This window comes from Rousettus aegyptiacus, unplaced genomic scaffold, assembly GCF_014176215.1.
Source record: "Rousettus aegyptiacus isolate mRouAeg1 unplaced genomic scaffold, mRouAeg1.p scaffold_m13_p_4, whole genome shotgun sequence".
Taxonomy (NCBI): Eukaryota; Metazoa; Chordata; class Mammalia; order Chiroptera; family Pteropodidae; genus Rousettus; species Rousettus aegyptiacus.
In genome coordinates, this window is record NW_023416307.1 from 69300872 (window position 1) to 69589229 (window position 288358).

At 35.0% G+C, this 288358-nt stretch overlaps 6 protein-coding genes, 1 long non-coding RNA gene and 6 pseudogenes across 18 annotated transcripts; 3 read left to right on the forward strand and 10 right to left on the reverse strand.

The window, feature by feature from the left end:
• The first annotated feature begins 863 nt into the window (after positions 1-863).
• Positions 864-28573, forward strand: ZBTB11 (zinc finger and BTB domain containing 11). Its single transcript, XM_016144741.2, has 11 exons — positions 864-3097; positions 8374-8609; positions 9274-9505; positions 16955-17793; positions 18034-18213; positions 20837-21082; positions 22407-22551; positions 23226-23343; positions 25439-25597; positions 25699-25874; positions 26414-28573. The coding sequence occupies exons 1-11, from the start codon at positions 2788-2790 to the stop codon at positions 26929-26931; spliced, it is 3159 nt and encodes a 1052-aa protein (XP_016000227.2). The 5' UTR covers positions 864-2787; the 3' UTR covers positions 26932-28573.
• On the reverse strand, positions 12586-12694 carry LOC118601822 (annotated as a pseudogene).
• On the reverse strand, positions 20194-20312 carry LOC118602617 (annotated as a pseudogene).
• A 12269-nt stretch (positions 28574-40842) lies between the features above and the next one.
• LOC107510811 (PEST proteolytic signal containing nuclear protein) lies at positions 40843-53871 on the reverse strand. Its single transcript, XM_016144740.2, has 5 exons — positions 53693-53871; positions 48211-48425; positions 46151-46225; positions 43521-43576; positions 40843-42645 (listed from the first exon to the last, which is right to left on the reverse strand). Exons 1-5 carry the CDS (start codon positions 53754-53756, stop codon positions 42519-42521), a joined length of 537 nt encoding a protein of 178 aa, XP_016000226.1. The 5' UTR covers positions 53757-53871; the 3' UTR covers positions 40843-42518.
• A 3023-nt stretch (positions 53872-56894) lies between these two features.
• Positions 56895-61037, reverse strand: LOC107510793. The gene is made up of 3 exons (XR_001596928.2): positions 60697-61037; positions 58954-59094; positions 56895-56936 (listed from the first exon to the last, which is right to left on the reverse strand). It is a non-coding gene; the product is annotated as an uncharacterized LOC107510793 (long non-coding RNA).
• A 3005-nt stretch (positions 61038-64042) lies between these two features.
• TRMT10C (tRNA methyltransferase 10C, mitochondrial RNase P subunit) lies at positions 64043-67687 on the reverse strand. Its single transcript, XM_016144739.2, has 2 exons — positions 67571-67687; positions 64043-65579 (listed from the first exon to the last, which is right to left on the reverse strand). The coding sequence occupies exon 2, from the start codon at positions 65565-65567 to the stop codon at positions 64305-64307; it is 1263 nt and encodes a 420-aa protein (XP_016000225.2). The 5' UTR covers positions 65568-65579; positions 67571-67687; the 3' UTR covers positions 64043-64304.
• Positions 67688-67782: 95 nt separating this feature from the next.
• Positions 67783-191664, forward strand: SENP7 (SUMO specific peptidase 7). 12 transcript variants are annotated; one of them, XM_016144730.2, is made up of 26 exons: positions 67808-67884; positions 84797-84931; positions 85326-85424; positions 92654-92703; positions 100592-100690; positions 103611-103708; positions 128473-128670; positions 136024-136218; positions 149499-149617; positions 152473-152651; positions 153622-153961; positions 154761-154912; positions 155914-156060; positions 161357-161390; positions 170402-170581; positions 171688-171941; positions 173971-174104; positions 176074-176190; positions 179339-179461; positions 183736-183828; positions 184468-184574; positions 185523-185575; positions 186879-186922; positions 187017-187085; positions 187737-187887; positions 189904-191664. In XM_016144730.2, the coding sequence occupies exons 3-26, from the start codon at positions 85385-85387 to the stop codon at positions 190039-190041; spliced, it is 3114 nt and encodes a 1037-aa protein (XP_016000216.2). In that variant the 5' UTR covers positions 67808-67884; positions 84797-84931; positions 85326-85384; the 3' UTR covers positions 190042-191664. The 12 variants fall into 12 exon arrangements, 11 of the variants coding, with proteins under 11 accessions (XP_016000215.2, XP_036074400.1, XP_036074401.1 ...); XM_016144731.2 differs by having other exon boundaries at positions 84797-84927; XR_004950310.1 differs by lacking the exons at positions 84797-84931; positions 189904-191664 and adding an exon at positions 186495-186541 and having other exon boundaries at positions 67783-67884; positions 187737-187806.
• Positions 74933-85977, reverse strand: LOC107510809 (putative protein FAM172B). The gene is made up of 3 exons (XM_016144738.2): positions 85915-85977; positions 85467-85541; positions 74933-76443 (listed from the first exon to the last, which is right to left on the reverse strand). The coding sequence occupies exons 1-3, from the start codon at positions 85975-85977 to the stop codon at positions 75349-75351; spliced, it is 1233 nt and encodes a 410-aa protein (XP_016000224.2). The 3' UTR covers positions 74933-75348.
• LOC118602162 lies at positions 83538-83656 on the reverse strand (annotated as a pseudogene).
• Positions 124232-124350, reverse strand: LOC118601915 (annotated as a pseudogene).
• Positions 173189-173271, reverse strand: LOC118602292 (annotated as a pseudogene).
• A 2335-nt stretch (positions 191665-193999) lies between the features above and the next one.
• Positions 194000-276412, forward strand: IMPG2 (interphotoreceptor matrix proteoglycan 2). The gene is made up of 18 exons (XM_036218996.1): positions 194000-196056; positions 196458-196709; positions 215123-215289; positions 220768-220799; positions 229700-229749; positions 230343-230422; positions 233102-233263; positions 236989-237047; positions 239082-239102; positions 244873-245117; positions 247981-248066; positions 255470-255773; positions 256761-258052; positions 258691-258910; positions 262521-262731; positions 264109-264297; positions 265686-265884; positions 266573-276412. Exons 1-18 carry the CDS (start codon positions 195972-195974, stop codon positions 266654-266656), a joined length of 3738 nt encoding a protein of 1245 aa, XP_036074889.1. The 5' UTR covers positions 194000-195971; the 3' UTR covers positions 266657-276412.
• Positions 210405-210523, reverse strand: LOC118601891 (annotated as a pseudogene).
• Positions 276413-288358: the final 11946 nt, after the last annotated feature.

A 288358-nucleotide genomic window follows, 5' to 3' on the forward strand; every position in this document is an offset into this window, starting at 1 on the left:
GAGGCTCGAGCCGTGCCCTCCCCCGCTAGTGAGGATCAAGCGCGTTCTGACTGCTGGTACCTCAGTGACCCCGGCCTAACGGGGTTGCCCGGGGAGAGAAGCCTGGCCACCCTGGCTAGCCCGGCCGTCCGGCGCAGTTCCAAGAGGCGTTGGGAGCGAGTACGCGGACCCAAGGCACTGGAGAAGGACTGAAGGTGGGCGCCAACACGAAGGTGTAGGTGTAGCTCAAGATGTGGGCAACCCGCCCAGAAACCCGGAGAATGAGCGAGAGGCGCGCCATCGCCCGAGGCGCAGGATGAGGCGAAGAACAAGAATACCTGAGGCAGAATACCTGAGGCGGGAGCGCCGCTTCTCTGTTCCATACGGCTTCCCGCCTGCGCCTGGCTTTTACAGCCTTTTACAGCCACGCTGCGCATCACAATGCCTCCTCCTCCCGACATCACCTCGCGCCCCCGCCCATTCCCCAGGAGGCTGTCACCCGTGACTTCCTGACCGCACCATATGGACGCCCCACCTAACCCCCTTCCGGGGGACCTTGTGCCCACGCCCACCTCACTTCTTGTAGCGACTGGCTGGCTCCCTCTCCCCCAACCCAAAGCCATCATTACACAGGTGGAGCAACGCCGGGAGCGTGCGGATGGACCCGAGAGCAGGCAGTGGGCGAGCTCTCGACCCTTGGTGTGGGTCCTGCACCTAGGACTTTCTGTGGTATTACTATGGGCGCCCATTATCCTGATGCTACAGCTGCTCCCTTTGCTGCCACCATCTGATAGCTGTTTCTGATGATGGGACCTCGAGACACAGACATCCACTGCAGAGTGGGCAAGCTGCAGGTGGCCTAAGGTAAGGACAGAGGAGGTATTATTCTAGGAGGAAGGATCATCACACCCAAGGTCTAGGGCAACGAAAGTAGGCTGCCCATCTGAAAGGTGGAAGTGCTGTACCTAGACACCACCCCATCGCCCTTCCTATGCTGTTGTCTGCCTCTTCCCCATCTCCGTGTCGCCACTGATTCAGTCCTGCTTGCTGCTGGCATCACTACATCGCTGTTCTTACAGGACAGCAAGTTTAGCTTTTCACAGGAAGACAATTGGATCGTCTGTAAAAATTTCATTAAAACATCTCTGTATTGGCACAAAGACACAGAGAATCCAAGTATTAGTGAGCTTCTTGGTGCTTTCACAGGTTGTTTTGGCAGAAACGTAATTGAGTGTAGAGGGATTTCAACTTTTCTTTGCCATTCCATGACTTTTTTTTTAACTTACAATTTTATTTTAACCTACTTACCTATTATAATGAGTTTTAAAGGGTATGAATTTCACAGCAGAAGTGTGGTGGTTCTGGCATAGCACATACAGTCCTTGGAGGGTGGATTTGGACATCTAATGGCTGGAGGGTTGTATCTCCACCTTATAACTGCTTCTCCCTCCCCCAGCAGTAGTCTCTCTGTAGATTGAGACCCTAAGTAAATCCCAAGCCTGGTAATTCTGTCTGTCTTCTGGGCCTGGGTCCTACCATACCTACAGCCAGAATCTTCCAAGGATGTTGCCTCCAGCATTAGGGTCCCTGTATTCACCTGTCTGCCCCTCACCTGTGTCTGCAAAGGTTAAAGGGCTTTCCCCAACAACTGCAGACTCCCGGATGAGGAGAGGAAGGGGTTGGTCTGGAGTTTTCAGGCCCCACAAGAGCACTGCCAGTGCCTGATCCCAGTTGCCTAGGAATGTGTCGGCTTGTGCCTGTCTCTGCACTGCAGATACAACCAAGGGACAGGTGACCAGAACCTCCGCTCTGGACTACCAGCTTAAAATCTGAAATTGGACCTATACTGTACATTGGAAAACGCAGTTCAAATCTCCTAGGCCTTTTGTGCATTCGATATATACTGGGTGTAAAATGGAGCATTCACCTCCCGCCCCCATCTGAAAATATGCAAATGGTGTAAGAAAATAGTTCTCTTCCTCCCACTCCTTGTCAGCATGATTGCCTTCATATACAGATAATAGTCACTATATAAACTGACCATTCTAGAAAAATCCCGACTATTCCATGGGTGGCTTGGCACCAGGGGCTTAAGTTTAGAAATTACAATAACTATCATTGAGGCACTTAGATTCTAATGGAGCTTAACTGGAAGCTACCTTTCTCTGTGTACGGGGTTTCTTTGGTCCTATGTGCATAGGCTAATACTTCACTTGGAGCCTTAAAATCGGATGCTTTTATGTTGTCAGCTGTCTCAGAAGGTATATGGGCGGGGAAGGGAAAGGGGAAGTGCCTCTTTTACATCTTGCGGTATCTCGGACGGGATAACAATTGCCCATCAGCTCCTACACGTGCTCACGGCCTAGGGAAGGTGAGATAAAACAAACTGCCAGGACTTAAGATGTCTGGTCAAAGCCACTTTGATCTCCCAGGAAAGGCCTACCCACTTCCAAAATGTCCTCCCGTAATCCTGACGTCACTCGATCGGCTTCAGCAAGCCAGAAAGCCACTGCGCTCCAATCAGGGATCAGTTCCCTCACCCACTGCCCTTGATTTACGTCACTTCCGGTGGTGCAGCAGCCATTTTGTCAGTCGCCAGCGGATCCCGCGCGCTGGAGAAGTGCAGTTCCCCCTGGTTACCAACTCGTCAGTTCTCCCTTCGCGCTGCAGGCGCCGTCGAAGGGCACTTACCACAGACATAGCCTTTCCTCCCTACAGTGTTGCTGCTGCTGTTACATCCGCCCAGAGTTAGTGCGCTGTCTTCTTCCCCCGCCACTGACAGGCGCTCTCAGGGAGCTCCCGTCAGCGATGTCAAGCGAGGAAAGCTACCGGGCCATCCTGCGCTACCTGACGAACGAGTGCGAGCCGTACGCCCCGGGAACTGAAGGCAATGTCAAGCGTAAAATCCGCAAGGCGGCCGCCTGCTACGTAGTGCGCGACGGGATCTTGTATTACCAGAGGCGGCAGCGGCACCGCAAGACCTTCGCGGAGCTGGAGGTGGTGCTGCAGCCCGAGCGGCGCTGGGGGCTCATCGAGGCGGCGCACCTGGGCCCGGGCGGCACTCACCACACCCAACACCAGACCTGGCACGACTTGTCGAAGACGTACTGGTGGCGAGGTAGGATCGCGCCCGCGGCGAGGGGGCGGGCTGGCGGCATGTTGCCCAGGCAAGGCCTGCTGATGAAGGTGGGCCTGTTAGCAGAACCGCGAGTTTGGGGGTTCCTCGCCCCGCTTCCTGGACTCCCCTCGCTGGCCCAGCCTACTCTCAGCGGCGGAGCGGCTGCCAGGCGGAGCCGAGAGTGTGAGGGACGCGAAAGGAGCCGCACTTCCCACAGGAAGGAGGCCGGGAAGCTGGGGGCGGGCCCTGACCCGGGGTGGGGCGAAGGGGGGCTTCTTCGGGGTAGAGCCAGCCTTGGGGAGGGGCTGGCGCGCGCGAGTGCGCGGGCCCCGCCTCCTTCCGCGACACTTGAGGTGGCTTCTCCTTCCTTTAGGAGAAGCTTCTGGGTGGCGGGTGGCGATTGGGGGGATGCGTGTTGTGCTTTTTAAAATCCTGTTTGTGCTGAAGGTTTGGGGGTTGTGACGGCCCGCCCAAAGCCTGGGCTCCTTTCTCCTCCAGTACGTTCCGCTAGGGTTTTGTCTAGCGAGTTTGAGGTTCTCTTGGACCCGCTTATCCGTATTCCTCAAATTGTCCTACTGCAGCGTAAATGAGGTATGATGCAATTATGTGCAGAAGTGATTTGGAGTAACTGTGGAAATAGTCACCTTGAACCTCATTAGGGCAAGAATTCAGTGTAAAGAATAGCAGATACTCCTAGTTCTGAGTGTTTTAATATTCCTTTCTTTATAATCGAGATTTTGTTATTTTACGTTTGCGCACAGTCCTTTATGTACCCAGAACCTAAAAAGTCATGTAGTTGTGATTCTCTTCTAAAGTTATTACAGTAACTTTCAATCTTAAAATTGGGAGGCTAATTTTCCTTAATAGGATATCAAGTGCCAATATCTTGAAATGGTGATACACTGTTACTTCAAAGACTCACTAAATCACAATTTAATATCATTTACACTACATAATCAAATTTTCAGTCTTTTATATCACATTAACAAAGTTACAAGGAAAACTGGACTACCACAACCAAAGATGTTACAAAGTGCACAAAGTTCTGACAAGGAGAGCCAGTATCAAGGAGTGGTTTTCTTTAGGAAACAGTTCTACCAAAAACATTGAAATAGAAATAGTTTAAAATGTTTAAGACTTATTAAATGGACGACTGACTCCAAATTGCCATGCTGTGTATTAAAGGATATAAAAACTACTCCCACTTATGGAATGTTAAGCTGACACCCAAGATGATCAAGGCCTCTCATATTCAATATACCACTGTTTTCTGATAAAAATAAAAACAACCAGCAAATGATTTCACCTCTTAAAAACATTTACACTTAAAAAGTGGGACGAGGTGGAATTCCCTTCTTAAAAATGTTTCTAGAGCTAATTAAAAACTTGGATTTATAAAATAGTTGATAAAAATATTCTTCTGGATTGTACAAGAAGGAACACAGGGACCATATGATATGGCATATGATGTTAATCAGACTTGGCTGTTTTCTCTCCTGCTTCATCAGAGGCTGGACTTTCCTTGTTTTTAGTTTGTCCATTTTCTACAGGTAAATCTTGTTTAGTTTTTTGGTTTGCCACTTTGGCCTGTTTTCCCTTGCTCTTTTCCTTTTCCCTTTTCTTGTACTTTTCTGTCTGCAGATTTATCCTTTCTTGCCTGCCACGTATTTTGGCTTTCTTTCCACTTTTGCTTCTCCCCAGTATTCTTCCCATTAATACTGTGAATAGTGCTTTGGAGACTGCGAGACACTATATATACCTGGGAAAAAATGCGGTTACTGTGATTGTTGTAATTTTTTGATTTTTTTGGAAACCAGATTAGGGGAGGAGAACAAGGGCCCTTGAAGTCACTGAACAAGAGATGGTTATTGTATTGAGCACTGACAGGGCAGGAGGTTCTTGAAAAGCTGGCGGGAGCCAGTTATTCAACTTTGAGAACCACTGCTCTACAGGTAGATCTGTAGAGCAGTGGTTCTCAACCCTGGATGATTTTGCTTCCCTGAGGGACATCTGGCTATGGCTATGGAGACCATTTTGGTTGTCATAACTGGTGGTGCTTGAGGGGTTGTTACTGGCATCTTAGTTGAGTAGACATCAGAGATGATTCCTAAACTTCTGCAATGTACAGGACAACCCCTTCCCCACACAGGAATCATCTGGCCCAAAATGTCAATCAACACTGCATAGGTTGACAAACCCTGCTCTAGAGTGAGAAACTGTTTCTCCAGTTGTTTTTTTTAGAAGACTACCCACTAAAGTCATTTATTTTTCTTTGTTTCTAAGTCTTTACTGAGTAAAGAGCCTTTGATTGGTAATTTGGTGTTTTAGGTGTACTTTTTTTTAATACCAGAAAGGTCGATCAGTGAGCATTATTTAACACTTAATGTAGTAGGAACTGTGTGTCAGACACTGTTCAAATTGCTTATAAATATTAACATTTACACCAGTTGATGACACACAGGCACAGAGAGGTTTAGAGATTTGGCCATGATTATAAAGCTAGAGGATTCAGATTTTGCTGCATAAGTAATTTCAGCTCCATGCAATAATTTCCTGCTCTTGAAATAATAAAAGACATTGATGTCTTTTGAGTGGTTAACTTGGGTAAGATTCCTTCAGTTTAGTTAGCTCTGGGTAAATTAAAGAAGGTTGAGTTTTTGAATCTGTAAAGCTAGATTTAAAGTGATACCATCAAAACACTAACACTCGAGTTAAAGGACTTGTAAAACATAGTAGGGTGATATTTGAGACAGTTGATCAAATAACACATTAATATTTTTTCCTGCAGTATTTCTTATTTTCATTCTTGTCCTAATGTTTCTGTGTAGTTTCTCCAATACTATTTGAACTCAACCAAATGGTTTAATCAAACCTCTGCTTTATGCAGGATATACTAAATTGTGTAAAACCATAAAACATTTAGAAATATAGCCAAAGTTGATTAGAAAAACTGACTCTTTGTATATTTAAGACGTAAATATTCATAGCAGCACTTCTTATTCTCTAAGTATGTTTTTTTCTTAGAAATATATATATTCTTACATATTTCTTTTCCCACTACATACCCATTTGTTTTTTATTATAAAATATACATAACAAAATTTACCATTTTATCCATGTTTAGATGTACAGTTTAGTGGTATTAAGAACATTTTTTAAAAATCCTCCCCTCCCCCTCCCTCTCCCCCTCCCTCTCCCCCTCCCTCTCCCCCTCCCCCAATTCCACCCGTGACCTACAGATGTTGCTGTCTCCCCTTAAGAACTGGATCTCTGAAGGTGGCGTGTTCCTGCCCGCCAACCATGGCTCTGCTGGGGCATGAACCCAAGACCTTCTGCGTGTAAAGCAGACATGCTAACCACTATACTATAGGACCACCCCTATTAAGAACATTTAATGTTGTTTAACCGTCACAACTATTCATCTTCAGAAATGTTTTAACATTTCAACCTTATTTTTTTAACAAGGAGAATGAACATCTTTCCTTGCAGAATTAACACCTTTTCCATTCACTCTTAATTACATGTAAAATATCTATCCAGCCTTTTAATTGTTTTTTAACAACCTACTCTCTATATTTCATACAGGTATAGATTTGTTATTGACTTTTAACATTTTCAGATACTAGAGTATAACCTCTGTTTCACTCTAAATCTATGTGAATGCCATTTTAGTGAAGGGTTATATTTAACCCTAACCTGTTATTTTCTAAATTAGGTTCTGCTAAAAAATGGTGCTCTGCGAACAAATCAGTTTGACAAATTCCTAGGTTAAACAGATTTCTTTACTGTAGACTCAGAGCTTTAAATATGATAATATCCATTGTGTGGCTAAATTAGAATATAATTTCTTAATTTATTAGTCCAGAGTATACTTTTTTATTAAGTATGGAACACAATACAGTTTGAAAAATATTGCTTGAATACTCTCTGAAGGTTGAAAACAAGGAACTTAGTATGTTTTGACATCTTGAAACTTTTCAGGAATTTATACCTTTTTATCATTTTAGCTAATCAATGAGCCTTTTCATTTGCAATTTATTTGGGAATTGTGGGGAAAGAAGTTTCTGCCACAGGGATGGACAAATGTGTCCTGGGTAAGTAAGCATAATATACTGAAAATAATATGGGTTTCTGGAGGCCCAGTTATGTATTTTACCAGATGTGACTTTGGACAAGTTACTTACCTCTTAGGGCTTCATTCTCCTCATCTATAGAATGCGAATTAGTTGGTCCTATTGATAAGGGTGATAGGGGTGTGTGCGTGCGTATGCGCAATAAATCCTCACTTAATGTCGTTGTTGCATAGGTGCTGTGACTTTAAGTGAAATGATGTATAAGGAAGCCAGTTTTACCACAGGCTAATTAATATAAACAAGAGTTAACTTCCCATGACATGTTATCAGTGTTATAACGAACCAACATTGAGCAAAACAACGTTGTTTGAGGACCTGCTGTATAAAAAGTATTCCGCCCTGCACCCTACCCCTACCCCAACATGCTGAGCTGGAAGTTGAAATACAGAATAGCATTTTGTGAGTGGCTTATGTATAATCAACTTTTATTAGATAGTGTATGCTATTGTTTTATATAAACCTAAAATCTTAGCTTTCGAAAACATTTATAATCTGATTACAAGATTTGGTTGCAGTCCTGTTTGAGTTACAAACTGGCTCCACCTGTCTTATTTCATTTGTAGTTCAGGCTATAAAGTGCAGCATCCATCTGGAACATGCTGTTCTTTGGATACAAAGATCAGAGAACTGATGGGAAACAGTGCCTCATGAAATTTCTAATGAGACATAACACACACACATCATGTCCATTCATGTTCAATGACCAAAACAAATTACTTGGTCAAGGCTGATGTTCATAGGGTAGAGAGATATTAGCCTGAGCCATGTTATTGTTACTGTTTGTGAAGGTCAAAAACAGTTGAATATTGGCAATTTTATGTAGATCCTATTGCACGAATGAGTCGTAGCTCACCTAGAAATGGACAGTTCTACATAGTCATCTTATATGGTAAGAAAGTGAATAACTAGGAAGACAAAACAGCTTACCTCGGCATGGAAACAAACCATCATTTATATAACCTTATATCTTTGAAAAAATGTATCTTAAATTCTAAAGAACTTGCTCTATGGGGCGTGTGTGTGTGTGCACATGTGCACTGGAACATACATGAGTGTTCACAGATTAAAAACACTAATATGTTCTTCAACTTTCAAATGAGAGCAATATTAAATTTTATTTGTTAATTTTTATTTTCTTTGTAGGTATATTAAAGCAAGTCAAAGATTACATTAAACAGTGTAGCAAATGCCAGGAGAAACTAGATCGCTCCCGTCCAATATCAGATACTTCGGAAATGTTGGAAGAATTGGGACTAGACCTAGAATCTGGAGAAGAAAGTAATGAATCTGAAGATGACCTGAGCAACTTTACTTCACCTCCAACTACAGCCTCCAAACCTGCAAAAAAGAAGCCAGTATCTAAACATGAACTTGTATTTGTAAGTGGAACTTTCCGTTCAGCTTTGACCTGTGTAACTGGTGTATTAATATTTCTAGTCTGTAAATTTTTTTTCTTAAACCACCGAAATGCTTGAGTATTAGAACTAATGTCAAAGACTTAGCAGATCTGTGTCTAAAGGAATGCACTATGTTGTATACACTAAAAGTATGCTAATATTATCTTTTCATTAATCAGAAATATGCCTATTGTTTTCCCTTTTCAGAATGTAACTTGTTGGTCTGTTGTTAATCATTCTTTCTCTCTTCCTTTGTAATGGTATATTGGTATAGGTAGACAGAATACATTTCTGGAATCAGTCTGGGTTATGCAGCAAGGTAAAATTAAGTTGTTTAGGTCTTTGCTTTTTGCCTTCATCAGTTTGATACATCATCAAATTTCCGACTAGTAAGAAGAGCCAACAAGAAATGAGATACAGGTTTTCATTGGGTCAAGTAGAATGAACATAACAGAAAATAGTGAGAACAACATATCTTTCCATTTAAATACATAGGTAATAAAAAGAAAGAATGTGAGGCTATTTCTTCATATTAATTGGTAGTATCTTTTAAAAGGGAATAATGTATCTTAATCTTAAATTCCATTAAGGATAGATATACAGATGATATATAATACAACTCTTGGTCTCAAACTTATTTTGATAGGTTGACACCAAAGGAGTGGTGAAACGTTCCTCTCCAAAACATTGTCAGGCTGTTTTAAAACAGCTGAATGAACAGAGACTCTCCAACCAGTTCTGTGATGTTACTTTGTTAATTGAAGGAGAAGAGTACAAAGCTCATAAATCTGTTTTGTCAGCTAATAGTGAATATTTTCGAGATCTTTTTATTGAGAAAGGAGCTGTTTCCAGTCATGAGGCAGTGGTGGATCTTTCTGGTAAGAATTTTCTAATACTCTTGTTTTTTTTATATAAGTACACACTGGAAGAGGGGTGTGTGTGTGTGTGTCTTACAAACTCAGGATTTATGCTAAAGTGAGAAAAGCCCACTTATAGCAGTAGACTAAGCCGAACTGAAGAGATCCTTCCTTTTAGCAAGGTTTCTAAGGTAGATTTATGGTAAAGGCTATCATTTCCTGTCATTGCCTCTTAGGTGAGACGATTATAGCAGTAGAATAAAATCGGGGATTTATACTGTTAAAAACAGTTTGAGAGAAATCCATAACTACATCAGTTTTATTACACTAAGTGATTGTTATTTAAAAATTGACTGCCTATATCTTATGTTGTGGAATGTGTAATTATAGAGCACTTTTTTAGGTATGTTGTTTTTCATTTTTTAAGATTAATCATTAGAATTCATTAGGTTCAAATTGTCAGTGTAGAATACTCAGAATTCTAGGTATAGGTTTTTTTGGGTTTTTGTTATTATTGTGAATAAATAATTTGACTTTGTTTTGGTCTCACTAGAATTTACATAAGGGCTCAGAACTCAACAAATGAAAATTTAGGAAGAATTAAAATAGCTAACCTTATTTATCCATTTTCTCATAATAATAACTTGGCTGCAACTCTTGAATTACCGACATCTCTGGTAAAATCTCATTTCCTCTTTGTGAAACAAGAAAGTGACTTTATCCAGATATAGAAATACTTAACCTAGTTAAACTATTGATCATTTTCTACTATATCCTTTTTAAATTCACTTCTTCTGGGAAGACAAATACATATTTTTCCTTAGCAGTAACTACATGTTCAATTACTAAAAAATATTTATTAAGTCTCCCTAAGCTCTGGGGATACAATGGTAAACAAAAACTTTTATGGAGTGTAGAGTTGCTTTACATTCTAGATTAGTGGTATTTGCTTTTCTTAGGTAACTCAGAAAAGAAAATATGTCTTATACTGGGCTTTCTGAATAATAAAACTCATCACAGGTGTAGTCTTTTGATATATTAGCTTTGGATTTTTTCCCTGTTGCATCTGAAAGAGAAAGAAGCATATGAGTGTTGCTCTTTTCCAGTTTCTCAGCAGCTTATAGCAAAGAAAATGTCCCCAAATAACTGTACTACAGCATCCTAATATTAAAAAAACTACTTCATTTATTCTTCATTCCAATGCTTATTTTTAAGTATTGTTCAGCAAATATGATGTAAGCTAATAGTAGATGAAGTAGACATTAAATTTTTTTGTTTGATTTAAATATTAAGTACCTAAAGAGTATTTATAAAATACGTGTACAGTATAAAAATTATAAAATATACATGTTTTTAACTTCCAAGTATAATGTAGTTGAATTCATCAGTGATTTTTCTTTATGTTGTTTATATTTCAAAACAAATTCTTTCCTACTCAGTCATAAAGGTATTTTCATATATTCAAAAATTTCATAGTTTTTTTTCATATTTAATTTTTAATCTATTTGGAATATTATTTTTATTGGTGTGAGATAGATGTTTAATATCATTTTTTTTCCCATTTTGATCATCACTTGTCATAGAACCATTTAGTGAAAACTATCCTTTTCCCCTCCATAGACGATGCAAATTCTTTTACAAATTTCTATATGTGTTTGGAACTGATTCTAGGCTTTTTTCTGTCTATTGGTTGTCCCTTTCTATACTCTTATTATTTGATTTTAATTACCTTAACTTTATAATAATAAGGGAAGTCTCCTACTTTTATTAGACAGGTGGGTCTTAATTATTCATAACCATTTACTGTTCCATATAGACTGTAAAAGCAGATCATCAACTTGCACAAAAAGAAAATAATATATTTTGATAGAGATTACATCAAATTAATAACGTTTTAGAGATCTATCGAATATGGTCCCACATATCTTTTGTTAGATTATTCCAAGGTATTTGAAACTTTTCGATACTATAGTTTTTTTCTCCTTAGAGTTATATAATTTCTGATTTACTTTTAGTGTATATTGATTTTATATATAGTACTACTGCTAAATTCCTTTTACTGGAATTTATAGATTCAGAATAAATAACATTTTATCTATAGACATTTATAGATTCTTTGAGATATTTCACATAAAACAAAGATATTATCTACTAATAGAAGTGGTTTCGTTTCTACCTTTTCAGTTCTTATATTTTGAACTTTTTTTCTTGTTTTACAATGCTGTCCAGAACGTCAAAAAAACAAAACCAATCAAACAAACAAACAAAAACAGCAGTTGAATAGAGATGGTGATAGAAGGTTCATTTATCTCAGGGGTCCCTAATCCCGGAGCCAGAGACAGATATGTGTCTGTGGTCTGTAAGAAACCTGGCCGTACGCAGGAGGCGAGAGCCAGCAAAGCTTCATCTGTATTTGTAGCGGCTCCCTAGCGCTAGCATCACTGCCTCAGTTCCACCTCAGATTATCAGTCATTAGATTCCCATAGGAGCACCAGTCCCTGGTGCCAAGAAGGTTAGGGAATGCTAATTCATCTGATTCCCATTTCTAAAGAAGGTGCTTCCCCCCCCACCAACATGCAGGATATGTTTTTTGGTAAATGTTTTAAATAGATAACCCTTTATACCCTCTAACATTAAAGTAATTTTCTCTGACTTATCACATACTTTTTCTGTACCTACTGAGACCATCTTCATTTTTCCCATTCTGTTAAAGTGGAAAATTATGTTGATTTTCTAATATTAAACTATTTTTTTCATTCCCGAAATAAATTCAGTTTAGTCATTATCACCTTTTGTATAAATTGCTATTTGGTTTGCTAATATTATTTAAAACATTTGCTTCCTTCCTCCCTCCCTCCCATAGCTTCTTTACATCTTTAGTTATAGGAGTTCTGTTCAGCTAGTCTTCAAATGTTTCTCAAAGGTGGTGGTTCTATAATTTAGTTGTAGTTTTGATGTAGTCATGGGAGGAGGTGAGCACGACATTTACCTATTCCACCATTTGACCAGAAGTCTCTAAATAATACTTTTTAAAACACTATGTATTTTTGTGAAGATTTCTTGATAGGTAATGCGATTCATTATTAATTTTTTTTTTTAATCACTTACAGCACCTGGTATTCCTAGGTGGTCTCCCATCCAAGTACTAGCCAGGCCCAACCCTGCTTAACTTCTAAGATCAGGCACGTTCAGGGTGGCATGGCTTTAAACTGCATCTATTTTTATAAGTAATTTTCCTTTTTCACAGTCTTGTTTTGATAGCGGAAGTGTACCTCTTATAAAATCTATGTTCTCTCCAATTTTTACATATGCTGAAATAGTTACTGTGAGATTAGAATCATTTGTTTCTTGAGTATTTGGTAAGAATGGTAGCTAAAATTGCCTGAGCCTATAGTGAACTTTGGGAGAAAACTTTTAACTACTAATTTGACAAATTTAACGGTTAGAGAATTATTCAAGTTTTCTATTTCATCCTGAGTAATTTATAGAAAGTTATATTTTTGCCAGAATTTGTCCATTTCATCTAAATTTTCAAGTGTATTGGCACAAAATTTTTCACAATAGTTTCTTTTAAATGTCTCCAGTGACTTTTGGTATATCGTTTTCATTCTTTGTTTTTGGTTATTTATGCCTTTTCTCTGATTTTCACATATTTGTTACTAAAAGTTTACTAATTTTTTTTAATCCTGCTAAAGCAGGAGTTGGCAAACTACAATTTGCAGGTCAAATCTGGCCTATTTTGTAAATAAAGTTTTATTGGGAGAAGACCACGTCCATTCATTTACACATTGTCTGTGACTGCTTTTGAGCTTACAAGGAGAAAATTGAAGAGTTGCTACATAAACCAATGGCCCACAAAACCTAAAATATTTGCTTATCTGGCTCTTTACACAAAAACTTTCCTTGCCAAAGCATAATTTGACTGACAGAAGTGCTTTAGGATATTAACTAGTGTGATTCATTTGTCTGTTTCACATTGAGTTTCTTCAATTTTTGTTTTATGTATTTTTAGGCCGTTATTACATAAAAATTTAGAATTATGGCTTTATGAAAACATCCTTTTATCATTATGTAGTGACCCTCTGTATCTTTAGTGATGCTTTTCATTCTTAAAACCTAGGTTGGATGCTACTGTAAATATTTTCTATTTTTCTATTTTAGCTACTATTAAAATGTTCTTTAGCTATGTAAACAAGATTTTTTAAAAAACTTTTTTCCTGGGATATCTTTCCTCCATCTCTTATTTTCAACCTCTTTATATCTTTATATTTTAGATGTCTCTTTAAACATCATTTTTCTGGATTTTGTTCTTAATCTGGGATGAAGATCTTTGACTTTAAACTGTCTTCTTTGGAAATTGTTGGACGTCCTGAATCCAAAAAGAGATTGTTGTCTTTCATTAGTTGAGAAAACTTCTCAGCCAATATCTCTTCAAAAATTGTTTCTGCTTCTTTTTCTGTCTTCTACTTTTATGAAAACTCCAATTAAAAATAAAATGAGATATTCTCATTGTCTATTCTCTGTTTCTTATTCTTTCATATTTTGTTCATTTCTTTGTAGATTATTCTGGAAAATTCTAGTTCACTTAATCTTTAACTTTGTCTAGTTTTCTGTTAAATTCATTTAAGATTTTTAATTCAAATTTACGTTTTCGATTTTCAGAGGTCTTTTTAGTTCTCTTTCAGATGTCTCTTTTAGGCAGCTACTTTTTATGATCTTCTGCTCTATTGATAGGCTACCCTTTATTCTATCAGATCATTGCTGGTTTGGTTTAGGCAATTTTTTTCTGCTAGCTCTTGTTCATGATACCTCGTTTCTTTGTGAGTTAGTTTTTTTAAAATCTATGTATACTGAATTTATATTCTTCAGGACTTTGCACGAAATCTTTGAGTCCTGTGTTGAAGGTGTTTTCCACAAAGAAAATGTTTGCTTCTTTAGATACTGTGAGCATTAGCAGTCTGGGACCACTTTAAATTCTCATCTTGAGCTTTTTTTTTTTATGACTACTGAAGTGTTATGTATTAACAAACACACACACACACACACACACACACACACACACACACACACACCCCAAATTAAGTCTGGCTTGAGGTCTTGACTCCTCAGGGAAGATTTCTCTACCTTTTCAACTTAGTACTGTATCACTGAGAATATTTAAAATAATATTTTAAAATACTTTTACCTAGCATTTTTTTAAAAGCATCTGGGTCATTCAAGGCATCTTAGTCTGCCAATACTGCTAAATGTGGAAGTACCTGCCACATATATATATATATATATATATATATATATATATATATATATATATAGTCTATAACTATTATTTAGTTTTTTAAATTTTTAGTTTTCATAAAATTAACCTTTTTGATGATTTTAAGTATGCAGTTCAGTTATATTAACTATATTCACATTGTGTAACAGCTCTGGAATTCTTCGGCTTGCAAAATTATCCATTTCATTTTGATTAAAATGTTTTGCAGAGTGTGTATATGTGTATGTATAAAGGCTAGGGCTTAAATACCAAAATTATGTTGTGCAGTAAGATCATGAGTGATTTTTTATTTTCTTATTTTCTTTTGTGTTTTATAGTATTATACAGTAAACATGCCTTGTATCTTTGAAAAAAATGGTTTTAGATATTCAAAGTGTTTATTGGAACAGTGTTAATTCTCTCATGGTAAAATTTTCTTATGACTTCAAACATAGAAATTAAAAAGGTACTAGGTAAAATACCAAAATACATTATTTTGTTGGTACATGGCTTTTTTTTTTAAGAAATATTCTTACTTACCTCAGCTTATTTAACTTGGTTTCATGATTTGTAGCAGGATTACTATGGCTCCAGACTATTTAATTATCTGCTTTCCTAGGAATGGCTGAATTAGCCATAATGATAATGTTGATGTGCAGTTCTCTCAGTTTTCAACCTGAGTCCTAATATATCTCACAGTTTAAGACTTCCCTGTATGCTTGTCCATCCCATCCACCTATGTAAAAGGACCACATTCTACGTACCTTGAGTCAAAACTGAAAAACACAGCAAGCAAATATGAGTTTTTAAGAGTTTGCTTTGGTTCTCAACTTTTTCTGACTTATTTCAAAATAAGAGAAACGTTGAGAACCATAGGATTTCCCTCATATAAGGAATATAAAACTGAAAACAGATGAACAAGATAAATGAACAAAAACTCATATTCACAGAAAACATTTAGTGATTATTAGAGGGACAGAAGGTGTGTGAGAAGTAAATAAAAAAAGGGGATCAAATATACGGTGACAAAATGAGATTTGACTTTCGGTGGTGAACAAAGTATGCAATATACAGGTGATGTATTATTGGATTTCACACTTGAAACCTCTATAATATTATTTACCAATGTCCTCAATAATTTTAAAAAAAAGATTCCTTTAGCTCTCTCTATTTTAATAAAAGATTTCTAAGATAAATTATTATGTATGAAAAGCAATGCACAGAACAATATGCGTAATAAGACACTAAGAAGGGGGAATAAAAATATTTGCTTGATTCTAAGAAGGAACTCTGGAAAGCTATGCAGATTTTTAATCTTACTGGTTATGGAGATGGAGTTGGACATTTCATCGCAATTTTGTGGTTTTTGAATTATGAATATTAAAAATGGCTTTTGAAAGTGAAGTACTGAGAACTTAGAACAGAAATTGATCTTATTTTCTCACATAAAAAAATGTAATACCTCATGTGTAAAGTAATTATTTCATTCTTAGACCAAAGATAGACAAAGTAGCGCAAAGGCCAAGCCTCATTTCTTTCGTTTTTTGTAAATACAATTGTATTGGAATATAGCCACGCCCATTTGTGTATGTATTATCTGTGGCTACTCTTTTTAGCTACAGTGATAAAGTTGAGTAGTTCCAACAGACACCTTATGGCTTGCACTATTAATTATCTGATTCCTTACAGAAAAATTTGCTGATCCTTCTGCCTTAGACCTTGTTTTTAAATTTTTAGTAGAACCCTTTGTTCACGATCAAATTTTTATATGGACTTCTATTGTTAAAATATATAGCTATACTTACTGAAGTAAGGTTAGGGGACAGGTTGGTTGAACCCTGCCTACTCACCTGCGTCCCTCTCTTTTTTTACCCTCCGTTCTCCAGCAGCTGTTTCTTGAGGGGAATTTGAGGAACCCCCGGGGTTCTAAGGAATACAGTTTGAAAATGACTGCCTTACAACAACTCTTTGAGGTAGTAAGTCTGATATTATTTTCTATTTTAGGTATTGAGAGAGTCGGCTCATAGAAGTGAGTTAGTCAAGGCTTAATAAGCAACCAGAACACAAAACATCCAGGGTGTTTAATTGCAAAATAAATGGTCATATTTGCCTTTATATTCTATTTTATGTTGTTGTAGTTGCATATGAATTGTTTTTACAAGGTGTTTTAGTGGTGATTTGACTTTTTTGTCTCCCATCTGTCTTGTTTCGTATAGGTTTCTGTAAGGCAAGCTTCCTTCCTTTACTGGAATTTGCCTATACTTCTGTGCTAAGTTTTGACTTCTGTAGCATGGCTGATGTAGCCATCTTGGCTCGGCATCTTTTTATGTCAGAAGTTTTAGAAATCTGTGAAAGTGTACACAAACTAATGGAAGAGAAGCAGCTAACAGTATATAAGAAAGGTGAAGTACAAACAGTTGCATCTACTCAAGACTTACCAGAACAAAATGGAGGTACGGCACCTCCTGTGGTTAGCAATGAAGGAACTACAACAACTTTATCTACTGAACTTGGAGATTGTGAAATTGTACTCCTGGTGAATGGAGACTTACCAGAAGCTGAGCAGAATGAAGAGCTAGGACAACAGCCTGAGCCCCAGGTTTCTTCAGAGGCTAAAGCTACCCTGCCTCCTTCACCTGTAGGCTGTGTAACTGATTCTCATCCTGAAATGCAATCTGTTGATTTAGTAACAAAAAAACAGACAGAAGTAGAAGCTTTAAACAACAGAGAAAATAGCACAATTTCTAATATTTATCCTAAACTTTCAAAAGAGAATGTAATCAGTGGCTCTCCAGAAAACAGTGATATGGGAAATGATACATCAACTGAGGATATCTGTGATGAAGACATGCCAGAGCCTAGGCAGAACCTTGGTCAGTCTTTAAAAGATCAGGAAAATTTAGTTGCAAAGACAGACCCTGGCCCTGATGATGATACTTATAGAAGCAGGCTTCGACAGCGTTCTATTAATGAAGGGGGATATATCCGACTACACAAAGGAATGGAGAAAAAGCTGCAGAAACGGAAAGCCATTCCCAAGTCAGCAGTTCAGCAGGTATGATGATGAGTTAACTTTTGGAGTTTCAGCTTTAAGTTGAAAGCATTCTGTTGATAAACTCATGTCTATGGTGAAAATAATTTTGGGGTTAGTAGGTAAGTTCAGAAAAGCAACTTAATGTTTTAAGTACCAATGTTAATTAGATAATGTGAATTCGCAGTGTTTATAACATGACTCATGGTTTAAAAATCAAAATGATTGTATTTACTTAGATTGTGTTTTCCATCCCTTACTTAGGTGGCCCAGAAATTAGTCCAAAGAGGAAAAAAGATGAAACAGCCAAAAAGGGATGTTAAAGAGAATACTGAAGAAGATGTACCTCATAAATGTGGGGAATGTGGAATGGTTTTTCAGAGAAGATACACCCTAATAATGCACACACTGAAACATGAAAGAGCTAGAGATTACAAATGTCCAGTAAGTATCTGGAAAGCTAATTGAAAATGAGCTACTTCTTGATAAGTAGAATCTAACTTACTGCTTTATTATTCTCCTACCATTTATAGTCTCTCTCTCTCTCTCTCTCTCTCTCTCTCTCCCTCTCTCCCTCCCCCCACCCCTTTGTATTGCTATAAGAGTCATCTTCTGATTTTTACATGTCATTTCTTTGACAACAAGAAATATTTAGTGATATACCTCTAGTTCCTCCTGATACCCTAGTAAGACAACAGTAAAATTATCATTTTAAGAATATAAGCTCATAGAAAGACAAAGAGAACAGAAGGAGACCTTAGCAACTAAATTCTGGACTTTGCTAAATAGATGGAATAACTGATTCAGCAGATTTAAAAGGGCTCATTGCCAGACTTTCAGTGGGGAAAGCTAAGGGTCAACTGAAATTGTATTGCAGAACTACCAAACAGCTCAGAAATTAATATTACTAGCTACCTTGAAAGTAGTAGTGAGTCTGGTTGTTAGAAAGTTTTTAAGAAGCAATTAAATCCCCATAACCATTCCCTCAGACAAAGATCCATCCTCTGCTTTCTAGAAAAGATAAAACCATAACTGCTCTGGGGAACACTGTGTACAGAGAGGGTGAATGTACTATACCCAAAATAGGGAAAAGTAAAAGCTTATATACTGAATATTGAAAAATTTCAAGTTCCCATTCGCTAATCAAGTCCCAGAATATTAGCAGTCAGGACTTTAACCCGAAAGCAAAAAGATTTCTCAGAGATGAAAATCTGAAGCCTGTAAACAGAAGACCTAAAAATCTGCTGACTAAAGCCTTTGGTTGACTCCCCTGCTTACACAGAAATTCCAGTCAAGTTTTTTAACATCTTATTCTGAAACATGAATAGACATCAAGGATAATCAGACTCATGATAAATATTAAAAAACAAACAAAAAAAAAAGCAACCTCAAGCTATCTCTGACTATGCAGAGAGAAGAAAACTTTAAAAAAAAATCCCAGTTCAAAGTGATTTATATCAGAGATTAATGGAACAGTTATGTCAGTGAAACTACTAGGTAATATATTTTTTTAAAAGGTCACATTAAGAGAACATAAGAGCTTAAGAATAGAAGTTTCCTTATTAAAAGGGCGCATTGAATGCCCAGAACCATGGATGAAATAAATCTATATCAAGGTACGTTACGAAATTTCAGAATCAAGAGACAAAGAGAAAATCATATAAATTACAAGAGAAAAAAGATGGTCAGTCTCATAGAAAGGGTAAGGGTCAAAATGACTACAGGTTTTTCAGCAGCAATAATGAAAGCTAGAAAACAAAGGCACGGTATCTTTAAATTCTAAAGAGAAATGATTTCTAACTTGGAGTCTATAGCCTATCAGTTATTTGTGATGGTAGAATAACATTCCCAACTTGTAAAGTCTGGAAAGTTTTACCTCCCAAACTCCCTTTCTCAAAAAGCTGTTGGCAGAGTTGTTCTACTAAAAAAAGCAAGACATGGGAAAACGGGAAACTTGGGGTCCATTTCTACAAAGAGTCCAAGTGTAGGAAACAACCAGCCCAAGTTGGAATAAACAGTTCTTTGATAGAGATCTCCCATAAGGTGTGTTTTCAGTCTCTCAGTAGACAACTGAGGGAAGGGTTTGGTGCTTAATTAGCAGAAAATATAAAAAGAAGTAAGCAAAAAAGAAAACAAAAAGGAAAGAGAACCATAGTATATTATATGACCCAGCTATAATAACATTTACATCATCCAAATGATGTAAACATTGAAATTGATCTAATTGAAATTATGATTTAACTATAGTATTGAGAAAGTAAGGTAATGGGAAGGATTTGCATGTGTAGGGAGTGGACTGTGAAAGAGAGTGTCGTTATCCATTATTCCTGTTAGTTACAGAAGTAAGCATCATGAGAGTCAAAAAAATAAAAAATGGAAGAGATAGTGGACCAAGAAATGAGATTTTTTTTTTTTTTTTTTTAATGCTTACAGCACCCAGTCTTCCTAGGTGGTCTCCCATCCAGGTACTAACCAAGCCTGACCCTGCTTAGATTCTGAGATCAGATGGGATTGGGCTTGTTCAGGGTGGCATGGCCATAGACGAGATATATTTATTTTTTAAAAAATAAGTTTTGTAGATGATGAGCATATATAACTCTGCTTTCATGAATCCCCAACAGCAACAGGATAAAACCCAAGGACCATCACAGTTTTATTTTTTCTTTTCCGACCCCCGTTTTTGCTCCACCTAACAATTATTAGTACTCCTAGAAATAATAGCATTCTTCTGTCTTTATGTCCTGCAATTCCTTCAGTACAAACCTAGCCTTCTTGTTGAAGCCTTTTCTCATTGCTCGAGTTACTTCCTCTTCTCAAATATCTCATTCCTTTTTAAGATATAAATCCTATTTCTTTGGTTGGATTGTAAACCTCTCCAGAGTGAGGAGCTGGGTCTTATCCCTTTTATCTTTATAATCTGATACTGTAGCATATTATCTTATATATTGTATTCGTTTATTGGTTTCCATATAATTGTAACAATGAAATGAAAAATTGAAATACAAGTTGAGTTTCACTTAACCTTTGTAATGGAATTACTTAGAATTTTGTTTACTTTTTCTTTTAGTTATGTAAAAAACAGTTTCAGTACAGTGCCTCCTTGCGAGCACACCTTTCTCGACATACCAGAAAAGTGGCGCCCACTTCATCTTCTTCCAATCCCACGTCTAATGAAGCATCAGGAACATCATCAGAGAAAGGCAGAACCAAAAGAGAATTTATATGCTCCATATGTGGAAGGACATTACCTAAATTATATTCTCTTCGAATACATATGTTAAAGCACACTGGTGTAAAGCCACATGCTTGCCAGGTAAATAAAGCCATACGTTAATTTTGTTATATAAAGATTGGAACTTGACTAATGATGAGACTGGTTGATTGTGGAGTCACCCTCTTATAAAATGTCACAAGGAATTCTATGAGTCTTTTACTCTGTTTCCTGAGTAAAAGGGTGCTTCCCAATTGTGTTCTTTAATTTGCTGTTTAATTTGTTGTAATTTAAAATGGATATATTTAGGGTGTTTGTAAAACTTATTAGGACTCAGAGTATGTGCTGGGTGAGGATAGCCAATTCATTACCCCAGTAATCCTGTAACCTTTAGCAGGACTGACCTGGACTCAGAAGAACCCCAGAGTTTAAACAAATCACTTTTGCAAAGTCACTGCCTAAGCTATGTATCTTTCTCTGGAGCTAAGGACCAAGAGTACCTAAATACCAAAATATGACTCCTAGGTAAAGAATAGCCTACTTGAGCTATTCTCTCTCGATCTCTCTCAATCTCACTCGCTCTCTCGCTCTCACTTGTTCTCTCGCTTGCTTTCTCTCATTTTTTTGGTTTGTTTTTGTTTTAGCTTTTTGTTATATAAGATTAGAATGTAAGAGAACAGACTAGATCCTCATGTGCCATTTATCCAGATTCAGTAGTTATCAGCATATGATCACTTGTGTTTTATGTATACTGTCACTCACTGCCCTACTTCTCCCTCTTCTTAGTTTTTAAATTTATGAATAAAATGATGCCAAGTCCTAAACATCATTTTATTCATAAATTTAAAAACTAAGTGTTAATTGGGCCTTTGGTCTGCTGTGGCACTATTCAAAATGTGTGGTCTGTGGAAGATAAGTACAGAAATGGAGAATAAGCATTTAGAAATGGTCACGGCAGTTTAACATCATTGTGACATTTTTATTGTGTTTAACAAAAGTTTCTCCCTAATGGATTGGGGGGAGAGAGGGGAAAAAAATTATTTCTTCATCACAGAGAGTGTAAGAAATACTGTTCTTGTTGGTGTAGCAGGAAATGAGTATATTTTCTTGATTAAGCTCCCACATCTCTTAATATATAAGGTATATTTTATATTAGGTCTCACAAGAACAGCATGAGGTTTTTTGGTACCACTTTGAGCTCCACCGGTGATCACATGGGTGTAAAAAAAATAACAGTCTTTGTTTGTTAAGTATTATATCAGAGCATGATCAGCCAGCTAATATACTGGTTGTTTCAACTTTCACTTTGTTATTTTGCTTATAGGTTAAGGTTTCTATTTTAAATGGCATATTAGTTTCTCTGTCCTCATTCTTCAACCCTGTCTCCCTTTTTGTTTTACTGGTTTAAACACCTGTGCTGTTTTAGGTCTGTGGAAAGACTTTCATCTATAAGCATGGTCTAAAATTACACCAGAGTCTCCATCAATCACAAAAACAGTTTCAGTGTGAACTATGTGTTAAGTCATTTGTTACCAAACGGAGTCTTCAAGAACATATAAGTATTCATACAGGTAATGAAAATTTTATATTGACATAGTCGATATTAAATATTGTTAATTTACTATTATATTGATTATGTTGTGATTATTTCAAAAATTATGTTGATATACTATTGATGGCTATATGTGTGCAGTTTTTTATTGAAAGTAAAGTTAAAAGGTGTTCTTAAGTCTAGTTGTAGACTTATTTGTGTAAAACTATGCATTGTTTCCCTCAGTGTAGAAAAATGTATCTTGAGTATTAAATCATACATAATTTAGATAGAGGCACCTAAAGAAATGGTCATGCTTTTAAAAAGTTAAGCTATAGACAAATATAACTGTCAACCTGGTATGTGGCTTATAATTTCATTAGAATTTTTATTTCGCACATACTTAATTTCAAATGTTTAAAGCAGTTATGTGGAAATGGGTGGTGAAGGGTAGGTATCTGCTCTATGCTATTTTAATCCAGGTGATTATGTAAGCGTATCACATTCTTTGGATAGTAGTAGCCTTGTTAGCACTGTAGTTGAGAGGAAATAGAGATTTTGAAATGATTCATTGTTATTCTTAGAAGGTGGTTACCAGAAGTTATAGCTTCTGTATCCCTTCGATAAAGCAACGTCTGAAATATGACATAAAATAGTCTATTTGAAAGAGAGCACTTTGATTGCTGGATTTGTGACTTGGTTTTATTTTTATAGGGGAGTCTAAGTACCATTGCTCAATTTGTGGAAAGTCATTTCACAGGGGCTCTGGACTCAGCAAGCACCTAAAGAAACACCAGCCAAAGCCTGAGGTTCGAGGCTATCATTGTACTCAGTAAGTGTTTAATATGTGAACAGTTCAATTAACTTTTGTTCTTATTTAGTTTATTTGAAAGTTATTTTCAAAAGAAAATATTTGAGGTGACTATAGTTGAAAATATTGTATTGTATTGCATAATTGAAATTTGCTGAGAGTAGAACTTAAATGTTCATACGCATATACATATCTGAGATGATGGATGTGTTCATTAACTAGATGGAAGGAATCCTTTCACAATGCGTACATAATATCATGATGTACACTTTAAATATCTTAAGATTTTATTTGTCAATTATACCTCAATATAGGTGGGAAAAAGTAAGAATATTAAACTTATTTGTTCTTGATTTTAATAACTTTTTTGCCTAGATGTTGGTATTTATGATTTTTCAAAGTTTTATTTAGATAGAAATTGTGTACCATACAGATCACTCAATTTAAAATGATTTAAAGAGATTCTTCTAATATGGTACCTAGGGGTAGGGACCGTAGGAGTTTCTTTCTCGACAGTTTTTCTGAAGGTTGAGGCCTTCTGTTAGTTTCTCCTTTTTTCAGACTCCTTTTCTTAATCCCTCTTTTCATTTTACAAAACCTACTGAAATGTCCTTTTTTTTTTTTAATTAAGGTGAAATTCACATAACATAAAATTCGTTAAAGTGTACAATTTAGTGACTTTTTTTGCATTCACAGTGTTGTGTAAGCATTACCACTGTCTAATTCCAGAATGCTTTCAGCACTTAGCCAGGCAGCTATAACTCTGCCTTGGCTTTCTCTTTCTGTGTGTACATAGTCAGCCAGAGGTGAGAGCTTAGGGCCTTCTCAGTTTTTTTATGAGCATGTGCCCAGCCCTGGGTAAGTGTGTGGACTTCTAGATTCCTTGGAATATGTGAGATGTTTTCAAAGTTCCTATTCCCCAAAGCATTTCATTTCTCAGCCTTTCTTCCCAAGCTTTTGGCTTGTATATTGTTTCTACCAAACTATCATTCCTTGTCCCAAATGGCAGAGGCTAATACATTTGCCTTTAAATGTTTTCAAACTTTTCCTCATTCCCCCCAGTCCTCAGCCCTGGGGGAATTAGGTGAAATAAAGGCAAACAGTTCTTTGAGAATAAATTCCTCTGGCATTAGGAACCTGTAGTGAGAATGCAGTTGTTTTCATGGCTGCTGCCAAGCCAAGCCAAAGAGTAGGGGATGTGGCCAGGGTAAGTTCAAATGCCACACGGCTCTCTTACCAAGATTCAGCTGTTTTTTTCTTGATTACATGTTTGCCTGGTCGCAGTAAACTTTTAGTTTCCAGAGTTCCAATAAAATTGATTCAGTTTTTGTCCATTGTTTTTGTGGAAGGATGGGCTCTAGGAGTTCCTTACTCTTACATATTGGCTGATATCACTCTAATCAGTCTTATTTTAAAATAAAGATAACTTTTCAATTCATTTTTAGTTGTAAGGTGAAAGAAAACCCAACCCTAAACTGGCTTGAATGAAAGGTAAAGTCTAGGACTCTGAATAGTTTAATGTTAACTAGATTCACATTCAGTAGCATTTGGTATCTTTGAGGCTCCATATGGATAGGGCAGGGGCAATGGTTTCAGTCTCATATTCTCTCAACTCCTAACTTATCTAGCTGCTTTTTTAAGTATTTCCTATAAAATCCCTGAGGTTTACTTCCACTGGGTCTGATTAAGCTATTTGGTCATCCCTGAATCGATCACTACGGCCAGTGGAATGCTGTGCTCTGAGTTAGGCCTGAATCAGTTCGTTGCTCCATCCTTATGGTCAAGGGTGAGACCCACTCCCAACACATGGACAGAGAATGGGAGAGTGTAAAGGGGATCAGATAGGGTTGAGGGAGAGACAGAAAATAAAAGTCCTCTTTAGTAACCTTTGGGAATTCCACATGATTCTTTCTAAAATGTTTCTGGTGTCTAGAGCTAAAAGAACTTAACACCAACAGCCTTATTGCAAGATTAGAATAACTAGTGAATTTTTTTGTTTTAAATTGGGATCACCTTGTGGAGTTCTAGAAACCCAAGCATATACTGAATTCTTAGAAACTTGTTTTCAAAAAATAATAAGATGGACCAGTTAGGTGATTGAATTTTATTATTGCAGATGTGAAAAGAGTTTCTTTGAAGCTAGAGATCTTCGCCAGCACATGAACAAACATCTTGGTGTGAAGCCATTCCAGTGCCAATTTTGTGATAAATGCTATAGTTGGAAGAAAGATTGGTATTCCCATGTAAAGTCTCATTCTGTCACTGAGCCTTACAGGTGGGTAAATTTGAGAAGGATCTGGAATTAATTGAGATATATATGTACTTGGATGAATTCTTGTGGATACTGATGCTTTTAGGGTTTTCTCCCTATTTTAGATGTAACATTTGTGGCAAAGAATTTTATGAAAAAGCGTTGTTCAGAAGGCATGTAAAAAAAGCTACTCATGGGAAAAAAGGAAGAGCAAAGCAAAACCTAGAACGGGTGTGTGAACGATGTGGAAGAAAATTCACTCAGCTGAGAGAGTATAGGAGACACATGAACAACCATGAAGGTAACCATACTTAATATTATATTGTGTGTGTGTGTGTGTGTGTGTGTGTGTGTGTGTGTGTGTGTGTGTGTAAAAAAAGCCAATCCAGTAGTGATTCTCCCTTTCTCACCCCTCTTGCCTCTTACCTCACCTTCCTTGATAAAACATTTTTCCCATATCATGGAAGATTTTTTCAAGTGATAGAGGTGATCCCAAGCCTGAATACCTAATTTAGTGAGTTTAGTATTCTCTATCAATATTTTTATGGACTACTTGGAGCCTCTGTTTCTCTATCCTAGGGTTATAGGATTGCTGTGAAGTTTAAGCGAGACCTTGCATGGAAACTCAGAGCCGTCTTAGTAACTTCTATCAGTGGGTACACCTTTATATAGAGATTGTAGCGCAGAAACCAGTGTATTTTAAGATAGACCAATTAGGTCCTAAATAAAAGGTTTTTGCAGTCAAAATAGAAAGGCTTATGGGCTACTGTACATCAAGTAATATTTATACCTCATCACACATACTTTATTTCTTTTCTTTCTTTCTTTTTTTTTTAATAGGAGTTAAGCCATTTGAGTGCTTAACATGTGGAGTAGCTTGGGCTGATGCCCGATCTCTAAAACGCCACGTCAGAACACATACCGGTGAACGACCCTATGTCTGTCCTGTATGTAGTGAAGCTTACATAGATGCTCGAACACTCCGTAAACATATGACTAAATTCCACAGAGATTATGTGCCTTGCAAAATTATGCTGGAAAAAGATACCCTTCAGTTTCATAACCAGGGAACTCAAGTGGAGCATGCTGTTAGCATCTTAACAGCAGACATGCAGGAACAAGAAAGCAGTGGTCCTCAAGAACTTGAGACTGTGGTAGTGACAGGAGAAACTATGGAAGCTCTTGAAGCTGTTGCAGCTACTGAAGAGTATCCATCTGTATCTACACTTTCTGACCAAAGTATTATGCAAGTGGTTAATTACGTGTTGGCACAACAGCAAGGACAGAAGCTATCTGAAGTTGCAGAAGCTATTCAAACTGTTGAAGTAGAGGTGGCACATATTTCAGAAGCAGAATGAATATAGTAATGGAGATTTTTTAAAGTGACATCTCATGTATACTGAACTCACAGAACATTTGTTTACAGTACTGTGTAACTCTGCCTAGAGTTTGTATGTCAAGACTCTGGACTATTTGGTGATATTTTAACATTTCTGAATGGTTCGTCTGACTAATGGATTCAGTAGAAAAGTCTGTTTACTGTAAAGAAATTGAAAACATCTATTTGATGGCAGTGGTTTATCATGTTATACTTTTTATGAATTAATGTTTATAAAGGACTGTACTAAATGAAAAACTGTACAATTTCACTTGCATTTTGACATTATTATATACTTTTGAGTTTAAAAGGCTGCAATAGTCAGCTTTTCTTCTCTTTTATTCTCAAAATATAGTTTTGTGATTTCATTTGCCCTGTTTATGGATTTAAAAAATTCTAATATAAAGCATTTTAGTAGGATGCATAGGTATATTACAGTTTTTAAATGCTTCAAATCTGTGATTCTTGACTTACTATTTATTTTAAGCCCTTATAAGTCAGGGATTCTTTATTTTATCGTAAAGCACTTAATGTTGTAATCAAGTTTGCACAATATACTTACCTGTATAGGGAACCTTTAAGTGAATAGCTGATTTTTAAAATGCCATTAAAATGCATGAAATGCCTATTAAAGCCTTACTATACTATCTCTTCAAGGCAAATAAATTGACCATGAGTAAAGAATACTGTTATTAAGCACTGTTAATGGGAAACTTCTTAATAACAGAGAATAATACATGGAGGAAAAAAACTCTTATTCTTTTACTGAAGAATGAACAAGTTAAAACTAGGTTTGGTATGTTTGCAGCTCTTGTATCATGTTAAATTGTTCAATTTTGTTGAAAAACTGCAGTTTAGTAATAGGATAACAATATAGACATCTACAGTGGTTCTGTGGTTGTCATAATTATCAGTAATTTCAGAATATTGAAAAGTCTTCAGCCCTCATTATAGTATACTACTTAAAGAAATTGATTATGGTCCACCAAATTGTTGAAAGTAAATTATTTTAAAAGTTACATGATAATTATAAATTTGTGTTTGATTTTTAAATTCCACCTCTTTAAGCTATCCAATTTTCTGATTTTCAAAATAACTATGGGGAGATGCCACATGTATCTCCTGGGAAACGACCACTCAAGCTATAATTGTTAAATTTAAACTTATAAATATTCAAAGCTAATATAAAGTATAAAATAAAGATGTAAGCAAATGACATGTAAATCATTCCTAAAGCACAAGAAAAGAATGTGCCTTGATGTACATATATTCAGATACTTATTCCAGTTTACTTTAAAAATGGCTTAAGAGATAAAGAATAAATGGGATGACATGCATGCATGATACCTACATATGTAATATTTGCATTTGCAAATTTCTCATTTCAGTAGCTGTGTGGCTGACTTTCAATTTTAAGTGAATTGACATGCAGTCTGTAACTTTATAATGGCTGTTTATCATATCTTTCAGTTAGGAAAACTGTATTTCAACCTAAAATTTGAAATTTTGTCTCTTACTTTCCACCCACACCATTGTTATTAGATTTAGTTAATTGTATAAGACCATTAATGTATATCATAAATATGTAAATAAAAGATGTTGAATCTTGTTTAAAAGCATAAGCTTTGTAGTTGAACTGGTTACTTTTTCAGTTCTTAAATCGGTTGCTGTTATTTGATGTTACTAAGTTATTCCATTTCTATTTATTTGTTTAGGTGAGGCAACCCTAACAACCCTCAGAGATTGCAAGGACCTTGTCAGCTCACAATCGCTTATTTTTTTATTTTTTATGCCTATAGCACCTGGTCTTTCTAGGTGGTCTCCCATCCAAGTACTAACCAGCCTGCTTAGCTTCCAAGATCAGACGACATCCAGCTTGTTCAGGGTGGCATGGCCATAGACTTAGTTATTCCATTTTTAAAAGGAAGCATAATTGAACACACTAAAAAATAACCATTGAGGGAACACACAATAAACTTTTTTCTTAAACATAATCTGTGAAATTTAGTGTGATTAACTGCCAACTTTGGATAACTGAAATGTGTAGAATTACATAAATTACATGTGGAAACAAGTGTTTCCAAAAATTTAGTTTTATATTATCATGGGAGAAAAGTCTGTAACAGTTTCTTTTTAGAAACACATTTGTTATCACTTTTATTATTTTCCCCCAAACTATGTGGGTATGCCCTGGTTAAATTTACTTGTTACTACTGCTGCTAAGCAATTTGAGTCACTGCTGTTAGTCACTGAAATGTATGTACTGTCGAGAGAAATGAATTAACTAATCCTCTAACATGGGTTTTAATTTGTCTCATTAAAAGCCAGTGGCTGTTTACAGAATTTCACAAGACAACCTAAGTTGCTGGACTTAGAGCTAATCCATATTTTCAGTATCTTTTTTTTAATAGCATTGATGTAAACTATCCGTACATGATGGTTCCCGCTTATGATTCTTCTTTTCAAACCTGTTATCTCCTTGGAGGTTCCTAAACAGGGGTTTCATATCTTCTGTTTGGAACATGTGTGATAAAAGCCTTTTGTCTTCCCTGGTCCTATTATCAGTTGTAGTTAGTTTGTAGAGGCTTGTAGAGCAAAGATGCATAGACAACTTCCTTATTTCTTTAATCATTTTAAATATATCATGCTTATTTTATAGGCTATTAGCTGAAGTTTTGAAGTTTAGTATTTCAAAATTTGAAGTTAATTGGATTTTTCCTCAAGAATTTTTACAAATTTTAGAGCTCATTTTTAATAGAGCTTTCGAGGATCCTGTGCCACCCATGTAGGTTGAAGGTAGGTCCTTCCAGATTAGTTATATGTTTGCTTCTCAGACTATGGTTTCTCAGACCAACAACTGTAAATTTGAACTTTAGACAACTGGGAGGGCAAGCCCATTGTTCTAAATCTTCAAGGGAGGCATTTTCCCCACCTACAACCCAACCTGGGACAGACAAATATCCTTGTCTCCCATCCTCCACAAGGCTACTATGGTTTTAACTCAGTTTCCTCTTATTTGGAGACCATAGGACATTCCCTTTCTTATAAACTCAGTAGCATGATTTTCAAGAGTTTGATGTATCTTATCAAGCAGAGATTTTCAGGTATTTGTCTCTTCTAAATTCTAGAAACCAAATAATGTTTTGTTAAATATTTTCCCCCTCTGGTTACTTCATTTCTGAAAGTTTTATTTCTACCTTTAATATCTCTCATTCTCCTTTTTCTCTCTGTTAACCTTCTGGGAGTTTCCCAACCTGATCTTTTAACTGTTTTTATTCAATATTAAATTCATTTTAAAAATTATACTAACATTTCTACTTGGTTCTTCATAGGTGCTTATTTCTGCTCTGTTCATTCATCTCTCTTACTGTATCTATTTTGTGTGCTCTGCTAAAATAATTACTATAAACATACTACAACTTTACTAGTCTACCATTGATGGATGTTTGGGTTATTTTCAGTTTGGGGGTATCAAGAAAAATGCTGCAAGTACCATTTTTATCTTATTAGTATATTTGAGCATGCATTTCTTTTGGATCTACAGGTAAGAGTGGTATTTTATTACTTAATTTTAGCTATTCTGAGATGTATGTGCTTAGTATGGTTTTAATTTTCATTTCCCAGATTACTAATAAAGTTGAACACCTTTTCACATATTTATTGGTCATTTATGCACCCTTTTTGTGAGGTAATTGTTTTTTAATATTTACTTTTTAATTTGATTAAAAATGAATTTTGTGAATATAACCCATTTGCCACTATGTTTTGCAAATTCCATCACCCATTTTACAGCTTGTCTTTTCATTCTCTTAATGGTATCTTTTAATGAGTGTAAGTCTTTAATTTTAACGTCCAATTACAAATATCTGCCCTTTGACATTCCTTGCCTGCCCAAAGCTCATATTTCCCTATTTTTATTTTAAAAACTTTATATTTTACCTTTTGTATTTAGATCTATAATCCACCGGAAATAGAGGCGTAAAAGTCAAACTTTTTTTATGCAAGTATATAGATTTCCAATTGTGCACATATAAAATTTTTGAATTCCCTGATTTTTCTCCATTGCTCAGTAGTACCATCTTTGTCACAAATCAAGGGTACATGCATGTGTAAGTTTCTTTCTGAACTCTGTTCTGTCTCTTTGCTCTATTTTTGTATCTTTGCCCCAATTCCTTGCGATACTAGATTTAGTGTTTGTAAGACATACTAAATCCTTGCAGCAATTAGGACTACACTGTCCTAATAACTGTAGGTTTTTAATTTTGATAGTGATAGAGTAAGTCCTCCCACCTTGTTCTTATATCATATTGTATTAGATGTTTTTCCCATGTAAATTTTAGAATCGGCTTAGCAATTTCTATAATAAAAACCTGCTGGGATTTGGAATTCCATTGAATTTATAGATCAATTTGGAGAGAACTGGTATCTTTATAATGCTGAATTTTCATTCCATAAACAGTGTATAAATTTCTTCATTTAAGTCATCCTTAATACTTTACAATGTTTTACAGTTTGTTTAAATTTTATTAGATTCTTAGTTTATGTTTTTATGCCATTGTGAATAGTATTTTTAAATTTTTCGATTATTATTGGTATATAAAAATACAAAACACTTCTCTGTACTAAAGGTACCTTCTTCATTTGATAAAAGAAGTCTACAAAAACCTACAGCAAAACAGTCTAAATGGTGAAATGTTTAAAATTTTATGAAATTGAAAATAAGACATCCAACAACCTTGCTAAATTTCTTTATAGTTTGGATTATCTATGTACCTAATTACATCATTTGCAAATAATGAAATTTTACTTCTATTCCAATTCTAGCTTGCTTTATTGCCCTGTGTAGGACTTCTAGTACAGTGTTAAATAGATGTGATAGTTGGCTTGCTTGTTTTCTTTTCTAATCTCAGAGTGAAAATCAGATTCACATGGTGGGGTAGGTAGACTCAGGATGAGGGCTTATTGCCAGAAAAACCACCATTTGGTTAGATGTTGGCACTATTAGCCCCACCTCCCAGCCTCCAGGAGAGGGGAGAGAGGCTGGCAATTGAGTTCAGTCAGTGTGGCCATTAATTCATTAATCAATTATGCCCATGTAATAATACCTCAATGAGAACTTAAAGAGGCTCAGAGAACTTCCAGGGTTGGTGAATATATTGATGTACTGGTGGGGTGGCACGCACTATGACTCCACAGAGACAGAAGCTTCTGCTCTTAGTTAAGGCCTGGATAAGAGTGGTTGAGAGGGAGGAGCTCCCTTCTTCCACCCTATGCCCATTTGTGGAAGAGAGGCTCTAAATTGGGCAAAGTGAGCTGAAGTCCTGACAACCCTTGTTTCTGTTTCATATCTGGTGGTTCCATACCAGGAAAAGTAAACTGAGAGGACCTCAGTTCCCTTCCACAAAGTGTTCAGCTTGCAGAGTACGGTGTCACTGAGACACCTGCCAATGTCTCCACCTTCAGTCCCACAACCCTGGCTCAGAGGCTTTGCCTGGAGGGAGGAGCAGGCTATAAAATACAGAACTCCTACTAATCTCTTCCCAAAGGACTGACTTTATTTTCAACATAGTCTGAAGACATTGAAACCTAAGGGGCTCACATAAGCACATTGGAGGTTGAGGTGAGAGGCAATTGGGAGGAGGTTCAAGATAAATTGTAGGGCTAGTAGGTTGTAGGTGATAACTACAGCTGGGAGGAATCAACAAATACTGTCCTGAGAAATTCTTTCAAAGGGACCACAATGTGACTAGATTGACTAGTTTGCAGAGTAATTTATTAATGAGCTAATCCCAGGATATTATTCAAAACAATTTAACAAGTGGCTAGCAATTAGTGGTGTTTAACAGCTAGGTGTGATATGGAAAGAGAAGAATAGAGCGCTACCAAATTCACTGTCATCCCAGGGTGACTATGGGCATACTTAAAAGTTGCTCCATCCTGGGGAAACATCAAAGGCATAGACAATAGGAGATGAGATAGACTGAAATAATCCAACCTGTCACTAAACAAATAAGCAAATAACAATACCCAGGTCATGGGAGGGAGAGAGTCAAGGGACCAGTACCCATCATTGGTGCAACTTACTATTTAAACTGTCCAATTTCCAACAAAAAAAATCATAAAGCATTTAAAGAGGCAAGAAAGTATGCCCCATACGTTGGGGCGGGGTGGGGCGGGGGGAGCAAGCAACAGAAATTGCCTGTGAGAGTAATCAGATGTCAGATTTATCAGTAAGTGACTTCAAAATAACCACAAATATGTTCACAAAACTAAAGAATACCATTGCATTAGTCTGAGCTACTATAACAAAATACTACAGGCTGAATGGCTTAAAAAGTAGATATTTCTCACAGTTCTGAGGCTGAGAACTCCAAAACTAAGGTGCTGGCAAGGTAGGGTTTATTCTGAGGCCTCTTCTCTTGGCCTGTAGGTAGCCACCATTTTGCTGTGTGTTCATGTGACCTGTTCTTCGTGCACACATAATGAGAAAGAGTGAAGACTATGGAGTCTTTCTTGTAAGGACAATAATTCTATCTGATCAGGGCTCACCTGGATGACCTCATTTAACTTTAATTACTTCCTTAAAGGGCCATCTCCAAATACAGTCACACTGGAAGTTAGGGATTCGATACACAAATTTCAGGGGAGAGGGTGGTGGACACAGATATACCATAACCACCATGACTTAAATGAGTAAAGGAAGGTATAACAAAGTCACATTAAAGTATCAATAAAGTAAATACCGCCCCCCCCCACACACAACCAACCAACCAACAAATGGAAAATAATGAGTTGAAAAGTAAAATAAATAAAATAAAAAATTTCCTAGGGAGGTTAAACAGATTTGAACTGGCAGAAGAAAAAATAAGTGAATTTCAAGATTGAGTGACAGATTATACAAACCAAAGAACAGAGAGGGAAAAAAAATGAAGAAAGATGAAGAGAGCCTCAAAGAAACAAACCCAAATGAGGATAAATACAAAAAGATTCACAAACAGACTCATCATAGTAAAAAGGCTGAAAGTCAAAGACAAGGAGAAAATTGTAAAAGCAACAAGAGAAAAACGATTTGTTGCTTAACAAAAGAACCTCAGTAAGATTAACAGAAGATTTCTCAACAGAAACAATGGCAGGCAGAAAGCAGGAGGATAACATATGCAAAGTGCTCAAAGAAGTAAATGTATTCAAGAATCTTATATCCAGCAAAGTGATTTTTCAAAAGTGAGGTGAAATGAAGACTCTACCAGATAAACAAAAACTTGGCGAATTTGTTGCTAGCAGACCTGTCTTACAAGAAATACTTTAAGCTGGAAGGAAATTCTTTAATTCTTTAATCTGAAAGCAATTTAACACTAATGGTAATTCAAATTTACATGAAAGAACAGTAAGCACCAGTAAAAGTAGTCATAAAATTATAACACAGGTTATATGTATAATTATTCTCCTTTATCATCTTGATTTAATAAGCAATTGTATAAAATAATACACATATAATGTATTATTGAGCCAAGAACCTAGTTATGTGATGTAAGTATAATATATATGCCAATAATAGCACCAAGGAGGTGGGTAGTAGTGAAGCTATATTGGGCAAAGGAAATAGCTATAGGTGACAAATAATTATAATAATGTATTGTTGGGGTTGTAACATTAATAGATGTACCATGTATAACACCGCAAAATGGGGAAAAAGGACATAGAGCTATAAAGGAATACTTTTTAAAAATTAATTAATTAAATATTTTATGGTGAAATCCAATAAGTTCCAGCTGTACACTTTAACGGTAAGGCATATATGTTTACACTGTGTGTTCACCTCCCATAGTTAGATTTCTTTCTGTCACCACATATTTGACCCCCTTTACCTAGTCTGCCTCCCCACTCCACTTCCCCCCTACCTTCTGGTAGAATAATCTTTCTATATATAATGAATTAAGCCAGGATAAATCTGAGGCTGATTTGATAAGTTAAAATGTATATGGTAAATCCTAGAGCAATCACTTTAAGTGTAGTGAAAAAAAAATCATTGAAGAAATTAAAATGTTACATTAGAAAATATTCACTCAATATTAAAAAAAAAAGCAGTAAAGGAAGAATAGAGGAACAAACTATGAGATACATAAAACTTGTTCTAACTTGTTACTAGGAGTAGTTAAACTATCCCTGTAAGAATGTGGATCTATTTCTCCTTTTAATTGCTTTATATATCTTGAAGCTGTTATTATATGAACTTGAAGCTGTGCATATAATGTAGAATTATCTTCCTGGGAAGTTGAAACTTTTTATCACTATGAAAAGATAAAATGAAGTGACCCTGGTAATGCTCCTGGTTTTGTCTACTTTAACTGAAATAAAAATAGTTACATTAGCTTTTTCTGGTATTCATATGGTACATTTTACCATCCTTATGCTTTCAACTTGTTCATATACTTATATTTAAGGTTTCTGTCTTATATATAGCATTCAATTCTTTTTTTAAAAAAAATCCAGGATGCCAATCTTTTTCTTTTAATAGGAATATTTAGTCCAATTAAAATATATAATTGACATATTTGTATATAAATGTCATTTTACTTTTTTCATCCTGTCATATTTTTTTCTTTTATGCCTTTTTAAACATTCATTCCCATTAACATGCATATTCTTTTCTAACTATTATTTTAGTAGTGAGCTTAGTTCTCATATTAAAGTCCTAGGCACAGTGTATTCTACTTCATGGGCATACACTTCATGAGCCGTAGTGCTGTGTAAGTTCATATACATTTCAACCCCATTCAACAGATGTGGAAACAGATAAAAGAAGCAAAATAATATCCTAGTTCCCCTTGAAAATCCTCTATGGTTTTTGAGTCATCATCTCCTACTTACCTAAATTGTGGCTGGAAGTTTTTCTTAAACTTTAAAGGTTATCCTGAATATATTTGTCTAATTTTTTTTGAGGGGGGTGCTCTTCAGCATTTACCACTCTTCCAGGTATCTATGTCTACAACCCCTGATCATCTGGATGTTTCCGTTTCTTCCATCATCAATTCAGCCACTGAATTTCTTAGCAATGTCTTTGACTTGTTACTTTACTCTATTACTGCTAGTTAACATAGTCATACTTGCAGCATACCATCAATATCTTGGTTTCTTAGCTTCCATGCTTTCCCTATTGACCTGTCTTACATTACTTTCAGATTAATATTTGAAACTATCCTTCATCTTGAAGCTCCCTGGTTTTCTAATGACTCTATGTAGTATATAGCAAACAAACCAGAATGGAAATGAAAGTAACTTTATGTGTGACAAGAGGTGGCTGTTGTTAATTCTTCTCCATTTTGGCATGGTGGCCATTTTCTCCTCAAACTGGTCCTTTGAGAATATAACTACGCTTAAATCCTGCTTAGGGAAATTTGCTGTTTTATATATACATACGTATGTATATATATATATACACATATATACATATATATGTATATACACACAGATTAATATCTACACGCAGCATTATAATAGTACTAATATTTGGGGAGTTTTATGAGTATTTATATTTATGTAGAGAGGTACCTTTGAATCTGAGTCAAACCACTGCTCACACTTTGATTTTTTAAAAATAAATTTTATTCTTTTAAAGAGCAGTTTTAGGTTCATAGCAAAACTGAGTGGAATAAAGTTCCCATATACTCTATGTCTCTAAAATATAACTTTTTCATTCTCAATTGCACCTTTGGTTATGCATTAACCATTTGCAAATATTTCAATATCTAATTAGTACTTGTATCCTTTCAATGTCACTTTCTTTGCATTACTTTTCTGCTTGTTTTCATCTCTTTTCCTTACAGTCAAGGTATAACAGATTATATATTCTCTATATATTGTATAGAAAGTTTTATTTTCAGTTATGGTTATATGTGGTTATGGTTATATGTGTAAATTCAGTTTCCAACGACCTATTCAAGTTTTATATCAACTATGATTTAGCTATGAAATTCTAAAAGCAGGACTAAAAATTAACTCCAGATGTATGACTAGCATAAAGACAATGCTAGACTCTCAGTGAAATTTATTAGTGGTGTATTTGAGTCACATATCAGTGATACAGATATACAAGAGTTCAGGTAACTCTTCTTGCAGTAAAGTTATAGTGGTCATCCTTGATATTTACATAGTACACAACAATTTTTATTTTTTCTAAATATTAAGCAATGTGAATTGAATGGCTACTATAGACAAAAATGCTCCCAAAGATTTACTCTTAGATATAAAGATTTAGGATAACAGTTTGTATTGTATACATAGGTATGCATAAAAGTTCTATGTCCATGTGCAATAATTAAGTGGGTGTCTGTTGTGATGTGGCTCAAGGCTGTTGGGTCTGTGAAAATTCTCACATATCTTAAGTTTTGCATGACAGCTAACCTAAAAGTCACCTTTAGAGATTCCTCTCTAATTACCAAAGTAGGATGGATGGCTACCTATCACTAGAGATTTTTCATGCAGAAGTTGAATCAAGGGGTTTCCAAAATTTGTCTTCATTGTGGTGAACAACTTGGATATTGCTCTTTTCTGTAGCAACAGCACTTTCTCCTCAAAGATCTGAAGTTTGGCCTCTGGGCCTCTCCTCTAAGATGTTAAGTCTTTTCCTTGATCATTTATTTCCTTGGCCCTAAGGGTGATAGTTTCTTCCTACAGTTGCTACTTCTGCTATACCTGAGAGTTCTCATGCTTGTAATTCTTTTTATTAAAGTTTTCACTCATTGAGTAAATGCTTAAAAAACCTTTGACAAAATTTCTGATAATACCCATTCCTGATAAAAGCACTTAAGAAAATAGTAACGGGTGATACAATGTTCACTTTGGTCCTAAAGCCAGCATTTTATTTAATGGTAAAACAATGAGGACATTTCCACCGGAAACAAGAATAAAGTAAGGATGCCCGTTATTTCTACTGCTACTTAATATTGTACTAATACTAAAAGAAGTATTAGCCAATGTAATAAGACAAGAAAAATGATTTAGGGGTACAAAAATTGGTAAGGAAGTAAGACCATCTCTAGTTGTAGGTGATATGATATACCTGTACAAAAATCTTAAGAGAATCGATGATAAAACTCAAAAAGAATTCAAGAAGATAGCAAGACTTAATACACAGAAAAAGCCCTCATATCCTAAAATAGCTAGCAAACGGTAATAGAAAAAACCCCATTTCGAGAGCAACAAAGAAAATAACCTGCTTTAGGAATATGCTTAACAAACAATATGCTAAAGTTATGAGAAAAAATTTAAAAACACTCATGAAAGAGGCTAAAACAGATTGCTTTCAATTAGGATGACTTAACATCATAAAGGTATCACTTAACTAAAATTAGCTCCCAATCTCATAAATTCACAAAAATATGCTATAAATAGATCAGGAATCTTATATTCTAAAATGAAACAATATAGCACTAGATAAACACGGGTGAATTCATCATTAGTATAAAGGCTTACCATTAACATAAAATTGAGAAGCAATAAGATTAACAAAGTTTACTACATAAAAAATGGAAGCTTTCACACAGCAAAAACAAACAAAAAAATAAAAAACCATAATCAAAGCTGAGACAATATTAGAAATGACCTACACAAAATATTGGAAATGCATAAATTAACTGTAAAACTAAAGTATATTCACACAATGGAGTTCTATGTGGCTGTTAAAAAATTTTGAGAAAGATCTCTATGGACTGATGTTTACAGGCTACAGTGCAAAGTGAAAAAAAGTGCAAGAGAGTAACTGTGCTACCTTCCATTAAGAAAAAAGGGGAAATAATAAATACCCATTTATCAAAAAGAAACAAGATAAATCAGAAACCATAGATTAGCTATAGGTAGGTAATCAGGACAGAAAGGGCAGGAGAAAGAGATAGAAAAGAGGGAAGAGTGATACATTTTTCTGTAGTTCTAACTTTTGTTACTGTGCTATTTCACATACAAAAAATTAACAAGGAATGGTCATTCATTATGAAATACAAATTAACTGATTGCATTACAAATGAGTAACTTAACCATACTGAAAAGGGGAGCAGAGAAAAGAACCTACTTAATTTTCTAACAGTATTTTGATTATGTACTCTAAGACTAAAAAGAAAAGGAACTATACACTGGATAGTAATTTGTTCTTCATAGGGAAATATGTGAATTAGTAATTCTTTAAAGTACTTTATGTGTATTCTAGAAATGAAGCAAATAAGTCAACATATTATGGCTAGTCAAAGTCAGATTTCTTACTGCTTTGCTGGACAAGAGTTACAAATATAGAAAGGAGAAAGACTAGAAAGAACTCTGTGATGTTGTTCTGGTATTAGAAGTATCGATATGAACTCATGAAGATATATATAGTATACACATACAAATATACGCAGATCTAGAAATAGATGTATGCATACATACATTTTCTAGCTCTGTTAAGTAGGTTAGAAACAATTCCACCTCAGTACCAAGGAGTACACCTAGTGTCGATTTTGGTTTCTGAATACCATTCTCCCGTAAAAGGACCCATGGATGTTTAGACACACTGATTCCAGGACTGGAGGAGAAAATAAAAGATGGGTCAGTTATATCTTCTGGTGTAGAAATTAAGAAAGTATTTTTAAAAAGGATGGGGACAGGTCAAAAAGACATATGAGTCAACTGGAATGAGTTTGCACAGGAAAATCTGGGACATTTTGAGTAATAAAGGGTTATAACCTATAAAATAATCAATAAAATAACTAAGTAAAGAACAGAGAAGAAAACTTCCTTAGAGTAGAATTTCAACTACTAAAATTAGAAGGAATGATGGAAAAAGAAAATCACCATTTGGCAAATAGTACACTAACAATTGTTTCAAGAAAGAACCATGGGGCGAGAAGGAATGAATTCTTGCCAATTAATGGGGAAAAGTATGATGAGAAATAGGATACTTACATAGTCCCAAAAATTTCCCCACCAGATACTTACCAACTGCAAACTCCAAATTAGGAGATCTTTTACAAGTAACTGGCCTATGCTTTTCAGAAAGTTCAAGGGCATGGAAGACAAACACTGAAGAAGTGTCCCAGACTAAAGGAGTTAAAGAGAGATGACAACTAAACAATGTGTGATAATAAAGTGGATCTCCAACTAGGGAGACGTTAGGGGAACAAATGGTGAAATCTGAATCAGGTCTGTAGAACAGCAGTATAAAATAATATAACAGATAAAAGTATTGTAATAATGTTAATTACCTGATTTTGATAATTGTCCTGTGGTTATGTAAGATGTTAACATTTGGAGAACATGGGAATACTTTGTTTTTGTAATGTTTTCTAAGTCTGAAATTTTTTCTAAATGAAGTGAAAAAAATTTTAAAAGCATCTTCACTTGACCATAAAAGTAACTTCAACAATCCCTTCATTGTATGTCAAGCTAACCTTGATCATTAAAGAAAAAAACACTTGAAACTCACAGCCTTCATTTGTAATTAGTCAAACTAGACATCAGTCTTAATTCTAAAATGTAGTTCAAACTTTCTGTTTACTAAGACCTGACTTACTGGGCAGCATTATAAACATCAAGAAACTATAGAGAACTAATGAATGGCAGACATTAATAAGAGAATACCTTCTAACATCTAAGGATTTTCAAAGATATGCCTTGGCAGAATTTTCTAAAGCACTGGACAGACAACACTTTGGCAGTGGAGGAGGTGGATGATGCTATAGTAGTACTAAGTGCTAAGTGAGGTAAACTTCAATAATAATTTTAAATCTCCCATTATTTTGGCCAACAAACTGGGCTAAAGCAACAATCATAACATCTGTCTCTTCTTTGTTTAAGAAAAACAAGAACAAAATACAAAAACCAAAAAAAGCCCCAGCAACGAGTGGAATAGAAAATAAGAACACTATTGAGTTTGACAAATTTATTGGTATTTTAGTAAAGACATTCATCTCAGTCGTTTCTCTCTCCCATCTTGACCTTAGGTTAATATTTCATTTAAGTCAAGAAAAGAATATGTAGGAGAGGAATGTTATTTTAACATAAACAGTAAAATGGACAAAAATGAAAAGTTCGCCTACATTAAAGCAAGTTAAATTCATGTATCTTGATATAATTAAATCATGTAAGAACTAATAGTTCAATATACATTTCCATTGTTTTACTTGGGGCTTACTCTAAACTTAACTGCCAAGTGAACAAAGTGTTAAGAGTATATACAGGATTCTTCTCTGGAGTTATTATTACCTATTAAAAGAGCTTAGCAAGTAGTTACCACCATTACGACAGTCTGGAGCTGCCTGCAAACATAACATTGTAGTTTTCAAGGAAATCATATTGCATTTTTATCTATGACTGCGCCTTTAAAGATGTGTTTAACTGTCACATTAAAAAAGAATCGATTTACAATACAAAAGTACAAAAAAAAAAAAACCCTACAACACACAGCTCTAACAAAGTATATGTGTTCAAAGATTCCATAAAATGTTTAAAGATGCATTTTTCTTTCTATTTTCAGTACCTAAAATGTGCTTTTGAGAGGCCGTTAGTTAGTATGTATACACTTAAACCATATTATTGTACTAAATGAGAATTCCTGTAGTAAGTTCAAAACAAACTGGATTTCACAAGTTAGTAACTTAAATGTCTGGACAAAGTTACAGAAAGTGCATCTTTCTTATTTCCCATCTTCATACAATGTTGCTTTTTTGGTGTTTGTTACCTTTTAAAAAATAAAAACAGCCAAATATTTAAGTATTATGTACATTTAAAATTTTTGGTGGTGGTTTGTATTTTAAAAGAAACAGCTTCCTTATGACTTGCTTCAAGATTTGGTGGAAATGCTTACAGGAACTAGCTAATAACAAAAACCAAGAGAAGCACATTCAAAATACTGATTTACTTTGGTAGCAAATGGTTGTTCTTTGACGACTAATGAAGGTAGACAAGACCCATTAAGGTGAAGTGGGCTATTTTAAATACTCAACAGTTTACATAAAATTTAAAAAAAATTTTTTTAAAGAGCTAAGCATCTGTATCACTGATAGCAATGCGACATCTAGTTTATGACTTAAAACAAAACAAATGCCCATTAGGAAAAAAAAACCAATATTTTATCTAATTTACTTTTAGTCAACAGTCCAGTAACATTTTCCTCCCAATATAATACTCCCTTTCTCTATAAGGCTGTTCCTGGGAGCCAGAAAGTTTAGGTTAATAAGGGAGTTAAGTTAGTTAACTGCTAACAGTTTAAACAGACAACTTTTTGCTTCCCTCTTAATGTGCTAATAGTTGTGTCTAAAAAAATATGCAATTCTTAAAAAGGTACCATTTCCGATTTTTTTTTATTATCTGTAACCTTTGGAAACTAATCACATGAAACTACAAAATTAGCAAATGTCTTGAAATCTGTATATAAAACATAAATTACCTCTAATTTCAAACTCTCATTTATTAGTGTACCACTCAATCTTAAAAAAAAAAAAAAAAGGTGGCTCCAAAGATAGTCTTATACCATTCTTTAAAAAGGAAACTGTTCCTTTTAACTTTACACCCACCCTGCACTCCAATTTCAAAGCACATCATTTAATTGTCTTGGTCATGGACATTTCCAAGATGAGATTTTATATTCCGCTCCCACAGCTTCTGGTTATCAGAAAACCCATGCTTTCCTTTATTGAAGGAGTTTGGTCCTGCTGATGTTGGTGTATCCCTGTGTTAAAAGAAATTTATTTAAAATGTTATATAAAGCCTTTGGGCCATGTTTTTAACTTATTCAAAATACAGGCTGACATCAGAAGTTCCTACAGAGCTTTTTAAAAATATACTTTCCATAGACCCAGTCCTAAAATTTCAGATTCACTAGGCTTGAGGAGGGGTCAAATAAATATGTAGTTTTAATAAACATTTGAAGTGATTCTGATACATAGCTAAGGGAGGCAACCCTTATACAGTTTTTAAACCTGCTGCTTGCAAAGCATTAATAAGGTCCTGAAATCAATTCGTTGGCTTGCCATTAGCATTTATAAAATGTGAAACAGAAGAAAAACATTCAGATGTATCACACACAGAAAAGTTTGGATCATTTTATAAACTATTTCAATGTTTAGATAGATATATACTTCCAGGTGTTTAGACTGGGTTCCAATGTCAGATGTATTTTTTAGATAGTTTCCAGTATGAAAGGGAGACACTGAATCATAAAACAAAATTCTGAAGACTGATGCTTGTTTATGGACTTAGCACTTAGTTCTTTGGGAGCTTATATATTAGGTAGAAATGGACGTAATATGGGTTGATTTGGAGCTGAACTTTCTTACTAGCCTCTAAATTATCCATTTATATAGGAAACTGAACATATTAACTTGAGATTAAGATTATTTCCATGATACCAGAGACAATGAAGAAAAATTAAAATGTCTTATTTTGGTATTTGGCATCAAAGTTACCAAGGAGAAAAGGATATTTCTGACCAAGATTAAGTGGTAGGATTGAAATCATAAAGAAATGAAAGCCATTTCTTTGTATATCAGAAAAAAATTTAAATTCACTATCATTTTCTACAATATTTATGCAAAATTATAATACCTTCCAATATTCTTCATTCTCATCTTTGCTTCTGGAGGCATTTCCTCTGGTTCGCTCTAGAGGAAAAAGAAGTAAACAGAGATGACTGCATATAGGTTTTTTAATTCATTTACTTACAAATATGCTAAAATTTATATCTAAGTCTTTTAGCATTTTCAATACTGTAACTTTTGGTAAAAGGGGAAAATTATTTATCTAAACTACACTTTAAAAAGAAATGCATATCTTTTAGTATACTGATTTAACATTAAAAAATGTGGAAAAAACTTGATAGTCTAGAACTAAAACCATTCGTTTATTATGTACTACATATCGTGCCAAATGCTTTAATATGCATGACTTTTAAAACCCTAACAATCCCACAAAGTGGGTATGATTATCATGACGTAAAACAATGTTAACTTGTCCTGAGTTACAAAGCTAATAAAAAGCAAAACAGTCAAATGCCAAAGACTCTTCACCACTTTACTATATTGTTCTTTCTCAAAATGTCTTTTTACTATAAAGACACCTTGAAAGTTCATGCCTTACTACTTTTCCTTATAACTACTGAAAAGATATATTACATGTCAAGTTCCTTTTAGATGTTTTTATGCATAAATGTTGCATAAAGGGTGTCCTTAAGATCCAGCTAAAAGGGGTTTCTACTGGTCAAATCTGGGACAATTTGAACATTACAGACTACTGAATAAAGTAAGAATCCATGAGCCCACACTTATATAAAGGAAAGTTCTCCTTTACAATGAGACAAACATTGAAGAGATGAAGAAATGTGAAAAATAATCATTTGGCAAACATAATAATTGATTCTGGTAAGAATCACCAATGGATGTTAACTCTCATGACTAAATGTTTAAGAAATTATATATTTTCACATATTCTTGAATAGCCCCAACAAGATAAATTTTAATTAGAAAATGCAAAATAGTAATTTGACAATAGAGAAATCTAGCAGACATCACTTTAACCAAATGATCAAAGTTAACACTGCCAGTAATGAGACATATTGACAACCTGTGCTCCCTGATATGATGCATTGAGAACTTGACATCATTTCTGTGGTATTCCTGGCAAAAGGAATGGGAATCTAATCATGAGGAAATATCAGACAAATCCCAACTGAAGGACATTATATAAAATAACTGGCCTGAACTCTTTGAAAATGTTAATGCCATGAAATCACAGAGGAACTGTCCAAACTAAAGAAGACTAAAGAGATACAACTGAAAAAAAATTTTAATTTCAAAATTAATTAAATCATGCATTTGCCCAATATATTTCAGGCTCAGATATATATCCAAGGTTACTTAATCATGTTCTACAAAAGAAGAACCAAAGATTTTAGATGCATTTTTTTTTTTTTTTTAATCTAAGAGACAAGTTTATCCTTTACTATCATTATCATCTTATAGCAGAAATAGTGTTGCTGAACCAGTCCAAAATTTCTTTAGAAAATAGTTAGGGAAGATAGTAAAGGATGATGCAAAGAACAGAGGATTAGAAACCAGAATGTGTAAGTTCTAGTTCAACATTTGTGTGCATTAGCATATACTTACGCATACATAATTTCTCCATTTGCAAAATAGAAATAACTATCACACAATTCACAGGGATATATGGAGGGTAAAATAAAGTTATGTGAAAAGATATCCAAATTGTAAGGCATTCAAATAAGCCATTACTATTATGTAAATGCTTACAATTTCCAGCCTCTACTTTTACACATGCTGTTCCCTTCTTCCTATATTGCCCTTTCCTCATAAAAATCTGTATATATCTTAGCTTACAAAAATATTCCATGGTTTCTCAAAATCCTGCCTAATGTTTTAGCACTCAACTCGTATTTCTTCTCTTATATATTCTTCCCAATCACTCCTGCCCCAGTGTTTGTATGCCTCTGAAAACATATTTCTTATCCATATTCCTTTTGGGAGCAATTACTCATGTACCCTGTAATGCTTAATTGTTACAAATGGGGCCACATCTTAATGGGGGTTAGGTTTTAAAGTCAAAGCCTAAGGAAAAAAATTAGTGAAAATTATACTTAAAATTCCATGTCATTCATAAGCCTGGTAAGAGAGGGACACTGCGAAGGGCATGAGGGAACTAGGACTGCCTAAGTGAACAGCAGATAAGCATCTCATACTTATCCTGGAATACATGCTTACTGAGTAAAACTTCCAGCAGAATCACCTGCATTACTCACTATTGTTATTCCTCATGGGGATAAATAAAGCACTATTGCTGCCTTTTAAAAGCTGAATGCATGTACAATGTCTCATCACTGAAGACTTCAACTATAAAATTTATTAAAGGCAGCAGTACTGAATTTTTTTTGGGGGGGTACTACATACTTCCTAGTACAAATACATATTATTATTCATAATCAGCAATTTTTGGTTTCATTCTTCAGTTCCTTGTCTCCAGAGTCAATAATTTTTTAAATAACCCTACAACCAAATAACATAAATAGAAATTTCGAGATTTGGCAGGTGTCATGCATACAAAAAGTGATCAGAGTTGCAAAGGAAATTCACTAGTACCATTACTACAACCTATAATTTGCTGGTAACATCTTTCTTAAAGAACTGGTTACTAAAGAAAAATAACAAAACTAGGTGTCAACTTACATCTTCATCTTCATTAAAAGCTGCTGCTACTGAAAGAGTTTTTGGAGCAAGAGTTGGAACAGTTTCTTTAGGCTTCTGAAGAATAAACATATTAAAGAGTATCACACAATGTTTACACAAACTTGTTAAATGATAAAAATAATTTATCTTCAAAGATTCAACTTTATGTTTTCTTAGAAACAATCTTAAGGAACTCAGAACAAACTTTGGACAAATGCATTCTCTTTTTGAAAATCTAGGTTCTCAATGGGTAGGTTTTACTTCATTGTCCATCTATTTTTCTCCTGTAAAAGATTTTCTAGTTATGACCTATAACTTAGTATCATTTAGCTAAGGGGAACCTGGTTCAGGCACGAGAAAATGATTAGTAATACTTTCCCACAGTAAAAAAATAAATATATAGTTTCTTGGGAACATAAAATACATCAAGACTCATCCATCTTTCTACTCGTTTTGTGCCTTCTGGCCTGTGAGTGTGCTTCTTCTCTCTTAAGTTTTTGATCTTAACAGTCCTATCTCCAATCCTCTAGCCACCCATTCAGTCTTCAATCCACTGCAATCTGGTTTCCTCCCTTTCCATTTCTCATGATTTGTCACTCACTCAGAATCAGGTGACCCCAATACTGTAGGGTTAATAATGACTAGTGCGCTGCATTTGACTCTATCAGCTCCTTTTTGAAAACACCCGTACCTTGGCTTCTGTGACACTGCTTTTTATTGGCTATTCTCCTAATTCTCTGACCTTTTATTCTCTCTCCTCCCTCTTTTTCTCCCTTAAATAACAGATACTCAAAGTTCTGTCATTAGTTACCTTTCCTTTTCTATACTTTCCTAGTCAACCTCATTCATTCCCAAAGTTTTAAATAGTTGTAACTACCAAATCCTATGTCCAAATAGAATGCCATCTGCCCACCGGACAACGAACAGTTCCACTTAGAGCTCCTGTGACTCAGGTACTTTAGTTTCATAGTGTTCATAAGCACCAAGCCAGAAAATCTTTTCCTCAACTTGCATATCCTACTGTTAAGATCCTGCTGATTAGATTTCTATTAAATAAACTTAAATTTCCCTGCCTACCATCACACTCCTACACTATCAGCACCTAAGGCCATTTAGCATTACTTGCCTAAACTGTTAGAAGCACCATCTCCCCAACCTTCTGTCCCCCCCCCCCCCCAATTCTTGGTACTGAGTGATCTATATGAAGTGATATTTCTAAAATGCAAATCTGTTTAAGGGTCAAGACTCACACTGCTCCATAGCCCTGCTAGAACCTAATGAATAAAGCCAAACTATATTATAGAAATAAGCCCTCTATGATTTGGTCCAAAGGTCTCATTTTCCTTCTGCTTCCAAACTATGAACATTTTCCTGAATGTACCATGTGGGTTCATATCTAAACTGCCTTTGCAAGAAATTCCTTTTATCCAAGATGCCCTTTTGCCTCCTGCCTACACTTAAGGCCAACTCCAACATCACCTCATCAGAGAAACCTTCTCTGACCTGCTGAAACAAAATTAACCATCCCTTCTTCTATAACAAATACTTTTTGTAAACAATATTTGTTTTTGAAGTTCATTTGTAACTACTGTCACAAGATAGTAATATCCACTTGTAGCTCCAAAGTAAGATAATCAGGGAGCTCTGACCAGGTAATACCTTATGAGTAGTTTAAGATAAAATAACTGATTTCTAGAGATATTATTTTTAATATGACTAGGTTGAGAGGTTAAGAAAAATAAGCTGAAATTCTTTCTGAAAATATTTTTCAAGAGGTTTTGCTCAACTTAGTAAAAATTCTAAGCTATTTATAATCATACAATCCCTATAATAGTTGTTCCCTTCTCATATTCCAAATCTTTCTTTAAAATAACTTTGAGTTATAATTCATCCAGACCTTTCTTGAACACAAAGCTAGTAACTCTTTAAATACTTACACATAAGTAAGTTCAAGTATCCATGTACCTTCTTACATTTAATTTACCTAACCAAGTTAAAGCAGGTTTCCAAAACAAATTCTAAAACCCATTTCAAACATCATATATAAAATAACAACTCACACTTGATCCAAGTTTGATGGATATGGCTGAGGCTTTCTTTGTCGTCTGACTACCTATGGCAAATCCAAACTTGGAGATCTTTGTTGGTTTTGTTGGGAAGTCAGCAGCTTCTTCTTCAGCTGATCGCTTCTCAGCGCTGCGACTGGAACTTTCCCCTCCATTACTGGAAGAAACAGTCTTAGTTTTCACAGGTTTTTCTGCTTCTTCTTCAGGTCCTGGTGAAGTCGAAACAACTTACCAAGATGAGCTATTTTTACTGAGCAGATTGATGGGAGCAGCAACCTCAAAAAAGCATCATTATAAGGAAGATACCTCTGCAGTTGTCACCTACTGACCCAACAGTCTCTTCCACTGTTTGTTAGAGTATACAGCAGGAACTGAGATTGTGTGGCAGTAGAAGAGGCTCCCATGAATTAACTAGCATAAAATAGAGCAATTTAAAATTATAAACATAGAGTTCACAAAAAAAGCCCTTCAACTAAAACTATTATATAAGCTGTACAATAATCTAGTGAGATTTTGCTTTTTAGAAAGGTCTATAAATTATTCTAAACAAAACTAGTTTGTGAGCAATTAGTCACATCATAGAATACATTTGACTAATAAATTATAATAATCTTCAAAAATATACTACTAGTTACACTAAGCACCTAGTTTTGAATAGCCCATTATTACCTTAACTATAATGTTAATAACGCCTGGAGTAATCTTCTTGCGTGATGTCTTCCTCGTGTATATCTCACACAATCTTTATTTGTAAAAGAACTTCAAGGAAGACTTCAAGGTGACTGCCTTTTGAGTAACTTAATTCTCTGAAAACTTGGTTATCGCCTGTTTTAAGCTACCCTTAAGAGCCTTAATAATCCTACTTATGTTTATATATTATTTTTTTCTCATGAAAGACGAGATAATTACAATTTCAAACAGTAGAAGCCATATATATATATACGTATGTTGGGAATGCAAGATGTTTCAGTAATCTTGTTCATGTTTGTATTCATGATGAAATTAGTTCACATCTGGAATATCTTAGATCCATTATACAAGAAAGCTATTTAAGACCATATTGAGAGGTAAGACAGAAAACTATTATTAAAAATTTTATTTTCTTTCCCAAGTTGACCAATTCACCATATAAAATGTATTCAGCTATAGTGAATAAGTAGTTTGTTGATGGAGATTTTTATGAAAATGACTAAGGGATGGCTCTAACAATAGTTAAGAAAACAGGACAAAAAGTTAGAATGGGGAGTAAGGGGGAATTAAACACAGACTGACAAGTAAGGGGTCAAACAACCAGAGGCTATAGATCTTGATCTACATAGTTTTGGAATTACAAGGTTTCTAGTTAATAAGCACTTTGAACAGAACATTTGATTTTGTTTAGAGAAAGAAATAAAAGGAATTTTTTATTCCCTTTGGACAAGTGGTGAGAGTTGTAATGACAATGTAGGGAAGTAATTAAGCAGGACTAGGTTTTGGGAATTTCCCTAGGAGGTGCCATTCACTTATTTAGATATGAAATTACAAAAGGACCTTAAGAATTAAAGATTGCTATTCAACAGTTAAAAATCAGAACTCAATTTAGAGTTTCCTTAAAAAAAATATTATTCAACTTTTTCAAAGTCTACAGTTATAAAATAATTTATGCTAAATTTTATTCTGCTTCTATGTATACTTTTAATAATGTATGAAATATACAGTAAAACCCAAACAATGATAACTTCTGTGTGATTGATACACAGCTAAAACTGAAAACTCTGATGATGTATTGGAACATATAAAAACTCAGAAAAACATCAAAACAAACAGTATAAGGAATATTTAGTCTTGATAGTAGTGTAACTGCTCTTTGAACTGTGACCCAAGGGCTATAATTAGTTAAGTTTTCCAGTTCTTTTAAACCCTATCTTTACCTAATTCTAGGTCTCCTTTTACCCAGAAAAAAAATCTAGAAAAATGAAAGCATAAATATGAAAAATGAAAATATAATTCTTACTATAATATTAACACATTAAATGTGACAATAAGCTAAACTAGTATGTGTTAACACATGAAACAATAGTATCTGTTCAATCAATCATGCTGTAGGGAAAATTCCCATAGGGACTGCTCTAGAAAAAGGTAGCATGAAAAGGGTAGCTGGGAAAACTACTCTACCATTAATTATCAACTTGCAGCAACTCAATTTTATTCACATCTGTGTTCTTGTTATCTGAAGAGGCAAACTATTAAGAACACCCACATCTCAGGTGCACACTGAAGATTAAACACTATGTCAATGACACTATGTCATTTCTACACATGACTAACTCCAGATCCAGCAATTTATTTCTGGATATAGTAAATCACTGGCCTTGCTCACTCTCAAAAAGTGGCCTTTTTTTTGGGTAAGCAATTGTAAATACTCGATAGCTTTAGAAAATATCTACAAGTAAATGAAAAGGTGGGGGAAAGGAGTGAAGGAAGGTATTCTAGTATTCATTACTTAGCGTGGGTTGCGCTGTTATTTTCTCTTAGATTAATCCTCTTCTAACGATTATATAGTAACATACACAAAACATTTAGGAAATAAAGCAAATGAAATAATTAAGATGGGAAAATACGACAGCCAAATCTATATTATCAGTATAATGATAATTTCTAAAATTTTATAAATAGCTCATTAGAAAATTAAATTTCAACCTAATTAAGCTCTGAAATATGCCATTAAATACCAATATCATTCCTAAGTCCATTAAGTGCTTTCCTTTAAATACAACATGTACTACTTTAGTATTTGGGGCTTTTAATAAAAACTGCCATTTTCTATTACTTAATAAAATGTTTTGTATTTTGGGGTTGTGGAAAACAAAATTTTGGAAGCTCATAGAAAGGTAAAAATTTTTAGCAATGTGATTTATATTTTAATGGATAAAAAATGTGGCCACTTTAAAAACAAGAAAATCGCAAACTGATTTATAACAAAATGTGGATAGTTATATCAACTGCTAGATTCTTTATCAAGAAATATTTTAATTAAAGGGATTTAACCTAGTTTATATTCATTTCGAGCAAAGCGAATGTGTAGGTTAATTAATGTGAATCAAATTACACTTGTTACAAACACTTTCCTCCCCACATTGAACAGCTGGATAGAGGACCTCGGACCACAAAGGTATCTTCCTTTGAAAAAATTTACCTAATAAGAAAGTTCGAGGGTAGCGAGGGTATCTTTCATGATTCATTTGCACACCAGTAATTTCTTCATTTGCAAAAAAAGAAAGGGAGGGACACACAGCTACCTCCTTAACAGGACTCTTAGGCAGCTTAAATGAGAACATATGCAAGACCCTCCTAGTGTCTGCCATAAACATTAATTTCATTAAAGAAGACCTTAAGAGCACTTGAGGTCTTGCTTCCTGACAACTGCTGTCAGTTTTGGCTCAAATAAACTTATAAAAATTCTTCACAAAAAATAATGAAGTAGATCTTAGATAACTTAAAATATCCTGAAATGACCATGATTATATGAATAGCTGTTCTCTAAAATTTCTATTTCAAGGAGCTACAAAAATTTAACTAAATAGAAAAAAAATGGATCTAAGGCCTCACTCTTAGTATCATCTCTCCTCTTTAAGATGAGAACAGGTGGTCTGAGTACATAGCTTCTCCTACTTACATAAATTCATGTTAACATGAATTTATAAAAAATACTTACACTTTCAACTTACTGGATTGTTCAATAGGAATTAAAAATCAGAATATTCTCTAAGCCTTTAAGAGAAGCTTCAAAATGTCTACCTGCCACAAAATGATCAATTTAGAAAGATCTATTTATAGTTAAAATCTTTTAACTATATGATTCCTTTGTACAATTTCATTAAAAATATCTGACATTCAAAAATGATTTATACGCAAAAGCACTATTTTCTTGTAAAGGGAGGCACACCCAAGGCAAATTATGTAAGTTATTAAAGGACGTTACTTAATTCTAAGTCACCAACAAGGAGACCAGAATAATTTTTAATATCAATCAGCAAATATAATTTTATTCCACCACCCCCCACACAAAAATATGCTGAAATACAAACATCAAAATTAATACTACGAAGCTAATTATCCCTAACTGAAAGGGTAGTGAATTAATTATACAGTGGAATTATGCTGACATTAAAGGTACATTTTACACATCTCCAGCACTCTCGGTCAATACACTTAAAAATTCAGTCTAAATTTAAAATAGTCTGAAAGCCAGACAAGATTTTGTTTTTTCTCAAACTACTTTTTAATATAATTTTATTCGTTAATTTTCAAGACAATAACTTTTGAAGGGAAAAAAAATCCCTAATGAGGCAGTACTAGATGGTTTTAAATTGTTTTACTAGCAAAAAACGGGGGCGAGTTTAATTAGGAAATTCTGAGTCCAAAGGAACTAATTTAACATTACACTTTTCTCAATTTTTGTTCCTAAGTTAACTCACATTAAACATCATGTTAATAGTTTCTAATAGTTGCCTTCACATGCTATTAATATTCTGTATTTTCTCGTACTAAATACTTTTAGGGCTAAGAACCTGAAAGAGTTAGAATGGAGAATAATATTTAAAACGTTCTAAAGATATTATAATCAGCTCGCACGTGTTAAATTACTTGCCTTGTTACAACAAAGGGGAGCTGGAGAAATTACATGCTTCTTTCCCTTAAGGTACAAGACCCAAATTTACAGGCGTGGAGAGAACAGAATAAAGATAGCTGTAACCTGAGTACATCGTAACAAAACACAGGAAGAGTCACTCTAACCTGTTTAGCCAACTAAATATTTGGCGTGCAGCTAGCTGGCAACAGCCTAAACTAGAAAAAGCAGACGCTTCAAAGAAAGGCAACCAAGCCCTAACTCTAGACTTCGCAATTTAACAAGCCGGCAGGCCAAGTATTTCTCTTTTCCTACAAGTCCTCGACCCATCCCGCTATATGGTCAGTATTCGGCTTGAAAATATAAAGGCCAACGTTGTTCACCTCCTCAACGAAAAGAAAGCAGCAAACTAACCCCTAGGTGTTAAGTGAGAGACCGGCACTGTCGGAAACTCGGCCTGCGGCCAGTTCCAGCGGCCACTGCCGGGTGACCCAGTGTGGGCGCGTGTTTTGTGTTATGTGCATCTCCAGTGTGGCGGCTGCGGCTCCTGCATCGCCGCCCCTGATCCCACCCCGAAATCGATCCCTGTTTCTGGTGCTCATCTCCCTTCTCCTCGCAACCAGGGCGTCCGCTGGGGCAGGAGGTGACGAACAGTGGCCAGCTACCCCTCGGCAAAGAGGCGAGGTGGGCCCAGATCGCAGCGGGCCGCACCGGGCGTGCCCGGGGCTCGTCTGGGCCCAGCACCTGGCCGGATGAGCGCCAGATTCGCCCATTCTCGCCCCACCCTACGCCCCCCACCCCCGGGAGCTCAAAGAAAGGCCCAGAGCATCCCTCCCACTCAGCCCGCGACACTGGGGTTGTGTTCACCTCCGGCGGCTCCAACTCGCTGCGGCTTCTCAGGCTTTTCCTCTCCCGCCTTCCCGTCCGCCATTTTCCCCGCCGCGGCCTCCCTACAGCCACGCCAAGGACGTCACGGCCCCGCCCAGTAACCATTGAGCTGTGGAGCCCGCCCGAGAGGCGGCAGCCTAGAGCGGCCCTAGAGAATGAAAAGAGGCCTTTTTGGAAACGGAAGTGGGTGTGACATCATCGACGAGCCAGCTCTAAAGGAAAGTTAGGAAGGTTTGGGCGGTCTCTAAGAGGTATGGTTAGGGAGTTTTACTGGAGTTTGGTTAGGTTTTCCTGGTCCAGTGGCGGATCCAGAGAAATGAGGGGAGGTGGGAGCAGCAACCTGGAAATGGTGGAATCGTGTAATGTTTTGCAGACTGGAGTGTGGTTGCAGCTTAAACTGAGGCTCTTGGTCTTGTCGGATCGCGTGTGCCAATCAAAGAAAAAAATGGAGGGCCGTATTTTGCCTACTTAAGAGGGAAATTAGCGTTTATTGTGCGCCCTCTTGTGTTAGACGCTTTCATTTAATCCCCACAATAGTCCAACGCGGAATTAGACTTTAACTTAATAGAGTTGAGGCCAAAGAGTACTGTGTACAAGGTCACGTAGCCAAGTGGTAAAACTACTTTTTCTAAAGGCTGCAATTTCTGTATCAAGAGAAGTTATTTTTGTTAAGTGAAGATTTCAGTAATCTCTGCCTTATTTCGAAATCTAGTGGATCTCCAGGGTTTGCAGAATGAAGATCAAGAAATTACATTGAGACTGACTTCAGCTTCATCTCTTTTTTTTCTATACTATCTTTTGCCATACAGGGTTGATTGCCTGGGGGACTGGATTTGCCCTATAATATACAGTGACTATTACTGAAATTGATTTTAAAGAGTCAGAACATGCATTTGAATACCCTGATCTGCCCTTTACTGGCTGAGTAAAATCTTGAGGGTTTCTTACGTTTCCTTCTTTATAAAATAGAAATAATAATAGTGCCTCCTCAAAGGGCCATCATGGGGCTCAAATGAGATCATTTCTGTATAGCATTCTTTGATCATTTGATACTTCCCTCAGTACGGATTTTTTTTTTAAGTTTTCTCCCGAGTTGGCTCAAAAGTTTTTTGACAACAAAACTCTCCCCTCCCCCCAAGAGAGACCATTAAAAATACATATATAATTTTTTCCATAGTGTGTTTCATATATGAAAGGTGATCAGTATTTGTGAGTGGATGACTCCTCAGGCTCCAAGTCTGAAGACTGAACAAAGAACCAATATGTTTCTCATAACAGAAGCAGAGTGGTTTGATGGCGATGTAATGATTGATGATTCGAAGTCCCTGATCCACCTTTTATGACAGTATGTAAACATGCCCAGCATAGTATTTCACATAGAGCAGATAATTCATGTCTGTTTAATATTTCCCAGATGTGATCTGCATAAGTTACTTAATCACCCAGTCTCACTTCTATCATTTTTTGAAGAGACATAGACAAGATTTTTATGTGACAGTATGTATTTATAGATGTCTGTATTTTTAAAGGAGGAAAATTAAGTTCAAAGAGGTCACAACAGCTACCTAGGAGCAAATTTAGTTCTGTATACCACACTGTAGAAGCTAAGGATGGAAGATATTAATTCATTCACCTATTACTTCCGTGAGGTCATGTTTCCTAAAGACCTAGATTATACCGGTTTCAATAAATATTCATTGAACAAATGAATACAAGCTTCAGTAACCCCCAACAGATGGGTTAGGGAATGAAAGGACAGTGTACTGCAAAGAGCAATAGCATTTCATCAGACAAAAATGAATGTAAATTCTGACACTTCCACTTGTTAATACTGTGAGTTTGAATTGATAAAGCAAATTTATTGATCGTGTAGTGGTTACCACATCTGCTTTACATGCAGAAAATCCTAGATTCACGTCCTAGTGGAGACACAACCCATGGTCTATGGCCATGCCACCCTGAACATGCAGTACTCCAGAGCTGCACTGTTCAGTGTGGCAGCCACTCGCTACATGTGACTCTTAAGCACTTGAAATGTGGTTAGTTCAACTTAAGAACTGAACTTCTAATGTTATTTTAAAAACTGAAGCAATTAGCTGTTGTTAAACACAACTCTTGGTAACACATTTTACTTTAACCATTGAAAATTTAGCATTCATAAAGGTGTGTTGTAACCATTAAAATACACACCAGATTTTGAAGGCTTAACATGAAAAAATATGAACGTGAAATTTTACTAAGTTTTTGTACTGTCAACATAAGAATGTCCAGACCTATAGAGAATTTTCATAAAAATTTATGAGCAAACCAGAGGATATACCTGGAAGCAAGATTTCAACAAATTGAGAAAGGTGCTTTGGAGAATGACAGTTTGTAGCTTCTTTTATGCATTTGGAATTATGGACAGAATGTAGGGGAGATTACATGAAGGTGGGAAAGAGCAAGGCAGAATTAGATTACAGGATACTTAACAAAATTAGGTACTCTCTTGAGGGTGGTTACTTTGAAAAAGATGTATTTCAAATGTGTTAACCTAGATGCACAGAAACAATGGACAGGGCTTGCTTAAGGCAAAGATAAACCTTTTACTAAAGGACCTGGGTTGTGGCTACCCAGCATGACCTATCCAATTAAGAATTTATGATCAGATCACCCTGTGAGGTTACTTTTCCCCAGCCATTTGTCTACAATACTGAATACAAATCGAAATAATAGTATGAGTATGTGGGTTAAGTGTAAAATATGTTAAGGTTAATTTTACCTGTGTTGTGGCTGCCAGCCCTCGAAAGACTCACAGACCTCCGGAACTCAGTGAGTTACAGGAAACACTTTATTCAGCCAGCTGGGTCTGCCAGGGGTACGCAGACCCCAAATTAAGCAGCTCCGAAATGTAGAGGTACAGGATTTTTAAGCCCAAAATCCCATTCTTCATTCTGTCTAAACACAAAGGCCATCCTTCTATTCATTACCTGTCAACTCACAGGTCAGGTGCATAAGCGGAGTTACAGAAGCAGAAAGCTTGTTTAGAATGTTATGTTCCCATAATCAAAGGCCTACGTGGCCATAGCAATAGTCAAACAGTAATTTCCAGTAAGAGTCAATTTTTCAGCCACCACATTCCCCACTGGCCTTAGCAGACAATCAAATATTTGATTCTTCATAAAGAATTTTGCTGGAGCCAGCCGGCTAAAGTCGATCAGTACCTGAAAGAGGGGGATGAAGCCTAAGGGAAAAAAGAGAAGACAGGAAAGATCTTTCAGGGAGGGCATACAGTCAGAGCTGCAGCCCCAGAGTTTATTTAGCATAGCCTTTTTATGTGATTCTTGAATACCATAATCAATCACCACACTACCATAGCAAAGCACACCATACATATCTAAAACAATGCTTGTCAATTACATAAGATCCTACATGTTCTTGTTTCCATGGTAGTATAACATTCCATTACCTTAAAAGGTGACTTTATGAGGCTTACCAAGGTGACCATTGTTTTAAACTCATCAGCCATAGCATGGCTTTTAGCTACGTGACTTCTTCAGTGCCTCATCATGGCTTCTCAAAATGGCTCCCGACAGAATTTGCTTATAGCCTCTATTCGGTAGTACTAAAAGTCGAATAGAATTAACTCTTTCCTTATATATGCAAACAAGAAATTAAGGAAATATGGGTCAAAAGCTAACAAGAGGAGGAGGATGATTACAGGTCTAGCTACAGCAGATAAAAGGGATGTTAGCCATGGTGACCAATTGAACATCTTATGAAACCAGTCATTTGATTCTAGTCTTTGTTTTTCCCTGACATTTAAATTTCTCTGTACTAGTAGTAAACTTTTTCTAATTACTCTAGAGTTATTGGTATAGAAGCAACAGGTTTCACCTAGAGCTATACATAATCCATCTTGTTCTAAAAATAATAAATTTAAACCTCTTCTGAAGGACTACTTCTGCTAGTGAATTGACCTGAAATTCTAGCCTGCTGAGGTCGGTTAAGTGTAGGGGAGTTCCTACCCCGACATAATAAGGGAGTTCAGGGTTTCCTGTCTCTGTCTTTTTCTCATCTTCTATTCTTGGTACTAAAGGTGGGAGTTTTCCAAAGAAAATTTCAAATGGGGTGAATCCATTAATATACAGAGTACACCTGGCTTGGAGAAGAGCAAACGTAGAAGTTCTACCCAGGTCCCACCAGTTTCTAATCTTAATTTGACTAATATCTCCTTTAGGGTCTGATTCATTTGCTCTACTTGGCCCGAACTTTGGGGCCAGTAGGCGCAGTGGAGTTTCCATCACAAATTTAGGTAGCTAGCCAATTGCTGTGATACCTTTGCTACGAAGGCTGGCCCATTATCCGACCCTAAAGTTCCGGGGAGACCAAATCAAAGGAGGATTTCTTGTAGTGGTTTCTTAGTAACTACTAAGGCAGTCTCTTTCCTGGTAGGGAAGGCCTCTGTCCTGAAAAGGTGACTGTAAAAACAAGTAAATATTTGTAGCCCCCCACAGTTGAGGTTACCTCAGTGAAATCGACTTCCCAGTGGTCCCCTGGGGAAGTTCCTCTTTCTCTATGCCTAGGTTCTTCTATCTTTCCCTTCTTTGGATTAACTTGGGCACAAGCCGGGCATCGTGAGGCAATCTCCTCTGTGGTTCTTCTCCCTTCTGGAGCATCTTAGTTCGCCCTAGGTGTGTGGTCTGGTGTAGTTGGTGGAGGAGAGTCCTTCCAAGGGCCCGTGAGAGCCTGATTTTTCCATCTGGGGTTGTCCACCAACCCTGTTGGTTCCTAGTGGCTCCCTTATCTTGAAACAGAGGCAGTTCTGGGTAAGGGGCAACAGTCAGTAGATGTGGTGGGGGCCCCACTGGCCTTGTGGCTGCTGCTCTTGCCTCTGCATTGGCTCTTTGGTTTTCCTTAGCTCATAACTATTCCCTTTTTGATGCCCTTTACAAAGAACAATAGCCAGAGCCTTAGGCATCTATCTATATGGCATCAAGTAAGGCTAAGATCTCCTCCTTGTTCTTAATGTCCTTCCCAGCTTAAGTTAGAAGCCCTCTTTCCTTGTAGATGGCTCCGTGTACATGTGCAGTGGCAAAGATGTATCAGCTGTCTGTGTATATTGTGACTGCCTTATCCTTTCCCCATCTTAGTGCCTCAGTGAAGGCGATGAGTTCTGCCTTTTGAGCAGAAGTCCTATGGGGAATAGCTTGTGTGGCCAGATAGTGCTAGTTAGAGTCAAGACCCCTGCCCCAGCATACCTCCTTCCTTCCTGTATGAAGCTGCTCCCATCCATGAACAGAACTTCATCGGCCTCAGGCAGAGGGCAGTCTTTGAGATCTGGCCATGAGGATCCATGAACAGAACTTCATCGGCCTCAGGCAGAGGGCAGTCTTTGAGGTCTGGCCATGAGGAATACACAGCATCTGTGAAATCTGTGCAGTCATGAACGGGGGTCTCGGGGTCTGAGTCTGGCAACAGATTGGCTGGGTTGATGACAGTAGCTGCGGATTTTAGCCATACGTTGGGGTCATCCGGTGCCTCACTGTTGTTGAACACCTCCTGGGCTATCCCAACAAGTTGGGACAGATTCGTCCCTGCGAAACCTTTTAATCTTTCAGATATTAGGGGCTGCCTGAGTAGCAAAGGGTATATTAATTGCCTGCTGGTTCTCAGGGGCCTCAGGATCAATGGGGGTGTATACCCGGTACGCCTCATTCAAGAGACACTCCAGGGGATTCCTGAGGTCCCTCCCTGTATAACTTCAGTTACCTTAGAAAGGTTAGTTGGCTGGCGAGCAATCATCCTAATTCCCCCAATTAGAATCTGGTGGTACCGATCTAATGCTCTAAAGCCGGTCTCCCTGCCTGAGAATTGTGTCCCTAGTCTGGGCGGGTGGAGGGAAATTCCTCCTCAATCTGTTCTCCTGCTTCCTCAACTCTCTTCCCTCCCACAGATATCTTTTGGGTTTCAGTTCAAATGCATCCACATTCTTCTGAAGGGTCAAGGGGGTAATTAAAAGCTGTTGGCAATCATCCCAGATGGGGCAGTGAGTCTGAAAGACACTTTCTGAGAGTCCCATTAATGCCTGGGGTTTCTCAGAGAAAGGTGTATTCTGTGCCTTCCAGTTGTACAGGGCAGGAGTCGAGAAAGGCACGTAAACCATAAAGGGCCTGTCTGTGTGCTGCCCCTGGAGTGGTGCTTCTTGCAAGGGGAGGATGGGCAGGGTGGTGGTACTGGCTGATGCCCGCCTGGAGCGGGAGCCGGAGGCCCATGGGGATTACCTACTGGCCATCTGAGGAGGTGAGGCGGTGCTATTTGGCCTCTGTTGTCCTGGATTATAGGGTGGGGGAAGGTCACTGTCCTCCGATGGAGATTGAAGGACTGAGGGACTGGGCTGTCTAGAAGATTTAGTTGCTGCATGTTTCAGGGGGCCCACAACTAAAACCTGCGCCCCTAGAGAAAGGGCACACTGGTGGAGCCAAGGAGGGGGGTTCTGAACAAGGTTTAACCATTGACTGATGTAGGGAAACTGATCAGGATGTCTCAGGTCTCCTGTGACAACCTTTCAAACATTCTTCACCAAACCCTTGTGAAAAGGGCCCTCCGGAGGCTAGTTTACATCAAAAGACACCCACTCAACTTCACGCAATGTTTTTAGTTTGCCTAGAGAAAACTTTATGCCATAGTCAGCTCCCTCTACAAATCCTTCTTTGAAATGTCACAGGAAACACCCCAAGGGTGTCTTCTGTGAATTCGGGCTTCCCCCCATCCTTGCGCAGAAAACACAAAACACACACTCAGACAAGAACAATTATCGAAGTGCAGGTGGACCCAGAGAAATCTGCCACCTACAACCTAGACAAGACCAGAGACAATAAACAGAACCCACCAACAGGGCACAGGAGGCGGCATCTCGTGACCTGGCCACGGTCCGGGAGATATGACTGCGTCCAGTCTCTCCACGGACCCCCAAAGACCAGTTAACCGAACCAGGAAGGTACCTTTTATCCAGACGCCGAGGCCTCAGATATTCCAGATTCCCGTCGGGACCAGGAACAAAGAGTGTGTCCTGAAAGTTGCGTCCTTGACGATTGCATTAATCCCGTCACAGCATTCAAGGGCCCTGGAACATCACAGGTTGGCCACCCCTTTGAATCTGTAACAGGGACAGCAAAGGCTTCGGAGGCCAGTCCGGTCTTAGATCTCAGGGCCACTCCCTGAGATCTCACTGGAGCCTCCAAATGTTGTGGCCACCAGCCTCCGAAAGACACAAGGACCACTGGAACTCAGTGAGTTAGAGGAAACACTCTTTATTCAGCCAGCTGGGTCTGCCATAGGTACGCAAACCCCAAATTAAGCAGCTCCGAAATGTAGAGGTACAGGATTTTTAAGCCCAAAATCCCATTCTTCATTATGTTTAAACACAAAGGTCTATCCTTCTTCTATTCATTACCTGTCAACTCACAGGTCAGGTGCATAAGCGGAGTTATAGAAGCAGAAAGCTTGTTTAGAATGTTATGTTTCTATAGCAATAGTCAAACAGTAATTTCCAGTAAGAGTCAATTTTTCAGCCACTACACCTGTTTATTTTTAATATGGCCATTGGATTTTAAAAGTACATATGTGGCTTGCATTGTTTAACAGTGGTATAGAGGAAATTGAAACTTCTGAATACTTGTTTGAAGAATCTGGCTTAGATATAGAAAAAGTTAAACTGAGTAATATGGTAGGGATAATAGCAAGTAAAGGCTTCTTTTAAAATTGTTTTAATTAAACGCTAGAAAGTTGGTAGCGTGTTTGAAAAGAGCAAAAGGAAAGAACTTGAAATGGCATTACAAAAGCAAGTCTCTAATAGGTGAGGGAAGACAATTAGCACATAGGCAACAAAAGTTGCTTTCAAAGAAGAATATTGTAGAATAAATTATGGGTGTGTAAGAGAAATGCCATTACTTCCTACTTAGTGCCCAGGAAATCATACCATCTGCTTTGGAGAAATTGAAGCAGTATCTAAGGTCTGCTAAGTTCCAAATTCTAAAAACTTTGGAAAATTAAAATCAGTATTGTTAAGGGTGAAAAATTTTCAAATTGCCAACTTCTGCTTCCATTGTTTAATGTTAAACAGGGTGTAGTTCTAGGAGATATTCTGTGCAAAGATATGCTAATGTTACGGGTGTAGTTATCCCGTGTAAAGATATGTTAATGGCCAGCCTCTGCTTCTGTAAACCTGCTTGCTTGCTAGAGGGGGTTTTGGGGCTTTTTAAGCTATTCCTTCTAGAGGCTCAGAGCTGATTCTCTAGGGGGGAGTCAGTCGCTGGCCGGCTAATAAAGGCTCATAATTAATCTCAATTCGCTCTGTGGGTCTTAAATTTAACCGCACCACAAGTATGAGTTCAAACTGGATGAGCTTGCCATTGTGACTTAGCTACATAAGACACGGTTTTAGAAAAGAGTTACTGCTTGTCTATTTGGAAGGAAAAGTGATCTTTTTAATTTTTTTTTAATTCTAGTTTTGCATTACTGGAATACTGTAGCGTTGTTACACAGAAATAAGAATGTACTCAAAGTACACAATAACTTACATACACTAGTATTAAAAATCACATACGTTCCAATGAAATTCCATTCCATTTTGAATGTATAGTGTGAATTAGTTAACATTTACTTAGTACTTATGTGCCAGAAACCATATTATTTTATGTCGAGAACTACTTTTAATCTTTTTATAGATGAAAACAACTAATTTTAAGAGATTAAGCAATTTAGGCAACATCAGGACATGTAAGGGTAGAGCGGGCACCCAGAGAGGAAGGCTAAGACTCAGACCAGTGAGGGGCTCTAGTTGCTGATCGCCTCATTCTAGTGCTGATCCCGCTAGGCAATCTTAACCTGTTCTTTAACCATTATGCTATTTTATCTTCAGTGTATCTAAAGCAGTTCAAGTATTATTAGCACCTTGCTACTTTCATAGGGTCCAACAGTTGAAATTCATTCATACTTTCCATCGATTCTAAGTTTATACATCACTTCCTCAAGGAGTTTCCCGATCCCTAAAGTTTAGGTTAAGCATCCCTGTTTTTCCATTTCATTTTATACTTGCCTTATTATAGAAGGCATAATTTATAGGTTAAAAGCTGGGACTTTAACATCAGATCTTTTGAATTCTGAGATACTTTTGGTTTAATTGAGTACATTTTCCTTATCTGTAAAAAAGGTATTATTGGTAGCACCTATAACTTAGTTGTTTAGATAATTCACGTAAACAGCAGTTTGGCACAAAGTAGGTACTTAGTATTTGGTAAAAGTTAGGTCTTGCTTTAAGAACTATATTGGGTAACATGTCTTATGCTAATTTCCAGTTCAGAAACTAGGTAGAAATACTTGGCCATACATCTCTATATCCCATGTTTCCAAAAATTTTAATGGTGTAGGTTGCCTACAATGAATATGGTTCCTAAAGTTCATTTCTTAGTAAACAAGTACTCATTTTCTCAAGTATATAAGGACTCATTCAATAACAAGTGGCAGAAACCCAGTTCAAACTGGCTTAGGCAAAGGGGAATTTATTAGAGGGATCTTAGGACATTGCATGAGCTCTGAACGACCATTAAATGCTAAAGGCAAATCTATAGCTAGACCTGAGAGACAACTGGAAGCAGGGATTTGAACAGCTCTAGTAGTTGGTCTTATTTCTGTAGGTAAGCTTCACTCTCCTACTGTACCCTGGCTTCCTTCATTGAAAACGACATGGCCACCATCAATTCCAGAGCTTCCTGTCAAAGTCCACCACCAGAAAGGAATTAACACAGGCTTAGTTCTCAAGTCCAAAAATCCTGGCAGAGTTTTGACTGGCCTATCTTAAAGTAGGATGCCCAACTCTATGGCAAGAGTGTAGTGTCTCTTTTGGGATAATCAGCTGTGGCTAGGGGAGCAAAGTCTGTAAAAACATGGCAGCTTCCATTCAAATCATGACTGTAGAAAAGGAACCATTTCCTAGGAATGGAAAGCTATCTGCACTACAATAGGGAAGTGCTGTATGTAACACTCATCAAATAAATCTTTTTTTTCTAAGAGGACAAGAAATGAGTTTCATCCCCCAGGCCATGTTTTCATTATACAGCCAACTCCTATGACATGCCAAGGGATATTTTGATATTTTAATAAAGATTCCGTTAAACAATATACCTTGGTGCCTATGACATGCCCATCACTGTACCAAATGTTACTTTAATATGTGAACTACTACCTGAAGTTTAGAAATCTTTTCTATATCCATTTTTGATGAAAGGGTAGTTCCTGACAGGGCTAAAAGAACAATTTAAGAAGGAAAATGGAGTCTGAGACTCAAAGTATTCATAAGAAAGCCACAACGATGGTATGACTGTTTTACTGGACTCAACAAATTTGGACAACTCTTTAGTTTCTAAGATTTTCTTTTTACAGTAAACAATGTATTTCCAAAGTTTTGCAGATATTTTATCAGGGAAAGATACAATACTTTAGTTTGGAAAGACAACCTTTAAAAGAGCAAGTGAATTACATTCAGAAAAAAAAGAGACTAATAGTACTGTATTTCTAAACTATTTACTTCTTAAGCTATCAAATGTTCAAGTCATTTTTTCTGTGTGCATATATTTAGAGCACCTTTTGGAAATGAATTAAAAGTTTTTGACTTCTTCAATGTATTGACAAACCCCTTAGAATGCTGAGAAATCTCCAGATAACCAGTATGTTTCCTCTTAGGCACAAACTTCAGAGCCTCTTCCCAATTACCTGTGTTTTTCAGACATAACAAAATATGCATCATTTGATCTAAGGTAAGATTTTTTGTACCAGCATCCCATTGTAAATATTTATCTAATGGAAGGCATTCGGTTTTCAGATTCAACCGTTTTGCCTTGGCCAGGGATGTGCCTGGCTGCATTTTCTTATCAACAAAAGATCCCACTATATAAATTTTGTCATGTTTGAAAGCAGTCATAACATTGGGAGAATCTGCAGTTAAATATATAATATTGTCCTTTGGAAATAAATCTACGTAAGACTTCTCGGTTGTTGTTAAAAGCAATTTGTTCCATTTTTCTCCATAACGTTTAATTAACTCTCTATAAAAAGGGCCATCTATTTTAAGATTGCAGAAATAAATATGGAAAGGATCAACATTTCTTCTGTTCCATCCTTCACTTTCTAAAAGTTGGGAAACAGTATTCTGCAGTTCTTTTGGATTCATATAATTATCATAAGCCATGTCAAAAACCAAAGGTTGTCCAAACTGCATGGCCTGGATACCCTTCCAGCCCATTGCTGTGTCCATATTCCTATCCCAAAGTCGTAGAAATAGAAAGTTTTGCTGTTTATTTTCCTTAGTAGTTTCTAGCAGCTGATCTTCTTTTGCTTTTTCCTTTGCTGCTACTTTCATTTCCTTTTTTATTTGCTTAGCTTTTTTCATTTTTTCCTTAACATATAAATATTTTAAATATTTTTTTTTCGATGATTTAGAAGCACATTCCATAATAGTTTTGAGTTCTTCTTCACTGATATGTTCTGGTACTTCTCTGCCAAGCAATCTCCACATCTCAATTAACTCCCTTGTGGCAGCTACAGGATCTTCATCCTTGGTACTAGAGGCTGTTGGAACACTTTCTTGGACACTAGATTTCATTGTAATTTTCCACCCATCCAATTCCAGCTGTTCAGGAGGTGATGTACTTGCTTTACTAGGATAGGACACAGCTGGTATTTTGGAAGACGAGAATCTCTGCAGAATTGTTGAATATAAAACCCTTCTTCTCGTATGAAGGGTAAATGGCACTAAAACTCTGGCAAAAGGTCTTACGAAGGTGATACTAACATTCATTTTGAGGAAAACAGGCATGTAAGAAAACCCCTATAAAAGAAAAATGTAATGAAAAGTTAAAGATTTTTAAAAACCTCTCAACTGTGCAAGTACAAACTGGAGATGTCAAAATGCAATCGATTTCTGAAACACTTAGTGGACTCTTAGTACAACTTTATTTGCCACACTATTATTTTTTCCTAGACTCCTGTGACCTAGAGCCTATGTTCACTCACTGTGCAAAAAGTTTAAAATGTTTTTGGGTTCTTATTTTACTAATGAATTTCACTATTGCTTTAGACAAAAGGATACTCTGAAGATTCTTTTTAGATCTGAATCTAGGGGCCCAGAAAATCAATGATACTAGATAACAAAGTTATATACCACTGATACGGCTAAGATCATGATGCGGTGTTCTCCATTCTATACTAACCTAGACACATACCCAAACATAAGATCCTTAACATAAGCAACACATGAAGACAAAGGGCTGAAAAGTTACAGTATATGGCAACTAGTAAAAAGTACTTAGGAGCTGCTGTACCAATGCCCTCATATGTTTTCAAAACAGAAATATAGAGTTCTACTGATTTTAAAACAAAATAAACCTTCCTTCTCCAGTTCAGACTTCATTTTGCAGCAAATAATGTTACTGCCAAACAAAATGTTGAAAATCAGGGCAAATATGTGTATAAGCTCTATAATTTTATCCTAAAGGTCCTGATATCCACAGAGTACTGAAGTTGCTTGAAGATCTCAAACTAGTGCTGGATTTGAATTAAAAAATGCAATTCAGTTTTTTACAAAATGCAACTAAAATACTTGAAAAGAAAAACACCTTCTCTTGGCTTCTTTTAATGACTGCATGCTCCTGGGACTCCTGCCTCTCTGACCTGAGCACTAATGCTCAGATTTGTCCCCACCCTCTTTAAAGGCAGATGTGCCTTTGAGTTCTATCCTTTGTCCTTTTTTCAACCTAAACATTTTCCCTATGAGGTCGGATTTACCTCAGTGGCTTCAATCACCATGAATTAGAAGACATGTTAAATGCAATAAGTTGAAATCATTTCTCTCCCTTCCCTTCCCAGTCTGCTTCTGTATTGTTTCAGGGAGGGAGACTGCTATCCTTCCATTTGCTGAAGCCAGAAACTGGAAGTCAATTACTGTCCTCTCTCACATTCACCATACCTAATCCATTTGAGTTATATTCATTTTAGTTTCTAAATGTTCCTTGAATCCATTCATGTCTCTCAACCCCACTTTCTCCTAGCCTCAAGATTTGCTCTCTCTAATCTCTAAGGCATTTGGAGGTAGTGTAAATCTTATCAATGCACTCATATTTCCCCCAATGTATATTTCTAGCCCATTGCTGCCAGGTTAAAGTCCAAACTTATAAACAGAGTTTATAACGTTTTCACAAAATAACCCATTGCTCACCTCAGTTACACCTCTATTCTTAACCTCAAACTTTAGATCACATATTCCTTCTATTCTTACAGCACCCTGTACTTCTCTATCACAGTACTTTGTAACACTGTATAGTAATTGCCTGGTTACTTATTTGCCCCACAAGGTGGTAAACTCTACCCAGTGCTTGGCCATACACGTCTCTCAGTAATCACTCAAGTATTATTCGAATAAATATCCTGGGTCAATACTTCTCACATTTAAAATATGTTCAGACACCTTTAAAGAAAAAAAAAATTACTTTAGACTCTCCGGAATATTTAACCAGGGGCCCTCAGTCCCAATATAAGAAACGCTGATTTCAGAACAAAAGTTTTTTTAGTTTTGTCTCTGTAATTGGTAAAGATTTTTAGGATATAGAAATGAAAACGCACAATGTAAAAAGCGAACAAGGATATAATTTCGGCAAACTGCTTTTCCCCCCAGGTATTGTATTAACTGTAGTTTCTTAAATCACTGGCTTCCACTTATCTGTGGACTTTCTTAGCGCACATGCTCCACTAAGTCTATTTAAGAACGTCTCCTACCTCCTCCCTCCTCAACACATACTGGGAGATTACAAGAACTGCCCATACCAGAAGTGCAGAGACAGTTGCTCCCGCCAGTGCAAATCGCAGCGATCCCGAGAGGACAAGAGACTCTGCTGTGAGGTGCTGCCCGAAGACCGCGCCACACCTGACCCGCAACAGGCCTATCGGTGAACACAGGAAATCATCATTGACCCGTGGCCAGTAGCCGGAAATCCCGCCCTCTCTTCCCGGCGCTGTCATATGACGTGATGCCACAAGGGAAAGACTTCCGGCCTGGAAGCCGCGTTGTGAAGCAGCGCTATCGGAGAGAAAGCTGGATGCCCGCCCCTGGGCGGTTTGAAGCAACCCTCTCAACTGAGGTGGGCTATGTAGCTGTTTTCTTGTTTGTTTTCCTGTTATTTAAAACTCTCTAATCCTCTTCTCTTAATCTACTCTCGACTGGGTCCCTTTATTTATAAGCATTTACTCAAATAGTACTAAGTGTTTTCACAAGTTTCACTCATTCAGCTTTAAACTCATTGATGCTAGGACTTTAACTTATTAACCTTTTTGATCAGATTGTTGCTAGTACCTGGTACAATGCTTGGAACCTGATAGACAACACTAAATATCTCTTGCTCCCATTAGCTCATTTGGAAAATTTATTTTGAAAATGAAGTTAAGGCACATGCCACAAATTTGTGGCGTTTGAGCCAAAATCCAGTCTGCAGGTGTTTTGTTTAGCCAGCACAATGTTTTAAAGTTTTTAGATTTAGTTGTCATTCTTAAAACATAAGGCACATATCACTGGAGGAAAAGACAGTGTTTTCAAGGAATGGTGCTGAACAATTTAGACCCTTAAACTAAAACCGTATTCGAAAATTAACCCAAGATGTATCAAAGTCTTCAAAGTATATGAAAACTATAAAACTTTTAGAAGAAAACATGGGGGAAATGTCATGGAATTGGATTTGGCAATGATTTCTTGGATGTGTCCCCAAAAACACAGGCAAGAAAAGAGAAAATAGACATTTTGGACTTCTCCAAAATTAAAACTTTGTGTACATCAAAGGACACTATCAACAGAGTAAAGAGACAAATACAAATCACATCTGATAAGGGATTAACATCTAGAATAGATAAGGAATTACTATAACTCAACAACAACAAAAAAATCAAACCACCCAATTTAAAAAATGGGCAAAGAACTTGGTCAGACATTTTTCCAAAATACACATTTGAATGGCCAATAAGCACATGAAAAGATGGTCAACATCACTAATCCTGAGAGATGTACAAATCAAAATTAAAATGAGATACCCCCTTATACTCCTTGATGGCTATTATGGATGAAAAAGGGATTCTGTAATAAAACTAACAAGTGCAGTGACAGAAAGTAACCTCAGGGTGATCTGATCATAAATTCCTAACTGGGCAGGTCATGGTCGGTAGTCACACCCCAGACATGCAACTTTTAGGTTTTTTATCTTTGCCTTAAGCAAGCCCTGTCCATTCTTGTGCATCTAGGGTAACACATCTTTGAGATGCCAGATTATTCCTTTTTTTCAGACCCGTCAGAATCATAACCATCCTCAAGGGAGCACATAATCTTGTTAACTATTCTGCAATCCAATCCCCACCTTGTCTCTCCCACCTTCATTTAATCTTTCTTACATTCCCTCCTTAATTCCAAATGCATAAAAAAACTGCAAATTGACATTCTTTACTTTTTCAAAATGACGTTTTCTTTCTCCTTGATTGGAAAGGGCTTTGTGCTCTCTTGCTTCTTTTCTTTCCTTATCCTTCTGCATGGTGCACGACCACTCCCTAATAATTAAGCTCTAAGGTCAGCATCTGTTTTAGGAACAAAACCTCAGGTCTGTTGACCACAGAAACAGTTTCCAGTCAAACTAAAGATAACATCTTGCAGCTCCACACCCATGAAAGCGGAATGACCATACAGGCATCCACTTGACACCAAACAGAATGACACCATAACTGACATCAGAACCTAATACAATGATCAACTGCTTCCTATTCTAGCCACAACCAATCTGTAGAGCCCACAACCCAAACTCCCATAGCTACTCTGATGAATGAGTTTTCCTCTGTTAACCTATCCCCTAGAGGCCATGGGGAGCCAGGTCTTAGAGCACTAGCTCACCAGTGTCTCCAAGTTTGGGCACCATTTCCATAAATGAACCTCTGCTTTCTTTGTTACAGACTCCTGTCCGTGTCACCTTCGACTTTGGCACATGCCAGCAAAACTAATCCCTTGAGTTCGGTAACAATTCTAGGAAGCATTTTCCTCAGTCTGTTAAGATCTTGCTTCCAAGTATATCCTGTTTGGTTCAAATAGATGCTAATAAACTCATAGCATTTTTCTATATGTTTGGATGTTCTTATGTCAACACTATTATAAAGAAAGAATAATAAATATTGTTTGAGGTTATGAAGATGTGGAGAAATTAGAACTCCTGTGCACTGCTTGTGGAAATGTAAAATGGTGCAACTGCTATGGAAAACAGTTTAGTGATTTCTCAAAAAACTAAAGATAGAATTACCTTATGATTCAGCAATTCTACTCCTAGGTATATACTCAAATAAATTAAAAGCAGAGACAAAAATACTTATAATCCAATGTTCATTTTAGCATTATTAACAACAGCCAAAAGGTGGAAGCAATGAAAACATCCATCAATAGATTAATAGGTAAACAAAAAATGGTATGTGCTGTTAAAAAAACAAAATCCTCTAGTAAATCTCAAGATCTAATTGGCTTTAATGAAGAAATTTATGAATCAGGCAGCATCCCATCAAGCAACTGGAAGGGTGCTCTGGGGAGCTGTACAAATTATAGGCAGAAAGAGTGTGGGAATGAGTGAATTATTTCAGGCAAGGTCGTTTTCTCTTAGGGGAAGGCAGGGACTCTTATCAGGAAGGTTTTTATAGGAAACAGGGTGGGGCAAGAGAGTTCTTAAGCAAATAAAAAGAAAGCATTATTTTTGGGCCAGGACACTTTTTCTTTGGGAGAAGATATCTTTGGGGTCATAAGACATGGGCTCAGTCAACAAACTCCTCTTGTTGCTTTCCTAAGGGGAGGAACTGTTGGCCAGATGATAATCTGTCATAAATTTCACCTCACATGAGGTATATTTAACTTTATTTCCACCCTGGCCTTTCTAACAGTGCTTCACAAAGTGTGAGTGATCTCCAGACAAGCAGCATCAGCATCACTTGGAAATTAGTTAGAAATGCAAAAAATTTGGGCCCCGTTTTCCAGTTCTTCTGAATCAGAAACTGGCAGTGATGCCCAGCAATCCTTGTCTTAAGATCTGCAGGTTATCCCGATGCACGCTAAAGTTAGAGAACTAGTTTATGAAGAAAAGTTGAAAAGCAAGTGAGGGAATTTCCAGTTAAAGAGAGACTTTCCATTAACGAATTTACTAACAATATGTTCTTTTTGTTGAGATATGTTTTGTCTAGTATTGGGAAATGGCACACAAATCTCGGTGTACTTTGCTTTCAAAGAATGATCACAGTCTATTAATTCTAACTACTTTCCACAAGAAAGGAAAAAAAAATTGTCATATGATGATGCCAGAAGGTCTTAGGAATTTCCTGAAGCCCTCCCATATCTATCTTTTCTCTACCAGGACACGTCTCTGGGCTTCAGCTTATAGCCTAAAAACTAGAGATGTTCCTTTTCTTTTCTTTCCCTCTCTCTCTTCTTCCCTCCCTCCCTCCCTCTCACATGCAACAATAGATCTACATTAGGAGTAAGTCCGAGTACAGAAATAGAGTAGGGTGGCCCCTGGGAGAGAAAGTTTAAAATAAGCTTTGTTTTCAACACATGCATTTGTCTGTGACAAGAATACTGATGTTTTCGCAGAGAAAGAGAAAATCAGTTTCTAAATACATGAATTGTTTATCAAAACAAACAAAGTTAAAACACACTTCCAGAACAAAGATAATCTTATAACTAAATGAGTTGAAGTGCTTTACCATTAGTTTCAGTTGGCATAATTTCTGATGTGGTGGTTTAAGATGTTTCCCCAGGTTCTTTGACATTCTTTCAACAGGTAGAGCCCAATTCCCCTTCCTTTGGACTTAGTGACTCATAATAGGAAACAAGTAGACTAGTGTGCAACTTCGGAGAGCAGGTCATAAAAGGCAGTGCAGTTTCCTGCTTGCTTATTCATTTGGATTGTCCACATAAGAAAAGCTAAACCTGTAGAGAAATTTTAAAAGAGTTTTTATTTGAGCCAAACTGCAGATGTACTGGGACCAAAATCTCAAATGCTCTGGAGAATGACAGTTTTGCAGTTTTATATATTTGGAATTGAAGAAGGAAGTTAAGGAAGATTACATGAATATGGAAGAAAGCAAGGCAAGGAAATATCTATGATTTGATTACAGGATAGTAGACAAGATTATGTGCTTTTATGAAAGTGGTTGTTTCTCAGAAGGCTAAAAAAGAGGCATTTCAAAGGTTTGTTAACTTAGATGCACAAAAACAATGTGCAGGGCTTGATTATGGCAGATAAATTTTTATTAGGGAAGTTGTAGGCCTGAGGCATGACTACCCATCGTGACCTCAGACAAATTACTGGCCATGTCGAGAGGACACTCAAGTGACATAGACTGTCCTAGACCAAAAGTTTGTTAGGTTCTTCTGAGCCCTCCTCTTGACTAGTCCTCAACCTAGGCCCTTTGCGTGTCATCGTACCCTTGTGGGACCTACAAAGCTCAGTCTTTTTTTTTTCTTCTTCTTACATAGCTCACTTTTAATATGAGTCCTGCTAAATCATTTTCCCACTCTTGTTATCGGATTAATTTCTTCATCTCCCACCCTTGATGTCTAAGCCTTTGGCCTTCCTTTAGCAAGAATTCATTCTCCTTGATGTTTCTTAGTAATTTTCCATCCACTGATCCCCTCACTCTGCTCCTTGGTAATAAATTCCCAGCTTTCTTTGCTGTATTCAGACTTGAGCCTGATCTCTCTTCCTTACTGCAATATCCCTTAGTAAAGTCTTTCTGACCATTTTAACAAGTGTCAGAATAATTTTTTCTTTAACAGAAGCAGCCTAGGTAAGAGGTCCATATGGTGAGGAACTAAGGCCTCCTGCCAACAACTAGCCAAACATTAATTAGATCATTGCAGATCCAGACAATCTTGATTGTATTCTCTCCTGAGAAATCCGAGCCAGAATCACCCAACTAAGCTGCTCCTGAATTCCTGATGGACAGAAACTGGGATATAATGTTTGTTGTTTTAAGCTACCAAGTTTTGGGGGTAATCTATTATGTAGCAATAGATAATACATCTGACTATCAGATTAAATAAATTGGGGGATATGAGAAATATCAAATTTCAGTTAAATAAATGCAAGATATGGTGATGCTTTAATTTTTTTTGTGCTTTTCATATTAGGTGCATTAAATACACTCTAGTTCGACTATTTGTGTTGGAAGGGATTTCAAAGCTCACCTCGTTTACAAAATGGGAAATGAAAGCTGGGTAAGATTAAACAGTTTATCCAAGGCTAAGATTCATTTAAAATTTACATATCCTGATTTACAATTCAGTGCCTTCCCTCCCCCAACCCCTCATTATGGTGCATGATACAAAAAAATGAGAAAATTGAAATCTTACATCTTTGTTGATAAGGAATTGTCTTTGTTTAGGTATCATAGACTGGGAAGCCTAAACAACATTAATTGCTAGAAGGTGGAAAGTCCATGATTGAGGCACCGGCAGATTTAGTGTCTGATAAAGGCCTCTTTCTGGTTCATAGATGGCCATCTTCTTGCTGTGTCCTCACATGGTGGAAGGGAATTCTCTAGGGTCTCTTTTGTAAGAGCACTAATCCCATTCATGAGGGCTCCACCTTTATGATCTAATCACCCCGAAAACACTCCCCTTCCCCCATTCTAATCCTATTGCATTGGAGATTAAGACTTCAACATATGAATTTTGGGGGCATAAAAACATTCCACAACAGGAATTATAATATATGCTAGGTTAAAATAGATACTAGATATAGCTATGTATAGAAAAATCTATAGGTCTATAGATATGGCAGAAAGTCAATTTTTCAAATGTAGTGTCTAGTATAGGTTCCTTTCTTACTCATCTATAAGCAGAATATAGTGATGGACAATAGGCAGAATGTTTGTAAATTATTTGTAAACTATTACTTTTTAAAAAAACTTTCCGGAACAGTGAAAATACATTTTTTTCACCAGTAGCTAGTTCCTTACTCAGCAAATAGTATTTCAAAACACCTAATTGCTCAAGCCAGAGAGCTGGGAGTAATTCTTGTCATTTTCTTCTTCTCATTTCTGACCTCCAACCAATCACATAATGTTGTTCATTAAGAGTGTTAAATATTTTTCAGACTACTGCCAAAGTTAATTTGGTCTCCGTGCTTCCAAGCTTGTCCTCATCATTCTAATCTCCAAACTGCAGGAAGGATATTCTTTATAAAATGTAAATCTAATAATATTCTTCTAAAACCATCCAGTGACTTGTCATTAGAATAAAATAAAAAATCTTAGTGATGGACAATGGAACCTTGCGTAAGCTGCCTTTGCCTATTTTTCTAACAACTTTCCAGCTACTGATAAAAACTCTCTTTAACCAAATCTGAGTCTGGCTCCTCTGTGCCCTCCTCTCAATGAGGCTCCAATGTTGGGCTCTGTTTTTAGTCTCTTTAGTCCAATTTTATCAATTCTGCAGAGCCAGTTTAATGAAAATCTCCCAGCCTTGGAATCTGACCATCCTCTATATTTGATAAAATACCTCATTCTCCACTTTCAGTATCACATCACCTTGGCTTTCTTTCAGCAAGAAATCTCCCTTACCCCCTTATATTACCACGTAAGTAATTTTCCATTCACTGATCCTTATCCTGCTCCTTGGCTATTAATCCCCTCCACTGTTCTTATATTAGGGGTTGATCCTGATCTCTATTTCCTACTGTAAAAGCCCCATTCTTGAATAAAATCTTCCTTATTGTCTTTACAAATGTCAGTGAATAATATTTTCTTTAACACTGCTCTCTCATAATTTTTTAGCTCTAGCTCAACTGGACTTCTCTCTTCTGCCTCAGAACCTTTTGTACATGCTATTTTTTTGCCAGTGACTGTTTTCCCAGCTAACTACTACTGTTCTTTGAACTAAGCACCATTTTCTCAGGGAAGTAGTCCCTGAACTCCCAGGCTTTTTAGCTATTATGCTAGATGTTCCATGGCACCCTTTATTTCTTAACACTTCACACATGCAATTTGTTGTTCACTGTGCATTCCTAAGGATGAAGGCAATGTTGGCCTTCTTTGCCAGTGTCCTCAGTACCTAAGTATTGATTGGCACATAGTAGACACTCAAATATTAGCTTATGTATGAGTAAACACACATGCATGACCAAAAAATTTTAAAAGAACATGAACAAAGGATTGAATTTGCTTATGATATTTAATTTTTATGTTCACTTGTAATTTTAACATGGCATTAATAACATAAGAATCAAAGATTGATTTACTATTTAATTTCTATTGACTACAGTTTTGGTGCCATTCTATTAAACCATTAGAAAGTCACTTTTCAAAAGAAAGATCTTCTAACTTGATTAATACTGTAAAATATTAATGATAATATAAACTGACTTCCTGTTCATCAATAGGCTACAAAAGAGAACATATTCCCTTTAAATAAAAGTAACAAATCAAACTGTAATCCAGAACATAATGCTGTGTGTGAGCTGGAAGTATTCTTTTTCTTCTAGCATCTACATTAGACGAGTTTCAGTGAGACAAAAAAATCTTAGGTGACTAAAAGTAATTTAAGCACTTTCCTTGATTTTTGTGGAGCTTCTAGTTACTATTGGTATGTGAGAGGAATTAATAGTTGTTTTGGCTTTCAGAGCTTTTTTAAAGTATTTAAAAATTGACTGAAGACTAGAGGAAGGAGCTAAGTCGTATTTTTCTGTACCAGCAGAAACCATTGGGAATTCTTTTTTCAAAACAGTATCTGCAGGTTTATCCAAAGCCCTAGGACTTGTTACCCATTCACGGCAGTGGTGCTTTATCCATGCTAATAACTGTACATCACTTCCCAGCTGGTGTCTTACGTGGTGTTGAGAGTCAATAAGTGCAACAGCATATACTTTGCTCATTACTTCCCTCTTCCTACGAACAAGCAAGTCCATAAAAACCAAGCCTCCATAACCATGTACAATGAAGGCAACATCCTTGCCTTCAGTCTTTGAAATTAAGTAATCCCAAGTGTAAGCCACGTGTTCTTCAGGGGTGTTGCTGCATCTTTTTGGAATACTTCGCAGAGGCTGCTGGAGAGAGAAAAAACTCTCAGTCTGAACCACTTTTAGGGAAGAGGACTCAATATTTTGTGTTAAAAGGCCTTTCCACTCTTTTTCCATCTTGAGGTCCACAAAATTGTCATTGGGGTTCAGCACAATTACATCATAATGTGCCTGCAGTGCCATTTGAATACATGGTATCTGACTTCCATGTTGTAAACCATGATGTATTATGGACTGCTGACTCCACTGACCAGCTCTAAAGACCCCATGGTCTTGAAGAAGGACAAGAAGAGCAGAATGGTGATTTGTTAATGCTCTCTCACTCATAAAAAAGAAGCTTCTTGGTTCCTTATCAGCCTCTGGCGGGATGTATACTTTTTGTAATTTGCACACTTTCTCCAAAAGCTCATAAATGTATTGTTCAAGCAAATGGCCGAAGGCCTGGTAGCGCTTGCTGTTTCTCTCAGGGACATTTTTATAATAGTTAAAGACAAAAGGCCTTTGTGTCTCAGTGTGTCTCAATTCACCTTTTTCATTGAAGTCATATTTAAGGTCTTCTAGTAAGTCTGATTGTTCAATAAATTTTTGGAAGCTCAGTTCCTGTATTATTTGTAACCACTGAAAGTAAAAAAGCAATAATACGTCAGTGCTGGAAAAAAATAAAAATTTCAGCTTGCTAAATTCTTGTGGGGAATCATGCTAAATTAAATACCTCATGAAGACATTAACCTTCTAGCCTATGGTAAATACTTTAACTCAAAATAATTGTAAATGATGGAAAGGAGTGAGAGACCAACTACACTAATGAACAATGCCCAGACCACATATAAAAATAGAACTTTGACGCACAACCTGCAGCAACTTGCCCAGAAAGCCAACCCCTTATCTATAATTAATAGCCCCAAAAGCTAGCCTGCTATTTCAGACCTGTAGGAAGTCATACCACTACCTTTTGAGACCAGGAAGATAAAAAGTACTTCTATTACAATCAGCCCAATGTGACAAAGAATTTATTAAAAACTGACAGCTTCCCTATTTTTTATCTCCGCTTCCAACTTAGGACCCAGGAGAGAAAGCCTCTAACCAATGCCTACAGTCTCTCCATGCCAGCAGCCTTCCCCTTTTTCTACTATAAAGCTTTCCCACTCCTCTGTGTGCCTTTGAGTCTCTGCCAAAATGCAAGTGATGGTGGCTGACTCCCTTACAATGGAGAGCTCAGAAAAAAATAAGTTTTGCTTTTCTCCTTTGGTTGGTCTCTGTTTATTTCTGCAGTAAGCATTTAATGAATTTTATAGGGGATGGCAATGAGGGTGAAATATGAACCAGGTAGTGTAGGTTATGATCAATTTATCTAATTATAGGAGATATGGCTATTCTGATGTCTGAGAAGAAAAAAAAACTGAGAAATTTAGAGTATTGTGGACAAAGCCTACTGGGAAAAAAAAAGGGTTTAAAAGGTTAACTGGCTTGCCCTAAAGCCAAACAACTATTAAATACATGATTGGGTCCTGAGGTTGTCTGACTCTCAAATTCATGTTCTTAACAAATACATTAATACACTCCTTAAATTTCCTAACACTGACACTGGCAATCCGCAACCCACTTCAAATTAGTAGCACTCAAAAATAATTTTCAGGGTCACTCAAGCTGATATCAAGGCTTAAGGCAAAATTAAGATGGTGCTCAATTTGCTAACTCTTCCCACTTTCAAAATCTTATTTTTGATTTCCACAGCTAGTGGGAATTAAAGCACCCACAATCTACTTTGTTCTCTGTTCTTTCCTGTTCTATTAAACTTTTTCTTCTAGTGTTGCTGATCTCAGGTGCTATGAATTAGTGTATTTTTCCAACACATAAATGACTGACTTAACAATCTTTGGAAAGGAGAAGCGTCTGGAATTTGATTTAGGTTTAAATCTAGCTATAAATTTCTAAGTTGAATGACTTTCATTAGGTTTCTTACTCTCCATGAGTTTCAGTTTTCAATTCTTATTACTCTATCCTGCTACTCTACTTTTTCTTCATAGCCTCCATTACTACCTGACATAATTGTTTACAAATTTTTTATTATGTCTTTTAATTAATTGCTCTTACTTCAGAACTTAGAATAGTGTCTGGCACATATTGCGAAACAGGAATAACATCATTTATTTCACAAGGTTGTTATGAGAATTAAATTAATACAGGTAAAACCCATCTTACATAGTGTTTTGCACATGGAATTTTCTATTATTTAGATAGAATGATCTTCCTTTTTGAGATATGTGAAATAAAAACTGTATAGAGTTTTTGTCCAGCCTTCTTCACTCAACATTGTGATTTTTATCCATAATAATAAATGTAGTTCTAGGTTATTTATTTTGAACTGTTTATAGTGTTTTATTGTTTGAATATGCCATAGTTTAACAATTTTCCTGTTGAAGAATAGGTTGCTAAAATTTTCCACTATTATAAATGAAGCTGCAACAAACATTCTTATAGCTATTTTTTTTTGTATGCTTTTCAAGAGTTTTCCTAGGTAATATACCTAGAAGTGGAATTTCTAGGTCATATCAACATCTTCCATTTTACCAGATATTGCCAAATGGCTCTCCAAAAAGGAAGATCTATTTTATAAGTTGACATGGATGAGGAGGTTTTTTTTTTTTTTTTTAACAGAAAAGCAGTAATCTCTCAGATCTAAAAAATAAATTGTTCATTCAGATGTTGTGCTGAAAACTTCCCTTTTCTGATTAAAAATAGAGAAAGGTACAGAATATTTAAAACTCAATGAACTAAATTGAGTTGCTATTTAACTTTTCCTTCAGATAGCAATATAAACAAAATCGGTATTTTTTTAACAGTACACATTATGCAGCATTCCGTTACCCTTTTTCACTTTTGTTAAGTGTTTGTATACCTAGTTGTTTGAGAGGCACTTCTCAGGGAAAAGAATGGGAGTGTGCAAACTGGAAAACCAAAATGGCACACAGATATATAAAGGTCAACATTAAGGTGAGGTGAACAAGTGCAAGATGGAGAGTATCTTGTAGAGTGAAAGGGTAGACAACTCTTCAGAATTTATTGCAGCATATTTTGCTTGGCTAATATACTCCAACCTGTCACTTTCCCCCTAATTCATATGCAATGGTCTACTTGATATATTTATTTGGATGTCAAATAGCTATTTCAAATTTACATGTCTCAAACATCTCTCTTCAATCTAGTCTCCTTTAGTCTCTCCTATTTTTGTAAATGGCAGCACCATTCTTTCAATTGCTCATGCCGCAAACTTCCCTTCTCTCTTTCACACTCCTCATCCAAACAATCAGCAAATCCGTAGTCTCTTATTTCAAATATATCTAATTTAATCACATATCCTGCTTCCATCTCTACTACCCTAATCCAAGTCACCTTCTTCAATAAGCCTTCTATCCAACCTCTTTGATTAAGCTCTTGTCTCCCTGCAGTCTGTTTTCCACATAGCAGCTAGAACAACCTTTTCAAAACATCTAAATTGTATCACACCCCTATTAAAATTCTTAAAGATCTCCCCTCTCAGAATAAAAGCTTAAGTCCTTACCATGACCTCCAAGGTCCCACATGGCCCTTAGTTCTCCAGTGGCATTTCATTCCATTCTCACTAGCTTACTCATCTAGCTACGTGATCTGGCTCTTAGCTCTTGCTCAGGTATCATTTCCTACTGTTCTCTTGCTTACTTCACTCTAGCAACACCTGGTCTCTTTGTCTCCAATTTGTGAAGCAAGCTCCTGTTTAAAGGCACTCTCCCTTGCTATGCCCACAGAGCTTGGACAGTCTTTCCCTAGACATCTACAGGGCTTACTTTCCCTAAAGTTTCTTCCTACTTGTAAACTGACCAGAGAAACTTTCTTTGAGCTTTTTCTCTGACAGGGCAAACCTCACCAAATTTTCTTCATTCCCAATCTATGATGCTCTTTTCTCTTTTTCTTTCCTTCCCTTCCTTCCTCTTCCTTCTCTTTCTTTCCTTTCTCCTCGCTTTCATCCTTTCATTTCCTTTCTTATCAGCTGTGCAATATACTTGTTTATTGTCTACTTCTCCCCATTAGAGTGTAAGTTCTATGAGAGCAGGGACAAGGACTTCATTTTGTTTACTACTGTATCTCTAGTTCTTAGGATAGTGCCTGGTGAATAGTAGGCACTTAAATATTTTTATGATTTTTGCTAAGGGCATAAGGAAGTAAATAACAAAAGCCCTCTAGCGATACATATAGAAGATTCACACAAAGCTTTGAAAAACTACAGAAACTTTTTCTATAATTCTAAAGGTAATAAATGTAGACTTATGGATTATTTTGAGAATATGCATCTATGTATATGTTTTCTCTTTTGAAAATCAAGGTGGTTCATTTAAATAAAGGAGAGAATAAAACTGTTTTATATGCCTAGTTTTCTAAAGAATGGGTTGGAGTAAGGCAGATTTGCTTCCAGAATAATATTGTTAGAGCTGCAAGGGATGTTACTGATATTCTTAGATAATATATTTATTTTTATAGAGAAGTAGGCTTTCAAAGGTAAAATGACATGCTCAAAGTAACTCAGGCAGCTCTAGAAGTATTTCAATGGAATATTTCTCAGTCATAAGAAGGGTTGAAATACTGCCATTTGCGACATGGATGGACCTCAAGATAACCATGCTAAGCAAAATAAGCCAGATAGAAAAAGTTGAAAATTGCATGATATCACTTATATGTGGGATATAAACCTAAAAGCAACAAATGAACAGGATAAACAGAGATTCATGGTCATGGACAATAGACTAGTGGTTACCAGGGGGGAAGAAGGGGGACGAGGGAGGAGGTAGATGGGGTAAAAGGATCAAATATGTGGTGACAGAAAGAAATGGGAGGGGAACACACAATGCTATATATATTACCGTTAAATTGTACAGCTGATGATTTTGTTAACCAATGTCACCAAAAAAAAAAAAAAAAAAAAAAAAACCCAAACCATTGTATTTGACTGTGTATTTCATTCATTTACCAAAATTTAGTGAGAACATTTGTTAGACAAATATCAAGCAGTCTAGTCACTTTATGTTGAATGATATAAAAAAAGAATATATATTAATAATAATTTCTAATTAGTCCTTTTAGTAATCTGGTTTAGGTGGCACAGCTATTATGACTTGCTCTAGGTGTGGTTATTATTTTTAATTATTTAAAAACTGGTAAAATATACTAAAATTTACCATTTTAACCACTGTTAGGTATGCAGTTATTATGGAACCATTACTGCCACATTATTATGGAACCATTACTGCCACCCATCCACAAAACATTTTTCATCTTGCAAACTGTAACTTTGTACCCATTAGTAATAACTCCTTATTTCCCCTTTGCTCCTGGTTAAGCAGTAGTACCCTATTACAGTAATTACCATCTGTTGGTATATTTAAGAAAGAGGTCCTTTTATATATCCTATGCCATTAAGAAGCAGACTGAAGGATGCTTTGCTCAGAATATTTAAAAATATCTAAATAAAAAAATGGGCTTGTTTTAATTAAATTGAAAAAAGAAAAAAAACACTGTAAACATATTTTTAAGAAAACCATTATTGTTTTAGTACAAGAGCAGTACTAATTTTCCCAGATTGCAACTATGAGTTTTTTTAAGAAAAAATTATAATTGCATACAGTAATTCTATTTAGTAAATTGTAGAAAATAGAAAATTATAGAGCTTATTAATTATATATGTAGAAGTTTCAAAAAAGAGTAAACTAAATAGTATCCCTTCTCTCTGTCTACCTCTCTCCGGGAAAGACTGAAGCTGAATTTAATCCACCTAAGGCAAAGATTTATAGAAAATAGGATATTAGGGACAGAAAGAAAGTCAAATGTCACCAAATCTTGGGTTTCTCAAATTTGAGTATGCCATAGAATTTCCTAGGAGAGTTTTAAAAATTAATAGTTTAGTGAAACACCCTTGTAACCACCCTAGGCTGGCCTTGCCAGTCATTCCTAACATGCCTTTCATTAACTGCTCTATCCCTCCCTCTACAAGTAACCACTACTTTGTATTTCTTAATGGTTTGTACCTCCTGAGTGTGCAGCCCTAGGACCTATAGTTTAGCAGTTTCATTTTATGCTTTTTTCTTTTTTTTTTTTTAATCGATATATCTTCCTGGGAACCTTTTTAAACATATAGATTATTAGGCTCCACTTCTAGGAGATTCTGATTCAAAAGCTCTGAGGAAGGACTTGGAAACAGGTAATTTAAAAATGGTTCTCCCAAATAATTCTGACAGCTACATTTTAGATTTATAGATTCTGTCCAATCCTAGATCCTATGCTTCTTGATTTGGAGTGCAAATTCAGACATAAGTGGGTACCAAATGTTATAGGATAAAGAAGATGAGACTACCTAAAGCCTCAATTTTATTATAACATGAAATAAAAATTTTTAATTAAAATCAACCAAATATATTAAGGTGTAGAATGCTAAATAAGCATAACATTTTAAGATAGAACACTTAAAAGAAATTAGTGATGTATGTACAGGATATCTTGGGCTCCGTTCCAGGGCCAAATAACAGTTTTAGGGACCTTAGGTTAAAGGTTTGTGCATAGATTCCTCCTATAGCTTCCAGGATATAAGAGTACCCATCTGTTTTCTCAAATACCCTGAGTTACTGCAGGTTTTCATAACTTCTAGAAACAGGTTATTTCCATTTCAGGGTAATTAGAATTACTGATTGCTTTACAAAGGAAGATTTCATTGAAACCAAACAACCTGTCCACATCTTTTAATTTATCACGTTACTTCATTTATCTGTGGAAGAAAAACTTCCTTCACGTAAAAGTTCTCAATATTTTAAGGATAAGAATTGACTACTAACGAAAATGAGGTGAGTACCAAATGATGCAGTACTCCAAATATCTGCAAAATCTAGGCTTTCCTGGAGCCCATGGTAAGGAATTTTAGATTGTTCATTTAAATTTCTAAAACAGTGTAGGAAATCAAGATGTCCCCAGTGCTCTTCCAAACCTATTCATATTGTACTTTTAGTTAAGTCACTTGTGAAGAGAAAGGGCCTTTTGTAGATTTCATTAATCTCTCTTCAAAGAAATTGTTAATCGAGGGATAAAATAAAGGGTTGATCAATTTCACACTGCCACTATTAAAACCATACTCACTATTAAGACAAAAATATAATGAATACGTAATTTAAATACTTAATACATACTTTTAACACTCAATAAAGAACCATATCCATTAAGATCAAACCAGCCCACCATCTTATAAAATGCTGGGTTGATGAGTTTCTAATTTCAAATGATTTTAATTTAAAAGGCTCTATATAGTGTGAGCTAAACGTACATAAAATGAAAAAGAAAAAATGACAACCCCAAATATACCAAGAAAATCATTCACTTTTTTTTTTGGCTTTCATATTTTTAAATAAGGAAACTTTCAGCTGAACAACATAAAACTATAAAAGATCACTTAGTCCATCATAAAAGGCAAAAGTAGTTTGTTAAATGACTCCCTCAGGATTAGAAACTGAACTTTTTAGTCTTTTAGTTGGTTGCAATACAGTCAACTATGCAGTAGATTGTGAAAGCTAAAACAATAAAAATGCTGTTTAAAAAGCAAACTTGAAATTCTTTTTTTTCTTTTTTGGGCAAGGCAACCCCCTTGGTTGACCTCACAGATTGCAAGGACCTTGTCAGCTTATTTAAAAAAATTTTTTATGCCGCAGCACCTGGTTTTCCTAGGTGGTCTCCTATCCAAATATTAACCAGGCCTGACCCTGCTTAGCTTCTGAGATCAGACGGGATCGGGCTTGCTCAGGGTGGCATGGCTGTAGACTATAAATTTGAAATTCTTGAGTTTAGAGGTCATTTATCTTCAATGTGTTATTCAAAACAAGCTCCAATTTAAAGAAACAACCTGGCTTACTAAGGATTAGCAGAAATGCTATATTTGGTTCAGTAACATTTAAATGATATATTTGCATGCTGAATAATCTGATTAACTTTTTATAATTTCATTTCTCATAAGTTTCCTTTTTATCTCTAAATTTTAAAACCACTTTTATAGAAGCTGCTAGTTTTGGTGGAAATGAATTAGGCCTACTTACACTTTCCTTTTTCATGTTTCCATCTCTCAGCTCTATTTCCATCTTTTGCAGTTAATTTGTCCTATAAAATTGGCTTATAATTAAGCCGGTTTGATTTTTGCACTAAATTACTGAATAAAAAAGGTTGATTTATGATGAAACTTAAAATTCATACATCTTTCAATAAGCAATGTTTTTATTTGTTAAACAGTAATAAACTAGAGCCCATAAATGAAATCCTTGCAGTGAATTTCATTCTCGGTAAGCCCTGAAGTATTTCTACTTTTCCGCTGCTACTGCCTTTTTAGACACTCCCCCCAGCCCAATAGGCTAAACACCTGGAGGCTTACCTCTGCCTCAACACAGTAATAAAGACACAAAACTCCAGAAGTAGGAGACTGCTCTCTAGTGGAGAGTTAGGCAGAGCCCTTTGCTGACCTTGGCAAAATGGGGAGAAAGTAGCTGATGCTAAATTCAAGTATCTCCAGGGTTCTTTCTAGCTTGGAACATTACAATATAATTTTGCCATTGACTAGAGCGCTTTGTTGAATTTTGTTAGGATATTGTAATTAAAGCTTACATAGTTAAAAAAAATATTCCCATATATCCATTATGGCTAACAAGATAGGGCAATTTTCTAAACTTACGGGCCCTTTGAAAGGACTAAAATATAGTCTACAAGTTGAGTTCATTGAGGACAGGGCTATGCCCTTCAGTACTGTAAATAAAAATTAGTTGAACGAATTCCAGTTTACAGCCACCCGCTTTTTATTAACATCTCAGCATTTTATGTTTTTAAAAACTGATTTCCAGCTCATCTTTTTCCTGGTCTTCAAAAAACGAGCTTGAATTTTAAAGAGATCTTTCTGACTTTTTTTTTTTTCCCTCAGCTGACCTGATTTATTTCCACTCCAACTGCTAAACCAATTGCCAGGCTATTAAGTGATTTTGCCATCTTAAAACACTTGTTTCTGAGCTGAGGAAGCGCATTGATGGAAAAATACACTGGAGGAACCGTAAGGAAAGTAATACTACAAAAGGAGTAACGTTTAATTCTTATACTTCTGGGGCCACCTCGTAGGATCCCGTGCACTGGCAGAATTCCTAGTTTCCCGTTTAATTTTTAGGCAATTTAGTCTTCCAAGTTAGCAAGGCCATTGCAGACCTCGGGCTAAAACTTCACACCCAGGTTCACTTTGTCATAGGCGCAGAGACAATGAAAAAAAAACGCACCCCTAAAAAAAGAACTTCATGTGGCAACCCGCAGAAAAAAACAGGTTCCCAGAAAGTAATTTCCGGTGGAGGTGGGAGGGGCGACTGATTTCCGGTCTGAGGGCCGACGACGGCTCTTGCGCAAGCGCGGTTCACACTTTCCTGGCTTTTTTTTACCCCCTTCTCCCCTCCCCCTCCCTCCCCCAGGCCGAAGGGTCTTGAGGTGACAGCGACTGCAACTGCAACTCCCGCAGGAGGAGGAGAAGATGGACAGGGGGAAGGCCGGGCGACGCCGATCTTCATCCGGTGAGAAAGGGTTGGAGGAAGGTTGAGCATACTGGCTCCTACCTTGGGCAAGTGGGAGGCACAGGCGACGACGGGTGCTGCGGCCCCGAGCTGCGAGGGCTCGCGATCGGGTTCGGGCTCGAGCGGGGGCGGGGAGGGGAGGGGAAGAGAGGGGAGGGAACGGAGGGGCGCGCACAATAGAAGACTCCCAGGTCACCCCCGCCTCTGCGAATCGAACACCCAGTCCGAGCTGTCACCGAAGCCTTGGCAGGTCTTCACCCCAACATCTCATTTTTTTCTCCTCCCGCGAACACTCTGCAGAGTCTTGTCGGCCCAGGATCTTAACCGCTTGGCTTGCTGCTCTCCTGCCACGCCTTCTTCGTAATTTCGCCAATGTTCCAGTTTCTTTTCCAGCTTCTCATCTCCTGATCCCACTTTCTTTATTTCTTTGATGTTGACTTTGCCTCTTATTTACTATCTTCCCCCCTCCCCTTCCCTCCCCCCGCCCTACCCCCCGCGGCAGGTAGAGCAGCTGCAAAGATGGAAAGTCAGGTCTTGCTAATTGACACTTCATTCGTCGGATAAATGCTGCAAAACGTCTCCTTCTGAACTGGCTCGCTTAATAACCTTTTTCTTTCCCAGTCTCCTCCTCCTTCGAAAAGGGATTAAAAAGTCGAACAAAGGATTTAAAGCCATTCATTCGTTGTGTTTTTATTCTCAGCATATTTTTTTTCGCTCAACATGTTTTTGTTTTGAGATTGCTTTGCGCTTTAAAATGACTATCTATAGTTTTGGGTACTACATCTGGGAGACACGAAAGTGAAGTTGTAGAATATGAGGTAGAGCTCCTCTCAGTCAGCAAGTTTTTCTTGTTAATTCTTAAAAGACACTGATATTTATGTTACTCCTCTGCAGAGGAATTTTTTTTCTGATGACTTCTCTTTTGGGAGCTGGTCTTTCTGAAAGGTAATTGTTAACATATAATTAAAAAACATTCTTAAATCTAATATTACATAGCTGTTTTCCAGTATTCATCTGGTTTTAAGAGATGGAACATTAATTTTTAAGAATGATTCTTAATAGTGTATATTTAATTTTTTCCACCTCAATTACCAGAAATAAATGATTATTCACATTTCAAGGGATTCTGGATTCTGTGCGCCAATTATACGTTTGCAGTTGCCATTTTTAAGTAGTTGCTAACTGGAACTCAGGTGACTGGAAGTGACATTTATGGTCATCAGAATTTCATAAATACCCAAAGAAAGGAATTTGATTAATAAAACACGAATAATTCTAAGTTAGAGGTAGAAGAAAGGAGGATAGCAGTAGGAAAAAAGAGACAAGTTTCAAAGTTTCCTTTATGCACAAGGTTTCCCTAAACTTTCTCATAAACAAGGAAGAACTCTGAAGGGTTACATTGGGTGTTTTGCTCAGAACTCATCTAGTTGCAAGTAGCAGAAACCCAGTTCCAGCTGGTTTTAGCTAAACACTAAGTATTTATGGTTTCACATAACTGATAACTGGGAGTGGGATGGCTTCCAGCATGGCTGTATCTGCTTTGAGCACTGGTTCTTAAGGTGCTCTGGGGGCCTCTGGATTCCCTAAGACCCTTTTGGATCTGTAAGGTCAAAACTATTTTCATAATGTTTTAAGATATTGTTTGCTTTTCCCTTTTATTCTCCCACATGTGTGCAGTAGGGTTTTTCAGGGGCCGTATAACACGTATCACAACAAATTGAATGCAGAAGCTGATAGGGGAAGTCAGCTGTCATATTAAGCCAGACATTTAAAGAGATTTGCAAATATGTAACAATGCCATTTTTCTCAGTATTTTTTTTGAAAATATATTTTTCAGAAAAATATTTTAGTTGTGTTAACATACAATATGTTTATTGATTTAAATCAATTACTGTGTTAAAATGAAAAATTCCTTAAGTAGAAGAACCACAAAACCTCCACCTGCTTTTCTGGAATGGGGCCATGAATTAGGAATTTAGCACAGAACATTTCTAAGCAATGAGAGGAGAAATCACAAAGTGTATATGCTAACATTCACTTATAAGAAGTTTCTCAAGCCCTTTTTCAGAGCATATTGACTCTATATTTTAAAATTATTTGTAAGCATGATTATCTTTTTTCCTAGTTCATAGCATATCAAAAGCAGTAAATTAGATGGGGACACATTAAAAATTATTGGTACCAGAGACATATCCACTAAGAGTCAAATGAAATAATTGATTGCATGGGTCATTCAAGGGAGAATAACAATTAGAAAAATTTAACAGCAGCAAAAGTATAACATTCAGAGTTATAGATCACAATTTTCAAATGAATTTTTGAATTAAAACAGGAACGTTCAAGTAAATTTCAAGTTTTCAACTGGTTGCTTCTGGCAACGTTCTTCACGATCTGTGTTCACTCTCGTTTGAGTTAAGCGTACATATATTTTCTGAGTACTTAGGTACTAAGCAGTGTGCTAAGAATTTTACAAACTTTAATGCTTTCAAAAGTCTTTTGAGGTAGTTACTTCTGATTTACAGATGAGGAATCTGGGATTTAGGGGAGGGTAAGCAACTGTTAGCAATTGCAAATAAGAAGAGCCAGGATTCAAAATCTGGTCTTTCTGATTACAAATTTTAATCTCTTTTACTGTCATAGTATATTAGTGAGCCTACTTGGAAAAAAGGAGGTTCCATGGGCAATTACGTTTAACAACTATAGTTACCAGAAAATTTTATTTACGTAAGGATTTTTCAGAGCCCTTGCTATGCTCTTGTACACCGTGCCTCTCCAAAAGAGTGACTGAGCATGCAGTGTTTTTCAAGCTTGCTTCATTTTGAAACTTCCCTCCTCGCCTAATTTCATCCTAAGAATCTAGTATCCCCTGATGATACACCTTTCTTTTGCCTGTAGGCCCATGTGATGTCTGCATATTTTGCATCGTAAGTATAATAAACCATAATCAAAGTTTGAAATGAGTAATTAATCATGATAAAATTACATTATTTATAGAGATGGTAGCTGAAGACATTGGAATGGATGGAATTACAGAAGTAGTTTAGAGTGAGAAAAGTTTTGAATCACATACATTTAATTTCAAAGTAGAGATGAAGAGACATTGGTAAGCAGTTAGGCAGATTAAGAATGTGATAGGTTTGGGAAGCAAGGTAGGAGAGTGAAAAAGTAATGTAAATCAGTGAGTTAAAGTCAGTTGCCACTGGTTTGGATATAGAGCAGTAGGGACAAAAGCCAGATTTCAAGATGTTGAACAAATGAATGGTTGTAAGGAAACAGGGAAAATGAAATGTGAAAGAAAGGAGATTTCTGGAACAAGCTAGAGTGGGAAATTTTGTAGAAAGAAGTTTTTTCTTTTTTCTTTTTTTTTTTTAAAGAAGATAAAAGACTTAAATCAGGTTTGTGAGGAGTAGGAAAGGGCTCAGTGGAAAGTTATCAGGTAGGAGATAATTGATGGGATGAGGATCCAGAAGAAATGAGGGAGTAATCAAGGGACAATTGAAAGGAGGGAAGAGGCATAAAGATATAGATACATTTTGAAAAGTTAAGGACATTGCAATTATGGCTTCTAAGTGAAATAGGAGAGAAGAACATCTTTGAGAAAGACTTTCAAATGGTACTGGGAGCTCAAAATAGAGTAGAAGGTCGTTTAGGTATGAATATAAGAACTATTAAGTAATTTCGAAAGTCTTAAAACAAGTGTGAGTTTGTAGTAGTAGTAGCTGTAGTTACAACAATTATGTGACTTTGGCAGTGCTAGGAAGTGCAGAAGAAGAATTTGGAAGAAAAAAATAAATTTAGTTTTAGTTAGGGTGAAAGGGTATGACAAGATGTGTGGGCAAAAAATGGGTTCAGTGTGAGTGAGGAAATGGAAAGACCAAAGGGCGGTGTGTTGTAGATCGAAAGGTTCACATTTGAGAACTTGAGAAATGCAATGCTATTCCTTAAATCCATTTACAAATGTATGTTTTTTGAAATGGGAATATGTAGAGGAAATTTGTTGGAGTGCATTAAGGTGAGTCCTTTGTCCTGAGTGAAGTACAGTTTTAGAGTTTTGGAGGTTCAGAATGATGGTAGATTTTAATGATAGACAAACTATGAATCGAGTATCAGAATATTCTAGGAATATTAGAGAAGGTCTTGGGTTAGTACATGGTGATCAATGGGTAAGGTCATATATCCAATTTATGGGAATTTTAGAAGAGGAATTACCCTAGTCCTGGTTTTTTAAGTGGGAGAAGATTCTTCTTGAGGAAGTCTTTTTATAAAAAATAATGTAGTCTAAAAAGCTAGAATTCACTTAAACTAAGGTGGAGGAAATGTTCAAGGAAAAGATTCAAAATTTAAGGAAATTGTATTGACTCTGGAAGGGGATATAGTGGGCTAGCAAAGAAATGTAAAAAATGTAGATGAAAGGGTAGAGTTTCCATAAGAGGTGAGAGAAGCAAAGTGGCATCTATGGTGGTGAATGTAATTCCCAAGCTTGTTGGCAGAGGATTGGAAAATAGATTAGACGGACATGGTAACACAGAAAATAAGTTAGGACTGCTTAGCTCCAAAGATCTAGTTATCCCAGAAGGATAACTAATGTAAGTCTTAAGTAATGTAGGAGGTTTGTTAATGTGGGCTGCTTCATCCTAGCTGTCTAAAACTTACTCATTATTTAGAACTTACCTCAAAGCCCAGTTCAATTAGGCCTTTCCAAGAATTATCTCTTAACTCAAATTATACCTATTTCTGAATTTCCATTAGTCTTTGCACCTCTTATTTGATGTTTATCAGATACCATCATATATTGTAACTTACTGAATTGTTTAATCTATGTTCTTTTACTATTAACTCTGATAGAGACTATCTTATTTATCTTTAATCTCCATAGTATTTAGCATGCATAAAGCATACTGGTTAAGGATACCACCTCTGGAGTCAGACCAGTGATGGATCAATATGGTGACTTTGGGCAAGTTATTTGGATTCTTCAAACCTAAATTATTTATCTATAAAATAGAGATAATACCTTTACTGATCTCATGAGGTTTTTGTAAAGATTAAATAAAATAAACTTTACATAGGACCTAACAGTGGTAATTATCCTAAGTAAATGTTTATGGAATGAATAAGTGAATGAATGATTCTACAGCTACTTGGGAAAAAGTCATCCTTTTTAATTCTTTGACTCATATATTTAGAATGAGAATAGAGATTTTCCTATGTGCTAATACTATAATATACAGTACTGAGCTCTCTTAATGGGGGATATTTTAATATAAAGTATTGTAATACCTTTATTTCGCACTATTTGACAGACATAATGCTAAATACTTTAATATAGACCATCTCACTTTAATCCTAACAATTGAAAAGTTGGATATTCTGCCCTGTTTTAGAGATGAGAAGCTGAGTCTCAGAGAAGTGATAACTAGTAAGCAAGGTATAAATTTAGATTGTCTGGCTTTAAAATCTGTACTCTTGGTTTAATCAAAAAATTTTTTAATTTTTTAAAAATTAAAAATTAAATTTTTTTCTTCTTTTTTCCTTTTTTCTTTTTTCCCTCCCCTAAAAAAAGGAAAAAAATTTTTAAAAAATTAAAAAAAATTAAATCATTTCTTCAATTAAAAAAATCTTTACTCTTGAGCACTGTGCTATATCAGATAATCACAAGTAGAGGCAATCATTTGTTTATTAAAATACTCCAAAACAAACCTAGTATCAGTGTTTGCTTTAAGAAATGAATACAGTGAAATTAATACTGTGTATTATGGACTTAAAAATTATTTCAGGTTTCTGGGTAAACTGTAGCCCATTTATCAAAATTAATTGTTATTTAAAAAGTTTTATTTTTAAGTCGAGGTTTTACATATAGCACAGTCTACATATCTTTAATATTTAGTTTTACTGACTTTTTATACTTGAATACATACAACTGAATAGCCATCACCCCATATCAAGATAAAGAAATTTTCCAGCATCTCAGAAGGCTTACTTGTATCCTGTCCTAGTCAACATTCCTTCCTTCCCTAGGTATACCTATTCAAGGCTTTTGTCCATATTGGACGTTGGATTGTCTTGCCTTTGCTTTGTAGGAGTTCTCTGTACATTCTGGTTATGAGTCCTTTGACAGACGTATGAATTATATAGTAGTAATTATATAGTAACCGTGCTGTATGTAGATATATGTATTATAAATAGTCTGTGGCTTGCCTTCTCTTTTTATGATGAGGTTTGATAAACAGAAGTTCTTTAAGGAAGTTGAATTTATTAATCTTTTTCTTTATGGTTAATACTAATGTTTGAAAAATCTTTGCCTACTCCAAGGTTGTGAAGATAATCCCCTCCTTTTTATTCTAGAAGCTTTGTTTTCTCTTTGACATAAATTTATGATCCATTTAAAATTAATTATTGTGTATAGAGGTTAGGTTTGTTTATTTTCCCACTTGGTTATCAAATTGCTTCAGCATTGCTTATTGAAAAGACTGTTCCTTTCCCACTGAATTACAGTGGTGTGGTTGTCATAAATAGATGACCACATACGTGTGGATCATTACCATTTTTATTATGAAATCTGGGATATATTTCAATAAATTTTAAGTTCCAGGAACCCTAAAACTGTGATTAATTTGCTCACTGCACTGTATTCAATGCTTAGTATAGTGTCAGGCACACGGTAGACATTCAATAAATATTTGGTGATTGAATGAAAGAATCGTAAAAGAAAAATCTATAGAAAGTCAGAACAGTGTTGATTAGGAAAGACTTAAGCTGTTCCTAGTTGCATAGATGCTTAGATATGTAGTGGAACTAAAAATGTTTCTTTCAACTTCTGCTCCACCTCCCCCCCCCACCCCCGCGTCCCCCTCCCCTCCCCGTCCCGGTATCATAAGAATTTGAGAAGTTGTCTGGTCATATGATTCAACCAACATTTATTGAACACCTGTTAGATGCTAGGGCTTTTGCCAGGAAAATTCTTATTTAATTTTTAGAGCCAAGTTTTCTTTTTTTCCATGTCATCATACATATGTTGGTTAATGGAGATATTTTGTGAGAATCTGCTACTCTTCTGATTAGTTTTTGACCTTTATGTTTTTAGTCTGTCAGGTTGTGTAAAATCTATTAATGTAAATTATAAATCTAATAAGTTAGTGTAAAACAAAGATGGCTGTGAAAGGATTTATTTTATGACATTATTTCTCTCATTTAGTTATTAAATGATAATTTTTACCATGTCTTTGTAGAAATTGTCATGGAAGGAAAAAGAAAAAAGTCATCTTCTGAGTTACATAAGGTATGCATTAATTTTTCTTTTAACTTATTCATTATCTTTAGAGTTACTTATGATGATAGCATTTTGTCATTTGTCTTTTTAATAACATTTTAAAGAAAATATTGTAAAACCATAACTAATTGGTGTTTTTTGGGGAATGGTGTGTATCCTAATTAACTGAGAGTTAACCAGGAAACCCTTTCTGGCATCAGCCTTGTTTAAATCATTATAAGATGTACAAGTATACTTTCTAGGCCTCATTGTAGATTTTATGCAAATATTCAGTCTTTGATAACAATATATTAGAGGACCTCATGTTCATTCATTATACTGTAGAAGACATACTCAAGTCACGTGCCGACAATTACTATTTGGAATATGTTCTTTTAAACCTTTTGTTTTTCCTTTATTTATTCTCTATAAGCCAAAAGTAGCAAAACAAGCAAAAAATGAAGTTTCTACCTACTTAGGAAGTGTTTCAAAAAATTAATCAGTTTTTAGGGAGAGAATCTTTTTTTCCTCTAGAATTTTGTGATTTAAATGCAGTAGAACCCTGATTTATATTATAATAGTTTATTAGATAATTTTTCTCTGAAGCATTACAAGTTATGCACAGAAGACTTTGTCACCGAGAACTTTTATTTGGTACATTTCATGGAACAAGGTGGGAGAATAAATCATACAGGAGAGCTATAAAAGGGAATAAAGAATTCCTTATAAGACCACACAGAGAGCATGACTTTGGGTACTCTGTACCTTGGCTTTCTTCACATTTGTGGCATGTGGTTCCTTTATATAAAATTCTGGATTAGCTTAAGTGGCATAAATTTGAAGGAGGTAAAAAAGAAAATCTTAACATTGCTACCGTACCCAGTTTTAAATACATGTGTACTGACTACTTAATACCTCCGGTGAAGTGAAATGTTCTGCCTTAGGCTATTGCTTCATGAAATTTAATCTGAAATTCCACCATTAGAAATTTATAATACTGAGTAAATACATTTCTTTCTTATTTTTAGATGTACTACAGTATTTTTTAACTTTTTTTCAAGTAACTTTAGATTTACAGAAAGTTATAGGAATAGTACAGAGTTCCTGTACTTAACATTAGGTTCCCCCAATGTTAATATCTTACGTAACCTTAGTACAATGATCAAAATTAAGAAATTAACATTGGTATAATACTTTAAACTACAGACATTATTTGGATTCCTTCAGTTTTTCTACTAATGTCATTTTCCTGTTCCAGAATCCCATCCAGGATCCCATATTGCATTTAGTTGTCATGTCTTATTGATTTGCTGCAATGACAGTTCTTCAGTGTTTTTTCTTTCATGACCATAACACTTTTAAAGAGTACTTACTGGTCAGTGTTTTGTCAGATATTTTGTCTCAGATTTCTTATAATTAGATTAAGGTTATGACTTTTGGGGAAGAATACAACAGAAGTGTATCCTGTCAGTGGGTACATGATGATCATGTGTCTTATTACTGATGTTGTCAGTCTTGGTCACCTGTTGAAGATGATGTCTGCCTGGTTACTATATTGTACAGTTTCTTCTTCCCTTTGTAATAGATATTTTGGGAGAGATACTTTGAATCTATGCAAATATACTCTCTCTTCTCAACTTTCAACCACTGTTTTAGCATCTTGCAGTGGATCTTGCCTGTAACAATTATATATATGATATCCTATTGGTAATTTTTCATTTTCCTAATACCCTTTATATTTATTAATTAAAATTCTCTGTAATGGAGAGCTGTCCCTATTCCCCTGTTATTTATTTATTCATTCAATTATTTACTCGTATCAGTACAGATTCATAGGTATTTATTTTATTCTATGGATTATAATGTATTACTATTGTTATTGGTTTTGTTAATCAAAGTTTTCCAGCTTTGGCATTTGGAGATCTTGCAGGTTGGCTCCTGTGCCCTTTTGACATGCTCTTTTTTTGAGCATTCCTTACTTTCTGGTACTACAAGGTACTTTTAAGGAGCCCTGGTTCTTTTTATTGAAGATGGTATTTGGAAACTCAGGTCTGAGTGTTAGGTGTGTTCATTGCTGCTGGGTGTCATTGTATCTAGGCTCTCTCAATAAGACAGGACTAGAAAAATATAAGCATGCTAAGCTGTACACATATACACATCTCTATATTTATTTCTCTACTTCTCCATACATCTATAAAAAGTTATGAGTTCGGACTGATACTCCTGATTCTAATCCAACACCACGGGGCTTGTTCTAACCTTCTCCCTTTCCTTATTTTTTAATTTTTTTTTATTTTTTTGTGTCATTATATACAGTATGCTTACTTAATTGTTCAACAATAAAATACAAATAAAGATGTACTACTGCATTTTAAAACTGTAGAATTTCTTAGAAAATTAGCATATTCTTGTTAGTAGTTTATATTATAGCTCCCCCCCCCCCCAGGATAGTTAAGGAAATAAATTACTGAAAGATTTAAAGCTTTGATGGATATAGGGACATGATACTGATAACATTTTGAGTTTAAAGTATTTGAAAAATATTTCTAAAGCAAAACTAGTTTGTTGTAGAGAAATTAGAAAATTCAATAGAGCAAAAAAGACTACCCAGATACAACTAAAATCAATACTTTGGTGTATATTCTTCCAATTTGTCTATATCTCTGTAATAAACAAATATTTAAGTATTAAAAAATAGAAAACCACAAAATTCTGTTTTATTATTTGCTTTTTCTACTTAACTATATACTGTGAACATCATTTTCTGAAATCAGATTCAAAGTATTGCTCAGTAGATATTTATTGGATACTTAACATGTATTTGACACTATACTAGATAGACATAAGTACCAGGGAAGCTGTGGTAAACATTTTTAATGACATTATATTCCATTATATGGATGTGTCACAATTAATTTAACCAATATCCTATTATAATTTCGAGTTTTCAATTAAAAAAAAATGAAAACAGTGCTGCAATCATTATCCTTGTAGCTTAATCTATGGAACATTATTATCTACTAAATTATTCCTGGCATTTTGATAGAAGCTGAGTGTAGATTAATTCAAGGGTGATCTCTCCGGATAGATGTAGACAAAGAGTTTGAGTACTTTGAATTTTGCTAATGGGGAGATCTGTCAGCTTTGGATTTATGCATGGGGAGGATGGTACTTTATTTTGAAAACTGAAAACAAGATTTTTATTCTTCTTTGGTAAGTCATAGCCATATCTATGGGCAGACCCCCAATATTCTTTAAATAATAGCTTTATATCTATGCAGTATTTGAACAAGTGATTGAGATTCTGAAGTTTTGTATTAAGAACATGGCAAAGATCATTTCAGCCTGAGAAGTTTAAAGAGTATATGTTATGACAAAAAAGCAGAGACTCATGGATATGGACAGTAGTTAAATGGTTACCAGAGAGAGGGGGAGGGGGGCTAGATAAGGGTAGAGGGGGTCAAATGTATGGTGACGGAAGGAAATCTAACTTGAGGTGGTGAATGCATAATGCAGTATACATATGACGTATTATTGAATCATACACTTGAAACCTATATGATTTTATTAACCAATATCACCCCAATAAATTTAATAAAAAAAGAAAATTTACATGGGGAAAAAAGAGTATGTGTTAGCAATATATAACTTGTCAATAGAATCCAGCATATATTTTTTTTTCCCCTGGGTTATCTGCTTTTGATAGCATTCTCTTTTTGAGGGAATACGGTAATGAACCTCAAAGTAACAATGTGAATTGATTTACTAAATGGCTTGTTTAGTATTATATCACATCTAACATTAGTAAATAAATAAATGTTTTTAAGCTTTGTTTTTTGGAAGTTACTAGAGTCCTATCAATGTATTTAAGTATAACTTGAAGGGAAAGTGATTTAGAACCCATTTTTTCCTAACAGATTCAATTTCAATTTTTAAAGTATTAAGAGACTATTAAAAAATACTTAAAAAATGGATTAGGGATCCATTCTGATTCTTGTAATAGAGTTATAATATAGGCTTTGTAGAATTAATAGCTTAGAATTTTTGTTGCTTATATACACAGTTGAGACCATAATTAAAATTTGTCTAGGAAGAGATCAGATTGTTGCAAAAAAGACTTACATTATTTTTGATAATATAATCATTTAGAAAAAAATGAGTAGGAAAAATTGACAGTAGAGTAGTTTTACCTGAAATCTGCTTGCCACTCTAATACAATATTAGAGTAAGAAATTTAGATCTATAATTTATTGACTAGGAAGCTAAAGCAGAGATTTTTCTGGAGCTTTAACCCATTTTATGTTTGCCCCGTGAATACTCACAGGCAGTGCTTGCGGCTGCAGCATTTACCCCAAGATAACTTGCAGTTTGCCATGAAATATCTCACTTTTATTATTATTTTCACATCTCTCTAGTATATTGATAATCTTTGGAAACAGCTGAGGTCATTCTGTTTAGCATTCTGTTTTTAGTAGTGGCATTTCCATTTACAATATAGTAATTCTTGATTGCTAATAATGTTAAATCCTAGATGTTCTACTTTGTGTTGTTCCATGCTGAGAAATTTACCCCACGAAAAAAATTTTTAAATACTGATCATCATATACATTTCTGTTTCAGTAAGATTAGAGACAAGTTCTGTTTAGAAATAACTCCAAGAACAGTTTTTATATTTTATTTTCACATTGAAACTAGTCAGATTCGCTTCAGCCTTAAAGAAGGTGTTTATGTAAAATGAAATTAAGCTGGCAGTGAGCAACAACTATTTTTTCTAAATAGGAAATGGGTTAAATATTTTTTTTCTTGCCTTTAATAATTGCATGGTATTCCTATTAACAAAATAAAACATTTGGAAACATAGGAAAACACAAAAATGAAATTATCTCAATATTCAGAGATAATCACTGTTAAACATTTTTGTATATTTCTTTCCATGTATTTTTCAATACATGATTTTTTTTTTGCATTATAAAAGAGGTCATTTGGTACATATATCTTTTCTAATACTGAAAATTTTTAAGTTTTTAATTATTCTGGAACATTTTATTTAATAACAACTATAGTATCATTGTTTTGCTTTACCATAATTTTCTTTAATTATCCTTTTATTATTGTTTCTTGTTTTTGTATAAGTAATACCTAGTCTGTAACCTCGTTCATAAATATTTGTATGTATGCACTTTGATTTTATTTCCGTAGGATAAATTTCTAAAAGTATAATTGCTAAGTAAGAGTATGTGAACATTTTCAAGGTTTTTAATGCAGGTTTAGAGTTTTAATTACTATCCAGGTATCATGCGTCTATACTTTGGGGGAAGTAGAGAGGAACCCTTTCTGTAAACAGGGTAGATTATATTTTATGTCCATACTAGTGGAAGTATACATGAATATTTGTTAAGGTAAACGATTCATTGACATTGAGTCTAAGCCACTCATAGGTAAAAAGATAAAAACCGATTCATGTGAAAAAACAAAAAAGAATGTAAAATCTTTCACAGAGGACATCAACATTCTTTTATAAGATACTCATTTTACATAATACTCAACACCTGTACCCAACTCTTACTAAATCTCAGTTGATGTCCTACAGATTTGGGCTTGATCTCTTTTTATGTTATTACGATGGCCATATAGCAAATTTACCCCAAACTTAATGTTTTAAAAAGTTATTTTGCTCATGAATCTGGAATTTCTGCTGGGTTCATTTAGAGATAGCCTTTTTTTTGTTCCTCTTGAAGTTAGCTAGGTTGGCTTGGAGGCAGGAGTTTGGAATCATCTTAAAGGCTCACCCACTTAGCTTGATACCTATGCTGGGAAGACTCAGATGTCTTGGTGTCAATCTTCTTTTAACTCTTCCTGTGTGATCTTTCTATCATAATGGCTTCAGGGTAGCCAAGGTTTTTTTACCCTTTGCCTCTGGGCTTCCGAGGTGTGTGTGTGTACCTGTTAGTACATGCAGACCCATGGAAAACTCCTAAGAATGAAAATCTACTTCTGTAAACAGAGGGCAGGAAAAGACTAAAGAAAGAGGTTGGCCACTCCAATCTGGCAATCAACAGAGTCTTTTAAGGGAAACTTAAATGGGAGGCATATCTTGGGCAGCTGCAAGATGAAATAGATTTCCTGAGCCAGTTGACAGGTGCCAAAGAATTATATAGGGTTAAAGAGGGGAATAGTCATGGGTACTGGTATGTGAAGGCTTCCAGGTATGGGAAATTACTTTTAATGCTTGACCAGGTCAGGACAACAGCTTGTCCCAAGAAACATCACGTAGTTGGAGGCAGGGGAGGGATGCTGATTCAGTCTGAACACTGATTAATGATCAGAGTTTGCAGTAAGCAATCTTTCTGGCCCTGTCTACCCTTTGGTCAGACAGCAGTCATGTCATGAAGCAGTCTCTCCTCCATAGTATTGAAGGACAAAGAAGGAAAAAAGAGGGAGGGAAGAAGGAAGAACACTGAAGCATGTGAGAGATAGGCAGAAGCTATAATTACCTTTTATGATCTAGTTTTGGAAGTCCAGATTCAAGGGAAGGAGCATAAACCACACCTGATGTTGGAGCACTGTCACTTACCTTGTAAAAAGAGCATGTGGGATGTGGATTATCGGTGTGGCCATCTTTGGAAAATACAATATGCCACGTTATCTGGTGTAGGCTAATTAACCTATTCACAAAGGATTTATGGGTGTGAACGGCCAGAAGCCCTTGCCTTATCTTCTGAAAAAGCAACTATTGTTCCCTAATTAAAAGTAGAAGGAAACAATTGATTTAGAGATAACATTGTCTTTGCAGATGAAGAATTCTAAAGAGGTATCTTTTTATATAGATTAGGTATAAATAATTATTGAGTTGTTGGTGCCCAGGAGGATTAACTCAGAGGTGGGTAGTGAAGTAAAAGAGTCAAGATACACTTTCTTCTAATTTATTTTATCCTTCTGATTTCTGTTTCACTTTCATTGAAATCATTTATGGATTGTTACTGGTTGTAGTTGAAACAGTGTTTATTATATATTATATTTTGTAGGCTCTACTTGATGCTTAACCATCATTTATAACTTTCTCTCAATATGAAAGTTAAGATATTTAAGTTTGAAACATGATTTCAGACTGTGGCTATGATGCATATACATTCATTCATTTGTTCATTCAGCATATAACAGAGCCATACACATTGGTGATATAAAGGTGACTAAGTCAGGGTCTTTTCTTTAAGGACCTCCACAGCCTGGAGATGAAGATAGATATGTAGATGGTTATAGTATGCTACGTGTAATATAAATAATGTGATATAAATGTACCAAGTACTAACACCCAGAGAAAGGAATGCCTTGGTGTGGGAGTGACAGTTTGTGGGTAAGAGAATAATTTTGAGCAGAATCTGAAGTATTTCACAAGGAGAAGTAGAAGGAAGGGCATTCTAGATTGAGGGAGCAGTATATAGAAAGGTCTAGAGATCTAAAGTAATTTGACATGTTTGAAGAAGGCCGAGTAAACTCGATGTGATTGGGATATAGAGTTTGTGGCATATGGGTGATGTGAAAGAGCTTAGGTTGGTTGATAAGAGTTTTGTCTATAAGTATGGGTGCTATTGCTGCATTTTAAGTATTGTAGCTGTAATTAGATTTGTATATTAGAGAACCCTAGGGATAGCATTTGAAAAATTGTAAGGGGAAGAGACTATAGGTAAGAGAATAGTTGTGAAGCTATTGTGATACTTCATTTATCTATCTTGATACTGAATGAGATGTTTCTTTTTTAATAAAATTATATTTAACTGCCTATAAATTAAACACTGAATTTAAAACTCTTTAAAGCTAGTAGCAAAATATTAATGCAGGTAATATAATGGTTCTGTTAGCTGATTCAGCTCTTATTTATATTTCAATAAAACTGATTATTTTCTCATTCTGGTTTCAGATAACAAAGATGTTAAATGCAAAACCAGATGATGTTTATGTTAAATCATCACTGTCAAAACTCAGAAGCTCAGAACAGTGGGATCTCCCTTTGCAGAGGGTAAATAAAAACTAATTTCTTTTAAGTGTATGGTATTATTTGGTGCATTTAAAATATTTAAGGAAAACTGAATTTTTATTTTCTTAAATGTTCTTCTGTGGATTTTCTTGTATTACGTATTTGCAGGTTTTAAATTAGCTTGTTTCTGGCATATGTTGAACTGATGCTCTGAGGTTAGGGTTTTCAGTTTACATAAGAGTGTACCTTATTATGCATTCATGTTTTCTTCATGACATTGAAATCTCATTGTTGTAAAATAAGTTGTATTTTAAATTTATGAGGATATCAATCTTATTAGAATCACATGCTCATTCTTTTATTTTGTGAATTTGAGAGGGCATATCTTAAAGGGTAACACAGTAGCACACCTGTTTTTCAAAAGATATTCTGATTATACATCTGGACTTTAATTTTATCCCTATTAAACATAATTATAGAGATCTCAAGAATAAGGCTTAAGATAGCACTTTTTAAGTATAATTTTTTCTCTTCCCTAGCACAAGTCATGGTCAGTTTTTTAAAGACAGTTTTTCTCAGATTTTCCAGTTTATCCATTTGATGCTATATTGGTCTGCTAGGCTAACATAACAAAATACCACAGACTAGGTGGCTTAAACAACAAAAATTTATTTTCTCACAATTCTGGAAGCTGGAAGTCCAAGATCAAGATGTGTACAGGCTTGGTTTCTCTTAAGGCCACTCTGTGGCTTACAGATGACCATTTTCTTGTTGTTGCCTCATGTGGCCTTTTTTTGTGTCCCCACATCTCTGGTATTTCTTTCTGTTCTTATAAGGACACCAATCCTGTTGGATTAGGGCCCTGCCTTATGACCTCATTTAACCTTAATTACCTCTGTAAAGGCCTTAGCTCCACATATAGTCATTTTGGCAGTTAGAATTCAACATATGAATTTGGTGGGGGGAGGGGGACGAAAATCAGTTCTTAATAGTAGGATTTCAAGATAAATTTGATATGTTTTTATGTTACAGACAAGAAGAATTAACCATTTATTATAACTTGCTCTCAGAGGAAAGATTTGTCATTAATAGTAGTTGCTTTAACATTGTTTAAAATTTTAGTTATTAAATCATTAGAATTTTATACAGTGTGCAAAAAAGGGAAATAATAAATGGGACCAGATGATTTCTATTGACATAAAAAGAAAAAATATTTATATAAGGTGAGACAATTTGGACTGTATAGAAAGGGCACAAGGAAAGCAAATAAAAAATCCTTCTAGGTCCATTTTTCCTAAAGGCAACCACTTTTAACAGTTTCTTTTTCCTTTCAAGAAAAAAACAAATGCAGATGCCCACATATGATTTTATATTGTTTTTTTGATTGTTGCACAAAAGGGATCATGAAATATATACTGTTCTGTGCTTTACTGTTTTCAGTTAATAATATATCTTAAATTTTTTTCTAACATATCCAAATCTACCTTTCTTATTTATTTTTTGATGGGTTTACAGTACTCCAAAGATATACTATATACCATAATTTATTTACTTATTGCGCTGATAGTTTTGTTGTTTCCAGTGTTTCGTTAATAGAAACAGTGCTATAGTGAACATCATTTTTCATTTATAGGGGCCCATTTGATTGTGATTGCTGGGTTTAAGGGAATTTGTATGTTAAGTTTCAGTAAATATTGCAAAATTGTCTCAGAAAATTCGTATCAATTTATATTGCCATCAATGAGGTCTCCCAGTTATCTACAAACTTACTAGCACTGGGTATAACCACACAGTAAAATTGTTGCCAATTTTTTTTATTTAAAAAAAATTAAAAATTTTTGCCAATTTAATAGGAAGAAAAAAGATATTAAGAAAATGTTTCTTTGGATTTTTTTTATTGTATTTTATCTTAGAATATTGAATTGTGGAGTAAAAATTATGAATTATACATAGTTGGCCCTCCATATTCTTGGGTTCCACATCCATGGTTTCAACCGACTGCAGATGGAAAGTATATGGAAATAAAATGTTACATTGTTGCTGATGTGTACTGTGTAGTTAGTACTCATCATTACTTAGGCATTTACAAGGGTTTTAGGAGCTCTGCCAGGAACTAGGGGCAGAGACCAATATATATATTTTCTGTTATTTCACCTTCATCAAGTTTCATCCATGTTATGGTGTGTCAGTATTTCCTACTTTTTAGGGCCAGATAATATTTCAGAGTGTGTGTGTGTGTACCACATTTTGTTTATTTATTCATTAGTCAGTGAGACACTTGAATTGCTTTCATCTTTTAGCTTTTGTGAACAATGTTGCTATGAACATGAGTGTACAAATATCTCTTCAAAGAAGACAGTGTTTTCAACTTATGTTTTCAACTTACCGTGTATGTAATCCTTATGAGATAGCTACTATTATTACATCCATTTTCAGATAAGGAGATTAATGCAGAAAAATAAGATAAATAATTAGATTCATACTGTGTAATAAATCAGTTTTAACTTTCTAGTCAGATTAAACTGTTAGTAAGATGTCCGACTCTTGCCTAAAATTTTTCATATAGCATGTTATAGGGAACCAATTGTGATTCCTTCCAGTTATATAGTGAATTAAGAATCACAGGCACTATTTAACTTGGCATATAATACTTTTTATTATTTCCTTTAGACATATTCAAAAATTTTCATAGTTATATAAGCTTTAGACTCTTAAAATGTCGATTGTCTGACTAAAGTTACCTTGAAATTTTAAAATCCATTTCTACTATTTTTTTGTTAGACTTACATTTCTGCAAGAGCAAAAGAGCAAGGTGTTTTGTAGATTGCATTTTTCCCTCTCTGTGAACTGCTGTGAATTTAGCTGTTTTATCTTGAATTTCTAAATAAAATGAAAATATAAGTACCTCTTTATTGTCATATTGCTACATTTATTATTAAAATTTTATTTTATTTTTCCCCAGTGGGAAAGAAACCTAAGAAACAAGGGCTTCTCTCTAGACCATAAAAGTAAAAAAGGTGTTCGTGGGTGCCCTGTCACTTCTAAGACATCACCAGAAAGGTAAGATATATATGTATTTATGTATGTAACATAGGATGGGCTTATACTGTGTATAAATAATGTGGCTATGGGTGATTCATTTATTCTCTTTGAGTCTCGGTTACCCCAACTTTTAAAATATTAAGGATTAAATGCAGTGGCCTCCAAGGTTCCTTCTAAGCTCTAACTTTCTGTGATTCTGTCATCTTAACTCCTGGTATTTGTGCATTTGGAACGTCTTGATAAACTTTAGGTGATAATACAAGAGTTATGTATAGACTGATTATAATGCTTGATTTATCATTTGCGTTCTGCAGTGAAAAAGATGCTCTATTTAGCAACTGTGGTCATATAGTCATAGTATTAATGAATTACGGATATACTGGAATTAAATATATGGGGAATTCAGATTGCAGTTATCAGAAGGAACTTAAGAGCATTTCATGGTTGGATATCAGTAAATGATTAGAAGGTTGTTATTTTACAAAAGAGTATTGAATTTTGAATTGCCTTTTTGAGTAGTACATGAATAAAAAATGACAATAGCAAGGTAAACTTTACAATTTTTGGGAGAGCACACACAAGTTAGAAGCCTAATTGGAGTTCTTGCATTTATGTAAGTGTACTTTATAAGGTACTTTGTCTTATTCTTCCCTGTCTGTAGGAAATACAAAAACATATTGGCGACTCCATAAAAGTTCATATACCTCCTGACCGTCTACCATACAAGGGATAAATTGTTAAGATGAACAGAGCAGCTCAATAGATGCAATAATTATGCTTTGAGCCTCATAATAACCTTGAACTCAATTTATAGACTTGGTTTCTCCAGAGAGTATTATGATATCAAAAGTTATATTTTAGAGATGAAGTGCTAGAAATAGAGGAATTATATTTTTTAATTATAAAAATAAACATTTTCTGAGGGTTTACATGTACAAGGTTGTTATATATTATGAGAGAAATATTTTTAAAGCCTTGCACACTTCACAATTTATATCATTTTAGTCTGATTTTTCCCATAACAATGCTTGTAAGGTTGTGGGAACAGGTTCTTTGAGGATATCAATATCTGGTTATTGTAACATATTATTCCTTTAATATTGCCTTTTAAGTACTTGGCATTATCTGTAGTATCTCTGATATTTTTCATTTTGTTATTCCCTAAATTATCAGCCCAACATGAAGGGCAATTGTTTGGCTTTCCTTAAAGAGCTTACTACATCTGACTTCTGTTTCAGAAGTACTGATTTTCAGGCATGTTGTCTGCATTAGCACTATGATATTCACTTAATGACATCGTTAGAGGATAAAAAATATTTTAAAATTTATAGCAGTGGATATTACAGCAGTACCTGAAACGACCATATTTTTAAAACACAAAAAGAGCAATTGTTGACATGGTCTTGACTAAGGAGGATGGATGGTTCTTTTTATTGGTCAAAGTGATCAACCACTCTGCAGTAGTGTAAGCAGTTTTGTAGTTTACTCAGCTGGCCAGCTTCGAAATAATACACTGTAATTTCTGACAATTTTTTAAATTTGGAGGGATTTGTATTATTTTAAAATTTGTATCTGAAGTAATACTGTATTGTTTATTAATAGCTATATTGTATTAGTTCAGATTCATAAAGTTAAAATGTTCAGAAGATTCTTCTGTATTATATTTGTGGGGAAATGTGCTTATATATTTAAAAGTGAAAAACTTTTTTGAATAATCTCTAATATATGGTAGAGAGAACCTGACCACATGCGAATGCCATAAGCTTAGGAGGGTACCTCTCTGTACTTAAACTAGTTTTTCTCTACCTTTCCTGAAAGTTCTGGAGCTTTTGATGCTTAACCTTTTTCTAAATCTTCTTGCTAAATTCAGGTGGATGAAATGTTTGAGATGGTTAGAATGTCTGGAAACTGAGGTGGGATTGAACATAATGAGTTGCTTAGATGAAAGTTGGTTATGAGAGTTAACAGGCAGAATTAGGAAGTGACTTTTTTCAGAACAATAAACAGGGATGGGAAATGGTCATATATTTGTGTCCCGTTACAAGGGGTATGTATATTTGTAAAATTCTCTTGGGTGGATCGAGTATTTTTAAGCAAGAGCCAGTTTGGCTTCTCCATTCTCCAGAAATTTTTTCCCTCTTTTGATCTCATTTTCACTACCAATGAGCTATAGAATTTACTTATGGACTTAGTTCTCTGATAATATAATGTTCTCATCAAGTCACTATTCTTCCTACCCCATTAATTATTCCTTTTGGTATATCGTTACCAGAGTACATGAGTAATATTATCAGGCTGGATCTGAATACCCTCTATAATTATGGCAACTAATATCTTTTGAGTGTTTATTATATGCCAGGCAGTAGGTTAAGGCTGAATTATGCCATTTAACTTTCACAACTCTGTGAGATATAAATAGTATCAGCCTTATTTTACAGATGAGGAAATTTAGGGCCTCTAGTTCATTATAATGTGGAGGAATATTGTTATTATATCTCTGGAAAATCTATTTTAACATTAGACTTAATTTTTTGTTTTAGTCACATATATTACTGAGTTTTGCTAGGCTATATATTGAAACATTTTATAAATTGCTGCTGTGTACAGGGAAGTGGAAGCCACAAAAATAAATCTGGAGAGGGGAAAAAAATTCCTTTGCATTACTTTAGAACCTCTAATCCTGTCTTCAGTGTTTGATCTCATTTTCTAAGATTGCAGTACCTTTCAGTGTCTTTTTTAAAAAATTAAGTTTTATTGCAATGTAATATACATATTTTAGAATGAACCCATTTTATCTATAATTTTGGTACATTTACAGAGTTGCACAACCATCACCACAATCTAATTTTATTTTTTTAATAAGAGACCATTTTATTTTATTTTATTTTTTATTATGTATTATTATTTATACCTACAGCACCTGGTCTTCCTGGGTGATCTTCCATTCAAGTACTAACCAGGCCAGACCCTGCCTCACCTCCAGGATCAGACATTGGACTTGTTCATGGTGGCATGGCCATAGACCATGGACTATGGCTCCACTGGAACATGAACCCAGGGCCTTCTGCGTGTAAAGCAGATGTGCTAACTATGGAACCATGTCACAATCTAATTTTAGAACATTTCCATCCCAAACATTTTATCCCCACCTCCAAAAAAAAAAAAAAAAAAAAAAAAAAAAAAAAGACCCTATCCATTCTGACCTTTAGCCCAAAGCAACCACTAATCTATTTTCTGTCTCTATAGATTTGCCATTTTTGGACACTTTTTATGGGTGAAATCATACAATATATGCTTTTTTGCATCTGGCTTCTTTCATTGAGCATATATTTTTGAGGTTTATTCATGTTGTAGCATGCATTAGTACTTTTTTCTTTTCATTGCTGAATAACATTTCATTATATGGATATTTGTTGTTTATCCATTCAGTTAATGGACATTTGGGTTTTTTCCACTTTTTGGCTACTATGAATAATGTTGTCATAGACATTCCTATTCCAGTTTTTGTGTAGACCTATGTTTTCATTTGGAATTGGAATTCTGTGATTGAAATTAAACTGCTGAACTGTTTTCTAGAACAACTCTACCATTTTACATCCCCACTGGCAATGTATAAGGTTTCCAATTTTTCCACATCCTTACCAATACTTGTTTTCCCTCCTACCCTCCCTCTCTTCCTTCCATAGGTGTCCTAGTGGGTATGAAATTGTATCTTGTTGTGGTTTTGATATGAATTTCTTAATGACATTGAGTGTCTTTTCATGTGCTGTTTGGTAATTTGTATATCTATCTGTCTTGGATATATGTCTGTTTAGATCCTTTGCCTATTTAAAGATTATATTTATCTTTCTGTTGTTAAATTGTAAGAGTCCTTTATATTTTCTCAATGATACAAGTCCTTCTCAGATATATGATGTGCAAATATTTTCTCCCATTCAGCTTTTCACTTTCTTGATGATGTTTTTTGAAGTACTAAAGGTTTTTCATTTTGATGAAGTCCCACTTATCTATTTTTCTTTTATGCTTTTGTTGTCATATTTAAGAAACTATTGCCTAATCTGAGGTTACGATGATTTACTCCTATGTTTTCTTCTAGGAATTTTATAGTTCTAGCTCTTATATTTAGGTCTTTTATCCATTCTGTTAATTTGTTGGTATATATGAGAGAGGTACTTAAATTTATATTTTCATTTGTGAATATACAATTGTCTTATCACCATTTATTGTAAAGGTACCCATTTTCTTGGTACTTTTGTTGAAAATCAATTGACTATGTATAAAGGTTTATTTTTGGATTTCCAATCCTATCCTGTTGATCTGTATATCTTTCCTTATGCCAGTACCACTGTGTCTTGATTATTGGAATTTTGTAGTAAGTTTTAAAATCTGGGAAGTCTTTTAACTTTGTTATTTTTTTAAAGATTTTTTTTTTGGTTGCTCTGGATTCCTTGCATTTTCAGTTGAATTTTATAATTAGGTTGTCAATTTTAACAAAAAAGGCAACAAAGATTTGATAGAGAAGGTGTTGAATCTGTAGACTAATTTGAGGAGTATTATCATCTTAGCAATATTGGGTCTTCCTATTCATGAACATGAGGTATCTTTCCATTTATCAAGATTCTCTTTAATTTTTTTCAAAATGTTTTGCAATTTTCAGTGTGTCTTAGACTTTGTTATCAAATTTATTTCCAAGTATTCTCTTCTATCTGATGCTTTTGCGAATGGAATTTTTTTTATTTTCAGACTGTTCATTGCTAGGGTGTAGGAATTCAATTGATTTATGTATGTCGACCTTATGTGCAGTGACCTTGTTTAAATCTTACAAATTCTAGAATTTTTTAGTAAGATTCCTTGGAATTTTGATTATACAAGATCATGTCTTCAGCAAATAAAGACAATTTTACTTCTTCCTTTCCAGCTGGATGCCTTTAATTTTTTCTCCTTGCCTAATCATTCTGGCTAAAACATCTAGTACAATGTGAAATAGATGTGGTTAGAGCAGATATTTTTTTTTTTGTTCCTACTCTCAGAGGGAAAGCATCAGTCTTTCACCATTAAATATGGAATTAGTTTTAGGTATTTCATAGGTGCCCTGCTATGTTTTTGTTTCCTGAAAATTCATATGTTGAAATCTTAATGCCCAGTGTGGTGGCATTTGGAGGTAGGGCCCCTTTGGAGGTGTTTAAGACATGGGACTGGAGACCTCATGAATGGGGTTAGTGCTCTAATAAAAGAGACCCCACAGAGCTTCCTAGTTCCCATGTGAGGATAGAGTAGATGTTTGCAGTGTGCAGCCTGGAAGAGGGCCTTCACTAGGACCCAGCCATGTTGGCTGACACCCTGATCTTGGTCTTCCCAGCCTCTAGACTGTGAGAAGTCAGTACTTGTTATTTAAAAGCTGCCCAATCTACGGTATTTGGTTATAGTGGTTGAACAGACTTAAGACATGCCATTTTTCATGTTCAGGAGGTTATCTTCTGTTCCTGATTTGTTGCAGGCTTTTTATCATGAATGTGTGTTGGAGTTTGTCAAATGCCTTTTCTACATTTATATCATGTAATTGATATCCTTTATTAAAATAATGTATTACGTAAATTGATTTTTAGGTCTTAAACCAACTTTGCATTCCTGAGATAAATCCTACTTGAATATGATGTATGAACCTGTTTATATGTTACTGAATTCAGTTTACTAGCATTTGGTTGAGAATGATTACGTTTGTATTCAGAAGGGAAATTTGTCTACAGTTTTCTTATGTTGTCTTTGGCTTTGGTATCAGGCCAATACTGGCCTCATAGAAAAAGTTGGAAAATGGTCTCTCTTCTCTTGTTTACTGGAAGAGTTTTTGGAGGATTGGTATTAATTCTTTAAATGTTTGGTAAAATTCATCAGTGAAGCCATCTGGTCATTGGTGTTTTGTGTGTGTGTGTGTGTGTGTGTGTGTGTGTGTGTGTGTGAAGTTTTCAAATTACGATCTCAAATTTTTGCTTGCTATAGCTGTGTTTAGATTTTCTATTTTTTTATGAGTCACTTTTGGTAGTTTGTGTTTCTCTAGAAATTTGTGCATTTTAGATGTTATCTAATTCGATGGTATGTATTCATTCATAGTATTCTTTTATAATCTTTTTCATTTTAGTAGTATCGTTAGTGATGACTGCTCTTTCCTTGTTGATTTTAGTAATTTGAGTCATCTCTTTTTTGTGTGTAGTCTACCTAAAGATTTGTTAATTTTGTTGATCTTTTCAAAAAAACTTTTGGTTTCATCTGTTTTTTCTATTAATTTTGTATATTCTGTTTATTTGTACTAAATTTTATTTTCTTTTGCTCGTTTTGGACACAGTTTGTGCTTTTTTTTATTTCTTAAGGTGTATGGTTAGGTGATTGATTTGAGATCTGTCTTTTCTAATATAAGCATTTGCAATTTAAGATTTTCTTCATAGCACTATTAGCTACATTTTATTAATTTTTGTGTTGTGATTTTCTTTAAATCTCAAAAGTATTTTCTAATTTCTGGTATGATTTCCTTGACCCATTTGTTATTAAAGTACATATTATTTAATTTCTGTATATTTTAAAATTTCAAATACTTTTTCTATTGGTAATTTTTAAAAATTGAGATGTAATGGACTTATATATGAGTTTCAGGCATACAACATGATTTGATATGTACATATATTGTGAAATGATCACCACAGTAAGTCTAGTTAATATCTATTCCTATATGTAGTTACATATTTTTTGGAGGGAAGAGAGCTTTTAAGATTTACTTTCTTAGCAATGTTCAAATATGTGATATAGTATGAACTATTGTTGTGCTGTATGTTGCATCCCTGCTACTTATTTGTTTGTTGTTAATTTTTAAATGAATTTCTAAGAACTTTTTATATGATTTCACTTCTTGTAAAGAAGTTTAAACCTGATGAGGTCGGAAAAAATGGCGTAGATGAAGCCTTGTTCATCCTTCTGGCAACCAAATCAAAGTTGTGACAGAAACAAGGAGCAAAACAGCAAGGAAAAATCACCTAAGATCTAGATAAACAAGCCGTACAACTAGGAAGATATCTAAGAAATCACCCTGTGATGGCAGAAGGTAGGATAGGGCGAGGATGTGAGGCTTACCTGGTCCCAAGAGGCTGAGTGGAGCAGAGGCTGTGGCAGCCGGCAGCTGCAGATACCTCCGAAAGGGGCTGTGTCAAGTGAACTTTCGCAGTGACAGACATTCTCGCTCTGAGCACCAGTGCTGGTTTGGTTTGGCTGCATAGGGACTTACAAGGGGACACTGAGTTGTTGGAGTGAGAGCCCAGGTGAGACTTGCTTTGTAGAGAATTGCCGGTGGTATCCATTGTTCCCTGTTGAGCCCTCCCCACCAGCTAGTGCACAGACTCAGCGCCGCCATAGCTGTGACATCATCAAACTGGGTAACAGAGGTCGCTCTGCCATATCCAGGTATGTCCTCGGTGAGTCAGGTGCTCATGCTGGGAAGTGCCAAGACTCACACTGGAGCCAGCTGGCCTCGGTTTCTGGCATGGCCTTTAGAGGCAACTATAAGCAAACCATCTGTCAATTGCTTGCTGAATCTTACCAGGTAGCCCTGGAGGGGCATAGTCTAGGGCTAAATTTGGCCTGCAGCTGAACCCCTCTCAGGACTGTGCCACTGGACACCTACTACACACAGCTGTACTAATAAGACCAGGAGACTTAGGAGCTTTACTTAGTACATAGAAATAGACACAGGAAGGCAGCCAAAATGGGAAGACAAAGAAGCAGAAACCATATGAGAGAACAGAACAGAGATCCAGAAATCAGGGAGTTAAGCAATCTAACAGATGCAGAGTTCAAAACGCTGGTTATAAAGATGCTCAATGAACTTTTTGGAAGTATAGATAAATTTAGTGAGAACTTCAACAAAGAGATAAAAAACATAAAAGTGGGAATGGAAATTTTAAAAGAGAACCAATCAGAAATGAAGAACACATTATCTGTGATGAGAAGTTTATTAAATGGAATAAACAAAGTGAATAAAGAAGAGGATCAAATGACATATAGAGGATGGGAAAGCCAATGACACTCAATCAGAATGGTAAGAAAAAAGAAGCCAAGACTATAATTATAATTTAAGGAGCCTGTGGGACATGTAAAAATACCTGTGTCAGAAGGGTACCTGAAAAAGAAGAGGGGAAATAAGTTGAAAAGCTATTTGAAGAAATAGTGATGGAACACTTCCTTAACTTGGTGAAAGAAATAGGCATAAAACCTCAGGAAGCTCAGAGAGTCCCCCAAACCAGGAACCCCAGAAGGCTGACACCAAGACACATCATAATTGAAATGCCAAAGATTAAATACGAAGAGAGAATCTTAAAAGCAAGAGAAAAGCAATTAGTTAACTGCAAGAGGTCACCCATAAGAATGTACGCTGATTTCTTAAAAGAAACTGTAGGACAGAAGGGCTTGGCACAAAATATTCGATATGGTGAAAACCCAGGATCTACAACCAAGAATTCTTTATTCAGCAAAACTCTCATTTAGAGTTGAAGGACAGATAAAGAGCTTCACAGACAAAAATAAGCTAAAGGACTTTGTCATCACCAAGCCAGTATTACAGGAAATGTTGGAGGGACTTCTTTAAGAAATAAAAACATTGATCAAAAAACAGGAATAAAGAATGGTAACAGCTACATTCCTATCAAGTACCTCAAATGGAAAAGACTAAAGTGCTTCAGCCAAAAGATGGAGTGGCTGAGTGGATAAGAAAACAAGATTCCTATGTATGCTGCCTACAAGAGACTCACTTTATATTAAAAGACACAAACATATTAAAAGGAAGGGGATGGAAAAAGATAGTGCCTTGATGGACCTGGAGGGTATTGCGCTGAATGAAATGGGTCAGATGGGGAAAGACAAATATCACATGATTTCATGTACATGTACATCTAAAGAACAAAGTTAACAACAAGAACAGCAAAAGCAGAAATAAACTCATAGATACAGAGAATATTTAGATGCTAGATGGGAAGGGAGTTGGGGAAAAAAAGGCAAAGGTAATAAGAGATACAAATAGTTGTGGAATAGACATGGAAATGTAGAGTGTATAGCATGGAGAAGATGGTTAATAATGTTGGAATCAATATGTAAGGGAGAAAATGGGTACTAGATTTAGTGGGGTGATCACTTTGCGAGTTATGTGGATCTCTGATCAATATGCTATACAAGTGAAACTGGTATATTATTGTATGCTGGTATAATTGAAAAAAAAATTGAATTATACAATATATTCTATTTCAATAAAGACAAAAGAAAAAAGTTTAAACCTTATTGAGGTTTATTTTATGGCCTAGTGTATGTGGCTTCTTTATATCTTCAGTTATGAGAGTCTGGTTCAACTAGTCTTCTGGTGGTTCTCAAGGGTAGTTGTGCTGTAATTTAGTTATAATTTTGATGTAGTCTTGGAAAGAGGTGACATAGCATTTACCTACTTAGCTATTTTGACTCAAAGCCCATTTTTTTTTTTTTCCCATTATAGCCATCCTAATGGATGTGAAGTGTTAGCTCCTTTTTGTGGTTTTGATATGTATTTCCCTAATGATTAATGATGTTGAACATTTTTCCATGTGCTTATTGGTCATTTGTATATCTTCTTTGGAGAAATGTCTGTTCAATATTTTTGCCCAGTATTGCATTGGGTAGGTTCTTTTTTTTGTTTTTGAGTTTTAGGAATTCTCTGTATATTCTGAATATTAATTCCTTATCAAGTACATGATTTGCAAATATTTTGTGGTTTGCCTTTTTACTCGATATTGGCTTTAAGTACACAAAATAGTTTAAGTTCACGAAGTATTGTTTTTCTTCTTTTTTTTCTTTTGCCTTTGGAGTTATATCAAAGAAATCATTGCCAAATTTAACATTGTGATCATGAAGATTTCCTTTTTTTTTCCTTCTAAAGGTTTTATACTTTTAGCTCTTGCATTTAGGGATTTGATCCTTACTGAGTTAATGTTTATATATGGAGTTAAATAGAGGTTCCAGTTTCTTTCTTTGTCATTTGAATATTCCTAGCACCATTTGTTGAAATGGCTGTCTTTTCTCCATTAAATGGATTTAGCACTCTTGTTAAAAATCAGTGACCATAACTGTAAGAGTTCCTTTCTGGGCTCCCTGTTCTGTTTTGTTGGTCTATATGTCTGTCTGTATGCCAATACCACAGAATTTTGATTACTGTAATTTCATAGTAAGTTTTGAAATGTGGAAGTGTGAATTTTTTAGTGCTCTTTTTCAAGATTGTTTTGGTTATTGAGAGTCCCTTGAGGTTCCACATCAATTTTAGGATGGGTTTTTCTGTTTTTGCAAACGTCATTGTGATTTTGATATGATCGCATTGAATTTGTGGATCTCTTTGAATAGTATCGACATCTTAATATTTAGTCTTCTAATCCATAAACATGATTGTGTTTCCATTTATGTATGCCTTTAATTTCTTTCACCTGTATCTTGTAGTTTACATTTTATGAGTATTTTGCCTTCTTGTTTAAGTTACTTCTTAAGTATTTTATTCTTTTTGATACTCTTGTAAATGTAATTATTTCTGTAATTTTCTTTTTAGATTGTTAGTGTATAGAAATGAAACTAATTTTTGTGTTTTGACTTTGTATCATGCCACTTAACTGAATTCATTTATTAGTCTAACATTTTTTTGTGTGGAGTATTTAGGGTTATTTACATACCATCTTTTAAGAGAGAATTTTGCTGCTTCTTTTCCAGTTTTTATGCCTTTTATTTATTTTTCTTATCTAATTGTCTAGAACTTCCAGTACTGTGTTGAATAGAAATGGTAAAAGCAGACATTTTTTCCTGTTTTTGATCTTAGAAAAAAAAGTTTCATTCTTTCACCATTAAGTATGATATTTGCTGTGAGTTTTCTATGTATGGCTTTTATGTTTTTTTTAAAAAATATTTTTTATCATTCTTTATTTTTATTAAGTTAATGGGGTAACATTGGTTAATACAATTATATAATTTTCAGGTGTACATTATAATATGACATCTATATATTCTATTTCGTGATTACCACCCAAAGTCCAGTTTCCTTCAACTACCATATATTTGACTCCCTTTACTCTGTCTACCTCTCTCCTCCTTCCCCACCCCCTTCACTCTGATAGCCACTAGTTCATTGTCCATGTCCCTGACTCTCTGTTTGTCCTGTTCATTTGTTGCTTTTAGATTTCTATCCCACATATAAGTGATATCATGTGATTTTCAACTTTTCAGTCTGGCTTATTTCACTTAGCATGATTACCTTGAGGTCCATCTATGTTGTCGCAAATGGCAGTATTTCATCTCTTCTTATGGCTGAGTAATATTCCATTATATATATGTACCACAGCTTCTTTAGCCAGTCATCTATCATAGGGCACTTCGGTTGCTTCCATGTCCCGGTCTCTGTGAATAATGCTGCTGTGAGCATTGGTGTGCAAATATCTTTTCAGATATGGGTTTTCAAGTCTTTGGGGTAAATACCCAGCAGAGGGATTGCTTGATCATATGGTAGATCAATTGTTAGTTTTTTTGTGGAACCTCCATACTGTTTTCCATAGCGGCTGTACCAATTTGCAGTCCCACCAGCAGTGTATGAGGGTTCCTTTTTCTCTGCATCCTCTCCAACATTTATTATTACTTGTCATGTTGCTTATAGCTATTCTGACAGGTGTGAGATGGTATCTCATTGTGGTTTTGATTTTTATTTCCCTAATAGCTAGCCATGTTGAGCATCTTTTCATATATTTGTTGGCCATTTGTATGTCGTCTTGGGAGAAGTGTGTCTGTTCAGGTCTTCTGCCTATTTTTTGGTTGGATCATTTGTGTTTTTTTTGTTGTACTTGAGTTGTATGAATTCTATGTATATTTTGGATATTAGGCCCTCATAGGAGGTGTTGCTTGCAAATATATTTTTTCACTCGGATGGTTGTCCCTTTACCTTGTTGATGATTTCTTTAGCTGAGCAGAAGTTTTTTAGTTTGATGCAGTCCTATTCATTTATTCATAAAAGTCTCTTTAAGTTCAAGGTCCTTGAGTTCAGTTCCTGTGCTTTCTTATGTGCATTTTATTGTTTCAGGTCTTATATTCAGGTCCTTAATCCATTTTGAATTACTTTTCATGTGTGATAATAAACAAGAGTCTAGGTTCATTCTTTTGCAGGTGGCTTTCCAGTTTTCCCAGCACTATTTACTGAAGACGGTTTCCTTTCTCCACTGTATGTTTTTGACGTTTTTTGTTGATAATTATTTGCCCATATACTTATGGCTTTACTTCTGGACTCTTGATTCTGTTCTACTGCTCTGTGTGTCTGTTTTGCTGCCAGTACCATGCTGTTTTGATTACTGTCTCTTTACTGTATAAAGTCGGGCAGAGTGATACTTTCAGGCTCGTTCTTTTTTCTCATGATGACATTGGCAATTTGGTGTCTTTTACGCTTTCATACAAATCTGATGATTTTTTACTCTAGTTCTTTAAAAAATCCAGTGGGATATTGATGGGGATTGCATTGAATCTGTGTAATGCTTTAGGTAATATGGTCACTTTAACTATTGATTCTTCCAATCCAAGAACACGGAATATCTTTCCATTTCTTTATATATTCTTCAATTTCTTTTAATAGGGTCTTATAGTTTTCATTATATAGGGCCTTCACATGTTTTGTTAGATTTATTTTGAGGTATTTTATTCTTTTTGTTGCAATTGCTAAAGGAATTATTTTTTCCACTTCTTTTTCTGGCACTTCATTATTAGAGTATAGGAACACTATGGATTTTCGAATGTTGATTTTGTATTCAGAAACTTTACTGATTTTCTTATTGTTTCTATTAGTGTTTTTGTGGAGTCTTTAGGGTTTTCTATATAGAGAATTATGTCATCTGCAAAAAGTGACAGTTTGACTTCTTCGTTTCCTATTCAAATGCCTTTTATATCTTTCTCTTGCCTGATTGCACTTGCTAGGACCTACAGCGTTATACTGAATAATAGCAGTGGCAATAGTAGACAGCCTTGTCTTGTTCCAGATCTTAGAGGGAAGGTTTTTAGTTTTTCATCATTAAATATAATGTTGGCTGAGGGTTTGTCATATATGACCTTTATTATATTAAGATACTTTCCATCTATACCATATATGTTAAGTGTTTTGATCATAAATGAGTGCTGTATCTTGTCTAAGGCTTTTTCTGCATCTGTCGATATGATCATACAATTCTTATTTTTCAATTTGTTTATGTGGTATATCACATTAATCAATTTGCGTATATTGAACCATTCCTGTGCCTCTGGGAGGAAGTCCACTTGATCTGGTATACAGTGATATGTTGCTGTATTTGGTTCACTAGTAACTTATTTAGGATTTTTGCCTCTGTGTTCATGAGATATATTGGTCTGTAGTTTTCTTTTTGTGTGTGTTATCTTTACCAACTTTTGGTATCAGGGTAAAACTGCCCTCATGAAATGAGTTGGGAAATATTGCCTTCTGTTTGTTCTTTTGGAAGAGTTTGAAGAGAATAGGTATTAAATCTTCTTTGAATGTTTGGTGGAATTCACTGGTGAAGCCATCTGGTCCTGGAATTTTACTTTTAGGTAGGTTTTTGATGATTGTTTCAATTTCCATACTGCTGATTGGTCTATTTAGATTTTCCAGTTCTTGATTCAGTCTAGGAAGGTTGTATTTTTCTAAGTACTGGTCCGTTTTTTCTAGGTTGTTAAATTTGGTGTTATATACTTTTTCATAGTATTCCTGTATGATCCTTTGTATTTCTGCGGTGTCTGTCATAATTTCCCCTCTTTCGTCCCTGATTTTGTTTGTGTCCTATCCCTTCTGCTTAAGTGAGTATAGCCAGGGGTTTGTGAATTTTATTTCCTACTCAAAGAACCAGCTCTTTGTTGCATTTATTTTTTCTATTGGTTTTTTTTTTCTGTTGTTGTTTTCAATTTCATTTATTTATGCTCTAATTTTGTTTATTTCTTTCCTGCTGTTGTCTTTAGGGTTTGTTTTTCCCTTTGTAGTCTTTAAAGCTGAAGTGTTAGGTTGTTTATTTGGGCTTGTTCTTGTTTTTGGAACTAGGCCTCTACTGACATGAACTTTGCTCTTATGACTGCTTTTTCCATGTCCCAAAAGTCTTGATATGTTGTACTGTCATTTTTATTTGTTTCTATGTATCTCTTAATCCCCCTTTTTATTTTTTCTCTCACCCAGTTATTCTTCAGTAGTATATTGTTTAATCTCCATGTGTTTGTGGCGCTTCCTGATTTCTTTTTGCCGGTGATCTCTAGTTTCAAAGCATTATGATCAGAGAATATGGTTGATATATCAACATTATTATATTTGTTGAGGTTATCTCTGTGTCGCAGTATGTGATTGATCTTGAGAATGTTCCACGTACACTAGAGAAGAATGTATAAGCAGCTGTTTTGGGATGGAAGGCTCTGTAAATGTCAATTATGTCCAGTTGGTCTAATGTGTCATTTAAGGATATTATTTCCTTATTGATTTTCTGTTTGGATTATCTGTCCATATCTGACAGTGGAGTATTTAGGTCCCCTAGTAATATAGTGTTTTGGTCTGTTTCTCCCTTTAGTTCTGTTAGTAATTGCTTTACATATCCCGGGGCTCCCTCATTGGGAGCATAGATAATAAATGTTATGGCTTCTTGGTGCATGGTTCCCTTTATCATTAAGTAATTTCCCTCAGTATCATTCTTTACCTTGTTTATTTTGAATTCTATTTCATCTGATATCAGTACCACTACTCCTGCTTTTCTCTGAATGCTATTTGCTTGAAATATCATTTTCCACCCTTTCACTTTGAGTCTCTGTTTGTCTTTGGAGCTGAGATGTGTATCCTGGAGACAGCACATGACCGGGTTTTGTTTTTTGATCCAGTCTGCAATTCTGTGCCTTTTTATTGGTGAGTTCAGTCCATTAACATTTAGGGTGATTATTGAAATATGAAGTCTTCTTAAAGCCATTTTATCTTTTTCTTTCTGGTAGCTCAGTGTTTCCATTGCTTCCTTGTCTTGTGTTTCTGTTTTTTATTTTGGTTGGCTTTTGTGAGTTTTACCTGTGGTTCTTCTTGTTTTATGTTTTATACTTCAGTTCTGAATCTTCTGTGTTTGGTTACCATTATGAATACGTTAAGGATAGTCTCACACACACACACACACACATACACACAGAGTTGTCTATTTTCTTCTGCGTGTGTCTTATCTCCATTTTCCTTTGCTAACTTGGATCTTTGAATCCTCCCCTTCTCAGTCATTGTTATCTCAATTTGTCCCTATGTACGTATGCTGAATGCTTATTACAATATTGGTATAGCAATTCTCTTATTGTTTAAGCTTATAATGCCCTGTTCTCAGTAAGGGTTACACTTCTCTACTTCTGTTTGCTTGATAGTCACCATACTCCTCATTGTGTATTTTTTTTTTGTCATTTTGTTTTAGGTAAGCTGAGCCCTTTCAATATTTTCTGCAGTCCAGGCCCCCCATAGTGGAGAATTCCCTCAGTTTTTATATGTCTGGAAAGTTCTTTATCTCTCCTTTGTATCTAAAGGAGAGCTTAGCTGGATACTTTATTCTTGGCTAGTATTTCCTTTTACTTAATAGTTTGAATATTTGATTCCACTCCTTTCTGGCTTGTAAGTTTTGTGCTGAGAAGTCTGATGATAATCTAATGCGTCGTCTTCTCCCTGGCTGTCTTCAGAATTCTTTCTCATTCATTTTTGATAATTTTACTACAATGTGTTTTGGCGAAGGCCTTTTTGGGTTGAATTAACTGTTAACTTCTTGAATTCCAAGCTCCAGCTCATTCCTTAGATTTGGGAAATTCTCGTGAACTATTTTTCTGAAAATGCTTTCTAGTCCCTGCTTCTTTTCCTTGCCTTCGAGAATGCCCATTATTCTTATGTTTCCTCTCCTGATGGTATCAGCTAGTTCTTGTATTTCTCTTTCATTATTTTTCATTCTTCGATTTCTCTTTTCTTCTTTCTGATTTATTTCTAGATTTCTGTCTTCAATATCAGCGATCCTTTCCTCCATTCAGTTGACTCTATTTCCCAAACTTGCTATTTTCGTTTTTCAACTCTTGCAGTGTGTGTATGTGTGTGCGTGTGTGCGTGTGTGTGTGTGTGTGTGTTCTATTTCCAGAAGATCTGTTCTTTTCTTTTTGAGGGTTTCAGTCTTGTTGCTCTGCTCATCTAGTTGTTTTTTTCAGTTCCTGAAATTGTTGATGTGACTTGTTTTGAAACTCACTGACTTTTTGCAGAAGTATTATCCTGAGGTCTCTGTCATTTAAGTTGCATATTTCTATGTCTGTAAGCTTATTTTCTGGAGATTTTTTTCTCTTTCTTTCTGAGATGCCTTGTCACCTTGATTGTTCATGGTATTTAATAGGCTATTTCTCTGCCTGGGTATTAATGGAAGTGTATTCCGCTGTTTTTCCAGAAAGATTTATTATATAAAGGTCTCTCTTTAGCCCGTTGCAAAGAAGGTGTTTTTCTTTTGGTTTCCAGTAGGTGATGTCTAAGCCTCTTGGATTCCTGGTTTATATAAAGCCTTAATAATGTATTTTTTATCCTTTATATATGTTTAATCACACTCGCTACCTTCAGTCTCTGTCAGTTTTAGTGACAGTTTTGATAGTGTTTGCTAAGATTCCCCTGGGCTCTACAGTGTTCAGTTTCGGAGGGTATGGGGGGAGGGGCCCTCGGGTTTGGAGGTTGGGGGCTTTGGCTCAGCCTTGGTTTTGCAGCCTTGGCTGGTAAAAATCAACTCTTGTTTTTCTGCTGTCCTGCTTCTCTGCTTTCTGCCTTGATGGCTTGGCCCTGCTGCCGGCTTCGTGGAGCTCACACCTCTCCCAGGCAGTGCTGTTAAAGGAACCCGCTGCACCTTTTCCTTTCCCCCTCCTCCTCTAGGGAGCTCCAGTGGCTGGGAGAGGCAGCTTCTTTGTTTCGCCAAGTCCATCGCCTGACACCTGGGGTTCTGACCTGTGGTAGCTCTTATGCTCAGATCCCATGCTGAGACATGCTGGTATACAGTTTGGGTGTTTTTTTGTTGAGTTTTATATGTTCAGCTTATTGTTGTTTCAAGGGAAGAGATTGTGGGATGTCTCTCCCTCCTCCATGTTTCTAAACCCCCTGCCCCCAGCTTTTATGTGGAAGTAGTTTCCTTCTATTCCTAGTTTGTTGAGTGTTTTTATCATGAAAAGTTACTGTAATTTGTTAGAGGTTTTTTTTTTTTTTTTTTTTTTTTTAATCAGATAGGGTGATAATGTGTTTACCATCTCCTCCTCTATTCTGTTAATATGGTTTATTACCTTGAGGGATTTTTGTATGTTGAACCATCCCTGCATTCCAAGAGTAAATCCCACTTGGTTATTGTATATAATCTTTTTAATATGATACCAAATACAGCCTTTTCGTATTTTGTATCGATATTGGTAAGGGATATTGGTCTTTATTTTTCTTTTCTCATGGTGTCTTTATATGGCTTTGTATAAATCTATTTTGTTCTTAGTAGAAATGCTGCATAAAACTGACTCACCTGCTTTTATTTTACTTCTTGATACATCTGCATTTTACCAGCATTTTCTGTCTTTGGCATTCCGATGTGTAAAGAATGACTGAAAGTAAAAGGAACTAAGACTTGCCCTATCATCCCCTTTTCTGCAGTGTCATTATCAGTATAAATGGTTGGCTAATACAGGAAAGTAACATGAGTAAGAAAGGATACAATAGAGTACTTTGGTTATTTGTGTTTCTTAGGATGGCATTACATTGTCTGTATGTATAAGTGCATGTTTTTGTGTTGGGACCATTGAATGGTTTAAATGAAAAATATAGCCTTTCAGGACTTTCAGTACCTCTGCTTGCCTTGTTTTCACTTTGACGCTGATGGAGCTCTCATACATGGTGAATTTTCTGCTCAGGACATCTCAACTATTGTATGTGAATGGAGTGACCAGGAATGCACACACATATTATGAATATCTTCTCAGCTCATCTACATACTCTATTGTCCTATGAATTTCACTTAGAAAATACAAGTTCAAAGATAAAATTATGAAGAATTTCAAGGTAGCAATACAGAGCATTAGAGCAAGTGTGGGACCTTGAGCTCAGTGCCCTATATGCTGTGCAGATTTCATGTTCACGAAGCTGGCACTGGATGCTAGTGAAATTAGATGGAAGTGAGTACTAAGAACAGCTTCAGAGGAAAAAGATTATCATTAATAGGTGGTAAAGAAACTTGAAGTACAGTATAGCCAAAATTTAATATGTGTTATGGACTGAATGTTTGTGTCCCTTTGCCCCCAGATTCATATTTTAAATCCTAATCTCCAATGTGATGGTATTAGGAGATAGGGCCTTTGGGAGATGATTAGGTCATGAAGGTGGAGCCCTCACAAATGGGATTAGTACCCTTACAAAAGAGGCCCCAGAAAGCTCTTTTATCTCTTCCGTTGTTATATGAGGACACAGCGAGGAGATGGCTGTCTGTGGACCAGAAAGTAGGCTCTCACCACATGCCAAATCTGCTGGTGCCTTGACCCTGGACTTTGTAGCCTTCAGTACTCTGAGAAATACATGTTTGTTTTTAAGCCACCAGTGTATGATATTTTTGTTAGAGCAGCTCAAGTGGACTAAGATATTATCAAAGGAAACTAGGCAGAGATATACATACAACTTATTCTGTTAACTTATATGAATTATGGAATAAAAGCATTCAGTCAACTAGTGGTTTATGTGGTACCTAAGTCCAAAGCAGCTTAGTCCTATCTGTTAAGTATTGGTGTTTTAATTTAAAAAAGTCAGTGGTTTTATATTTCTTATCGAAAAGATGCTCGCTAAGGCTTTTGGTCAGTTGCAAGGTAACAAATTGATGTACTGGGAAGATGTTGTCCAAGGCAGATTGAAGTAATGATTCCTTTTTAAAGCCCCTGAAATTATTCTAATGGATTTTTCAATTCAAATTTTAGCAAAGTATCTTGCATAAATTAATAAAAATTTAGTTCATTTAATTCTTTGTAATTTGCCTTTGACGAGGAAAACTAATAAGGTAGAATCATTTTCATAAGGCAACATAAGCATTTTTGCATATTCTTAATGGCTTTTAATTAATTTTATTGATGTATAGTTTATAATAAAGTATATGCATTTTATGTGTATGATTTGATGAGTTTTAACAAATTTGCACACGCATAGTACAACCACCACTGTAGTCTCTGGAATGTTCAATACATTAAAGATGTGCCTTTTCCCACTTATCTTCCAACCTACCCACCTCCAAACCCAAGTAGTCACTGATCTGCTGTCTTTTATTGTAGGTTAGGTTGGTCTTCCTAGAGTTGCAAATATATGAAAATTCAGTATGTGTATTCTTTTGTATCTGGATTTCACTGTGAATAATGTGTTGGAGATTTGTCCGTATTGTTGGATGTATCAGTAGTTCATTTCTTTTTATTGCTGAACACTATTCCATTATATGAAAATAGAATATTTTATCTGTTGCAGAGAAAAGCTTTTCATCTACCTTCTTAGGTTCAGTGTCTGGGCCTGCAAATTAAACTGACAGAAGACAGATTAACAGGAAAAAAAGCATACACATTTTATTTAATATTTTTATGTGCACACAGGAACCCTTGTAGGAATAATGGAGACTTGAAGACGTGGTTAGGATTGAGAACTTATATACCTTTTTAACAAAGAATGATAAATTTGTGGGGAAGAGACAAAAGAGTAGGGTTTATGCTTCTAGGTGCAGTAAATTCTTGGAATGTGACTAGAAATATATAGAAAGAAACAAATTGAAGATAAGAGTTGTTTTAGTAGATTTGTTTATACAGATCCATTTTGGTGTTGACTCCCAGTCTCCATGATAAGAGTATCTTCCTGGTAGGAAAGGCACCTTTTTCATGGGAAATTTTATGACCTGCTTTTAATTTAAGTAGAGATGGGAGGTCAAAGAGCTCTTCCTGCATCTGCTATTTCTCAAGTGCCTTCATCCCGTAATAATTAGCATGTCAAAGCCACATATTTTGAGGTGACATGATCTTACCTCCTTCAGCTCTAGATGTACATTTATTTGGGTTGTTTCTAGTTTTGAGCTACTATGAATAAAGCTGCTATGAATATTCATGTACAAGTATCAGTGTGGACATGTTATCATTGCTTTTGGGTAATTACCTAGGAAATGGATTGCTGGGTCATTGAAAATGTATTGCTAATTTTGTAAGAAACTGCCAACTATTTTCCAAAAACGATTGTGCCATTTTACATTTCCACCAGCAGGGTAAGAGACTTACTTCCTTCACAACCCTGCCAACACTTATATGGTAATAGTCAGTCTCTTTTATCATAATCCTTTGTAATCGATTTGTAGCGGTATCTTATTGTGGTTTTAATTGCATTTCCTTGATGAATGATGACATTGAGCATCTTTTCATGTGCTCATTGGCCTTTTATATCTTTTCTTAAACTTTTTTTAATTTTTATTTTTTATTTTTTTAAAATGTCTACAGCACCTAGTATTCCTAGGTGGTCTCCAATCCAAGTATTAACTAGGCCCAACCCTGCTCAGCTTCAGAGATCAGATGAGAATGGGCATGTTCAGGGTGGCATGACCGTAGACACTAGAACTTTTGATTTTTTTAAAAGAAACTTTTTTTTTAAAGACCATGAAGTTAAGATGAATGATATTGAGCACCTTTTTATGTGCATATTGGCCATGTAGAGTGTGGAAAAAAACCTCTTCCCTCTACCTTCCTAAATTCTCTGACAGGGGTTGTGCAATACAATTGGAAAACAAAAAAAAATCAGAATTAACAAGAAGAAAACAGTTTATTAACACATGCTGTGTACATATATGGGATGAGTAACTCAAAGGAATTAATTACTTTAGAATTTGGGCTTATAAAGTATCTTAACAAAGAACAATGAATTTCTGGAATATTGACATGACAAAGGAACAGATTTGAGGCTTCCAAGGATGGCAAACTGTGCGATGGCGAATATGTGGGGGAAACTAATGGATGATAAGGTTTGTTTAATAAGGCTTGTTATGTAGATTTCATCTCTGGGCTGATAAGTCTCTAGTGATGAATAGTCAGTCACGCCTTCTTCTAGGAAAGTAGGGGATGGACAGAGAGCCTTTTTTTGGCATCTGCTGTTTCTCGGTTATCTTCAGCTCAAAATAATACTTATACCAAATGGTGTATTTTGCAGTGGCATATTCCGATTTTCTGCACCTATTTTTTGAAGAACAAGAAATACTCTAAATTAAATTATGAAAAAAAGAAATCAGAACACTACCTTTATTCCAGTTGTCAGTTTCCAAAACCAAAAAACAGGACTCACAATTTGAAGATTATTTTTTTTATTCCTGAAATTATTTAGCCAAATTATATAATTAAATTGTATTTATTTATTCACTGAATAAACTACTTTTGTTGAAATTTTTAAATTTAACAAAATTTGAACTTTTCTAGAATACTAGTATATATGTTTCATTCATAGACAAAAACATTTTTTTGATTTTTTTTTCTGCTGTGGTTATGCTGAGTTGTCCTACAATTGCAAATTTGAAAATGTATAAAACAGTGCTACAGAGGTGATCTAGTATATTATTTTGTAGGAGTACATAGATCAGTGATTATTTCTTACCTAATAGCCACAGTACATTTTGAAGAAAATAACCAATTTCATATTATCATCTTATATATAAACTCTAGAATCAGAAATCCTTGAATGTCCCCAAAATATCTTTTATTTTTTTAAAATCTAGGATCAAATTTAGGTTCAGGCAATATATTTTTTAGTTATTATGTCTCATTAGTTTCAATCTTAAGAAAAGCTTCTCTCTCTCTCTCTCTCTCTCTCTCTCTCTCTTAAAATGACACTGACTTTTTCAAAGAGTCCAGACCAGTTGTCTTGGAGAATGTCCTACATTCTAGATTTTTATTGCTTAACTTGGTTTTGTCTTCATGATTATGCTCATGTTACATTTTTGCAAGAGTATACTTAGTAGCTAATGTCATTTTCTCATTGCATCATATTGGGATACATGATACATAATGTCTGCTTGTCCCACTGTTGGTGGTCTTACATTTGATCACTTGGTTACGGTGGTAGCTGCCGGATCTTTGCATTGTAAAGGTACCTTTCTCCTTTGCAATTAGTAATCACTTCTGAACCTAATTATCTGTCTGTTTTGTGCTGACACCAAGGTGGTTGTGTACTGATAGATATTTGTGACATTATATATTCATGATTATTAATCTCACTAGTTTCCTAAACTGCAAGATAATCCTACTGTGTTTCTCTAGTCAGCTTGTGTCTCCCTCGCCACAGTGATGATTTGAAACCTTTTCTCAAAGCTCTGTTCCTTTGCCTTTCGTATCACTTTGGAAAGATGATCTTGATTCTTTTTACTTCCTGGAAAAAGGAAAGAGGTCTCCTTCTTTCATCATAAACCAGCATGGTGGAACAGTTAAGAGTGCTGGCAATAGAGCCTAGAGGATATTGGCTTGTATCCTACTTTCACTAACTCAGTTTACTGTTGGCTTAGTTATTAATCATTCTATTTTGGTGTTCTCAATTGCAGAAGAGCTACTACCATTGTACCTCATAGAGCAGTTGTGAGAATTACATGATGTAAATCATTGTAAAATGCTTAACTAGCATGGTGCCTGGTATATAGTGCATGTTCAATAAATATTAGCTCTTATTATTACCATTTCTTAAGAAACTTACTATGTTAATTATTCTATTTCCTGTATCTCCAACCTCTCCCATTCTGTCGAGTTCTTCTCATAAACACTTATGCTTATTTTAAGATATTTTCTGTCTTAAGCTAACTAACTAACTAACTAAGATACCTTTCCTGCACCTCGTATTTCTCTTCAGCTTTTGTCCTATATCCTCTATTCATAGTCATATGTCAACTGCCTATATTTTTTGTATCCCTTTCCTTCTTTCCTATATACGCATCCCATTAGGTTCTGGTTTCTGCTCTCACCGTTCCACTAAATTACCCCTGATAAAGTCACCATTATCTCTCTAAATTCATTTTTATTACCCTTTAATCTTAGTGCTTCCATTTCATTCTACACAAAAGATCAAAGTGATCTTTTAAATATGCAGCTCTGATCTCATTCTCTTGTAAAAACTAGTAGATTTTTATTGCTGACATGAAGTCTCAACTCTTTAATATAGTGCACAAGGTCCCATCTAACTGCCCATCCTTATCTTGTACAAATTTCCTTTTCACTCTTAGCACTTGAACCAGGCAAGTTCAATTTCCTTGAACAGGCTTTTTACTTCTTTCAGAGCTATTTGCATTTTGTTCCCTTTTTCAGACAACTCTCTATTTTCCACCTGTTGACTTTGGTTAGTGCTTATCCTTCTTTGAGGTTTCAGTTTCATTGTCATTCTCAGTAAAACCTTCCCTGACCCGGCTCAGAAGTGTAGCCATCTGTACTTTTCCTTCATATCACTCATCACAATTGTAATTAAATAATTAATTGGGTAATTCTTCTCTGGAATGTAAACTCCATGAAGGCAGGAACTGTAACCATCTTCTTCATTGCTGAATATCCAGACTCTACTAGTAGAGTTGTTTTGCTACCAAGTATTCAGTAGGTATTTATTGAAAGAAAAATGAATTTTCTTAATCATTCAGAGAAATGTCACTCAGTTTTTTATTCTTGAATGTTAATTTTAAAACATATAGATTAATTTTTTAAAAACTCAAACTGTTTGGTGTTTCAGTGTATTCTGTGGAGGTTCCCCTGAAGACTTTGTACCCCCTCCTTTTAGATGGTGTGAAGATATAGCCCCAAGTGGCTGCATAAACAAGTGATTTCTTTGAGTTCTGTTTGATATTTAATTTTAAATACAGGTACACTTTGCTTTCTGTTTCTCAATATTATTATGTTTGTTAAACAAACAGTGCCTCAAACTGGTACCAGGGAGTAGAATAGACACTCTTGTGATTAAACATTCCCAATTCTTTAAGCCATTCCTCATTTGACTTTGTTTCAAGTGTACTTGGTAGCCTGTTTATGCTACTGCAGAAACTATAGTCCATGGTTCCAGTACTGAGCAAAATTCTTCAAGTATTACCAGCACAAAGATGTATTGAAGGAGTGATGGGTAAACTGTAATGAGGCAAAAAGCTGAAACTGCTTGCATTTATCAGTTTTACTTTTGAAATTGGTATATAAAAGTACAATAAAAGTAAATGTTTTAAAATGACCTACTTTTAGAAATAAGGTAAAATTAAATCTTTATCTTAAGACTACGTAGGCTTAAGACTGTAGATGATGTGCTGTTGCACCCTTAGTTTTAACAGTGTTTTCTAAATAACATGCTAAAAGAAAAACAGATTTTTTTTTGTGCAGAAAGTGGATGCCTCAGTGATGAGATGAGCAGATGTGTATCATTCTACTAACAGTGTGAATAGGCACAGATGAGTTACCAAGAATCCAGCAGTTGTACATGTGTGTGACCACAGTTGTATTATACTAGACAGATTCTGAAAAAAATCTCAATTGAAGTGAAATAAACTTTACTTTGTAATATATATTCGAGAATGGTTAGGCAAATTTTTTACTTATGATATTTACTATTCTAGTTAATTGCTTGAACTGAAATTTAGAATTCCTGGAGGTTTTCATTTGTTATAGTTTGTGATGACTTCATGTATTATACAATGTTTAGTACTGTATTTATTAATTATTTATATGTGTAACAGGCAACTCAGAGTTATGTTGACGAATGTCCTATGGACGGATTTAGGACGAAACTTCAGAAAGACCGTACCTAGAAACGATGCTAATTTATGTGATGCCAACAAGGTGCAATCAGACTCATTGCCTTCGACATCTGTTGACAGCCTAGAGACCTGTCAAAAATTAGAACCTCTTCACCAAAGCCTTAATTTATCTAAAAGGTATGTTGTTCAGTATTGATTTTGTTCAACTTACCACATTATGAAATAATATAAGTCCATCCCCACTAGTCTTAAAAATAAGATTGTTGGAAATGATCTTTAAGAAAATCTGCATATGCAGTTGTGCCCCATTGAAAACAAGTCTTAAACCTGACAATATTAATTTATAAACTTACTGATAGTTGTATACATTATTAAGTAGATTGAATTATTTTTAAAAATAAGTATCCATACGTTTAACTTCATAATTTGAGTAATATATTTTTAGAGAAATATATATGTTTTTAGAGAACCATTTATGATTTAAAATGAAGAGCTATATATCTAAATAGGTAACAACTTGGTTTAAATGACATCTAAAAGGTTTGTTAACACATTTTTTTTTTTTTTATTTTCTGCATCTTTAACATATCTTTTAGTTGTTATTAATCTAGGTCCTTAATGCCTTTCGACTTTTTTGAGCTTTTTAAAAGAGGAGATGATATTGAAATATTACTAGCAGATTTTTTTGTATAAATATGCAGTTTAATTTTGAAAACTAGCAAGACAAGGTTTGTTTTGTATTTTTTAAAAGAATTAGGTATGAAGCTTCGAACTGAAAACTAGAAATTAGTACTGGGAATTTGTGATCTGTAACAATATTTTTAATGTATATCCAATTTACAGTTTTAACCCTTAAATGAATAGTTTTAGGAAGAGGTACTTTGCTTTCATTTAGCATAACCTGTTTTAGCTAGATAATGCTTTGGTTATGTGATCTGTAATCTGAATGACAATATATAAGTGTTTTAAGCCAGGATTCAGATAAAACCCACTAACTTTCAAAGCAGTTATTTTAAAAATAAAAATAGAACTCTGTCAAAACTTCTGAACATAATATAATACATTAATTTAAAAAAGGGCACTCCTTTTAAAAAAGGTGAAAACATAAAAAAGCTAAGTAATGAGAATATCCTTACTAGATGTAAATTTAACTTTATAAAGCACCATAAATCTTAAGAGTCAAACAACTTAGCTTCAATAATTTATGAAGCAGTTTGCTGTCATTCTTCTGGATTCTAGCATTTTTCCTTTTTGGTATGGGTGAATTATTCCCTTATTGTGCTGATAGATCTAAATAAAGGGGCTAGTTAAAAGAGTAGCCTTTCCAATCCCTTTGACTCTTTTGAAAAGAAGATTTTGTTCTCTTTCAAATGACGAACTCATCAGTCCCCTCATTTCATGTCTGTCCTTTTTCAGCTAGAACAGTGTAATGTTCCATCCTCTTAGAACAGTTTTTTCCTCCAGGAATTGGTAGCAGCTGGGTTATATGTTCATGAAATTTCAATCTAATATAAAGAATCCCAATAATATTTGAATTTGGTTTTTACTATCTATGAGTGCTTTTTTTTTTTTGGATTCACTTCCTGAAGTGAACTACTAGCTAATCTAGAGTTTTTTTCTCAGCTCCAGGTGTTCTCAATTTAACTTGTTCAAAGTGAATGCATCATCATTGTTTTCAGATTTATTTCTGTATCTGTATCCCCTTCCTGTCTGAATACGATTCCTCTATACACTCAATTTTCCATATTAGAACTAAATTAGAACTCGCGAATTGTCCTGAGTCCTCCTTCTTCCTTATCCTTCATATCCAGTCATTTATCATGTCTAGTTATTTTTACCTCCTAAGTCTGGAAATGATCTCTTCTCTCTTTATTGCCACTGCCTCAGTTCAAGCCCTCATAACTTTGTGCCTTTATTACTACGGTAATGACTGGATTGGGCTTCCTATGAATAGTCTTTTTCTCCTTGGTTATTTTCCTATATGGTTGCCAAAGTATTGATTCTAAAAGGCAGATATTACTTGTCACTCTCTGGTTTAACATCTTTCTGTGACTCCACATAACTGAGTTTAAACTCCTTGACTTGGCATACAGTGTCCTTAATGATCTCACTTTTGCCTGTCTCTAGCCTTGCCTCTGTCTACTCCTCCACATTTATGCAGCGTTTTAGACTTAGGTGACTATTGGTAGCTCACTGAATATATAATGTCATTTTATATGCTGTTTGTTCTTTTATCTTGGAGGCAGTTCTCCTTTTTTGTTTTTACTGACTTCTATTGGTCTTTAATATTGAGCTCATATGCCATCTTCTTGGGAAGCCTTCCTTGATTCCATCGCTCCCCCACATCTGCACTTGATCGCTTTCTTTGTTTTACTAAGCAGCCTGTTCATGTATCATAGAACTTGTTACACTATATTGTGATTTTTATTTTCTCTACCTCCCTGACAGTCATGAAGGCAGGAACTGCATTTTTTAAAATTTTTTCTCTAGTACTAGTACCCAGCACATACTAAATATTGGACACATACTAAATGCTCAGTAAATGTTCGCTGAATACGAGGAAGAGATTGTTTCTCAGCAAAGTTACATCTCCAGTCTTTTTGAGTGGGGAATGTAGTTTCTTCCATTAGAACCAATTATTTGTTCTGTAATTTTGGTGGATAAAAAAAAAAAAACAAGAAAAGAGATATTACAAACTTCAAATAAGCAAATTGGAGAACTGTTTAGGATATGGCTTTGGCTAGATGTTTTCTATCTGGGACTTGCTATCTGGAGTAGGAGACTTATGCTTTCTTTAATCTTTGCTTACTTACTTTAACAAGATGGTTTTTGTCTTAATTCCATATTTACTTTGGACTTCATCATTTCAAAAAGATGAAAGGGAGAAAAACTTAGTTTTGTTTTAAATTTTACCTTAAAGGTTAACTATAGAGTAAACCATAATTACTCATTTAATCCTAGAAATGACATTTTGTTAGAAATCTTATTTGCATCCTAGGATCTAAAGGCAGTGATCTAAGTATGTTGCCTTTTATGTGAGGACAATTTAGCCTTTTAATTTCTGGATAAGATTGAGAAGAAAAACAGAAAACACATGATAAAAAAAGAATCAAGAGTTAGAAACATCAAACTAGCAGTATGTGCAATGCACAAATTTCTTTTTAAATAAGCAAACCATGTTTTAGTATAGGTTTTATCTCCATATGTGGTTTTACATCTGTTTTCTTGGGGGAAAATTTCTAAACATTTATGACCTTTGATCAGTAGGCAAGAAAGAGCCTGATGGAACACAAATACAAGACTGTCGAAAAGATAAACTGTCTTTCTCCTGCTTTAATCAGTTGGCACCAGAGATTTTTGAGAACTATGGAAACAGTATACCCATGTTTAATTAAGAAAAGTTAGCTCCGGGTGCTTGAAATTCCCTAAATACTATAATTATATTTATTCATATATTTTTTTAAGATTTACATATGTTTGAAGTTTTTAAAAGTACATATTCCAAATATTGTTATGGTAAGACTTTTTGGATACTGTAGTATTTCTTTCACCTTAAAACTTCTTTAAGCCAGTAATATTTTACTTGAGTGATAATTTATGCACTTAAAATTTAGCTTAGTAAAAGAACAAATTCAGAAAACCTGTGAATCTCTTTGAGAAAGTTTTTCAAAATTAAATTTTTTCTCTACATACCTTAAGAGACTGATTTAGAAAGTATGCTTTGAATTATATCATCTTGGATAAGGATGGATTTATAAGAACCTTATTAAAGTATCAAATAGCACAGTTTTAGAAAGGCATTCATGTAAATTACAGCAAAATGAAAACTAAATATTGTAATGTTTTTGTTTGTTATAGTATAGCTTTATTGCCAGATGTAATTATGTTATCTTTCAACAAGGGGTACATTTATTTAAAATTTTGCTATTGATACGAAGTTTATATTAATAGCTCTTAACACTTTTTTCAAATTTCTTCCTTCATTTATTAAATTCTTTGAATCTTACATTTACCTTGCTACTTATGCAGAAAATGAAACTACAATTTATAATTGAGAAAATTAAGAATCAGAGAGAATAACCATGCAGAGACACAATCAATAAATGTCATTACTTCTCAGGCCAGCATACTTTCTGCTTCATCTCAGTACATGATAAAATGTATTTCTCCTTTGGTTTATCATATTATATTTTTAAGTGTGATTTCAAAATATTATTAAAGTTAAATTCTGTTTTATTTTACTGATACTCGTTACTTGGAAAAAATTGGAAAGACTGTGTGAAATGACAATTTTCAGTCCTTCTGTATTAAAATCATATGAGAGATGAAGTATTCACCTTTATATGTTTCTTGTAAAAATTCAGAATCTCTTGAAATGCTGGCTATTCCTGGAATTTTCATGGCAGTGCTCATTTATATAATTGTACACCAAAAGACAGCTTTGGTATTATGAACTTAGTCATCACTTTATAGATTCGTATTCTGTAAGACTGTCACACAAGGTTCTGTTTCCTCAAGATACTCAAATCGGTTAAGTTGCCAAGAGTTGATGAAAGATGATTGGGCTATAGCTCTGTTACAAAGAGCTGGGTATACTATAGGCATTGTTAACTATTTAGTTATTTTTTCAAATAAGATATTTTCATCAAGATTGCAGAATATGATAAATTATGACAATTAAGCATTATTCTCTGAGCATTTACAACTTTGAGCAAGATTTCAATAGTAGGAAAATTAAAGCGAGTGTACATTTACTATGTAGTTATTATTATGTACTTACATATGTGCCAGGACTTGTGCTGTTTTACACCTTAACAACTTTGTAAGGTAGATATTATTCTTGCCATTTTAGAGTTGAGGTCAATGCTAAAGGACGTAAAATAAGGTAAGTAATTTGCTTAAGGTTATATATAGCTAGTTATTAGGTGCCGAAATCAGAACCCAACTCTATGTTTGTCTGACTCCAGAGCTTTCACTCTTAATTCCTGTGCAATACAGCTTTTCACTCTAATGATTTAATTTTTTTCTATAAGTAAAGTAGAAATCAGACTTTATTATATATTTTAGGTAATACCTAATTCATTAACCTTTAAATATTCTACTTATTTTTTAACTTTGTGGCATTTGCTCACATAGTAATTGAGTGCTTTCTGATTGGAAGATATACCATTGTAGACATGCTGTGATAGTTCCTTGAACCTTTTGATAGCTTCACAGGCCCTGTAAGGTTTTTATGCTTTAAAGATGTGGATTCTACTGCAGCATGATATATAATCTTTTCAAAGTTTTTTTCCCTGTCTCTTCTTTGCTTTTTCTTTCTCATCTATCAGCAAAACCATACAAGAATAGGATCATCATTCATTATTCAGATAAGAATTCTAATCTTGAAAAATTTTCCCTTTCGTTGCTGATATATGAACTCCCCCCCCCCCCCCGCCACAATTATTCTCTTCAGCACTTTGTATAGGACTAATCTTCTATTGATAATATCTCCCCTACTTAGAGAGACAGCTTTTTTTTTTTTAAAGACAACTGTTTTAAAACAAAGTTAAACATACTATAGTTAAGCATTTAAATAGAGATACTAAATGATCACTGACATTTCTTTGATGTATCTCCTCATATGCCCCAAACTTTCTCTTAAATATTACAGTTTCTGAATGATTTTTTATTATGAGACATATTTTAGAATTTAGTAATGATAAGGAACAATAAATAGAGTATATTAGTTCTTAGAATGAGTTATCAATTTAGTATATCAGATTTTCTCATGTCTTAAAAGTAATATTTTATTTATACCATGATATTTATCTGGAAAGGAATAATTCTATCCTGAATAAAGTTTTCTCTGCTAATATTCCCATATTTTTCCTAAAGTATTGAGAACCACAGATGAGAGTTCTTTTAATGACTCATTTCATAGCAATTTCTAGTGTGAGGTCAGATATAAGAAATCTTGAGTCCCCTTCCTGGTCTTATGTCATCCCCATTCCCACTTCACATCCAGAATTTCAAGGAAGGTTATTTCAGTCATCAAATGTTCAAAGCATACAATATTAAATAAGATTCTTAGAGACTTAAATCATGCAAGGAGGTAGCAAATATCTCTGTTCTCTCCTCAAATTAGTGGTTGTATTAGATGACCCACTTCCTTTCCCTTTTTTCTTCACTTAAACTCTGAGTTCAGGGAGTTGTAATTACTACTAGTCTGCTTTTAGGTCATATGTACTACTTAATTGCAATTTTTTTTGTGGTGGTTGTGCTGGAAATGGACATTTTCAAAGATTTCCTGAAGTTGCGATAGAAAAGCTTAGTTTCTGAATCCTTGATAAATTAGTACTGAGGATACAGTGTAATGGAATAAAATTTAAAAAACTAGAAAATAATAGTCCTAGGTTCTTCTAGGAAGAGATACTTATTTGGGCAGGCATTTAACTTCTCTGAGCTTTGAGTTTTTATGTTTAAAGAGAAAATTAAATTATTTTCAAGTTCTGAGATCTGAGATTTTATGGTCTGGGATGTAGTGAAAAGAGCATAGTGCCTCTGTGTAGAGAAAATAAAGAGTACATCTCTAAGTACTACAGCAAATATAAGTATGGGAAGCTCACATTTTTCACTCAAAAGTACTTTGGTTTTTTCTAAGTGTTATTTATTGTCTCTCACAAAGGGCCAGCCAAGTGATGTTAGTGGCATATTGATAAGAATGATATGAAAACAAAAAAAATGCAGTAACAATAACTTAAAAAATTACAATAATATGCTTGGGTCTGTCAATTCAGGTCCAAATTGTTGCCTTGAGGACAGCATTGTAGTATGGCAAAGTACGTCAGTTGCTCATAGCAACAACTGGCTAACCAAGGAAAGATTGTATTCTTTTCTGTTTAAGAAGACCCCAGGCTTACATAGTACATTTGTTATGAATTTTTCCAATTTAAAATGTTTGGAGTTTTAAACACACACTTTAATTTCCTAAATATTTAATATCGACTCCTTACCTGATGCTATTATATAAAACTCATATAGTACCATCAGTATATGTGCTGTTTCACTTTTGGAGGTTGTTATTACCATAGTTGTAATCCAAATGATGTCTGTTTCGTTGGATGTAGCATTTATCATTTGCGTATTGCAAGTATGTAATTACTTACCAAGGACCTTTATGTTGAATGATAGAAATAAAATTTCTTGATTTGTAGTAATCTTTGTTTTTAATATGATTGAAAAAAAGAAAGCCGTTTTTGAAAGAAATTATTAAAAAATTTTAAGCACCTCATAAGCATCCATTGTTATAGTTAAAGCCATTGTACTAACAGGCTAATCTGTGCCAATTTATATGACACAAGGACTTTTAGAAACAAAAAAAAGTGTGTTCATCCAAAATTTTGAGTATTTGCAAGTTAATATCTAGGGTGGTGTAATTCTTACAGGTTAATTGTGTCAAGATGAAAATGTTTGAAAATTTAGCTTCTTAGAATATATTCTTTACTACAAACTTCAGTACAGTACAGTGTTTGTTATTTTGTGTGACAGGATACCCAGAGTTATATTGACGAATGTCTTGGGAACGGAGTTAGGAAGAAAATACATAAAGACTTCTCCTGTAACTGAGGCAAGTTTGGGTGATACAGACAACTTGCAATCAGAGCAGCTTTCTTCATCATCTGATGGCAGCCTAGAATCTTGTCAAACTTTAAATCCTCACAAGAGCTCCCTTTTATCTAAAAGGTATGTTTAGTGATAATTTTACTCAAAATACATATCATACTTATTTTCATGAGCCCTCTTTTATTCTCGCCCCACTGATATGTTATTGCTAAATGTGAGGCAAATGTGCTCTGATGGCTAGTGTTACTTTGTCTCCTGGTAGCTAGAATGGGTGTTGGAATTGACAGTCCATGGCTAACAATCAGTTTTAGAAAAGTACCCATCACTCTACTTGTGTTTTGGGAAAAATGAATGCAGATTTTTAATGAAAATTTAGTTACTTATTTCAGTTTTTTAATTTTTTTTTTGTCTGGTATAATTAAAATACATTCCCCTGACATATGTCTGTCCCTCCCCCTCTGTCGTTTCCATCCATCTAGCTGGCCAGCAGTTCCATCCATCCATCCATCCATCCATCCATCCATCCACCCACCCACCCACCCACCCATCCACCCACCCACCTATACATCTATACATCCATACATCCATACATCCATACATCATGTCTTATTTACTGTTTTTTATGTCCAGATTCTAGAACTGCACCTGGTGCTTAGTGCTCAGTAGATATTTGCTGAATGAATGGCTGAATGTATTCCTCACCAAAATGGTTTGAGATAGTTAGATTCCATTAATAAATGTTGCTTACTATGCCATTATAAGAGAAATGGAAATTTGAAGTTGCTTTTGTTTTAAATTCCAGAAGAGACTCATGAGAGGACAGTAAATAAGAAAGAAATTGTAGGAAAAGGCTAGGGAATGTCAGTAAATACTGACAGACCTTTTAACTTTAATTTTATCATGAACTTATTTTAATTTTATCCTTTCAGACAAAACAATAGTTTTGATCTGAGTGAAAATTATTGTCTAATCTTAATTGTTTTATTTTCCCCCTGAACTACCCAAAGGTAACTTCTGGTTTGTATTTTTCTTGTAAGCTTTATTACATTAAAGAGTATTTATAGTTGCCTCTTTAAAGATCTATAAGAAATTTCTGACATTTATTTTTATAAACTATTTCTTATGAACTTAAATTTTATGAATTTTTCTTCTTCCAAAAAATAATTTTCACCTAGATTGTACTTTATGAATTGTCAGTGCTTATCAGTTTCAATTTTAACTTTATACTTTATTAGATCTTTTTCTGAATTTGCTGGAAAAAATGAGTTTCAGGGGCATTATCTAGTTTCTAATAAATTTAATTAATGTATAATTAGGGATACTAGAAACATTTATCATTTTGTACTCTAAGTGTTTATTTCTGCCTCGTCTTCTAGACCATTGGCTCCTTAAGGAGAGAGATCTTGTATTATTTTAATTTATACTCCATTCTTAGCTCAGTACATTTTGAATTTTGTGCACTTGGGTTGATGTTTATGTCGTTTAACCTTGACCTTTGGACTTTTGAGTTGTAAAAACAGAAACAATTTTGAAAGAGCTTTCTACCTCATAAAATTCTTTATCTCTTTTAAATCTCACATCTGAGTAGACTGAATCAAAAACTGGAAACTCTAAATAGACCAATCTGCAGTATGGAAATTGAAACAATTGTCAAAAACCTACCAAAAAGTAAAAGTTCAGGACCAGATGGCTTCACCAGTGAATTCTACCAAACATTCAAAGAAGATTTAATACCTATTCTCCTCAAACTCTTCCAAAAAAACAAATAGGACGCAGTATTCCCAACTCATTTTACGAGGCCAATATTTACTTGATACCAAAACCTTGTAAAGATAACACAGAAAAAGAAAACTATGGACTCAGTAGCTGTCATGAACACGGATGCAAAAATCCTAAATAAGATATAGCGAACCGAATACAGCAACATATGAAAAAGATTATACACCACAATCAAGTGGACTTTCTCCCAGAGGCACAGGGATGGTTCAACATACGCAAATCAGTTAAGGTGATATACCACATAAATTAAAAAATAAGAATCACACGATTATATAAATAGATGCAGAAAAAACCTTCGTCAAGATACAGCACCCATTTATGATCAAAACACTTAACAAAATTGGTATAGAAGGAAAGAACCTTAATATAATAAAGGCCATATATGACAGACTCTCAGCCAACATTATACTTAATGATGAAAAACTAAAAATCTTCCCTCCAAGGTCAGGAACAAAACAAGACTGTCCACTATCACCACTGTTATTCAGTATAACGTTGGAGGTTCTAGTGAGTGCAGTCAGGCAACAGAAAGATATGAAAGGCATCCAAATAGGAAATGAAGAAGTCAAACTGTCACTATTTGCAGATGACATGATTCTCTATATAGAAAGCCTTAAAGACTCCACAAGAACACTACTAGAAAAAATAAGTAAATACAGTAAAGTTTCTGAATACAAAATCAACATTCAAAAATCCATAGTGTTCCTGTACTCTAATAATGAAGTGCCAGAAAAAGAAGTGGAAAAAATAATTCCTTTAGCAATTGCAACAAAAAGAATAAAATGCCTTGGAATAAATCTAACGAAACGTGTGAAGGACCTTTATAATGAAAACTACAAGACCTGTTAAAAGAAATCGAAGAATATACAAAGAAATGGAAAGATATTCCGTGTTCTTGGATTGGAAGAATCAACATAGTTAAAGCCATAATGAGAAAAAAGAATGGAGGTATGGAGGGTATCACTCTGCCTGACTTCAAATTATACTATAAAGTGATGGTAATCAAAACAGCATGGTATTGGAGCAAAACAGACACACAGAGCAGTGGAACAGAATCAAGAGTCCAGAAGTAAACCCATGTTTATATGTGCAAATAATTTTCGACAAAAAGCGAAAAACATACAGTGGAGAAAGGAAAGCCTCTCAATAAATGGTGCTGGGAAGACTAAAAAGCCACCTGCAAAAGAATGAAACTAGACTGTTCTCATCACTACACACAAAAATTAACTCAGAATGGATTAAGGACCTAAATATAAGACCATTGAAACAATAAAATGCATAGAAGAAAGTATAGGAACAAAACCTGAAGACCTTGGACTTAAAGAGGATTTTATGAATTTGACCTTAAAGCGAGGGAAGTAAAAGCAAAAATAAATGAATGAGACTACATTACACTAAAAAGAAATCATCAACAAAGTAAAGAGACAACCATCCAAACAGGAAAATATATTTGCAAGTGATGCCTCTGATAAGGGCCTAATATCCAAAATATACATAGAACTCATACAACTCCATAACAACAAAAAATCACATGATCTAATTAAAAATGGGCAGAGGCTCTGAACAGATGCTTCTGCCAAGAAGGCATTCAACTGGCCAGCAAACATATGAAAAGATGCTCATCATCGCTAGCTATTAGAGAAATGCAGCGAAAACCACAATGAGATACCATCTTACAACTTTTGAATAGCAGTAAATCAATGGGACAAGTAGTAACAAATGTTGGAGAGGATGTGGAGAAAAAGGAACCCTCACACTGTTGGCGGGACTGCAAATTGGTACAGCCGAAAACAGTATGGAGGTTCCACAAAAAAACTAAGAATCGATCTACCATATGATCAAGTAATCCCTCTGCTGGGTATTTACCCCAGAGACTTCAAAACCCATATCTGAAAAGATATTTGCTCACCGATGCTCACAGCAGCACTATTCACAGAGATCGGGACATGGAAGCAACCGAAGTGTCCTATGATAGATGATTGGCTAAAGAAGCTGTGGTACATATATAAATGAAATATTACTCAGCCATAAAAAGAGATGAAATACTGCCATTTGCGACAATATAGATCGACCTCGAGATAATCATGCTAAGTGAAATAAGCCAGACTGAAAAAGTTGAAAATCACATAATATCACTTATATGTGGGATAGAAAACTAAAAGCAACAAATGAACAGGACACACACAGTCTCATGTCATGGATAATAGATTAGTGGTTATCAGATAGATGGTAGTGGAGGAGGGAGGTAGATTGGTTAAAAGGGGTCAACTATATGGTGACAGAAAGAAATCTAACTATGGGAAGAGAACACACAATGCAATATATATATGCCCTACTGTTAAATTGTACACCTCATACTTACTGGATTTTGTTTACCAATGTCACCAAAAAAAAATAATAATAACTTTAAAAAAATTTCACATGTGAGAGTTTGTTGTGCACATAAAATATATAAATAAAATGTTATAACTGAAGGCTTACGTAAGTCTTAAGTCATTTGAATTCCATGGGAACAGTGCATCATAATTGACCATAGAATTCAAATGACATCAATGCACATTCATGCTGTTATGAATAACAGCACTAATTGTGAGGGTTCTATGAAGTTATCATATTATATCTGTGCTTTTCAGGCTTTATACCAGTCTGGTTTAATAATAGATGTATAATTTTCCTCTGTTCCTCAAATCTGTTTATTAAGAACTCTAGCTCTCCTCAAGTTCTTTCTAAATAGTTACTGTCAACAAAAGTTTGCTGTCAATATTGATAAGGAGTCTGTAGTCTGAGGTTCAGAAGAGGAGAAACTTTATTCAAGTTAACGATATGCAATCTGGGGAAATGCCAGACTCCACTGTAAACCAAAAGTGCCCTCCACCAAGACAAAGGGGAAGCCACCTTTTATAGAGAAAGTTTTTGCTCTGTTTCCTGATTGATCCATTTTTGTAAAATGAGGAATCCAAATAGCACAGCTCTGATTGGTCTAGAAAGGATGGTCTTGATTAGTCAGAATCATGTTTACTCATTGGTTGTTATGGAGCATGTCTGATTGGGTAGTATAGATGCAGCGAGGATATAGCTGTGCAGTTCTCATTGGACAGGGCAGGTCTCAGTCTGTTGTTTGCAAATTGACAGAAGGAAGTCCTTTAATTAAGGTTGACTCTGCGGGCAAGAGCACAGTGCAGGAAGCTGAAGGTTGTCTGTAGCTTTTCCTTGAAATGTAGTGTGTGTGAGAGGCTTCAGTCAGCAGTGGCTGCTAGACTAGTTATGAATTTGTTTCCAGTTAACCATGTGGAATCCTTCTTGGCAGATGTATTCTTTCTTGAGGTTCACATTATGAAATTTCCAGGTGGTGTTTGACGTGGGCCCTGAAAATTCATTCTGTTGGTGGTAATTTTCTTTGATTTTTGAATTTGCGATAGGCATAGACTTTGGAGACAAACATCTGGATTCAGATCTTAGCACTACTCCTAACATGCTGACTTACCTTGGGTAAGTTACTTACTCTGTCTTTAAAATAGGGATAATAATATAACACTTTATAGGATTCTTGTGCAAATTTAAGGAGATAACCTATGCAAAATTCCTAAAATAATGCCTGGAACTTATTAGGTGATTAGTAGATGGTAATCATTATTTTTGTCTGTCTTATCACTGCTGATATCAAACAAGCCATATAAGACTGTTGTAGTTGATGCTACTGAAATCTCTTCCATGGTGAGAATGCCAGTGTCTTATTTTGAGATTATTGCTAGCCCAGTTGCCATTATCAGTGCAGCCAACACAATTATCACAGCCATACTAGTATTACCATTTGGTTTGAGGAGGAGTACTGAATGCCTTAAACCAACCTTTAATTCTCTCTTCCCTTAAAATGAGTTCATTCTGTGGAGAATCCAGAGGGCCCCACGGAAATAAATTGCAAGTATGGTTTTATAGCACTTCAGTTGTGCCCCATTAGAACTGAAGTATAGTTGTGAGCACAGCATAGGCTCAAGAATGAGACTCTCCCAGCTTGCCTGTCTCAACATCAGGAAGAGTGAATAAAAATTATAGCTCTTGGATAAGAAGACATGATATTCTGACATTATTATTATTCTGTTATTGTAGAGAATGTGGTAAACATACCATTTCTTGTTACAAAGATATAAGTTTGAGCAGTAACTAAAAATTGGTGGATGGAAGAATGGGGGCTCTGACTGTGAAAACTGAGGTTTCTTCTGAAAACCTAGCTCATGTGCCCTTGATGATACATTTATGCATTGTTTTATGCTATTTTATATAAAGGACTTGAGCATCTGCAGATTTTGTTGTTTGTGGCAGGAGAGATGGGGCTGGAACCAGTCCCTTGCAGGTACTGAGTGATGACTGTAGTTAATTTTTTGGGAATCCAAAGATACGCAGATTTTTGACTGCATGAGGGATTGGCACTCTGAACCCAATTTATTCAGTGGTCATCTGTAAACGTTAAATTATTTTGTATTGAACTAATATATAATGTCCTTTTACTAATATATAATGTCCTTGTACTAATATATAATGTCCTTTTTTGTCTCTTGTAAACTTTTTGATATAAAGTCTTTTGTCTGATATTAGTATAGTCACTCTGGCTGTCTTTTGGCTAATATTTGCATAGAATATCATCCTTAACTTTTAACCTATTTCGGCCTTTGGATCTCAGTGAGTCTCTGTAGGCAGTGTATTGTTGAATCTTATATACATATTTTAATCTATTCTGCAAATCGTTTTTGTTTGGAGAGTTTAATTAATTGCATTTAAAATAATCGATAGGAGTGAGTTATTTCTTACAATTTGACATTTGTTTTTTATATGCCTTATAGCTTTTTTGCCTTTTTTTCCCCCAGCATTACTGTCTTTTTGTTTTCTTTTTGTTTTTGGTGGTGAAATTTTTGATTTCCTTCTCATTTCCTTTTGTCTGTATTCTATAGCCGATTTCTTTGTGGTTATTGTGGGGTTTACATTTAACATTTTAAAGTTACAACACTCTAATTTGATTTTATAGCAGCCTAGCTTAATAACATTCAGAACTGTGCTTCTGTACATCTCTGTTCTCATCTCTTTTCAATTATCAGTCCTACAGAATTGTATTTTTATGCATTTTGTGTTCAAAAATATAGTCTAATAATTTAAAAAAATGCATTAGTTGTTTAAATCATGTAGAAAACATAAAGGCAAATTACAAACAACGACATGATAGTACTAGTTTTTATAGTGGTCCATGTATTTGCCAATAGTATTTATTTTTTCATATGACTTTGAGTTAGTGTCTAATGTCCTATCATTTCAATGTGGAGGACTCCCTTTAGCATTTCTTGTAGGGTGATCTGATGGTAATGAACCCCCTCAGGTTTTGTTTATTTTGATATTTTGCCCTCATTTTTGAATGACAGTTTTGCCAGATATAGGGTTTCTGGTTGAGTTTTTTTTTTTTTTTCCCCCCCACTACTTTGACTATACCAACTCAATGCTTTCTAGCTCCCATGTTTTTTCTGGTGAGTAATCTGCTCCAGATCTTACTGAGATTCTTTGTATGTGACTAGTTTTTTTTTTTTTTTGTCGGTACTTTTAATAGTTTGATTATAATGTTTCTTGGTGTAGGTTTCATTGAGCGTTTTTTTTTTTTTAATGGACTTAGAGCAACAAGCATTTATTATCTTATACAATTTCTGAAAATCAGGAATTAGGAAGGTCTTGAGTTTATTCTATCACTAGTTCCTCGGGGTTCTTGGATGTTTATGTTCATGTCTTTCATCAAATTTGGAAATGTTTTTGTGATTTATTCAAATCTCCTTTATTTCTTCTTTTGAGACTCCAATAATACATATATTGGTCCAATACTCATGTGCCATATGTTCCTTAGGCTTTGTTTTTCTTAAATTGTTCTTTCTGTTCCTCAGATTTGAGTATTTTCATTATCATATCTTTAAATTCACAAATTGTTTCTTCTTTCTGCTCAAATCTGCTTTCGAATCTCTCGATGGAATTTTTCATTACAGTTAGTGTTACATTTTAGCTCTAGAATTTCCTTTTGGTTCATTTATATATTTAACTTTTTGTGAATATTTTCATTTTGTCATAGATAACTTTGTTTGTTCAAAACTTATTTTAGCTCTTTGAGGATCTTTAAGACAGTTATTTTAATGTCTTTGAGTTTGTCATCAGGATTTTTTGGGAGACAGGTTCTGTTGATTAATATTTTTTCTGTGAATTGGCCATACTTTTCTGTTTCTTTGTATGTCTTGTAATTTTTTTTGTTGTTGAACACTCAATATTTGAATCTTATAGTAAGTCTGGAAGCCAGGTTCTTCCCCTTCCCAGGGTTTGCCATTTCTTCCTTGCTTTTTTTTAAAAAAATGATTGATCAGTTGATTGATTGTAGCATGCCTGTGTTCTAGGGATCAGCCTGATATAAACACAAGGTCTCAGGTCTTTTTTGAGTCTGTGTCTTTCCTTGGTCATGCCAATGACTTTCTAAATATCCTCATATATGTGTTAACTTTGTAATGTCGTAGTTTTAAGGGTTTGGTTTCCAAAAGGAGAAAACAAGAGAAAAATGATGTTTGTCGGGGGCAGGGATGCGAAATAGGTGCTAGCACTTTAAGTCCTCTGGAAGTCATTTTAGTTGGATATGGAGAGCATTGCAACAATGGCGGTGGTAATCAGAATAGGGACTCCAAATATTTGGAGGAACTTGTCAAGACTGTTGACCTTGGTGTCTGCATACCCATGCAAACTGTTCTAGGAACTTGGGCATAGCCACTTGCCTCGGGGCTGGGACTGGGGAATAGTTTGTTAGCTGCTATCACCCTAAGAGCTGAAATAGACCAAAATTAACTGCAATTCTTGTTGAACCTTTTGATTGGAAGTTGCAAGTCTTTAATAGAGTGCAGAATTCCAAAATAGTTACATAAGACAGATTCTGCCAGTGCAGTTGTTGTCTAGGTAGAGAGATGGTATGTGCTTCCTGCTCTGCAATCTTCCTGAGGTCACTTGATATGTGTTTTATAGTTTACAATGCAGGGATTTTTGGTTTATTTTTGGTATCTGATTTTTTAGTGCTTTTATAAATAGTATTGTAAAAATTTCTATGTTAAATAGTTTTGAAAATGTAGTAATTACTGTATTTTATTCAAAGGGAATACTGTTGTTTAATAATTTTATACTTTTTTATTTAAAAAATTTTACCTACTTGAATAATACCATAATGAGTTATTTCATTAATAAGTTATTATGGGTAAGAGTATTGTGTGTAAAGATTTAATTCGTTCTATGACTATTGGCGGTAATATCATATTGATTTCCCAATGGTTTGTATCAAATTAATTCTTAAAATTAGTGAACTTTATTGATAGATTAATGACACATAATATTGTATTAGTTTTAATTATACAGCATAATGATTTACTATGTGTATGAATGGGAAATGATTAATACAATAAGTTTAGCTAACCTCTGTCACCACACACAGTTATGTTTAAGATCCGACTTGGTAACTTTCAAATATAAAGTATACGTATAATGGAAACGTGCCTTTTTACCTCTTCACCTATTTTTGCTGACCATCCTTCTGGCCCCCTCCATCTCCATCAACCCCCATGTATATCTAGATGATTTTTTTCTTTTTAAGATTCTACATGTAAGTGAGGTCATATAATACTTGTCTTTCTCTGACTTATTTAACTTAGCATAACACCTCTGGGTCCTTCCATGTTATCACAAATAGCAGGATTTCTTTTTTTTTTTTAATGGCTGAATAATATTCGTGTGTGTGTGTATGTGTATGTATGTGTATGTATTATATTTTCTTTATCCCTTTCTCTATTGATGGACACTTAGGTTGTTTCTGTTTCTTGGCCATTGTAAATAATGCTATGGTGAACATGGGGATTGTAAGGATACCTTTTTGAAATAATTATTTTATTTCCCAAGGATTAATATGCAGTAGTTAAATTGCTGAATGATATAGTTGTTTTATATTTAATTTTTTGGGTAACCTCCATAGTATTTTCCGTGGTAGATGCACCAATTTACACTTCTACCAACAGTACACAAGGGTTCCCTTTCTCTATATCCTTGTCAACACATGTTATTTGTCTTTTTGATAATAGCCATTCTAACAGGTGTGAAATGATACCTCATTGTGGTTTTGATTTGCATTTCCATGATGATTAGTGACATTGAGCTCCTTATGTATACCTGTTGGCCATCTTTATGTCTTCTTTGAAAAAAAATTACTCAGTTTCTCTGCCCAGTTTTTAATGGTGTTCTTTTTCTCTTTTCATATTGAGTAATATGAGTTTTTAAATATATTTTGGATTTTAACTCCTTTTTGGATATGTGATTTACAGGTACTTCCGTAGGTTGTCTTTTCATTTTGTTGATAGTTTCCTTTGCTAAAGGGAAGCTTTGTAGTTTGTTATATTATTTACACTGCTTTTGTTGTCTTTGCGTTGTTGTTAAATCCACAGATCATGTCTAAGACCAATGTCAAGGAGCTTCCCTTCTTGTTTTCTTCTAGGAGTTTTATGGTTTCAGTTCTTTAATCCATTATGAGTTGATTTTTGTGAATAATGTAAGATATTGGTTCAGTTTCATTCTTTTGCATGTGGCTGGCTGGCTTTCCCAACATTTATTTCCCTATTGTGTACTCTTGCTCCTTTGTCATAACTTAATTGACCATACATGTGTGGATTATTTAAAAAAAAATTTATTATGGTGACATTGGTTTACAAAATCCATTAAGTTTCAGGTGTACAAGTGTGGATTTATTTTTGACTTTCTATTCCGGATTGATCTCTATGACTTTCTATTCCGGATTGATCTCTATGACTTTCTATTCCGGATTGATCTCTATGTCTGTTTTTCTACCATACTCTTTTTTGATTACTGTAGCTGTGTAATATAATTTTAAACCAGGAAGTGTGATTTCTTCTGTTTTGATCTTTCTCAAGATGCTTTGGCTATTTGGGGTCTTTTGTTGTCCATAGACTTCATGAAGATTGTTCTGTTTCTTTGAAAAAGGTCATAGAAATGTTGATAGGGATTGAATTGAACCTGTAGGTTGCTTTAGACATTTTAACAATATTGTCTTCTAATCCATGAGTTCAAAATGTCTTTCCATTTATTTTTGTTGTCTTCAATTTCTTCTATCAGTCAATGTCTTGTAGTTTTCAGTGCACAGGTCTTTCTTTATCTTGGCTATGTTTGTTCTCAGGCTTTTTATTCTTTTTGATGCAGTTATAAATGGGCTTGTTTTTTTAATTTCTCTTCTTGATATTTTGCTATTAGTGTATAGAAATGCAATTGACTTTCGTATATTGATTTTGTATCTTGCAACTTAATTTGTTTAGTTCTGAAAGTTTTTTGGCGGATTCTTTAGTTTTCTACATATAAATCATATTATCTGCAAAACGAACGGTTTTACTTCTTCATTTTTGAATTAGATACCTTTTACTTATTTTCTTGCCTAATCGCTCTTTCTAGGATTTCCAGTGCTATGTCGTTGAATAAGAGTGATGAGCGTAGGCACTATTGTCTTGGTCTTCATCTCAGAGGAAAAGATTTTAATCTTTCATTGTTGAGTATGATGTTACCTGTGGGCTTGTTGTATTGGCCTTTATTATATTGAGGTACATTCCTTCTATACCCAGTATGTTGAGAGTTTTTTCATGAAAGGATGTTGAATTTTATCAAATACCTCTTCTGTATCTGTTGGGTGACCATATGATTCTTATTTTTTATTCTGTTAATGTGTTGTATCATATTTATTTGTGGATGTTGGGACATATTTGTACCCTGGAATAAATCCCACTTGACCATGGTGTAGCATTTTATCTTTGATGTATTGTTGAATTTGGTTTCCCAATATTTTGTAGAAAATTTTTGCATCTATATTCATTAGGAATATTGTCCTATGCTTTTCTTTTCCTGTAGCGTCTATACTGGCTTTGGTAACAGGGTAATAATGATGGCTTCCTAAAATAAGTTTAGGAGTGTTCCCCTCCTTTCAGTTTTTGGGAAGAGTTTAGGAAGGATTGGCATTAATTCTTTTTCAATTGTTTGGTAGAATTATCAGTGAAATCATCTGGTCCTGGGCTTTTCTGTATTGAGAGGTTTTTTATTATTAATTCAATCTACTTACGTTATTGGTACTTTAGTATTTTCTTTTTCTTTTTGATTCAGTCCTCATATGTTATATGTTTCTAGTTATTTATCTATTTCTTCTAGGTAATCCAATTTGTTGGCATACAATTGCTCATAGTAGCCTCTTGATTATTCTGTGTATTTTTGTAGTATCAATTGTAATGTCTCCTTTGATTCCTGTTTATATTTGAGTCTTTTCTTTTTTTCTTAAGTTTGTCTAGTTAAAGGTTTGTCAGTTTGGTTTTTCTCTTTAAGAAAAACAGTTCTAGGTTTTATTGATTGTTTCTATTGTTTTTCTGGTCTCTCTTTTATTTATTTCTGCTCTGATCTTTGTTATTTCCTTTCTCCTGCTTCATTTGTTCTTTCTCTAGTACTTTAGGTATTAAGTGAAGTTGTTTATTGGAGATGTTTCTTGTTTCTTAATGTAGGTGTTTGTCACTATATACTTCCTTCTTAGACTGCTTTTGTTGTATTTTATAGGATTTGATACATTATGCTTGCACCTTTGTTTGTTTCAGGGTATTTCTTGATCTTCCTTTTGACCAGTTGGCTTATTCAGGATCATATTGTTTAATCTACATATATATGAATTTTCTAGCTTTTCTTCTGTTATTGATTCCTTGATTCATAATATCGTAGTTGGAAAATAAACTTGGTATTATTTCAGTCTTTTTAAATTTGCTAAGGTTGTTTTGTGGCCTGTTTTATGATTTATCCTGGTGACTGTGTCATGTGCGCTTGAGAAGAATGTGTATTTTGGTGCTATTGGAAGGTATGTTCTATAAATGCATATTAGGTCCATTTGATCTAATGCATGGTTCCATTCTAAAGTTTCTTAGTTATTTTGTCTAGGTGACTTATCCATTGCTGAAAGTGGGTACGAGGTCTCCTGTTATATTACATTTTCATTAATAGTGACATTGTGTTCTTCATTCCAAAACTTGTTTTTCAAAAACCTTATACTTTATATATTTAATTGATATTTAAAATTATTTTCTTTATATGAAAAATTTGTTACCACACTACAAACTTTATTTTGTACTTAACTTGATATGTGAACCATTCTTGAAACATATTAACAATTATTTGGCTTATAATTTTTAAAATACACATATGATTATCATGTACTGTGTTCATGGAATTTTTGCTTTTTAGATCTCTTCAATGTATTCAATAATTGTATTATTCTTTTGCTCATTTTTCATATGTAGTATCCCGTGGTATTGGTATCTTGTTCCTCCTCCACCCCAAAGAAACAGGGAGACTTCAATGGTAGAATAGGGATGGGATCTTATTTCTCAAATCTTAGTTCATTATTATAACTTTTTTACTGTTCAAATCATATACTCTTCTATGTGAGACTGTATTTGTAACTTACTAACTTTATCTTGAATATAGGCCTGCTGGCTTCAAAATTCATTTGGGTTTAGAGGAATTGAGTATATTATTTTGTTTTGCAGGGTTTCACAACTAAGTAAGAGAGTCTATAATAAATATGCAAAGCAGGCTGCACGTACCAAAGAAAAGAGAAGAGATGGTGATAGCATTTCTCTTATAATGTCTGATACTCAACCTAAAGGTTTGTTAACCTTAGAAAACTATTATTTGAATTTCTGTGTATTGCATAACTTTAATTTTACATTTAAAGGCTATGTGAAAATAAAGGGAGATTATTTAGTAACTCAAAGAAAATTGCCAAATTAACTATTTGCATACTGTAATATATATTTCTTGATTTATTTAATAAGTTCAAAAGTAAATTTGAATATTTTATTGTTGTCGTTGGGGTTGGGCATATATCTATAAAGTTACGATATTGGTTTAGCTATTTGTAAGTCTTGTTCCATGGATATATTTGGGAATTTATATTACTGCTAACTTGATTATTATTATTAGCGTCCCACTGTCTATCCTCCTATTATGAAATACATTCTTTGTTCATTAGAATTTCTCTCAACTCTAGGAGGATGCCAATACAAGCCTCTATTAGCATTTTTAAAGGTAAATACATCCTAGATTACTGAAAATTCTGTGTAGGCCTCCTGGCATGTAGGGTTAATAAACTGACTTCTTTTCTCTTTTCTGTCTCTCTTTTAAGATTTTAAAATAATTTACAAAAATTTGCGCCAGAACAATTTACTACATTAGTCAGATGTGAAACTAACATCTTCAGGGGTCTCTTGGATTATTGATAGCTTCAAACTAGTGAGGTATTTTGTTTTCTGAATGATTTTATAAATTATTTGCAAGAAAAGATGGTCCTTTAATAACACTATGCAAAATTACTTGTACTTCCTTTGAAACACAGCTATTTACACATTTTTAGTAGCCGTTTCCATAAAAGAGGAAAACTTATAAAGAAACTAGACTAATAACTTTGTATACAAGAAACCAGCTGCAACTCTTATGAGGGCAATCTTTAGAGAAAACGTGACTCTATAGCCAGAATCTTTCAATTAAAGGACTATCTGCATATAATGAAAGACATTTCTTTTCTTATGAATTGTGCTTTTTCCAGAAACAATTACATTTAATTATCAAATAAAAATATAAGTATTTGTACAAGTGGGATTAGTTCATATACTATCAAGAAACAGTTAAGTCCTCAGATCCCACTGCTTTTCTAGGTAGAGTAAAAATAGTTGACTAAAAAGCTTTCTGACTTGTGCCCTTCAGTATTACTTCAGAGTCACAGTGGAATTTTAGATTTATAGTTGGGGAAAAATGCATGGTAAAAGAAGTGCTTTATACTTTCTTAATATCCCTGAGTTTCCGAAACTTAGGTAATGAAGCTTTGTTAAAACTTACCATGCTTTTATCCTATTGATAATTGTGTTTAATACCATTTGTTTAATACAAGGCCATAGAGTAATGGGAATTCTGAATTAAATGACAGATGTGCCATTCTTTTGTAGTATATTGTTTGCCTTGTGGAATTTGCTTTTATGAAAATAATACATTGGAAATATTTAATATTTTTTGGTTTACAGGAAGTTTTCATGTCTTTGCTTTGATTTTCTATGCTAGCGATACTTGCAAGTTAAATTGTATATATTATGCAGGTAGAATCCTATATTTATTTCCATTTTGCATGAGGTAGTCCTGGCCAATGTGCACATACCTGTATAATAGTTTTTCTTAAGCCACTTTCATCAGTCTCTTTGTTATAGGATTTATATTTTAAATTTTAATGTGATACAGGTTTTATGTGTAGAAATCATATTTGACTACCTTTACAGTTTACAGAATTACATATAAAATTTATTGTACTTTTCAAAATATTGTGGTGATGATTTTGGGAGTTAAAGAGAATTTTCTTTGGAAATTGGGGAGAGAGTAAAGAGAATTTTATTTGGAAATTGGAAGACTATTGACTGTCTTGAAGTTTGTCCTCATTCCTGTCCAAATATCTGCCTTTTAAGCAACAACAAAGAGATGATATGAATGCTAGTTGTTAGCTATTACTATGAAACTAGAGTAATAGCAAGCATATTTTGAAGCAGTGTAGTATTAAAAGAAGTTTGAGTGAATGGAGAGATCAGGCTAGTAGTCAGTGTTACATGATTATAAGTTATGGATTCAGAGAAGCTTTGGGACTTGCTGTGCATAAACATTGAGTTTGTAATTGTATGGTATAGATTCAGAAAGCAAAATAATTCAAGATAACAATCAGGTAGAACCTGTTAGAAGGTATTTTTGAATGGTAATATATTTGATAACTGAAATACTAAGCAGTTTTTGTAATCATTGCCATGGTTTCAAAATAATACTTTCTTGACTTAAAAAATCTAAGCCAAGAGCAATTTATTCTCCTTGGGGTAGAAACTTTATTGGAGACTTCAAGTGATAGGGTCTAGATTTTTTAAAAGAAGAAACCAACTGTGAAGCAAATTGACAGCCTTGTGAATGGTTATATATCACACAGTCAGATGCTGAGGAAAGGTATTTCAGTTCCTTTTAAAACAGCAGTGATCAGTACTTTGCTCTTTCAAATTATTGTCCCTTTTCACTTAAAAAATATATAAAACTTACATTTTAAAAGGACAACTAATTTCTAAAATCAATGAATTATCAAAATGTTTTAAGACATGAATTTTCTAAATTTTATTAAGACTTATTATTACAGTTGAGTGCAATTATAGCAAAAGGCAAAATGTGGTTTGGTTGCTTTGCTTTAGTTACTAAAGAATACTCCCTTTTTATTTATTTTCCTCATCTTATATTTATTATACAATGAACATTCACTTTGTTTATGCAGTTTAAAACAGGGTATTTCTTTATATTCATCCATGTCAATAAGAGAATTTAACAGGAGACTTCTTTTTAAAATTAGCTTTGGAAATAGTATAGTGATTTTGATAATGTTTCAAAGAGCTCTTCTAAAAAAGATTCTTTCTGTCCTTTTTGGTTATATTTATGTCTGTTGTTTTTAAGACCTCAATAGTGGAACTAGACATGATCATCTTGAAGAGGGTAGCAGAAACAAGGATGATACATATTCTGATTCAAAAGTGGAGCCCACTCTGATTTCCGGGAAGAGAAAGAAAAAGCTTAGAAGTAATTTATCTGATTCTCATAATTCTACTTCTTTATTTCAGTCAGCAGAACAGACAGTAAGTAGAGGTATTTAGATGTCACATTAAATAATTTGTGCGATGTTAAAAATGAATTGACTGTGACCAAATAATATTTTTATAGCTTTCAACTTTTATCATCAGATTTCTTCCTTTTGTTTTTTTAATTCTGTTTGATTTTTTAAAAGTAATTTAAATGAAACTTTTTTTTTGCATTAATATAGTTATTGGAACAAGTTTTAAATGTTATGAATAAAAATGTTAAAAGTGCTCTTCCTCGGATACCACTTCTTCCTTTTTAAAAAATTTTTCTTTATTTTAGCCAAATACTATTCATATTGTCTAGTTAATTGGTTTTTCATTTGCTCTGTAAAATTATTACCAGATTTCTTTTATCATTAGTAATTTACTTACCAATTTCTTTAAACTTCTCTTTAGGGAATTTTTTGTAAGTAAAGAATACTTAATGCATTACCTATTTTCAAAGACTTAACAGTAATTAAAATCAGGACTTTGCAGGGCCTTTGACTTAAAAACATGATTTAGATTTATACAGTAATAGAGTGCAGGCAGTGGTTGATTTTTATAATTTTTCATATCATTAGGAATCCTGAGTTTTTAATTTTCCATTCTTGTTACTAGTCACATGATGTCAAATGGCCTCATTACTTTTGCAAAATAAAACTAAAAAAAAATTTCTCTCCTTCTGAAGTTGATTAGATCATGAAAGGCCATCTGAAGCACTTTTAAATGTGAAAGTCTTACCATCCCATCCTTTTAAAAATGTTTAGGCATCAGATTGGACGGATTAAACTCTGTATCTTTATACTTCAGAGACATTGGCAAGAGTAATATAGTATAATTGTATAGTTTTCTATCTCTGTAATTATAGACATATAATATTTTTACTTTTATATTCTTCTTTAGGAATTTAAACTTAAAAAGAATTCTTTATGCTAGCCAAATTTGGAAAATGCTGACTTTTTTATATGCATTTATTTATGTTCAGAAAGAACAAGAAAATAACTCAACGGTATCCACTGAGTCTGAAAAGTCAAGTGAAAATCATTATCAAGACCCAAAACTGATTGATGAAATTACACCTGAACCTATAGAAAGTGATTTTACTAAACTGTCCTCACTTAATAGTCAGGAGTTGATTTTGAGTGCAGCTCCCAAAAGCACCTCTGACTGTTCAATCGCTGAAACTTTTGAGAGCTCTGTTTCCACTGATACTCTGGAGAATTCTACCCTGATTGAGAAGGATGAGAATGAGTTGAACACAAAAGAAAAACCAGTTTTAAGTGAACACAGTGAAGGGAACCAGTCATTGATCTCAGCTGAACCAAGTAAGTCACAGTAGGATTATAAAGGCTTTTAATTTTTTCTGCTTTTCAAATTTCTTCTCTCCAATAAATTTGACTAAGGCAATAAGGTGTTTATGACATCACAGCAGAACATATTAACTTTAGAAAGAAGACTTGGGGTTTGGGGACTTCATGAATTTTGTAATATTAATTTAGGTAAATAGTGGAGTACTTTTTTTTTTTAGATTAGTGTATCATAATTCATCTCATCAGTAGATTTTATTTTGTTTTTCATCAGTAGATTTTAAAAGATTGTAAGGACACAATTATTGTTATTTGGTTGGTGAAGCTGAAGTACAAGAGTTTAAGTGCTGTTTAATTATCGTCATTAATCTTGATTTAATTTTCTAACATTTTATGTGGCCACATCATACATAAAAAGTTGCAAAAGATATACAGTAAATAGTCTCCTACATCTTCCCCTAGCCATCTGTTTCCTCTTCCTGGAAGCAGCTAATGTAACAAGATTCAATGAACAATTTAGGGTGATGACATAATAAGTTATTAGAAGTAGAACTTGTTCCTAAGTTCTCATGGCTTTATCCATTTTAAAATGTCTTAAGCGTCAACCTGCAGGTAATTGCTAAATAATAGCACTGATACAGAAACATTGTATGTAACTAATATAAATCAGATAATGAATAGTAGGCCAGTTTCTAAATTGAATAAAGTTAGATTACATTTCATGGGACTATTAAAGATATAGAGCATGAATTAGAAAGTTCTTTTTTTGATATGTCATTAAGGTGACACATTTAAAAAATACATTTTTCCTTTTTAGTTGTCGTTTCCAGTGATGAAGAAGGACCCATTGAACATAAAAGTTCAGAGATTCTTAAATTACAGTCTAAGCAAGACCATGCCATCACTAATGAAAATGAGAGTACTTCTAAATCACCATTGTCAGGACTACCACTGATTACTTGTGATTCGGTACAAGTAATTTATTTCTGCTTTCTCACAGATAAATAGTGAAATATTCAGTATTGGCTAATCACTATTTCTTGTTTCATCAAGGAGAATATTGTAATAAAAATTACAAATTTTCTTAGTTTGAATTTTGAGACAGCTTTCATGTTAGTTTCAGAGAAATACGTAGTTGTCTTTATTTTGAAGTGAAATAATTATACTACTTTTTTTCTGGTCATTTGTATTGTTTCAATTTTAGTGGTCTATTGAATATTTTTCCCTTTTTTTAGTGATTCTCATTAGACATTTAAGCACTCTATCAGAACTTTTTCTAGAATTAAACGGTTTCCAGTATTTATCTATCTGATCTTGCAGTACTATATTTATTTGGAATTATTTCTTTTTCTCACATGCTATTAAGGCAGCATGATAGAGGAAATGGTATGGCTCCTGGAGATATACAGACCTGTGTTCAAATCGTGGCTCTGCCATTTTAGCATTTCACTTAACTTCTTTAAGCCCGCGTTTTCTTGTATAATAAGTAGGGATAATGACACCTACCTCACAAGATTATTTTGAATAGTAAATAAAGTAACATATGAAGAATTTAGAACAGCGGTATAAACCTATCAGTTTGTTAAGGCCTTTGTCTCTTCTTATAGATAATAAGTGGAAGTCTGTATTGGTTTAATATTTTTGACATAGTACTTTGAAGAATATAGCTCTAAAGTAAGGTTCAAATAATTTGTCAGTATTCATTCATATTACCAGCCTCTGATTATTGTATTTTTTTGATGATTATATTTTTGAAAAATGATCATCGACTATTTAGAGTAATTTTATCAAGGTAAATGATAGTTTTTAAGAAAAAGTAATTCAGATAATTATTTCATCACAGAAAGAACAGTATAAAATCCTTTAATTTCATTAATAATAATTTAAAGAAGTATTTGACTTGGAAAATCATTGTCAGCATTTGCAGACTATGTAGGATTATATACATTTTATAATTTGTTCCTTGATAGGCTTCATCTGAATTACGTCCATATAATCCTGTCATGGAAAACATTTCTTGTATTATACCGAGTAATGAGAAGGCTCTACAACTGGATTTTATATTTACTTCAGTTTATATTGGTAAAATAAAAGGAGCTTCGAAAGGTTGTGTTACAGTAAGTATATTTAATTTTTTTTTAAGTTTTTGATTTTAGACAAGGGATTTTTAGATTGTTTCATTTTAGTGCAAATGAAAATAGATTTGAGAATTATTTTACATGGGATACTTTGAATATGTCATACGTACTTTGAAACATGTCTTTAATGGGAGAGGGGGTATCGTAAAGTCATATGGACGTGTCCTGAAGTCATATCTTTGATCTGACTACTTTAATGAAAATCATATATGAAAAATTATATATGTAGTATGTATTGATATTCTTTGGGTTCTAAGGCTAATTTAGTGGTGAAGTATATTTTTTCAGGTGTTGTTGGGACCACAAATAAGAAATCTCATTTTGCTGGTTTAAATTATTATAAACTGAGTTCTCCATATTCCTAAACTTGTTATTTAAGGATCTCCAGGAATAGTTCCTGTTCTATTTTTCCATTTTTTTCGGTGCTCTTCTTCATATATTATAAATGAAAGCCAGACTACATTTTACTCAGTTCTTTATATTTTCTCAACATTTCAGCCTGCTAAAATCCTAATCATCTTTTAAGCCTTATCTGAAATAACTTCTTCTTCCAGGAAACCCTTCCTGATTTTGTCTTCCTAGCCATAATTAACTTCTCCCTTTATTATGTGCTTATAGCACTTTGTGCAGATGTTATAAGATTTATTCTATGTATTTATAATTGTTTATATCTTGCCTGAACCTCTCTGTTAGCCTTTAAGCATTTTATGGTAAAGAGCCATGCTTTTATTTCCTTTTACCCTTCCATAAATGGCTCAAACCTAAGTAAGTCTTATAAACTTTAGTTAAATTGAATTGACTATATCAGTATAACTCAGGTATTTTTGTAGAAGTTTTATTAATATTTTACTGTGTTGGGAATTGAGCAGGGAATGTAAAAATCATAAGACATGGTCTTTGCTTTCAAGGAATTTATAGGATAATGGGAGAAACAGACATGTAAATAGATATTTACATTACAGTAAATGTACAATGGCAATATATACAAGAAGGGTGCATATGAAAATGAGTACCCATATCTGTCTGGAGAAATCAGGGAAGACTTCACAAAGAAGACAGTATATGATTTAAAGACATAAAGTAGATGTTTACTTGGTGGTCATACAGGGGGAAGACCTAATCTCAATAGAGTAAATTATGAACAAATTCAACAAAGTCTCAGAAATACAAATAATGGTAGCTAGTGATATAGTTAAAATTGCTTTGATTGAAAGTACAAGAGCAATGCAATTTAAAAATTAATATTCCTTGGTCTCTAGTTTTCAAGATATTAATGATTTTGACATGCTTTTGGTGATTTTACAATTTTCTTTAAGGAATTTTGTTCACTTTTCACAATTTCCCTTTCTATTTTGCTTTTGTAATTTTAAATTCAGGTTTAACCAATTTTTTTGTTGAGTTCTTGGTAATGGCAAAAAATTACCTTAATATATGATAATAATTGATTAGCTGGGGAGGAAAATCCAACATAAATATTCAACAGTGGTTTTCATTGGTTAATATATTACTTATGTTATTACATAGTCAATGGGCTTGTTATGGGCAAAAAACAAAACCAAACAAAAAACTACAAATGAGTAAAGGAATAATTAAAGAACAGCTATAATATTATCTATCTAGAGACCACTGTATATTATTTTATATTCTTCATATTCATGTTTAAAACAAAAGAGTATAATATACATACTGTTTTATAACTCATCATAATTATATTAAACAAGTTTAATTCATGTACCTGTTTGAGATACTTGGTTGTCCTTAATTCCTGACTACTGGACATTTTGATTCTCCCAGTATTTTGCTATGACAAATAGTAGAGGACTGCAAATGATCAATAAATGTCATGAAGTAGGCCTTTAAAATTTGGAAGCCTTTTTATAATTCAGTTTAAAAAACTTAAGATGTCTAATTATAAGAAAGTGTTTCAGTAAATTAAGCAATTATATGCAGGTAAAATATATCCATGTGAGCAAAGGCTGAGAGGAATTCTGCAAAAATTAACATAGTTATGTTTTGATGGAGAGAGTATAAACAATTTGAAAAATTACAAAAATAAATTTAAAAGTGTTAAAACTTTGGAATTTTTCAGAGGATTCTGTTTTTTTAAAACAACACCAGCCCTTTATTATATACTAAATTTCCATGTATACATTAAATTGTACTGTTTATTTTCTTTCTTTGATCTATTTGTCTATTCTTGCTCCAATACCCAATTATTTATCTTCATGGCATGTTTAATTATTATTATTTTTAAAATTAGACTCAGGTATACAGTACATTGGGTAGACATTTATATAGTTTATGAATTGATCCCCCCAGTTACTCTATCACCCATCTGGCTCTACACATAACTATTATACTATTTACTATATTCCCTATGTTGTCCTCTACATTTCTGTGACTATTTTGTAACTACTAATTTTTGCTTCTTCATTCCTTCACCTTTTTCTCCCAGCCCCTTTGCTGGCAGTCACCAGATTGTCCTCTGTATCTGTGAGTCTGTTTTCTTTTAGTTTGTTCTTTTTGTTTCTTAGATTCTGCATACAAGTGAAATCATATGGTATTTATCTTTGTCTGACTTACTTCACTCAGTGTAATAACCTCTAGGTCCATACATGTTGTTGCAAATGGTAGGGTTTCATTTTTTGTGTGTATGGCTGAGTATTATTCCATTGTATATATGAACCTTACTTCTTTATCCAGTTGTCTATTGATGGGCACTTAGGTTGCTTCCATATCTTGGCTATTGTGAATAGTGTTGCCATGGACATAGGGGTGTATAGATCTTTATGAATTAGCGTTTTGGTTTTCTTTGGATAAGTACGCAGAAGTGAAGTTGCTAGGTCAAAAGAGTTCTATTTTTAATTCTTTGAGGCACCTCCAGACTGTTTTCCATAGTGGCTATACCATTTTGCGATCCCATCAACAGTGTACAAGGATTCTCTTTTCTCCACATCCTTGCCAACACTTGTTTTTTGATTTATTGGTGACAGCCATTCTAATAGGTGTGAGATGATAGCTCATTGTGGTTTTAATTTACATTTCTCTGATGATTAGTGATCCTGAGCATCTTTTCATATGTCTGTTGGCCATCTGTATTTCCTCTTTGGAGAAATATCTATTCATGTCTTCTGCCTATTTTTTAACTGAATTGTTATTTTTCTTGTCGAGTTGTGTGAGTTCTTTATACATTTTGGATATTAACCCCTTATCAGATGTAGCATAGCAAATATCATCTCCTATTCGGTAGATTGTCCTTTTTGATTTGTTGATAGTTTCCTTTGTTGTGCAAAAATTTTTAGTTTGATGTAGTCCCATTTGTTTATTTTTTGTTTTGTTTCCCTTGCCCGAGGAGATATATCAGGAAAGAGATTACTAAATAGCAATGTCAAAGAGTTTACTGCCTATGTTTTCTTCCAGAAGTTTTATAGTTTTGGGTCTTACATGTAAGTCTTTAATCCATTTTGAGTCTAATCCTGTATGTGGTGTGAGAAGGTGAGAAGTTTCATTTTTTTTCCTGTATCTGTTCAGTTTTCCCAGCACCATTTGTTGAAGAAACCAGCTTGACTCTGTTGTGTATTCTTGCCTCCTTTGCCATAGATTAAATGGCCATATAGGCATGGATTTATTTTTGGGCTCTCTCTTCTGTTCCACTGATCTATGTGTCTGTTTTTATGCCAATATCATTGCTGTTTTGATTACTGTAGCCTTGTAGTATAGTAATATATCAGGTAGTGTGGTACCTCCTATTTTGTTCTTTCTTAAGATTGCCATGGCTATTTGGGAACTTTTATTATTCCATGTAAATTTTAGGATTATTTGTTCTATTCCTCTGAAAAACACCATTAGTATTTTGATAGCAATTGTATTGGGTTTATAGATTGCTTTGGTAGTATGGCCATCTTAATAATGTTGAGTCTTCTCACCCATGAGCACAGTATATCCTTCCATTTATTTGTATCTTCTTCAGTTTCTTTTTTCAATGACATAATTTTCTAAGAATAGGTCTTTTACTTTTTGGTTAATTTGATTCTTAGGTATTTTATTGTTTTTGATGCAACTGTAAACAGGATTATTTTCTTAATTTTTCTTTCTGAAAGTTCCTCATTGGTGTACACACACACACACACACACACACACACACACACACACACAGCAGTTGTAGTAAAGTGACCGAATAATAAGGCGAATTTAATTAAATTAAACTAGAAAACATAATCAGACACTAGTGACGAATGATAATAGTTTTCCTTGATTAAAAATCTTATCAAAAGCTGAGAGAAGTTCAGTAAGTTAAGTTTATCTACTTACTGTTTGTGTAAGTGAGTAGAGATAATAGAGGCAGAATTTGAACTCAGCTCTTCATTCATGTGCCATTTTGCTCAGATTTTGCTGTAGTGGCTGACTTATGCTATGAAATATGAGTTTTCTATTTGTGAGACTACAATATGAAATAATTTTTAAATTGGAAGAAAGGGAGAAATGGAGTTCAGTGAAGTGGTTTCACTGAACATTGTTTGCTATTTATTTGGGACTCTGTTGGCACTTGATTTAGTTACCCATATACAAAGACCATATTCGATTGGGTTTTATGCTCACAACAATTTCATAAATGTATCGATCAAAAGAGAAACAACTAAAAAATAAATAAGCATGAATTCTTTGACATTATGGAAAACAAATGTCAAAGTGCAAGCATATTTTAGATGGTACATGTAGGATTTAGGTACTCCACAACGCGAGAGTTTATTATTAAAGCAACACTTAAGGAGTACAAATATATTCAAGAGGTACCTAGAGAAAATTAGTGACTTGGTAGGAGGAACAGAAAGAGCAAGAACCTTGCTGAATCCTCAGTCAGAGGGGAATTTTTATTAGGGAACAAAGGAAGATAAATGCTGGGAATGTCAACAAAGCCAAGAATCAACCCTGTTTTGTGGCTTATTTACCAAAACCAGTGATACCTTGTGAGGTCTCTTGGCAGTTTCTTCTGGACTTTACTTCTTATTTAAACATTCAGGAAACATTTTTGAAATATATATTAAGTAAATTCTTACTTGATTTTATAAACGAGCATTTAAGAATTAAATTATTTGTACCTTGTTCTTAAACTTCCATAAAATTAAGTCTTTACAGCGAGAAATATTCTTGGTTTATTGATAAAAGGCTTAGGCACTTTTAGTGTAGGCTTCGAATGTGTACTTGTGGTTTGAAAAAGAAAAAAATTTGAAAATTTTGAATAGTAATATTTTTTTCTTTTGTATTTTTTCTTTAGTTCACGCCAAAGTATGTTAAGATCCCATTTCAAGGTAAGCTATCATTGTCTTACTAACTCTTTTCACTGTTATTTGGAGTGTAAAATAATTGGTCAGCAAAAATTCTGCAATCTTTCTGCAACCAGCTCTTCATAATTTTTTTCATGATAGAATTTAAATAAAAGTAAGGTTAATAATGTTTTTCAACTTAACATTTTTTCCCCAGCAACTTCAAAAGGTGTTAAAATGTTTTATAATACTGAAAATAGTATACTATTGTTTTAATGACTTCAAGTCAAGTAATATTAAAGAACTCATGGTAATTTCTTGGTATTAACAGAAATAAAGTTTTGATAGCAAGATTTTTGGTATATAAAAAGGGAAGGAAAAGAAACTATAAGGAAAGAAGCGTAAGGAAAATTTTTAATGTTGTATACAAATATGTAAAATGGTTTTGCCTAAGGGTTTAGAGAGATTTTTTTAAATACCATTTTTTAACCTGACTAAGGCAAAGTACATTGAAAAATATATCTGCAACTTGTAGAGCTCAGCTACCATTTTCTCAGCTGAAAACATTTCTGAATAAATAATGACACTAGAAAACAAATAATAAGCAATAGATAATAGTCTCTTTAGAGAATGAATTATGAAAGGAACGAAGAAGAAAATGTATACACACATAGCACTTTAGAAATGAAATAAGAAGCTTTTGTTCTAAAACTGAAGATGTGATTACAATAACTTTAACTGAACTCCACAGATACTTACGTACAGAAACCATAAATATGATAATGAATCTAATAACTAAGAAGCTACTAAAAGTAATAAGAATATATAAGGAACAGAATATTTTTAATTCTAATTAGGAAATTTTAATAAGTTATCACAGAATAATATGACATTAGCTATTTAGAAGAAACAAAGAACTGTGATTTAAAAGGAAATAATAACTTCAGAAAAGATAGTGCTATTAAAGACCTGTGTAACAGAGCTATCCCTCAAATCCTTTTTTTATTGAGATATAATTGACATTAATTTTAGATGTGCATCATAATGATTCAGTATCTGTGTGTACAATTGACCTGTGAACAACACGGGTTTGAATTGTGTGGGTCCACGTATGCGTGATTTTTTTTTTTTTAGTAAATATACAGTTGGCCTTATACATCTCCAGGTTTTGCATCTATGGATTCAACTAACCATTGATCAAAAGCAGTATTTTAAGATGCAGAGGGCCTACTATATATATCGTTCTGTGCCATTTTACAAAAGGGACACATTTTGGTATTTGTGAGGGAGAGGGTTCTGGATACTGGAGTCCCTAACCTCATGGTAAGGGTCAATTGTATTGCAAAATTATTTCCACAATAAGTCTAGTAAACGTGCATTCCCATACTAAGATACAAAAATTATTTTTTGTGATTAAGACTTTTAAGATATGCTCTGTTAGCAGCTTTTAGATATGCAATAGAGTATTATTAACTATAGTCACCATGTTGTACATTACATCCCCAGGACTTATTTATTATATGACTGGAAATTTGCACTGTTTGACCCTCTTTACTCATTTCGCCCACCCTATGCCCTGCTTCTGGGAACCACCAATCTGATCTCTGTATTTACGAGCTTAGCTTTTTTTTTTTTTTTTTTTTTTGTTTAATTCTGTGTTTATGTGCTATCAAATGGTATTTGTTGTTCTCTGACTTATTTCACTTAGCATGATGTCTTCAAGGTCTATCCATGTTGTCACAAATGGCAAGATTTCATTATTTTTTATTGCTAGATAATATTTGTGTGTGTGTGTGCGCGCGCACGCACGCGCATGTGCACATAACTTTTTTTGAGTTAGTGTTTTTGTTTTCTTTGGATAAATACCCAGACGTGGAATTGTTAGATCATATGGTAGTTCTATTTTAAAGTTTTTGAGGAACCTCCATACAATTTTCTATAATGGCTGTACCAATTTATATTCCCACAACAGTGTACAAGGGTACTCTTTTCCCTGCATCCTTGCCAACATTTGTTATATCCTACCTTTTTGAAAATAGCCGTTCTAACAGGTGCGAGGTAATATTGTGGTTTTGATTTACATTTCTGTGATAAGTGATGTCCGGCACTTTTTTATGTACCTGTTGGCCATCTGTATGTCTTCTTTGGGAAAATGTTTATTTAGTTTCTCTGCTCACTTTTTAATAGATTCTTTTTTTTGCTGTTGACGTGTTGGAATTTTTTTTTAATTAAATTTATTGGGGTAACATTGGTTAATACTATTATATACTTTTCAGGTGTACATTATCATTTGACATCTGTATATTCTAGTGTATGTTTACCACCCAAAGTCCAGTTTCCTTCAGCTACCATTATATTTGATCCCCTTTGCCCACTTCACCCTCCACCTACCCCCCTATATTTGACCCCTTTTACCCTATCTACCTCCCTCCTCTTCCCCCATCCTCTACCCTTTGGTATCCACTAGTCTATAGTCCATGTCCATGAGTCTCTATAGTCCATGTCCATGAGTCTCTGTTTGTTTGTCCTGTTACTTTGTTGCTTTTAGGTTTATATCTCATATGTAAGTGATATCATGTAATTTTCAACTTTTTCTGTCTGGCTTATTTTGCTTAGCATGATTTTCTTGAGTTCCATCCATGTTGTTGCAAATAGCTGTATTTCATCTCTTCTTATGGCTGAGTAATATTCCATTATATATATGTACTGTAGCTTCTTTAGCCAATCATCTATCATAGGACACTTTGATTGATTTCATGTCCTGGCCACTATGAAAAATGCTGGTATGAATATCTATATGCAAATATCTTTTCGGATATGGGTTTTTAAGTCTTTGGGGTAAATTCCCAGTAGAAGGATTGCTGGATCATATGGGAGGTCCATTCTTAGTTTTTTGAGGAGCCTCCATACTGTTTTCCATAGTGGCTGTGCCAATTTGTAGTCCCACCAACAGTGTATGAGGGTTCCTTTTTCTCTGCATCTTCTCCAGCATTTGTTATTATTTGTCCTGTTGATCATAGCCATTCTAACAGGTGTGAGATGTTATCTCAGTGTGGTTTTGATTTGCATTTCTCTAATAGCTAGCGATGATGAGTATCTTTTCATCTGTTTGCTGGCCATTTGAATGTCTTCTTGGCAGAAGTGACTGACTGTTCAGGGCCTCTGCCCATTTTTTGATTAGATCATTTGGTTTTTGGTTGTTATTGAGTTGTATGAGTTCTATGTACATTTTGGATATTAGGCCCTTATCAGAGGCTTCACTTGCAAATATATTTTCCTGTTTGGATGGTTGTCTCTTTACTTTGTTGATTTCTTTAGCTGAGCAGAAGCTTTTTAGTGTAATGTAGTCCCATTCATTTATTTTTGCTTTTACTTCCCTCGCTTTAAGGTCAAATTCATAAAATCCTCTTTAAGTCCAAGGTCCTCAAGTTTTGTTCCTATACTTTCTTCTATGCATTTTATTGTTTCAACGGTCTTATATTCAGGTCCTTAATCCATTTTGAGTTAATTTTTGTGTGTAGTGATGACAACAGTCTAGTTTCATTCTTTTGCAGGTGGCTTTCCAGTTTTCCCATTGCCATTTATTGAGAGGCTTTCCTTTCTCTACTATATATTTTTCGCTTTCTTGTCAAAAATTATTTGCCCATATAAATATGGGTTTACTTCTGGACTCTTGATTCTGTTCCACTGGTGCATGTGTCTGTTTTGCTGTAATACCATGCTGTTTTGATTACTGTCTCTTTGTAGTATAATTTGAAGTTGTACAGAGTGATACCTCCATCCTCATTCTTTTTTTCTCAGAGTGGCTTTGGCAGTTCAGGGTCTTTTGTGCTTCCATACAAATCTGGTGATTTTTTGTTCCATTTCTTCAGAAAATGCTGATGGGATTTTGATGGGGATTGCATTAAATCTGTATAATGCTTAGGTAATTGACTTGTAGGAATTTTTTATATTTTTTGGATATTAACCCCTTTTCAGATATATGATTTGCAAATATTTTTTCCCATTCAGTAGGTCATCTTTTTGTTTTGTTGCAGATTCCCTCTGCTGTGCAGAAGCTTTTTATTTTGATGTAGCCTCACTACATCTAACTACAACCTGTATAACAGTCCTACCTCTCAATTTCTTATGATACAAACCTCAAAAATGATATTTTAGGTTTTCATAATTAATATTTATACTTTGTTTCAAATATTGCTTTCTTTTATAACTTTCCTATCTTATATAATTTTAAAAGACTATTTTAATTAAAAATTGTGGAAAAATACTCGTTAGTGGTAATGAGTTTACTATTCAATAATTGAAGAGAATAATATTAATCTTTTTCTGCAAATTTTGTCTATACTAAGTTTCAGTATATAGAAATCTTTTAAAAACAAGGCATGCCTATACAATTATTTTTGTGCATAGGGGAACCTAGGAGTCTAAATGTGTAGTCTTTTTTTTATAGGAACTAAGGGAAAATCTGACTTTTCCACATTTGCTATTATATTTGGCTGTGGCTTAAAGAAAATAGTTTACTTTGCCTTCATGTAGAAGAAATTCAGAGGTAGTCTGAAAAAGGCCGATAAGGTGTTTCTTTGGTCATCAGAAGCAGAGACTTTTTTGGTTTTCAACTCTGTCATCTCTGACATATAACTTTCATCCTTGAGTTTGTCTCATGGTCCATATGGCTGCTCATACTCCAGGTAGTATTCCAGGTAGAAAACAGGAGGAAGAGGTATACAATTAACAGGGCACATACCACCTATTTCTTACCCTTTCAAGAAGCCATTTTAGATGTGCATGCCACCTACCCTCTTCTATGTACATATTGTCAGCTAGAACTTAGTCATATGACCATATATCTTTTTGCAAAGGAAACTAGGAAATAGATCTTTTGAAAGTTGGGTATCTTGTATCCTAAATAAAATTAAGGTTCTGTTACTAAGCTCCCTATAAATGTGTAGGAAAAGTGATAGGCAACTCCCACTTTCAATGTTTGCCATAGCCTCTAACAGAATAAACCAAATATTTGGGGAAATTTTGGTAATAAGGTAAATTTTATGATGGTGTTAAATTCCTTTATTTTTTAAAAAGGAAACTTAAAAGCAGTGTTACTAAAGCTTGGAACATTTAGATTAGTAATAATTGTCTAGATTTCACAGAAATAGTACAGCTATTTGGGGCTGTGAGCTGTATGAGGAAGAAATGCTTTGAAGAAGTTTTGCTAAATGTTCTCAGTCCTCTTTTGATCTGTCTTTGCTATCAGTTTTACTGATTGTTTTTAGAATGGGGGCTTCACAGTGTTCATGGATTGTAAGAATTAATATTAAAATGTCCATACTATCCAAAGTGATCTACAAATTCAGTGTAATCCCTGTCAAGATTTCTTTTTCACAGAAATAAGAAAAAAACCCCAAAATTTGTATGGAACAATGTAAGATCCTGAACAGCTAATCCTGAGTAGAACACAGGTGGGGGCATCACAATTCCTGATTTCAAACTATATTAACAAAGCTATAGTAATTGAAGCAGTATGGTATTGGCAGAAAAATAGACACAGATCAATGAATAGAATTGAGAGCCCAAGAATAAACCCACACATATATGGTCAATTAATTTTCAACAAAGGATCCAAGATTATATAATGAGAAAAGGATAGTCTCCTTAATAGTGCTGGGAAAACTGGACAGCCACATACAGAAAGATAAAACTGAAACCATAGCTCTGCTGTACACAAAAACCAATTCAAAATGGATTAAAGGCCAAACATAAGACCTGAAACCATAAAACTCCTAGAAGAAAGCCTAGGCAGTAAGCTTCTTATCGTCTATCTTGGCAAAGCTTTTTTTGGGTTTGATACCAAAAGCTAAGAATAAAAAAGCAAAAATACACAAGTGGAACTACATCAAACTAAAAGGCTTCTACAGCAAAGGAAGCTATCAACTTAAATGAAAAGGGAATGTAGAAAATGGTAGAGAATACTTCCAAATCACATATCTGATATGGGGTTAATATCCAAAATATATAAATGACTCATACAAGCCAGTAGCAAACAAACAAACAAAAACAAAACAAGTACCCCCCCCCCACATCAGAAACCAAACAAAAAATCAATTCCATTAAAAAACGGGCAGAGAAACAATGGACATTTTTCAAAGAAGAGCTACAAATGGCCATTAAGCACATGAACGATGCTTAGCATCTCTAATCATCAGGGAAATGCAAACCAAAAAACTGCAACAGGTGTCACTTCACACCTGTTAAATTGGCTATCATCAAAAAATCAAGAGATAATCAGTGTTGTACACTGTTGGTGGGAATGTAAGTTGGTACAGCCACTATGAAAAATAATACGGTGGTTCCTCCAAAAAATTAAAAATAGAACTAGCATGTGATCTAGTAATCCCACTTCTAGGTTTATATCCAAAGGAAATGAAAAACAGGATCTTAAAAAGATATCTGTACTGCAGCATTATTCACAATAGATGAGATATGGAAACAATCTGTGTCTGTCAACAGATGGATTAAGATGAAGTATTATTCAGCCATGATAAAGAAGGACAACACGGATGGACCTTGAAGGCATTATGACAAGTGAGATGAAAGACAAATACCTCAGGATATCATTTATGTGTGAAATCTAAAAAAGCTGTACTCACAGGAATAGAGACTTGAATAATGGTTACAAAGGGCTAAGGGGTAGGGAGAATGGGGAGTGTTGGAGTTAAAACTTCCAGTTATAAGATCAATAAGTTCTGGGGACCTAATATACAATATGGTGATTATAGTTATTAATACTGTATTATATGCTTGAAAGTAGCTAAGAGAGTAGATCTTACATGTTCTCAACACAAGAATTAAATGGTAATTATGTGTTGTGATAGAAGTGTTAGCTAACATTATGGTGGTAATCACTTTGCAATAAATAAGTGTATCAAATCAACACATTTTATATCTTAAACTTACACAATATTATATGTCAATTTTATCTCAGTAAAACTGGAAAAAACTTGGAAGTCAGTATCAAAGACAGTAAAATAAGGATAAAGAGGGAGGGAGAGACAGAGGGAGGAAGGAAGAGGGGTGGGGAGAGAGAGAGAATGGACTTTAAAAGGTATAGGCCAATATGAAAGATTGTATGAAATGATGCAGAGAGAAACAGAACAAAAGAAATTGGGATGAGAAAAAATATTTTTTAAAACAGGAGCCAGTGAAAAGGAATGGAAGAAGGGATGAGGAAGGGAGAAAGAGAGGGATGAAAGAGGGGAAGATGGGAGGAAAGAACAAGGAAGAAAGGACAGACAGGTATGCAGGATACAGGGTGGGGTAAGACGAAAGAAAGAAAAAAGGACAGAACAAAATGATATGAGAAAAGGTATAGAAAAAGACTGTAAAAGAAGGAAGAAAGAAGGAAGGGGGCAAGATCTAAATGGAAGTGAGAGGAAAAAAGTTTAAAGCAATTAGTCTGTAGGAAAGAGTAAAATATTAAAAAAAAAGTGTGAGAGAAACAGAAGGATTTAAAAAGGAGGAACTAGTTAGAAAATTAAGCACAATTCTGGGCAGTGGGGAAAGAAACCTAAAAGTTAGTTAAAATATTGCAGTAAATTGTAAGATGGATGGATGACAGGTATATAGGAAGGTATGTAGGCAGGTATATAAAATGCAAATGGTTAGAGCCATAGACAGGTGATTGATAGTCTGTTGAAAGGAGCCAGTAAATAGAGAGTAAAAGAGAGGAGATAGCATATGATAGGATAGGACAGGATAAGAAGAGAGGACAATAGGCAGATAGGCATGTGGACAGGAGCAGAGGATAAATAGCAAGAAATACAGAAAGGGAAAAGAAAAAGACATGAAGAATAAGGGAAGGAAAGTATGAGGAACAGAGGAAGAAATATGAAATGAAGAAATAAAGAGATGCTTAAAATGTATTAATTTATAAGAAAAGGTAAAAAAAGAATGGCTGGCATAACTAGTTAACGTTATTCGAATGCTTATTGTAAAATGCTTTGCAAACTTTAATGTCTATATGAATCACCTGGGGTTTTGATAAACTGAAGATTCTGATTCAGTAGATCTAGAGTGGGGCCTGGTTTTCTGCATTTCTTACTGGCTTCCAAGAGATGCCAGTGTCACATGCTGAGGACTACAGTTTGAATAGCAAAGTGCCAGGAGATAATGAGGGGCTGAGTATTGAGATTTGTTTTGAATCGGTACCCATCTTGGGTTTATACTTAGGTGATATCCTTGTTCAGCTGCTTGTTTCCTTAAAGTTGTACTCAGTGACCTTCAGGATTTCTTTATACCAGTTTTATGTTTCTTTGAATTAAAAAAAAATAGTATGTTTATTTGAATTAAAAAAAAAAAAGTCCCAGAAGATTCTTTTAGTTCTCTATGAGGGAGAAAGAGTGATAGTTCAGAGTGATTAGCTACAAGTTTTGAGAAGTAAAACCTAGAAGAATTTTAAAAGAAATATTATGACAGACCATTCAGAAGCTTATATTTATTCTTGAGAATCTTTTGATAGTGGCTAGTCTATGTAGTGAAATGGAGATGTATGGGAAAAGAAGAATAGACATAAATTGGCTTATGATAACATTTGGAGTCTTGGTTGATAGTATTGACCAAGATAGAAATACTTAATTTTCTAAGTTATACTATGCTTAAGATAGTCTTTTTTTTTTTTTTTTTTTTTTTCCCTTTTTGCTGCTGGTATTGGAACTTTTAATAAGAAATTTCTCTGGACAAGGTTTTTATGCCATGGAAATTTAATTTTTTATTTTCCTTTCCTGGATATAACTGAGATCATATAATGTGAGAAACTAAATTGTTACATTTAATTATCTTTTCATAATTATTTGACACTTTCTAATTGTAATATGACTTTTTTACTTTAATAGTGGTTTGGGATGTTTCAACTAAGTTTAGTGAAGTACACTAGAAATAATATTTTTGAAAAACTTGACATAACCCTTTTTGAAAAATGTAGTAAAGAAGAGTTATATAGTATAAAAGTATTGTTATTCCTTAATAGATTAATTTATTAATTCGTTGTATTTTATTTATTTTAGTGTCCCTGAATGAAGTTTCATTGCTAGTGGATACCAAACATTTAAAGAGGTTTGGGTTATGGAAAAGTAAGGATGATGATCACAGTAAAAGGAGTCATGCTATCCTTTTCCTCTGGGTCTCTTCACATTATCTTGAGGAGATTCAGACCCAATTAGAAAACTCTGTATTAAGCCAGCAATGTGAGTATAAATGACTTCTAAATTTCAGGATAACCTGAGAAGTCCTGTAAATAAAGTAGTTTTCTTGTAAGATAATTTAATAGAATGTAATTTTATTGACTTGAAATTAAGTTCATTGAATTAAAAAAATTTTATCCCTTAATATTATATAAGATAAATTATTTTATTTATTCATATAATTTTTTCTGATACTTTCACTCAACCAAGTGAAATCATCTTATAAAATAAAAAGGCATTCTTGTCAGTTGCCATCCTGGCTACCTTTTTTATGAGTTTCTTGCCTTTATTTTATAATGAACTGTGACTGAGCTAATCCGTAGTGAAGTTACATAAAATACAGAGGTCTTTACCTTCAATATTTTCTTTAGTTTCTGAGAGAGAAACATAGTTTACTTATATATCTTTTCTCTAAGACTAGATTGCGTACTTTTCTGTTTGCTTCCATAACACTTACCTATATGCATCTTGAAATATTTCCCAACTTCATTTAGTTTCCAACTCTAAAGGAGTCTGGTTTAGAATTGGGTAAATCAAATTAGTAAAGTTCTTTCTTATCTCTTTGATCTCTACCTTCCCCTTCCCCAAACTCCTTTATACATAAAAAATGTTAAGTAGTGAACTGAATTTTCTGCCTTTAAAATTAGTTATTTTTCTATCCTAATTACCTCTGAATTAATGGGGAGAATTCATGATTACATAGCAGAGAAGTTAGAGAAATATAACCAGCCACTCATAATCATTATGGCGGGCGAAGTGTTTGATTAGAATACCTTTTAATTAATAGATTTAATATGTGGGGGAGGCTAGAGAAAAGTAATTGCTTAGTTATCATTAATTAATTCATTTATTTATACATTCATTAACAAGTGTTTACTAGTACCTACTAAATGCCATGTCCTGGAAATATAGAGGTCAGTACTATTGTGGAATTTTTGTTCTAGGTTACTAATGACCTATTTGGGGATTTAATATGCGTGAGTTATTAACTAACATAAAAAATACTTTGTTGAGTTATATATGAACTTTACTGTTATTAATAATCAAATTATTTTAATTGTACCCTTGAAAAATAATACTATTGATAAAAATTATTGTTTTTTTAATAGCAAAATCCAGTGAATTCATTTTCCTTGAGCTACACAATCCTATTACACAAAGAGAAGAATTGAAATTGAAAGATATTATGACAGAAATAAGTACCACCAATGGACAACTAGAGCTTTCTTATCCATTGTCTTGGGTTCAGGCAGCTCCTTTATTTCAGAACCTCTCTTCAAAAGAATATCCTTTTATTCATCATTATTGTGCTTCTTTTCCTGCGGTTGCTGCTGAAGAAATGAAGATGAAATCAACATCTCAGGTTAGTATATGATTAATATAATTGGTGGGGGGAGGGAAGAGGTTTGGTAAAAATTCTTTCATCGAAATCAGTCTGATTTCAAAATGCTGTGTTTTATCAAAAGGGCACTGGAGCAAACCTGAAAGAACTCCCAATTTCAAGTTATAATAGTCGGCTCAGCGAAATCAATAATGATAGCATGTCATTATTACCAAAGAAAATAAAATCCCACAAATCTCTATTGATATAAATAACTGAATTAATAAACTGAATAAATAAATATAAATGGTGGATAAAGGGCAGATCTTTCTTACAAAAGTATTCCAATTAATAAATATAAAAAGAATAAGAGAAATATAAAACCATCACTAGAAAAATGATATTTATGATTGTTGTAGACAAGGTCCACCAAGAGATCCTAAATTTAATGGGTGAAAATTTAAGGAGAAACAGGACATGTGCATAATCTCAAAGTCTCTTCCCCAAAATATTTATTAATTATAAAAACTATAAGTTTAAAATGGAAAATCCTGGCAGACATCACTGTAACCCAAGTGATCAAAGGTAACATCACCAGTAATAAGATATGTTGACAAAATGTACCTATTGCATCATGCACCGAGAGGGGTACTACATTACTTCTGTGATAGTCTTCCCAATATTGCATAACCTCAGTCTAATCATGAGAAAGGTTGGATAAACGCAGTTACCAATACTCTATCAAGATTATGAAAGACAGGGAAAGATTGAGGAATTGTAGGATCCTGATATAGAAAAAAGATATTAATGAAATCAGAATAAAGCCCATAGTTTAATTCATAATATTATACAAAGGTTAATTTCTTATGTTTGATAAGAAATTACTATGGTAATATAAGATGTTAATATTTATGGGAATCTGGGAGAGGCTTGTTTGTTTTTTGCAACTTTCTTCTATAAGTCTATAATTATCTTTAAATGATTAATAGTAAGTTTAAAGTCTTTTTAAATTTTTTAAATTTTTTATTTTTTTCCCAGCTTTATTGAAATGTAATAGACAGTTGCTCGTATTTACATTGTACAATTTATTGAGGTTTTTTCAATTATAGTTTGCATACAATAATAGTTTCAGTTGTACAGCACAGTTTTTAGAGATCTATATAGCTCACAAAATAAGCTAAATCTAGTACCCCTCTTTCCCCTTACATATTTATTACAACATTAGTAACTATTTTCCTTATGCTACACTTTATATCTCCCTGTCTATTTCGTAACCGTCCGTTTGTATTTCCTAATCTCTTGGATGCTCTTTGCTGTCAGAGAAACTTCTCTAGTAACAAACTATAGAAATGATCCCTGAAAGTATAATCTTTAAAAAGTCAGTTTTTTTGTTTTTTGTTTTTTGTTTTGTTTTGTTTTGTTTTCTTTTTTTTTTTTTTAAACAACAGCAACAGAAATGTCGCTCGTGTATCTCTGCCAAATACGTCTAGAAACAAAGGTCTTAATTCTTAAGTTTGCTGTGGTGTGCACATGCATACACACATACACAATGATTTGGTTTGGGACTAATCTGTTATTTGAAAGTTCTGTAGAAAACCACATTACTGGAAGACAAGGAGGAGCCTTTTACCACTTTTTTTCTTTACGTACTGTAAAAATTTTGCATGGTAATTATTGTATATGCAAATTTATATCCTATTCTTCCATTTAATAATAGAAGATCAATTTATATTATAAACTCTTTCATTTTCTTTAAATTTTTCTACTATTTTATCACCTCTTTTGTTAATTTTGAACTGTGGTTTTCAAATTTTCCTTCAATTATAAAGCCCGGATCTGTAACACTATAAGTGAAACTTTGACCATTCTATGTACAATATCTTTTGATCCAGAAGTATTATTTAGATGTTTATTTATATCTTTGTAGAAATTCCAAAAGTATAGCTATAACTTGATATGGATTTCTTTTAGTCACACTTTCTCTTACAAGTCTAGGTTTTGACTTTGCCTTTTGAGAGTTAATATGTATTTATGTATCTATGAGACTTTTTTCTTTGCTATTTTCTTTTAGCCCTCAAATATAGATACAGCCAAGCCGAATTACACCTTTCTGCAGAAGCAAACTAGTGGTTGCTACTCACTTTCTATTACAACTAATCCAGATGAAGAATGGCGAGAAGTAAGGCACACGGGACCTGTTCAGAAGTATGTACTGTGTCGTATACTGTTTGTAAGGGGAACATTAGTAGTTTTCATTCATGTTGCTGATTTTAAGTAGTTTACCTTTTTAAATGTTTTGAGATTTTCTTTCACACTGATAGATAATAATAGAAATAATGTTTTCTTATGAGAAAGTTAAAAATTTTAAGAAAACAGTTGTTGCCATTTTATTTAGTTTTATGTTAATAAGACAGAAACGGCAAATTGGTAAGATTAAAGCATTTATTAAAAATATTTGAATACCAGTGTATGATTTTTAAGATTATATATTCCACATCTGAATATATAGTAGGAAAATGAACTTGCTTACTAGAATGTGCCTCAATTTAAAGTACTTTAGATTTTATCATACTTTCTTTTCAGAACTTGCTTCTTTGTTTATGTTTCATCTTTTATATGTCTTCTCATGGTAGAAAGGCAGAATTGGGAATCCGTGCATTTGAGGGTGATTCTTATTCCTCTGTATGATTTGAGGGTGATTCTTATTCCTCTGTATGATTCCTTTTCTGTGTTTTATATAAAAAACCAAAAACAAATGAAAACATGGGACAGGAAAATAGCCAGTATAATAGAAACTATCATATTAGCATTAAAATATTTACATATATTCTTATTTGATTTAGTTACTGTCCATGGTTACCAAGATTAAATCAATTGCAGATAACTTAACCTTCTTGTATATTTCTGGTTCAAGAAGTACATATGATACCTTTATTATTGAATACATTTGTGCAATGAGTATTACCCTGTTTATTCCAAAATTATAGCCAGGAATTTATAACTGGTCTTATTTCTGAACTTTAAGAGAGGGTGCCAGAAGAAAAATGCCTAATTAGTTGTCACCTGTTTTCTACTTCTTTTTGATTGTGTTCTAATTAGTCATTTTCTTTATGTTCTCTTAAATTTTACATTGTAAGCACTATATTATGGGAAACTTGCCTCCTAACCCTCCTGTTATTTCTTTATTGCCCACCTCCTGGTTTAGACTAGCCACCAGTAGAGCATAGGTTTTTTTTTTTTTATTTTTTTTTAAATTATTATTATTATTTATGCCTACAGCACCTGGTCTTCCTGGGTGGTCTCCCATCCAAGTACTAACCAGGCTCGACGCTGCTTAGCTTCCGAGATCAGACATCGAGCTTGTTCAGGATGGCATGGCTGTAGATCATGGACCGTGGCTCCACTGGGGCGCGGACCCAGGACCTTCTGTGTGTAAAGCAGACATGCTAACCGCTGCACTGTGGAACCACATCCAGCCAATTTGTTGACTTACAGTTCATAATACTCAATTATAATTCTTTTTATTTCTGTAAAATCATTAGTCATGTCTTCACTTTTACTTCTGATTTTAGTAATTTCTGTTGTCTCTTTTTTCCTTAATCCATACAGCTAAAGGTTTGTCAAGTTTGTTGATCTTTTCAAAGAACTAAATTCAGGTTTCATTGATTTCCCTGTGGCTCAATTGGGGCACAAACCCAGGACCTTCTGTGTGTAAAGCAGATGTGCTAACCGCTACACTGTGGAACCACTTCCAGAGCATAATTTTTAACTGCTGTCTCTTCTGAATGGAAAGGAATTATTCTTGGGGAATTCCTGTGGAAAGTAGAGCACAGGAACATCTTGTATGGTTTATTATATTAGTTCGTTGAAAGTTAAAAGTTGTATAGAAGAGAGATATCCTCAATGATATTGTAACTGAATGTGAGATATAACCTATTGATTAGATAAATATTGAGACTAGCCCACATGGGAGGAGTTGAAAATGAAAAGATAATGAGAGTACCATTAGTAGCTTTGAAAATGAAAGAAAATATAATTGCTTTTATCCTGACAAATATTTTCCCCCTATTTTTTCATTATTGAATACTACTGCCCTGTTATTCCATATAACAAATCTCTTTGATTCTAGAATTTGCAACAACAATTTATTTTAACTTTATTTTTACTTTTTAAGGTTGATCGTATATCCTCCTCCACCTACTAAAGGGGGATTAGGAGTAACTAATGAAGATCTGGAGTGCTTAGAAGAAGGAGAGTTTCTTAATGATGTAATTATTGATTTCTACCTTAAGTAAGTACATTGATAAAACATCTCATTTGTTTTACAGGTTTTAATGTGAATCTTAAAGTAGTGTTTTTATCTCTGAAATATTTAACTCTATCTAGATAAAGGTAAACTGCCAAGATTTCAAATTTGAAAAGTTTTTGCCTACCAGCGTTTTCTAGAGTTGACTAAGTCAGTGTCATTCCTTTACTTCCCACAGATACTTAGTCTTCAGGAGAGCAGCTGTTTTTTGTTTGTTTTAGTTTCTGTTTCTGTTTGATTTATTTGCCTTTGACTACTATATTATTGTGGTGAAAGAAGTACTTACATAATTATAAATAACTTTGGAAACTGAAAGACACAACTCTGTATAGTTATTTATTGTATCTTTAAGCACCAAATGAGTTAACAGTCATTTTAAAAATCCATATCACTATTTGTTCAAAAATAATTTTTAAATATTTATATAGCTAAGCTGAAGGAATAGATAGAAAAGTTTTATCAACTTTCATGCAAAGGTAATTTGTTTCTAGCCCTCATTTTGTCCTATATCCTTAGACCTACATTTCCAGCACTTCCTCAAGATATCTAATTATTTCACTGACTCTTCCCAAAGTAAATTTATTATTATCATACTTAAGTTTATTGTTTTACTAATAATACTATACTTATTCCAGTTACTTAGGTCTCATCATCTTTACTCTATCTCAGACATTGTAGATTTCATCTCTGCAAGTTTTGTTTAGGTCTTTTAAAAATATCTTCCATGTCTCTCTTTAACTTTTGAACATATAGAATATAGTTATAATAATTGTTTTAATGTCTTTTTCTACATATGCTGACATCTTTGTCAGTTGGCTACAGTTGATTGATTTTTCTCTTCAGTATGAGTTTTTTGTTTTGTTTGCTTTTTGCATGTCTGGTAATTTTTTTATTGGATGCTGGATATTTTCGTATTCCTGCTGATATTCTTGAATTTTATTCTGGAGCAAAGTTATTTGGAAACAGTTTTGATACTTTCAAGAGTCATGCTTTTTAAGATTTGTTAGGCGAGACCAATAAATTAATCCTGCTGAGAAAAGACCTTTCTGAATTTTCTACCAATACTTCATTAATCATGAGGTTTTCCAGCCTAGCTGGTATGAAAAGACATTATTCTTGTGGCTTGTGTGAATGCTAGGTATTGTTTATCTAATATTTTCAGGAAGTTCTTTCCCCAGTTTTGGCTGTTTTCTTTACACACATGCTATGATCAATATTCTCTGCAGATGTTTGAAGTTCTCTCTATATACATACAGTTCTTTTCTTTCCAATATTCTGATCTGCAGCCTCGAGCTGCCTTGGTCTCTCCAGGCTACACCTGGGTTACTTGTTCTTGTGCTGCAGCTTGGAAACTATCAAGGCAGTAAGCCGAGGCATTAGTGGAGCTCACCTTGTTTGTTTGTTTCCCATTTCTCAAGGATCATTCTTCTTTCCTGCCTGTTGTCCAGGGTTCTGAAAACTATTGTTTCATTTTTTTTCCTTCAATTTTTTTCTTACTTCAAGCAGGAGGATAAGTCTGGTTCCTATTATTCTATCTAGGCTGGGAACGAAAGTTTCCGTCATCATGGATTCATCACTCTCCCTTTGACACATTCAGTTGTCAATTTTAATGGATTCTGTCTCCTAAATTCATTTAATTTCTTCTACCATCATGAGCTTTCTAGTATTCCTTATCTTAACTAAATTGTTATTTTATCTTTTTAAGTAGTTTCCTTGTGTCCTTTGTGTCTGTTTTCCTATTTTTAAGTATATTTTTACAATGATTATTTTTCTTAAACTGCTCTAAGAATGCTATTCTCATTAGAAATTTTTAGTATTTCTTATTACCTGTCAAAATGAGTTCAAACACAGTCTGGCATTTGAGTCTTGATAATATGACATCAATATGTCTTTTCAGTCATCTTGTAATAGCCCTACATTTATTACATAGTCCAGCAAAATTGAATCATAAACAGTTTGCTAAACAAAGCCTAAAATTTTATTTCTCTTTCAAGATTCCTTCATGAGATTTTTCCTGATCTTTTAAACAGATATTATTAATTCCCATAATACTTCATTTATCTCTTTTATGGTACTTATAATATTTTGCCTTATTTTGAAGTTATTTTATTATCATTCTCCTCCTAAAGGTTAAGCATCTTGTTTTTATGTCCTATAATAATATCAGATGTTTATTTTGTGAGATGAATTGAATATTAATTTTATATTAATATTTTATGTGAATATTTGATATTAAGTTTAACATTTTATTAGAATTATAACTTTATATTAATATTTGATATTAATTTTAATGTTTTATTAGGACTTTAACTTTTTTAGACTATTTTCTATTTACTTTTCAAATTGATGAATAACCTTGAAGTAGTAAAATACATAAATCTTAAGTGTACAGCTTGTGAGTGTTCACATATGTATGTACATGTAATCATCATTCAGATCAAGAAAAAGAACACTTCTAGCACCGCAGAAGCATCTTTTATGTCTCTTCCCATGTAGTATATTTTTCCCATAATCACATTAAAAAAACTTCAAGTTGTGTTTGTCTTTTATGCTTTTTAAAAAAGCAATTACAAGGTCATTTTTCAACTTGCATAAACATTAGGAATAGCAGAGTTCTTGAATTGTGAAGGGTTTGAAATTTAACGATTGAATTATAAGCTTACTGAAGAATTATTTTAGTATAGTAGCAGACAAAGAATTTAGAAATTAGTCATGTCTCATAGTTATTAAAGTTTTTCTTGATTTATTTCGCATTTTCAGTTTCAGTTTTATATTTGATTGTGTAATTATTTGGTTAACATTTCCTTCTACCCTTCCTCCTCTGGATTTTAAGCTCTATTGAGGCAAGTATTTTTTTTTTCACCGTTTGTGTCTTTAGTGTAAATTGTACATGACACATTAGGAATTTGATAAATATTTGTTAAATGTAAATGAATAAGTGGGCAGTTTCTGCTTTTAATGATCTTGATGTAGCTAACTAAAGAACAAAGAAAGCCGAAATCAGAGCAAATTGTAAGATTGCTTTGAATCTGATTGGATGTAAAAATGACAATTCCCAGGACACATAAGATAATTGGGGGGAAGCCCAGGTAAAAAATCTAAAAATAATTTTGTGATGTTGCTACTTTATCAGGTATCTTATATTGGAGAAGGCATCAGATGAACTTGTTGAACGAAGTCACATTTTCAGTAGCTTTTTCTATAAATGCTTGACGAGAAAGGAAAATAATTTAACAGAAGATAATCCAAATCTCTCGTAAGTTAATCTTCTAATATACTTAAACTTTGAGAGGCAAATATACTACTTTGACATTCCTAGTGAAGTAACTTCTTATAGCATTTCTAGAGATAGCAGTATTACCCCTTGTGTAGGTCTTGGGTCTCTTTGCTCTGTGAGACATTTCTCATCCTTCCACAGTAGCATTCCCTATTACAGGGAGGCTGACTCTTGCAGGCTACATTTTCAATGCCTGCCCTTTGAGGGATAGTGGAGATTGGAAGGTAAGAAAGGCAGAAGCTTTGGATAGTGATTCTGGCATTGGCTATGTTTCCTCTATGGGTCCATCTCTCAATGTACAGACCTGCTAGAACTCTAGCTTCCGTTTGGATGTACTGCTTTTTCCCTTTGCCCTTTAGCAGAGGGGTATAGCAGTTTCCTACCATGCTAATCTCTGATTGCCTCACTATCCCCTTTTTTTTGCACTTTTTCTCTTACCACTATAGTCAATTCTCTGGATTACATTTTATCTTTCTTAAATATATAGAGTAGTATTTGTTTTCCTGGTTGGACCCTCATCAATACACTATTATTAATTTAAACTGACGTAACATTATACAAAATGTCATATTTACTCTGATAATTTAGCTGAATTTCTGTTAAAGTATTTTTTGATGCTATAGATTTTAATGCTAAAACACATAGAGCAGAGGATAAGGATAGGCAAAAAGGAGGAAGGAGTTACTTTTATTTTTTAGATAGCAGTAGCTCGGACAGTTATTATATCCTGGAGCCATTTTACCCCTCTCCCTACTCCTAATAGTTTGTGTGATAATCTGTATGGTAGACACATGATAAAATTAAGAGTTTTTATTTTTAAAAAGTTAGTATAAACATTTGTCTACTACTTTACAACTTACAAGGTATATTTTATACATTAATTCCTCTTATAATAGTGCTTTTAGATATGTAGGGCATATATATTATATCCTAAGTTTGCAGATGAGGAAGCAGGTCAATATAGATTAAATGACTTGAGTAAAGACAAACAGCTAGTGGTGAGTGGCAGAACTGGTTGGTACTTAAATCTGTCTTTTAATCTCTAGCACAGAGATGTTTTCATTGTACTGAGCTGCCTTTAAAAAATGGCTGTGAGACTTGTTTCATCCCTTTAAAATAAATAGGAATAATAAGCAAGTTAGAAGACTATTAAATGGGAAAACTTTCAGAATTCGTTGCATTGTTGGAGAAAGAGGGTAGGAATAGGGAGAATATTAACATTTATTGAGCTCCTGCTTAGAACCAAGACAGCGAACATAAAGTTATTTTGTTTGACTCTGTGAAAATCTTGAAGATAAATGCCATTGTCTTTATTAGTTGAAGCCTAAAGAAGTTAGATAAGTTATCCATAGTTGGATATAGCTTCCAATTTTCAAGTTTATGTTCTTTCTTTTGTTTATATAATTTATGGTCTAAATGGAGACACTCGAGAGAATAAAAGGAAGCTCTGTTCTTAGCTATACTGGGCAACATGTTTATACTGCAGCTATCTAGGCAAACTGGAATGTGTGGTCAACTATATTTTGAGTGTGTTTATAGGTTTGAAACTTGTGCTGATGGACAAGGCCTGCCAGGATCAATTAAGGAGAAAGTCACAATTTGAAAATATTTTTTGATAATCAGGGTTAATGGAGAAGGCTATATGGAAGGGGGAAGATTTATTAAATTTGATATTTAACATTTCTGATGTTCTCCTGTTCTATTTTATGTATATAAATGTTGATTTTTGGTACCATACATTTAATCCCACATTTTGTTTTAAGAATATTAATTAATATAGCAATAATGAATTTGGCATACCTACCTAGAAGCTGAGGAAATTGAAGTAGGTAGATTTCTGCTATATTTTTAAAATTTTTAAAAAATTTATTTTTGTTTTTATTTATGTTAAATTAAATTTATTGGGGTGACATTGGTTAATAAAATTATATGTTTCAAGTGCACAACCCTATAATACATCATCCAAATATTGCATTGTGTATTCACCACTCCAAGTCAAATTTTCTGTTGTCACCGTATATTTGACCCCCTTTATTTTACCCTTTCTGCCTCTTCCCCACCCCCTTTCCCTCTGGTAACCACTAAATTGTTGTCTTTGTCTTTGAGTTTTTGTTTGTCTTGCTCATTTGTTGCTTTCAGTTTTATATCCCACACATGAGTGAAAGGATATGGCTCTCAACTTTTTCTGTTTGTTATCTAATATATCTATTATATGCCTGATGTATGTAAAAGTAATACAAAGTTACATGCGTTATATGTCAGAGTAAGGATGAGATACACATACAAATGCTCACATTAATGCTTGATCTGACATTTATAATTAGTATCACACAAAAAAATCCGTGTAAATCAGCCAAAAAATAAGATAACTCAAACACAAAGTGGCCGAAGTTACAAACCTTACCCCTGGCCAATACATTCCCTACGAAAGGCTCAAACTACTAGTGTTTGGAAATTGATGACTAAATGATACACAAACTCATTACTATGCTCTATGAGATCCTGCAAGATCTAGCTTCTCTCCATCTTCTTGAACTCATCTCACAACATTCCCCACCTCACCATATACTTTAGTTCGACCTACCTCCTTTCAGTTTTCAAATATGCTAAGCTCTTTCCTATTTCCTGACTGATTGTTTTTCTCCTGGTACTTTTTATTTGTTTTACAACATAATTTCTAATCATTTTGTTTGTTTGTTTGCTTGTTCATTCTGTTTCCTAGCCTAAAGTATAAGCTCATGCAGTCAGGGATGTCTTATTTTTTACTCTATCCTCACTACTTTTGATCAGTGCTTGGAATATACTAGGAACTCAAGATAAAAGATAATGATAATGTGTATTATTGAATGGGAAGAGAATTGTTAGACATTTATTTGAGGATTTTTTATACAGGAGCTGAGAAAAGATTACATGTGATTCCCATATTCACTCCTATCCTCCTTGCCCCATCCTATGTCTGATAAATTCCTGGAAATCAAATAAAGTTATCATAAGGAGATCTACCAAACACCAGTATAACAAAAGAAAACTAGATGTCTATTCTTAAGATTTTCAAATGGAAAACTAACAGAATATACACTAGTTGGAAGTAATTGTTTATAATCTTGTAATGGTTGGTTCATTCTGAAATAAGAAAATTCAGTAAACAAATGACTCCTAAATATTATATGAAATTAATCTTCCATATAATGTCTAATTCCTACCACATCTTTTAGCCTATTTTGGATCCCATCTTACTCTTAATGTGTCTCCCTTTGTGAGGTTGGTTAGGTAAGCAGATGAACAGGGATGGGGCAAAGGTTATCGGATTCCTATATCAGTTGGTGTATAAATATATGGAACTTAATATGTGTATTTCTCTGCATAAAAAGAGGTTCTTCAAGGGACCGATCCCTCATCCAGAAGTCAATATACCACCTCTTTTATGCTGCTGTTAAATGCCATCCCCTTTCCAAAATTTTTTTTGACATCCAAAAATTTGGTTTGATATCTTCTTCCTTAACTTCCCTGATGATGTGAAGGAAAGAAACTATTTGTTTTTGTGTGTGTGTGTCCCAACCCTTTTGTAGGTTGCTTTCCTGGATGCTGTAACATTATTCCTTATGACATATTATAGCTATTTCTTGTAGTTTTATTTCTGCCCTCATTTTTTCAAATTCCTTTAGGGCAGTGTGGTTGATTTTCATTATTTGTTCTTAGGAACCTAATAGGTGTTTGTTGAAGAAATAAAATGAAAGGCAGATAAATGATGGGTATACTTCATTGTCCTTTAGTTTCCTTATGCATGAAATGAAAGGACATGAGTTTCATCTTTAAAAATCTAAGAATATATATCTCCTTCTTCCTCTTCCATTAAATTTTAAAACACCTCCCTCATCACAAATATAACATTTAGACAATTCTTTTAAGATTTAATGATAATATTTTGTATCATGCACAGATGGAACTAAATAGAATAAATAGTTCGGCTGTTTATGTTCAGTTATACCACTGTTGGAATCTACGAAAAATTTTATGAATTGTTGCCTTCTGTCTGTTATTGTTATTATTATTATTTGTTATAAATAGTTATCAGATTTAAGAATAACCAGGAGTTAATAAAAGGACATAGTTTTCTAGTGTATTATGTATTATATACCTTGAAGGGGATGATTAAATTAAATCCAGCATTTTTGTTCTATAAAAATGACTCTTGAAATCCTTATCTTAAAAATTTTTTATATATTAAATATATCTGTCTTTCATATTCCCAGTATGGCACAACGAAGACATAAAAGAGTAAGAACTTGGACTCGTCACATAAACATCTTTAATAAAGATTACATCTTTGTGCCTGTAAATGAGTCGTGAGTATTTCAGATTATTTTAAAACAAAATTGGTAAGAGTGCAGAAAAAAATATTTTGGACATTTTTAGATTAATAATTACTAAGAAATGTGGGTACATAAATTCCAAGTATTAAAATTTTCTTTTCTAAAGACATAGCTAAAACAATGAATTATTTATCTCGGATTTGGTTTGACATGGTTATGTTGTAAATATAGTAGAAAAATAAAATGACAAATGACCACAAGACTGTAATGACTGAGACATTGAGGTTTTTTTTTTTTTTTTGGACTTAAGATTTTCTAAATAAAAGATCAAAATATTTTAGGAGTGAATCTCCAGATATTTAAGAGACATATATGGTCTTTAAGCTCTAATAGAAAAATGGCCATGCTTTGTCTGTTTAATAAGGCAGATAACAGAAAACACTGACTATGTTAAATTAAATAAGCTTGAATTACTCAGATTTTACCCTAAGTAGTCTTACTACTTATTTAATTGGTTTTGGAATTTGTGTTCTATATTATAGGAGATATTGACAATGGACTTCTTCAAAATTGATATAAAGTTTGTCATACCTACTTCTTAGCTATAGCTCAACATATTCTTCTGCATTGTTTAGATTTTGTGTTATTAAGATTGTATTTCTTTTTCAATAGATCTCACTGGTATCTTGCAGTCATTTGTTTTCCATGGTTAGAAGAAGCTGTGTATGAGGATTTCCCACAAACCATATCCCAGCAATCCCAACACAACAAAACTATAGGTGATAAACTTAATGTAGATGGTGTTTTTAAATAATAATGACAACAGTGAAATGATTATGGGGAAAAATATGACTTTAAAAGATAGCAAATTATTATCATTAAACTTACTAAAAGAAGTCTGAAATTTTGATATATGCCCTGCTTCATGTATAGACAAAATGTAATTCTTAAATTATACTGTTATATCAAGTTTTGTCATAGTACTTTTGATAGAATAATCTTGCTGATGTGACCAAGAATCATGCCATAGATCTTTAGCCATAGCTTGAGATCCCCCATTTTTTCTTGATATAAAGTAACACAATTTTTCTTGACACTAGTAATTTGACTAGGTAATATTGGGTCTTGTATGATTCTTCCATGGTTTTTATTATGTTACAACTCAAATCTTAATTAAACAAGGAAATAAGCCTGCTTTCTTTGAGGAAGGAAAATGACAATTATATGTTTTATAGCTGTAGCCTAAGTGGAAAGCAGAATTAATAGCCATTACCATTAATACTGACCAAAATCTAATACAGCAACTGATTATTTTCTGTTTTCTCTAATCATCCTCTGCTTCAAAAGTGTACTTAAGCAACACTCTATAATCATAGGTTAGAACCGTTGCTAGGCCAATTAACCATTCTCCACATGAAAACCGTAGACATTTTGATTAGTGATCCATTCTTGAAAATTACCTTTTTATAGGAAACTAGCCAAGCTAACTGATATTTCATGTTTTGGCTTTGGGCTTGACATGTTGTCTAATAATAGCTGACCATTATTAGTTTTATCTGTTCATTGAATTTTATTCATAACATTAACCATGAAAAAAAATTAAATAGACTCCAGGTACTTTTTTCCCTTTAAATACTACTGTGCATACAAATTAGAATTTTTAAACTTATCTAAATACTTTATATTAGACATGAAATAAATACTCTAACTGCTTTATTTCTAAATAGATAATGATCTACATACTACTTCAACACTATCCTTGGGTACAGAGGATTCCCAAGTAAGTGTGTTCTTTCTAGACATGAAAAAAAGAAAACTCATGAATCTGTAAAATAGGGCATAGCGAGGTGGCCTATAATGGATATTGGTGGCCTATAATTAAATTTTGCTGCTTTATGATTCTTTGATATATTTTGTGGTGATAGGAAAGAACAAGAGAAATTATCATTCTTCTTCAATCTATTTAGCTTATTTTAACTTTATTTAGTAGTCTGATCATCTTGGTTGACTGCTTTTCTAATTTCTATGGGTTGGATTTATTTTTATTTTTCCTTATGTCAGCAGTTATTTGATCTTATTGTAATCAATAAACTAAGCAGGCATATTTTATATTCTATTTTCTATTGTGAATTGTCAGTATCAATTATTCAAAGTAGACTCAAGGTCAATCCATATGACTCCTGGGATTAAGGTAGTTACTATTAACTTTTCTTTATATGGGCCTCTGAACTAGTATACATGGTCTAAATTCAGTGTCTTAAGTGATTGAGGTAGCCATCTAATACATTTTTTTGTATGTACAGATAGCAGAAGCCTCCCTGGCACAGGCCTATGTCTTTACTGTTACTGGTATAGGAATAGCCGAGTGAAGGAGGTTTTCTTTTCTGCTGTCACAATGGCAGGATAGGGGAGTTCTTTTTTGCTTCTAGAGCTAGGTTTCCCAAACTGGGTTTGTTGGAAAAGTTGATCTAAGATGCAGTTCACAATGAAAAAGGATTCTAAGGTCACTTAAGTTGGGTAAACCCTGTGTGCTATTTTTGTCTTAGAGCTTCACGGTTATATTGGAATCATGAAGATTCTGTAAAGTTCTGCTTTAAAGAAATTTATTTAAGTTTGATCTGTTGTTTCTCAAATTTAACAACAAAGCATCCATGTCTTTTCCCTTAATGCACATTAATACTCTGCTTTTTGTGCTTCAGAGGGAAGAAATGTATTTCTGCCGACATCATATATTGAGATTGAAAATGTATGTTAAGCACAGGTTGTTAACTTATTTATTTTTGCTTAAGATGATAACTCTGAATAGAAGTAATTAAAGTTCCAGGTTGTTTTTTAGGACATTAGGAGTTCATAACTTGTTGAGACCACATGTAAAGCTGTATAAATTAGTTTCACCAGTATGAGAAAATAAGTCAGTGTATTTTGAAAAATGAAATTAGCTCACTTCAAAAGATGAAAAGAACTCTTATTTGAAATTTAATTTTAAATAGTAACATTTGAAATTTAATTTTAAATGGTAACTGAATATTAATTTATTCAAACTAGCTTTAATTGAAAAGTCATAAAAATTCATGTTATTTCAGAGTACCGAGATGAATATGTCAGTACCAAAGAAAATGTGTAAAAGGTAGGTACATGCTGTAAAAATAGTTTTTTCAGATATTTAGGGTTACTACGTATACTAATATGTGCATCTTGATTTCTTCCTTTGCTCTTCATAGGCCATGCATTCTTGTACTAGACTCCTTGAAAGCTGCTTCTATACAAAACACAGTTCAGAATTTACGAGAGTAAGTAATAACAGTTTTACCCTTCAGTCTGTTACCTAAAAATCTTAATAATTTTGAAGCTACCTTAAGAATTACTGGAAAGACTATGTTAGCATTATATTTTATTATGGTTAGATGAGGCCTATAAATCTAATCAATAATAAATATCCCCTATTATGTGTTAATATTCAAGTACCAACATTTCTCAAGGATTATATCAGAAGTAAATTAAGAATTTATTCATAATTAAACAAAAAGTGTAATTTTATAGACAGCATTGCAAATATTAGTGGTTACCAAAAGTAGCATTTTAGAAGAAAATCACATTTTTTGTGTGTGTGTGAAATTTTTATAATTTACTATAGGATCCAGAAAAGACTAGCAGCTAAAGTTTTTAAATTGTTGACTTTGTAATATAAATGACTATGTTTTTGGGTTGTGAAGGTTGAGTTGTCAAAAAAGTCTTGGATTTACTTTGAAACTCAGATGATTTCCTGTAAAATAGGACTGATGAAGCCTCATATATTATAATTTCTATTGTTTAAGTTCAGCGTTTGGAAATTTGGCTTGAGGCAGCACAACCAGCATCAAATGTTTTTTTACTTTTGTGAAAGTGTTGCATAATACTGAAGAGATTTCTACTCAAGTCATTCTACTTTTTGACAATTTAAGGTATTTAGAGGTAGAGTGGGAAGTTAAACGAAAAACTCATCGTGAATTCAGCAAAACAAACATGGTGGACTTATGCCCTAAAGTTCCTAAACAAGATAATAGCAGTGATTGTGGAGTATATTTATTGCAATATGTGGAAAGCTTCCTTAAGGTAAGTAAAGATATAAATAAGTTTCTTATTCAGTTACCAGCATGTAATCAAATTACCAGGAAAGCAAAGACACAGGAAATGTTATAGGTAATCAAGAAAGAAAAAAAAAATGGAACCACAGATAATCCAGATATTGGAGTTAGCAGATAAGAACTTTAAAATGATTTCATTAATATGTTAGAGAAAGTAGTCAAAGATGAACAAAAGTTATGAAAGGATAGAATCTACTAAACAAGTGGCCATCTTAGAGTTGAAAATGTATAATGATATTTCTGAAATTAAGAACTTATTGGATGGATTTGATAGCAGACTGGTTACAGCAGAAGACAGGATTAGTGAACTTCAGAAAAAGATAATAGAAAGTATCCAACTTGCTCAGAGAGAAAAGAGAATGTAAATAAGAGAACAGAGCATGAGACAAGTGTGATATAGTCAAAAAATCTAATTTACATGCAGTTGGAGTTCCAGAAATATTGTATGGTGTGAGTAGGGGGAGAGTAAGTTAGATAGTAATTTGAAGAAAAAATTTCAGAAAAGACTCATGTATTCATGTAGCTCAGAAAACCATAAGCTAAATAAGTACAATGATAAGCATGGGTGCTATTTTCTAGCTCATTAGAGACTCTATAGGAACCATAGCAATATTAAAGAAGAAATCTTAAATAGCAAGGAATCACTCTGCTTTTTGAACTGTCTCATTATTACTCCAGTCATTACCAGTATTTATGAAGATAGGGGCAGGGTATATATGCTCGCTTGGAAAAATCCTTAACAGTACTTTCAAAGCATGAGGGTTATAGTATGTAGTTATTGTATGTAGTATATGGTAGAATATGGTACATATTATGGAAACCATAAAACATGTTAATGTTGGTTTTTCCCCTCATTTTTTATTCCACATCGGAACTTCATTATGAGGTGACAGTTCTGGTCTTCTAATACTTTTTCCACAAAGATTTGATTTTGTTTTTAGAATATGCAAAGTGCCTTATTATATAACATATTCTGAGTCTGTTCCGTAATTCTGCTTTATAGACTCAGTTCAGTAGACTATACCTCTAAAATCGGTTGTAGCACAATTAAGATTCCTGAGGGAAAAACACAAAAAACAAAACCTGTGTTTTACAAATTTATGCACTAATATAACTGAGCTTAGGTGGGAAAAAATAGGTTTGGGGTGAACCACTCAAAACCTGTGGAACTTGTAACTAAACTCAATCAAAAACAATATTAATTCTAATAAAAATATTTGCATCGTTAAATCTCTGCTGACATTTGCTCCCAGAATCACAGCCAGCCCATCCTTTCAGCATTCCCTGGGACGCTTTAATTCCTTCTTCAAGATATAAGTCCTTCTTACATCTAGATTCTCATAGTTTCATCAAGTTTATAAACATGCTAGGGGAAACCTTCTTTAGCAGTTACTTATATTTTTAAACACAAGGAAAAGTCTTCGCAGTTTTGCAATATGCAATTTCCTGGTTAAGCTTAATATGGAAAACACAGCAATTCTTGAAACCATAAAATTGTCTATGTATTGCACTAAAAGGAGGCACTTCTGCAGGATTTTCTATTTTTAAGCTGAGATTCTTCACTTATTGCTCTGGCTTTCTCTTTATTTTAATAGTTTCAAAATATTAACATGCTGGGAAAAATTGTGTTGAAACCAACCTGACTTCTTCATTGTGCCGAATCATTCTCTGTTTACTAATTCTGTTTTCACTATTCATTTAAATACCATGGTAGCAGAACAGACAATATTTAATTTTGATGTTCACAAATTAGCAATTTAACGAAAATGTTCTGTTGTTGATTGTGGTGATGGTTGCAGAACTCTGCATATACTGAAAACCATTCAATTGAATGTTTTAGCTGAATTGTATCGTATGTGAATGATATCTCAGTAAAGCTACTATTTAATCAAGTTAGCAATTTCTCATTTCTTGTAAAAATGAAGTTAGAACAAATTTGAATTATACCATTACATTGATTACATTCTTTCTTTTCTCTCTTTAGGATCCTATTGTTAACTTTGAACTTCCGATTCATTTGGAGAAATGGTTCCCTCGTCATGTAATAAAGACCAAACGGGAAGATATTCGAGAGCTTATTTTGAAACTCCATTTACAGCAACAGAAGGGCAACAGTAGCTAGTTAATCTGTACAAACATGACACAGATGTTCTATACGATTACTGGAAAGCTGCTTACCAGCATTTGTGTTAGCCAGCTCACAGAGAAGAAAATAACTTACTGTAGTTTTATAAGTCATTGAGCATTATTTAAAATATATAAGGTATATTATTAGAATAGATGGAGCAGAAATGGGATATACATAAACTTAGAAATTAAAATTTCATAAATATTTGGTATTTTTGATTAAATATGCTTGGATCATGCAATAACATATGTAATGTGGGAATGTTTTTTGTAGATAATAAAACTTTGTGATCTGTACTTCCACATAACTGGGAGTTGAGGGGGAGTTAGATCCTCCCTGGTGCCAGCCCAGTGCTTGTCAAATTTGTTGACAAGTCACATTATATTGTAATTCTGTACTTTGCAGCTCAAGCATGCAGTATAAATACTGTGTATTTTTTTAAAAAAGTTTAGTATCAAGACTTCAGAAAATGCCATTTACGGCATCCCTTCTGTATAGTGTAGAGAAGACATGTTAGGAAGATGATTAAAAATTTAGTCTTTCAAAGCGCAGCTTATTTTTCTCAATTACTAAATGGAACCATTACTCTGCTGTAATTTTTTTCCCATTTTTTTGATGTCATATGTGGGGTTCTGAGAATTTAGTTCATTCAGGGTAAAATTTGGAATAAAAAATTTAATTATCCAAAATAGGTTTTAAAAATTGTATATGTCATTTGACTTAGTTTATTTGAAGTATAGCTATATATTGAATCCTACATTATCCAAGAATATATGTACATAATTTATGTAAGTATAGAAGATAACATTGGTATCCTCATAACTTTAATTAAAAAATACCCTCAAAGTCTTATTTATTGTTAGAACTAGGCATATAATTTTATAGCTTTGTTACCCAGTATTCATCTGTAAAGCCACGTTGCTCTCATTGCTTTTATATTTTTAAATTGTAGTTTTCAGAGACCTATAATCCCCATAGAGCTTAATTTTTTAAATGTTCGGATAACAGTTCCGAATTTATGTTATGATGGTAGTGTTATATACTTTACAACCTTCTAATGTTATTAGGAATATTTTGAGGGGACAGCTATAATGTATTTTCTCAAATAAGAAAAATGTTTTTTGAGACTATTTTAATCTTTTGTTTTTAGCATCTCTTGGATTTGCATTGTAACTATATGTAAAGCAGTGAGGCAAAGGCTTAAGATAAAGCTAAATATAGGAACATTTTATTTCAAAATCACGTGAATCGAGGTTGTCAGTTAAGCCTCAATATTCTTAAACTTTTGTTAATCCTGTCACCATCTTTATGTTGTTAAAGATACTTGTCTTTTGGAGATTTCCTATAAAGATGCTTATAATTACGTTTCATTCCCAATTTCTGTGTGTGGTGGGGAGGGGACTTTTTCAGGTGACTATTAATTATTTTGTACATCTAATTTTGGGAAAGCAAGTATATATACATCTTGTGACTTAACTTTTTTGTGTTTTTCAAAGATACCACTGTCCTTTTATCATGTTTTGAAGATTGTCTAAAATTCATTTTCCTAAATTCATGTGGAAATAATGCTTTGAGAATATCAACATTTTATATTAAACGTGTTTTCAATACATTAAATTGAGATGTAATTTTGTTCTTAAGAAATGTGAACCATAGAAATAAATTTTGAATCGTAAGATAGCCAGTGCAAATCACATAACCGATGCTTAGATTAATCTTTCTTCTTATTTAACAAGCATATAGGTAATTTGTCAGTTAAGGGAACATTTTTGGAATATCTACTACTGGCAGGCAGTTTGCTAGATATAGTAAAATGAATGACACCTCTTATTCCTGAATCATTTATAGTATAACTGGAGAAGTAGATATATGAATAGCCCTAATATGCTCTATAAAAACAATCGTAGAGTTTCTTTGGAAGTACAAGAGGGAGTTCAGCCTAGAAGGGTGTGTGTGTGTGTGTGTGTGTGTGTGTGTGGTAGTGAGCAGTGTAGAGAGATAGTAAGAAGGTTGTTCCTGGACAGGGAAAAAGCCTTTCTAGAGAAGATAATGCTGTTTTTAATTCACAAATCTTAGGGTAAAAGAAAAAAATAGTTTTTTAAAAAGTCAAATCTAATTCCTTAAGTAGGACTTCGAAAAAGTTTAATAGCTCTTAAAATCAGCCTCTTTTTACATTAGGGGAAAAATAGGTCTTGATTTTTTATACAGAGCCCTTTCTAATCTGGTTCCAACCTGTATTCTAGCCTCATCTTTCCACCGTCATCTACTTTTTAGTCATATGCAATTATTAATTTATATTTAATTATTTTTGGCTTAACACCAATGTTAAGCCCTTTATTCATCGGAAATTATCTTGGCCTTTCTTTCAGTACTGTTTCTTTGAAAATGTACTGAGCTAAAAACAAATGTGAAATTTGAGCTGTATTTAACATTGATTTTAAATAGTGAGAAGACCTTTAATTGTTAACTGTGTCCAAACTGGGAGAACTGTGAGTGGACTTACATACTCTGAAGGCCACCTTGACTAACCTGCATAAAACCCTTCTGGAAAACATAGGCCCCAGCTTCCCTCTGTAGAGTCTCTTGTAACTGGCCTTGTCATTGTGGAAATTTGGAAACATTGCCCAAGGACTGTTAAATGACATGGTTCTGTGTGGTTGAGGCTTTGTTATGTGAGTGTGGTCTGTACCCACCCAGGTAGTCTCTTCTTTTACGACTGAGTACATCCTTTTGGGGGCTGGAGAAATCGGTGTCAGGACTCAAAAAGATTCTAGTTGAAGTCAAGTGTTTTACTTGATGATATCATGGCAGCACTGTTTTCTGGGCTGTATTCTAATACACAGCAAATGTGCTAGGTTATAGGCCATTGTCCTATGACTGCGAGTGTCACTTTGAACTCAAGATCACAAGTGGTTGTATGGAATAGGCGTTGCAACATTGTACCTCCACACCTCAGCCTTGCACATGCTATTTCTTCTTCCTAGAGCACCTTTTCACTACTTCTTGTGAATTTTTATTTTTTTCAAAATCTGGCTCAAATGTTACCACTTCCATACTTTCAAACAGAATGATTTGTTCCTTCTCCTGCTTCCCCATAACAATTTGTTTATATTTCTAATCAATTTTATTTTATTATTTGTATACATATTTTTCCCTTTAGACTACAGGCTCCTAGATAACTGAAACATTTTGCATTTCTTGTATTTAGTATGTTAGTAGCAAATGATAAATACTCAGAAAATTTTGCTGAGTCAATAAATGATTCTCAAGGGATTTGGTATTAAGTATGGATGAAGGAACCTGGTACTTGTTATTTCTAAAACACAGAGTTTTATGTTGAGTTTCTTGTTTGCTTATAATTTTTGGGACATTTCTTGAAGCATAATAAGGTTCAAGGACCATCAGATGAAATTTTAAAAGGAATCTCCATAAATAAGAACTCTTAATAATTAAACAGATAATCTTTTCATCTATATGGAAAATCCAAAATTCTTGGTTAAACTTTTAAGGTATTCATAATCTACCTTTTTAGCCTTCATTCTCAAACTATTTAAGCTCCTCTACCTGTTCTAGCAAATATCTATTTTTTGTATTCTGTACAAAGTGTACTTTTCCATCTTACTGATGGTGACCAGGGTTTCTTTCCTAAGCCCTATTCCCTCCCACTAACTACCCTCACTTCTGCCCACTGAAATGCTACCCAGGCCATTCAAAGCCTAGCTGAAACGTTATCTAGTAAAACCCCTTTACTTTTTCAGGTGTAATTAATCTTGCTTCTGGGTTTCCATGGCATAACCTTATGGTAGTCATCACCTATTGGGGCTGTTAAATTTACAATTGTATTAAATGTTAAAATGAATTTATAAAATGATAAACCTATTTAGAAGCACATGAACCCAGTTGAAGTTTTCATGCTTTTATTTTTTTATTATTTTTATTATTTATTATTACTTATGCCTACAGCACCTGGTCTTCTTAGGTGGTCTCCCATCCAAGGACTAACCAGGCCTGACCCTGCTTAGCTTCTGAGATCAGACATTGAGCTTGTTCAGAGTGAACTGGCCATAAACCATGGAATATGGCTCCACTGCACTAGAACCCAGGACCTTCTGCATGTAAAGCAGATGTGCTAACCGCTACACTCTCGTGTCCATGTTTTTTTTTTTTTTTTAAATACAGGTTTCTGAAATCTCACAAATTACATTTTATAGAACAATATGATAAACATTTTTAAAGTTCTTAAGTAAACACTTCATATTACATTAGGGAAGCTCCATTCTGGAGCTTGAACAAAAGAGAATTCCGAAGTTTGAAACCTCTTAAAACTTTATGCACTTGTAATAAAAGACAAATAGTATACATTAGTTTACAAAGAATCTTCATATTTCCAAATTTTCCCCAGCAACCTTGCTATATGGGCAGAGATTATCATACCTAATTTCTTTGGTGAGTAAACCATTTCAAAGAGTTTAGGTAATTCACTAAAATCAAATAGTGGTCAAAATATTTGAGCCCAGCGTTTTTTCTCATTCCAGAATACTGTGATTCTCAGATTTCCTGGCTTGTTGGATGGAGTAGGCTGTCAAAAAGAATTCTCCACTAATACGTGTTACCTTAAAGTTCTCCTTTCATCTGCATTGTCAATATGAAACTCTTTAAACTTTAAAATCTGGCTTAGCTAGTAGAATCTTCAGCTTTTTTTCTCACACTCAATAAAGTTTGCCAAATAAAAACCAACATTTTGCAAATGTTTGTATACACATGAATTTAATGGTCATTTAGGTTTGTTAGCTTACATAAAGGCTGAAAATGTGTTTTGTATGAGGCTGTATTGAAAAATGTATTTAGCGAGCTTTTCCTGAAGCATAAAACCTTAAGGGTTAATTAGCTAACATAGTTTAGGATTCTCAAGAGAAATGTGCTTTAGACCTTTACAAAACTTTTTTTTTTTTTAAAGAGAATGTCCTGAGATATATGACATAAGATACATAATACTTATTTCAATTTGATAGTAAATTCTAGCTTCCGCAAGAGTTTTAACTAAATTTCTTTCTACCAGGTTCATTTGGTAAAAACAACTATCTTAATACAAAGCATTTTATCTGGCCCCACTGTGGTGAAGGCTATCCTTTCTTGGTCAAGAGTTCATGTCAATAAACACACTGGGCCTCATTTAATAGTAAATTAAGCAACACAGTTATTATCACATAGCTATCATTTATATTGTGTGCTTAGTATGTGCCAGGCACTATTCTAAGCATTTTCAGCGTGTTACCTAATTCAATCCTCACAAGCTCTGTTGTATCCCATTTTATAGTTTAAGGAAGGAGACATAGTAAGTAAAGATTTTCAAGGTTTTTATTAAGGAGGGAAGTTTAAGAACAGTAGCTTTATTACAAAGAGAAACAAACTTACTTTGTTTTTGCATGTAGCTTTGCACTTCTGAATTAGATCAGTATTGTCGGCCTGGGTGTTTTAGGCTTACACATTGTAGGTCCTAGAATAACCCAAAGAACATATGTATCTATCTATTGACTAATAGATTTATAAAAATAGTAAAACTTAGTGAATTATTCATGAAACATTATTTTTAAATGAACTGCTTGTTAAAGGCAAGGAGAGTGTTAGTAAAGAGCTTAGCTGGCTAGATTAGAATAAATTGTCTCTCCCCATCTGTTCTAATTAGCTTATCTCTCCTACTTTCATAGCATGCTAGTTAGTTCAGAGAAGAAGTGAGAGGTAATTTGAAAGGACACCGTTTTTATTTAAGCTGATATATAATGGTTCTGGAATGTTTGTCAATTTGCAACTATAAACTTTTAAGTGTTAGGCCTTTCCTGTAACAATTTGTTATTGGATATTTTAAGGCTTTGGGTGCTCAGTTAAGGATTTTGGCCTTTCCTCATCTCTTTGGTTTTGGCCAAATGATTATGTTTCCTCATTTTAAGAAGATTTCTTTGTATATTTTGATATTTTTCCTGATTGAAGAAAACCTTCCATCATTAACAGGTATTTAAAAATTTACATTGTTTTTATATTTATGTTATATTCTCTAATATTTTTGATGTGACTGCTATAAGAAACTGCATTCCAATACTACTTTATTAATCTTTGACATTGCTTCATTTAAACTTTTAAAATCTTCAATAATTTTGGTTTTCCTATTCATTAGTAATTCCTGGTTCAAACCTTAGTTTCATTTTATTTCTTATATTGAAATTGGTTGGATACTTGATTTCGGTAATTAACAGTCTTGAAATAAAGGGGTAGGAATTAAATGGAGAAAAGACTGAGTGCTTCACACCTCTCCTTAGGCACAAACGTCAGTTTTTCTTTATACCTTTCCTTATAACTTTCATACTGTATCTTCATTTATCATCAAAAGCATTGTTTATGCTTTCACCCTGTAGCACAAACCTACTTATCCTTAGAAGAAACCCAAGAACCCGAGAGTGCAGTTTCTTTTCTCCTGACTGACTCAGAATCTGCAGACCCTTCTTTCTCTACGGAAAAGAAACAACCTCTGGACCACAGAGAGGCTGAGATTCAGTGGTTGCTCAGAAGAAGGCGATCCACCCTATTTCCTAATGGAGTAAAAATCTGCCCAGACGAAAGTGTTATAGAGGTTGTGGCAAACCATGTAAAGTATTTTAAAGTCCGAGGTAAGCAAATATTCAAATCCTTGGGCTCTGTAATAAAATTCAAACATAGTTTTCTATCATATTTATTGTATCATTATAATTCAAAACTTGTAAAAATTTAGACAGGGACTGAGCCAAATATTACCTTTCTGCTAGCTGTAGAAAAAGCACTTGCTAAGAATATAGTATTCATATAGCTTCAGAAAAAGTTTCCATTAAGAGAGGAAATGCTTTAAAATTTTTGAGCACTTCAATAATTTTTACTTCAATATAGTAATTTGCCTCTATACCCATAAAATATATTTGTCAAATTACACTTACCTATTTGATTAATTAGTTATTTTATATACATGAAAATGTAATCAATTTCAATATTTTCTAGTGTAGACATTCTATAGACTCATGCTGGTTGCTTTCTAGTTGGTAACCATATTCAACAAATGTTTATTTAGCACTTACTATTTTTCAGGCACTGGGCTATACAAAACAGTCAGTCTGATCTGTTCTTTTATCTTCTTTATTTTCCTTTATTTTTCATATTTCCCCCCAGCTTTATTGAAATATAATAGACAATTAGTTGCTTGTCTTTACATTGTACAATTAAATGAGTTTTTCCAATTATAGTTGGCATACAGTAATATTATTAGTTTCAGTTGTACAGCATAGTGATTAGAGATCTGTATAACTCACGAAGTGGTTACCTACTAAATCTAGTATCCTTCCTCCTCCTTACGTATTTATTACAACATTATTGACTATTTTCCTAATGCTACACTTTATATCTCCACAACTATTTTGTAACTATTCATTTGTACTTAATCCCTTTGCCCTTTTTCACTATCCCCCCAGGCCCCTTCCCGTCTAGTAGCCCTCAAAATATTCTCTGTATTTATGAGTTTGTTTTCATTTTTTGTTTGTTTGTTTATTTTGCTCTTTAGATTCCACATATATGTAAAATCATGTGGTGATTGTCATTCTCTATCTGACTTCATTCAGCGCAGTACCCTCCAGGTCCATCAGGCAATATCTTTTTCTATCACTTCCTTTTAGTCTGTGTGTGTCTTTTGTAGGTAGCACATATGTGGGGGTCTTGTTTTCTTATCTATTCAGCCACTCTGTCTTTTGGTTGGAGCACTTAATTCTTTTCCATTTGAGGTACTTGTGGATAGGAATGTAGTTATCATTCTTTAATCAGGTTTTTGTTGCATGTCTTTTCTTCTTAAAGAAGTTGCTCCAACCATTTCTGTTAATGAACTGGTGTTTATGAGTTCCTTTAGCTTATTTTTTTCTGGAGAGTTCTTTATCCGTCCTTTGACTTTAAATGATTGGTTTGCTGGAGAGAGTATTCTTGGTTGTAGATCCTGGGTCTTCATCACTTCGAATATTTTGTGCCAAACCCTTCTGTCCTGAAAAGTTTCTTTTGAGAAATCAGCTGCCAGTCTTATGGCTGCTCCCTTGTAGGCAACTAACTGCTTTTCTCTTGCTGCTTTTAAGAATCTCTCTTTGTATTTAACCTTTAGCATTTTAATTATGATGTGTCTTGCGTGGGCCTCTTTGGGATCCTGTTTTGGGACTGTCCGAGCTTCCTGAGTTTGTATATCTATTTCCTTCACCAGGTAAGGGAAGTTTTCCATCATTATTTCTTCAAATAGCTTTTTAACTTCTTGTTCTCCCTCTTGAGGTTCCCCTATGACACGACTGTTTTTACATTTAATTGTGTCCCATAGGCTCCTTAAATTATAATTATATTCTCGGTTACTTTTTCTTGCCATTATGGTTAGGGTCCTTGACTTCCCATCCTCTATATTGGTGGTTCAGTCCTCTTTTTTATTCATTCTGTTGATTCCTTCTAAAATACTCTTCATCTCAGATAATGTGTTCTTCATTTCTGACTGGTTCCCTTTTTTAATTTCCATTTGTATGTTTCTTTTTTAAATCTCTTTATTAAAGTTCTTACTGAGTTCATCTAGTCTTCCCTTAATTTCTTTGAGCATCTTTATAAACAGTGTTTTGAACACTGCATCTGTTAGAGTGCTTGACTCCATTATTCCTGGATCTCTGTTCTGTTTTCTCATGTGGTTTCTGCTTCTTTGTCTTCTCGTTTTGACTGCCTTTCTGTGTCTGTTTCTGTGTAGTAAGAAAAGCTCCTAAGTCTTCTAGTCTTATTAGTGTGGCTTTGTGTAGTAGGTGTCCAGAGGCACCTGCCGAGAGGCATTTAGCTGCAGGCCAAGTTTAGCCCAAGCCTCTGCCCTTCTGGGGCTACCTGTTAAGATTTAGCAAGCAGTCCACAGATGCTGTTCTTATAGTTGCCTCAAGAAGCCATACCAGAAACTGAGGTCAGCTACTGCCAGTGTGAGTCTAGGTACTGCTCAGCAAGGAGCACTGGTCTTATGGAGGACACAACTGGATGCGGCTTGGGTGGGGCTGCGAGTTGGGGGAGACAGAGTTTCAGGGAATCCTCTGGGTGAAGCGACCGTTGTTATCTAGTTTGGTGATGTCTCAGCTATGGTGGCACTGCTTCAGCACTCTGGGAGCGGGGAGGGCTCAACAGAGAAACAATGGATATCGCCAGCACTTCTATCCGGAGAAATCCTCACCTCTGGCCCTGTCTCTGACAACTCACTGTCCTCCTGTAAGTCTCTGGTGACCCTGAGCAGTCAACCAGGCACTGGTGCTAAGAGTAAACATGTTCATCACCACGGAAGTCTGGTTGTGGGTACGGTCTCTTTAAGAGGAGTCTGCAGCTGCAACAGCTTCTGTCCCACTCAGCTGCTGTGGATCTGGCAGCCTCGCGTCTCCGCCCCCTCCTACCTTCTACCTCTGCAGGGTAATTTTTTTATTTCTCCCTCAAGTTGTAGTGCTTCTGTTCATCTAGATCCCAGGTGACTTTGCTTGCTGTTTGCTTCCTATTTTTGTCACGACTTTGATTTTTTCACAAGAGGGATGAACAAAGCCTCTATCATCTATGTCATTTTTTAAAAACAATCCTCTTTATTTTCTTTCATTTTGTCCTCTTTTTCTTCTCTCACCAAAGCAAGTGTTTTTAAAATGAAAAATTTAATACCAGGTATGATATATATTTATATATTTGATTTTTTGTTTCTTAAGGTGGCACAATGTATGAGTTCCTTTTTATTTTTTTAACTTTTTTTGGAGTGTGTTTATATGTCTTGATTGCATTTGAGGGCTATCAAACATTATTAAGCAATAAACTTGCCTTTTACTTTTAAATCCATTTGACCTGGCCTTTTGTGTATAGGGCATATGGCAGTAGTGGCAAATTCTAAAGAGCATAAGAAGAGAATAAGTGAAATGAAGATGATTGAGGATGGTAGTTTATAATTTATCAAAATATGATTACTACTACATGGATCTTTATATTATTTTAAAATAGAATAACATGGACTAGAATAGAATAAAAATGGAATCGCTAGATAGCTGCTGGTGACATGATAAAAAGGAAATAACCAAGTATAATCAATCATTTAAGGAATGTGGTTGTGCCTTTTACTTGCTTTTCTCTTGTGTTTAGGAATTCAAGAGTTATTGAAAAAGAGCCAACAAAAAGAAAAACAAAACATTCCTAGAAAAATTGGCTTTAAAATACAGGTGCTGTGAATGAAATTCTTAGAAAGAGAACTTAAAAAGCTAGGACAGCACATTAAGATTGCAGCAATGTTGATATAACTATTACTGACATGGTAAAGAGCAGCTATTTTATTTGTTACATTTTTCAAAATTAGGTAAAAATGAATATTCAGCATAGGTCTTGATTTTGAAGAGATTTCGAGGAGGTAATTGTATTATACCCTTGGAACCAAATGTTTGGAATTTGGAGCAAGAGACCTACTTAACATCTAACCAAGACTCTTAGCTCTTTACAGCAAGTTAATTCATTCTAGCGATTTGCTCAAATTTTTCGTCATAGACAATTTGTCATCAGTTGTTAGTTGGTTTAACAGAATTGAAAAAATATCCATCTAAGCAAGAAGCAACTACATTTAACCTAATGATTTATAAAATAAAACAGATATTTAGAATGGTTGGAGTAGAATGTAATTAATAGTATCTTCTCTCATTTTTAAAAAATCATGTTTGTAGTTGGGCCTTTTAAAATATAGCTTTGCTAAAGTATACTTCGTTGGATTATGAATTGCACATATTTAAAGCATATAATTTGATTAGTTTTTAACAAATACATTTACTTTTGAAAATATCACTATAATTAAAGTACTTAATTTATCAATCACCCCGAAACATTTTCTCATGTGTCTTTATAATCCCTCCCTCTCTTACTACCTTCCTTTACCTTAGTACTGAGGCAACCACTAATCTGCTTCCTGTCATAACGTGTTAGTTTTCATTTTCTATACTTTTATATGTAAGTGGTCATTACGCTGTGTACTATTTTTTCTGTTTGCTTCTTTTATTCAGTGAAATTATTATTTTTGTCCAGTTTGTCATTTTACTTGGAAATTTCATATTACTATTTAAGACAAAAAATAGGCAATGTGTCTAACACAGATAAGAAGAAATTAGTTAACAATAGCAACTTATTTTTAAAATCACAAGACAAATATGAAGTCATTTAAAGAGGTTCCATGCCCTCTCTTCCTCTGACCACATGCACATGCACATAAACATGTTACCCTCACATAACACAATTTATAAGCCTATCTCCCATTGTAAATATTACTTTGTGACTAGGGAAAGAACTCTGAATTGTAAAAGGTAAAGTGTATTTTCTCCGCCCTTCGCCCCCTGCCCCACAGCTTTATATTGAAGTATGATAGACAATTAGTTGCTCATATTTACATTGTACAATTCAATGAGTTTTTTTTTATTATAGTTGGTATACAATAATATATTCATTTCAGTTGTACCACATAGTGATTAGAGATGTATATAACTCACAAAGTGGTCACCTCACTAAAACAGCTATCCCTCTTCCCCCTTACATATTTTTTACACTGTTGATTATTTTCCTTATGCTACATTTTATATCTCCATGACTATTTTGTATCTATCCATTTGTACTTCTTAAGCCCTTTGCCCTTTTTCACCATCCCCCCAACCATGTTTAGCTTATTTAGTAGCCCTCAAAATATTCTCTATCTAGGAGTTAGTGTCTGTTTTTATTGTTGTTGTCTTTTATTTTGTTCTTTAGATGCCACATGTATGAGGTCTATGGTATTTGTCTTTATCTGACTTCATTTGGTGTAATTAATACCCACCAGGTCCATCAAGACAATCTTTTTCTATCCCCTTCCTTTTAGTCTTTTCTATCCCCTTCCTTTTAGTCCGTAGGCAGCATACATAGGGGTCTTGTTTTCTTATCCATTCAGCTACTCTATCTTTTGGTTGGAGCACTTAACTCTTTTTCCATTTGAGGTACTTGTTGATAAATATGTAGTTATTACCATTCTTTATTCATGATTTTGATACATGTTTTTTCTTCTTTAAGAAGTCCCTTGAACAATTCCTGTAATATTGGCTGTTGAATTTCTTTAGCTTATTTTTTGTTGGGAAGCTCTTTATCTGTCTTTGACTCTAAATGATAGCTTTACTGGATAAAGTATTCTTAGTTATAGATCTTGGGTTTTCATCACTTTGAATATTTTGTGTCAGGCCCTTCTGTCCTGTAGTTTCTTCTGAGAAATCGGCTGCCAGTCTTATGGTTGCTCCCTGTAGGTAATGAATTGCTCTTCTCTTGCTGCTTTTAAGATTCTCTCTTCATATTTAATTTTAAGCATTTTAATTATGATGTGTCTTGGTGTGGGGCTTCTTTGGGTTCCTGGTTTTGGGGACTCTCTGAGCTTCCTGAGGCTGTATGTCTATTTCCTTTACCAGGTTAGGGAAGTTTTTCATCATTATTTCTTCAAATAGCTTTTCAACTTCTTGTTCACCCTCTTGAGGTACCCCTATGTCACGACTGTCTTTACATTTAATTGTGTCCCATAGGCTCCTTAAATTATAATTATATTCTCGGTTACTTTTTCTTGCCATTACGATTAGAGTCCTTGGCTTCTGCATCCTCTATATTGGTGGTTCGGTCCTCTTTTTTATTCACTCTGTTGATTCCTTCTAATATACTCTTCATCTCAGATAATGTGTTCTTCATTTCTGACTGGTTCCCTTTTATAATTTCCATTTTTATGTTTCTTTTTTAAATCTCTTTGTTAAAGTTCTTACTGAGTTCATCTAGTCTTCCCTTAATTTCTTTAAGCATCTTTATAACCAGTGTTTTGAATTCTGCATTTGTTAAGATTGCTTAACTCCATTATTCCTGGATCTCTGTTCTGTTTTCTCATGTGGTTTCTGCTTCTTTGTCTTCTCATTTTGGCTGCCTTTATGTTTTAGTTTCTATGTACTAAGCAAAGCTCCTAATTCTTCTAGTCTTATTAGGATGGCTGTGTGTAGTAGGTGTCCAGTGGCACAGTCCTGAGAGGGGTTCAGCAGCAGGCCAAGTTTAGCCCCAGCCTGTGCCCCTCTGGGGCCACCTGTTAAGATTCAGCAAGCAATCCACAGATGCTGTGCTTATAGTTGCATCAAAAGCCACCCCAGAAACTGTGGACACAAGTGGATGTGGCTTGGGTGGGGCCACGAGTTGAGGGAGGCGGCAGAGTTTCAGGGAATCCTCTGGGCGGAGCCACTCTGTTATCCAGTTCCGTGATATCTCAGCTATGGCAGTGCCGAATTAGCACATTGGAAGGTGGGAGTGCTCAACAGAGGAACAGTGGATACCACCAGCACTTCTTCCTGTGAGTAAACCTCACGTCTAGCCCTCGCTCTGACAGCTCAGTATCCCCCTGTAAGTCCCTGGTACTCCCTGAGCAGCCAAGCTGACGCTGGTGCTCAGAGTAAGCAGGGCTGGTGCTCAGAGTGAACAGGGCTGTCGCTGCATAAGTCTGATTGCAGACATGGCTCCTTTAAGAGACATCTGCCCCTGCTAGCTGCTGCCATGGCCTCTATCCCACTCACCTTCTGGGGACTGAGCAACCTTGTGTCTTTACCCCTTCCTCCTTCCAGCCATTGCAGGTGATTTCAATTTCTGACCTTAGATGTAGTGCTTCTATTCATCTAAACCCCTGGACACCTCTGCTTACTTTTTGTTCTGTTTCAATATGTATATGCATCTCAATTTTGATGTTACGAGAGGGGATGAGTGAAGCTTATATTATCTATTCCATTTTTCTTGCGTCAAAGGGTATTTTCTTTTGATTTATATTCTTCAATTTTGTCTTATTCTTTCTCTTGTAGTTCTTCAAGATTTAAAAATGTGACCATGCTGTAGATTTTGGAGCAAAGGGAGCACTTAAGTTTTATTAACCTCAGGAAAATTAGGAGTTTCTATATTCCTTTCTGTAAACTCTATCCAAAGCTCTAAATGGCAATATTTGTATCAGAAACTCCTACAACACTGTATATTTTTAAATGTAAATGATTTTACCTATGCCTTTGCTTACTCTCTTTTGATTTTCCCCAAATTTCCTAATCCGTATAGTTTTGTGCTTTAATTTTTTAATTAAATTTATTGGGGTGATGTTGGTTAATAAAATTATATAGGTTTCAAGTGTAAATTCTTTAATATATCATTTGTATGTTGCATTGTGTGTTCACCAGCCAAAGTCAAATCTCCTTTCATCGCCATATATTTGACCCCCTTTACCCTTATCTGCCTTCTCTCCTCCCCGCCTTTCCCTCTGATAACCACTAAACTGTTTTCTGTGTCTGAGTTTTTGTTTGTCTTATTCATTTGTTGCTTTCAGTAGTATATCCTACATATAAGTGAAAGCATATAGTTTTTAACTTTTTCTGACTTATTTCGCTTAGCATGATAATCTCAAGATCCATCTATGTTGTCGCAAATGGCAGTATTTTATGTTTTCTTATGGCTGAGTAATATTCTATTGTACATATTACCACATCTTTATCCCATCATCTATTGAAGGATACTTCAGTTGTTTCTATATCTTGGCTATCATGAGTAATGCTGTAGTAAACATAGGGGTGCATATATCTTTACAGATAAGTGTTTCAAATTTTGGGGGTAGATACCCAGAGGAGGAAATGCTAAGTCATATGATAATTCTATTCTTAATTTTTTGAGGAAGCTTCATACTGTTTTTCATGGTGGCTGTATCAATGTGCATTCCTACCAACAATGAGGATTCCTTTTCCCCACAACCTCTTTATTACTTGTCCTATTGATGATAGCCAGTCTTACAGGTGTGGGATGGTATCTCATTGTGGTTTTGATTTGCATTTCCCTAATAGCTAGTGAGGCTGAGCATTTTTTCATATGTCTATTGGCCATTGTATGTCTTCTTGGGAGAAGTGTCTGTTCAGGTCCTCTGCTCATTTTTTAAGTTGATCGTATTTTTTTATTGTTGAGTTATAAGAGTTCTTTATATATTTTGGATATTTTAAAACATAATGAAAATACTACATGCAACATGTTTTTAAACATAAAATACTACAGAAAATTTAATTATGAAAATCAAGAGTTTCCTCCTCCATTCATTCTCTCCCTAACCCCCCCCCCCATTTCTCCAAAAACCACTAATTTTTTCTGTTTTTAAGTATTTGCTGGTTTTCTCCTATGACAGATTTCTAATTTACTCCCATTACCTTCCCTTACCATGTGTAGCCGTAGTACTCTATGCAAAGCTAAAAACTTCCCTTCCCAGCCTGTCTTATTGCTAGATGTGGCCATGTGGCTAAATTCAAGCCAGTGGTAAACAAGCAGCTTAGGGACATTTTATTTAAGTAGATACACGAGATCATAAAAAATTATGACATAATAAAACATAAAATGTAATGACATTGTTTCACTCTGACAGCCAAGGATTGATGATATGGCTAAGAATGTGTTATTTCAGATTTTTTTACTAGAACCAACTATATAACTCCCTTTTAATAATGGCTTGAGGTGGACCACTTTTTCCTTCAGTCTTTGTTATTCTTTTATTCCTTAGTTTCACTGGGGGAAAAAAATCCTAAAGTTTAATCTAAAAAAGATAAATGGGAATAGAATTATCGGTTCTAAAATTATTTCCCGTTAAAGTTTGAAGAGGTCTCCCCAATCTTTTAATAGCTAGTTGAAAGTATTTCTTAGCAGTCTAATTCTTATTTTTCTTTAAAAATTTGTTTTAATTACAGCTGACACACAAGATTATATTAGTTTCAGGTGTACGACATAGTGATTAGACATTTATGTAACTTATGACATTATCACCCCAATAAATCTAGTACCTATCTGATGTCATATGTAGTAATTACAATATTATTGACTATATTCTCTGTAATGTGGCTTACATCCCCATGACTGTTTTATAACTTAGCAATCTAATTATTATTCCATTAGACTTATTATATCTTTTTTATTTGTTTTCTTTTCCAACTTCCTAGAATATTTAGATTTACATCTTTTTACTTGGTATATCAGTATATTTTTTGGTATATCTAAAAGATTTCTCTAAAAAAGAATCCTCGACATTATAATCCTTTCTAGTTTAATTCTTATGCCATTCATCTCTGGGATAATTTTTACTATTTTACTCCCGATATTTTTCTTCTTTATATTTGTTTCCAAAGCCTTTGATAGGTCTAACTTCTAGTTCAGATCCCATTTGCTACTTGAACTCACTCCAGACAAAGACAACCTATCTTATTTTCTTTCTTTAAAAAAATAAATAAATAATTTATTGGGGCAATATTGGTTAATAAGATTATATAGGTTTTAAGTTACAATTCTATAATAATACATCATTTGTATATTGCATTGTGACGTATCACCCCATCTGAAATACACACCCACACTTCTCTATATAGAGTTACATATACACATCGAAACTCATATTCTAATTAGAGATGCTATTGATGTTCACAGACTAAAAGAAACTAAGAGAAGTTATCAGTTTAATATCTGATATATTCTCAGAATTCTGACTATAGGTTTCCATGGTCGTTTTACCTCCATAACTAAATTACAAGATCCCTGAAGCATTCATAATATCTTACCTCTATGCTTACTTTGTAATTTTCTCAGCTAAATCCCCTGTAATATATAGTGGATAGTCAAACATAATTATCTCATAGTTGATATAAATGGTTTAAGATTTTATTATTACATTAGAGCTGCACAGTTATAAGAAATTTCCCTTGGCATATCGCTGACCTAGAAGTGTTAAATACAGATGTTGTATTATGTGAAACAACAACTTTTCTCTTGTTCACCTAGTACTCTTTTCCTGATGGTATACCTGGTAATCTCCTATATATCCTTCAGATATTTCATTCTTTATTTGCTTTCTCAAAATGTGAATACTGATTTTTCCTGTGGTATGATATCATCTTTAATTTTTTATAACACTCAGTTTATTAGTATTACTGCTTTACTTAAATCCATTCTTTTCAAACTAATTTGCTTTCTATCACTGTGTATTAATTTGCATTTTCTACACTTTTATATGTAAATGTAATCATACTATGTACTCTTTATTTTTGGTCTGGCTTCTTTTACTTAGTGTAATTGTTTTTGTGTATCCAGTTTGTTATCGTCTACTGTTGGGTAGTATTCTGTTTTATGGATATACCTACATCTTGGGATATTTGGGTTGTTTTTAATTGTTGGTAACTAAAGTTATTGGTGATTATGAAGCAAACTGTCATGAACATCTTTGTACAAGTTGTTGTACGAACATATGCTTTAATTTCTACTGGGTAATAGGGGTGGAATGGCTGGGCCACATGATAGGTGTACGTTTAACTTTTTAAGAAATTGCCATGCTGTTTTCCAATATATTTGTATCACTAGCAGTGTATTAGGATTCCAGTTTCTCCACATCCTTGCAACATTTAGTATAGTAAGTTAGTCTTATTAAACTGGAACCATTCTAGTAGATATAAAGTGATGTTTTGTTGTTTTAATTGGCATTTTCTTAATAATTAATGCTGTTGAGCATGCTCATTTGCCATTTGTACATATATATCTCTCTCTATATATGTATATATATATATATGTATATATGTATATAGGTGAAGAGTCTATGCAAATATTTTCCGCATTTAAGAAACAATTGGATTGTTTGTCTTGAGTTGTAAGTGTTCTTAATGTATTCTAGATACAAGTTCTTAGATATGTTTTGTATACATTTTCTCCCATGTGTTTCTTCTCTTTTTATTTTCTTAATATCTTTTGAGGAACAGAAGTTTTAAATTTTGATAAAGTCCAATTTATCATTTTTTGATCTTGCTTTTGGAATGGATCTAAGTTTGCCTAACCCAAAGTCCAAAATACATTCTCTTGTTTTTTTCCTCATAGAAGTTTTATAGTTTTACATCTAGGTCTATGACCTACTTCAAGTTCATTTTTGTATATGGTATGTATGCATCAAAGTTAATTTTTTTGTGTATGCATAACCAATTATTCCAGCAGCATTTATTAAAAAGATTGTCCTCTCTTGCCTTTGCATTTTTGTTGAAATCTGTCTTCTGTATATTGTGAGTCTATTTCTTCACTCTTCATTTTCTTCCACTGATCTATTTGCCTGTTTTTATGCCAGTACTCTACTGTTTTGATTACTATAAGCTTTATGATAAGTTTTTGAATCACATACTATAAGTTCTTCAACTTTATTCTTTTTCAAATTTGTTTGATTATGCAAAGTCCTTTGTTTTCCATATAAATATTAGAATCGCCTTGCCAATTTTGACAAAAAAGGCTGCTGGGATTGTTATTGTGATTGAGTGGGTCTATCAATTAATTTGGGAAGAATTATCATTTTAGCAATAATAAATCTTCTTATCTATGAACATGATATACCCTCCATTTATTTAGGTCTTTGGTATTTCTCAGCAGTGTTTTCTAATTTCAGTGTATAGGTCTTGCACACCTGTTTTTTTAAAAAATCAGATTTATTTATTTCAATTTTTTTTCACACTATTGGTAATGGTATTTTTAAAAAGATAATTTCTGATTGTTCCTTGCTAGCATATAGACATACAACTGATTTTTATATATTGACCTTTTATCTTGCAACTTTGTTAAATCCATTTATCAGTTCTAGTAGCTTTTTTTGTATATTCCTTAGGGTGTTCTACATAGGTGATTCTTTCATCTGTAAATAAGATAGTCTTACTTCTTATTTTCCAATTTTTATTGGCTTATATTTCTTTTTCTTGCCTACTGCACCAAATTGATTGATTGTTCTACATGTTTTGGGCTCCACCATTCTGAAAGGAAAGTATATTACTTTATAAAAAGACTTTGCTCCCTACTGGATTTCTATGTAATGGATAAGATGTGCAACCTGAGCCCTAGTAACAGGATGAAAGACAGATTACTAATGCTGGCATTTCCTTCTTCAGAATATTGTCATCACTTTTTCCCTTCTCCTGCCAGTTTCCAGGACAGGTTTTCTCTGCTAGAAGAGAGATACTTGTCGATTAGTTATTTTCTCAAAAATAGAAAGTTACCTTCAGCAGTAACTAAAGGCTACATGAAAACTGTTTGACAAAGGTGGGACTTCTGAACAGGTCCACTTTTGGGCCAGGTAGTGAAGTACGTGGTAGTAAAGTATGATGGAGTTTTGCCTTCCTTAGCACCTTTTTTTCCTAGAATTGTACTGATTTTGTTCTTTCTACTGCCTACAATGTTCTGTCTAGGTTTCCCCACTCTGAGATGTATGACTACTCTGGACTTCCCTACTCCCATCCCCTCCAGTTCTCTTAACTCTTATCAGAATGGAAGTGTTCTGAATTCAATTATTCCAAGTTAGTTAATTAGACCACCTTGTCCGATAGCTCCCAATTGAAAAGCTATTGGATAAATTAAGAATGTATTAGCTCTCCAGAGGAAATCACATTTTTTTACGGGTTTGTTGAGAGAAATTTACATAATATAAAATTCACCCATTTAAAGTGTTCTAATATAGTCACAGAAATGTGCAACCATCACCACACTCAATTTAAGAACATCTCATCATCTGTGAAAGAAATCTCATATTCTTTAGCTATCGCTCTCTTATCCCTTTGTCTTCTTTACCTCTCTGCCCATGCTGTACAACTACTAATCTACTTTCTATTGCTATAGAATTGCTTATTCTGAATATGTCATGTAAATGAGATAATATAATATGTGGTCTTTTGTGACAGGTTTCTTTTACTTAGCATAATGTTTTCAAGGTTTATCCACATGTAGCATGTATTGGTAATTTATTCTTTCTTAGGGCCAAATGACAATATTCTTGTGTCGATATACCACATTTAGTTTATCCATTTGTCATTTGATAGACATTTGTTTTCATTTCTCTTGAGTATATATTTAGGAGTAGAATGTCTGGGTCATATGAGGAACTGCCAGATTATTTTCCAAAGTAGGGGCACCATTTTACATTCCTACCAGCAGTGTTGAGGGTTCTGATTTCTCCACATATTTGCCAGATCTATGATTTTCCTTAAAATATATATATATATACATACACATGTATATATATATATACATGCATGTATGTATGTATGTGTATATATATATCCTTCCTAGTGGGTGTGAAGTGGTATCTCTTGGTTTTGATTTGTATTTCTCCAAAGTCTAATAATGTTGAGAATCTTTTTTATATGCTCTTTGATCAGTTGAATATCTTCTTTTGAAGAATGTCTTCAGATCCTTTGTCCATTTTTAAATTGGGTTATGCACATATTTTTTTATTTTAATGCCTACAGCACCTGGTCTTCCTTGGTGGTCTCCCATCCAAGTACTAACCGGACCCGACCCTGCTTAGCTTCCGAAATCAGACGGGATTGAGTTTGTTCAGGGTTGCATGGCCAGAGACTATGCATGTCTTTTTATTATTGAGTTCTAAGAGTTCTTTATGTATTCTGGACATAAGATCCTTATCAGATAAATATTTGAAAGTATTTTCTGATTCTGTGCATTATCTTTTCACTTTCTTGATGGTGAATATGTCTTTCATGAACAAAAGTTTTTTGATTTTGATGAAGCCCAATTTCTTTATTGGCTATTCTGAGTTCTCTGCAATTCCAATTTCTATAAAGAAGTCAGCCAGGGTTCTGATAGGAATGCACTGAACCTGTAGGTCAGTTTGGAGGTATTGCCATCTTAACGTTTGGTTTTCCAATCTGTGAAAATAGAAAGTTTTTCCACTTTTTTTATTTTTTCCCCCACTTATTTTAGATATACAGCAATGTTTTTTGATTTTTATAGTATAAGTTTTATACTTCATTTGTTAAAATTATTCCTAGGTATTTTATCTTTTTGATTCTTTTGTAAGTTGAATTGTTTCCTTATGTTCATTTTTGGTTTGTTTGCTGCTAGTAGATAGACACACAACTGATTTTTGTATTGATCTTGTATCCTGATACCTTACCGAACTTGTTTATTCTAATAGTTTTTAAGTGGCTTTCTTAGGATTTCCTATATTTAAGCTCATGTCATCTGCAAATAGAGATAGTTTTACTTCTTCCTTTCCAATTTTGATGCCTTTTATTTCCTTTTCTTGCCTACTTGCCCTGGCTTGAACTACTGATTCTTACTTTTCTTATAAAGGTTTAGTAGATTTTCCTGAATAAATGTTTATTCATTTGTTATATGCCCTCAGGACCATTTCTACAGATTTTAAGTGGTTGGTTTTTAAAATAATTTTCACTGGTTTTGTTGGGAAGTGGGACCACATAGCTCCTCACTCTCTCATGTTGGAAATAGAACTCTGGGAATTGCTTTATAAAAGACTAGATGTAAAATGGTTATGCTAGACTTAAAAGAATCAACTTCTGATGGAGATATTTTAGACCAAACATTGAACTGCTGAGGCTTGTAAGAGGTGGGAGATATTCCCTAAAACATAATTGAGGGAGACAACTTATGCTATTCTTCTGTGAATCAATGAAAGATAAGAAGAAAAAGCCTGCTATGAAACCCAGTATGATTTCTGTCATTTCTAGATGCTCCAACTACATTTACTCAGCATACGATAATGTTTTTTTAAGATTTTATAAAAAATTTTAAACATACAGAATAATCGAAAGAATGATATATTGAACACCATATTTTCACCGCCTAGCACTATAGTTAACATTTTATTGTATTTGCTTAATGACATATCTATCCAATCATCTTATTTCTTAAACATATTTTGTAAGTTAAAGATATCAATACATTTCCCCCTAGACACTTCAGCATAAACATCTTAACTAGAGCTTAATATTTGTTTACCTTTTTAAAGGTTAAATTTACATAGAGTGAAATGCATAAAGCTTAAGTGTAACATTTGATGAGTTTTGACTAATACAGACACGGATACAATGGAAACCTCTTTTAAATTTGGGGTCAGTGTCACTCCAGAAAGCTTCCTTAATCCTCTTTTCAGACAATCCCCCCATCCCCATTTACCAGGTAACCGCTCTTCTAATTTTTTTAAACCATAGCTTAATTTCACTTCTCTAGGACATTATATAAATGGAATAGCATATACTCTTTTGTGTAAGGCTTCTTTCACTCGACTTTGGAGATTCATCCATGTTGTTGCATTAATTAGTAATTGGTTCCTTTAGATTCTATCGTGTGACCATTTCTTTACTTTCCTGTTGATGGATACCCAGATTGTTTCCATTTTACAGTTATTATTACTCTAGTTGCTCCGGCATTCAATATAATCTTTCTGTGGATACATGCTTACTTCTGTCTTGAAGGAATGCCTAGGAGGGGAATTTTAGGGGTCATAGTTTTGGATATATTTACTTATAAAAGAAATCACCAATATATATACGTTTTTCCCAGCACAGTTATACTATTTTACATTCTCATCAAAAATGAAGGTTCTTCTGTTCACTTCATGTCCTTGCCAAACGTTGGTGTTGTCCATGTGAAAAACTTTATTCATTCTGATTCATGTGTAGATGCTTTAATTTATATTTCTCTGAGGATAAATTATAACGAGCACCTTTTCACATACTCATGGGCTATTTGCATCTATTCCTTTGTGAAATATCTGTCCTAGTCTTTTACCTGTTGTTAAAATTGGATTATTTGTTTTTTTATTAGTGAGTTGTAGGAATTTTATGAATATCCTAAAAATCAGTTCTGTGTCAGATATATGAATTTTGAATATTTTCTGTCAGACATATGGCTTGCTTTCTCATTTTTATTTATAGTGTCTTTGATGAGCAGAAGTTTTTAGTTTTGATGAATTCTAATTTCTTTTTTTTCTCTTAAAAAATGTGTCCTTTCTTTTTTGTGTGTGTCCTGTCTATGAAATCTTTGCCTATCCTCAAAGCATGTAGATATTCTTCTGTGTTTTCTTTCAGGACCTTCATAGTATTAGATTTCACATTTTAAATTATTTCTGTGTATATTGTAAATAAGTTATTGAGATTTATCTTTTCTTTACAGATATATAGTTACTTGGTCTTGCAATTTTTTTTTATATTTTCTCTGAATCACCTCATTTTATAACTAGACCTTATAGGCATTCACTTTTTTGCTTTTGTTTAGCAATCCTGACTTTCACCTTTGTATCGTTTTCTGGTATTTACTAAACTTTTGTTTAGAAGTTTTAAGATGGAAAGAACTGTGAATTTGCCTCAATTAGTCTGGGCTGGACTGTCCTGTATGTTGTAAGATCAGAAGTTTTAAAGAGCAGTAATAAAGAAAGAAAGATGCAGTTAGTTCACAGAAAGAGAAAATAAGTTTGCAAACCGAGGTTCGGTTAAACCTTGAAAAATCATTTGGTAGAGAAACCTTTTATACTCACATATTTCACTCTCTGTTAAAGCTTGAGTTGATAATTGGCTCACACTGTCCTCGTCCATCAAACACTGTCAGACAACCCAAATCCAATATGATAATAACACCTGATATTCGTGTAGCACTATGCAGTTTATAAATTACTTTCACAAATAAGGTAAGGCAGTAATTCCTCATACCATTAAAAAAGAGAGAATACATGGAAGTGAATGGCTACATAAGTTACCCACAGTTATAGAGCTAGTACGTGGTGAAGCTAAGGCTAGAGTTTATTTAGAGTTTATTTATTTATTTTTTTAGCTTATAAAGAACAAATTTATTTCTCACAGTTCAAGAGTTTGGTGAGGGCCCAACTTCCTAAAATGCAGCTTCTCACTGTGTCCTCACATGGTGAAAGAAGCAAAGGAGCTCTCTTTTATCCCATTCTTGAGGGCTCTGCCCTCTGATCTAATCTAAGGCTAGAGTTTAGATCTTCTGACTCTGTCAATCTTCTTGAGATGAAAAATAATTTCCTTGATCTCTATTTATATCCTTCTTTCTCCCTTATCCCTCTCCTCTTCTCTCCCATTCTAATCTATCATTCATAGTGTCCTGCTCCTGGCTGGTGAAATGGTTACAGTATAGCAAGACACAGTGCTACACAAAATGTGCAGGTAGCCCGTTTAGCATCCTTTCAGATTTAATGCTATGGAATAACTTAGATAGATTGAATTAGTTTTTGTTTTAATACAGTCATATATTTCTCCTCAATGTCGTTTTCTGTTTTTTAATTTTCAATTTTTTAAAATTAATTTTATTTTTTAGGGAAGTTTTAGGTTTACAGAAACATTGAGCAGAAGGTCCAGAGAATTCCCTATACTGCCACTATCCCCCACTATTATTAACATTCTGCATTAGTGTATCATATTTGTTACATTCGATTAGTCAGTAGTGGCACATTATTCTTACCTAAAGTTCATAATTTACATTAGGGTTCACTCTTTGTGTTTTGCATTCTGTGGATTTTGATAAAGATATAAAGATATGTATTCACTATTACACTATTATATAGAGTAATTTTGCTGCTCCAAAAATCTACTATGCTCCATCTCTTCATTTCTCCCTACCCCCAACCCCTGGCTACCGGTGATTTTTTATGATTTTCATAGTTCTGCCTTTACCAGATGTCATATAGTTGAAATCATACAATGTGTAGTTTTTTCCGATTGTCTCCTTTCAATTAGCAATATGCATTTAAGTCTTCTCCATGTCTTTTCATGCCTTGGAAGGTCATTTCTTTTCATTGCTGAAAAATATGTCATGATATGGATGTGTGTTACAGTTTGTTTATCCATTTACCAGCTAGAATATGCTCAACATCAGCTACACTTTTGTAAAACATAGACATGGATTTTATTTTAAGAGATGGGAAAAAAACTCCTGCCTATTAGGAGTTGACTCAATCCCCTTTGCAAGGGCAAGGAGTTGGGAGTAAAAATTCTCTACAGATCTGAAAAGTTGAAGCAGGTCATACAGAAACAGAAGAGCTTTGACTGAGAATCATTCTCATGTTCCTCCGGAATGAATACTGTGGGCAGGAGTGTCTCGGGAATCTGAATAAATAGGCCCATGATCATTGCGAGAACCCAAGTGTGTTAACTTTTCATAAAAGTACCTCTCTGTTTTTCAGTGTGTCAAGAAGCTGTCTGGGAAGCCTTCAGGACTTTTTGGGATCGACTTCCTGCGCGCGAGGAGTATCGTTACTGGATGAATTTGTGTGAGGATGGAATCACAACTATATTTGAAATGGGCACAAATTTTAGTCAGTCTGTGGAACATAGAAGCTTAATTATGAAGGTAAGTTCAGTAACAAGAGAAAGAATTGCTGGATTTTTGCAGGAGTGTTTATATGCAGCTAGAGCCTAAAGGAAGAAAGAACAAGGGGCGATCCCCTCATTACTGTTTTTTGTTGAATTAGGCTGTTTGAGTGAGCAGCCAGAGGACGTGGCCTAGTCTTTGTATCCCTAGCTCTGGCCATTATAATAAACGTGGTTAATTCAGTAAGAGCCTCAGCCTCGTTTATAAATGTAAATGTTTAGACATAGTACTCAGCAAAGATTTAGGCTAAGAATATAAATCTGTGAGGGTCAAATATTTTTGCTAAAGTTTTACATATTACCAATTCAGATTGGATATCAATGACTCTAATCAAGATAGAGGATATAGTTCATTGAATAAGTGTTTAGTAAAGTATAAATGTGATTTCAATTAATGAATTTGCTTACTTGTTTTCCTTGCTTTAGTCATTAGTTTATTCTTAGCTAAAGATAAGTAAGCATGCACATAGAAAAATTATCTCCCCACCTTCTCCTTTTCACGGAACATTCATGAATTCGTGACAAAACCGTTTAGATATATGTGACAAATTGTTCATCATGAATTATGCACATTGTATCTCCCTGTCCATCTCTTCTCAGCTCTGATGTAACTTCCCTTGTGAGGAACCAATCGCCAGGGTAGCAAAGTTAGCTCCCATAATTCTTTATTCATTCTTTAAGGTCTTACTTCTTACATTTTATTATTATTAATAATAATGATAGGTGAACACAGAATGCAATATACATATGATGTGTTATTGTACACTTGAAACTCATATAACATTATTAACCAGTGTCACCCAAATGAATTTAATAAAAACAATAATGATAATGTGACTAATTTCTCTAGTAGACTATGACCTAAAGGGCAAGGATTATGTAATTATTTGTTTATTTTTCATTCCCGAGGTAAAGAAAAATTTGCAGTAAATATTTGTTGAAATAACAAAATATCAGCAATACCTACACTGTCTTTTTCCTACTTGCTGCAATTTATAATTTTAAAAATATCATTTTCAAATACTGGTTTTAAGTATTATGTACCTTAGAATGAGGAAAGAGTTATTGATGGCATAACTCTGAGCTACTTTTATTTGGGTCTAATAAAATTAGTAGATATTAAAGTAATACAATGTTATCTTATTTTTCTACTATTATTTATATCTAGCAGAGGAATGCTATTAATTTCTTTTACCATTTGGTCCTATAGGGGGATGATCTCATTAAGTGGAGGCAAGCTGGGGAGAGATGGATGATCTGATATAAACATGGGTGGATTTTTTTGCAGGGTTATAAACATTTTGAAGGTGTGCAGGTATTTGTGTGTTTTAAAATGAACTCAACTTTTGATCATGATACCTCACATTTTAAGCAAAGATATTGCACATATTTTTCTTCCGTTACATTTTTTTAACTGGTCAGTATTAATGATTATGAGAATAGCTACCATTTATTCAGGCCCTATACCACGCCATGTATTAAAAACATTATACATATCTAATAAACGGTAACTCTACAAGGAAGAAGTAATGTCCCCATTTTATAGATAAGTACATTAAGCATCAGAGTTATTACAGTCTTATCCTAGATCACAAAAACAGATGGGTTGGAGCTTAACTCCAGAATTAGTTCAATATTCCAAAATCCATGTTTCTCCTATACCATTGGGCCTCCTTTCTCAATCATTATCAATTTTACACATTGCAGTGACTAATATGAAAAAAGATGAAAAAAGAAACACATGCATTTATCAGTGTTATCCATATGAGTTGAGTTCATGGCATAGGATCAACTGATAGAGCAGAAAATAATATGATGTAAAGTTAGTATTACCAAAACAATAGCATCTTGTGATGTTACATTGGAAAATGTCTCATAACTGGAAATTTTCATAAGTTTAGATTTAAAGGCATAGGAAATATACTTTCAATAAATACTTAGTAGAACATGCATATAAAGGGAGTAAATGTGTTACCTGGATTGGGTCTTAAATAACAAGTACTAATTAGCTAAATGAGGAGTAGTTTGGAATGGACTTTCAAGCAGAGGGGACAATGTAAATCAAGTGTTTGTAGGGAATGACTTGGGCCACAATACCAGCAGTGACAGGATACCAGACTGGAAAAGTGGAAAACTTAACAAGTTTGTATTTAACAACTCTGCATAATAGGAAACCATTGAAGGATTGTAAGTAGATGAGTCACAGGGGCTAATCTGATAGTTTTTCATTTTAAAAAGGTCACTAGATTTTGAGACTGGGCAGAGCGACAGATGATAGTGGCTTTATTCATCTACTCTTGTGGCCAAATCAAAGCTGTGATGGAGCAAACAGCAAGCATAGTCGCGTGGGGTCTGGATGAACAGAAGTTCTGCAACTAGAGAGAAAAATAAGAAATCATGCTGCAACGGTGGAAGTTAGGAGTTGACGAAGACTTGAGGCTGCCTGGTTCCCAGCGGCTGAATGGGACAGAAGCTATCACAGATGCAGACACCTCTTAAAGGGGTCGTGTCTGCAACTGGACTTTTGCAGTGATGGACTTGCTCACTCTGAGCACCAGCACCAGGCTGGCTGCTTGGGGGCGGGGGCAGGAGGTGGTACCAGAGACTTAAATGGGGGATGTTGATTTGTTGGAGTGAGAGCCAGAGGAGATGCTTTCTCCTGGAAGAAGTGCCAGGGGTATTCATTGTTCCTGTGTTGAGCCCAACCCCCACCCACTGTGCAGACACAGTGCCACCATAGCTGAGAAACGGACACAGAAAGGAAGCCAAAATGAGAAGACAAAGAGGCAGAAACCATGTGGGAGAACAGAACAGAGATCCAAGCATAATGGAGTCAAGCAATCTAACAGATTCAGAGTTCAAAACACTGGATATAAATATGCTTAATGAACTTATGGGAAGTGTAGATGAACTCAGTGAGAACTTTAACAAAGAGATAAAAAAAACATGAAAATGGAAATGGAAATTATAAAAGGGAACCAATTAGAAATGATGAACACATTATCTGAGATGGAGAGTGTATTAGAGGAAATCAACAGAGTGGATGAAGAAGAGGATCAACCACTGATATAGAGGAAGAGGAAGCCAAGGACACTCACTCAGAATGGCAAGTAAAAGGAAGCCAAGACTATAATAATAATTTAAAAGCCTATGGGACATAATTAAATGTAAAAATATCCATGTCATAGGAGTAACTGAAAAAGAAGGAGAACAAGAAGTTGTAAAGCTATTTGAAGAAATAATGATGAAAAACTTCCCTAACTCGGTGAAGGAAATAGATATACAACCCAGGAAGCTCAGAGAGTCCCAAGAAAGAGGGATCCAAAGAGACCCATACAAGACACATCGTAATTAAAATGCTAAAGGTTAAATACAAAGAGAATATTAAAAGTAGCAGGAGAAAAGCAGTTAGTTACCTACAAGGGAGCACCTATGAGACTGGCAGTTGATTTCTCAAAAGAGACTTTGCAAGACAGAAGGGCTCAGCACAAAATATTCAAAGTGATAAAAACCCAGGATCTGCAACCAGGAATACTCTTTCCAGCAAACCTATCATTTAGAGTTAAAGATGGATAAAGATCTTCCCAGATAAAAATAAGTTAAAGAAATTCATTAACACCAAGCCATATTACAGGAATTGTTGGAGGGACTTCTTTAAGAAGAAAAAACATGAAATAAAATGGTAATAACTACATTCCTAACCACAAGTACCTCAAATGGAAAACAATTAAGTACTCTACCCAAAAGATAGAGTGGCTGAATGGATAAGAATGTATGCTGCCTACAAGAGACTCACTTCAGTTTAAAAAACACACATGGACTAAGAGGAACGATGGAAAAAGATATTGCCTTGATGGACCTGGAGGACATTGCGCTGAATGAAGTCAGTTAGAGAAAGACAAATACCATATGATTTCACATACATATGGAATCTAAAGAACAAAATAACAACAACAAAAATGGAAACAAACTCATAGATACAGAGAATATTTTGAGGGCTACTAGATAGGGGGAAAATGTGGGGAACAGTGAAAAAGGGCAAAGGGATTGAGAAATACAAATGTTTAGTTACAAAAGAGTCATAGAGATATTAGGTGTACCATAAGGAAAATAGTAATGTTGTAAAAAATACGTAAGGGGAAGAAGAGTACTAGATTTAGTGTGGTGATCACTTGATATCTAATCTGTATGCTGTACAACTGAAACTAATATTGTGTGCCAACTATAATTTAAAAAACGTATTGAAGTGTACAATGTAAATATGAACAACTAATTATGTGTTATATTTCAATAAAGCTGGGGGAAATTAAAAGGTCACTAGGTTTCCATAAAACATAGGGTGAATTAGAGGGGACAAGACTTGAGCAGAGAGACCAGATTGGATGCTGCTTCAGTACTGCAAGCCCGAGGGGATGAGGATCATAACTAGATCATGAGGTAGGGGAAGGGAGCGTAAGAGACATAAGTGGGAAACGCTAATCATGTTTAGATTAGTTATGGATTGATGGGAGTGGTATAGGATGAAGGAATGGCCCAGGAAACCTCCCAGTTTTTAGCTTGGATGACTAAGACTTAGAACTCAGGCAGGGAAGCAACTTTGTAGATGGTGGTGCAAGGAGAATGTATTGATTTGAGCCATTTGTGAAATGTGAATTGCTTGATACTTAGTTATGAAGACAAGGAATGGTCTGGGTTGTAAATATAACTTCTGGAATCATCAGCCTTATGATAATTAAGACCATGAGAGTGGCTGAGGTTATTCTAGGACAGTCTGTAGAGTAAGAAGAGCAGTGAGTTATAAGTATCATGAGAGTTAGAATAGTCTCTTTGTTTTACAGATGAGGAAGTTAAGGCCTAACACAGAGATTTGGGGGTTTGCCTCTATAGCTAAGTGAGAGAAAATGAGACTTGAAACTAGATGTTCTAACTCCAAGTTAGTGTTCTTTTTAACATATTGGTCTCAAAATAAAACCACTAATTTAGAGGAAACTTGGGGACAATTTGCCTTGGAATGCCCCAGAGGGATAATCCAATAATTGCTAAAATTTTTCTTTTTTTTCTGAATTCTGGAGAAGCAGATGTGAGTTTCTAGAAGTATGTTAGATCATAAAATACTCTGATTCTAAGTCCATGGAGGGTTAATGTAAAGCTCTGCCAATCTCTAACTTGTAGACTGTTTGGAATGATTAGCAGGTAAAGTATGTTGATCTATGCAATTAAAAGAGAAGCATAGGAATTTGGGGGCACATAACCAGACTGAGTGTAGGGATGTTCTCACAGTCCAAAACAAACTTGGCATCATTAGTACCTTGCTTTAACTATTTGTCTAACCATACAGAATAATAACAGATTCTATAATGTTAGGGCATTAGTGTTCTCTATGCAATAAGTTTTATTTATAGCTTATTAACTGTTGTTAACTCATGTAGTCATTTTTTAAAATTTTTGTTTTCCTTAGAAACTGGCATACACAAAGGAAACTGTAAGCAGGTGAGTGTCTGTTTTCCCCTAATTCATGTTTGGTAACAGAGATGTATCATACCTACTACCAGGCTCACCCCAAATTAAGTGGTCCCTTTCTAATTTCTTGCCATTTCCTGCAATGACCAGATCTGTGAGTTAGTCCCAAATTCTTTTCCTCATCATGAGGCCACTTCTTTCCAGATCCCCACCACTGCCACTATGCTTGTTTACTGTCTGACCTTACTGGGAGGCAGACTTGTGCCTCACTCTTGGGGAAAAAATAGATAGATCTACTGTAGTTGAGGCTTATGGGTAATGATAAAATTGCTCAGAAATGGTACACCTTAATAGAGGATAGTTCATTAAATGATAGTTGATGGTGTGCATCACTTTACTGAGGAATGATGATGATGATCTTGAAGTATAGGAGCAGCACAACCCTGATGAACCTCCAGTGTTATGAGTCTTGACTTCATTGGACTCTAGGCTTAGAATTAAGGTCGTTTCTGGCTCCTGAGAAGTAGCAGGGCAAATCAGATCATGAAAGGTGAGGGATTTTGAACCTACAGGGGCTAAAGATTTCTAATTCTATCCATATTCAGAATATCTAGATTATACCAACAAATGGGTGATTTTTTAGCAACATACTACCAGAGCATATAATCCAAGTTGGAACCCAGAAATTGTCTCAGATTAGAGGGAAGGACAGATTGAAAAACCTTGTTGGTGGGTCAGTGTTCAGAGAGTCACTCTGGGTTGCAGAGTCCAGGCAAAAGCATAGTTGGGGTATGCATGTGGGTGGTAATGTGGTATGTGTATGTTTCAAATCAAACATGAGTAAAAGGAGGGAAGTAGGACTCTTTGTGGTCTCACTTATCCATACAGCCCATGTTACCACTGAGTCTATGCTGAGGTCTAGGACTGAGCACCTACTTAGATGTGAGACCATGTGGTTTCTTGAGTGTGGGCTCTTCGCCACTGAGAGGCAGAGCTTGGAGTTTCCTCATGATTGCCATTGCAGTCAGAGATGGTGGACTAAATATTCTGGTGAGTCCTATCAGTGCCAGTAATCCTCATGGTAGCCCATTTTACACATCTTATGTGATTAAGAAATACATAAATATGAAATAAATATGGTGCTGACCTGGAAAAAGCCCTGAAGTTTTCCTGTGGAAATGGACATTGTAAAGATTGCAGCTTGTGAGTTTTTGTAAAGTGATGGAAGGAGGATTATCTGAAGTAGGACTGGAAGCTGTTAGCACCATAGGAGGATGTGTGTGGCTCATAACACCTGGAGTGAACTGAGGTAGCTGGAAGGTGCTTGGGGTATAGTACACATGTGTGTTTTGTGTATTCCTATGTGACTTACTTCAACTGGATACCATTTTCTCCATTCCTCAGTGTTTCTTGCGGTGAAGCTGTGTATATATGAAGGAGAAATTTGCATTACGCTCAGTTGTTTCCTAATATATTAATTACATTGGAATACATTGACAAATAAGCATCATTGCAGAACCGAGTATCACACTTTTATTGATAAGGCACTATTTGTATAAGGTAGAAGAGGGGACTCAAAATATTGTTCACTATCCTTAGAAAATAAGGCATGTATAAAAATAACAATACACATGAACTAAAATATAACTAAATTTTATCATAAAAAGGGATACTCTTCAACAGTTAAAATATATACTGACATATACAAGGTATATGACTGATAATGGGCTAACAACACTGTGACCCTCAAAAGCATTATGCTAAGTGAAGGACACCAGGTACAAATGACTATATGTTATATGATATATAAAAATATATATAAAAATATATAAATAAATATATATATAAATAGAACTGCATTTTGAGAATTTAAAGTTAGTATCTGTCCCATGAAACTAGAGCATATCAGGTTGGGGTTGGATGAAAACTCTCAACTGTGGTAGTTGCTGAAATTGGGTTACCTAGAGTCAGGCAACACTGGGAGGGAACCCATAGGAGTGGTGTAAGAATTCACTAAGCCCATCTTTCTTTAACTTGAGTACCACAGTGAACTCTTAAAACCCTTAATTTGCCTATCACTTGTCTGCTTTTTTTATGATTCAGATTTATTTTGATGAGTTTTTGAGATTATTCCCATATTCTCCTTGTTAAAAGACTCGTGTTAGTTTTCTATTGCTAATGTAACAAATTACCACAAATTTTGATAGCATAAAACAACACAAATTCATCTGATTGTACCATAGTCCAAAAGTCTGAAATGAGGCTCAAGGTGTTGGCAGGCCTGCGTTCCTTTCTGGAGCCTCTAGGGGAAACCTCTTTTCTTGCCTTTTCCAGCTTCTAGAGGTCGACCTCACTAGTTAGCTCATGACCCCCTTCCATCTTCAAAGCCGGCAATGGCTTGTCGAGGCTTCCTCACCTTCCATCACTCTGATAGTCTTCTACCTTTCTCTTCACCTGGATAAACCAGGATATGCTCCCTACTTTAAAGCCAGTTGATTAGCAACCTTAATTCCCCATGTGAATAACATATTCACAAACTCTGGCAATTAGGATGTGGAGGCCACTATGCTGTCTATCACAATTCTTTCCTATAATTTAAATTGCTGCTTTTATGTCAACTCTAATCCATGTGCTGATATATGGCTTGCACCAAATATTCTGCTATGTGCTGTTTTAAGCGTCCCCTATTGTCATCTGCCAAGTCTCTTTAAAAGATAGCATTTTCCACCTTACTCAGGACCTCACATCCCATCCTACCCCTTAGAAATCTCTGCCTGTCATTGTTTCTCTCTTTCTTCTGACTCTTCAACTTGTCCCAGTACTAACTTGTTCCCATTAGCAGTTAAGCATGCTGGAGTCTCTTCCATATTACCTATTTTACAAAAAGCCCTCCTCCAGCACTTGTCTCCATTGCAGCCATATGTTTTGAAAGCATCTCCACTTAGCTCCAGTGACTGCTTAAAGCCCTGCTATCTGGTCTTACTATTGTATCCTCAATAACCAATACAAGTCTTGGCTTAGCATATGTGCTTACTAAATATTAAGTGAATAACTGAATTTCTGCTCAATCATCCAAGTCTACAACCAGGTCTCTGGTGATAGTCTCAGTGTAAAGACTGTGCTTTGGGATTTTTTTTGGTACCTCTATTAACTTACATTTATAGTTGAGGATACCTATCATAGAACACAAAGCCAAACATACATTTTTTTAAGCAAATGTTTTATTCTTTGTGGGATGACACATGCCACTGCTTCATTAACCTGTGCCTTCTCCTATATTTATTTAACATTTAATACTTTTCATAATGCTTCTGCACATATTTTATTTAATTTTCATCAATACTTTCATGAAATAGGTAGGGTGGGGAGGTGTTCTTGTTTTGGTGATAAAGTTCTTGAGGCCCAGAGTAATTGGAATATTTTCCCAAGTCACATACAAAGTTAATGATACATCTGGGACTAGCACCCAGGATTCCTGGTTCATGTCTTGAGTTCTTTTGTTGTCATGTGCTGATTACAGTTAACAGATTCAAAAGCAAAGCAAAGTATAAAATATTGTCAAGGGAAGTAGTAATCCAGATAGGAAATTATGCTCATCTTGTTTTACTGTATTTTAAAACTTATATTTTATGAGGCTATGATATTTTTTGACACAATCCCCCTTGAATTCCACTGACATGATTAGGCAACGGCTATGAGAAATAAATTATGCGTTAGACGAGTTGGGGAAATGAGACCATAGGGGGTTGTTTGCTGCTGGTATTAAGCTAAAGGTCATAGCTGAACAACTTCAGATTTGTGGTTTGGCTCAGAAATGAAGTGGCATTTCTGTGTCCAAATTCAACACAACTCTGTGTTCTAGTTTTGTCTGAGTGACAGTCTAGTTTTGTCTGAGTGATGGTTTAGGGGATCTCTGCAGGAGGGCTACCTAATGAGAACATATGAAAGGATTCTTGTTGTTGAGTATTCTTAACTGTCTTTTGAAAGGAGAGTTGGGAGGATGAGGAATTAAGTGTTGGAGTGTTAGGCAAGCGATTTGAATTACTGAGAGTTGCCTACTTACCATTATTAAAAAAATGTTATTTTGAATTCAGTAAGTGAAATCTACTTTTATTGAAGTAAGCAAACTCCATTCTGATTGCTTACTTAGAAAATTAGCTTAAGTTTGATTTTGATGTGGAGGACAAGTTTGACCAACTCCAGGTGAGGTCTGGTCTCTCTGTTGTCATCTCAACTTCTTCTTCTAGTTTCTGTGTTGTGCTTTGGCCACTTTGTCTTACTTTGTCCACTTTGCTCTTCATACCTGTTGCACTCCATAGCTCTCCAACTGTGGCTGGGTTTCCCATCCTCTTTCTGGGACTTTATGCATTTTGACTTTTGGTGGTTTAATTCGTGTAGGCTACTATTGTTAAGATAAGCTGAAGCCATCTTGCCCTTCTGATAATATGGGTCACGTAAAGGCCATGTTGTAAGGAATTAAGATGGTTAGGAGTGAGATTTCTGAAATCAAATGGACCTGTTTTACATCACAGCTCCTCCACTTCTAGCATTTATTAACTTATCTCTATAAACAGGGTAACAGTATCTTCCTCTTAAAGATTGTTGTGAGTTAATTAAGATAAACTCCTTATCATTGAACAAGGAGTTGGTAAATTTAGTTGTAATCATTCTTATTGTTATTATTGAAAAAGGAAGTGGATACAGTTAGGAATTTTAGGTATGCCCTTGGGTCATATTGAATTATTGTATGACCCGAGGAAAATGGCTTTACCCATTTGGGCCTCATTTTTTCATTTATTAAGCAATAGTGTTGGGAAGAGGTTCTGCCTTGTGAGCAATTGATAGACCCTGTTCAGGCCTGATGATGTAAACATCTGTCTCAAATACCTCTGAATCCTATTTTTAAAAAAATCTGCACTCCTGCAACCCAAGAAGCCTCTTGATGCTTCCTTATCACCCAGGTCTTCCTCTGTATCACACATTATAATGACTTATGCAGAAGTCATATCCCCTTAGGTTCTTCTAGAGTTCAGTGTCCTCAACCTTTTGGGCACCAGGGACTGGTGCTCCTGTGAGAATCTAATGCCCGATGAGCCGAGGTGGAGTTGAGGCTGTGATGCTAGCACTGGGGAGTGGCTGCAACTACAGATGAGGCTTCGCTCACTCACCTGCCGCTCACCTCCTGCTGTGAGGCCCTGTTCCTAACAGGCCACGGACTGGTAACTGGTCCACAGCCTGGGGATTGTGGATCCCTGTTCTACATAACAGCTCACTTAATAAGCAATTTTCTATAAATGTAATATAAATAACCAGTAGTGATTTATTGTAATGGTTTAATATGTTATTCTTTCTAGATAGTATTTTTTAAAACCAGAAGAATCTTTATGGTAAGATTACGTTTCTCAAATTTTTTACCAAAGCCTTGGGATTCATGGAAAATAGCCCTAGCTGACTCTCCCACTCCACTCCAGTTCCAGGCATGAAATGTCTTTGAGTTATCATATTTTATCTTAATATTCATTTAAATTTTATAGTCTATCCATAATACAGCCATTTTTAAAAAAACATTAAAATTGATGCTCGAGGGGTGTGCCATGTTTACTCGTGGCTTGAGTACCACCCTGCCCCACCCAATGACCTAATTTAGAGCAGAAGGGCAATCTGAAGGAATGATTCTAAAGCTGGGACTTACCTGGCACATTGGCAGGTCTGTGAGGGAGACATTTTTGACTATGAATGAATCACTTTAGGAAGCTGACTTGTGTGAAGTTGAAAAAAGTTTTCAATTGCTATGAGTTGAAAATTGGCGTAATCACCATCCAGCTCCTTTGTAAAAGGGTAATAAACAGCCCTTTCCCCTTAGAACATGCATATAAACTTTAAAGTTCTAAAACTTCCCCAAATTACTATAATTTAAAATGTATATTTTTGGAGTATATGGAAAGTTGGACTTGCAGAAACCCACTTTCCTTCCTTCAGAGCAGGGACTTTCTCAGAGTGCTTTTTGATCTCTGCTTGCAGTGGCAGGGTGGCATGGTTAAAGGATAGCTGGGCGACCCGAAGCCTACAAGTGTTACTGGAACAAAGGGATCCATCTGCCTGTGTGCATCTTAGTCAATGAGATATGTACAGGTTTTGCAGCAAAGAAAGTAAAGATTTATTTTAGAGAGTTACAAGTCCCAGAGACACAGACAGCTATTACTCTCAAAAACCTGTCTTGATGGGATAGATTATATAGGGAAACATCCTTAGTCATGGAAACTAAGGGAGTTGGTGTCATGGGCGTACTGACTGGATGGGGCTGGGGTAATTAGTTATCATATATGGTTTTGGAATCAGCCATGACGTCATCCTGTCTGGTCCCCTGGTCAGTAGGGCTATTTCACCTCGACGGGCCTGGGGCTGAAACACACCCAAAGTCAAGATATTATCCTTAGTTTAATGAAAACTTATTGTCCTCAGGATCCATAGACCTGAGGCTTTATTCTTAAAAGACTTGATATTTTCCGGAACCTTATGTCCTAAGGCTTAGTGATTAAGGGTGTAGGAATGCAGAGGTGGAAGGATAAGGGCAGAAAAAGCAAGCGAATCACAGTGCCATTATTCTAGGCAAAGCCTGTTTGAATTAGAGCATAAGCTATCGTAAAGAAATGAAGTATGCACACAGTTACACTAGTAGTCTGGCCCATTCTCTAGGCTTGATTTTTCTTATGTAAAACACTTTTATGATTTCTATGATTTCTCAGATGAGATGAGATCTGTGCTTATATGTTCCTCTTAGCAGCCAACATTTTTCAGTCTGTAGTACTTAACTGCATTTATAATAATTTCTTTAGTGTCTATTTTCTATAAGTATGCAACTTTCATAGACCATGGGTGCTTTCTTCACAACTATATGCCATGTCTTTTATACTGCTTTGCCAATAGTATTTACTTATTCACTCCAAAAATATCTATTTAATGCCTAGTAAATAGCAGGTACTAAATAGCAGGTACTACTTAGACTGGAGATACAGCAAGAATATGGCAGGCAAAGTCCCTAATTTCATGGTTTAGATTTTCAGACAGTCTTATTCAATAGAACTTTCTAATGATGGAAGTGTCCCTCACTGTGCTGTTTAATATGGTAGTCATCAGTCACATGTGACAGTCGAGCACTTTGACTATTTCCTGCCAATCCCTTCTGATCTGCAAAGTTTCTGTTGAGAAATCAACTTACAGTATTATGGGAGCTCCCTTGTAGTTAGTTAACTGCTTTTCTCCTGTTGCTTTTAAGATTCTCTCTTTGTATTTAACCTTTGGCATTTTAATTATGATGTATCTTGGCGTGAGCCTCTTTGGATTCATCTTTTTTGGAACTCTGAACTTCCTGGGGTTGTATGTCTATTTCCTTCACTAGGTTAGGGAAGTTTTCTGTCATTATTTCTTCAAATAGATTTTCAACTCCTTCCTCTCTCTCTTCTCTTGCTGGTACCCGCTACGATGCAAATGTTGTTATGCTTGATGTTGACCCAGAGGCTTCTTAAACTACCTTCATTTATCTTTTTGTTAAAATTCTCACTGAGTTCATCCACTCTCCCCATAAGTTACTTGAACATCTTTATAACCAGTGTTTTGAACTCTGCATCTGGTACATTGCTTGTCTCCATTTTGATGACTTCTTTTTCTGGAGCTTTGTTCTTTCCTTCATGTGGGACATGCTTCTTTGTCTCCCCATTTTTCCTGCCTCCCTGTGTCTATTTCTATGTATTAGGTAGATTTCCTAAGTCTCCCAGTCTTCGTAGAGTGGCTTTACGTAGTAGGTGTGCTACGGGGCCCCGTGGCACAGTCTTGGGAGGAGTCCAGCTGCAGGCTAAGTTCAACTTCAGACTGCGTACCTCCAGGGCCACCTGGTAAGAGTCACCAAGCAATTGACATATGGCTGCCTCCCATGCTGGGATTATAGGTGTTTCAAGCGGTTTAGTCAGAAACCAAGGCTGGCTGTCACTAGTGTGGGGCTTGGGGCTGCTCAGCAAGAGTTACGGGGCACACTAAGGCCAGATGCTGCTTCTGTGGGTTTTGTGAGCCTTTGAGAAATTTTGTGAAAGTTTGCAGCAGGAGCAAAGACAGCCCGTTTGTATGGAATAAAGCACTGGAAGAGGCTTGGGTGGGCCCACAAGTTGGGTGAGGTGGTGTCTCAAGGAATCCCCTGGATGCAGCAACTTGTGTTATCCAGGTTGATGGTGACTCTGATATGGCGGCTCCTGTGTCTGCAGGCTGGGAGCTGGGAGGGCTTAACAAAAGAGCAATAGCTTCTGTCTGCACTTGTGTCTGGGAGAAAGCCACTCCTCCCAGCCCTCTCCCTAAAGTCTGGCAATTTAGTGCCTCCCTGTATGTCCCTGGCGCCTCTGGAGCTCAGAGTGAGCAAGTCCGTCAGCAAGTGAGGCCAGGCATGGGCCCTTTAAGAGGAAGGTTTCCAATTTCTGTAGGCCCTCCATCTCAGCCACAACCTCTGCTGGTTTTCACAGCCAGAGGTTGTGGGGACTTCTCTTCCCAGCACCGGAATCCTGGTCTGGGGACCCCTTGTTCCTTAGGTCGGGGAGTGGGCTCTGCAGACAAGATAGCTCTCCTGATTCTTGATTGCCACACGCTATCATGGTACCAAGCCACTTCGCATCTCCACCCTTCCTACTGTTTTGAGGTGACCTGTTATTTTTTGTCCCTAGTTCTAGGGCTTCTGTTCAGCCACACCTCAGGTGACTCTGCATGCTGGGTGCTCGGTAGTTTTGTTATAATTTTGATGTGGTTACTAGAGGAGGCATGCATAGCCTCTACCTTCTATGTCATCTTGTCATCTTCCTAGTGAACTCCTTTTTGGAAAAACAAAACAAAAACAAATAAACCCTCACATTTCTATCAATTTATTAACTCTAAACATTTTTTTTTCCTAGCCCTGAATTGTCATCTCCAGTTCCTGTTGGCGATACCTCAACATTGGGAGGTATGATTTTGTGCCTTTAATCACTTTTCTTTTTAAATTATTTATAGTTTAACACACACTTGCAAGCTAACACATTTTTAAAGCTCACATTTAAAAATATTGTGTTTCTCTCTCTTTATATGTTGTTCTCAAGAAAAAGTAATTCTTCACTAATTCTATGGCATTATGTTGTGGGTACTTAAAAATCTTTAATTAGTGAGTATGATACAAATTAGAAAACTACAAAAAACAAATGTATGACTTGAAGAATTGTTTTAAGGCAACCCCTTTCTGGGAGTGTTACTTCTTTTAGTATTTCTCCCCTTTATTAGAGAGCTTCTTAAGGATAGGAACTTTGTATCTCTAGCCTCTTGCGTAGAGACTGACATATAGTAGATGCTCAGTAAATGCTCATTAAATGAATAAATGAGTCATAACTATTTCCTGTCCTGAGAAGACTATGCAAATGTGTCTTAAGGTTAGAATGCATAGCATTTCCAGAATGAAAAAGCAAATGACGTATAAGAATGTTTTCGAAGTCAGTCTCTTATTTTCTGGTATGAATTCTGACTTAGGGACTAAATTCACATACATGTTTTCCCTTTTCTACTTAGGTGTTCTCAGTGTTCCATATCCAGAGGTCACCTCCTATGAAGGTACCTTAGAGAGCAGCTTGGAGAGGCCGGAGGAGAGTGTGAGTTATTTAGTTTCTAACACAGAGAACAGGGATTGAGAGAGATTTATATTCCATTGCTAAACTATATAAGACTTCCTATGTTTCCCTTTATGGAAATGTTATGGATACTAAAACTGGTACATTCCTTATCTAAAGAATTTGAGATTCCTTAGATAACCGAGTAAAACTGCTATTGGCAAGAGAGGACTTCAAATTGTAAATGAAATGACTCAGAGACTGGGGGAACTGTCATTTTGGTAAGCTCACTGTCTCCTGTGGGCTATGTGACATAATTCACTGTGGGGATTTTTGCCCATGTTCTATCCTTGAACTAATTAGGAATTAGCCTTCTCTTCTTCAGACAGAAAGGATATAGAATTTTTTAAATTTATTTTTGTAATTTAAGTGTAGTTAGTATACAATCTTATATTTGTTATATTAGATTCAGGTGTACAATATAGTGATTAACATTTTTAGACCTTCCAATGTCATCGCCCTACTGAATTTAGTAATCCTCTGTCACTATGTAAACTTATCACAATATTATCGACAATAATTGCCTCCCCTTTTCACCCATCCTACCACCCTTTCCCTTCTCATAGCCACGCCTTTGGTCTCTGTTTCTATGAGCCTGTTTTGTTTGTTTTTTCTTTTGTTTTGTTTTTAGGTTCCACATATAAGTGAAACTATATGGTATTCGTCTTTCTCTGCCTGATTTATTTCACTTAACATAATACCCTTTAGATACATCTATGTCGCAAATGGCAAAGTTTAGTTTTTTTTAATTGCTGCATAATATTCTATTTGTGTGTGTGTGTGTGTGTGTGTGTGTGTGTGTGTGTCTGCACGCACGTGCATCTCATCTTCTTTATCCATTCATATATTGATGGACACCTACATTGCTTCTGTATCTTGGCTATTGTAAATAATGCTATAATGAACATAGAAGTGCATATATCTGTAGCAGTAAGGTTACTAAGCATACTTCTTTTAAAATAATACTGGAAATGGAAGTTTCTGTCCAAATGTACTGAGGTAAAATTTAATATAGAAAAATGCAAAGCTTGTACAAAATTTTATTAAAGACAAAGAGTTTTTGTTGATGTTAGTTCCAGTATGAGTCAGCAGCATGATACAATTACTGGTGGGGAAAACACTTAGTTAAAGCTGATGTAATTTTGGATCGCATTAATACAAACATAGACTCTACCATAAGGGAGGTGGTAGTCCTACCATATTTTAGTTGATCAAACCTCACTTGTTTGTATTACACTCTAAGGAACATATTAAGAGCCTGAGAAATGTCTGGAGGAGAGGAACTAGTGAAAAGTTGGGGAAGATATAGTAACTGCCCGTATTTATTTGAAGAGTTCTCTGGTGAATACAGGTTTTATAGGTATCCCAGTTTACAGAACTGAGATCAATGGTAACCCTTATAGGTAAATATATATGGGTTTAATATTAAAAACTTTCCAACCATGAGAGCCTTTTTGGAAATGTAACGGTCTGCCTTTGAAAGTCATACTCTTTCTCATTAGAATCATTTAAATTGAGGACAAGTAGCCATTTGTCAGGGATAGTGTAGAGAGAATTCAAGCATCAGAAGTGATGGTGGGCTTTTTGAGGTTCTTTCTTATTCTGAAATTTAAGATTGCTATTACACGATCCATTAGGGATGAAAAATGAAATGATGAAAGAGGTCCTTGTGTTTTCTTTCTGGCTGTGCCACTGGCTTGCTGCGAGCCCTTAGACCAGCCATTCTTCCATTCCAATCCTTGGTTTTCTTATGCACTAAAATGGAGGGACTTGAATTAGATGAACTCAAATGTATCTTGCATGCAGCAATTATTACTGTATGTTCCAGTAGTGATATTCTATTTCCCCTATTCCTTCAACATTTATTAACTGGAATTCTTCAATAAGAAACTATTGTCACTTTTCTTACATTTACATATTAAATTATATTAGTACCCATGCATGAATGCTTATTTTATTCTTTGGATTATAATTCAATATTCATTTTTTTGCTCAAACTATTCCAACTTTGGCTACTGGGAAAACTGGATTTAAATATTGCAGAGTACAAAAAAATTACTGCTGATGTGGTTTCAGATTCTACATAGCAACTAACCATTAAGAAACTACCACTTCTTGAACTTAGTGTAGTATCTAAAAAGAATATTTACATTTATCTGAAAAGGCTACTAATATATTCCTCCCTTCCCCAATACATACCTGTGTGGCTGGATTTTCTTCACATACTTAAACTAAAACTATATATGGGAACTGATTGAATGCAGATTTGAGAATCCAACTAGACATTAAAGAATTTGTAAAAATATAAACAGTGTTGAGAACCATGCTTCTAGGCTATTTTTAGATGATAATTTTAGCAGAGTCAACTCTTTTAATTCACTTACTGATGGTTCAACTTTCATCATTATCTGTGGAAAATTTTCTGTCTTTCCCTAAACTGGTCATTGTTATGTTCAAAGGAGGGTAAAAATGCACAGTAATTTTAATATTAACTTATGTTTTAAAGCCTACCTAATTAGTTCCAAAATCAAATACTATATAAAAAGTCATCAGCAGAAGTTGTCTTTGGGATAGTATCTGGCATATAGTATGTAATCAATATATATTTGTTGATTGAATGAGTAAATAGCGATATTTATTGTCCTTTCTCTAAAAATCCAGATTAGCAATGAAATCGAGAGTGTAATAGAAGAATCTACAGAATCAGCAGCTGAGCAGATTGCAGAATTCAGTATCCACCTTTTGGGGGAGCAATACAGGGAAGAACTACAGGATCCCTCCAGCTTCTACCACCAGCACTTTGCAGACATGTTCATTTCAGAGGTGGGTGATGTTTGTCTGTTTGTTTGTTTTTATTCATTTTTTTGATAAACAAAGTTTTTCAAGGTTGTACATTTTTCATATGCACAGCACTGCTTAAAGGTAAGTTTAGGATTCAAGCTCTCTATCTGCTTGTTTTGGGGGTGGTGACTTAGCCATTTCTTCAGAAAGCTCTGTGAAAAGTACGCAGGAATACAGATGACTTATCTCACTGAAACAAAATCTTGCATACATTTTGCTATCTACTAACAAATAAGTGCAATTTCCAACTTTTGGTGTATAGCTAAGGAAGAATGTGTTCTATGGCATGGTTTTAACTTGACAATATTTGGAGAAATAAGTATTTTTGAAAAACTACATACGATGTATTGTTTTGCTTTAGGAAAAATTAATTAAATTTAATTTCTTTTAATTTCATATTTAGTGTTATTTTTTTTAATGGAAAAATTTTGAGCAGTTAACACATAGGTAATACATGGTGCCAAGTCCAAAGGACAAAGGACATCCAGTGACAAGTAAATTTCCCTTCTACTTCTGTTCCTTGGGTGGAGGTATTTTTAAAAAGGAGTTCTTTAAAGAATCATGCAATAGACCATCTCACAACTTTACTCCTTGAAGAATTCAATAGAGGACTTAACCTCAAGATTCTTTTAGTTGTAAATAATCCATACTTGTCCCCCTTCTTGTGTAGTAAGTCATCGAGTGCCCATCTCCTCTCTCTGTCTAATTACAAGGCACATCGTTCCTTCCTGTTTATTTCTTTTCCATTCCCTCTTGATGGGGTTCTCATTGGCAAAGTTTTTCAATTCCGTTACCTTGGACTAATTTGCTTCCCTAGACACCGTGTCTAGATGAGAAATAAAACATGCATCCCTTAGCCAAACAGCATCATTGCAGCCATCAGACATGGGGAGTGTAGGCCAGATGATTAATTTTCCTAGCTGTGTGGCCAAATTGTGAGGTTGTATAGTATGTGGAAGAAATGTCAGCCAGGCCAGTGGCCACCTGGCATCAGATAGTGTCTTGGATCAGCTGTCTGGTTCTCCTTGCCCTTAAGCCTGTTATTAAAGGAAACTTTAATAAGCCAGTGTTTGGGTAAACAATTGTACTGAATGACTGCATATTTAGAAAAAATCTAATAAATATTCTGAAAAACATTTTGAGCAGGGACTTTATGAGGTAGGTAGCTATTGCCTTAAGGCGATTTGAAGGGAATGAAGGATAATGGACATGAAGCAGTTCCTTCTCTGGCCTATCTCTGCATCCCTGTCTCTTTATCTGTAACAAAATGTCAACCAGTAACCACATGTGGACCATCTTTGTGTGTAGCAGCAGAGTCTGGGGTTGTGTCTCTGGAAGGCCTTGTTGCCGTGTTTACTGCACATGGAAGGGGGCCCTCTAGCTCTTTCCATTCAGGACACAGTCACTGGGATTGTTCCTTCTTAATATTCTTTGGTAATATTGGAAGACATAGAGGGAAAAAGAAAGCTGCTTGAGGGATTGAGGATCAGAGGCTCTTTTTGTTTGTTTGTTTTAACGAGGGGAAGAGTAAGAGTAAGATAAGCTAGGGATACTACCAAGTATGAGATCATAGAGAGAAAGGTTAGGCTTGAGAGCATCAATAACTGAAGACAGCCACAGTGTCAACACAGTGTCCTTATATAGTGCTTTCTGTTCTTCAGGCTGCCGTATGTCTGCTAACAGCAGCCATGTGGGTAAGCATCCCCATTTTACACATGAGGCTCAGGAAGTCAAGTAACTTGTTCATGGTGATTTCAGCCCCTCTAAATAAAAGAGAAAATCAGATCTCTTTCTTCTTTTCAAAGTGTTCCTTCTTTTATATCATACAGAGTCCCCCTCATTTTAATTCAGGCGACAAGTTGTAATGAGCTCCATTCACACTTTTCCCAAAAGTTGTGGTGAGCTTCACAGTTTTCCCCATCCTGGTCCCACTTCTACACTTGTTCATAGCCAAAAGATCGAGAAGTGATGTCTCTCCATTTCTAAACTATGTTTATTATGATCAGGGGAAAGAGGAAGAGGCCTATAATTCAATGGGGAGAATATGTGATTCAGTCTCAGAGAGATTTGGGGTTGAATAAATTATGATTCAGTCACTCACCAAATGCATGACTTTGGGCAAATTAGTCGACATCTCAAGAGTCTCAGTTTTCTCATCTATAAAAATAGCAAAGTATGTATCTCCTGGGATTTTTGCAAAGATTAGAAGTAATATTGCCAAGCACCAGGCACATAACTCACTCAATAAATTATATCTATTATTACTTTTGATGTTAATTAAGTAGAATGACTTCTTACAACTGGATACATGTATAATAAGTAACTGGATGTGATGAATTAGAATACCTGTTTGTGTTTAGACTCAAGAGATGGCAAAGCCCCAAATGAGATGGGTTTAGTAATAATAATAACATGGAGTTATACAGTATTTTGCAGTTAATGGAGTACTTTCAGCTACCTTCATTTGGATCTTATAAAAACTGATGTGGTGGGCAGGGCAGTATTAGTTCTATAAAAGAAGACTTGTGCATGGCACTCAGCTGGCAAAAGCATCTGGGACTTACCTCTCGGTCCTGTGGATTCCATCCCTACCCCATCCTCTAAGAATTATAGCACTTCTTTTGTTTCCTCTCAGAAGATAAAATAAGGCAAGTTATTATAGCCAAGAACTTTCATGGGTTTGGTTTCTTTATCTTGAAGTCATGAAGATCTTCAGTGAGCCAGAATTTTAAAGATATCTCACTCCTGATTATATGAAGACTTGGTTTTAAAAGCAGATGCCCAGAGATCCAGTAACAGAGTTCCCAAAGTCCACTAACAATTTACTTCCCTTATTCTGATGTTGGCCCCATAGTTACTTATCTGGTGAGACTGCACTTCCTGAAATGTTATGGGTCAAATGTTCAGTTTTGTTAAACATTTGGTATTTGTGTACAAACATCAGGTATTTGTGTATTGTCTGATTATTTTTAGATCTTTAGCATTCTTTCCGCCCACTCTTGTCACTAAACTCTTATTGATTTCCATGACTGGATTTTAAAGATGTGGTAATAAATCTAGTGCTGACAGATGTGATACTCATAAATGGATCCTCTGACCAGTTAAGTTACCTGGTCACTGCTTCATAATCTCCTTCGTGACAACCACTCGACAAGTCTGCTCTATTGGAGGCTAAGCCCAAGCCTATAGATTTCTTTCTGATGTTGACTGTGTTCGCACTTCCTTTGTATTGTAGGAACAGGAAACAGACACCACCAGACACTTTTAGGAAATGAGCACCTATTTATCAATGTGTATGCTGCAACTAGATTTCTAATCCAAACAATCACATTTAACAATGCTGTTATAGCTCCTTTGGGAACTAATGCTTTTTTTCATATATATTTTATCACATAATGGGGTAAAAAACAGTGATTTGCCAATAAGAAGTATGTTTTTTATGATTTGAAAAAAATGAATATTAAAAAACCTTAAAAGATGAAATGAAAAAGAAAAATGTGTCTGTGTTGTGGTAAAAACTTTTTTTAACATTATAACTATCACAATTTTCATAGTGACTTTCTAATCCATATGTATCTATGTATGTGTACAGGCTTCTAATAGTTGTAAACAGTGTGCTTTATATTCTTCTCTTTAAAATGTTATTTTCTATATCCCTTTTCACATTTCTACATAGTTATAAATTTTATTATTTTTATTTTTAACAGGTTGGAAATGCATTTACTGGGTTACCGGGCTACAAGGATATCCGTGTACTTGACTTCAGGTAAATAGACTTACTCTGAAAATGCAGTCTTTATTTCAATTGGAATATCCTTTTGTGTATTTTATATATACAACAATGATCAGAATGATTTGGATGCTGTAATTTAATGCTATTTCTGTTAGGTTTGTATTCCCAATGCTAGTTTTTCAGGTGAGGAAACTGAGTTAGAAAAAGGCAAAATAATGTATTCAAGGAGACATGCTACATCTGTAGTTGGGCCATGGTAAGAACTTAGGAATTCATGTCCCCAGGGTGTTGCTGACATGTTACACAGCTTTGATTTGACACTGAGGGGAGCCTGAAGTCAGATTAGATGTGACCTCAAGGTCCTGCTAAAGCTTGTCAGTGTTCCACTGAGGTGACTTTGACGTTTGATGCGAGGCCACCCTGGAGGAGATGCATTCATCTTCATTTCAATGTAATAGTTCTGAGTAAACCAGAGACCTCATTTTTAAGATGATTCTTCCCTGCTTTAGACCTGCTGCATGACACTTGTGAACATTTTTTTGAGTGACTACTTTGTATTAGGCATTTCACATTCCTAAGCTCACATCACTCTTTCAGAATAAATATCATTAGTACTCATTTTACAGAGGAGCAAACAGATTTAAAGAGATGAAGTTTTAGCCCAGAATCAGAGAGCTTGTAAATTAGCTTGTGAATTTGAAACAAAGTAGCTGACTGTTTAGCTCTTGCTCTGAACCTCCATTAGACTCAGTCCTCTGAAGGTCTGCAGTCTTTGGGTGATAGCCCTGTCTCAGCAGTTGGGTGCAAGAGAGTATGAATGGGGGCACTCTATAATCTCACAGCATAATTAACAGTATCAGCATCTTAGTTTTGGCATGTTCCTGTCACAACCTCTGGCCTTACCAGAATTAACAGCAAGGACTTACATAGCATGTACAGTGTACCAGGCTTTATGTGTATATTAACTCATTTAATATGCATATTAAATGAGATAGTTACTATTCTCCTTTATTGTTTCTGATAAGGAAACCAGAGCACAGGAGTTTAAATAATTTACCTTAAGGACACTCAGTAGTTATTAGTACAGGAGAGAGGGCAAGCATCGTAAATTGACCCTCCCCTATTTTGAGACCATGACCAGTCTCTCCAGTTCAGTCTTAGCACTTTTCACAGAATACTGCCTCCAGTTGTGGCTAAAGCTCATATGAGAACCTGAGAATGTGAGGCCTCTTGCTTTTATGTACTCTTATATACATAAACCTCTCTTGATTGGCAGCACATGAAAGGCAACATGGCCTTTGGAGCCAACTTGCCTAGGTTAAAATCCTGCTTTTGGCGCTCTGGCTGGGTGATTTGGGGTAAAGTATCAAGTCTTAACTTCTCATTTGTATAAAAAAGACAATTTATCTCGACTTACTAAAAAATACTTTTTGTAAATAATTTAGCCTTTTTGTTCCTCAGTTTCTTTACCTGTAAAATGGGAATACTAATGATCCTTAATAAGTCTTAATGAGGATTGAATGAATTAATTTTTATAAAATGCTTAGCATAATTTTCTGCACATGGAAAGTTCTATTAAGTGTCTGTCACATAAAATACATAAACATTAAAGGCTATGCAATGTCCTATAGTTTCGTCAGTCCTAACCTTCACCAGCCCCTTAGAACCTTACTGTATACCACCTGATTTGCTGTTAATTTATTTTAGTTTTAATTCTAAGTAACACATTACATCTCTCGAAGAGTGTTCCCAGTTTTGTTAGTGCCAACGACTGGAGCCCTCTGCTGATCTACTAAAAAGAATGTGTTTATAAAGAGATAAACTTCTGTGAATTGTTTAAAAAGCATTTTACCAAAGTTTAAGGATATAATGACTGTTTATTTTAAAGTAGAACATGTTCCCCACCTTTGCTCGCTTCCTTCAAACTACAGGAATTTGTCAGCTTCTAATACTATGTAAACATTTTCATGTAAGGGAACCTTTCAGGGGAAGTATATTGAGAACTTACACTTTGATGAACAAGAACTATCTTAAACTCTACTTAACATTTTCAATTTTTATTTTCAGGTCCCCCAAGGAAAATGGCAGGTAGAGTACTTTTTGGCACTTTCTGCACTGTTCAATGAATGAGAAGGTAGTTTAGAAAATATGGTAGACTTAGGTCAAAGGGAGCATGGCTCAGTTCTTTTATCACTTCTAGTACCACTATCCATCACCTTACAGATCAGGATTTGACAAACTATTTATATTAAGGGTCAGATAGTAAACATTTTAAACTTTTCAGGCCACATTATCTCTGTTGCAGCGGTTCAACTCTGCTGGTATCAGATGAAAGTAGACATAGGCAATACAATGAAAATGAATGTGTGCGTCTGTTTTCCAATAAATCTTATATAAATTTACTGAAACCTGAAATATAATTTTTACACATCACAAAAGATTGTTCTTTTGATTTTTTTCATTCATTTAAAAACATAGAATCTATTAACTCAGGGACAGTGGGCTGGATTTAGCTCACAGGCTATAGTTTACAGACCTCTTACAGACTGGTAACTGAAAAGTACTTTCAAATATTGAGTCACACTTAATTTAAAACAAGAATAAAAACCTGAATTAATGTAAACACTTTCAAGTATGTGTGCATTCAATAACATAATCAAATGTCACTTTAAGTGCTAAATGAAGGGGAGAAAGCCAATCTTTGTAATAGTTCATTTGTAGAAACAGCTGCTCTCTGAAATTTCTTCGAAGAAGCATGTGTGATATAGATACATAGTCAATACCCCTTGTGAAAGTTGCACGTCATTTTTTTGGCCTTTTGTTTCTAAATTTATTTAAAATTCACTTTCTCCTAAAAGGTTAGTTAATATAATATATAATTTATGAAATATATTCACAGGTTAAATATGGGCATGTTTAGAGATACAGTAATGTTCCTTCATTGTAATATTTTATATTTGGAAAGGGCTTTCTGACTTCCTCATTTTCATTTATATTGTTTTAGCCAGTATTTACTAAGTGCCTACTAATTAGGTAAACTCTGTGTCTACAAAAATTAGTAACTCTAGTCTCCATCCTCTAGAACACAGTCTAATGAAAAATGCTTTCAGAGAGATGTCAAAATACTGGTTCTTTTATTTTTTTCATTTTTTTCTTATATCCCTGTCGGCTAGTGAAAATGAGAGTCAATATTCATTCTTCTTTGAGTGGTGAGGAAATATCACCTCAGGGAGGCAAACTGATTTGCCATAAGTTATATGACTAGGAGGTATCAAATATTTTTACCAAGGTAATCAGAATTTAGGTTTCCGTAGTCTCATGTATATATAAACTGCTTTGTGTGTATATATTATAGGCACATGTTTTGATGGTCAGCACTCAACCAAAAAGCCAGGTTGTTTAATTGCTGCCTTCTTGGGAGTCATTAGAATATAAAAACAACCCATACTCTGATGTTAACCATATGATCAAAAGAATGGGTCCCTCAATGGGGACACAGACAACAAATCGACAGATAACAAATTAATATGAAGCTATTAGATTTTATGATAAAATTTGTAATCTAGGTATACTTTCTAAAACTGTTCAATATTGTCAGGTATTAGGCAGTCGATTAATTTATTCATGACTTTTTGGTATTCTTTTATTCCGTGCGGTGTATGAATGAATGTATAGCACAGAAATAGTCATGTAATACATAATCTCTAAACATTTATAAATGTTATAAACATAACAACAAAATGTTATAAACACATGCACATGAAACTTTCTATTTGCTTTGTACCTCTTTCAAGATGCACACATTATTTTAAGTTAGTAGGATCCATTCGAAGTGCATCAACAATATATGTCTGCCTGGTACATATACTTCAAAAATTTAGCATCAGTCTTTGTAAGTGTGTGTCTTCTTCCTATTAGAAGTTTTATAGAAGAAGTTTCTCTGAGTATATCTGAGTTTCTCTGAAATATATTTATTTTGGTTAATCTTAATGAGATGTGATAGCATTATTTTTCTACTTGAGATCTGCACATGTCAAACAGCCAACCAGGACATTTGAAGTAAGAAAATAAGAAAGGGTAAATTTCACTTCCACAGGATTGAAATCTCTGTAAATCTCTGTCAGACAGATATATTTCCTCTATATAACTTTCCTCTGTGTAACAGTTGTTTCAGTCTAGTTTAGAAGGTGAAAGATGATAATACATGGTGGTTGGTTACCTCATAATTGCTGAGTGCAGAGTGCCAGCACAGCTTTCTTCAATCAGAAAATGTTTTGTCTGCCAGTGTGCATTCTGCTTCATATGTGCTCCCTTGGCCTCTTGGCTTTTATTCTGTCCCTCATCCTAAGACTTCTCTGTATTCCATTTTCCATGCCAGAACTCAGTTTGTTCTGGGTCACAGTAAAGTTCTCGGCTCTGAGAATAGATGGTTTCCAGATAAACTTAAGCATTTCTTTGAGTTTTCTTTCCAAGACAAAAACATGATGATAAATTGTAGCATCTCTCTGAAGACTTTTATCTTCTTAAATGAATTTATCCTCACTAGACAAGGTAGATTATAATAAAAGTGTTGTTTTTGGATGTCCAAGGGAAATATTTGGGCAACAAATTTTTTTTTTTTTTTTTGCCAATAAAGAGTAAGGCCAGTAATCTAACCCAAATTACCTGATTTGCATAATTTTTTTTTTATCCAGAAACATTTTTCTTAATCTTCTCTTTATGTTAGTTAAAAGTCATGCAAGGCAATATTGTAGGCTCCCAGTAAACACTTGACTCTCCTTGTCTTATTTTTTTTATAGCCCAGAAACAAACTCAAGTGCTAACTGGCACAGCCTTTTCTTCTCCAGTTTTTCCTTCTCACTGCTTCCTGTCTTATGAGCCATGTTAACATGTTAATCTGTTGTGCGAAGACCCCAAGGAAAAGCTCACCTTTCTGGAAATGTAGACATGGTTCATTCCACAGAGCTTGAGGAGGGCATGCACATTCTCACAGAGTTGGGTCATGGCTGTGAAGCAATGCCCCTAAAGTGATTACTCAGAAGACACAAATGTATGAAGATGATATGCATGCTCTTTAGGGGGAAGGATTACTCTTTCATATTTAGAGACTAAAAATCCTTGCATTAAGCCAGGAGTATTGCATACTGTTATTTAAGTGGCACAAATTCAGTTGTCTTACCTTCCTGCATTAGTGAATAAAATTTACCATTAATTTTTTCATTATTTTCATAAGTATTTATTGAACTACTGTGAGCCAGGCATTGTGCTAGATGCTTGGGACACATGGTATAGTGAGTTCTGACCAGTAGATGTCCCTCTTACTGTTTTATTCTACCTTGAGGCCATCATTTGGTTGTTTTAGCATATTTTACTGAATTTATTTCTTTACCAAAAAAGATTGGGAATTACCCACATTCTGACATGAAAAATTAAGGAGCTGAGGGAAGTTCTAGATGACCAGCAAATGTCTTACCACTTAGTACAGCATCAGGTGTCAAAATGTGCAAATGCCACTTTAAAGCACCTTAAATCACCCCCATCAAAAGTGCCAGCTTATCAGAATATCAGATCTAGGAGGAAAACCTTATTGAAGTTACTCAGAGTGAGACAGGAACATTAAGGAGCCCTGGCTGCTTGAATGGCAGGTGGGGGATGTCACCTTCATGTCGTCCTCTGTAATCTAGGGTATGATCTGCAGCAAGCAGGCCCAGGACAGGTCCAGCACTGCTACCGCTCCCAGGGAGGAGAGTCTCTTAAGACCAATTTATGCTTACCAAACCACAAAATACAGTGCATTCTCTAGGAAGCCCATTGATCTATTTAAAGCAAGAAATATGTCTGCCGACTGACCAATTATTGCATTGGCTGGCTCATATGTTCTTTCCCAATAAGAAAATCTGTAGGGAGTTATAATCAAAAGTTCCCTTTGCAAACTTGAAATCAGAAAAAGGAAGTTGGTGATTCTAGTGGCCAGTATTATCAAGCCATGCTAGTCTGTTATAGCTGTCTATAGTCTAGGGATCTATCTCACAAGGAAGCCACAATACACTGTTGAGAAGCATTCCACTAAATAGTAACATAAATGAGTTGACTAATTCCCTTTTTTCTAGACTTTATGAGACTATTGTCATTATGTTGATATCTTTTTTTTTTTTTTAGATCTATGAATATATTGATTAGGCTGCAGTTTTCTTTTTATATTCAGATAAGTATAGATTTCTGTTCATTCAGTTGGCACTGGGTACCCCTCAGTGCCAGGGACCAAGCTAACCATGGGATAGAAACTCAAAGAGAGATTGAAAGGCACTGTAAAACAGAATCTTTACAAAACAACAAAGGTTATAATTAAGGAATATATAAAAATATATATGAGTAAGTCAGAGGAAGAAGCACTTAATTTATTTCTATACTTTGGGTTGGGAGTCATTTTGTTCCTACAGAATGTCTGAAAGTGGCAAATTGTTTCCATCGCATGTCTGTCTTGAGTGGTTTATCTCTGGGAAGAGAGTATTCTCCTTTCCTCTGAAGCAATTTCGGTATAGCTTGCTAGGTACTGCCCCTGAGGACTATTTCTCACAGGCTGGCTGGAAGCTACAGTGACTTGTTTTTCTGTTCATAGCTTAATTAAAGCTGCTGAGAGTAGCATAGTAGTTCAGAATGCAGGCTCTGGAGTCAGTCAGATTGGTGTTTGACTATTGATCTACCACTTACATGTTGTGAAATTTTAGGCATGTCTCTGAAGTTCTTTAAAGCTCAGTTTCTTCAACAATACCCTGAAAATAATAACACCTTCCTAAGGTGATTATGAAAATTAAATGAAATAAAGAATGGGAAATACCTGTCACATTGTAAGCACTTACAAAATGTTGGCTTTTAATTGTTAGAGAAATCTAAGTTAGAGTTTAGAAAGAGTATTTCTATTGGCTTTAAAATTTTATATTCTGATACTGTTTTCCCAAAATATGTTTAAGAAAATATCAAATGACACATCAATTCCTATTTATTTATTTTCACTCTATCCTTTATTCCAAGACATCTTCTCTTTGTTTGCTCATGGAAAGGTAGATAGTGTAAAAGCCCAATTCCCAGACAAAGTTATTTGTTAGCACTTATCAAGGTTTTATTCAGCTCATTAATGAGGGAGCCATCAGAAAATGAGAGCTAGTTTCTAGAGCATTTGAAAAAAAGAAGTTTATATAGTTAATTGGGAAAGAATGACTTGGTTAGGTGCGAAATTAGTTAATTCCTTATGGGGTAGTAAACTCATAAACTTTGGAGTTATCATTCCAACCAGGCCCTCCCCCCAAAAATCATAAATCATCAATTTGCTTTATTTCCAAGTGTTTCATATTTTCCTCCTACAATAAATAACTATTTTAGTTTATAGTAATTAAGCTTCTTCATTGCTTCATTCCCCTTTGTGGAATACAAAGTTCTTTCAACAGCAATAATAAAGAGATATGAGATGATTACCAATTGTTGGGTGGAGTTAGAATGTTTTGTTTTTATTGGAGGGGAAATGCTAATATGGAAAACAGGAAGCAGGCTGATAGTCAAGAGGAGCAGTTGGCTTTGAAGGAGGAAAGAAGGTATGAGAATGTGGGGGAAGAGGATGCTCCGGTATTCTGCAAGGTTGCCTCTGGGCTTCCTTAGATCTCTTCCCATGTTCTTAGAGCTATGGCCCTCTCTTCTCTAGGAAAAAGGAGGAGCTGGCAAAAGGTTGCCCAGGGTCTGCAGAGAATGGTGATGGAAACCATGCTTTTTGAGACTCTCCTTCTAGGTCTAATGTTTGTTCTCACTGGGTTCAAAACTCCTCCCTAAGAACAGGGCCTAATCTGTTCTTTCTTTTCATTCATAGTGGCATTGATGTTCACTATGCAGTTACCTTCAATGGTGAGGCCATCAGTAATACCACCTGGGACCTAATCAGCCTTCACTCCAACAAAGTGGAAAACCATGGTCTTGTGGAATTGGATGATAAGCCCACTGCTGTTTATACAATTAGTAACTTCAGAGATTATATTGCTGAGACACTGCATCAGAATTTTTTGCTGGGGAATTCCTCTTTGAATCCAGATCCTGAATCCCTTCAGCTTATCAATGGTGAGTTTGAAATCGATATGGAAATCTTTATATAGTTTTAGTTTCTTTTCTTTTATGATCTGGAGAAAACTAATGTTGCTAAATATATACAGTTCTGAACATTCTCTAGACTGAGTCCTTTTATGAATGGAGCTTTAGCCATGCAGCTATTTTGGATAAATTAATCAAGGGCTCTCTGATTAGAGAAGGCAATTCTTTGTGGAGACAGAAGGCTACTCTTTGTGGAGAATAGTATGATATTTAGAAATGGTTTAGAGAAATGGAAGCAAAGTATGAGAAAGTAAAGTAGTACATGGAATTATGAACTAAAACAGGCGGTCGTCCTGCCCAGGCAACCAACACATCAACTGTCTAGAGGCAAGTCAGCTGGTAAAAGCTTAAAAGCCAGAGAGCAGAAGAGAAAGAGCAGCTCCAGGAAAGTGGATGAAAGACCTTGGTCGAAGAAGAGCTGATCCTGGTTGCTGGGCAGAATCCCAGGGAATCCAATACTAAGTTTGAATTCAGACAGCTGTACGCATCCAGTATTTATCCAAAATCAATAGATGGTTCTTGGATCATCAAGGAGAGACTGACTACACTGAATTTAGGGGCTAAAGAGTAGCCTAGCCAACCTGGCATTAAAGCTTGCTAAGGGTCTGGCTACCGGTGTATAAGAGTTCAACTCATTGGGGACATGGCATCCTGTTAACTTACTTGTTACTTCATGTTTGCTTCTCCACAATTTCTTCCCTCGGTAGTCTAACTTTTAAAACGTCCAGATTGTATTTTATTGAAGTGACTGCATGGGAAAACTACCAGCTGCCAAAGAGGAAGATCCATGAATGAGTGGCAATACCAACAATGATGCGTTTTTACAGCCTCCCCAGCTCCTACATATCCTTCAGAAAAAGGAGGCCTCTATCCTTTCAGGCAGCTGCCAGCCTTGGCCTGTGTGTGTGTGTGTGTGTGTGTGTGTGTGTGTGTGTGTGTGTGTGTGTGTAAAAATAGATGCAAGGGAGAGAGAAAAGAGAAACAAATTTTTAACAAAATTTTACTATGTATAATTTCTTCCTAAATAAGATATTTTTTTGAGGGACTGAAGTAAAACTTTGAATTGCTTTTCGATTATTTTGGCCGCTGGACATGACAGGGTGCTGAGACAGCCACAGAGTGGCCTGGATTTTATGGGGGTTATATAGGACTTTAAAGTGAAGAAACTCTCTTCAGTGGATGATAGTGATGTTAAGCTATCAGTTCTAAAACAGTAGGGGGCCTTTGTATATTAGAGCAGGGTGGATACCTGGGGCTTACCTCCTCATGAGCTCCTTCTTCTCTGTTAAATCTCGTTAGAATACCTAAATCAGTGAAAAGAGGTTTATTATAATCTGAAATTGTTACAGTCCTTTTGGCAAAGCTGATATGGACTAGCTAGGGGCTACTTAAGAAGACAGCATTTTGCAGAAGTTCCCAGGAATCTGGATATTTGGATTAAACAGAAAATATATAGCTAAGAGGTCATGACCCGAGGGAGATGGGAACCTAAACTGACCTTCCAAGGGCAGGATGGTGGAAGAATGGTGTGAGGATTAAAGTATGCAATAGGCAAAGTCAGGTTGTTTGGGAAACTAAATTCACAAACAGCTAGCAAAGTCTTCCTTTTATGTGAAGCCTCAGGGTGGAGATATCTCTGAGAAGGTGCCCTAAGAAAGAGGTTAACAGACCTCTCAGAATATTCCAAGAGAGTTCAGCGAAAGCTTCAGGAGATGCAGTACAAACTATTTCAGGTGCTTTGATCTTTCATTAGATGTACATTTCAATAACGCAGAATTTTTCCCCTAAAATCTATTTATTTATTTATTTTTGGTCATGCCAACTTCAGAGTTGGGAATGGCTGCAGCTTTCTAGGTAATTTGATCATCATCGAAAGATATATTCATCCTCAATCTCGTCATCCTTGTTTCCCGTAGAAGACAAGATAACTGTATACAAAACTGAAAAAGAGTTTTGGAAAATACTTAAACCAAATAAGTTTTTGGTTTCTTGTTGATCTCTCTATGTCAGTCCTGACAGGACAGGTGAATGGGGAGAGATTCTGCTTCTATTTTTGGTACATATACCAGCTCACCCTCCTGGCAAATCCCTTCTTTTTAGCTTTCATTGATTCCCTCTCCCCTCCAGGCAAAATTAGTTTCTCCTATGTCTATGTTCTCACATACTGTATATAAGCCCCTCACATCATTAATAATTTGTATTTACCTCTCTGACATAGAAAGTACTTACACAAGAGACTCTTGGCTTTATTAATGTTTATCGCCTCAACTTTATAAAAGTCTATAGTAACTAGCAAAGATTCAGTAAATTTTTGTTGAATTAAATTATACACCCTGCTCTATTAACTTTATTACTTTGTAGTATTGGTATAATGATAAACTCTCTGGTGTCCTACCCCATTTTTCAAAGGGACTTTGCCAAAAAGGAAATTGTTTTGTATAATTTTCTTCATCATAAGCATCAACCAAATGAGTTGGAATTTCAGTTTGACTTTCTTATTAAAGTGAAAAAAATCGATGTAAAAATAACTGTTTCATAGGAATCTTGTAAAGAATAAAAACTGCTTGAGAAAGGAAAGAAAGTAATATAGGAGTGCCCTACATATAATAATGGGAATAATATTTTATGTTGGAGTCTTAGAATTCAGACAGATTGTGCTAATATAAGTAAAATATCTGAATAAAGTAGCAAGCATTTTCTAAGCAAGTCTCCCCCATCCGTCCTGCTCAAAGCTAAACTATAAAAAGGAAGAAATTGGTTTCTAGTTGTCTCTGAACCTCAAGTACAATAATGTCTCAATTAAAAATGTTCTTTAATATTGTTATTTCTTCAGTGAGAGGAGTTTTACTACCCCAAACTGAAGACCTGGTTTGGAACACCCAAAGTTCAAGTCTTCAGACAACCTCATCATCTATTCTGGTAAGTATATTTCTGTGTTTTATGCTAGACTAGGCCCTCAAGCTTTACTTTTCATACCCTTACCTGCTTACTTTGGCATCACAAATTTCTTGAGCTGTTCCTGCTTCAAATATTCTCTTACATCATCCCTGGAACATTATTCATAGTTGTCAGCTCATGAGTACCAAGTATTGGGCTAGAAAGTTAAGCCTTCTGCAGTGGTTAAATGAAATCCACATATTTGGCATTGCTAGACTTCACACGGTAGAAAACTTATTTATGGTTCATACTTGTTTGGCGATAATTTAGGTGTAAGTGCCCACTGAGTTGTTCTCTAAACGTTACACAGAAATAGTTTCCATAGGCAAGGCTATAAATCGATGTACATAGATATAGAGTGTAGATTTTTGCTCCAAGGATTGTACTGAAGGAAATGTTTGGACTCCGAAGCATATAGAACAGTGCGTGTATGGAAAGGAGAGGAGGGAGAGTAAAAATAGTTGACAAATGACAGAGACTCTAAATCAGGTCTCCTTTCGACCTGGGCTGAAAACATTCTCATTTGTACAGAAACAGTGTGGAATGTACTTTTATTTTTGTTCTTACTACTCAAGTTCCCTGGCTACTTCTCTACTCCCTCCAAACCTCTCCATGCCACTTTACCCATAGGGAAGCATTCAGAAAAAAAGAAAGTGGCTTCCTTAAATGAAGAAAACAACAATACAACTACAACCACAACCTGACTAGACACTCACCTGTCTACAATAAGCATAGGATCATTTATTATCACATATGGCAGGGTAGGGCGGGGGGAGGAGGACTCTCTTCTATATTTCCCTTCTGCTCTCTTTGACTTTTATTTCTGTCTCATATAACAGAAATAAATTAATGATAATTCATTTGAAATACTTGTTTCTTGGCTTTAACACAGCAATGAAAATTTAGAAAACATAATCGAAATTCACTTAACCATTAATATAAGCAGCCGTTTCTTCTACTCAGTTATAGAGCAACTCTTTTTACTGAGTTCCATATTGACGAAAAAAGGTTAGCAGGGGATTGACATCAGAGATTACATTAATTTGATGTTTATTTATTCATTTACTTGTTCATTCATTCAAATATATTTATTTTGTGCTTTTCATGCCAAGTTTTTGGGAAAATAAGGTGAATAAGGTGTGGCCTTGCCTACAAGAAGTTTCCAGTCTGGTAGCGGTAGACAGACTTCTACACAAATAAGATGATGCTACCACAGAAGTCCATCCAGGGCACAGTGGCGGGGAGTTGGTGATTCATTGTGAACAGGACACCACTAGTCTCTTTTGCTAATCGCATTCAACTCAGAGCTTCTCTACACACAGAATATCTGTGGTGATAATTTAGATATTATAAAGACAGGAATTTCTATATAAGCCAGCTGTTGCAAACCAGAGACCAGCTGCTGGCTGGATCCAGTTATGGATCCTTAATACACTTATATATTGTGCTTTGGGGTCAAGTTAAAAAAAATGCACAAATATTTAAAAATTAGGAAAATTTTGCAACTTTTTTTGAAAACCTGAAAGATCTAGTATCTTTAAGTTCCTGTTCCCTTGTTTCAGAAGGTAGCTGGAGCTTGGCTGAAAGTGACTGCCCCTTCGGGCGAGCACTGACTAACTGGGTTCATTTGTTCATTTATATTACTTGTTCTGTGGTTCCATTTGCATTTATGCCAACCCCTTAGTGTTTTTGAATAGTGATAACTGTAGGGCATTAACTAACAATTTGTAGAGACAATAAAATGTTAATGGATGATAATTAAGACATGAAAGAAAGAATGATTAATTAGAAGTGCATGGTTATTGTTTTCTTCTTTTTTCTTTTTGGCAAACAGTTCACAAGATTTTGTTCCTTAATAAAAGTGAGATTTCTTTAAACTTGATTTGATCGTTAGAAATTATTTTAGAGGTAGAAATGTTGGGATTTTGAATTTGATACCTTTTGGCATTCTGTCTTGGAAAATCACTTGTCGCAAAGTATGCTTTCTATAGCATAGCAGGCTTTTCAACTGGCATTAGCAGAAATGAAACTGGCCAATATAATATTAAACGTGTTAATATACTACATTGAACTAAAAGAAGAATTCATCAGTTGAATTTGTTACTATGGGACATTTATCCATATAAAAATAAATGAAGTGCTTTTTCTGGCATGTATGTGGTCACCTTTCAAAATGTTTGAGAAACTTCATTGCCATTGTTTAGGAGGTACTTATTTGGAATAGATGGCCTGCCTTCTCTGTTTAAAAAGTCAAGTGTCTACTTCCACATTTTATATTGCTTACTTGTGACTTGACTTTTATTAAAGATGTTAAGTATTACTTTTAATTTTTATGAAATGAAAAGGCATTTAGTTTATAGATGTATTGCTTGGGGATTTCTTTTTCATTGAGAATGAAGCTGCTTTCTTAATGTGTGTCAATCATAGGCACTGTCTGATAAAACTTGATTTCTTAATATGGGTTAAAGGGCTTAAGCCATTTAGGTTAGAATTTTGAAAAAGTGAAGATTTAGAATTTGTAAGGATGTAAAATACCTGACTCACCTGGAAGCACGAGTGGCTTTAACACTTCTCTAGAAGTGGTTTTAGATAATTAAGAGGGAAAAAGGTAAAATTGTCATCATCATAACTATTTTTTTTTTTGAGGAACAGAACTTGGTATTGAGCAAATGGCTGTCTTTTCTCTGAATGCATATATGGTTTTAGAATCTAGAAGGAGAAATGGGAAAGGAAGAAACTTTTCTTTCTGTGTGAATAATCTCCATTTTTAACATAGCAGACATTTAAGTATTAGAAAATGCCCCCTTCCCTTTGTATTCACCCGTGTCTTACAGATCTGTGCACATATGCCAATTTGAATGAGAATGGACTGCCAAATCTGTTAGCTCTAGTTTTTCCTCTGGGAATCCTTTTGTCATCTGGGTATATACACTTGTACATATATCTCTCAATGAATATAGTGGGCAAAGCACGAGGATCAAGAACTCTAGAAACTCAGATGCTAGTTCTGATTTCTTTTCTCTTTTCTGTGGCCAGGGACATTTCATTTCTATGAACTGCAGTTCCTTATCTTTAATAGGCAAGGTTGGTCTACATAATTCTTAAGAGTCTTTCTAGTTCTAAAATGAAATACTTCATGTTCATGCATATGCACATGCTCAGTCTCCTTTCCCACATAAGGTTTTTATAAATGTAAGGATGGCTTTATAAAGAACCTGAGCCTTTGGCAAGACAAAAGCTGGTATTTTTATTATTTTTTCTTCCATATTCTAGACTTCAATTTGTTGTCTTTTTATTTATCTGAAATTGAATTCTTATTCTCTCCACCTGGCCCATTCTCTCTCTTCTCCTTCAGCTTTATTGAAATATAATCAACACATAACATTGTATAAGTTTAAGGTGTACAATGTGATGATTTGATACACTTATCTATTGTGAAATGTTTACCACAGCAGTGTTAGTTAATACCTCTGTCATTTCACACAATTGTCATTTTTTTATGTGTGGTGAGAACACTCAAGATTTACTCTCTAGGCAACTTACAAGTATATAGCACAATATTGTTAACTGTACTCACCATGTTGTACATTAGATACTTAGAACTTACTCATCTTATAAATGCAAGTTTGTACCGTTGACCAGTTTGAGAGTTTGTTATCATGAAAGAATGTTGTATTTTGTCAAATGCTTTTTCTGCATATATTGAGATGACCATATGATATTTATCCTAATTCTATTAATATGATATATCACATTTATTTATTTCATTATAATATGTCATACATATAGTAAATATATTTTATTGTTTTGCATATATTGGCTTATAGTTTTCTTATAGTGTCTTTGTCTGGTTTTGGTATCAGGGTAATACTAGCCTTGTAAAATGAGTTTGGGAGCGTCCCCTCCTCTTCAGTTTTGGAGTGAGTTTAAGAAGGATTGGTATATCCCTCTCTAAATGTTTGGTAGAATTCACTGATAAAATTTCTGGTCCTGGGCTTTCCTTCATTGGGAGGTTTTTTATTATTGAGTCAATCTCCTTACTAGTAATTTGTCTGTTTAGATATTCTATTTCTTTATGATTCAGTTTTGGTAGGTTGTACATGTCTTGGAATTTATCTATTTCTTACGGGTTAACCAATTTGTTGGCATATGGTTGCACACAGTAATCTGTTATTTTCTTTTGTATTTTTGTGGTATCAGTAGTAATGTCTTCTTTTTCCTTTCTGATTTTGAGTCTTCTCTCTTTTTTTTGAGTCTAGTTAGTTTTTCCAATTTTGTTTATCTTTTTAAAAAACTAGCTCTTAGTATTATTGATATTTCCTATTGCTTTTCTACTCTGCTTGTTGATATTTTCTTCTTTCTGCTGATTTGGGGCTTTGTTCTTCTTTTTCTAGTTCCATAATGTGTAAAGTTAGTTATTTGAGATGTTCCTTTTTTCTTATTGTAGGTATTTATTGCTGTATATTCGCCTAGAACTGCTTTTGTTGCATCTTGTAAATTTCGATATGTTGTGTTTTCATTTTTGTTTGTTTCAAGACTTCCCCCTGCCCCCTTTTGGATTACTTTTTTGACCCATTGGTTGTTCAAGAGTGTGTTCTTTAATTTCCATATATTTGTGAATTTTCCTGTTTTTTTTTTCTTTTTTTTTATTTTTATACCATTGTGGTTGGAGAAGATACTTGGTATGATTTCAGTTTTCTTAAATTTTCTAAAACTTGTTTTATGACCTAATATATGCTCTGTTCTAGAGAATGTTCTATGTGTACTTAAGAAGAATGTATATTCTGGTACTATTGGGTGAAATGTTCTGTATATGTGTGTTAGGTTCATTTGGTTTAAAATATAGTTCAAGCCCCAAATTTCCTTATTGACTTTCTCTCTGGATGATCTATCCATTATTGAAAGTAAGTTGTGGAAGTCCCTAATATTCTTGTATTATTGTCTGTTTCTCCCTTCAGATCTGTTAGTATTTGCTTAATATATTTAAATGCTCCAATGTTGGGTGTATGTATGTATGTATATATGTATGATTGTTACATCCTCTTGATCAATTGACTCCTTTATCATTATATAATATACTCTTTGTCTCTTGTTAGAGCTTTTAAATTTAATTTTTTTTTGTCTGATGTAAGTATAGGTACCTCTGTTCTCTTTTGATGTGCACTTTTGTCGTGTACACCATCCCTCACTTTGAGCCTATGTGTGTCATTAAAGCTGAAGTAAATCTCTTGTATGCAGCATATCACTGAGTAAAAAAATCCATCCATACTCTTTGCTTTTTGATTAGAGAATTTAACCCATTTATATTTTGAGTAATATTAGTAAGTAAGGACTTACAAATGCCTTATTGTTTTCTGGCCAATTTTTTAAAATTAAAATTATTGGGGTAACATTGGTTAATAAAATCAAGTAGGTTTCATGTGTACAATTCAATAGCATATTGTATGTATATTGCATTGTGTGTTCACCACCCAAAGTTAAATTTCCTTCTGTCACCAAATATCTGACCCCCTTAATCCCTCTCTACCTTTCCTCTTCCCCCTTCTTACTGGTAACTACTAATCCACTGTATTTCATTTTCTATTATGGCTGTGTGATATTCCACTGTATGTATGCACCATATCTTCTTTATCTAGTCATCTATCAAAGGATACTTTGGTTGTTTCCATGTCTTGGCCACTGTGAACAGTGCTGCAGTGAATATAGGGTACATATATATTTATGGATAAATGTTTTCAAATTTTGGGGGTGGATACCCAGAAGAGGGATTGCTGGGTCATACGGTAATTCTATTCTTAATTTTTTGAGGAAAGTCCATGTTGTTTTTCATAGTGGCTGTACTAATTTATATTCCCACCAGCAGTGTATGAGGGTTCCTCTTTCCCCACAACCTCACCAACATTTGTTATTACTTGTCCTGTTGATTATAGCCATTCTAACAGGTGTGAGGTGGTATCTCATTGTAGTTTTGATTTGCATTTCCCTCATAGCTAGTGAAGGTGAGCATCTTTTCATTGGCTTTGGCCGTTTGTATGTCTTCTTGGGAGAAGTGTCTGTTCATGTATTCTACCCATTTTTTAATTGATTTGTTTTGTTGTTGTTGTTGAGTTATATGAGTTCTTTTCTTCTTAGTTTTCATGAGCTTTATTTTGTAGTTATTGCATCAATTCTAGTTTTCAGGTAGTTTTATACATGTAGAATATTTCTTAGAGGTTTCAATTGATGAAAAACATAGGAATTCAACAACTAAAGAGGTATTTTAGAGACCCAGGCTGTAACAGTATAACCAGAACATAATCAGGCTATATCCTCCGAGAGCTTTTAAAAGTATCAAGTCTAAGTTCCATCCTCAGACCAATTAGGTTAGAATCCCTGAGGTATAGAACCTAGGCATTGGTGTTTTAAAAAAAATTTGAGATCTTGCTCCCTTGCATATGTCATCAGTTTTGCTCAACTCTTATAAAAATTAAAAAAAATAAAAATAAAAGCTTCCGTGTGATTTTAATGTTATTTAGAATAGAGAATGATTGTGCTATTTTCCTTTTAAAGTTTTCACTCAGGAAATATTTTATGAATTCATTCTATACATATAGCACTGCTTGTGTTTAGTTATTCATAACTCAGCATAGATGGAAATATATAAACCCCCACCAAATGTTATGGCCATTTTACCTATTAGCATCATCACTAAACTTTTTTTACATGGACTAATCTTCATAATAGCATGTTCAAGGATTGTTTCTGTCTACTCTTTTATTCCTGAATCAAAATTTTAATATAAATATTGCATTAGTAAAAAGTCACTAGGAAGAGAATGTTGTATTTTGTACATGTGATACCATTTCACAGATGTTGGTATTTGTTTGAGTAACCTGACCACAATTCGATGTGGTGGTATTTCTTATCAAAACAAAAGACCTTAAAAATGCCTTTCAGAATGATGAATCAAATTGCTAATTGTTCATTTCAGATCTGGGCAATGTGCCGAGGTCTTTGACAACAACTTATAGATATTAGTAACCTCTGTGTTTTTAAAGTATGTAAGATAAAACAGAGAAAAAGGAATCATCTAAAGCTAGCGAAACAATATTTTTTTCCACAAATTTACTTTGTTTTAAATATGTTATCTTGTCTATCCTCACTTTCCACATGCGTTTCAAGAGGTACATGATTTTTCCCCAGATTTTGCATCTAGTAAGTTGTTTGAACTGGGATTTGATTACAGATCTGTTTGAATCTAGATCCTTTGGCCTCCCTACCCCCAATAGTACATTGCCGCCTTGTCCCTAGGAAATTTGTGAATTTAGATAGGTAGGTGGTATTTAAAATCATTTTTATGTGTTCCTTTTATCTCTGATATGATTTAGCCTTTTTTTCCCCCCCAGGATAATACCCTTCAAGCCGAATGGCCCTCAGCAGATGAATCCACCACCAGCAGTATTTCACCACTTGATTTCAGCTCGGGTCCTCCCTCAGCCACTGGCAGGGAACTCTGGTCAGAAAGCTCTTTGGGTGATTTAGTGTCTACACCCAAATTAGCCTTTCCCTCGAAGGTGGGCCTCAGTTCTTCCCCAGAGGCTTTAGAGGTTAGCAGCCTGACTCTTCATTCTGTCACCCCAGCAGTGCTTCAGACTGGCTTGCCTGTGGCTTCTGAGGAAAGGACTTCTGGATCTCACTTATTAGAAGATGGTAAGGAATTCTATTCATTTTTCATAGTTCTTTTCTTTATTGTATCAGATGAGGAGAGGAAGAGACTAGGGTTCATAGAAAAGCATGGTAACATCAGCAGGAGGAAATGTCTTCAGGAGGTTGTGTGAGAAAGGGAACAATCAGATTTAGTTGGTTGGAATGTAGAATCGAAATAGGTAAGTAGTAAGAAATGAACTTGGTGGGCTGGGCTGGGGATCAATTAATAGGTATTTTGAAAGTACTATTAAAAATATAATAATTAAATTACTATTAAAGAACCTACTTTACTTATGTGAATATTGGAGTGGTAAGAAAACATCAAAGAAGATTATTCCAGTAGGTTTCAATAGGATTAATTGTGGGACCAAGAGATTTTTAGCTTGCATTAGGCTTCAGAAGGGGACAACATAAACTAAGGCAGCTAAAGCAGAGATTAAGAAAGGAAAATCAAGTAGATGATTTAGATGTTGTAGAGGAAAGGAAAAATCAATGTGACCTAGACATGACATATACATGTGAAAAAGGAAATTGAACAAAGATATAAATAATGAGTCTAGGATTTTGAACATTAGGTAAACCTGAAGGATGAAAGACAATAAACATAACAAGGAAATAGAAATTCAAACAAAATTTCCTAGAGAATTTTCTTCCTAAATTTCCACTAGATTCAGTCTTTGTTATTAGTATGATTACCAGCAGTTCTTTATTTTTGTGGAGTAAAAAAATCAAGTGTTTGAAGATAAATTATTTCAATAGCCAATATCTTGTTATTCTTAGGGAAAGGGGGTATATTCATGAGTTATTGTACCATACCACAAAAACATAATCATATTGCCTTGTTTGCTGGATACAGCAAAGTAAAACCCAGCAGTTGTCTTTCTTAATCTGATGGGAAAAAAACAGGTAGCTGGTTTTAGTAAGAGGACTAAGAATATATTTTGGTAACTTCGTAGATTAATTAATAAAAAAAAAAAACTTTATTTTTAGGTTTAACCAAAGTCGAAGGGTCAGAAGATTTTCTTTCTATTGATCCATTGCCTTCAAGCCCACTCACTCTTCTTGTGCCAAAAGAAACAATACCATCCATGGAAGACTCTGGAGTGTCTCTGACATCCTCCCCATATCTGGTCTCCTCTGTCACATTAGATCTTCTTGCTAAAGAAGTAGCTACACCTTTTGGCTTAGACTCTTTGGCCTCCAAAGTTAAAGGCAAATTAGAAGTGAGCACTTTGATGCCAGACACATCTGTGGAAAAAGAGTTTATATTTGAGAGTGGCTTAGGTTCGGGGTCTGGGGAAAAGGTGAATCTGATTACTTGGCCATGGAGCGAGACTTTATTAGAGAAGAGCACTGAACCACCATCCAAGTCATGGCTTGAAGATGAGGATTCACTTTTGCCAAGTGAAGGTGTTGATGAGAAACTAGTTATAGATGACAAAATAGATTCCACAGACCCAAGTACTGAGCACTCAAAATATGGGCATTTTGATAGATCCACAAAGTCTTCAGAGGAAGAGCCTTTTGGCGGACTTACTGTGCCCATCTTTGCAGAAACCACAACTCAACCTGCATCTCTAATTCTTTCCAAGCATACATCAGAGGGACCTGACATTGATTATTACTCTGTTACCAAAGCATCTCTACTGACAGCTGTTGCAATCTCTGCTTCTATTGATAAACCAGATCAAGTAGAACCCTTTCTAAAGAAGGATATGGAACAAACTGCAGAGTCATCAGGTCATGAATGGTTTGATAGCAAGAGTTCAGTAGTGAAGCCAGATACGCAACCTTTGTGGACCATATTGCCAGAATCAGATGCAGTTTGGGCAAAAACTTCTTCCCTAGGGAAGGTGTCCAGAGACACATTGGCAAGTACACCAGAGAGTATTGACAAACTCTGGTTGAAAGCTTCCATGACACAGTCTACCAAATTGCCTCCAAAAACAAGCCCCACCCTGGTGGAGGATGAAGTAATTATGGGCGTTCAGGATATTTCATTAGAACTGGACCGGATAGGCACTGATTACTATCAGCCTGAGATAATCCCAGAGGAAAATGGCAAGGTTGGTAGTTATGTGGAAATGTCTACAAATCTTCACTCCACAGAGATGCCTATTGTGGCTCCGCCCACAAAAAGAGGTGACTCAAATCATACACAGACCACAGGAGCTTTGCTGGTTTTCTTCAGCCTCCGAGTGACAAACATGATATTTTCAGAAGATCTGTTTAATAAAAACTCATTGGAATATAAAGCCCTGGAGCAAAGATTCTTAGAATTGGTAAGCACAAGATGTGAAATGTGGGCATTAGTGGGTAATCACGTATGAACCACTCTTTTTCCCCCTCAACACATAAGATCTGAGCCAACGAAAGTGTGGTCTGCTGTGGTCACTCATTTTTTATCATCTATAAATAGTGTCATGGCCTAGGGTTGGTAGGAAAACAATAAGACAGGTGGATACGAGAAATAGAAAACAGAAATGTGGCATAGGGTGATACAACAACTTAGATCCTGAAGATTGTTTTTCATGAATTCTGGGACTGAAATAAGTTTAAGAATTTGTTTCCCCTCGCCACCCCCCCCCCCATTTTATTGTGAGACCAATGTTTCATGGGTACCTATGATGCATTTACTGTTGTGATCTTTCAGTGAAACAGAGAGAATGAATTCTCTGGTGTCTAAAACTGTCTGTGAGTTCCATGGAGTTTCTAAATATCACAATGAAAATCTCAAAAATCTCAAATTATTCACAATTTATACTTTTCTTGATGAACAGTTTAAATAATACAATTAGCATACAATTTGGAAAAGGGGGAGGGGTTCATCCTTGTTTATTTAAGTTGTTTTTTGGGAGGGTATGTGTTGAACGAAATACAAAACGTTGTCAATAAACTGACCACTTTTCGTATTTTGTAGCTGGTTCCCTATCTCCAGTCAAACCTCACAGGGTTCCAGAATTTAGAAATCCTGAACTTCAGAAATGGCAGTATTGTGGTGAACAGCAGAATGAAGTTCACCAAGTCTATCCCTCCTAATGTCAACAGTGCTGTGTACATGATTCTGGAAGACTTTTGCACCACTGCCTACCAAACCATGAACTTGGCTATTGATAAATACTCCCTGGATGTGGAATCAGGTAAAGATATTGATTACCATGGTGGAATCCAGTGAGTATTCTTATGTATTTTCTTCTACCCTGAGTCAAGGTGAATTCAGTATTTTAAGTAAAAGAGTATTATGTCAAGCAAAATTTCCACATCTTGATAATTAGTAAAATATCTCTTCCACAGACATTAATATCACTCTTCCCCCCCCCCCCCCCCCACAAAAGCGTTGTGCACATGCTTTTTTTACTTATTTACCTCCCATTCCTTTTCTGCCTACTCTATCCGGTTCTCTCTTTTAAATATCCTTTGGATCTCTTTGTTCTTGATACATCTCTACGTTGCCAAATCCAGTAGATTTGGACTCTTCTATATTATTTTGATAAGTTGTTTTATCCATTTCTATTATTGTAAGTTCAATGCAGATGTCAATAACTTTTCACATTTTTATATGCAAGTCAGACTTATCTTCTGAGCTCTAGAATCAATATCCAACTACATACTCGATAACCTCAACTTGGATGTACTCTCTATATATCAATACAACTAAGAGTGAGCTCTTGTTTTTCATATCTACCTGCCTTCCAGCTAAATCTTTTCCTCTCAGTTTCATCATCTTGCTAAATAGAAGCTGCGTTCACTCAGCTACTTAAGCCAAAAAGCTGGGAAGTCATTCTGATACCTCAGTTTCCATCACCCTCAACTTCAGTCACTTATCAAACATATCGATTTTGAATTCTAAATATATCTCAAATCTATACTTCTCTCTATCTCCAATGCCACTACTAGGCCAAACATTGTGAACTCTCATTTGGACCAGTTTCCCTACTACTTCTCATGTTCCCTTCTCCCATTCATTCTGCAGACAGCGGCCAGGGTGCTCCTTTTTAGACATCAATCATTATTTTACTTTCCTGCTCAAAATACCTCAGTGGTTGCCTGGTTCAATAGCTACAATGCCTGGTTCCTATCTTCTTCCCCATTATCATCCAATGAAACTGACTTCTTTGCTCACCAAGTCAAACTAGTTCATTATTAGTTCCTCAGATTGAAAGTGGTTTTCTTGCCTTATAGCCTTTATACATGCTGTCTCCTTTGCCTGAAACTCTTTCTCCTCTTGGCTGACTTCTACTCACCTTTTATGCCTCGGTTCAAATGTCTCTTACTCAAGACTGACTCATCCACAGTCTAGTTTGACTCTCCTGTTAGTTTTTCTTGTAATATTGTGTTCTTTTCCTGCTATAGAGTTTATAACTATTGTAATAATGCTAATTTATGCACATTGTTGCTTCACGACTATTTTCCCCAGTTGGGCTATCCACAAGGAATGAGGCTATATCTGTTTTATTAACCACAGCGCCTTGCATATAGAAGGAACTCAGAAATACTGTGAATGAATGAAATGAACCATTATTTTTATTCGAAAGACTAGGATTTAGAATATACTCTTGAATCCTCAGACTTTGTTCTTTTTTGACTTTCATATACCATGGGACAGTAGTTTTGAGTAGTAGAAAGGAGGAATATCTGGGTTTGTATTTCTCTAGTGCCTTTTACTCTCAAACTGGTTGGAAAGTCAGCCCTGTTCTTTAACTGAGAAAGAAGCAAACATTCTTTCCTTTGAAATCCTGTAGCACCAGTATTCATTAAAAATGAGGAAAATGATTTAGCTAAGTCCCCAATATCTAAATCTCTTGCCATTTGAGTTCTCTAAGACTGGTTGCACATTCTTTGTCATGTGGTGCAGTGGAAGAAGCAATTAATTGTAATTTGTAAGGCCTGATTTCTTGCCTCTGCTCTGCCATTTATCATTTTGTGTGACTCTGGGTGAGCTATTTTATCTGAGCCTTAGTCCATCATATATTAGATGAGAATAATGTTACTTGGCCTGTGTATCTCATGGGGCTATTCTAAGGAGTAAACAGTGACATATATAAAAGCATTTGACTAGCCATGCAAATGACTTATAAAACTTTTACAAAAGTCAATCCACTTATTTTTAAAAGAAAGTACAATAAATAAGTGCATTTACTTCAATTTTGTGTGTAACTCACACATCAGCTGCATGCCAAGTCATCTGGTTTCTTAGGGACACCTTTTTCTTTAATGTTCGAATGAACTGGCATTAGCCCATCCCCTGTGAGTGTAAAACCTGCATCCATGGCCCTTCCACCCCTAGTATCTCTAGGAATTAATGAGGAACCTAAATATCTCTTAATCACCTCCAGTTCTGAGTTCCTTCTGCTGAATTTCCAGTCTCACATTTGTCTTGACACTAATGGTCATTCTTTATGAAAACCCAGCACAGATCACAGTCCCATTTTTAACTTTCCCAAATTAGGTAGTCAATTCTATCAGATATTTGCTTATGATATGAGGATGATGAAGGAGGTTTTATCATAGTACAGCAGATGGCTTAAAATATTATTGTTAGGCATAAATATCTTAAAATTCTCCAGTCGCCTTTTCAAAGGCATTTCTTACAGGCCAACTTTTTGGACCAACCATGTTACTTCGGCCATTCAGGCTGTCTTTCCAGACCCTCTTCATATTTCCTTCACTGTCATTTTTCCGGACCCATCAATCTTTTTTTTTAGCCTGCCCCTGTAAAACCAGAATTCATTCTACAATTTAGGTCCCTGACTCCTATCCCAGCCTTAGCTCAAGGTCTACCTTTGCTTTTCATAAAGTCATTGAGGTACTCTTAAACAGAGGGCTATCTATTATGGGCATCCACCTTTAATCTGCACAAAGGACTGGAAAATGACTTTAAAGATACAGTCTTTTATTTACATGATTAAAATATTATTCTTGGTCTTTCTCCCTGGTCTGGAAGCAAAAGGGAGCAACATCTCTTTTCCCTTATAGATTCTATTTTACTTCCCACAGAAACTCACACACATAGAATAGTCACAATGTTTTTGAAATTTTTAAATAGAATTTTCCTACTACTCGTATATTTTTAGTTAAAGGCCTTCAGATTAAAATATTATTTTATCTCAATATTGGCTAGAGACAAGATTGACTTGTATCTTGCCTAATTTGTTTTCACTGAAACTCTTAAACTTCCATCAACAAAGGGAACCATGCAATATTGTCCTTATCACTCTTTATATATATACTTCTATTCCTCAGTGCTAGGCCGGGATTAGATTATTTTCTGATCACCAAGTTATGAAATGAATACTAGGATAAGGCTGTGAAGACTTAGGAAATACACAGTGGAATCCTGCTCTATAGTCCCCTTGTAGAAACTGCCCATCTGTCAGCACTTGTATATACTTTCCTTATTATATAAGCATCTTATCAGTGGCCTCCAGTATTTGGTTCTGAGAGCTCCTATAAAAAGGACCACAAACTGGGTGGCTTATAACAACAGAAATTGAATCTTTCATAGTTTTGAAGACTAGAACTCCAAAGTCAAGGTATTGGCAGGGCCATGTTTTCTCTGAAGACTCTAGGAAAGAATACTAGGATGAATAAAAAATTTTTTGTGGTATTGGTGGTGATGGTGTATTTTAATGATTCAGGAAAGGGGTCATCTCCTTTGGAGGGAGGAGCCTTAGTGGAGGAGCTTCATGTACCCCAATTTTTGTGTTTTGCCTTTCCTTGCATCATTCTCTGGTTTGTTTGATGTTTTAGGTGATCAAGCTAACCCTTGCAAGTTTCAGGCATGCAATGAATTTTCTGAGTGTCTGGTTAGTCCTTGGAGTGGAGAAGCAGAGTGCAGATGCCATCCTGGGTACCTGAGTGTGGAAGAACTGCCCTGTCAGAGTCTCTGTGACCTGCAGCCTGACTTCTGCTTGAATGATGGAAAGTGTGACATTATGCCTGGACAAGGGGCCATTTGTAGGTACGGTTGTAGTTGGGGATTTTGCATTCACAAGGTTGTAGATACTTCCTCTTAAGAAAAGGGGCCTACACCTGTGACTTCAGGATAATCACAATAATATTGATTATCAAAGTTATATCTAGGCATAGTGCCATCTAGTTCTGTTGTGAAGATTGAGTCAGTTAAAAGGCCTGAATTATACCACTTCAAATGATTAATTTTATTTTATGCTCTTAGGGAACTGTAAGGAAAACTTTGTTCAGTCTTCTACTGAGGATACTTGAAGTAGTTGGAGATCTCTGTGTTGTGGTTCTTAGTGGTGATGGTAAGGCAATTGGTGCTTAAATTAGGTTTAGGCATAAGATCAACACTTTATAATGTATCTGAAAGTGAAAACAAAGGAGTTTTATTCTCTTTGGATTATGTTTTTTTTCTGGCTTTGGGCTGCCTTTGGCCCTACTGAGTATTCAAAGATAAAGAAAAGCAAATATTTAAAGTCTTTGAAGATATGACATATATTTTATGTTATGTACCTGAGATCCATTTTTTTCAAGGTAGAACCAAAGAAAATGTAACTGATATGAGCAGATTCAGATATTCTGACCATCCTTCCTTGCCTACTCCCCTTAAACAAAGCAGAACAAATCAACCTCCCAACCCCACACGATCACAGTCACACGGGTGTAAAAGGAGAGAACGCCAAGAATAAGCAGGGGAGACATAAACAAGAGGATGATTTGTGAATGTGAGAAAGGTCAAATGCTGGCAGGTGCCCAAAACAGAAAAAATAGTTAGAAATAATCCAGACTCTCCTATGTGAAAAATGTAATGTTTAGCTAGGAAACTAAGGGGAAAAGTGGTCTCTTGATTTCCTGAGAAATTAATATTATTTTGGAAAGCAATGACTTCTTTGCTATTCTGGGAATTGAAGATATTTTTGCACACATTTGTGTCCTTGGGGTTTGAGGATCCCTGCAGTGTGGTGAAAGGACATGAGGAGTGTGGAGATGTGGGTTCTAGACCCAGCGCTGTTGCTGAGACCTTCCAGGCCTGTTTGTTGTTACCCATAACCAAGAAAGTTGAATTGCATTCTTCCTTTGTGTCTGGTCAACCTTTTACACCCTCATTTCCAAAGAGTTACGGAGGACCTACTGGGTCTGTGCCAGGCCTTATTAACGGTCAAATCATATGATCATTTAACCTCTTTACTGAAGCTTCATGTGGTTAGCATTTAGTTGTTATGAATATTTTATATAATATTATAGATTTTATATAAGATTATAAATATTATAAATATAGATGCGTATAAATTTATTATAACCCACCAAAGGTTCTGCTGTTAATTGTTACTTTAAGCAGAGTGGTTCCATTTTCGGACTCGGTCAATTCTTGTTACAGGTGCCGGGTGGGTGAGAACTGGTGGTACCGAGGGGAGCACTGCGAGGAGTTTGTGTCCGAGCCCTTGGTGATAGGCATCACCATCGCCTCTGTTGTTGGGCTTCTCTTTGTCTCTTCTGCTGTCATCTTCTTCCTCGTCAGGACTCTTCAAGCTCAGAATGTTAGGAGAGAAAGAGCGAGGCCCTTCAGGTAAATAAAGAAAATTGCTCTCTGATGGAATAAACGTTCCTTTTATTCATTCATTTAGTACTTACTATGCGCCAAATATTGGACAGGGATCTGGGTGGGAAGAAAGCTGTAAAGATGAATGAAAATACGTCCCTGTCCTCCATGGGTGTCAAAGTGTAAAGAAAACATAAGCTGCATATGAATAAGATGCGAAGGGACCTAACTGAGGGATGAATTTGTTTTGCTTGGGGGAGAGAGTCTTAGAAGTTTTAGTGGTGGTTATGACATTTAGCTGGACAGAGGAGATGTTCGCTGTGGCTGGGGTGGGTCACTCTCCAGCTAGTTGAATGAGCATGAGCAAAGTCAGGGAGGCATGTATGAATCTCAAGGGACACTGAAGGAAAGGCATCATTGAGTGTGGCCAGATTCCTGTTTCATGGTGGGGGAGGGATTGAAAAGGTAGGCCCTGTGTGAGGACCAGATCTGTAAGTTTGTTTCCCTTTGACTCATTCCTCTGATAATTAGCCAGATTTTAAATCTAGGTAAGAATTTGACAAGAAATGAAATCCAATTTCTTTCAGTTAAGCATGGCTTCATTAGTAGAGGAAATAAAACCTGTTCTATTTGCTAAACTAGCAATCTGAGGACCTTTTGAGTTGCTATGTGATCACAGTCCCTGGTTGTAGCTGGTGTCTGTGTTTCTGGAGTCTATAAGTGCTGCTGCTTCAGGCCTAGGTTAGCTTTTCTCACCCTCTGGCTTGCCAAGGAGGCATCTCTCCTAAGTTCCTCGAGCATACCCAGGGTATACTTCTATCATTGTTCTTATGCTTTTTATTGAGTCTGACTTTACATTACTAGGCTGTAAACTATTTCTGGTGAGGGATTTCAACAAATTCTTTGTTTCATTGGCAACTGTAATAGTCCTAGGCACATAATCAGTGCTCAGCAAATGTTTGTAGACCTGAATTGAATTGAAGCCCAGTTCCCCATGTTTATATTTCTGTCAGATTCTCTGTGTGGTCATACACTGATATTTGATTTGATTATTCTGGAAATGATGGAGCCATTTGCATTTAGTGAAATACTATTTATTGGCAGGCATATTTCCCCATTGACATTTATTGAGTTCCAGGCACTGGGGTTAGGGGCAAATTAAGATGAATGAGACATGGAACAATTCCATAGGGCACTTGCCATGTAAATGAGGTGATAATAATGATAACACCTGATAAATCATTTTTGAGATTGATCTGGATATTTTTCACGGTCATCTTCCCCAGTTTATATCTCGTTTAACATCTTTTTCTTTCCCCAAAGAAATATTGCTCCAGGCAAATAGTCTTCCGAGTATTTGAGCATCTGAAAAAGAACCTGAATCAACCATACTTTTCTTTTTGTGGCTTCACCAGGCAGTCTGATAGCCTCCCATCCATTGAAGATGCTGTGAAGTACAACCCCGTGGGCGAAAGCCGCATGGCCGGACTTGAGCAGTATGAGGGGCCATATCCTCAGCATCCCTTCTATGGCTCTGCAGGAGGAGGGGTGATTGGTGGTCTGAGCAGGGAAGAAATCAGACAAATGTATGAGAACAATGGGCTTTCTCGAGAGGTAGGAAACTTTGCCTTTCTGTTGTCACTCTGCCGTTGCTGCTGTTGCTGGGGTGTGTGTGTGTGTGTGTGTGTGTGTGAGAGAGAATACATGTGTGCGTATGTGTGTACATGGGCTTCAAGAAAAGATGAGGATTCCATGATTAGCTTTTACCTCATCATGTCTCCCAGTTGATGTGGTGTGCAGAGGTTATACAAATCTGAGCTGTACCTGAATCCTCACCCTGTGGCTTTTTTTCCATTATTAGCTGATGCTCTTTCCCTCCTCCCTCCCTTCCTTAGAAATAAATGTCTGAGGACAGTTCATTTTGTATCCAAACCTTCCATTTCTCTGAAAAGGCTATTCTTTCCTATAGGTTTCCCTGGATAGCCCAGAATGCCACAAATCCTTATAAAAATGAGAACTCCTTGTAAAAAGCTGTTAAGGTTTTTGTGATGTAATGTATGGCTTTCCTTCCTTCCTTCCTTCCTTCCTTCCTTCCTTCCTTCCTTCCTTCCTTCCTTCCTTCCTTCCCTCCCTCCCTCCCTCCCTCCCTCCCTCCTTCCCTTTCTCCCTCCCTCCCTCCTTCCTTCCTTCCTTCTTTCCTTCCTCCCTCCCTCCCTCCCTCCCTCCCTCCCTCCCTCCCTCCCTCCGTCTCTCCTTCCCGCCCATCCTTTCTTCCTTTCTTATTACCTTTCTATCTTTCAAGGAAATTCAAGAAAGAATGAGAATTTTGGAACTCTACGCCAATGATCCTGAGTTTGCAGCTTTTGTGAGAGAACATCAAATGTAAGCATTAGGAGCAGTGTCTCGGCTCAGGCTCTTAGAAGTTTGCCTCTAGTGTGAGCACATAATTCCTGCCCATGTGACATGGGTTCTGGTGATAACCAATATTTGCTGAGTTCTTTACAGTGAATATATTTTCACACAGATTACCTCATTTATTTCTCATAATGGTTTTATAGGTTGAAAGTTTTTTATTTAAGTTTTATAAATGAGGATAAAAAGTCTCCAAGAGCTGAAGGGACTTACTCAAGAACACAATAATAGCAAATGGCGGAGAAAATTTAAAACTTAGACACGGCGTGTTTTGGCCTAGAGCTTCCTGGGCTATGTCATATTTTCTCTCTTATTGCCATAAATATCACCCATGATTTAATGCTATAAAGTATTTTTCACAGACAGTTTCTATGAAAAGCATTTGAGTAGCCATAAATCCTCACATTATTTTAACATATTCTCCCTTTTCCAAATCTATAGATACTTTTCACTGTACATGGAATTACACAAATCTCATCAAAGCGTATCTCTTGCCTCTATTACATTTATTTTACATATCATCCTATCTTTCCATTTGTTTTTCTCACATGTATTTTGGGCATATCGGTAGTTTCTTCCTCTTTGTTCCCAGGACCCCTAACGAGACTTAGGTTACAAAAATAAACTGTCTTATAAAGAGATCATGATAGGCATTGAGTGTTGTGGGTGGGATATTTGGTCCTACTGCTACCCTCACAAAGGTGCTTCCTCATGGATGAGATCCAACAAGGCCAGATATCTTCACCTGGCTTTTAAAAGAGAAAAACCAGAGCAGTTCATGCACATTTATAGAAGAAATTGATGAAGGGTCAGGATAACACCCACAGCCTCGATTGAAGACTCTGCTCCAAATCTGTGTTCTCTGATAAGCAGCCCCTCAGTCGTGGTTTCTCTGATAGGAAGGGATGGATTGACACCAAAGGATATTGAGGAAGATACTTTTAATGCCATGTGCATAATAGAAACTCCTTTAAAAGTCTCCGCATGTCTGACTTGGCCCGTGGAAGGTGCTGCTAACCTTACTAAATGCTGCCAGAGCAATATTACCAGGAGTCTGTCTTTTAAACTAGGATACCCCCTCATCCTGGCATCTCCAGCTAGCAGATGGACTAAAACTCCAGTGGTACCCAATAGAAAAAACACGACTGATGTTTTTATCTCTCCTATGATTGTTTATAAGCTCCCTCAGAGCCACCTGCCTGAATGTGTTTCCTGAGTTAAAAATGCATCTCATCTAGGATAAGATATCCAAAGAAAGGGTTCACGAAAGCCTAATTAGGGAGAGACAAGTTGACTACATGCTTCGATTTCTTTTGGTAAATTGTCTGATATTAAAATATACTAAAAACTAATCCATGTAACATGTAAGATTTAAATGAGATCAGTGAAATAAAAAGTTTACATAGCCATTATAATCTTAAGAGGGATGTTCACTGAGGAAAATGACATTGAAAAAATGTTAGGCACATTGTCCATACAACATTTTCACAAAGTCTTAGCATTTTCATCTATCAGTAGCCCAAGAAAATGTTAATAGACTGCTTACTTTGGGATTCAGTAAAAGCATGGTCTTTGTAGAGTGAATTTTTTAAAACTTAGCAAAGCACAGGAACAACTTTCCTGCAAAAAAATAAAATAGAAAGTATTGGTGATTTTAGGAGCATAGTTTGGCAGTGTATTACAGTAAAAGTGCATTTCAGTATATTATTGCTTTTTCAATTAATTGTGCTTTGTTTTTTCATATCAGGGAAGAGCTTTAATCAAAAGTCCTATTTTGCAACTGATTAGAAGTCCAAAGAAGATGGAGATCACTTCTTACTTATATAATTAACCTGGAATTTGCAACCTGTTGGAAGAAGAGTATTCTATTAAAAACATTACATTTGGGGCACAATTTTTTTTTTTCTAGCTTAAAATTTCAGAATGTAGTAAAAGATGTGACAATTTTTATACCAGAAAAAATTTTTTATACCTAAGCTGTGTTTAAAGAAATTCAATACTGTATGAGTTCTAGAAAACATTTTGTAAGAAAACATTTTACAAGAAAATAGGCTTGGGAGTTGAGGGTGCATTGCTGTCTGCTTCTGAATCTCCAAGGGCGTCTCTTAATAACTGTGCCTCAGGTTTTTTAGGAGGAGAATGTGAGATTATTATAGAAGGCAAGCTTAGTAAGTAAATGTTTTGTAACATGTTTGTTATTGTCAGATGGAATAAGAAGCCTTTGAAGTAGTTTTAACATAATTTATAGTCATATATTCATCTAAATAAAATATTAAGTTTTGGGGGATATCAAACTACTGAAGAAAAAGTAACCTTTTGTTTCAGTATAGAGTTAGGTTTGTGCTTTATGCTTCTACCAGAGTTTTGGATTCCATGAGCATATTAACCATGATCACATTATTGTTAAGTAATTTTGATATCCTATTTTTTAAACCGTTAAGGAAATATGTACATATAAATTTTAGAGGATGCTGTTAGACTAAAGACGCATTTAATTTGGACAGGGAGGGAGTGGGAGTTAGGTCAAGGCCACAGTGCTGAAAATATATGCTTTGCCGACTGATGGGTGGATGAGTCAGAACTAATGGGTTCCCTGGCTCTGCTTCTAGTATCTAAAGGTGTCCTAGACAAATCCTGGATTTTCTCTAATTCCTGGTATTTTACTTTTAAACAGCACTTAACTACCTCACATAGTGTAAGTTGGATCATATGGATTACTTCTCTTTTGTGAAATAACTAAATTAATTCCTGCTTGACAGGACATTTATTGCAATTAAATATCTTTTATTTTATGGGTATGAAAAGTCCACATCTTATATAAATTTTTAATCGAAATAGACGTTTTCCTCTTTATCTCTAGTATGTTTTTGAATGGGTAGCTTTGGAGGGGGACAAGGAGAAGGCCAAATAATCATTATTCATATTAAGTTGCACATGCAAGCAGGTTATTATCAATAGGAGTATTTGATATTAAGATGTCTTCCTACTTGCCAAAAACAATCTGAAACATTTTGATTTTTGTCTGACCAGGAATAGATTGACCATAAGATAAAATACTTGTTTCACTTTTTTTTCCTGAACTTGACAACTGCCAACTTTACTCATGAGAACACCAGAAACTAAATCTCTGGGCTAAGCGTATAGCTGTCTAAAGCCTTGAAGGTGTCTAGGTATTTTACAAAGTGTATATCTGTAACAGGTTGTGTGTGTGTGTGTGTGTGTGTGTGTAGGCAATTTCCTTATCTCAGTATTTCTTTTCATTCTCTACTCATAGAATAGATTCTCTATGACTTCAGCATAGGTAAAAACCACTCTTGGGAAATTTTTTACTGGGCCCTTTTGAAAGGTAATTGATAATTATTTTTAAAGCATTATAAACATGAATGACATTTGTCACTACTAAATGCTTAATTTCATTTGTAAAACTTTTGGAGATTTCTGTTTGGCTTTTAAACTTTTCTGCCTAAACTTATTTTTGTTAGATGAAAAAGAAAATTTGTTTTATTACAGATTAACCCTAGAATGCCTTTAGAATGTCCGCTCGCTGGCAGAGTTCTAGGAGACTTAAAGGGATCTAGAGCAGGTCACCACATGGAACACTTAAGAGAAGCACAAACTGAGCGGAAGGAGGATTGTTGTTTTCCAGAAGCCAAGCAGTGAAGTGGGAATTTGAGAATTCTGACACGAATGTCTCTGATTTCCTTTTGTATGACCTTTTCATGCAAGAACAAATCACTTAGCTCTACATGAATGTCTGCTCCCTACTGATCAAATGGAAGAATAAAGGAACTACTAAACTCAGGGAGAGACCTGGAGTTTCAGTCCAGGAATAAAGACTATTGCCCTACCTTTACTATAGCTGAACCACAGTGGGGAAGATCAGAGGAGCAGTTTCTACGCTGAAGATCCACGGATGTTAAAAGTAAAGGGCTAAAGGAGCTCTCAGTCTGACAGAACAAACTAGCCAGAAAGAGCATACAGTATTATATTGGTTGTATTAGTTTCGGGTGTACAAGATAGTGATTCAACATTTTTATTCCTTACAGTGTGATCACACTACTAATTCTAGTAATCATCCGTCATCATGCAAACTTACCACAATTTTATTGACTATATTCTGCTTCAGAGGATATTATGCTAAGTGAAATAAGACTGGATAAGGCAAATGCTGTATGTTTTTACTTATACGTGGAATCTAAAAAAAAAAAAGCAAAACAAACAAAACAAAACATGAACAGACTCATAGGTCTAGAAAAAGCTTTTTAAAAGAGCTTTCCCTACGGTAATTTAATGGCATATAGTCATTGAAAAGTATTAGGCTAAACTTTCCTTTTAGGCTGTGTGAGGAATGAAAAGTTCCGATTATTAAAAATTATCATTAACCTCGCAATATAATATTCAATAGGACTATCACCTTATTTGAAAATAATGAAATGCAGTTAGCACTAAAAATGCATGGTAAATAACTCAATTTTTTTTGATTCATAAGGTGCTTTAGAGTCTTGGAGATATGTAAGGCCTTTTAATTGAGTATAATACATGATTCTTATTTTCATAGGTTCTAGATAAAAGGGGATTTATTTAATAAGTAGGACTCCATTTCTACCATAGCAATGTTTTAACGGTATTTGTTCACATTTATGCGCACATTTAAAGTCCCATTTACATCTTATTCTCACCTTTTTTTCTTTTTTCTTTTGCAGTTTCTGGTCACCATGGGTTGGCTGCTCCCCATCTACCTCCCCCTTTTTTGTTTTTACCACATAGTGAACAACCCTGACTTACTATTACTCTGACAAAAAAATGGAAACTGCACAATTATTTTTTTGTAGGTTCAAGTATGATACCTGATCTAATTATTCATTTGTGTACTTGCCTTGCATTTCATGATTTTTAGGTAGCTGGTATCATTGGGTCATTTCCATGTTTTCAGTAATAGATATTTTGATATCTATCAGATATGAATTGATTTTTTTTTGAAATGGAAGAGAAGGCAACATCTTTATTGCATAAGGAAAATAGCTGATTTAAGAGAATAACTTTACTAATTGAGGTGTTTTAGCCAAGAAAAATATGGGTCAGTTTTTTTCCCTAAAATGTTTTTTTAACAATTCTCAGAAGGAATGGGTGGGCCCAGCCTGCCTCATTTACAATCCAGCTGCAATGAATCATGGACTCTAGCTCATTTTATTCCCAAGTGTATGATAAATGCAGGAAAAAGATGTGAAGGTCACAATCCTCAAATCAATTGCATTGTGTTCTATAACAGATTCTGAATGGAGGTGGGAAAGTGGGAGGATACCCAAAAGTAATTGATGATGTAAAGAATCTGCCTGGAAATTTTCTTGAACCTTATGCTACTAAGAGTTAATAAGCCACAGGTTAAACCAATCCCCTCGGCCACACAATTTACACCTGCAGACTACATTAAATGACTTCTCATCCTGTCTCATCCCCCCACTTAATTTTTCTTTAGAGATTCAAGGCATTAATAAGAAAAAAGTAACCACAATATTAGAGAATAAAGGTAGATTATTTACGTTTCAGGACTATGTGATGTTTCTGAAGTGATCGTGTACATACTATATGTTCAATATGGAGCATAGGTAATGGAAGACTTTTTCATCTTATTTATAATGACATTTTACCTTAAGTATGGATCAGATAAGTTCATGCTACTGTATTGTTTTTTTAAATGCTCTAGTTTTAATAATTAGAAATAAAAATTCATCTTATGAATAAAATTTTAAAAGTCTTTGTCTTGTATATATTTGTGCCATTTTCATTATTAAGAAACTTCTCTCTCCAGAACCTCCTCTACATTTTTTTCTTTTTAGTCAATTATGGGAAAACATTGTAGATCTTAGCAACAGCTGAGCTGTAATTACCATTCAAAGATACAACGTCAGCATGGTGTGGAAATGAAAACCATTCTTTGATTAATCTTTTAAAACATTATTTTACTTATTTAATTTTTTTCGAAAATTGTAAAAATTTTTAAATTACAGTTGACATTCAATATATTAGTTTTAGGTATATTACATGGTCATTAGACATTTATATAACTTATGAAGTGATCACCTTGATAAGTCTAGTTACTTACCTGGCACCATATACAGTTATTATAGTATTATTGACTATATTTCCTATGCTCTACTTTACATTCTCATGACAGTTTTTATAAGTGGCAATTTGCACTTCTTAATCTTTTCATCTTTTTTATCCAGTTCCTCAACCCCCTTCCTATCTCATCTGACCTTGAATAATCTTTGTGTAGTAAGGATGTAGGGGAACTGGAGACAAATCTAGAGCCCAATAGTTACCTTCAATTTTGTTGATAGTTAATGATGCTGAGTCATTATTTAGCCTCTCTTGAACTTTACTCTTTAAACTCGTAGAAACTTTCATTTTTTCCCTCATCTGCTTAAGGCAGGGGTGGAAAGAAAACTGATGGAGTTGATAATACAGAAAGATTAGAGGGTTAGCTAGCACCAGCTGTTCTCTGCTGAGAGAAGAAATTGGTGACCTGTCTATAGAGGAGACATAAATGTGCTAACAGCACTCTAAAGCAATCTTGCATGGAAAGGGCAGGAAGAAAATCCACTCACACTTGCCTAAGCATCAGCATCAGAAACCTCAAAGTTCAGTTCTTTTTCTTCCTGCATTCGTGTGACATCTTGCTGGCAATGGGGCACAAGGAATTCCTCATTAGTCTTAGAAAAGAGGAGGATGGTTTTTATTTGACTCCAAAAACCATATTATAAAAGCACAGAGAGAGATGTGTTTAATAGATACCTGTTGATTGATTAATAAGTGATCTAGTTTTAAGAGAAACAGTAATAGACCATTTTAAATAAATCTGTTCAGGACAAGCCCTAGTCACTCTTAGCTCATGCCCTCACAGATGCTGACCCACTATCTAGGTTCTTCTGGACATATGTCCCATCTGAGCTAGTTCTTAAATTATCTCACCAAAAAATACACTTTGTGTTTCACTTTTTAAAGTACAAATAAACCTATGCTAATATAACAGTTTTTAAGAAATCATGATTTTCTAAGTAACACCAACATGGTCTGTGGGCTTTCCGGACATAATGTAATAAAGCAAGGCTTGCAATAAAGCGCCTCGTGATAAAGCGAGCTGTAATCTTTTTACTGGTGGAGGGCCTTGCCTTTGGTTTGTAAACAATGCAACATCTGTGACCTGCAATAAAATGAAGTGCAATAAAATGAGGTATGCCTATAGTTAGAAGTATCAGTTTGGCTCCATGCTCCAAGAAGATGAGTATTAGTTTTACTCAGTGTCAGAAAATTCACAAATGTTCAATGAGGATGATATTGCTGCTGCTGCTTTGAGACTGTCAAAGGGTTGTATGATACCAAAACAAATACTGAATTTTTTCTTTTGTATAATGAATGATGGAAACTTATTTCTGATTCAGATTTTAAATTTCTATTGCTTAGAAGTTATAGAAAAAATATCAGAAAATTTTCAGTTTGAGGAAAAACTAAATTGCAAGTATTTGAAAACAGATATTGCTTTAATTTCTAATTACCTTTTAAGCAATTATTGGTTATGTCCCTTTTCCTTCCTTTTAAATTTTACTGTGAATACCACTTTTCCACTTTGAACATTTTTATACAGAAGCTTTTGTAAAATATTGTTTTTCCTCAAAGAATTTGTACTTTCTGATATCTTAGTACCTTATTTACTATAAGAGAGAAGTTTGATGATCTAAATTAAAGAAAAAATGGTTCTTCAACTTTTTAATAACAATTTGGATTTGGAATGCCACAGATAAAATGAGCATCTAGATTTCTTTCTACCATTTAGTTACAGTTTCACTTGAAATGAATGAATAATCATTCATGTTGCAGTTTGTACCAGAAAAATGGATTGAATGGCTTATTTCCAGGGCAGATTATACTCTTTAAAGTATCTAGATAAGGAGGATGTTTGGTTAAAATTTCCCCTAAAAACACTGCTTGCTTGTTTCTTTTAAAAATGTAAATGTAAACATAACATTTCTAGAAAAATTTATTTTCCTTACGAAGTGCTCTTCATGATGGTAGTGGAATGATCTTTCTTCCTCATGAAAGAAAGCTCTAAAACACATGTTGAGAACTGGAAATGCCTTCTGTGAGCCAGGGGACAGTTTTCCATCACTTCACATTTTCTTATTTTACTTTCGTATTTGCCAGTGATGTTCCAAAGTCAGAATTTAACTTGGAATTGCAAAGCTGCAAGCTAAAATAGACTTTCCAATAATGAACAGGTTTAGACATGACTCTATTTTGAGGACAGTCTTAAATTAATCTTGACTTAAAAATGTGAAATCAATAGTTTGGAACGATCTATGAAATCAGGTGATTCTTTTCAGTTTCTTCAGTGCCCCAGTGAAAGCAACACTGATTGATGGATTTTAATCATTTCTTGTTGGCCCTACCCTGTGATACACTGCTGCTTTTGTGTACATGTTTGTGTAAGGACCTCACAGTGACCCTCACTTGATATATGGCTCAGCAGTGTACAAAATGAGGGCCAGATCCTTGCTCTCTGTCTCAGAACTCACTGGGGAAAAGAAGAGAGTTACATAGCAATCTAACTTTCATGGATAAACATGTTACCTTGCAATTCAGATGCTCCAGGGTTCTATCTAATTGTTTTATAAAATTTCGTTCCCGATACTATTCATTTTAGAGCAGAAGATTGGGTTACATTACAATAAGTCTTAACATTGTTCATAGGTTCTGTGACTTTAAGTGAAACGATGTACAATGAAGCCAGTTTTACTAGAGCTAACTGACATGATTGTGAGTTAAGTTCCCATGGCATCTGATCAATGCTATAACAAAATGATGTTATTCAAGTACACACTACATTGTTTAAAATATTCACTGTCGAGGCTATCTTTTATTGCCAAATTATATGAACCAAAACATAATGTTGTTTAACCTCTTAACTTTTATACCACTTTAAGAGGAAGATACTATTCCCATTACCAAGTCATAAAACTGTTCCTCAGAAGCAGAAACAGAAGGTAAAATATCTTAAGAACTTTCTCACTTCAAGTTTCCTTTTATAATCTAGGAAACTGGAAAATACAGTAATTCTAGCCAAGAGAGGTGGTTATGAGCCTTGATTTTCTAACATTAATCTACTTGCCCAAGTCTAGACCATGTCGTACAGAACTCACAAGCTATCCAGTCCTGGTAACCTTACTCCTGTTTCAGGCACCAGTGGGGAGCAAGGTTCTTTTGTGTTGCAGGGCACTTGTACTGCCTCTACCTCACCCCTCCCTTTAATGCAACACCTTGTCCCCCTGCATGTCTTAAGTTGCTGATGGCTTCTTGCTCTGCCACTGTCTTTTCTGCTGGGCATAGTGACCTGTGTGCACTCATGGTTACTAGGCGAGCTCAGTGTCTGAGCTTCAATACCGTCACTTTCCCAGAGAGCTTGTGTCTGAGGCTGTGCAACAGAGCGCCCAGTGGAAGGGAGAGTATGTTGGCCTGTGTGGCTGCAAACAGAGGCTGCAGGGACAATCTGTTGTTAAAGTGGCTGGTAGAGAAGTGGCAGGTAAATAATACATCTTTCCTCTTAGCCCCCAAACTAGACACTTTTGTAAGATGAACAGTAAATAAAATTAGCTAGTGTATATGTGGATATTATCAAATATACATACCCAAAGGAATAAATTTTCTTTTTCTTTTTTTTGGTCATTTTAGGTGAGTTGACTCCTTTCAGTATTTCCTGTAGTGCAGGACTTATAGTGGATAATTCCCTCAATTTTTGTATGTCTGGAAAGATCTTAATTTCTCCTTCATATCTAAAGGAGAGCTTAGCTGGATACATTATCCTAGACTGGTAGTTCCTTTTACTTAATAGTTTAAATGTTTGATTCCATTACTTTCTGGCTCACAAGGTTTGCGCTGAGAAGTCCGAAGATAATCAAATGGATTTTCCTTTAGAAGTTACCATTTTCTTCTCCCTGGCTGCCCTGAGAATTCTTTGTCATTAATTTTTGATAACTTTAATACAATGTGTCTTGGTGAAGCCTTTTTGGGTTGAGATAATTGGGTGTTCTGTTGACCTCTCAAATTCCAAGATCCAGCTCATTCCTTAGATTTGGGAAATTCTTGTCCACTATTTGTCTGAAAATGCTTTCTAGTCTCTGCTCCTTTTCCTCACCTTTGACAATGCCCATTATTCTTCTGTTTCCTCTCCTAATGGTATCAGCTAGTTCTTGTATTTCTCTTTCATTATTTTTTATTCTTCAGTTTCTCTCTTCTTCTTTCTGATTTATTTCTAGATTTCTGTCTTCGATATCACTGATCCTTTCCTCCATTGGGTTGACTCTATTTCCCAAGCTTGCTATTTCGTTTTTCAACTCTTGCAGTGTATTCATCTCCAGAAGGTCTATTCAGTTCTTTTTGAGGGTTTCAATTTCCTTGCTTTGCTCATCTAGTTGTTTTCTCAATTCATGAAATTGTTGATATGATTCATTTCAGAACTCACTGAGTTTTTTTAGAAGTACCATCCTGAATTCTCTGTCATTTAAGTCACATATCTCTATGTCTGTAAGCTTATTTTCTCACGATTTTTCTCTTTCTTTCTGAGATGCCTTGTCACCTTGGTTGTTCATGGTGTTTAATAGACTATTTCTCCACCTGGGCATTAATGAAGTGTATTCTGCTTATTTCCCCACCCCACCCCCGCCCCAGAAAGATTTATTATATAAAGGTCTCTCTTTAGCCTGCTGCAAAGAAGGCGCTTTTCTTTTGGTTCCCAGTAGGTGGCATCTAAGCCTCTTGGCTCCCTGCTTTATATAAAGCATAAATGTCTTTTTTATTTTCTTGTAGATATTTAATCACACTTGCTATTCTCAGGTTCAGTCCCTGTCAGTGTTAGCAACAGTTTAAGTAGCATTTGCTGAGATTCTCTTGGGGCAGTAACATTTGCCGAGATTCTCTTGGGGCTCTGCAGTGATTGGTCTCAGAGGATATGGGGGGTGAGGCTGTCTGGGTTGGGAGTTGGGGGCTGTGGCTCAGCCTCAGTTTTGCAACTGCGGCTGGTAAAAATCAACTGTTGTTTCTCTGCTATTCTGTCCTGTTTCTCTGTCTTCTGCCCTGCCACCAGGCAGCAGTGGGGAGCTCACAGCTTTCCCAGGCAGGACTGTTCAGGAAACTGGCTGCTCCTTCTCCCCTCCCCCTCCTCCTGCAGGGAGCTCAGGTGGCTGCGACAGGCAGCTTCTTTGTTTCTCCCAGTCCACCACCTGATACTCAGAGTTCTGACCTGTGATAGCTCTTATGCGCAGATCCCACGCTCAGATGTGCTGGTGTGCAGTTTGGGTGGTTTTTTTTGTTGTTGAGAGTTAGATGTTCAGCTTATTGTTATTTCAAGGGGAGAGCTCTGAGGACATCTCTCACTCTGCCATATTTTTCTGACTCTCTCCAAGAATAAGTTTTCTATAAAGATGTTATTCTCTTTTACATGCCTATCTTTAGTCTGCTCCCTGTTTGGGTGTTCTATGTGATTTCAGGAATTATTGAAAAATATGGTAACAGGTAACCTTCATTTGTCCGTGGTAAAATTTTATATCTTCCTGACAACTAGGCAGGTTTCCTCCCACTCTTATCTAATCAAAACATAAAAGTAAATATGGGTGAACTTGCTTTATGAAAAGTTACCTGATTATCTCAAGATTACCCAGTGTTTCATTTCTTTCATTCCTAGATGTGGTGACATGAAACAACGTGCACTTCTTAGTCTCCAAACACCTTTTCTCCAAAGAGCTCTAGAATGGTGGACAGTGGGAAATAAAGACTGGGATAAGTCACAAACATGGGCTAAATAAGGAGCAAAAAGAGAAGAAGGGAAAGCAGGCTATGATAAATGTGATAAATGCATACTTCAAAAATGTCTGGCCAATATTTGAAGTAAGCTTCCCAGGGGAGTAGAAAATCACATTTATTGCTGGATTACAGATAACCAGGGGTTGGAAATTTGGGTAAGGACGACCTGGAAGGGATCAGGGACATGGTCTCCAGTTAACCATGCTAATCAGAACCTGAGTCACAGGTCATGTTGTGGTGTTGGGGAGTCAGTGGGGAGAGGGTTCAGAAAAACTGGTAACTAAACCATAGACAATGGTGTCAAAATCAGGTTGAATTGAAGCCAGCATCAAGGCAGGCAAGCCAAAGGCAGATATTTTGGAAGTCAAGTTAGTGAGAGCCTGAAGCTGCTGCAGAATGCAGGCTTCCAACATATTCAGGGGCCAGGATGGCGGAGTTCATGGAAGGTGAAGGAAAAACACATCAGTGAACAAAGGGACACTCTAGCAGGTGTGCCTTCATCATGAAGAAAGTTCCTGTCCTTGCTTCCAGGTTTAAATGGCTCCCGAGAGACAGGAATCTCTCTCTCTTGGTGCTGCCTGCACTCTGCAGCAGAAGCAGGCAATTGAGAGAGGCTGGCTGAGGCTGGTTGAGGCTGGCTGAGGCTGGCAGGTGAGGACAAGGAATGCTCACATGAAAATGACCCAGGGGTGCCTGATTTCCCAGGAGTAGCCCTGTGCTGCTGGCCACTGAGTTACTCAGCTGGTTTCTCTAAATTCTCTGATAAATTCTAAAATTCCTATTAGGTCATATAGACTTAATCTAAGGGTTCTCCTTTTTGTAAATGAGTTTAAAATACCAAATGCAGCCTTTGTGATGCAGTGGAAAACATTCCATATATGCATGTCAGTCTGCCTTATGGTAATAACCTCTGGGGATAGTACTGAAAAGTGAACACAAACCCATAAATAATTGATAGCATAAAAAGTGAACTGTCATTGCATCTTATCGCTTTCCTCTTTTTAAGAAGATGGATCCATTTTATGTTTACAGGCATTATTTCTGTTGGCAGTTAACCATTTTACAAACTTATTCCTGGCTTTACTCTTAAAGGCCTATTGTTGGCCTTAAAAAAGTAATGCAATCGCTTGCTTTCAATTCTCATTTGAGAACAAGACACCTGTACTCCCTGCTAATTCTGAATGTCTTATTTTAAGATTACCATTTATTGAGCATGTCAATGGACTAAGTGGTTCATATACAGGATTTCTTTGCATTATTTCTGACCTGTTAATAAGTCAAATTAGTAAGTTTTATGTCAATTAAAAATTATGAAGCCTCACAAATAGTCATTTACACGCAAAATTTAATGTGACTGCTTGGAAAAAAGAAGTGACATCGGCCTTGCCAACTTGCCTCTTTTTAGGGACATTGCCCAATTAATGATGCAACATTAATGTTGAACCCAAAGGAAGGGCTGAGAAATGCACTTTTCCTTCTTCAAGATACTTTAAAAAATATTATAAAATAGTAATTCCTCATTTAAAGAGAATTTTGAAAATATGAAAAAGTGTAAATAAAAATCGTCCATCCTTTCCTTCCAGATATAGCGATCATGATTTTGATATCTTTTCTGCTAATATTTTTTCCTATACAAGGAAAAAATTTAAGTAATTTTTAAAAGTAATAAAGACTACATACCCACCCCCTTTTAACCTAATATTATACAAAGAGCGTTTTCATTAAAAATTCTTTAATCACATAATTTACCAAAACATTCCACCACGTAGATCAGAGGTACAAGCCGATGGTTTGTGGGCCAAGTCTGGACCATAGACATAATTTGTTTGACTGTTGCAATATTACCAAGTATTTGAATTATTAGTTGCCAGTATAGTTTAAAATCAGGAGGTTTCACATCACTTAGCTCACTTTACTCACTAGGTGACCTGTATGGCCATTTTCAGTATGTGCTTAGAGAGTTCTGGGATGGCTCTACCAAAATCTATATTAGCCATTCATTCACATATAGAGATCATTTAAAAATTATTTCTGATGTTTTTAATTGTTAGGATGAATAACATAAGAAATACCACTGTATTTTCTGCCTTTCTGAATGACTTTCTATTTAAGAGAGACTTCGGAAAGCAGATTTACTTCATTAAGGTTTCAAAGTTTTTCTAATCACACTTTCTTGGCAAACAAGCCAGAGAACCTTTTTTCCATTTGGCTAATCTGCTCATAATGTCTGCAAAGCAGGATATTGGACTGACTGCATGGGTGATAACATGATCAGACCTCCTCTTGGCCTGGCATGGAAGGGCTCTTAGTGGCCAGCATGAGACCATGTCCAGGCCTGATTTTCCACTCACCACTTTGCTGAAATCTTGGCTTATGTTAATTTGGCCAGGGTATTTTTCAATTTATTATTTTTTAAATCAAGTGGATTTAGTACAAGTAGGTTTTGTGACAGTTATTTACTTTTTATTTGAATATAAAATCACTGCTAAAAGAATGAATTTTAAACTTAATTATTTAAAAATATTCTCAACTTTTAATTCTGAGTTACAAACTTGTGGGTCTTGTTTCAGTGTATGACTATGCGTTAATGTTTAGAAAAATATTTGTTTTATTTGATGAAAGTATATCTTGGGCTAAGATTTATAAATACTCTATACAAAATGAGAAGCCCATAATAATTATACAAAATGTCAATATATAATGATGAATAACATACATTTTATCTTAATACTTTTATTAAAGAATAAACTCTGTGTTTCTTCTTTAATAAATCTCTTACATTCAGTTTATCTTAATTATTTTAGGTTATATCTCAAGACTTAATCTTTCTTTAATAGATTTTTTTCCCAACCTATTGCTTCAAGAAGATATATATTTTTTAATTTTTATTTTTTAATTAGAGTTGACATTCAGTATTATTTTATATTAGTTCATTTTATATAGTATGACATAGTGGTTAGACATTTATATAATTTGTGAAGCGATCCCCCTGAATAGTACCCACCTGGGACTATACATAATTACAATATTATTGACTATATTCCCTGTACCGTGCCTCACATCACTGTGACTATTATGTAAGTACCAGTTTGTACTTCTTAATCCCTTCACATATTTCATCTAATCCCCAACCCCCCTCTCATCTGGCAATCACTAGTTTTTTTTCTCTATTTTATTTGTTAATTTATTTTGTTCTCTATTGTTTGTTCATTTATTTTATTTTTTAGAGTTCACATTTAAGCAAAATCATATGGTATTTGTCTTTCTTTACCTGACTTATTTCACTTAGCATAATACCCTCTAGTTCCTTCCATGTTGTTGTAAATGGTAAGATTTCATTTTTTTTGTGGCCGAGTAATGTTCCATTCCTCTTCTTTATCCAATTGTCTGTTGATGGGCACTTAGGTTGCTTCTGTATCTTGGCTATTGTAAATAGTGCTGCAGTGAACATAGGGGTCCATATATCTTTTCAAATTAGTGTTTTGGGTTTTTTTGAATAAATACTCAAAAGTGGAATTGCTGGGTCATAAGAGAGTTCTATTTTTAATTTTTTGAGGAAACTCTGAACTGTTTTCCATAGTGGGTGTACCAATTTGCAATCCCACCAACAGTGCACGAAGGTTCCTTTTTCCTCTACGTTCTCACCAGCACTTGTTGTTTGCTGACTTATTGATGACAGTCATTCTGACAGGTGTGAGGTGATATCTCATTGTCGTTTTAATCTGCATTTTTCTGATGATTAGTGACCTTGAGCCTCTTTTCATATATCTATCGATCGTTTGTATGTTGTCTTTGAAGAAATGTCTGTTCAAGTTCTCTGCCCATTTTTTAATTGATTTGTTTGTTTTCTTGATGTTGAGTTGTATGAGTTCTTTATAAATTTTGGATAGTAACTCCTTATCAGAGCTATCATTGGCGAATATCTTCTCTCAATTGGTAGGTTGTCTTTTCATTTGATAGATTGTCTTTCGTTCCTTTGCTGTGCAAAAACTCTTATGTTTGATGTAGTCCCATTTGCTTATTTTTTCTTTTGTTTTCCTTGCCTGAGGAGATACGTTAGAAAAAATATTACTAAGAGAAATGCCAGAGAGTTTACTGCCTATGTTTTCTTCTAGGAGTTTTATGTTTTTGGGTCTTACATTTATGTCTTTAATACATTTTGAGTTTATTCTTGTATATGGTTTAAAAAGGTGGTCTTTCTTTCTTTCGGGAGCAGGCATAATGTAGACGGCCTTCCAACGTTCGTTCATTCGTCCTTGCATGTTCCTCTTCTTCTTCCTTCCTTCCTTCCTTCCTTCCTTCCTTCCTTTTTTTTTCTTTCTTTCTTTCTTTCTTTCTTTCTTTCTTTCTTTCTTTTTTTTTTTTTTGGCATGTGTTTGTCCATAATTAACGAAATGTTAGCAAGGTAAAGATGATGAATTTTGTTTCCTTTCATTCCCATATGGATAGTAACTTTGCTCCACACTTTGGCAACAGAAACTGCTCTTAACCATGAATTCACTAATTTACAAATTCATGTTATTAACATCAGGGAGATTGGGAGTTTGGGAGAATGAATCTATGGAAATTTATTTCTGCTTCTAAAACACAAAAATGAGTACTCATGCACCTATGAGTGTATACCCACTCACGTGCACGCAAACATATATACACATCTAGATTCATGCTTTACCTATAATTGGGTTAGTGTATTTTTTAAAGCCTAGATCATATATTTCTTGATTGACTTATTTACTTTTCGACAATAGATGTTAAAGAAGAAATAAGAAATAATTAAAAATGAATAATAGTCTTAATGTTGAAAGGGTTAGATTGGGTTTTAGAACATGGAATGGAAATATGCAGTTCTTTTGCTGCAAACATTACTCTGGGTAATTTTACCTTAAGTCACTATAGCATATGATTACATACACTTAATAGAAACAAAACTAATTTTGAACTCTTTGTCAAGAAAATTAACAAGATTACTTCTTTTAATAAGTATGTTGGAATCCATTTTTAAGGCTGTTTCTAGGTTATCAAGATGTGTATAAAGGGCATCAAAAAGCCCTATTACCTTTAACAGTTGTAAAATGCAGAAAACATGATTTTTTTTTTTTGACATTTGTGAATGAGATGAGTTCTTGCTTGGTCTAAGTGAAAAAGCGTCACCCAGTAGCAATGGTAGCCAAGTTTCCCTGGGTTGGAGTAATGAATTCCCAGCCCATGAACATGGCATTGTCGCACACTGATCTGTTTGCCACCTTGACCCCGCATGACATATTCCTAAATCCATTTTTGTAGGGCTTTTGGGTTATAAAGGAATGGCAAGAGTAAGGGTAAGTTTAGGCACTTAAGGCTAAGAGGAGCCAAACAGAGAAATGATAATTTAAAGAGCAACAAAGATACCAAATTGGTTAAGACAAAGTTAGTTATAGAGTGAAAATGACAAGAGAGGGGTTGAAAACTGGATTAAACTGGAATAGAGTGGAGTAAGAGCAAGATTAGGAACAAAATAAAGGGATTCTAGGTTTACAGAGCAGAAATACCTGTAACCTTCTTTTATTGGCTGCCTGCTGAATGTTGCATTGGTAGTTTGATTTTAATTTAAAGAACAAGTGGACAACATGAGACTCACAAACTTAATCATATAGCTTTACCTTGATTTGATTCCATAGTTTCTGGCCTCCTGTGTTAAAAATAAGCAAGTAGTAGATGTAGTAATAAACAAGACAATGTATTTGGTTTGTGTTAAATGTTCTCAGCTAGAGCTGGGAGAAGATAGTTAAGGCAGCTATTGAGAAACTGCTCCGTTATAAGTCAGTAGAACTACTTACTGCCTGTTGCTGAACATAGAGAGGCATTTTGCAAAGCTTAATTAGCCAGAGGGTTTTCACAGTTCAGACCAGTATGTCCTTAATCTTCTCTTCTGTACCATTTATTCATACTGGCTCTTTCCTTAATGACAGAGAGGTACATAGTTACAGTTTAGATAAATTTCTTGATCACAAATCTCTTCAATTCAAGTGTCTGTGTATGGCATTAAATAAAGTTTCTGACTAATCCATGTATAACAAGTAGCAAGACTGATGAGACAGAGTAGGAAAAACACTATTTTGTAAATGGGGACAGTCAGTACAACTTTCAGTCATGAAGTCATGGGTCAGTCACAAAATAACTAAGGGACCATGGCCAAGTTACTTCTCTGGGTTTGAATTCATCGTGTGAAAAATAAGGAGGTCAAAAGACTGGCAACTCAATTGATGTGACTGATACTTATATATAGGGTTTATTTTACTTGCCTCTCTACCTTTATGTATATTTAAAGATTTTCATAGCGGAGGAGAAAAAAAATGGTGTAGATGATAGAGGCTCTGTTCATCTCTCTGGCAACCAAATCAAAGTTGTGACGGAAACAAGGAACAGCAGCAAGAAAAAATTGCCTGAGATCTAGAGGAACAAATAAGCTATATTACTAGGGAGAAATCCAAGAAAGCACCCTGCAAAGGCAGAAGATAGGATGGGGTGAGGACGTGGGGCTGCCCATCCTGGCAGTGACAGAAGCCTCTTAAAGGGGCCACAACTGCTAGCGGATTTTTGTGGTGATAGACCTGCTTACTCGGAGCACCAGTGCTGATTTGGCTGCATGCAGGGGAAAATCAAGATGTTGAACAACTGCTTGAAGAAATAATGATGGAAAACTTCCCTAACCTGGTGACAGAAATGGACATAAAACCCCAGGATGCTCAGAGAATTCCAAAAATCAGGGATCCAAAGAGGTCCACCCAAGACACATCATAATTAAAATGCCAAAGTTTAAATACAAATAAAGAATAATAAAAGTGGCAAGAGAAAAAACAATAATAACTTACAAGGGAACATACATAAGACTGGCAGCTGATTTCTCAAAAGAGACTATGTAGGACAGAAGGGCTTGGCAAAAAATATTCAAAAGGATGAAGACCCAGGATCTACACCCAAGAATAATTTATCCAGCAAAGCTATTATTTAGAGTTGAAGGACAGATAAAGAGCTTCCCAGACAAAAATAATCTAAAGGAATTTATCACCACCAAGCTAGTATTACAGGAAATGTTGGAGGGATTCTTTAAGAAGAAAAAAACATGTATCAAAAATAGGAATAGAGAATGGTAACAACTACATTCCTCTCAAAAATGGAAAAGAATTAAGTGCTCCAATCAAAAGATAGTGTGGCTGAAAGAATAAGAAAACAAGACCTCTATATATGAAAAGGAAGGGGATAGAAAAAGATATTGCTTTGATACACCTAGAAGATATTTAAGTCAGACAGATAAAGATAAACACTATATGATTTCACTTATATGTGGAATCTAAGGAATAAAAAGAACGAACTAATCGAAAACAGACTTACAAATATAGTGGACAATTTGGTGTCGGACAGAGGGGAGGGGGTTTGGGGGGCTGGGAAAATGGAGTGAAGGGTTAAAGAAATACAAATTAGTAGCTGATGAATGGTCATGGGAATGGGGAGCACAACATAGGGAATGCAGTTAATGTTAATACGATGGCTAGGTGGAGGGTCAGGGGAGGGAGGGTGCAATTGGGGGGATCGTTTTATGAACTATATAGATGTCTAACCAATGTACTGTATACTTGAAACTAAATTATAAAAAATATGTCCATAATAAAAAGTAAAAAATTTGGAATGCACCTAAAAAAAAGTAAAAATATCCAGCCTTCTTCCCATCCACCTAAAATGAAGCGGTTAAATGAGATGCTATGATTGCTTTTATTCTAAAGCTATGTGATTTATTTTGTAATTCTACAATATGAAGCCAGGATTGTTTCAAGCTGTTTTGAGAAGGAATCTTACACAATAAAAAATCTCTTTCTCTGAGGTGACTTTTCCAAATCAATATTCTTGATTATGCCCCATTTGTCATTTTACATGGAAATGTATGTGTATTTCATAGGTTATACTGAGTTGCCTGGCATGTTTTATGCTAATTTATAGCCTCTCTATATGAAAATCAATGCCAGGTCTCCAGAAATAGTTTGAAGGTACTACATTCATGTGAACACTTCCAGAATGGGCTGGAAACAATAGCCTTTTGGATAACCATGTGATGTCCCATAGAAGGTATGATTTATGGGCAGGTGATTCATTCTCAGTCTTTGTGAAAATTTAAATGTTTCCAGCAGTTTTTCTGCTGGATGCATCTATCCACACGTGGCTTAAGATATGAGACAACTGGCCTATGATTTAGTCAGCTTGCAAAGGTGAGTTGACTAGGTTTTCTTACAGAAAAACTTGCAATCAAAGGCTGCACTTAATAAGGCAACGTCTGTGGCATCAGCAAGCACTCACACCCTTTCTGTTTTATAGTTGTCCATCCTTACCCATGGTTTCACTTTCTGATGTTTCAATTACCCATGTGGTCAACTGTGGTCTGAAAATATTAAATGGAAAATTCCAGGGGGGGTTCTGGTCAAGATGGTAGAGTAGGTAAATGCTATGCTTGCCTCCTCTCAAGACGAAATAAAAACTACAACTAAATTATAGGACAACTATCATTGGGAGTCACCTGAAGTCTAGTTGAACAGTCCCACAAACTGGGGACATACAAAAGAGGCCATCTCAAGACTGGTAGGAGGGGCGGAGACACGGAACAGGTTGGTCCCACACCTGAGTGTGGCAGTTAAAAATCAGGAGGGCTATCTTGGCTGCAGAGGTCCCCTCTGGAGGAGTAAAGGGTCCCGGTCCCACATCAGGCTCCCAGACCAGGGTTCCAGCACAGGGAAAGGAAGTTCCCACAACTTCTGGCTGTGAAAACCAGTGGAGATTGTGGCTGAGTGAGACAGAGGGCGGCTAGAAACTGTCAGCCTATTTCTCAACAAAAACTTTGCTGACAAGAAAGGATTGGCACAAAATATTCTAAGTGATGAGAAGCAGGGACCTATAACCAAGACTACTCTACCCAATAAAGCTATTATTTAGAATTGAAGGACAGATAAAGAGATTTCTAGACAAGAAAAAGCTAAAGGAGTTCATCAACACCAAACCAGTTTTACAAGAAATATTAGAGGGACTTCTTTAAGAAGAAGGAAAAAAAAGGTCAAAAATATAAAATGGCAATAACTACATATCTATCAACAATTACTTTAAATGGATTAAATGCTTCAATCAAATATTAGGGTGACTGAATGGATAAGAAAACAAGACCCTTATGTATTCTCCCTGCAAGAGACTCACTTCAGATTAATACACACACACACACACACACACACACACACACATACACACACACTCTGAATGTAAAGGGATGAAAAAGATATTCCATAAAAATGGAGACAACAACAAAAAACTAGGGAAGCAATATATATACCAGACAAAATAGACTTTAAAACAAAGTATAATAAGATACAAAACAGCACCTAGTAATTCCACTTCTGGGTATTTATCTAAAAAAACCCAAAACCTTACTTTGAAAGGGCATGTGAATCCACATGTTCATTGCAGCATTATTTACAATAGTCAAGAAGTGAAGGCAATCTTGGCATTCATCAGTGGATGAATGGATAAAGAAGTGGTACATGTATACAATGAAATATTATTTAGCCATAAAAATTATGAAATCTTGCCAACTACAACAACATGGATGGACCTAGAGGATACTGTGCTGAGTTAAGTAAGATAGAGAAAGATGAATGCCATATGATTTCACTTACATGTGGAATCTAAAGAACAAAACGAACAAAACAGAAACCAACTCATAGATACAGAGAACATTTTGATGATTGCCAGATGAGAGTGGGATTGGGGAAGTGGGTAAAAAAGAGGAAGAGATTAAGAAAGAAGTACA

Coding starts and splice junctions, on each gene's coding strand:
- IMPG2 (XM_036218996.1), top strand. CDS start 195,972: ATGATTATGTTTCCTCATTTTAAGAAGATTTCTTTGTATATTTTGATA. Junction 220,800..229,699: donor ACAAAGGAAACTGTAAGCAG/GTGAGTGTCTGT, acceptor TTTTTTTCCTAG/CCCTGAATTGTCATCTCCAG. Junction 230,423..233,101: donor TGGAGAGGCCGGAGGAGAGT/GTGAGTTATTTA, acceptor CTAAAAATCCAG/ATTAGCAATGAAATCGAGAG.
- LOC107510809 (XM_016144738.2), bottom strand. CDS start 85,977: ATGAAGTGTCAATTAGCAAGACCTGACTTTCCATCTTTGCAGCTGCTC. Junction 85,542..85,914: donor TGCTCTACCTGCCGCGGGGG/GTAGGGCGGGGG, acceptor CCCCCGCTCGAG/CCCGAACCCGATCGCGAGCC. Junction 76,444..85,466: donor GTGCCTCCCACTTGCCCAAG/GTAGGAGCCAGT, acceptor TTTTACTTTCAG/TGGTTACAAATAATACAGGA.
- LOC107510811 (XM_016144740.2), bottom strand. CDS start 53,756: ATGGCGGACGGGAAGGCGGGAGAGGAAAAGCCTGAGAAGCCGCAGCGA. Junction 46,226..48,210: donor CCATCAAACTTGGATCAAGT/GTGAGTTGTTAT, acceptor TTTATTCTTCAG/AAGCCTAAAGAAACTGTTCC. Junction 43,577..46,150: donor CTTTTAATGAAGATGAAGAT/GTAAGTTGACAC, acceptor TTTTTCCTCTAG/AGCGAACCAGAGGAAATGCC.
- TRMT10C (XM_016144739.2), bottom strand. CDS start 65,567: ATGCCTGTTTTCCTCAAAATGAATGTTAGTATCACCTTCGTAAGACCT.
- SENP7 (XM_016144729.2), top strand. CDS start 85,385: ATGGACAGGGGGAAGGCCGGGCGACGCCGATCTTCATCCG. Junction 176,191..179,338: donor ATTATTGATTTCTACCTTAA/GTAAGTACATTG, acceptor CTACTTTATCAG/GTATCTTATATTGGAGAAGG. Junction 183,829..184,467: donor TTTGTGCCTGTAAATGAGTC/GTGAGTATTTCA, acceptor CTTTTTCAATAG/ATCTCACTGGTATCTTGCAG.
- ZBTB11 (XM_016144741.2), top strand. CDS start 2,788: ATGTCAAGCGAGGAAAGCTACCGGGCCATCCTGCGCTACCTGACGAAC. Junction 3,098..8,373: donor GAAGACGTACTGGTGGCGAG/GTAGGATCGCGC, acceptor TTTTCTTTGTAG/GTATATTAAAGCAAGTCAAA. Junction 23,344..25,438: donor CGAGGCTATCATTGTACTCA/GTAAGTGTTTAA, acceptor TTATTATTGCAG/ATGTGAAAAGAGTTTCTTTG.